This window comes from Tachyglossus aculeatus, chromosome X1 (genome assembly GCF_015852505.1).
Source record: "Tachyglossus aculeatus isolate mTacAcu1 chromosome X1, mTacAcu1.pri, whole genome shotgun sequence".
Lineage (NCBI taxonomy): Eukaryota > Metazoa > Chordata > Mammalia > Monotremata > Tachyglossidae > Tachyglossus > Tachyglossus aculeatus.
This window is the reverse complement of record NC_052101.1, coordinates 123080030-123324222: the sequence shown is the minus strand read 5'-3', so window position 1 is coordinate 123324222 and position 244193 is coordinate 123080030. Positions and strand designations below refer to the sequence as shown.

Below are 244193 nucleotides of genomic sequence, written 5' to 3'. Positions count from 1 at the left end.
CAAGGTAATCAGGTTGTCCCACATGGGGCTCACAGTCTTAATCCCCATTTTACAGATGAGGTAACTGAGGCAGAGAGAAGTTAAGTGACTTGCCCAAAGTCACAGAGCTAAGTGGCAGAGCCGAGATGAGAACTCACGACCTCTGACTCCCAAGCCTCTAAGCCACGCTGCTTCCACAATATCACTGCTCTCCCCTGAACCCCCTCAGCTATTTTAATAATCATGGGATTTGTTAAGTGCTTATTATGTGCCAAGCACTGTTCTAAGCCCTGGGGTTAATTAGGTCCGGACACAGTCCCTATCCCATGTGGAGCTCACAGTCTAACTAGGAGAGAGATCATGCATTGAATTCCTACTTTAAAGATGAGGAAACTGAGGCACAGAGAAGCAAAGTGATTTGCCCAATGTTAAACAGCAGGCAAATTGAACAGCAGGGATTAGAACTCAGATCCTCTGGCTCCCGGGCCCAGGCTCTTTCTACTAGGCCATACTGCTTCTTCCTGGTGTCTTTCTGGCAAGCCTTGCTGTGGACCCAATCTTCATGTCTCCCTCCAGCTCCCAGCCCCTGTCCTATTCCCCCTCCAACCCTTCCCGTACTCAGTATGATCCTGAGTGCCTTATCGCTGAGCCTAGCTTTATCATACTCCTTTCCTGCTGCTTTCTGAGCTCTTCTCTAACTAGCCCCCAGGCACAGACTCCCACTGAATGCCTTCTCTTGGGTATGTTTTTTGAGAGGTTTACAGAGGGGCTGAGTTGGGCTGCTTCTGGGGGAGTGTGGGTTGCCCTGACCTAATGCTCCATCCTCTGAGTGCGTGGCGTTGAGCTCAGCACCACAGAAGAGTTAACGTAGAAGGAAGCAGCTTGGCCTAGTGGGAGTCAGGAGCCCTGGTTCTAATTCTGACTCTGCCATTGGCCTGCTGTGTAGTCTTACAAAAGTCACTTCACCTCTCTGGGCCTCAGTTTCCTCATCTGTAAAATGGGGATTCAATACCTGGAGAGATTTTTTATAGTATCTGTTCTCCACTGTACTAAGTGCTGGAGTAGATACAAGATAATCAGGTTGGACACAGCCCATACTCCCTCAGTCCCACAGCACTTATGTCCACAGCCGTAATTTATTTATAGTAATGTTTGTCTCCCCATCTAGACTGTAAGCTCGTTGTGGGCAGGGTATATGTCTACAGTATAACTTTGCTATACTGTACTCTCCCAAGCGCATAGAACAGTGTTCTGCACACAGTAAATGCTCAAAAATATGATTGATTGATTGATGTCCCACATGAGGCTCACAGTCCTAATCCCCATTTTACAGATGAGGTAACTGAGCCACAGAGAAGTATAGTGACTTGCCTAAGGTCATACAGCAGACATGTGACAGGGCCGGGATTAGAACCCAGGTCCTTCTGATTCCCAGGTCCATGTTTTATCCACTAGGCCATGCTGTTTTTCTCTCCTGTTCTCCCTCCTACTTAGACTGTGAACTCCATTTGGGACCTAATGATCTTGATTCTACCCCAGTGCTTAATAAAGTGTTCGGCACACAGTAAGTGTTCGGCAAATATAATAATAATGATAATCCACTCCCTTCTGTGTTGCCTTGACTTGTGCCCTTTGTTTTTCCCCCCTCTCAGCCCCACACCACTTATGTGCGTATCTGTAATTTATTTATTTGTATTGATGTCTGTCTCCACACTCTAGACTGTAAGCAGTTGTGGGCAGGGAATGTGTCTGTTTATTGTCGTATTGTACTTTCCCAAGCGCTTAGAATGGTGCTCTGTAGGCAGTTAGTGCTCAATAAAAACGATCGAATGAGTGAATAATAATAACAATAATAATAAAGATAATGATAAACTATGAGTCCCACGTGGGACAGGGACTGTGTCTGACCCGATTATCTTTATTATATTTATTATATTGTCTGACCCAGCGCTTAATGCAGTGCTTTACACACAGTTCCAAGATAACTGGGCCAGACACAGTCACTCCCCTGGAGAACTCATTTGCTCATATGGCTTCAACTACCACAGACAATTACTCTCCCCCCTTCAAAGCCTTGTTGAAGGCACGTCTCCTCCAGGAGACCTTCCCTGACTAAGCCCTCCTTACCTCTTCTCCCACTCCCTTCTGCGTCATCCTGACTTGCTCCCTTTATTCATCCCCGCTCCCAGCCCCACAGCACTTACGTACATATCTGTACGTAAGTATCTTACATACATATCTCTGTTGACGGCACTACCATCCTTCCCGTCTCACAAGCCCGCAACCTTGGTGTCATCCTCGACTCTGCTCTCTCATTCACCCCTCACATCCAAGCCGTCACCAAAACCTGCCGGTCTCAGCTCCGCAACATTGCCAAGATCCGCCATTTCCTCTCCATCCATACCTCTACCCTGCTCATTCAAGCTCTCATCCTATCCCGTCTGGACTACTGCATCAGCCTTCTCTCTGATCTCCCATCCTCGTGTCTCTCCCCACTTCAATCCATACTTCATGCTGCTGCCCGGATTGTCTTTGTCCAGAAACGCTCTGGGCATGCTACTCCCCTCCTCAAAAATCTCCAGTGGCTACCAATCAATCTGCGCATCAGGCAGAAACTCCTCACCCTGGGCTTCAAGGCTCTCCATCACCTCGCCCCCTCCTACCTCACCTCCCTTCTCTCCTTCTACAGCCCACCCCGCACCCTCCGCTCCTCTGCCGCTAATCTCCTCACCGTACCTCGTTCTCGCCTGTCATCATCATCATGATCATCAATCGTATTTATTGAGCGCTTACTATGTGCAGAGCATTGTACTAAGCGCTTGGGAAGTACAAATTGGCAACATATAGAGACAGTCCCTACCCAACAGTGGGCTCACAGTCTAAAAGGGGGAGACAGAGAACAAAACCAAACATACTAACAAAATAAAATAAATAGAATAGATATGTACAAATAAAATAAATAAATAAATAAATAGAGTAATAAATATGTACAAACATATATACAAGTGCTGTGGGGAAGGGAAGGAGGTAAGATGGGGGGATGGAGAGGGGGACGAGGGGGAGAGGAAGGAAGGGGCTCAGTCTGGGAAGGCCTCCTGGAGGAGGTGAGCTCTCAGCAGGGCCTTGAAGGGAGGAAGAGAGCTAGCTTGGCGGATGGGCAGAGGGAGGGCATTCCAGGCCCGGGGGATGACGTGGGCCGGGGGTCGATGGCGGGACAGGCAAGAGCGAGGTACGGTGAGGAGATCAGAGGAGCGGAGGGTGCGGACTGGGCTGTAGAAGGAGAGAAGGGAGGTGAGGTAGGAGGGGGCGAGGTGATGGACAGCCTTGAAGCCCAGGGTGAGGAGTTTCTGCCTGATGCGCAGATTGATTGGTAGCCACTGGAGATTTTTGAGGAGGGGAGTGATATGCCCAGAGCGTTTCTGGACAAAGATAATCCGGGCAGCAGCATGAAGTATGGATTGAAGTGGAGAGAGACACGAGGATGGGAGATCAGAGAGAAGGCTGATGCAGTAGTCCAGATGGGATAGGATGAGAGCTTGAATGAGCAGGGTAGCGGTTGGGATGGAGAGGAAAGGGCGGATCTTGGCAATGTTGTGGAGCTGAGACCGGCAGGTTTTGGTCACGGCTTGGATGTGAGGGGTGAATGAGAGAGCGGAGTCGAGGATGACACCAAGTTTGCAGGTTTGTGAGACGGAAGGATGGTAGTGCCGTCAACAGAGATGGGAAAGTCAGGGAGAGGGCAAGGTTTGGGAGGGAAGACAAGGAGTTCAGTCTTCGACATGTTGAGCTTTAGGTGGCGGGCAGACATCCAAATGGAGATGTCCTGAAGGCAGGAGGAGATGCGAGCCTGGAGAGAGGGGGAGAGAGCAGGGGCAGAGATGTAGATCTGGGTGTCATCAGCGTAGAGGTGATAGTTGAAGCCGTGGGAGCGAATGAGGTCACCAAGGGAGTGCGTGTAGATCGAGAACAGAAGGGGACCAAGCACTGAACCTTGGGGAACCCCCACAGTGAGAGAATGGGAGGGGGAGGAGGAGCCTGCAAAAGAGACTGAGAAAGAACGACCAGAGAGGTAAGAGGAGAACCAGGAGAGGAAGGAGTCTGTGAAGCCAAGGTCAGATAGCGTGTTGAGGAGAAGGGGGTGGTCCACAGTGTCAAAGGCAGCTGAGAGGTCGAGGAGGATTAGGACAGAGTAGGAGCCGTTGGATTTGGCAAGCAGGAGGTCATTGGTGACCTTTGAGAGGGCAGTTTCCGTGGAATGTAGGGGACGGAAGCCAGACTGGAGGGGGTCGAGGAGAGAGTTGTTGTTGAGGAATTCTAGGCAGTGAGTGTAGACAGCTCGTTCAAGGAGTTTGGAAAGGAATGGTAGGAGGGATATGGGACGATAACTAGAAGGTGAGGTGGGGTCAAGAGAGGGTTTTTTTAGGATGGGAGAGACATGGGCATGTTTGAAGGCAGAGGGGAAGGAACCAGTGGAGAGTGAGCGGTTGAAGATGGAAATTAAGGAGGGGAGAAGGGACGGAGTGAGAGATTTCACGAGATGAGAGGGAATGGGGTCAGAAGCACAGGTGGCCGGAGTAGCACTTGAGAGGAGGGAGGAGAGCTCCTCTGAGGACACTGCTGGGAAGGATGGGAGAGTAGCAGAGAGTGTTGAGAGCCGGGGGGATGGAGAAAGGGGGGAAGAAACTTTGGGGAGGTCAGACCTGATGGATTTAATTTTGTTAATGAAGTAGGAGGCCAGATCGTTGCGGGTGAGGGAAGGAGGAGGGGGAGGAACCGGGGGCCTGAGAAGGGAGTTGAGTGTACGGAAGAGCTGGCGGGGGTGATGGGCATGGGTGTCAATAAGGGAGGAGAAATAGTTTTGTCTGGCAGAGGAGAGGACTGAGTTAAGGCAGGAAAGGATATGCCGCCATTGACCCCTGGCCCACGTCATCCCCCAGGCCTGGAATGCCCTCCCTCTGCCCATCCGCCAAGCTAGCTCTCTTCTTCCCTTCAAGGCCCTACTGAGAGCTCACCTCCTCCAGGAGGCCTTCCCAGACTGAGCCCCTTCCTTCCTCTCCCCCTCATCCCCCTCTCCATCCCCCCATCTTATCTCCTTCCCTTCCCGACAGCACCTGTATATATGTATATATGTTTGTACATATTTATTACTCTATTTATTTATTTATTTAACTTGTACATATCTATTCTATTTATTTTATTTTGTTAGTATGTTTGGTTTTGTTCTCTGTCTCCCCCTTTTAGAATGTGAGCCCACTATTGGGTAGGGACTGTCTCTGTATGTTGCCAACTTGTACTTCCCAAGCGCTTAGTACAGTGCTCTGCACACAGTAAGCGCTCAATAAATACGATTGATGATGATAATGATGATCTGTAACATTATTTGTTTATATTGCTGGCGGTTTCCCCCTCTAGACTGTGAGCTTGTTGTGGGTAGGGAATGCATCTGGTATATTGTTATACTGTACTCTCCAAGGCGCTTAGTACAGTGCTCTGCACACAGTAAGTGCTCGATAGAGGAGCAAAATGGCCTAGTGGCAAGAGCATGGGCTTGGGAGTCAGAAGTCATGGGTTCTAATCCCAGTTCTGCCATTTGTCTGCTGTGTGGCCTTGGGCAAGTCACTTCACTTCCTCTGTGCCTCAGTTACCTCATCCGTAAAATGGGGATTGAGACTGTGAGCTCCGCGGGGGACAATCTGATTACCTTGTATTTACTGTAGCGCTTAGAACTATGTTTGGCACATAGTAAGCGCTAACAAATACCATCATCATTATTATTATTATAAACACGATCGACTGACTGACTGACTGACTGACTGACTGCTATTATTACTGCTACTGCCGCTACTGCTACTACTACTACTTCTACTAGCCTTCCTTGGATTGGAAGACTACATCTCCCAACAGCCTCTGCGAGCCGGGCGAGCCCCACTTCCTGGAAAAACTACAACTCCCATGGGGGGAAGCGGCTGTGCGGACGCGGGAGCGGCCCGCCGCCCTGTCAAAGCGGGCCCGGAGGCGGGGTGCCCGCGGCGGTGCCCGAAGGACCTTGGAGACGGGGGTGGCCGAGCCGGCGCCCGAAGGACCCTGGGGCCAGCCCATGCCGTGGTGCCGCCGAGAGAGTGGAGCAGCGAGTCGGAGTCCCGGGCCGAGCCCGAGCTTTAGCCGCAGCGCCCGCCGCCTGATCTCCCCGCTCCCGTCGTAGCCGGAGGCCTCTCGCCGCCAGGCAGGATGCTGGAGGAAGCGGGAGAGGTGCTGGAGAACATGCTGAAGGCCTCTTGCCTGCCGCTCAGCTTCATCGTCTTCCTGCCCGCCGTGCTGCTGCTCGTGTCCCCGCCGCTGCCCGCCGCCGAGGCCGCCCACGAGTTCACCGTCTACCGCATGCAGCAGTACGATCTGCAGGGCCAGCCCTACGGTGCGTGCAGCCGGACCTCCCCGCTCTGCCCCTCCGAGCCGCCTTCCCGCTCCCTGCCCTCCCCAGGCTCCTCGAGTCCCGCCCCGCCCTCCCTTCCCTCTCCCCAGCCCCTAGCCCATCTTCTCAGTGGGCCTCGCGCCTTCTCCCTCTCTCCCCTCCCCCCCGCCTCATTGGGGGCGCAGAAGCGGAGAAAGTGTGGAGGGGCTCTTCGTCTTCCCACTCCGGGGGCTGGATATTTATTCTCCTCCCCGTCTTGTGTGCACCTTCCAGCGGTGGAGAGAAGCCGAAGAAGGAGCGCAGAAGGCATTTTATTGGGAGTGTTTCAGCCCCTCCTGGTTTATTGGACGGTGGGGGATTTGCTAGGGAGAGGCCCCGACAATTTGTGAAGGAGCTATAGGTGTGGACGTACGTTTGGGGAGAAGGTGAAATTCCCTGCCTAATCTGCGGGCTATAGTCCAGGTTAAAGAATAATTGTGATTATTTAAACTAAATGCTCACCGTGGGCTAAGCACCTAGTAGATACAAGAGGATCGGGGCAGATCCAGTCCTTGTCCCACATGGGGCTTACAGTCTAAGTAGGAAGGAAAACAGGAATCGAATCCACATTGTACAGATGAAGAGACTGAGGCCCGGCAGAGTGAAGTGACTTAGCTAAGGTCACCCAGCAGACAAGTGGCAGACCCGGGATTAGAACCCAGGTCTTCTGACTCCCAGGTCCGGGCCCTTTCCACTCGGGCCTCACTGCTGGGCTTGTGCTTTCCCCTCCTAGGGTGACACCAAATAACAAACCACGAGACCACAGGCCCGGGGGCAAGTATCTTCTAGACTGTGAGCCCACCTTCTAGACTGAGCCCGCTGTTGGGTAGGGACGTCTCTATATGTTGCAAACTTGTACTTTCCAAGCGCTTAGTACAGTGCTCTGCACACAGTAAGCGCTCAATAAATACGATTGAATGAATGAATGAAAGTATCTCCTGACTGGAGTCTCATTTGGCTTGTCATTGTCCCAGGTGGCTGTGTAGGAGCCAGGCAGAGGCAAATGACCCTCCCTCTCCCCACCCCCCTCACTCCCTCCAGAGGTCACAGAGCCTGCCAAGGGGGCGGATTCCATTGGGCCTCACTCAGCTTGTCACCTGGGGCTCCACCCCTGCCCTTGTCAGGCAAGAGTTCAGTCTTCTGGAGGCCTCCCTAATTGCTTCCTCCTTCCATATTTTGGGGCTGCTCTGTCCCCTGTCTGGCTCCTGCCAAGTTGGACTTTTTCCCCGTTAATAATCACTGTGGTATTTGTTAAGCTCCTACTATGTACTAAGTGCTAGGCTAGATACGAGATCATCAGTCACTTTTTCCACTTTTCCTTTTCCCAGGCACTTCCTTCTTCCTCATTCCCATTGAAGTTCTAGGCATAGGAGAAAGCGTTATCAGGTTATGAGCCCCTGAAAGGCCAGGCGCTTTGTCTAATTTTCACCTCCGTATTTTTTTCCCCAGTGTTCGGTACAGTGCCCTGCCCACAGTCAGTGCATAGTATCATTGCCACTGTCAGCAGCCAGAGGAAAAAGCTCCCTTCCCCTATCTTATGGTTTGCTCGTCTCCTGTGGTTGGTTTCAGGAAGGTCTGGTGTCGGGGAAGGTCCCTCCACCCACCCTGCGGCCAAGAGATCCTGTGTCGGAATATCCCAAACTTTTCCTTTTCTACCTCTCCTCCCTCTCTGCTCAAAGGAGCGTTCATTGGAGTCTGCCTTCCGTGTGTTTATCCCAGTAGGCTCCTCTGGGTTGACTCAGCCAAACCCTGCCAACCTGGCTCCCTTTCTGACTATGAGAGCTGCCTTTCTCCACCCCCGGGGGCTATCTGACAGGGCCCAGAATTGGACATTGGCTTCCAGCTGTCTTCTCACCAGGGAGCTCTAGAGGACAACCCCCCCCCCCCCCCCCCCCCCCGCCTTCTGAGATCTGAGACGCCCGAGCCTTTCTTTTCTGGGATTGCCTCCGGGTCTCCCAGCTCCCCATCCTTCCTTTCCCTTCCCCTTCCCCTCCCACCCTCCTGCACCACTAATTCCTGTGTCTCTCTTCTTCTGTGATAGTCCCCATGCCTTTATCTCATCCTCTCCTGCACTTCAGGCCTGAAAACTATCTTCCTTGCCACTTCTTTGGACGATCAGCAGCAGTAGTGGTATTTATTGAGCACTGTACTAAGCACTTGGAGGAGCCCAATACAACAGTGTTGTTAGATACGTTCCCTGCCCACAACAGGCTTGCAGTCTAGCATATTGTCGAGGAGGGAAGGAATGAGGGTGGGAGAAGAGAAAACAGTGAAACAATTTTCGGGGGCATGATCTCATGAGAGGGTGTCTTGAGGCAGGAGCCTTCCCGGGGCTCCAGGGTTTGTGCAGAAGCCACTGTTTCTTTGCCCCCACAACAAGCAGGTTTTACTGCGTTTTTTGTCTGTCTCCTACGGGGCCTCACATTGCTCTGTGGCTGGGCTTGAGGCTGTTTTCTCCTCAATACTCTCCCCGGACCAGTGTCTCGTATCACTGGAGATGTGCCGAACCGACCGATCGATCAGTTGAGCACTATACCAAGCACTCGAGAGAGTCCAGTTCAACAGAGCTGGTAGGCACAAAGCAGATGAGTGGTGGAGCCGCGATTAGAACCCAGGTGCTCTGACTCCCAGTTCTGTGCTCTTTGCACCAGGCCACACTGCTTCTCGGTAGGAAGCACGTGATAAACGTCTTTTTTAAGCTCTGTGTGGGCAGGAGCTAGGTCTTTATGAGCCCCGTGTGGGACAGGGCCTGTGTCCAAACCGATGATTTCATATCTACGAGAAGCAGCACGGCATAGTGGCTAGAGCACGGGCTTGGGAGTCAGAAGGTCACGAGTTCTAATCCCGGCTCCGCCACTTGCCTTCTCTGTGACCTTGGGCAAGTCACTTCACTTCTCTGGGCCTCAGTTACCTCATCTGTAAAATGGGGATTGAGACCGTGAGCCCCTCGTGGGACAGGGACTGTGTCCAACCCAATCTGTTTATATCCACCCCAGCGCTTAGTAGTGTACTGGGCATGTAGTGCTGAACAAAGACCACAACTATGATGATGATGGTGATCAATGTCCTAGTAATAAACCAATCCTCCATACGGTGCTCTGAGTGTAGCCACTTGTTTAATAAGCCTGAGTGTCCCTTCCTCCTCTTCCCCTTTCCCCTCCAGGCACCCGCAACGCCGTACTGAACACAGAAGCGCGGACAATAGAGGCAGATGTGCTGAGCCGCCGCTGCGTCATGATGCGGCTGGTAGATTTCTCGTACGAGCAGTATCAGAAGGCCTTGCGGCAGTCGGCGGGTGCCGTGGTCATCATCCTGCCCCAGACCATGGCTGCGTTGCCCCAGGACATCATCAGGGTAAGCCTTCTCTCTGACCCAACCCTTGTCCCTCTCTGTGTGCGTGCATGCCCTCCGCCCCCCCAACCCCCCCCGACCCGCAGGGGAAAGGTGGGGTGAGGGAGGATACGCGAAGCAGCTCAACCTCTCCCTCACCCCCAGCAATTCATGGAGATTGAGCCCGAGATGCTGGCTATGGAGACCATCGTCCCCGTGTACTTTGCCGTGGAGGACGAAGCCCTGCTTTCCATCTACGAACAGACTCAGGCAGCCTCGGCCTCCCAAGGCTCCGCCTCTGCGGCCGAAGGTGGGAGCCTGGGGCCAGGGGACCCGACTGGGCTGAGCAGGAGGAGGCAGCTGGAGGGGGCTGCTGTGACAGGCAGCAAGGGAGGGAGGGTGACAAGGTGGCTGGCTGGGTGGTGTTGCCTCACAACCAGAGAAAAGGGGGAAAACAGTAGTGATAATGTTCCTCGGGTGTATTGTGCAGCGTATAAGGAAAGCAAGTATATGTCTATTTGACACCCCCATCCCTTCCTTCCACCTCCCTTAAGCCATTCATCGCCCTCCCCCAACACACACACAAATACCAGAAGCAGTATTGCGTGTCCGGCCCACCCGCCCGAGGATAAACGCTATCCTCTGTGAACCACCAACCCCAAAGAAGGAAGTGAAGAAATCTTCTCTCCTTATTTCTCCCACCTCTGCACGGTTAGAAGGGAGGGAGGGAGAGAGAGAAAGAGAGAGAGAGAGAGATGGTTGCTCAGGGCCCTGGGGTTCCAGGCCCTTGGGTTTGAGAAATGCCTCATGCACCCTGGGCTAGCCAGTGCAAGTCGGGGGTAGAAGGGGACGGGGACGCCCTGCTCTCCACTCCCTCTTGGGACCGAGTAAGGCCCAAGTGTTTGTGACACGCTTCAAAAGAAAGTTCTTGAGCAAGGTTGCCCAGCCTAGGGCTGAGACAGAAAAGCGGTCTGTCAGCATCCCGGGAGGAGGTGAAGGGCAGGGCTGCCTCTGAAAAATACGCCTTTGAGCCCTGCCGTGCCTGGGTCAGACCAGTGGTCCTTCCCACCCGGGGCTCGGTCTCTATGGCAGTGAGTTGCTGGGAGGGACCAGGTGTCCTTCTGGACACCCATCCAACAGCATGGCACAGGAGAGACCAACTAAATTGCCCTGACTTCCCCTGGAGTGACCAGTTCTGGATCACTTGTCTGTGAATTTAGCCAGACCTCTCTCTTGAGCCTGCTGACGTACTGGACCACTGCAAAGACTCTCATGAGAACAAAATCCATCTGGCGATGGCCAACCAGGTGAAGCAGTATGGCATAGTGGGAGGAGCCCAGATCTGGGAGTCAGAGGATCTGGGTTCAAATTTTGGCCCCATCACTTGTCTGCCGGGCAATCTTGAGCAAGTTGTTTGGCTTCCCTGGGCCTCAGTTCCCTTCTCTGTGAAATGGGGCTTCGATACCTCTTCCCCCTCCTACTTGGACTGTGAGCCCCCTGTAGGACAGGGACTGTGTCCAACTTGATGATCGTGTATGTACCCCTGGGCTTAGGACAGTGTTTGGTTTAATAGATATCACTTTTTTTTGGCATTTTTTGTTCTGAACCCCTCTTCCTCACTATCCCCAAACTCCAATGGATGCCTCCCTGGCCCTGGGACTGACTGCCCGGTCCCCATCCTCCATGATTTTAGAGCCTTGAATCCATTCCCCCGCACCTGCCCCATCTGACGAGTCCAAATGCCCTCTGTCCCTGCAGTTCTGCTCCACACAGCCACGGCCAATGGCTTCCAGATGGTCACCAGCGGGGCCCAGAGCAAAGCCGTGAGCGACTGGCTCATCACCAGCGTGGAGGTGAGGGCTGTTGGGGTCACCAGCTTGGTTGCCCTTCCTCCATAAACCCTGACCTGTTCGAGAGGCCTCTAGCTGCCCCTGGCTGCCCAGAGTGGACAGTGGACAGAGAGAGCTCATGACTTTGTCGGCAGCTTCCTCCCCCGGGGCCCGTGCTTGGTGCTTCCATGGAGGAACGAGAGGGCTACACCCAGGCCTTGTTCCTCCCCTCTGGTGGGAGCATTCGGAGCTCCAACTTGTCTCCCTGGCAGCACCTGGTCCTGAGGGATCCCGTATTGGGTGTCCTGGGCCAAGAGCGTCTCACCATTGCCTGGTGGAGCCTCCCCTCGTCATTTATTTCATTCTTTCTTTCCCAGCATCCCTCCCCTCTTAATCAGGGATGTCCCGGCTGATCGTCTTCCCCTTGTGGGAAGAGAGTGGCCCTGGCCTCTCCCTCCACCCCTTCCTCCACAAATGCTGGCCTCTTTGCCCTCCCGGAAGGGAAGACAGTGTGGGGATGGTCTGGAGGTGTAAATGTGGGCCAAACTGGCACCAGGCTAAATCCAGCTCCTCGCCAGGGCCCAGAAGATGAGACGAGTAGGTGGGAGGGGGCTCTGAGAGGACCCCACCCACCATGGGTGCCTACGGCTAGGGTCGCGGCCTCTCCGTGGCACCGGAGGCGGTGCAGGAGACGGCCCAGCCTGACTCTGGTTTCCTCCTCAGGGTCGGCTGACGGGGCTGGGTGGAGAGGACCTCCCCACCATCGTCATTGTGGCCCACTACGATGCCTTCGGGGTTGCCCCTGTACGTATTCTGTGTTTGCCCCTTTCCGACAGGACCTCCTCAGTCCCAGTTCCTTCTCCCTTCTCCCTTCCCCTCCCAGTGACCCTTGGAGCAAGCTCACTGGGGCGTTTGCACTGCCCTTCTTTCCCAGTGGCTCTCTCATGGCGCAGATTCCAATGGCAGCGGCGTTTCAGTGCTGCTGGAACTCGCACGTCTCTTCTCTCGGCTTTACACCTACAAACGCACGCATGCTGGGTAAGCGGTGGGGGGCGGGGATGGGGAGGGGGTGCCACCCGGTGTGTTTTTGCTGGAGTCAGGGGGGCGGGGAAGGTCTGTGGCAGTTTCTGTTGCTCAGCTGAGGGTAGGAAGGGGGTGGGGAGTCAACAGGGAGCACACACACACCCCTCTGTAGCACGGAGACTCCAGGGCCGAGAGGGAAAGGCCACGGGTGTCTCTTAAGGGACAACCCAGAATTTCCAGGCTCCTCCCTGCCACTTCCCAGCTGTGACCCCCTTTGGAGTCATGGCAACTGTGTTTCCCTGTTCCGCGGGAGCCCCTGTGCGCGCTCCCCCCAACTAAGGAACGTTGGGGTGTGGCTTCCCAGACTGAAGCGAACGGTTGCGTTCTCTGCGCGTCAGGTACAACCTCCTGTTCTTTGCCTCCGGCGGGGGCAAATTCAACTACCAGGGGACCAAGAGGTGGTTAGAAGACAACCTGGATCACACCGGTGAGCAAGGAGAAGGCGAGGCTGGTCTCAGGAGAGAGGAGGAGATCACGGCGGGAGGGCAGGGGCATTTAAGTCCTCCGAGCGGACGGAGGGGTGACGCCTAGTCTCAGCGGTCCCCAGCAGCGCCTTGAGTCTGGAAAACCCTCCTCCCCAGAAGAGCCCGGTGGGCTCGGGGCTGCTGAGCCGCGGGGGAGAGCAGCACCTCACCCGGAGATAACTGGCAGTCCTGCCCTCCCAGGGCCCGAGCAGCCCGGGGCCCGCCGATCCCCTCTCTGGGCCCCAACGGGCCCAGCGCCAAAGCCTAAAGCCCAGGAGCACCCGGCCGGGGCATCGTGGTTGCTGCGGACTTGTTCCCGGGGCCCGGCTGGGGCGTAGCCTCTCGGGTGTCCCCCGGATGCCTGGGCCGCCCCAGAGGTGGCGGCGGGGGCCTACGAGTGCAGGGAAGGGGCAGCTTGTCATTTGCCAGCCTCCTGCTTCCTACCCTGACAAGCCAGCCCGGGTCCACCCTCACCTTTCAGACTCCAGTTTGCTTCAGGACAATGTGGCGTTTGTCCTGTGTCTTGACACCCTGGGCCGTGGGAACAGCTTGCACCTGCATGTCTCAAAACCTCCCAAGGAAGGAACCCTGCAGCATGCCTTCCTGCGGGAACTCGAGACGGTAACGGCATTGGGCAGGGAGGGGCACCCCTGAGGGGAGGAGGGGGAGCCGCGATGCCAGTGCCGGATCCCAGGTGGAGGCTGGGAAAGGCTGTCCCCCTCCCCAGAAACCGGGCTGCTCTCTCTCGCCCACCTCATCTGTCCTCCTCAGGATGGGTGGGTGGAAAGCCGCGGTGCCCGCCCAAGAGGGCGAGCCGGTCCACGGTCAGCCGGCGGGCGTCCCCAGAGCTGCCGCTTCCCCAGGGTTTGCGGGGGGGTGGGGGAGGGGGCACGCGGCGTCTTGGCGGGTGGGGGAGGAAGGGAAGTCTGCAGCCCCCCATCTCCCCGGCAGGTGACAGCCAGGCAGTTTCCAGAAGTGAGGTTCTCCATGGTGCACAAGAAGATCAACCTGGCAGAGGACATGCTGGCCTGGGAGCACGAGCGCTTCGCCATCCGCCGCCTCCCGGCCTTCACCGTCTCCCACCTGGAGAGCCATCGGGACGGACTGCGGAACAGCATCATGGACATCCGGTAGGAGCCCGGGGTGGCCCCCTGCCAGCTGCCCGGGCACCTTGCGGGCATGACCCCTGGGACTCGGGGGGCCGCTCCCCAGGTGAGACTCTGCTCCCAAGGTGGGGCGGAGCAGAGGCACGCGGGGGCCGGAGCTCTGCCCGCCTGACTGGCGGAGGTCACTTTGGAGAGGATTCCTGGGGAGAGTGAGCAGCTGTTGTAGCCCGTCACCTGGCAGCCTTCCTGCTCGGCCTGGCGGCTCGCCCGAGCCATCGCGCTGGGAGCAGCTGGGACGAGGGAGGACGCGGCTCCTTCCAGGCAGGGCCGCCACCTCTGAACCAGCCCGGTGCCCATGTGAAACCGGAGCAGCCACTCTTTACAGCTGTTTGGGGACTTCCGTTCTCTCAAGTTGGACTCTCAGAACTGGATTTGGCTCCGGGCGCTTAGTGGGGGAAGGGAGGGCTCCCGTGCCCCGTAGTAGCTCCAAGTGGGGTTGCCCAGGTGCCAGGACCGGGTGCTCAGGACTGACCTGCATGGAGACCAGCAGCCTCCTGGCCTTTTCCCCGGGTCGGCCAAGACGGAGGGGTGGGAGGCCTCCGCTGCCAGTGAGTCTCTGGGCTTCCTTTTGACGGCACTGGCCTCTTCCTCTTCCCCTGACTTCGTGGGCCCGGGAGTCAGGCGACCTGGTTTCTCTTCCCGGCCCTGGCACCTCGAACAAGTCATTTAATTTCTCGGGGTCTCAGGTTCTTCATCTGTCCAGTGGGGATTCAATGCTTGTTCTCCCCCATTAGGTGGTGAGCCCTTGTGGGAGAGGGACCATGTCCAACCTGATTATCATCAATCAATTAGTCGGATTTGTTGAGCACTTCCTCTGTGCAGACCACTGAACTAAGAGCTTGGGAGAGTACAAAACAATATAATAGACACATTCCCTGTTCATATTGAGCTTACAGTTTAGAGGGGAAGACAGACATTAATATAAATAAATGAATTTCAGAACTGGACATAAGTGCTGTGGGCCTGAGGGAGGGGAGCGAATCAGGGCAACATAGAAGGGAGTGGGAAAGGAGGAAATGAGGGCTTGTGGGCTGAGTTGTAAAGGGAGACCTGTGAGGGGAGATAGGAGGGGGCAAGTTGAACGCTTTAAAGCCGATGGGGTAAGGAGTTTCTATTTGATGTGGAGGTGGATGGGCAACCACTGAAGGTTCTTCAGGAATGGGGAAACGTGAACTGAACGTTTTTGTAGAAAAATGATCTGGGGAGCAGAGTGAAGTATGGACTGGAGAGAGGCTAGACAGGAGGCTTGGAAGGTCAGTGAGGAGGCTGATACATTAGTCAAGTTGGGATAGGGATCTTATATCTCTCCCGGTGGTTGACACATAGTAAGGGCTTAACAAATACCATGTCATCCTTATTATGATTATTATTATTCCTGAGTAACAAGGTGGTCACCGGCTTTACTCCCAAGCTCCCTCACTGAGCCCATATTCTGAGACAGTGAGGGCTGGGAGAGAAGGGGGTGAGGCTCCCCACCCCCGCCATTGCTTTCTCTAGAAGAGCAAGCAGAGTTCCTGTAGTTGGCTTATTGGGTGTCTGTGTGCACTCATGGCTTTTGCTTGTGCTCTCTGTCAGTGGTATTGAGTGCTTACTGTGTGCTGAACACTGTTAAGCATTTAGGAGAGGACGGTACAAGAGAGTTGGTAGACATGATCCCCACCCGTGAAGAACTGACAGTTTAGTAGGGGGAGACCGTCATGAAAATAAATGACAGGTCGGGAAAGCACCAGAGTATGAAGTCTGGACCTAAGTATGAAAGGGCTGGGGTGGGGTGAAGTGAGCGTCAGAGGGATTAAGGTGGGCTCTGTCTCTCTCAGGGCACGAGTTGATTCCAGAACACTAACCCGAAACACCAAGATAATTGCCGAGGCCTTGACTCGGGTCATCTACAACCTGACCGAGAAGGTACGTTGATTTCTCTCTGCCCGGCTCTCTCCTGCCCCTTTGGCCCAGTGACCCGCCCCCCATCACACTCCCTCCCCGCCCCCCCCCCACCTCTTTTTCTCTGTGTGCAGGGAGCCCCTGCAGATTTGCAGATCTTCACTGAACAAATGGTAAGGGAACTGGGTTGGAGGGTTGGGGGGCTTCTTAGGCAGGGCAGTTGCAGCGGGCAGCAGAGGGGGCTGTGGCCATGCCATTCCTCCTCTCGCTGCAGCAGATCCAGCAGGAGCAGCTGGAGTCAGTGATGGACTGGCTCACCAACCAGCCCCGTGCTGCCCAACTGGTGGACAAAGACAGCACATTCCTCAACACCCTAGAGTACTACCTGAGCCGCTACCTGAAGGACGTCAAGCAGCATCACGTGAAAGCTGACAAGCGGTGAGGGGCTGGGTTGGGCGTGACCGGGGGCAACTCCCAGAAGACCCCTGTGCTCTCTGGGTAGGAAAGACCCCCTCAGCCCCATCCTGCTGGTTTGGAGACTGCCTTGGTGTTCCTAGGTCCCCCAAGAGTCTGGAAACAGGCACCCCGATCTCGCCCCCAGGGACCTGAAACTGAACATGCCACCCTCTGGACATAATAATAATGATGATTGCATTTATTAAGCGCTTACTATGTGCAAAGCACTGTTCTAAGCGCTGGGGAGGTTACAAAGCGATCAGGTTGTCCCTCGGGGGGCTCACAGTCTTAATCCCCATTTTACAGATGAGGTAACTGAGGCACAGAGAAGTTAAATGACTTGCCCAAAGTCACACAGCTGACAGTTGGCGGAGCCAGGGTTTGAACCCATGACCTCTGACTCCAAAGCCCGCGCTCTTTTCACTGAGCCACGTGGGTGCCCCTTCTGGGCTCAGGGCTGAGGTGGCTGGTAGCCAGGCGGTTTCCATTTTGAGGGCAGGTTCAAGTAGTACTTGTAGTGGCATTTATCGAGTGCTCACTGTGTGCAGAGCATTGTTCTAGGTGAGTGAACTGTACTGAACCCAGAGAAGGGATGCATTCTTTGCTCTCAAGGAACTTCCACTCTAACAGAGAAGACAGGCAGAAAAATTATTTGAGTGCCTTACAGTCAGTTCATTTTGTTATCACCACATCCTTGTGTGGGAGGTGAGGCAGGAACTCTTCTTCCCATTTTACAGATGAAGAAACTGAGGCACAGAGTGTTCACATCCAGCCGGCTTGGGGCAGAGCTGGGACTAGAACTCAGGTCTTCTGCCTCCCAGCCCCACGCCCTTCCCCTAGACCCTGTTGTCCCCTCATATCAAGTGACTTGGGCCCCGTGGCCATAATGGGCTTTGTGCTCTGACCGGGATGGGGGTGGGGGTGGGCTGAAGATGAGGAAACAGACCCAGAAAAGTTAAATAACCTGCCCAAGGTCCCACAGTGGGTAAGTGGCAGAGCCCCAGATCCTCAGGCCTGGGCTTTTGCCACTTGGAAGAACTGCCCTAGGGAGACCATCCCCCTCCCCCCCCCCCCCACCCCGCCCCAAAGCAGCAGCAGCAGCAGCAGCAGGCTTGGCCTGGTCCCCCACAAGACATCCCACCCACTGCAAACCTGCTTCCTTCCCACAGGGACCCTGAGTTTGTCTTCTATGATCAGCTGAAGCAAGTGATGAACGCATACAGGTAGGAGGGCCCTCTTGTCCTACTTAGCCGGGTGGTGGGGTGGCTTGGCAAGGTGTCCGGGAACCGCCAGATCCTGGCTCCACTGCTCACTGAGGCCGTTGCTTTCCTTTCTCAGGGTTAAGCCAGCGATCTTTGATCTCCTCCTGGCTCTCTGCATAGCAGCCTACCTTGGGGTGGCCTACCTTGCAGTCCAGGTGAGCGAAAGTGGCGGTGGGGAGGGGGTGAAGAATGGGGAGGGGGGCGCCGAGGTGCATTCTGCACAGTAAACACTCAATAAATACGATTGAATGAATTGAATGAATGAGGGGCAGAAAGCCCAGGGAGTTTGGTGGAGAGGGAGACCACGGAGGCGGATTCCTTTTCAGTCACCACTCCCTAGCCAGCCACTGGTAGCTTTTGGTGAAGCAGGGAGAGTGGGAGCCGAGGGGGGCCTTGTGACTTGTGGCAACTAGGCATCCAGACCCAAGATGAGGCTGGCTTCTCCTCCCCAACTAATAATAATAATGATGATGATGGCATTTTTAAGTGCTTACTATGTGCAAAGCACTGTTCTAAGCGCTGGGAAGGATATAAGGTGATCAAGTTGTCCCACGTGGGGTTCACAGTCTTAATCCCCATTTTACAGATTAGGTAACTGAGGCCCAGAGAAGTTGTGACTTGCCCAAAGTCACACAGCTGACAAGTGGCGGAGCCAGGATTTGAACCCATGACCTCTGACTCCCAAGCCCAGGCTCTTTCCACTGAGCCACGCTGCTTCTCTTCTTGCTGCATGTTGTCCCTGGGTGGGCGGCCAAGGAGAAGGAAGAGGGGGCTCTTCTCTGCTTCAGGAGCCTGCTGCCTGCCTGCTAACCCGCCTCTGCTTTGAGTTAGCGAGGAACAAGGGCAGGGCAGCAGAGGCCAGCCCATTCCACACCTGGGCTGAGGTCGATGACATGAGCACCTCAGCCCAAATCAGGGGTGGCCCTGGCACCATCAAGGGGCCCCATGCCACCACCCCCGCCTCCCTGCGTGGGTACTGGGGAGATCACGCTCTGTGAGAGAGCCCCTCTCGGGCGCTCCGGCTTCTTTTTCGGACTCTGTCCTGCAGACCACATGGACCCCTGAGGAGGGGATCCGGAGAGGGGGCAGGGCCACCACGAGTTGGTGGGGGACTCACTCATCCTTTCTCCCTCTCTCTGTAGCACTTTGGTGTCCTATATAAGACCATGCAGAGACTCTCCCTGAAGTCCAAGCAGCAGTGAAAGGGGTCACTCGCCGAACCCATTGAGCAGCACAGAGCCACCATTGAGCCCGCCAGGAGTTTCAGCCTTCCATCAAAACCTCTACTCGACCCTCCCTCCCTCCCTCTGTTCCTCTAGCCGCCCCACTGTTGGGGGAGCCAAGCACATGCAGAACTTCCCAGTTCCAGCACACATCCTCTTTCTCCTCCCCTCCCTGCTCCCTCTTCTCCCTCCCCCCCACCTCCCACTACATGGAGAGAGGCGAGAAGCAGAGACCCAAGCAATCTACACAGGTGGTTGAAACACTGAATCGCTGGTTTGTAGGGCTTCCTTGGAGCAGCGTGGACGAGTGGAGCAGCCCCCCACCCCCTTAGCCCCCTCGCCCTTCTGGCCCCCACAGCTGTCGTCCCCATCCCAGCGATACATGTGCTACCTGGGAGTGAGGGGCTGTCACCCGAGGCCCCAGATCCCAGAAACTGCTGCCTCCAAACCTCGGAGCCTGCGTTGTCCGTGTGCACGTGTAAATTAAAGAAAAACCAAAACATCGGATTTCCTTCTGCCTCCTCCACCTTGTGCCTTGCTTCGGCGCTGAACAGCGCAGCCTGGGCATCTGAGGGATGGCTGAGTGGTGGCAATGGGCACAGGGAGCCTTGGGTCTGCCCTTCCTGGCAGATGGGGGGCCAGGTCCAAGAGCGGCCGGTGGGCTGCTGCCGTCCTTCACTTAGGGTCCCATCTCTCCCTTTGGGACCGAGAAGCCCTCAGCCTTAAACTTGGGTCTCTTGCCGACCTTGGAAGCATCTCTTTCTGTGGGCTAGGCAGAGGGAGGCAGCCCCACCCACCTTTTCCTGTTAATGTGGGTAGCGGCTACTAGCTTTGAGGGACTCTGCCAGCCAGGCTACTGCTCCTTCTCCCTAGGAAACAGCCCCACAGCAAAGCTGTCCATGGTTGCTGCTTCCTCCCCAGCTTCTCGAAGGCTAGTAGATTAAGGCCCCTCAGCCACCTTTGCTGGACATGGCCCCATTCTAATTCAGCCTTCCATCCCTTCTGCGGCTGGAAATAGAGGATGCTGAGGTACAGCTATTTTGAAGAAGCCACAATTGACACTACCCTCCCACCCTCCCTGCAAAACCTGTGCCACCTTTTCTCCCCATATTTCCCCAACCCTACCCTGCCAGCATTGCCAGGTGAGGCCTGTGGGTCAGAGACTCTGGTTGAGTCTTCCCCACTCTACCCCTGCCCCTGTTCGCATAGAACAGCTAGACTAGCTTCCTGCAGGGGTAGGGGGCTATCCCCTGCACAGCAGCCCCACGCCAATTAACTTCTTATCATTGGACACCTGCCCTTTCCCCACCCAACGGCCCTGGCGTGACCCTGTCCCACACCTGCTCAGTTGTCTTCAGCCGGTTCAAAGTCCCTCAACAGCTCCTCTGTAGATTTGGGGCCCAGGGAGACTCTTGGATGCCTGAGCAAAGTCTGAGGTGAGGGGCGGCAGAGGCAAGGCAAGACGCTACCCGAAAGTTTAAGTCCATTCCAAAGACCATCTTCAGCTCTTCTTTATGGGAAGCAGAGGCCTCCTCCTCTGCAGCCTGTCTCACTGGACTGCAGCTTGAGCTACCATAGTAGTTAATGGAGTCGTGACGAGATCGTGACGGAAACTGCCCTCAAAGGTCACCAATGACCTCCTGCTTGCCAAATCCAACGGCTCATACTCTGTCCTAATCCTCCTCGACCTCTCAGCTGCCTTCGACACTGTGGACCACCCCCTTCTCCTCAACACGCTATCTGACCTTGGCTTCACAGACTCCGTCCTCTCCTGGTTCTCCTCTTATCTCTCCGGTCGTTCTTTCTCAGTCTCTTTTGCAGGCTCCTCCTCCCCCTCCCATCCTCTTACTGTGGGGGTTCCCCAAGGTTCAGTGCTTGGTCCCCTTCTGTTCTCGATCTACACGCACTCCCTTGGTGACCTCATTCGCGCCCACGGCTTCAACTATCATCTCTACGCTGATGACACCCAGATCTACATCTCTGCCCCTGCTCTCTCCCCCTCTCTCCAGGCTCGCATCTCCTCCTGCCTTCAGGACATCTCCATCTGGACGTCTGCCCGCCACCTAAAGCTCAACATGTCGAAGACTGAACTCCTTGTCTTCCTTCCCAAACCCTGCCCTCTCCCTGACTTTCCCATCTCTGTTGACGGCACTACCATCCTTCCCGTCTCACAAGCCCGCAACCTTGGTGTCATCCTCGACTCCGCTCTCTCATTCACCCCTCACATCCAAGCCGTCACCAAAACCTGCCAGTCTCAGCTCCGCAACATTGCCAAGATCCGCCCTTTCCTCTCCATCCATACCGCTACCCTGCTTATTCAAGCTCTCATCCTATCCCGTCTGGACTACTGCATCAGCCTTCTCTCTGATCTCCCATCCTCGTGTCTCTCCCCACTTCAATCCATACTTCATGCTGCTGCCCGGGATTATCTTTGTCCAGAAACGCTCTGGGCATATTACTCCCCTCCTCAAAAATCTCCAGTGGCTACCAATCAATCTGCGCATCAGGCAGAAACTCCTCACGCTGGGCTTCAAGGCTGTCCATCACCTCGCCCCCTCCTACCTCACCTCCCTTCTCTCCCTCTACAGCCCACCCCGCACCCTCCACTCCTCTGCTGCTAATCTCCTCACCGTACCTTGTTCTCGCCTGTCCCGCCATCGACCCCCCGGCCCACGTCATCCCCCGGGCCTGGAATGCCCTCCCTCTGCCCATCCGCCAAGCTAGCTCTCTTCCTCCCTTCAAGGCCCTACTGAGAGCTCACCTCCTCCAGGAGGCCTTCCCAGACTGAGCCCCTTCCTTCCTCTCCCCCCTCGTCCCCCTCTCCATCCCCCCATCTTACCTCCTTCCCTTCCCCACAGCACCTGTATATATGTATATATGTTTGTACATATTTATTACTCTATTTATTTATTTATTTTACTTGTACATATCTATTCTATTTATTTTGTTAGTATGTTTGGTTTTGTTCTCTGTCTCCCCCTTTTAGACTGTAAGCCCGCTGTTGGGTAGGGACTGTCTCTATATGTTGCCAACTTGTACTTCCCAAGCGCTTAGTACAGTGCTCTGCACACAGTAAGCGCTCAATAAATACGATTGATGATGATGAGATCGCCCGAGCGAGGATTCGGATAGTGACACCCAGCCACGGACCCCTCAGCCCAGAACTCCTGCCTTTGTGTTTGGACCTGCTTACCATGGAGTCTCGCTGAGACTGCAGGATGGAGAGCCCTCATGGAAGAACAGATGATGACTCTCGTGGTCTGCACAATGCCGGTCGCCCTCTCCCATCCCCACCCATTGTGTGCCTGCCGGGGTACAGGGTATGACAAGCGAGTCGACAGGCAGAGGAGCAGCCCGTGGCACCCACTTTAGCCAGCTCCAGGCAGAGCTGGGACTAGGACCCTGCCTCCTGATTCCCAGAGCAGGGCTCCATGTGTTAGACTCAAAACTGCTGGACAACAGAGAGGTTGCTGGGAAGTTGGTCAAGGGGTGATGGGTAGGAAATGGCAGGGATTGTTTCTACCAGCTCTGTTATATTGTACTCTCCCAAGCTTTTAGTACAGTTCTCTGCACACAGGAAGCACTCAATAAATACTACTGATTGAATAAATACCACTGATTGATTCAGAGCCCCATCCCCAGTTTCTCCAGGGGGTGGTGCTAGAAAATAGGCCAATGTTGCTGAATATCTTGTCTACCCAAGTCCCCTGGTATAATCAAGCAGTCATATTTATTGAGTACTTAATGAGTACAGAGTGCTGTACTAAGTGCTTGGGAGAATACAACAATATAACTGAGTTGGTAGATACATTCCCTGCCCACACTGAGCTTAGTCTAGAGGGGGAGACAGCCATTAATATAAATTAAATTACAGATGATATTTTGTTATTATGCACTTACTATTTGCCAGGCACTGTACTAAGTGCTGGGGTGGATACAAGCAAATTGGGTTGGACACAGTCCCTGTCCCACATGGGGCTCTCAGTCTCAGATATGTACATAAATACTATAAGGCTGAATGAAAGGTGAATGAAGGGTGCATATTCTAGTGCAAAGGTGACAGAAGGGATTGGGAGAGGAGGAAATGAGGGGTTAGTTGGGGGAGGCCTCTTGGTAGAGATGTACTTTTAATAAGGCTTTGAAGGTGGGGAGAATGATCGTTGTTCGGATAGGAAGAGGGAAGGCATTCCAGGCCAGAGGCAGGATGTGGGTGAGAGGTCAGCAGTGAGACAGACAAGATCGAGATACAGGGAGTAAATTGGTATTAGAGGAGTGGAGTGTGCGGGCTGGGTTGTAGGAAATCAGGGAATTAAGGTAGGAGTGTTTTAAAGTCTATGAGGAGTTTCCCGTTTGAAGCAGAGGTGGATGGGCAATCACTGGAGGTTCTTGAGGAGTGGGGAAACGTGACCTGAATGGTTTTCTAGAAAAATGATTTGGGCAGCAGAGTGAAGTACGGACTGGCGAGGAGAGAGACAGGAAGCAGGGAGGTGAGCAAGGAAACTGATACAGTAATCAAGGTGGGATAGGATAAATGCTTGGATTAACATGGTAGCAGTTTAGATGGAGAGGAAAAGGTGGATTTTAGCGATCTTCTGAAGGTTGAACCGGCAGGATTTGGTGACATTGAACATGTGGGTTGAATAAGAGACGAGTCAAAGATAACACCATAGCTACGGGTTTGTGAGACGGAGGGTGGTGGTGCGTGCACTGTGGTGGGAAATTCAGGTGGGGACAGGGTTTGGGTGAGAAGATGGGGAACTCTGTTTTGGACATGTTAAGTTTGAGGCATTGGTGGGACATTCAAGGAGGGGGTGTCCTGAAGTCAGGAGGAAATGTGAGACTGCAGAGAAGGGGAGAGATCAGGGCTGGAGAGGTAGATTTGAGAATCATCTGTATAGAGATGGTCGATGAAGCCATAGGAGTGAATGAGTCCTCCAAGGGAGTGAGTGTAGATGGAGAATAGAAGGGGACCCAGAACTGAGCCTTGAGGAACTCCCACAGGTTTTTTTTAATGGTATTTGTTAAGCACTTACTGTGTGCCAGGTACTGTATAAAGCTCTGGGGCTGGACATAATCCACATCTCACATGGGGCTCAGGGTCTTAATTCCCATTTTACAGATGAGGAACTGATGCACAGAGAAGTGAAATAACTTGCCCAAGGTCATGCAGCAGACAGGTGGGGGAGATGGAATCAGAACCCAGGTCCTTCTGACTCCCAGGCCCGTGTTCTATCCACTAGGCCACACTGCTACTTAGCAGGTGGGAGGCAGAAAAGGAGCCAGTGAAAGAGACTGAGAAGGAGTGGCCGGATAGAAGGAGAACAAGGAGAGGATAGTGTCAGTGTCAGTGAAGCCTAGGGTGAATGCTTCTGAGAGAAGGCGTGGCCAACAGTATTGAAGGCAGCTGTGACGATATGGAGGATTAGAATGGAGTGGAGGCCATTGGATTTGGCAAGAAGGAGATCCTTGTTAACCTTTGAGAGGGCAATTTTGGTGGCATGAAGGGGGAGGAAGCCAGATTGGAGGGGGTCGAGAAAATTTGAGGAGAGGGAGTTGAGGCAGCAGGTGTAGACAACTTGAGAAGCAGTGTGTTCTGTTGGGTAGAGCATGGGCCTGGGAGTCAGAAGGGCCTGGGTTCTAATCCTGCCTCTGCCCCTTGTCTGCCACATGACCTTGGGCAAGTCACATCACTTCTCTGTGCCTCAGTTACCTCATCTATGAAATGAAGATCAAGACTGTGAGCTCCATGTGGGACATGGATTGGGTCCAACTTAATTAGCTTGTATCTATTCCAGCATTTAATACAGTGTCTGATGTTCCCCTCGCCGTTCTCACAGGCTTGGGCTCTGGGGCAGAGAGATGAGTCCCTCACGGTCTCTAAGATGGAGCCCCTTGCATAATTGAGCCTTTGTTGCTTCGGGTTATCCCCAGGCTGCTCCTAACACAGAGCCAGCCCAAAAAGCCTCTGCTGCCGCGGTTGGCTTTTCCCCCCATGCTCCTTCCCTTCCTTGGCTGCAAACCGTGGCCTGGGTTGAGCTCCGCCACGGTGTGGGGAGGCAGATTCAAGCTGCATTGTAACACCCGCGGTCCAAGGTGGCCCCGAAGTACACAGAGGAGGCTCCCACCTGCTGATGCCGCCCGTCCCCCTGCAGAGACCCTGAGCCACCAGTAATAATAACTGTGGTATTCAGCGTTTACTATGTGCCCCGCACTGTAGTACGTGCTGGGGTAGATGCAAGGTAATTGGTTGGATGCAGTCCTTGTCCCACATGGGGCTCACAATCGTAATCCCCATTTTATAGATGAGGTAACTGAGGCCCAGAGAAGTGAAGCGACTCGCCCAAGGTCACACAGCAGAGGAGTAGGAATCAGAACCCACATCCTTCTGACTCCCAGGCCCGGGCTCTATCCATTATCAATCAATCAATCAATCGTATTTATTGAGCACTTACTGTATGCAGAGCACTGTACTAAGCGCTTGGGAAGTACAAGTTGGCAACATATAGAGATGGTCCCTACCCAACAGTGGGCTCACAGTCTAGAAGAGTGAGACAGAGAACAAAACCAAACATATTAACAAAATAAAATAAATAGAAATGGAGAGAGAGAAACAGAGAGGGGGCAGAGAAACAGAGAGACAGAGAAAGAGAGGAAGAAATAGAGAAATGGAGAGAGAGAAACAGAGAGGGGACAGAGAAACAGAGGCAGAGAAAGAGGAAGAAATAGAGAAATGGAGAGAGAGAGCGGGCAGAGAAGCAGAGAGAGACAGACAGAGACAGAAAGAGAAACAGAGACAAACAGGGAAACAGAGAGAGAGAGGCAGAGACAGAGAGAGAGAGAGTTAATACAAGTTAATCAGGTTGGACACAGTCCCATAATCCCCATTTTACAGATGAGGTAACCGGGTCACGGAGACATTAAGTCACCACCGGTTAGGGGTGCCTCCGTGGGGTTCAGCAGGAGTCTCCAAGACCGGGCGCAGCACCTCCCATCACCTAGAAGTCCTGGGGCCCGGCTCCTCTGTCTAACTGGCATCAGCAGTCCACGACCACTGCCCCCTTCCCGTACACACACCCCAATGCTGAAGACGTCACAGCATGTCCCCCAGCCCCAGAGTACAGCCTGCAGGGGCTCCTGAAGCTGCTGCCACTGCAGAACACCTTGGAATTGACCCTGGTGCCCCGAGTTTCCCCAAAGCCTTGGTATTTTGCGGGTGACCCCTGCCCCCACCCCCAGGCCACATGACTCCAAGATGGCAGATCGGACCATGAGGCGGAGATCAACGAATGGTTGGAGGCAGACTAAAAGTGATGAACAGTAACCATTAGGGAAGTAGCATGGCTCAGTAGAAAGAACCCGGGCTTGGGAGTCAGAAGTCATGGGTTCAAATGCCAGCTCCGCCACTTGTCAGCTATGTGACTTTGGGCAAGGCACTCAACTTCTCTGTGCCTCAGTTACCTCATCTGTAAAATGGGGATTAAGACTGTGAGCCCCCTCCGTGGGACAATCTGATCACCTTGTAACCTCCCCAGTGCTTAGATCAGTGCTTTGCACATAGTAAACAATAAATGCCATCATCATCATAATTATTATTATTATTATGCCAATTTCGTGCTCAACAGGCAATGAGAAGCCGCAGAACCCGACGGACAGCACGGAGCCCGTACGCGGGCCAAGAGGAGCTGCCTGTCAACCAGGGGGCAGGATTATGAAAATGAATGGATGCGTTCAAACCCCGCCCCTGTAAACTGCCCGCGCTCAGTACGTGGACCACACAGTACCTGTTATGGCAGTCATGTGAGGGAGTGGACCAAAAGGGCCTGATTTGGAGCAAACTGTATTCTCTACACCTCACTGGGAGGGGTAGCACCTGACATGTAGTAAGTGCTTAACAAATGCCATCAAGAAACCTTACTCAAGGAATTTTGTGAGGAATGGTAGAAGGGAGATGGGGGCAACAGCTGGAGGGAACCGTGGGATTGGGGAAACATGAGCATGTTTCAAAGCACTGGGGAAAAAGCCATTGGAGAACGAATGGTTGAAGATGGTAGTCAGGGAGGGAAGAAGTGAGGGGGCAAGTGTTTTGATATGTGTGAAGGGATGGGGTTGGAGATGCAGGTAGAGGAGGATCTTCTCCAGAGGTACTGCTGGGAAAGATGGGAGAGTTGAAGAAGGGGCAGGAAGAGGGAGGGACTGGAAAGGAGCAGGGAAGATTATAGAGGGATCGTGCCCGATGGTTTTGATTTTCTCAATAAAATACATGACCAGGTCAGTAGGGGCCAGAGATGGAGGAGGTAGGGGGGGACAGGGGTTTGAGAAGGGAGTTAAGCATATAGCTGATGTAGTGTAGCTAGCGTAGTGTGGCGTAACTGAGGTAGTTGCAGTAGCTTGGGGTGGGGAGGATTTAGCACCTCAGTCAATGAGTGGTATTTATTAAGCACATGTGTATAGAGCACTGTAGTAAGCCCTTGGGAGAGCATAATACAGAAGAACAGGTATAGACGAACCCTGCCCCGAAGGAGCTTACAGACTAGAGAAGGGAGGCAGACATTACAGATGGTTCTGCACATAAGTGCCAGTGTCTATCCGATCCTAATTCCACCTACCCACTAGGACTGCTGCCTAGGACTGCCTCTTCTCCCACCATCCTCCTCCACCCAGCTTGGTGTCAGAAATGCTCTTGCACTTCACTCCCGCTTCCCGTCTGGCCACCCTGTGAGGTTGGCGTGAGAGAAGTGGCTACTGACTAATCCAGCGTAGGGTCCCCTGTCTTTGCCTCTCCATATCCACAAGGCCCATTTTTGCCAGAAGATGAATTGGCAACTAACTTCCCTCTGCCCTGCCCAGTATGTCCAGGGCAACTACCAAAAGGACTTTCCTTCATAGGGGCAGAAAAGTACTGACATTTTTTATGGTATTTTTTAAGCACTTACTATGTGCCAGGCATTGTACTAAGGACTGGAAGCCCTTAGGAGCCTACATGGAGCTCACAGTCTTAATCCCCATTTTACAGATGAGAAAATTGAGGCACCGAGAACCTAAATGACTCGCCCAAGGTCATACAGCAGACAGGTGGCAGAGCCAGGATTAGAACCCAGGTACTTCTGACTCCCAGGCCCATGCTCTATCTACTAGGCCATGCTGCTTTTGAGGGTTAGTTTCCTTTCTAAAATCAGGTGGAAAGTCATGGCAACAGCCATGTGGATTGCGGCAAGACCTGTCTCTTGGAAGAAAAATAAAGGCAGAGCCCAAAACCTGTCTTGTAATAATAATAATGGCATTTGTTAAGCGCTTACTAATTGCCAGGCACTGTACTAAGCACTGCAGTAGATACAAGTAAGTCGGGTTGGACACAGTCTCTGTCCCACGTGGGGCTCACAGTCTCAATCCTCATCCTCAATCCCCAATCTCTATTTTACAGATGAGGTAACCAAGGCACAGGGAAGTGAAGTGACTTCCCCAAGGTCAAACAGCAGACAAGTGGCGGAGTTGGGATTAGAAACCATGACCACCTGACTCCCAGGCCCATGCTCTACCCACTACGTCATGTGTATTGCCCCCGGAGGCCTGGCTGGGGCAATTGTGGGAAGGCAGTTTCCAGAAGCCTCTTTTCCCTGCCAAGTGGTTGCCAAACAAGTTGCTGGGTTTTGGGTTTTTTTTTACGGTATTTGTTGAGTGCTTACTGTGTGTCAAGCACTGTTCTAAGCGCTGGGATAGATAAAGTTAATCAGGCTGGATACATTCCCTGAACCACATGGGGCTCACAGTCTAAGCAGGAGGGGGAACAGGTATTTAATTCCCATTTTGCAGTTGAGGAAACTGAGGCCAGAGAAGTGAAGTGACTTGCTCAAGGTCATACAGCAGGCAAGTGGCAGAACCAGGAGTGGGAGCTAGGGGACCTGGGTTCTAACCCAGGCCCCGGTTCTTTCCCCTAGGCCACACTGCTTCCAGGTTTGAGACTTGGATCACAGCCTGCTGATCTGGACCCCCCCCAACTCCCAGTGGCCACTGTTCCATTCCCACATCCTGGAAGCTGAAAACAGCCGGCCCTGCTGATCCAGGAAAAGCAATATGACCGTAGACCCCTTTGAAGATGGGATAGGTTCTGCTCATCTAGAGGGACCCTGTCCTTCAGTACAGTGGTCTGAACTGTGAGGAGGGGCCTTAGATGGGGTTCTCCTCTTCCCCGGTCCCACACCCCCTCTCCTCCACCCCCATGCCTCCTCCCATACCAGCTACTACCTCAGCACTTCTGGACCAACCACCTGTCCATACCCTACTAGCAATCAATCAATGGTACTGAGATAGGGACTGCATCTGACCCAATTATCTACCTTCACAACATCACCAAAATCCACCCCTTCCGCTCCATCCTAACTGCTACCACATTAATGCAAGCACTTATCCTATCCTGCTTGAATATTATATCAGCCTCCTTGCTGACCTCCATGTCTCCTGTCTCTCCCCACTCCGGTCTATACTTCATTCTGCTTCCTGGATCATTTTTCCACAAAAACGTTCAGGACATGTTTCCCCACTCCTCAAGAAACTCCAGTGTTTGCCCATCCACCTCTGCAACAAACAGAAACTACTTACTATTCATTCATTCAATCGTATTTATTGAGCGCTTACTGTGTGCAGAGCACTGTACTTAGCGCTTGTGAAGTACAAGTCGGCAACACATAGAGACGGTCCCTACCCAACAACGGGCTCACAGTCTAGAAGGGGGAGACAGACAACAAAACAAAACATGTAGACAGGCGTCAAAATCATCAGAACAAATAGAATTATAGCTATATGTACATCATTAACAAAATAGAATAGTAAATATGTACAAGTAAAATAAATAGAGTAATAAATCTGTACAAATATATACAAGTGCTGTGGGGAGGGGAAGAAGGTAGGGCGGGGGGATAAGGAGGAGGAGAGGAGAAAGGGGGCTCAGTCTGGGAAGGCCTCCAGTTACTACTTAACTACTACTTAAAGCTTTTAATCACCTTGCCCCCTCCTATCACACCTCACTACTCTCCTACTACAACACAGCCTGCACACTTTGTTCCTCTAATGCTAGCCTTCTCACTGTACCTCCATCTCATCTATCTTGCTGCTGACCTCTTGCCCACATCCTACCTCTGGCCTGGAATGCCCTTCCTCCTCATATCAGACAGATAATTGCTTTCCCTCACTTCAAAACCTTATTGAAAACACATCTCCTCCAAGAAGCCTTCCCTGACTCAGCCCTCCTCTCTTCTCCCACTCCCTTCTGCACCGCTCTTACTTGCCCCTCATTCGTCCTCCCTCCCATCCCCACAGGGCATATGTATATATCTGAATATATCTGCTATTTACTTATTTATCTATTTATATTAATGTCTCTAGACTGTGAGCTCGTGGTGGGCAGGAATGTGTCTGTTGTTATATTGTACTCTCTCAAGTGCTTAGTACAGTGCTTTGCACACAGAAAGCGCTCAATAAATAAGATTGAATAAATTAATGAATGATCATGTATCTACCCCAGTGCTTGGCACGTAGTAAGTGCTCAACTTCAGAGAAGCAGCATGACTCAGTGGAAATAGCATGGACTGGAGAGTCAGAGGTCATGGGTTCTAATCCCAGCTCTGCCACTTATCAGCTGACTTTGGGCAAGTCACTTGACTTCTCTGGGCCTCAGTTCCCTCATCTGTAAAATGGGGATTAAGACCGTGAGCCCCCCATGGGACAACCTGATCACCTTGTAACATCCCCAGTGCTTAGAACAGTGCTTTGCACACAGTAAGCGCTTAATAAATGCCATCATCATCAACAAATACCACAATTATTATTATTATCATTATTATTATTGCTGTGTGAAGAGCACTGTACCAAGCACTTGGGAGAGTCCAATACAACAGAGTTGGTAAATACACTCCCTGCCCTCAAGGAATTCACTTCCCTATGTAGTCACTTCTCCCTCCTGTATGCAAATTATTTTAATGTCTGTCTCCCATGCTAGATTCTAAGCTCCTCGATAGTAATAATAACAACTGAGTTATCTGTTAAGCGCTTACTGTATGCCAAGTACTGGGATAGACACAAAATACTCATATTGGATACAATCCCTATCGCACATGGAGCTCAAATGCTAAGAGGGAGAGAAAACAGATATCATTCTCCTATTACAGATGAAGAAACTGAGGCACAGAGCCATTAAGTGACTTGCCCCAAATCACCCAGAAGGCAATTGGTGGAGCCAGGACAGCCTAGCTCTCCTGTACTCTTTCCACTAGGCCACACTGCTCTGCCCCTTGAGGGCAGCGATTGTACATCTGCAGACTATCGTACTCTCCCAACTGTTTCATACAGTGCTCTGCACACAATAGGCACTCAATCAATATGCTGTCGATGGATGGATTGATAACACAATTTCCTTCTTCCCCCTGCTTTTGGAGAATCAGTGGCCTAGTGAAAAGAGCACAGGCCTAGGAGTCAGAGGACCTGATTATTACAAGGATAGGGCCAGGCAGTCAGTCTGGAGGGGAAGGAGGAAATGGTTTAATGGTGGCAGCAGGTGGGTGGTACCACTGATGGAAAATCTAGAACAGATTTAGAAAATCTAGGGCCTTTGCCCCTGATCTTTGTGCAGGATTGGCACCACCCCAGTCTGCTTCTAGGTTGGAAGCAGAAGCCCCACCTGCTCAGCTGAATGTTGGAATAACAATGTGCCTCTCTCTTCTCCGATGTGAATAATAATAATAATTGTGGTGTTTGTTAAGCACTATGTGCAAGGTACTGCAATAATAATAATTATAGTATTTGTTAAGCACTTACTATGTGCCAAGCACTGTACTAAGCGCTGGGGTGGATACAGACAAATTAGATTGGACACACACTCTCTGTCCCACATGGGCCTCGCAATCTTAATCCCCATTTTCCAGATGAGGTAACTGAAGCACAGTGGAGTTAAGTGACTTGCTCAAGGCCACAGAGCAGATAAGTGGTGGAGCTGGGATTAGAACCCAGCACTTCTGACTCCCAGGTCCGAACTCTATCCACTATGCCATACTGCTTCTCATGGAAGTGAAGTGACTTGCCTAAGGTCACACAGCAGACAAGTGACAGAGCTGGGATTAGAACGAAGTGGATGATGATGATGATGGCATTTGTTAAGCGCTTACTATGTGCCAGGCACCGTTCTAAGCACTGGGGTAGATACAGGGTAATCAGGTTGTCCCACGTGGGGCTCACAGTCTTAACTCCCATTTTACAGTTGAGGGAACTGAGGCACAAAGAAGTTAAGTAATTTGCCCAAAGTCACACAGCTGACAAGTGGTGGAGCCGGTATTAGAACCCACGACCTCTGACTCCTAAGCCTGTGCTCTTTCCACTAAGCCACGCTGCTTCTCAAGTGGAGAGAGCAAGAGTCTGGGAGTCAGAGGACCTGGGTTCCAAACCCGGCTCAGACCTTGCCTGCTATATGATCTTGGCCCTGTCACTTCACTTCTCTGGGCCTCAGTTTCCTCATCCATAAAATGGGATGTGAGCCCACTGTTGGGTAGGGACTGTCTCTATGTGTTGCCAATTTGTACTTCCCAAGCGCTTAGTACAGTGCTCTGCACATAGTAAGCGTTCAATAAATACGATTGATTGATTGATTGATGGGGATGCAGTACCTGTTCTCCCTCCTACTTAGGCTGCGAGCCCCTTGTGGGGTGGGGACTGTGTCTTACCTGATTACCTTGTATCTATCCCAGTGCTGAATACGGTGCTTGGCACCTTTCCGATTAGATCGCGTTACTCATGGATTCTTCTTCTCTCCCCATGCATCCATCTTGTCACCCCTCGGTTTTCCTTATTTTGGCCGGCAGGGCCTTATTGGGGGAGGTCAGGATCGAATGAGGGCCCCGGGGTGGGGCTGGGGCGGGGCCCCGGTGGGGACTTTAACGCACTTCCGCTCTCTATCGCCCCCTGTCGGCCTCGCCCGAGAGGAGATAAGTACCGCCCTTCTGCGGCACCCGCGCCAATCGTCGCGCTCTCCGGACCGCGCGGGTTAGCTCGGTGCGAAGGTGCGGTTCACTTGCGCTCTGCGGCCGTTCGCTCTATAACGGTTCAGTCTGCAACGGTTCCGTCTGAAACGGGGTGATCCTGCAACGGGGTGTGTTGGCTGAGCACTTTCGGTCGGCAACGGGGCGAGAATGGCAGAACTAATCCCCCAAAGAACCCAGGTGTGGACCGTGCAGTACCTGACTTGGAGGCTGAACGGAGTGTTCGTCTACCCATGTAGTCCAGGTAAGAGGCCGGTACTGCCTCCGACCCCGGGATCTGTGCCCGGCCCCCTTCCGCGCCCTCCCGCTCCCCAGTTGCCCCCCAATCCATCGTCTTTAACCCCCCCCACCTTCTCCCTCCCAATCCTGCCTCAGAGCCCTTACCCCGCGCTCCCCATCCACCTTTCCTTGTTACCCCCTGGCACCGGGGGGCTCTTTTGGGGCGGCCCTCATCTCAGGCTTCCAACGTCCCCCCAAAATGTCCCAGTTACAATTGCTGGGAAACCAATTTGGTTTGGGGATGAGGGCCACTGTGGCTCGGTCTGGGTTGAGTCCAGAGTGTGAGATCCAACTCGGGCTTGGGGCTCCTGGGACCAGCTTCGGGAGGACTTGGGGGTGTGTATGCGTTGTGGGGTGGGGAGAGGTGGGGTGCACATTTTGGAGAGGACTCTATGTAGCATAGCAGCCTGGAGGGATGGCTCACCTTATTTTCTGTGTAATGCCGGTTTTAACCAATAGGGTTGATTTTCACTTTTGTCTCCGTGGTTCACGATCTCTCTGGAAGGTTCTGCACAGAAAGTGCGACTGCAGTATTCATTCGACTTCCATTTTATAGCGGGAGAGACAGCAGTGTGTGCACGCGTGCATGTAGGTGTGTGCATGCATGTGCGTGCATGTAGGTGCATGCATGTAGGTGCATGCATGTGTGTGCAAGCATGCGTGTGCGTGCATGCAATTGTGAGGGTGCATGCATGCGTGTGCAGTATTGTCCAACATTCCATCCGTCGATAGAATGTATTGCCTGGCTGTGTGTCAGATCCGTTTTTTAAGCAAGGTGTAGACCAACTCCTTGGTCCGCTGTCCTTGGCATTTCACCGTCTTGCCTTGTATAGCACGATGCAGGTTTCTATAAAACCCTCTCCCGGCTGAGTCATAAGGAGTTACGGATTGCTGTTGCTGCAGTAGTCATTTTATATATTGTTTTGGGGTTTTTTTGCTGCAAGTAGATTTCTTTTCATCCCGAGTTATTTGCATCAAACCATTCTTGGTGACTTTGCCTGGCCGTGCAAAATACCTCAGTAGTTGCCGGATAGACACTATCACGGAGAAACGTCCATTCGTTGTTTATTTTGTATTCATTCACCTCTTTTCAAGGCGACTCAATTTAAGGGTAAAATAGTTAATTTTTTTAACAGTCTGAAAAAAGAGCGGCTAAGTCGTGAAGTTAATTACTTTCACTTGATGAAGGATGTGCCGAATTGTTAATTATGGTTTTTAAAATGTTACTTCTTAGGCATTTACTATGGGCCGAGCACAGTAGGCCCTTAGTACAGTGCTTTGCACACAGTAAGCGCTCAGTGAATACGATTGAATGAATGAAAGCAGTAAGCGCGGGATTTTGTGTGAGGAAGTTTGATCTAGCAGCATATCGAAGGCTTACTGTTTGCAGAGCATTGCATTAAGCACATGAAGAGTACAATTAGGACGTGATATGATTTTTATCTAGTTGTCCTTTATGCATAAAAGCGCCGCTGTTGAGGGTGACTAGCAGCTCGGAGTGTGTGTAGCCGAGACCCGCCCTCGCCCCGGGTTGTTTGCAGTGCCCGGGGCGGTTTTGCAGCTTCAGCCCAAAGAGAGTCGCTCCTTTCTTTTATTGCAGCGTGCCAGGGTACTTGGCCGCAGGCAGTAGTCGCCTTCCAGCTGTGAAACCACTCACTCATTTTGATTCTTGTTAAAAACCAGCCCACCACACACTAGACAGAGCCATGGGTTGGTGTCGGGGTAGGGGGGGGAGAGAGATCTGTTGCCGAATTGTACTTTCCAGGCACTTAGTACAGTGCTCTGCACACAGTAAGTGCCCAATAAATACGATTGAATTGAATGAATGTCTTCGTTCAGCCCCCTAATGAACAAACTTGATTTCTCCAAAAATCATCCTTAAATTTAGCAAATCTCAGCTGAGGATTTAGGGGTTCGATTCATTCATTTAATAGTATTTATTGAGCACTTACTGTGTGCAGAGTACTGTACTAAGCGCTTGGAAAGTACAACTCGGCAACAGAGAGACAATCCCTGCCCACAACTGGCTCGCAGTCTAGAAGGCGGGACACAAACATCAAAACAAGTGAAGAGGCATCAATAGCATCAATATAAATAGAATTATATATAGATATACTAAGCGCTTGGAAAGTACAACTCGGCAACAGAGAGACAGTCCCTGCCCACAACTGGCTCACAGTCTAGAAGGGGGGACAAAAACATCAAAACAAGAGGCATCAATAGCATCAATGTAAATAAAATTATATCTATAGGTATATATTTTTACACACCAGAACAAGCAAACAGGCATAAATATAAATAAATAGAATTACAGATATAATGATAATAATAGTATTTATTAAGCGTTTAGTATGTGCAAAGCACTGTTGTAAGCGCTGGGGAGGCTACAAAGTCATCAGGTTGTCCCACGGTGGGCTCACAGTCTTAATCCCCATTTTGCAGATGAGGTAACTGAGGCCCAGAGAAGTGAAGTGAATTGCCCAAAGTGACACACCTGACAGTTGGTGGAGTTGGGATTTGAACCAATGACCTCTGACTCCAAAGCCCGTGCTCTTTCCACTGAGCCAAACTGCTTCTCATGTATATGTACATATACACAAGTGCTGTGGGGTGGGGAGTGGGGGTAGAGCAAAGGGGAAGATGAGGGGGGGGAGCTGAGGAAAGGGAGCGGTGATTTTTTTATCCCGTTTGCTGTGTGACCTTGGGCAAGGCCCTTAACTTCTCTGTGCCTCACTTTCCTCAACTGTAAAATGGAGATTCAGTATCTGTTCTCCCACCTTAGATTGTGAGCCCCAATGGGATAGGGCTCTGTCTGACCTGATTAACTTGTATCTATCCCAGTGCTTAACACATAGTAAATACTTAACAAATATAATAATAATTATTCAGTCAGTCATCAGTCAGTAATCAGTATTTATTGAGCACTTGGGAGCATACCTTGAAAGCAGATTTCATAGTAATGTGTCTGCTAATTCTGTTGTATTGTGCTCTCCCAAGCGCTTAGTACAGTACTCTGCACATAGTGAGCACTCAGTAAATGCTATTAATTGATTAATTGCTTGCCTAATGAGGGAGACCCAACAGACCCAGAGTGTGTGTACATTCAATGGGAACAAGAGGAGAAACTAGCTATAACTAGTAATGACCAAAAGAAGCAAAAATAAAGTGGAATGTATCGTGTACATAATCACTCATCGTATCCCTACTGGATTACTGCATCAGCCTCCTTTCTGACCTCCCAACCTCTTGTCTCTCCCCACTTCACTCTGCTGCCCGGATTATCTTTCTACAGAAACGTTCTGGGCATGTCACCCCCCTCCTCAAAAATCTCCAGTGGTTGCCTGTCTACCTCCGGATGGAACAAAAACTCACTATTGGCTTCAAAGCTCTCCATCACCTTGCCCCTTCTTACCCTCCCTTCTCTCCTTCTACAGCCCAGCTCATACACTCTGCTCCTCTGGTGCTAACCGTCTCCCTGTGCCTCGTTCTCACCTGTCCTGCTGTCGACCCCTGGCCGATGTCCTACCTCTGGCCTGGAACACCCTCCCTCCTCAAATCTGCCAAACACACTTCCCCCTTCAAAGCCCTACTGATAAGGCTCACCTCCAAGAGGCCTTCCAGACTAAGCCCCTGTTTTCCTCAGCTCCCCTTCCCCTTTGTGTCACCCTGACTCACTCCCTTTGCTCTACCCCCCCCCACCCAACAGCACTTATGTATTAATGTACATATCTGTAATTTTATTTTTTATATTGATGCCTGTTTACTTGTTTTGATGTCTGTCTAGACTGTAAGCCAGGTATGGGCAGGGATTGTCTCTATGGCTGAATTGTACTTTCCAAGTGCTTAGTACAGTGCTCTGCACACAATAAGTGCTCAATAAGTATAATTGAATGAATGAATATCTGTAATTTATGTATTTATGATGATGATGATGGTATTTGTTAAGCGCTTACTATGTGCCAAACACTGTTCTAAGCACTGGGGAAGGTACAAGGTAATCAGGTTGTCCCACGTGGGGCTCACAGTCTTAATTCCCATTTTACAGATGAGGTAACTGAGGCTCAGAGAAGTTAAGTGACTTGCCCAAAGTCGCACAGCTGACAAGTGGCGGAGTGGCATTAGAACCCATGACCTCTGACTCCCAAACCCATGCTCTTTCCACTAAGCCACACTGTATTTATATTGTCTGTCTCCCTCATAGAGTGTAAACTCACTGTGGGCAGGGAATGTGTCTATTATATTGCTAAATTGTATTCTCCCAAGCGCTTAGTACAGTGTTCTGCACACAGTAAGTGCTCAATAAGTATGAGTGACTGTCTGTCTTCTCACCCTGTTTTCCTAACAGAAAGAATCCATTTTAACATTTGAAGGGGTTGGGTTGTGTTCAGGGTCCCAGGTAGGGTTGCTCTAGTGTATACTGGTTGGTTTTTCTGCTTTAGCCCTTTGTCTTCAGGGTGCCAGTGCAGTCAGTGGGAGAGTATTATAGGTGGCAACAGGGGCTACCTCCTCCCTGTTCCTGCAGTGTAAAAGAAAGGGCAGCTGACATTGCTGAAGGCTGAAGTAAAGTGCTTGTCTGGAGGGTTTTGAGTATTTCTAATAGTAATAGAATAGTGGCCTAGTGGATAGAGCATGGGTCTGGGAGTCAGGAAGACCTGGGTTCTAATCCTGACTCTGCCACTTGTCTGCTGTGTGACCTTGGGCAAGCAGCGTGGCTCAGTGGAAAGAGCCCAGGCTTGGGAGTCAGAGGTCATGGATTCTAATCCCGCCTCCGCCACTTGTCAGCTGTGTGACCTTGGGCAAGTCACTTAACTTCTATGTGCCTCAGTTACCTCATCTATAAAATGGGGATGAAGCCTGTTAGCCCCACGTGGGACAGCCTAATTACCTTGTATCTCCGCCAGCACTTAGAACAATGCTTGGCACATAGTAAGTGCTTAACAAATACCATTATTATTATTATTATTATTATTCTCCTCTGTGCCTGACTTACCTCTGCTGTAAAATGGGGATTAAGATTGTGAGCCCCATGTGGGACAGGGATTGTGTCCAGCCTGATTTTGCTCGTAACTCATATCCACCCCAGTGCTTAGAACAGTGCTGGACATGTAGTGGGCTCTTAAAAATTGCCACAATTATTGTTATTATTATAATTATATATTATTCTACTGCTATTACTATTTGACAGATCGTAATAATTGTGGGGCTTGTTAAGTACCCACTATGTGCTGAGTGCGGTACTTAGTGCCGGGGTAGATACAGGATCATTGGGTCAGACTGTGAGCCCCACGTGGGACAACCTGATCACCTTGTATCCACCCAGAGCTTAGAACAATGCTTTGCACATAGTAAGTGCTTAACAAATGCTATTATTATTATTTATTATTATTATTATTATTAGGGAAAGACACCCGAAACCCAGGAGGAAAGGTAATTAGCCATGTCCACTAGGTGGCAGTAAGGCCTCACGATGGATTCCTTCCCAGTACAATTAAACTAGTGAATGAGTCTTTGCCCAGTTTGGGTTTTTAGAACTTGCAGAAGCCCCGGGGCCACTGGCTGCTCTGAAAGGCCACTCAACATTGGATGACGGGTCAAGAGTATTCCATTTTGGAAGTGTAGCTGCAAAGTGGGCCTCTAGAAAGGAGCCCTCACATTGAGCCCTGGGTCTGAGACCTGTCACTTTCTTCGGAGGGGGCTGCCAGGGGGAGGGGAGGGGAGGAGAGAACCCTAGCCAGAGAAGGATGCGACTGACAGTTCAGGGCCCAGGAGTGTTAGGTAAGAAGCAGCTTCAGGATTCAAGCCACTTGAGGACATGGAGGCATTTGGCAAGCTGGCACAGGCCCTCCTGATGGCAGAATCTGTGTGACACCCCTGGTGCCCTAACCCAATCCCCCCCATAGCTTCTTTGCTTTATCAGTCAAAAATTGCAGCGGGAAAGGAATGGGACTCTAATGTGGGACCCCTCAGACACCAGAAGCCCCTCTCCCAGAAGAACCGAATAGGAGAAGCAGTGTGGCTCAGTGGAAAGAGCACGGGCTTGGGAGTCAGAGGTCATGGGTTCTAATCTAGGCTCCACCACTTGTCAGCTGTGTGACTTTGGGAAAGTCACTTAACTTCTCTGTGCCTCAGTTCCCTCATCTGTAAAATGGGGATTAAGACTGTGAGCCCCACGTGGTGTCCCCCCAGTGCTTAGAACAGTGCTTGGCACATAGTAAGTGCTTAACAAATACCAACATTATTATTATTAATTAGCTTGGAGGCAGCACGGAAATCTGGGTAATCTTGATAATAGTAATGGCAGTGTTTGTTTGGTGTTTATTATATGCCAAGCGTTGTCCTGAGATCTGGGGTAGAAACACTCTAATCAGATTGAACACAGTCCCTGTTGCACTCGGGGCTCCCAGACTAAGCGGGAGGAAGAACAGATACCGAACCCCCATTTGCCAGATGAGCAAACTAAGGCGTGGAGAAGTGAACTGACTTGCCCAGGGTCACACAGGAGGCAAGTCGCAGAGCTGGGATGAGAACCCAGGATCTCTGACTCCCAGTCCCAGGCTCTTGCCACTAGGCCTCGCTGCTTGATATGTTGGTGATTAGATTTCTCCCCTACACCCCACGAGCAGCTGGTGACTGTATGTTCAGAAGACATTTCCAGAAGGTGAAGCATGAGAGGAGAGGGAGGGAAGGAGGACCACAAACCTGAGTAGAACAGTGGAACAGCACAGACCATTTCCCCTAGAGCCCCCTTTTGCTTGCTGACGTGGGAGTCACTCCTGGTCCCTGGGAGTTTCATTCATTCATTCATTCATTCAGTCGTATTTATTGAGCGCTTTCTGTGTGCAAAGCACTGTACTGAGCACTGGGGAGAGTACATTATAACAACAGACACATGCCTGCCCACATCGAGCTCACAGTCCAGAGGGGGAGACAGACATTAATATGAATAAATAAGTAAATAATTTACATATATATATATATATGTATATATAAAAGTGCTCTGGGGATGGGAGGGAGGATGAATGAAGGAGCAAGTAAGAGCAGCACAGAAGGGAGTTTGTCTTCCCGCTGACTGAGGGCAACTTGCTTATTACCTGGCTGGAAGTTCTTGGGTTGTGCCCAGAGGGCACCCCCTTTCCGCTCAGGGCAATGGGACCTGGCACTGCGAGCTTCAGTTAATGTGAAATTTCTCAGGAACCTTTCAGTTCAGGCTATTGATTTTGTGTCTGGGCAGATGAATTTCTCTTGGCTTGTCCCTTAAACTCCAAGGGAGGCCTCCCCTCCAGAAACTCATTTTCTTTGGCGAGGTTAGTGTGAGTTCCAAAGTGAAAGGAGCTTCTTCCCCCCACTGGGAGTGAAGATTGGACATTTTTCCTTTGTGTGCTCAAAAGGGGAGAGAAGGAAAATTCCTTCCAGAACTTGGACGGGAAAAGTGGGACGCCGGGGTGTGAAAATCTGTTGCCTGGCTCTTAGAGCGATGAAAAAACACAAATGACTGGAGCTTCGCAGAGAAGTGCGGTCACGGAGCGGGGCCTGGTGGTTGGGGTGCGCGCGTGTGTGTGTGTGTGTGTGTGTGTGTGTGTGTGTGTGTGTGTGGTTGGGGGGCGGCCTCTGTAACTTGGCCTGGGTGCTCAAGGCGGCTTCCAGTTGATAATGTTTGCCTGCAGATTGTAGTTTTCAGGTCTGTGATTAAGCGATGGGTGCCTTTGCTGAATCAATTTGAAAGTATCAAGTTGACAGCATCAGAGCAGTATCGAATCAGCCTCCCTGCTTCTTTGTCTTCTGTGGAGGAGGCCTGTCTGTGAACCGATCAGTTGGGTCAGTGATTGCATTTCTGTCACCTTGATCAGAAGACACTCCGTGCCCCCTCCAATCCTTTCCCCCCAACATCCCCCAGTCCTGTTTGTCATTTCGGCTGGCGAACTTCAGAGTCGCGAATTCCCGTGGCAGAAAGATCCAGCGAGGAGTCCCCATGACACCCTTTTGGGCTTAGACATGCCGGAACATAATCCGCACAAACATCACCACCAGAAAAGATTCATTATTGAAGGATGCTTAAGTCCGTTCCCCAATCTGATTTAAATTATAGGGCTCTGTTCACTTGTCCTCTTAAACAGCCTGGGCTGTGCAGCTGAAAAGGCTCTCGGTGATTATGGACACGGGATCCGTGTAATTCTCCTCTTCTGTTTTAGACATTGCCCTATCAGTTGAACAATGGTACTGGCTGAAGGAGATGATTCCAGAGATTGATGCTGCAATCAAAAAATTATAAGTAGCATCTTTTTTAAAAAAATTGGCTTTTCCCTAATGATTCCTTTTGTGGCCGCCATTCTATTTAATAAATCTAGAAGTGGAGTCTGGGAGAATCTACTCAGTTTTCGGGGAAGTGTGCTTGTCCGGTGAGGTTATGACACTGATCAGAGGTCTCGTTTGGTCAATTTCAAAGTCAGAGGTGGAAAAAGACAGGGAGGGTGGCCGAAATGACTCAGAAGAAGTTGACTGGCTGGCCGCTCTAAATCCCCAAACTGCAGGATCTCTTGCCTCTTTCTCCTGTTGCCTGCCTCAGCCCTAGTGGCTTCAGTGATCCCATTAATGCCCCTGCTGACTGGAGCAGGCTGATTTTAATCAGGTCTCCTGAGGTAAATGGTTATTGACCCTCGCGCTGATCGGCATCTGCGGGGACCGTTCACTGCCCAGAACCGGGAGGATTGTCCAGGTAGAATAGGATGCTGCTCTCTCCCTCTCCCCCCTTCCATCCCCCTTGTATCCTGCCAGAGAGCTCAGCAGAGGGGCCCTAAGAGGTCAAGGCAGCAATTTTGTTTGCCACAGCACTTAATAGCAGAAGATGTGAAAAGATAAGAATCCTGTTTTCCAAGGCCCAAAAAGGTCATGTATTTTCATTCCCCAGCCTTGAATGGGGTCTGCTGTCTACTGGGGAGCAATCAGTCAGTGGTATTTATTGAGCACTTACTGTGTGCAGAGCACAGCACTAAGCACTTGGGAGAGTACAGTACAACAGAGTTGATAAATGTGGTTCCTGCCCACAAGGAGCTTACAGTGTAGAAGGGGAGACAGACAGTGTAAATACATAAATTACAGATGTGTGCAAAAATGCTGTGGTGCTGAAGGTGGGAGTGAATATGAAGTGCTTTAAGTGTACAGAGCCGAGCACATAGACAACACAGAGGGGAGAGGGAGTAGGGGAGAAGAGGACTGAATCCAGGAAGGCCTCTTGGTGGAGATGTGATTTTAATAATAATAGTTATAGTACTTGTTAAGCACTCACTATGTGCCAAGCACTGTTCTAAGCACTGGAATAGATACAAGTTAATCAGGTTGGATACAGTCCCGTGCCCCACATCGAGAAGCAGCGTGGCTTAGTGGAAAGAGCCCAGGCTTGGGAGCCAGAGTTTGTGGATTCTAATCCTGGCTCCTCCACTTATCAGCTGTGTGATTTTGGGCAAGTCATTTAACTTCTCTGTGCCTGTTACCTCACCTGTAAAATGGGGACTAAGTCTGTGAGCCCCACATGGGACAACCTGATTACCTTGTATCTACCCCAGCGCTTAAAACAGTGCTTGGCACACAGTAAGCACTTAACAAATACCATCATTGTTGGTTGAAGGTGAGGAGAGTGGTGGTTTATGGGATATGAGGGAGTTCCAGGCCGGAAGGAGGATGGGGGCAAGGGGTTTGGTGGCGAGACAGGTGAGGTGGAAGTATGGTGAGTAGGTTGGCATTATAGGACTACTAGCTCATCTTGCCTCCCCAGCGGTGTGGCATTGGCTGCACTTCTGCCTTCCAATGATTTGGGAGAAGTGAGTGCCTGAGGATCTCCCAATCTTCATGGGTAGGTGGATCTCTTGGAAATGTGCCGGCCTAGGCATGTCCCATCGTCACCTGTGCTGGGATGACTTGGGCTTTCCTCCTTGCCCCCCAGGACAAGTGGCCATTGTCGACCCTGGTTCATTCGTTCATTCAATCGTATTTATTGAGTGCTTACTGTGTGCAGAGCACTGTAGAGTGCAGAAGAGCCAAACCTAGTACACAAATGAGTTGAAAAGGGTTTGGTTCCTTCGGAGCAGATATCACCTTTGAATCAGAAGGACAATGAGATGATAATGAGATGATTACCACACATTAATTACTCTGTTTTCTTTCCTCACCTCCAGACGGAAGGCCTCTCCAGAGGGTTGTCTTTCTGATGTTTAGTCTGGAAGATGGGGGAGGTGCTCTTGCATTTGGTGGCTTTTTGCCCTAGGGCTAGAGGCCCAGAAGGGAATACTCCCTCCCCCTCACCACTCGTGATAGAAAGTAGTGAAGAGCATCAACCAAGCTGTTGAAAGGAAATAGGTTTGCTCTTCAATCGATCAATGGTATTTATTTTAATTTTTAATGGTATTTGTTAAGCGCTTACTATGTGTCACACACTGTTCTAAGCGCTGGAGTAGATACAAGTTATTCAGGCTGGACATAATCCCTATTCCACATGGAGCTCAATCTATAAGTAGGAGGGAGAACAGGAGAACTGAGGCAGAGAGAAGGTAAGTGATTTGCCCAAGGTCACACAGCAAGCAGTTGGCAGAGCCGGGATTAGAACCCAGGTCCTCTAACTCCCAGGCCTGTGCCCTTTTCACTAGGCCATGCCGCTTTATTGAGCACTTACTGTGCGCAGAGCACTGTACTAAGAGCCTGGGAGAGTACAGTACCATAAAATACATAAACTTGAACCCTGCCCTCGAGGAACTTACAGACTAAAGGTGGAAAGGCAGTGTAGCCTAGTGGAAAGAGCATGGGCCTGGGAGTCAGAGGTCTCAGGCTCTAATCCCAGTCCCACCACATGTCTGCTGTGTGACCTCGGGCAAGTCAGTTTACTTCTCTGTACCTCAGTTCCCCAGTCTATAAAAGAGGGATTTAATACCTGTTCTCCTTAGATTGTGAGCCCCATGTGAGATAGGGACTGTGTCCTACCTGATTACTTTGAATCTACCCCAGTGCATAGTAGCAGTGCCAGGCACCGTACATAATAATCACGTAACTATTATTATTATTGTTATCATTATCTTTGTTGGTGTTATGACAGTTGTTATCTACCGAGGGAGTTGTCACATTAGCTGGGAGTTGTCCTAATTTTCCTGCTGTCATTTCCAAATTTTAGAGGACTGGTTTTCCAGCCTTAAGATCTGATTTGTTTGTTCTTGTTAGCAGAACAGCAGACTTCTTGAGCTGATTTCTTATTCTTGCTTGGCCGTTTCGCTCAGGAAACCTAAAATGACACTTCCAATCAATCATTTATTGAGTGCTTAGTGTATGCAGAGCACTCTACTAAGAGCTTGGGAGAGGACAATATAAAAGATGTATTCCCTGCCCACAACGAGCTTACGGTCTAGCTTATGGTCCACATCCCCTCTAGATGGAGGTGGGCTGGGTAGCCAAAATATTCGTTATCCAACCTGATTATCTTCTATCTATGCCTGTGCTTATGCAGTGCTTGGCCCATATAGTAAGCCCTGAACAAACACCGTTAAAAGAAAGAAAGAAAGGAAATGGGCTTTTTCAGAATTCACCCCTTGGCAGATTTGTGCAGCTGCCTACGGGATCCCTTCTTAAATTAGGTAAGTGCAGTCAAAGACAAGATGATATAGTTGGGCTGATGTGGAACAGGGTAATCAGGTAGATACAGTCTACCCATATGGGGCTCACAGTCTAAGTGGGAGGGAGTACAGGGAACTAATCCCCATTTTTATGGAGAGGAAACTGAGGCCCAGGGAAATTAAATGACTCACTCGAGGACCCACAGCAGGCAAATGATGGGGGTAGATACAAGATAATCAGGTTGAGGACACAGTCCCTGTCCCACATGGGGTGCACAGTCTACGTAGGAGGGAGAACAGGGATTGAATCCCCATTTTGCAGTTGAGGAAACTGAGGCACAGAGAAATGAAGTGACTTGCCTATGGTCACACAGCAAGCAATTGGCAGAGCAGGTTTAGAACCCAGGTCCTCTGACTCCTAAGCCCGAGCGTTTTCCACTAGGGCCCCACTGCTTTTCATCAGTGATGATGGGGTCATTTGGCTTAAGCTGCCACTTCTGTGTGGTTGTTGATGGCTCCCAAAACTCTGCAATCATGCATTTCCTTAGGTCCCCAGGACATTTCCACCTGGATGTCCAGCGGGCACCTTAAGCTCAACATGACCAATGATGTCTGGACTACTGCATCAGCCTCCTCTCTGATCTCCCATCCTCCTGTCTCTCCCCACTTCAATCCATACTTCACGCCACTGCCCGGATTGTCTTTGTCCAGAAATGCTCTGGGCATGTTACTCCCCTCCTCAAAAATCTCCAGTGGCTACCAATCAATCTGTGCATCAGGCAGAAACTCCTCACCCTCGGCTTCAAGGCTCTCCATCACCTCGCCCCCTCCTACCTCACCTCTCTTCTCTCCTTCTACAGCCCAGCCCGCACCCTCCGCTCCTCTGCCACTAATCTCCTCACCATGCCTCATTCTCGCCTGTCCCGCCGTCGACCCCCGGCCTACGTCCTCCCCCTGGCCTGGAATGCCCTCCCTCCCAACATCCGCCAAGCTAGCTCTCTTCCTCCCTTCAAGGCCCTACTGAGAGCTCACCTCCTCCAGGAGGCCTTCCCAGACTGAGCCCCCTCCTTCCTCTCCCCCTCGTCCCCCTTTCCATCCCCCGTCTTACCTCCTTCCCTTCCCCACAGCACCTGTATATATGTATATATGTTTGTACATATTTATTACTCTATTTATTTTATTTATTTATTCATTTTACTTGTACATATCTATTCTATTTATTTTATTTTGTTAATATGTTTCGTTTTGTTCTCTGTCTCCCCCTTCTAGACTGTGAGCCCACTGTTGGGTAGGGACTGTCTCTATATGTTGCCAGCTTGTACTTCCCAAGCGCTTAGTACAGTGCTCTGCATACAGTAAGCGCTCAATAAATACGATTGATTGATTGATAACCAAAATGGTGGTATTTGTTCAGTGCTTACTATGTACCAATCACTTTACTAAGCACTGGGGGAGATACAGGTAATCACATTGGACACAGCCCGTCTCCCATTGGGCTTCCAGGCTAAAGGGCAGGAACAATTTGAATTCTTTATCTTCCCTTCTTAAGCCAGTGACACTCTTCTTGACTTTGCTGTCACAATTGGCAACACCGCCACACTCCCTTTCCCAAAGTTTTGCCACCTCAGTGTCACTTTGGGCTTCCTGCTATTTTTCAACTTCCTCATTCAATCTGTTGTTAAATCCCATCATTCTCCCACCCCACCAGGCCCCAATATATCCCAGATGGGAAGCAGCGTGACCTAGTGGAAAGAGCCCGGACCTGGGAGTCACAGGACCTGGGTTCTAATTCTGAATCTGCCAATTGCTTTCTGTGTGACCATAGGCAAGTCACTTCACTTCTCTGTGCCTCAGTTTCCTCAACTACAAAATGGGTATTCAATCCCTGTTCTCCCTCCTACTTAGACTGTGAGCCCCATGTGGGACAGGGACTGTGTGTCCAACCTGATTTATCTTGTATCTACCCCAGCACTTAGAACAGTGCTTGACACATAGTAAGCGTGTAATAAATGCCATTGTTAATTAAATATTAATTAGAACCTGGGCTCTAATCTCGGCTCCGCCACTTGTCTGCTGTGTGACTTTGGGCCAGTCACTTCACTTCTCTGTGCCTCAGTTCCTTCATCTGTAAAATGGGGATTAGGACTGTGAGTCCCATGTGAAGCAGACTGGCAGACTGTAAGTTCATTGTGGGCAGGGAATGTCTGTTTATTGTTGTATCGTACTCTCCAAAGCATTTAGTACAGTGCTTTGCATACAGTAAGCGCTCAATAAATGTGATTGAATGAATGAATCTGGGACAAGAACGGTGTCCAAACTCGATTTGCTGGTATCTACCCCAGTGCTTATTACAGTGCCTGGCACATAGGAAGTGCTTAACAAATACCAGAATTATTTTTATTATGATTAATAATAATAGACAAAGTGATGTATGTGGCATGACATGATTACAATTGGGTAATTCCTCGAGTATAAGTGACCCAGAAAGAAAGCTTGTCTTTCTCTCTCCCTTGGTCACTCAAACGCTTTGTTGCCAAAGCACTTTGATCAGGTCTCAAAGTGAGTGAAAGGTGACTGTTGTTTTGGGCTTTCCGTCCATCCATCCATCCGTCAGTGGTATGATCGAGAACTTCTGATGTGTGACAGTGACTTAGGTGTGTTGGGAGAAACCCAGGGAAGAGGGAAGACTGTCATGGGCCTCGAGGAGCTGACAGTCCGGGGCCGGAAATGTAGAAACATAGAGGCAGAAACGTTATCCCATTTCAAATAGGTATTCAACAGCGCTGAGGGTTTGGAGAACAGTGACGCCACACTGAGTTAATTTGGGAAAGACCCGGGGGTTTATTGAGTCCTGCATCGCAGGCCGGTGTCGTCACTAGGCCACCAAAAAACCGTCATACGGCAATGGACCTCGAGGCTGGTGTTGAACCAGTCACCCTGGGGTGGAAAGCTACAGGGGCACATTGGCAATCTGCCTGTTTGGAATATTTTCGGTTTAGCAGCCCGTGGGCCCTGACTCGGGTTCCTGTCATTTTAAAAGCCAATCGCACCTTCAGGCACGGTTTGAAAAACAGCGGATGTTGGAGTCCTGCCTGTAGAGCTGCAGTGGATTGGAGCCACCAGAAAATGTCAGAATTCAGACTCGACAGTCGGTACTTTAGCCAATCGACCTCGTGGGGTTTTTTCCTTTTTTTAAAGAACAGTTCCCCTAGTTGAGTCCAGATTCTGGGGTCCCTGGGTCTACAGGACATTTGGAGGGTGTGGGGAAAAGATCTAGCGATCAGGGAAGGCGAGCGGCTGCTCGAATCTGGAGCTGGCGCTGGGAGTGGCTCCCTCCTTCCAGCTTTGCATGATCTTACCGTGAAGGGCCAAGGGGTGGGAGCAGTGGGGGGGAGAGAAGGAGGGGAGAGGGAGCCGGAGGCAGGAGTGAGGACGGACGTCTCTACTGAGAAAACCAGCCTGAAAACCTCTCTAGAGGTTGAAAGTCTGCGTTGACATTTTCCCCGCCATCTGGGGGAGGGGCCAGGAAGGCTGTGGGACTGACTGGGGGTGGAGGGGGCTGCTGCTCCCCCTTTTACTAAAGACAGAATCCTCAGGTTTCTGGCCACGTTGGTGCTGAGAGCGGGAGCATGGGAGCAGAGCTTGGAGTGTGTATCTGTAAGTAGGGGCAGCATTACATCTGGGTTTCTGGTTTCCGGAGCGTGGAAATGCGTGGCATTTTATGCCCACTTTTCTGTACATATCCCGGAGGTGGGATTTGCTGAAAATTGCTGTTTCACGGTGGGAGTGTAGTTCCTGTAAGGGGAAACTCACAAAATAGACCAGCAGATTAGCAGGGTGACAGAAATCCTTTCCCCGATCCACAGACCAGGATTCTACGTTCAGGCGCCCCCCCCTCCCGCCACCCCCCCCAAACACCCGCACACCCACACACCCACACTTCTATTTGTGTGCTCACACACGATATTTGTAAAACAAAGCAAGTAATCCAAAACTCAACAACCGGGGCTCATAGTAAATCAGGCACCTCTCCTGAATGCCAGGCCAGGCCCCAAGGGAAGGAGATATGTTAGGGGCCAGTGTGAGGAGGGCTGCAGAGATGGGTAGCAGGCCAGGATCCAGTATCCATGGAGATGTGTGGGAGGGAGCGGGGATCTAGTAGTGGCTGAAAACTGGGGAATTTTTTTTTGGGGGGGGGGTGAAAGGGAGGCAGGGGGAGGTAAGGTACCCCATCTTGTTTACTGCTATGTTACAGGGTCTGAATTCCTCAGCTCCCCCCAACCTCCGACTTCCATTTAAAAAAAAAAAAGAAGCACTTGAGATTGAAAGTACCGTCAGACCCCTCCTACTTCCCCCACAGATGTAAGTGGCGGGTCTAGTGGTAATAATAGCAATTCCTTGAATTTAGGTAATGCTATTTTTCCACGGAGCTAAAAGCGCAACACATCTTCTTTAGCTCCCCCCAATGATCCTGGGTGATGAGCTGATGGGCAGAAGGTCTGAAGCCCAGAGAAAGGTCAGATGATTTAGCTAGAGTCACACAAGTCAGGAGGCAAAACCCAGTGAGAGAGATTCTGCCACTCCCCACCCTCGCAGGGCCATGATAACAAGTGGGTTGCAGGCTGGGGGCCTGCGCCCCAAGAAAATCAGCCTGTTCCAGGCAAGCAAGGTTAAAACCTTTTTAAGACAACTTGGCCCAGAGTCGGCTGGATCGTAAATGTGTTTGGCCCCGATGATGATACCCGACTGCCTGTGCTTCATCCGTAGCCAGAATGATTGGGTTTTTAAAACCAGGCTGAGCTGTGTGCTTCTGGAGGCTAAGTGCCCATCTGACCCAAACCGCTCGCACTCTGTAGCCCTGCCCGGGAGCCCCAGGTCCCATTTCACCCGTGGCTGGAAGGAGAGGAGAAAGCCAGACTGCCTCCTTGCTCCCTTAAGCACTTTGATGTTCACCCCAGCCCCACAGCATTTAGGTAAATATTCTTATGCTCTACTATCCCTAAATCAATTTTAATAACTGTCTCCCCCTGTAGGCTGCCAGCTCTCCAGGGATTGCACCTACCAACTCTGTGCTACTGTGCTTTCCCAAGCGCTTTGTTCAGGGTTCTGGGTACAGTAGGCACTCGATAAATACCATTGATTGATTAACTGATTGTGTGGTGTGGCTTACCGGAAAGAGCACAGGCTTGGGAGTCAGAGGTCATGGGTTCTAATTCCGACTCTGCCACTTGTCAGCTGTGTGACTTTGGGCAAGTTACTTAACTTTTCTGGGCCTCAGTTACCTTATCTGTAAAAATGGGGATTAAGACTGTGAGCCCAACGTGAGACAACCTGATTACCTTGTATCTACCCTGGCGAACAGTGCTTGGCACATAGTAAGCACTTAACAAATACCATAATTGTTATTATTACCCCGGTCGATTGTGGCTCAGGGAGACACGCTGCCTGACATGCTGCCTGCGTGTCGGGGGAGTGGCAGCCCCAGATCTTTCTTGGAGATGGGAGCACAGGCCAAGCTAAATCAAAGTTCCTGCGAAGAAGCCCAGCTGTCGGACCATCAGACCTCTTTTTGGTCTTTGCTCAGTATAGATTGCCTCTTGGCATCTCCTTCTTTGCGGAGCCGTTGCTCAATCGATGGTATTTATTGAACGCTTACCTTGTGCAGAGCACTGTACTGACGCTTGCGATCCCTGCCCTCAGGAGAGCAACATTTCCCTGTGACCCACTGCTCCTTGGAATGGTTTGACCCAGCGCTTCTCTCTGTCCTGATACGGTCTATCTAGCCCTCCCGGTTTGTGCCATGCCCCCTTTGCTGTCAGTAGCCACCAGTAACACCATCTTTGGTAGCCCAGGACAGATAGATAGGTCTGTATATAGATGATGAAGGTCAACACACGTTAGCAATTTTGAAAGAGAGTTGAAGGAGGAATGGGAGGGACACAGATTGTGCTAGAGGATTGAAGAATGGGGTCAGGTTAACTGGGGAAAGTTTCCTGGAGGAGGTGGCCTTGAGCACAGGAGAGTGTGTGGATAGGAGAAGAGAAAGGTGTTCCACAGAACTCTTCATTTTTAGTTCCTTAGATTGGCTGTAATGCTTAATTCTTAAAGAAGCAGTATGGCCTGGTAGAAAGGACCGGGGCCTGCAAGTCAGGAGGCCAGGGTTCTTATCTCGACTCCGCCACTTGTCTGCTGTGTGACCCTGGGCCAGTCACTTCCCTGGTCCTCAGTTTGCTTATCAGTCAAATGGGGATGAAATATCTGTTCTCCCTCCCCTTAAACAGTAAGCCTCATACGGGATAGGGTCCAATCTGCTTATGGTGGATCTTTCCCAGAGCTTGGCCCATAGCAAGTGCCTAGAAAATACTATTGTTGTTGTTATTATTATTATTGTTATTATTATTATTCTTACACCCCACTAATCAGTTCCCTCAATCCTGAGCTTCATTTTCTAGATAGGGGTGGGGAACCAGACTAGAGATTCGGCATGTCAAAACCGGAACTTTTCAACTGCCTCCCTAAAGCCACACCACTTCCTAATAATAATAATAATAATGGTATTTGTTAAGCACTTACTATGTGCCACGCACTGTTCTAAGCACTGGGGTAGATGCAAGGTAATCAGGTTGTCCCAAGTGGGGCTCACAGTCTTAATCCCCATTTTAAAGATGAGGTAATTGAGGCACAATGAAGTTAAGCAACTTGCCCAAAGTCACATAACTGATAGGTGACGGAGGCGGGATTAGAACCCACAACCTCTGACTCCCAAGCCTTTCCACTAAGCCACACTGCTTTTCCTTATAACACTTCTGTCCTTCCCTCTTCCAGAAGCCACCACCTTAGTGTTAAGCTGTGAATTTTCCCCTTCTTTCCACTGTCACTCTCATCCTAGCAGTTGTTCCTGCACAGCGGTTCCCAGATCCACTCCTTCTTATTCACCCTGGTCTGAGCTCTTGGTCATATCATGATCAGACTACTTCATTGGTCTCCCTGCCTCCAGCCTCTTCCATCCTCCAGTCTGTCCTACCCATGGCTGATGGATCATCTTCTGGAAGTGTCACTCACAATGTCTCTCCTTTCTTCAGTTGCTTCCCGCTTCTCTTTGCATCAAGGAAAAACCCTTCTCAGTTGGCTTCGAAGGTTTCTACTAACTCTCCTATCTCTCAGACTCTGAGCCACCTGTGGGGCAAGGACTGGGTTCGACCTGATTGGCTTGTATCTCTCTACCCAGAGCTTCCTACAGTGCTCGATCCAGAGTGAGCACTTAACAAATCCCATAATTATTATTATCAGCGTCCGATCTTATGTATTACCTCACCTTGCTGATCTCCCACTACAGCCCAGCCCACACACTTTGCACCTCTAACATCAACCTACTCTCAGCCTCGATCTCATCTAGCTCACTGCCAACCCCTTCCCTACATCCTCCCTCCGGCCTGGAACTCCCTTCCCCTTCATAGCCAACAGACCACTGCTCTCCCCATCTTCAAAAATCTCCTAAAGTCGCATCTCCTCCAAGAGGCCCTGTCTGTCAGTAGAGCCCTTGTTTCCCCTGTCTGCCCTCACTTTTATGACACCTACACCCTTGGATCTGAGAAGCAGTGTGGTTTAGTGGTAAGAGCACAGGCTTGGAGTCAGATGTCATGGGTTCTAATCCCGCCTTTGCCACTTGTCAGCTGTGTGACTTTGGGCAAGTCACTTAACTTCTCTGTGCTTGTTACCTCGTCTGTAAAATGGGGATGAAGCCTGTGAGCCCCACGTGGACAACCTGATTACCTTGTATCTACCCCAGTGCTTAGAACAGTGCTTGGCACATAGTAAGCACTTAACAAATACCACCATTATTCTCTGTACCCTTTAATGACTTGGTATTCAACTCACCCCCAGCTCCACAATGCTAATGCCCTAGCTGTAATTTAATGTCTCTAGACTATATACTTCTTTTCCATGGTATTTCTTGAGTGCTTGCCGTGTGCAGAGCACTGTACTAAGCTCTGGGGAGAGTACAACAGAGGTGGTAGACCTGTTCCCTGCCCACAAGGAGCTCACGGACTAGAGAGCAGGGATCCTATTTACCGACTGTCGTATTGTACTTTCCCAAATGCTTAGTCCAGTGCTCTGCCCACAGTACGTGCTCAATAAATACTATTGATGGGTTGATTCTGTTTCCACCTAGTCCCCAGCTTGCACTCTTCTTTCCTCCCAAGTTCACCTTCCAACTGGCCCTCACCTCTGACTCCTTGCTCCCACCCTCCCCCTTCAAAGATCCACCAGACCACGGCTGTCCCCATCTCCAAAGCCCCTCTGAATTCTCACCTCCTCCGGGAAGCTTTCCCCACTTAATTTCCAACAGCCTGGACAGTGCCAGCCCAACAGCCTCCCTTCTGTATATTTTAATTTTAACCTACACACACTACTTATTCACTTATTTAATTATGATCCATCTTTCTTCACCATCACCATTACAAACTGTGTCTTTGACTTTGGGTAAAATAATTTGGGTTTGCTTGCCTCGTGGGAGTATCATAATTGCCTGAGAGCTGGGATCTCTTTTGCTCCTGTCCTCTTCCGAGTGCTGAGTGCCTTGCTGTATCCACAGAGGGCACTCAAAAAATGCCACCAGTAGTAATGCAGCATGTTCTTGAACCAACCCAAGATGAGAATTCTCTCTCCTCAGAGAAGTCTCCAGAGAAGGAAATTCGAGAAATTCACCGTCTGGGTAGTGGGGAAGTTTTTCCCCAAGTCAAACCCGCATCTTTCTCCTGCTGCATTTTTCCCCAGGCCTTTCTCCAGAAAGGGAACTGTCCATCAATCAGGGCCCGGGAAGCCCGCGCTACTCCCCAAATGCCCCATAAAATCGGGGGAGTGAGGTGGCTTCTTCCAGGACAGTCCGACTCCCACCATGCAGTGTGGCTTGGTGGAAAGAACCCGGGCTTGGGAGTCAGAGGTCATTCATTCATTCATTCATTCACTTGTATTTATTGAGCGCTTATTGTGTGCAGAGCACTGTACTAAGTGCTTGGGAAGTACAAGTTGGCAACATATAGAGACGGTCCCTACCCAGCAGTCGGCTCACAGTCTAGAAGGGGGAGACAGACAACAAAACAAAACATATTAACAAAATAAAATAAATAGAATGAATATGTACAAGTAAAATAGAGTAATAAATACATACAAACATATATACATATATACAGGTGCTGTGGGGAGGGAAAGGAGGTAAGGCTGGGGGGATGGGGAGGGGGAGAGGAAGGAGGGGGCTCAGTCTGGGAAGGCCTCCTGGAGGAGGTGAGCTCTCAGTAGGACTTTGAAGGGAGGAAGAGAGCTAGCTTGGCGGATGTGCCCAGAGGTGGTCGGCTCAATGGAAAGAGCACGGGCTTGGGAGTCACAGGTCATGGGTTCAAATCCCAGCTCCGCCAACTGTCAGCTGTGTGACTTTGGGCAAGCCGCTTCTCTGGGCCTCACTTCCCCCATCTGTAAAATGGGGACTAAGACTGTGAGCCCCCCGTGGGACACCCTGATCACCTTGTAACCTCCCCAGGGCTTAGAACAGTGCTTGGCACAAAGTAAGCGCTTAATAAATCGTGGCTCACTGGAAAGAGCACGGGCTTTGGAGTCAGAGTTCATGGGTTCATGGGAATTCTGGTAAGGGGGGGAGGAGAAGAGGGAGAAGGCTCGCGCACCCTAAAGGCGGAGCCGAATCTCCGCGGTTGGGCCCCCCGGGGTTGTTAGGTCATGGGTTCTAATCCCGACTCCACCACTTGTCAGCTGTGTGACTTTGGGCAAGTCACTTAACTTCTCTGTGCCTCAGTTACCTCATCTGTAAAATGGGGATTAAGACTGTGAGCCCCACATGGGACAACCTGATCACCTTGTATCCCCCCAACGCTTAGAACAGTGTGTCACACATAGTAAGTGCTTAACAAGTACCGTCATTATTATTATTATTATTATTATTATTATTGAAGCCTCTGCCACAGCACTGAAAAGCTGTATTTTTCTGCATTACCACCTACTCCCTGCCCCGGGAAGTGCTTTGATAAATGCTCTCAAATGAATTGCTACAAAAGCAATCACAGTGGAGGAAGGAATGGTCGGGGAAAGGAAAGAGACTGAATGGAATGTTCAGCAATTATTCTCCACCCGAGTACCAGAACAGTTTCCTATCCACCACCCAAGATGGCTTTTCATCCCACTTCACCTTAGCTTGAAGCTTCCCTGGTATCTGACTTGGGTTTGGTAGAGTCTGGCTACTTTGGAATGGACCCCGCGTTCTGTATGTGCCCCTTTCCTTCCAGGGAAGAAGCTGTGCACGGAGACCTGGCTCCTGCCCCCCTCCCCCTTCTTGCCGACATCTCCTGTTTGGCCAGAGAGAGGATGAGTCCGTGTTCTCTCAGTTGCTAGCTTGAGACACTGATTCCCTTGGCATCCTGGCCTGTTCTGTTGGGGCTATTTTGCACCCAGAGAGGAACCTCCAGCTGGCTGGTGACAGAATCCCCAAGTTGGAAGGGGGTTGGGGACGTTATCAAATTCAATCCATCCCTTCTCCTGGCATGACATACTTCTCTCCATCCCGGCTTCGAGTGTTGTGATCAGCCTGTGAAGTCTTCAGGGGCAAGGGGCATGTCATTTAATCAATTGATCGATCAATTAGTTAACAGTGGTGTGGGTTAAGCGTAGACTCTGGGCCAGGCACCATACTAAGCTCTGGGGTCGATACAAGATATCTAATTTTATTTATTATATCTGTAATTGTATTTATTTATATTGTCTGATGTATTGATGTCTGTCTCCCTGCTCTAGACTGTGAGCTTGTTGTGGGCAGGGATTGTCTCTCTCTATTGCTTTATTGTACTTTCCCAAGCACTTACTACAGTGTTCTGCACACGGTAAGCACCCAATAAATGCATTTGAATGAAAGGTCGCACACAGTCCCTGTCCCACATGAGGCTCCCAGTCTGAGGGGGAGGGAGGCTGGGTATTTTGTCCCCCTTTTACAGATAAGGAAGCTGAGGCCCAGAGAAAGCCCGTGACTTGCCCGTGGTCACCCAGCGGCCAGGAGGCAGAACAGGGATTCAAACTCAGCTCCTGACTCCCAGGCCTGTGCCCTCTCCGCCTGCTGCTTCTCCTGTTATTTCTTTGACTGTGCCCCAACCTCCCAGGAAATATTGGTGATACTCTCATGACCATCAGTGGGGTTCTGGATGGAATCTTCCCCGCCTGCCTCCTCCTGTCTGGAAGCCGATTTATTCTGCCAGTGTTCTGCCCCAGAGTCTGGGATAGTGTTCTAGAATACCAATCAATCAGTCAATTTATTGAGTGCCTACTGTGTGCAGAGCTTTGTACTAAGTGCTTGAGAGAGAACAATACAACAGAGTTGGTCAACCTGTTCCCTGCTGCCCACAACGACCTTACAGGCGACAGATGGGCTCTAGACCCACCTGGCTCCTTGCCACCCCACACCCCAATTCTGATCGGCTGGCTCTCTAGGCCTTAGCGTTGGGAAATGTGAGCCTGTCCTTGGACTCCTGTTTCCATCAGGGCTCACCCGAGGTGTCCCACCTTCGGAGAGAATCCTTCCCATTTTCCCAGAGACTCCAGGCCCAAATGTAAGCATTTTGGCACCCGGTGAGGAGGGAAAATTTGGGACCAAATTGAAAAGCCCATCCTAAGCAGAGTTACGTTTTTGTGTGTGCTTTGAGGATTAGGCACCATACCATTCACGTTCTTTAAAAACAGTACAGCATTTTTTCCCCCAGAAAAATGATTTCTGAACAGGTGGATGGAAGCTGTGGAAGAGCAAATGTACTCCACAAAAAGTTAAATTGCATGTCAAATGGGAAACAAGATCTGCTGGTGCCCAGAAATCAAGGGTTCTGTGCAACCCCTCAGGTTTGCCCAGTCTCCAAAGGTTAGGCTCTTCTGGAAAGGAGGCTTTTCCGTGGAGGATAGAACTCCTCTCTCCACCTGGGGTGATCTCCTTTTGGGTTTCAACCATGCATTTTTCTGAAATGTATCTTTACTTTTACTTTTCCATCCATGCTCTGCTGGGACCCTCACAGCTCCCCGTGAAGTCGGGAGAGACAGGGGAATGAGGGGGCCCAGAGAGGTTAAGTGCCCTGCCTGAGGTCACCCAGCAGGCCGGTGATAGAACGATTTGGTTTTTTTTTCTTTCCTTCTGTTTCGGATTATGTCATTAGAGAGCCTGATGGTGAGAATGGACTGGGAGCTGAGTTGGAGCCCACCGAGCGATGGGGCTTTCTTCCAGCTGAATTATCCTTATCCTACGGTGTTCTTCATTCCGGTGCTGCCTCTTCTAATGGTAGGACTCTTTCCCCCACCCCGGGGTGTGGGGTGGGTGGCTGGCTGTTTGGGGAAGGATGCAGGGCGGGGACAGACAGACAGCCCTTTGCTGTTCCGGCGGCTGAGAGTCATCCTTCTCCTCCAGTATCCATCATCCCTCCCCTCCTTCCCACAGAGGGTCGCAGTTCCCATCTGGCCAGCCTGCCTGGTCCCGGCCTGCTCCTCCCTCCTCCCGCATCCCGCCCCCAGCCCCTCGCCACCCCCCCCCCCCCCCCCCCCCCCCCACGACGGGGGAGGCCGTGCACTGGAGGCTGCAGTGCCTCCTCGTGCCCGGCAGGGGTCCCCGTGGAGCGGTTCTTTGTGGTCCTGATGCTACCGCTGGAGTCGAGCTCCTTTCCAGTTGAGAGCTTTTCTCCTCCGTTTATTTGCTCTTATCCAGCCTGTGCCGGGCTCGGGCATGGCCAGATTGACGGAGAGCGAGGCGAGGCGGCAGCAGCAGCAGCAGCAGCAGCAGCAGCAGCAACAACAACAACAGCAGCAGCAGCAGCAGCAGCAGCAGCAGCTCCCGCAGCCTAGAGCCTCCCCCATGAGCAGCAGCAGTAGCAGCAGCAGCAGCAGCAGCGAGCCCACCGTCCAGCAGGACAGCATGAAAGATCTGGATGCCATCAAGCTGTTCGTGGGGCAGATCCCCCGGAACCTGGAGGAGAAGGACCTGAAGCCCCTCTTTGAGCAATTTGGCAAGATCTACGAGCTGACGGTGCTCAAGGACCGTTATACCGGCATGCACAAAGGTGTGTCTCCCTCCTCGCCTCCTCGCTTGCCCACCCGCCGCCCCCCATGCCCCCGGGGCCAGTTTTGCTGCTTGCCCTGACTCTCTTGCTGCCCTCCTCCTTGTCGCTTCCCCTTGCCCGGCATCCTAGCTTTCCCAGCTCCCTGCTCTCATCCCCGCCCCCCCCCCCCCCCGTTCTCTTCCCCTTTCCTTCCTTCTCCCTCCCTCCCCCAGGCAGCATCTCTCGCTTCTTTGCTTAGTCCTTCTTCCTCCTGCTCGCTCCCATCCTCTCCATCTCCCGCAGTTTTCCTCTAGCAACCTCTCTCCTTTTTTCCTCTCTTTCCTAATTCTCCTTCCCCTCTCCCCCTCTCCGCCCCCCTCCCTTTTCTGGGGGAGCTGACATTTCAGTTGTGTCCCCTTTCGTTCATTTAAGCTTTTGACAGGAGTATCCCAGGAAGTTTTAATTCTCTAGACAGAATTACATTGGTAATTTGCACAAAGGGAATCTGATGGCCACAAGCCGTGTTTTATAGCACGAAGCTGAGAATATTGGGATTATTATGGTTCTAACGGATCAGGATGAAAGCTGATGCCATGGAGTCCAGCTAGTTGGTAACTACAAAGAAAGAGGGGGTGGGGGCGGAGGCAGGGGGGAGAGAGAAGCGATGGAAAAAACAGTAATACTTGTTTAGTGCCACCTACTTGAGGTTTGGCCCTGTGTTCACCCCTTCTTTCCTTTTGGGTTCCCCCATTTAATTTTCTATTCTGGACAGAATCCCTCCCAACTTCCTCCTCCCTCCCTCCCCCACCATACCTTATGCTCAAGTTAATTTAGGATGAACCTGGCTAAGGACTGCTGTAGGAAGAGGGGAGCAAGAATGGGAGAATGGGACTTAGAGATCAGAGGCCAATGAGTCCCTGGGGCTAAAACGGGTCAGGCAGCTTTGAAATCCCAGTGTGGAAAGTGTACTGGTTTGTTGTTGCTAGATGGAGAATTAGACAATCCCCTCCTTCTTGTACCTGTTCTACCTGGCTCTGGAGAGCAGGATGGCCTTTTTGGAAAATTCAGGCTAATACCGGAGCAATGGTCTGTGGCTCAGTTTGGGTCTCAGACTCTGATTACTCTTGTTAAACCAATTATTCGGGGAGGGTATTTCTGTGCATATGGTAAAAATTAGAAGGGTGCGTTTTTATATCACTTGGGGTGCTGCGGGCTGTGTGTGTGTGTGTGTGTGTGTGTGTGTGTGGAGGTGGGGAGGGGGGTGTTTAGGAAGATTTGAATTGCCCAAAAGTAGTTCTCGATCATGAGGGGATGTTCTTTGTGCAGGCTGCTGGGCATACTGGCACCTTCCCTGGCACCTCCCCCTTGCTACTGAGTCTGAGTCCACTCCCCCCATCCACCCACCTTACTCTTCCAATCCCAGCAGAACCTTTGTGTTGAGGCATCACCCTCCTCTAGCACCGAGTCTCCCTCACAGGGCCAAAGAGGCCTCTGGGAAGTGTGGGGCTGAGTTAACGTTGGCTGGCGATGGCCATGGCTGGGACTTTCCACTGGGTCTCCAGGACCTCCTGAAAGGGAACGACTTGTGCCACCCCCTCCCCCCGGCTCCTCAAGTGTCATTTGAACTGATGGTGAACTGACGATTTTCAAAAATCTTCCAAAAGTGGGAAACAGCTCCTTCGTAGAATGAAACCCCCCCCGCAGGGAGAAAACAGCCCCCAGGGATTTAGATAGCACAGAGAGTTTGGAAGTTGCCCCGGAAGTTGGTTTGGGAGCTGGTTTTGCTGTTCTGGAGGATCATGGGGATTCTCCTCCCAGCCCCCTCAGGGTGCACATTGTTGATGTTTCAAATTATTTTAGTTTGGGGGTTCAGAACCTCTTGTGCTTGGCTCGCAGTAAGCCAGGCCTCGTCCCAACAAAGCTAAATTGATGTTCTGGAGTCCTGAGGGACTGCAAGAGAAACCGTAGAGAATTTGGATTCTCATTCACAGGAAACTTTAGGCCATAAGTATATTTTCTACACACACACACACACACACACACACACACACACACACACACACCCACCCAACCCCCCCAACCCCCCCCCTTTCCCTTGCTAGTCCACTCCTCATTTTAATTAACTGGGAGGCCAGGATTTGGATTCTCATTCATAGGAAACCTTAGGCCATAGGTACATTTTTTACACACCCACACACCCCCCCACACCCCCCTTTGCTAGTCCACTCCTCATTTGAATTAACTGGGAGGCCAGGATCTTTGAGCCACTTTTCAGCGGATCTAGGGAAAGGTGGGTGGCTAACTTTGGGGACTGAAGAGATGGGCTGTCTCCATCTTTTTGGCCACGCATCCTTGGAGTTGCGGGGGAGTGTTGAGTCGGCATCCCCTGGTGAAGTCTGCAGCTACTGTGTCGATGATGAATGACATCAGAGGTGGAGCTGAATGTTGAAGTCAGGAATTGCGAGCCCCCCGGCTCCATTCTACCCCTAGGGCCCCCTGAGAGGCGGTCTAAATGCCCACTGCCTGCTGTCCTGGGCCACTCTGGCCCACTCGGCTCTAGAACCTATGTAGCACCCCCCTCCCCCCCAAACAAGCACAATCTGGCCCCCACTTTCCCCTTTCCCCTATCTTCTAGGCAGGGGAAGATTGAGGACACTTGCCAGAGTGGCATCTAACTGCCCCTCACAGGTGCTCTGTCGGAAGAGTCCCCTGGTTGGGTAGAGGGCTAGGTTGTTGAAGCCAGTGGTGATAGAGAGGGGCCAGAGGAAATCAGGCCAGGCCTGTGTTTTCAGGTGAGAGGCTTGGCTATAACTGCCCCAGTGGGAGACCCAGGCATCCAATTCTAATGTGGCTATTGGCCTGGCGGGTTCCAGGTTGAGAAGATCCTGTGGGAGTGAGTGAGGGAGGAAGTGTCCTCTGAAAACAGGGTTTCTAATTGGGATCGATTCTCTGCTAGGCAGGAACTCAGAATAACACTGGGCGGGGGGTGGGTGGTGGTGGTGGTGAAGGGGGTGGTGTGTGTGTGTGTGTGTGTGTGTGTGTGTGTGTGTGTGTTTCTCAGAACAAACCTGTTACCATCTGACAACAGCCAGCCTCTAAAATAGATCTGTGAAGCATGGTGGGGGCGGGGTGGGGGCGCTGAGGAGGTTGGAGGGGGCGGTAGGTGGGCGGTGCGGGCCAGGGGAGATGCATGAATAAAATATTCCCTTAATTATGAAAAAGCTGTTAAAAAGAGTCTGCGTTGGTAGGTCGGGGTCAAGCTAAAGGCAGGAGGCGGGGAATCTGCCTCAGATATAGAAGTGGAAGCAAGAGGGTCAAGTGTCGGTATGAGCCAAATGTGTATGACATGAACTTGCTGGAATTGTAGGATTCTTCTGCAAAAATATCCCCCAGCCTTTGAGGTGGAGGCAGGAGGAGGTGGTGGTGGTGGTGGTGATTTTAGAAAAGGGAGGCATCAGAAGGATGTTGCCTTGCTATTGATTTTTCTTTCCAAGGGAAGATGTAGGCGAGTGGAGGTTATAATTGCACAGTGATTTGGGTTTTTTGTTCAATTCTTTCCAATAATTGCTGCCATTTCCCCACCTTCCTGAGCCCACCCCCCTTTACCAATGTCCATGTAATAAAGCTTGACTTCCTGTCATAGGTTTTTCTGGCCTTGCTTATCAATCTCCTGGTACCAAATGCCCAGTGCCAACTCCCTTATCAGGCTAAGATTGGGCATTTTTGGTGGGCTGTCATCAATTTCTCCATGAATGTTAATGCTGTAATGTCAATATTATTATGAAATGGTTTTTACATTCAGATTAATGGATGAATATTAATGTCCCAACACCCTGTGCAGTAGTTGATATCACTTGAGCCCCCTTGATATTATTCATCATGTAGTTTTCCTATTTATGTTAATCGCATATGAATTTACATATTAATGGCAATATTTGTCTGAACACTGATTCTTCTGTGGAAAGAATGGGGCCTTTTGGCTGATAAGCATCCAGGTGGGGGGGCATGGGGAGCAAGTGGCTAATGGCAGTTTCCATGAGAGCTTGAGTTCATGCACCTCCTTGGTTTTTTTGTTTCGTTTTGTTGTGTTTTGAATGGTATTTGTCAAGTGCTTATTTCTGTGCCAGGTACTGTACCAAGCACTGGGTTAGATGCAAGATAATCAGGTGGGACACAGTCCTTGTCCCACATGGGGCTCACAGCCTAAACTCTCATTTTACAGTTGAGGCAGGTAAGGCACAGAGAAGTTTAGTGACTTGCCCAAGACCATACAGTAGACAAGTGGCTATGCTGGAATTAGAACCCCAGTCCTCTGACTCCCAGGCCTGGGCTCTCTCCACTAGGTCATGCTGTGTCTCTTATTAAGAAGTTCTTCCTTATATCTAACTACATTTTTTCCTTGTTGCAATTTAAGCCCGTTTCCTCTTGTTTATCTTTGGCAGTGGAGATCCTCCTTGTAGAAACCTTTCATCCTGGGGTAAGGGCACAGAGTTTAACTGGTGGAATCAGCAGGTTGGACTAATAAGCTCCTCTCTCACGCGGGAAGCTGAAACTTCTCCCTTTCTCCCCTCTCCCCGTACCCCTTCTCAGGGGGGCCAGGGTGATAATGAGTTATCCCGTGTCACGAGACCCAGGGTCCATCTTGCCCTGGGGTCTGTCTCCTTGGCGACAGGCTGCTTGAAGAAACTGTGTGCCAGGTGCCATCCTCCTGACTAGAGATGGACCTCCCAGCACCTCTAACTCTCCTGTCTCCAATTGTAACCTCCCCCTGCACTGTGGACCTCTTCTAGACCCCTTGTCCAGGAATCTACCCAGGCCCTCCCCCCCATCCTTGAACCTGCTGATGTTTTCCGCCTGCGTGAACTCCATATGTTTGCCAGCTGCTGGGTGAACAAATGTTTCCTTTTGTGGCATTTGAACTTACCACCCTCAAGCAGCACTGAATCTGTCCGGGGAGAACGGCAACCCACCACACCTCTCCCAGCCAGCCAGGAGGCTTCGGGGCAGGGATGGGAAAGGGAATGGGGTTATGGGGACTGGGCGAGGGGTCCCTCTCCTTCCGGCTCCCCTCCACCCCATGCTTCTCTGAAGCTCCTTGCTGGTTCTGGTGGTCTAGGTTCATGGGAGCTCAGGCTCCCTGGGGATCCATCTGGGCACGGGCCCTTGCGGGGCTAAAAAGGGGCTGGAGCTTATTGTACTCTCCCGAGTGCTGGAACAGGTCTTGGGGCTCCAGCAGGGGCCCCTCATCCTGTCGCTCTATGTTTGCCCTGCCCCCTTGGCGATTTTGAACATTTCAATTCTGTCTCCTCCCAGCTTGGGTTTTTCCATTCTGAGAAGGCCTGATAGGTTCAGTTTCTCATCATACGGAAGCGGTTCCCTCCCCCTGATCATCCATGCCTCCTTCAGTCCTGTTCTGTCCTCCTTTGGATGCAGTGACCAGAACTGCACATATAGTTTCAGTGGAAGTGGCAGCAGTAGCAAGTCAGGGGAAGCACTTTAGGGGTTCTGAGAGGATCACGTAAGGCGGGAGGGAGCCAGGTGAGCATAGGAACTGTGGGCTCTGCTTTTTCTTTCCTCAAGGCACCTGGCCTGGAGGCAGATTTTCCCTGCCATGGACTGGGATCATGGAGCTCCAATCTACTGATCTTTGGGGACTGCAAATTGGGAGATAGCAGGAGGGGTCTCTGCTTAAGAGAGGCAAGCCATTTAGTAGCTCTTTCCTAAGCAGTCCCTGATTTTGGTCTCCAGGAACAGTACCTCTTCAGTTAACTTGTTTGTTCCTTTCCCTCTCTGTGCACTCTCTTGGAGATCTCATCCCCTTGTGTGGCTTCAGCTCCTGTCTCTAGGCAAGTGACTCAGGAACCCATCTCTCTTCCTTCTTCTGACCTCTTCTCCCCGTCATCCGTCCCGTGTCTCCTCTTGCTTCCCGGGCAGCTCCGCAGGGATAACCCTTGGGCACATCAAGCCCAACGTGCTGGAAACCAAACATCTCATCTTCCTTCCCAAGCCCTGCCCCGCTCCCTCACAGCCTCTCCACCTCTGCTAAGGCCCCACCACCCTCCCTGTGTCTGAAGACACAGGGCCCTCTTCCTCCCGGCCCCCTCCCTCCCCTTCTCCCCGCCCCCACCCCATCCCAGTTCTCCTTTCCCATCACCACCCCCCTTCCCACTCTCCCCGCCCAGGCCCCCGCCAACTCATCCCAATCCAAACCCTCCCCACCCCTCGCACCCTTCCCCCTCCCTCCCCACCCTCGACAGCTGCTGCCAAGTGTGGCCTCTGGAACCCCCGCTCCGTTTTAAGTAAGACCCCTTTCATCCTGGACCTTTTCCTTTCCAGTTCTCTACTCCTCCTCGCCCTAACTGAAACATGGCTGTCGCCGGACGACACAGTCTCCTCTGCTGCTCTCTGCAGTGCAGGCCTCTTCTTCTCCCACTCCCCCAGACTCACCGGAAAAGGAGGAGGTGTCGGTTTCCTTCTCGCCCCCCAATGTCGCTTTCGCACTATCCCTCCGCCCCCTTCCCTTTCCTTCCCTTCCTTTGAAGCCCACATCATTCGCCTCTACCACCCCCTCCAGATTCTTGTAGCCGTCATCTACCGCCCTCCCAGCCCCACTTCCAACTTCTTTAACGACTTTGACCCCTTCCTCACCTTCCTTCTCTCCTTCTCCATGCCCACTCTGATCCTCGGAGACTTCAATATCCACATGGATATCCCTAACGACTCCTCTGCCGCCCGCCTTCTATCTCTCCTTGACGCTGCCAACCTCTTCCTCCACCCCACCTCGCCCACTCACCAACTTGGTCATACCCTCGACCTCATCATCTCCTACCGCTGCACTGTGTCCACCCTCACCAACTCTGTAATCCCTCTCTCTGATCATAATCTTCTCACCTGCCTCCTCACTCACACTCCTTTCCCCTGTAAATCCGTATTACTCCCTCACAGAGATCTCCGCTCTCTGGACCCCACCCATCTTTCGGAGCGCCTCACACCCCACCTCGCCGCCCTCTCCTCTCTACCCAGTCTTGATGATCAGATTACTGCTCTCAACTCTACCCTTTCTACTCAGCTAGACTCACTCGCTCCCCTTTCCCTTCGCCGCTCTCGCACCACTAACCCACAGCCCTGGATCACTGCCACTGTCCGCCTCCTTCGCTCTTATGCTCGAGCTGCCGAACGCTGCTGGCGAAAGTCTAAACACCATGCCAACCTCGTTCACTTCAAGTTTATCCTTTCCTGCCTTAACTCAGCCCTCTCTTCTGCCAGACAAAACTATTTCTCCTCCCTTATTGACACTCATGCCCATCACCCCCTCCAGCTCTTCCGTACATTCAACTCCCTTCTCAGGCCCCCGGTTCCTCCCCCTCCTCCTTCCCTCACCCCCAACGATCTGGCCTCCTACTTCATTAACAAAATTAAATCCATCAGGTCCGACCTCCCCAGAGTCTCTTCCCCCCTTTCTCCATCCCCCCGGCTCTCAACACTCTCTGCTACTCTCCCATCCTTCCCAGCGGTATCCTCAGAGGAACTCTCCTCCCTCCTCTCAAGTGCTACTCCGGCCACCTGTGCTTCTGACCCCATTCCCTCTCATCTTATGAAATCTCTCGCTCCATCCCTTCTCCCCTCCTTAACTACCATCTTCAACCGCTCACTCTCTACTGGTTCCTTCCCCTCTGCCTTCAAACATGCCCACGTCTCTCCCATCCTAAAAAAACCCTCTCTTGACCCCACCTCACCTTCTAGTTATCGTCCCATATCCCTCCTACCATTCCTTTCCAAACTCCTTGAACGAGTTGTCTACACGCGCTGCCTAGAATTCCTCAACAACAACTCTCTCCTCGACCCCCTCCAGTCTGGCTTCCGTCCCCTTCATTCCACGGAAACTGCCCTCTCAGAGGTCACCAATGACCTCCTGCTTGCCAAATCCAACGGCTCATATTCTGTCCTAATCCTCCTCGACCTCTCAGCTGCCTTTGACACTGTGGACCACCCCCTTCTCCTCAACACGCTATCTGACCTTGGCTTCACAGACTCCGTCCTCTCCTGGTTCTCCTCTTAGCTCTCTGGTCGTTCTTTCTCAGTCTCTTTTGCAGGCTCCTCCTCCCCCTCCCATCCTCTTACTGTGGGGGTTCCCCAAGGTTCAGTGCTTGGTCCCCTTCTGTTCTCAATCTACACTCACTCCCTTGGTGACCTCATTCGCTCCCACGGCTTCAACTATCATCTCTACGCTGATGACACCCAGATCTACATCTCTGCCCCTGCTCTCTCCCCCTCCCTCCAGGCTCGCATCTCCTCCTGCCTTCAGGACATCTCCATCTGGATGTCCGCCCGCCACCTAAAGCTCAACATGTCGAAAACTGAGCTCCTTGTCTTCCCTCCCAAAACTTGTCCTCTCCCTGATTTTCCCATCTCTGTTGACGGCACTACCATCCTTCCCGTCTCACAAGCCCGCAACCTTGGTGTCATCCTCGACTCCGCTCTCTCATTCACCCCTCACATCCAAGCCGTCACCAAAACCTGCCGGTCTCAGCTCCGCAACATTGCCAAGATCCGCCCTTTCCTCTCCATCCAAACTGCTACCCTGCTCATTCAAGCTCTCATCCTATCCCGTCTGGACTACTGCACCAGCCTTCTCTCTGATCTCCCATCCTCGTGTCTCTCTCCACTTCAATCCATACTTCATGCTGCTGCCCGGATTATCTTTGTCCAGAAACGCTCTGGGCATATTACTCCCCTCCTCAAAAATCTCCAGTGGCTACCAATCAATCTGCGCATCAGGCAGAAACTCCTCACCCTGGGCTTCAAGGCTCTCCATCACCTCGCCCCCTCCTACCTCACCTCCCTTCTCTCCTTCTACTGCCCAGCCCGCAACCTCCGCTCCTCCACCGCTAATCTCCTCACTGTACCTCGTTCTCGCCTGTCCCGCCGTCGACCCCCGGCCCACGTCATCCCCCAGGCCTGGAATGCCCTCCCTCTGCCCATCCGCCAAGCTAGCTCTCTTCCTCCCTTCAAGGCCCTGCTGAGAGCTCACCTCCTCCAGGAGGCCTTCCCAGACTGAGCCCCTTCCCTCCTCTCCCCCTCGTCCCCCTCTCCATCCCCCCATCTTACCTCCTTCCCTTCCCCACAGCACCTGTATATATGTATATATGGTTGTACATATTTATTACTCTGTTTATTTATTTATTTATTTTACTTGTACATTTCTATCCTATTTATTTTATTTTGTTGGTATGTTTGGTTCTGTTCTCTGTCTCCCCCTTTTAGACTGTGAGCCCACTGTTGGGTAGGGACTGTCTCTATGTGTTGCCAATTTGTACTTCCCAAGCGCTTAGTACAGTGCTCTGCACATAGTAAGCGCTCAATAAATACGATTGATTGATTGATTGATTGAAGACCCCAACCTCGGGGTCCCCGTCGACACTGCACTGCCACTCTGCTCTCAAGTCCAGGTTACTGCCAAACCCTGACGATTTTTCCTTAGAAACATCTCGCAGATCAATCAATCAATCAGTCGTATTTATTGAGCGCTTACTGTGTGCAGAGCACTGTACTAAGCGCTTGGGAAGTACAAGTTGGCAACATATAGAGACAGTCCCTACCCAACAGTGGGCTCTCATTCTAGAAGGGGGAGACAGAGAACAAAACCAAACATACTAACAAAATAAAATAAATAGAATAGATATGTACAAGTAAAATAAATAAATAAATAGAGTAATAAATATGTACAAACATATATACATATATACAGGTGCTGTGGGGAAGGGAAGGAGGTAAGATGGAGGGGATGGAGATGGGGACGAGGGGGAGAGGAAGGAAGGGGCTCAGTCTGGGAAGGCCTCCTGGAGGAGGTGAGCTCTCAGTAGGGCCTTGAAGGGAGGAAGAGAGCTAGCTTGGCGGATGGGCAGAGGAAGGGCATTCCAGGCCCGGGGGATGACGTGGGCCGGGGGTCGATGGCGGGACAGGCGAGAACGAGGCCCGGTGAGGAGATTAGCGGCAGAGGAGCAGAGGGTACGGGGTGGGCTGTAGAGGGAGAGAAGGGAGGTGAGGTGGGGGGGGCGAGGTGATGGAGAGCCTTGAAGCCGAGGGTGAGGAGTTTCTGCCTGATGCGCAGATTGATTGATGCGCAGACAGATCTGCCCCTTCCTCTTTGCCCATACAGTTGCCACTCGGTTAAACCACTCATCTTCTCAGGTTTGGGCTAGTGTATCAGCCTCCTCACTGGCCCCCCTGCCTCCAACCTCTCCCTCCTTTAGCCCATAGGTCAGCACGCATCTCCGTTCTCCGCAAACCCTGTCCTCTTCACCTGCTGCTCCCCTGATTGCGCTCTTTGCTCTTTTCAAGCCCCCCCTCCTGGCTGTGCCCTACTTCATCTTGCCTCACTCCTTCCCCTTGCTCACTTTGTCCCCAGGGCCTGAAATGTCCCTCCCTACCAAATCTGCCAGCCACCCTGCCTTCCAAGCCCCCTTAAAATCTCACCACCTCCAACAAGTCTTCAGGGGTGAATCGTCAGTTTTCTGAATCTTACCATCTCTTCAGCCACTTCTTGTACTTCCGTATTTATTTTATGCCCAGACTCAGCACTCTTGTCTCTTCGTGTGATTGATTGCCCATTTGATTGTATTAATTCTGATTCCATTGCTTGGGAATATTTTTAGGTATCTCTCTCCCCCCCTGTTCGAGTGTAAGCTCCTTGTGGACGGGGAACGTGTCTTAGGCTTCTGTGGTACCCCCTCAAGAGCTTAAGTAAGTGCATCACACTCAATAAATAAATACCAATACGATGAGTTGCCACAAGGCGTTCACTATACATATCCTCGAACTGGCTCAACCCTGTAGCTTTTGTTTCAGGATGCTGAGACAGAATGGGAACCCTCTCTTCTCTCCCCCCTCCCTTTTACCATCATCACTATCATCAATAGAATTTATTGAGCGCTTACTATGTGCAGAGCACTGTACTAAGCGCTTGATAGATTACAGTACAACAAAGTCGGTAGACATGTTCCCCCGCCCACAGTGAGCTTACAGTCTAGAGGGGGGGCGATATATGTACAATAGGTGCTATGGGGTTGAAGGTGGAATGAATATCAAATGCCCAAAAGACAGGTATTGAATCCCCTTTTTACCGATGAAAAAATTGAGGCACTGGCCTGGTGAAGTGACTTGCCCAAGTTCACATGGGAGGCAAGTGGCAGAGCCGGAATGAGAAGCCAGGTTCCCTGACACCCAGGCCTGGGCTCTTTCTACCAGGCCACACTGCATATTCGTCCAGGGGAGCATTGTGGAAGAGGCCCCTTTTCTGAATGTAACCAGTTTACTCATTCACTCCTTTATGTGGGGGTGGGGGTGGGCGCAGACTTTGGGTAGAGGGTCTGATCCAGTGGGTGGTTCTGGACGAGGGATCAGGACACCCAGGTTCTGGTCCTAACTCTCTGGATGACTTGGGGCAAGTCACCCTGCCTGAACCTCATTTTCTCCATCTGTGAAGTGGAGCTTCTCCTCACTTAATATGGGAGGAGGTGCTCTGAACACATATTGCCATTACCCTTATAACGCTTCTGTTTTCCCTGTATTTACTCTACTGTCCATCTCTCTCTCTAGACTGTCAGCTCCTTGTAGACAGGGATTGTGTCTTCCAAATCTGTTGTATTTGTACTCTTCTGAGTGCTTAGTGCAGTGTTCTGCCCATGGTAAGCACTCATCAAATACCACTCATTGAAAGGTGCTCTGTAAGTGCAGCTCTGGGTGCCCCAGAAGACTTCAACTGCCCCAGAAGTTAGCTTTGAAAGCTTCAAGACTCTTGAAACGATCTGGGAGCAGGGGCATAATGCAAATCTAAGTGAGGAGGCAGACCCAGGCCAGTGGCTCTTGTGGGATTTCCCTGAAGGTCACAAGGGTATAAAATCATTAGGCAGGCCCTTGGCAAATTTACATATGATCTGCGTCCCGTTTGCATAAGGCTCCATAGGTTTCAAGCAATTTTCCAGTTAAAATGTTAACACCGCTACCCTAAAGGTGTCACTTCTTGATTTTTCTCTACTCTGTTTCTTCTCACCCACCCACTATCATTCTCCAGCAGAAGTGATCGGCAAAGGCGCGGAGGAAGGGACACATTGGGAGCCAGGCAAGGTGTTGGGGGAAAGAGAAAGAGAGAGAGCTAGAAAGAGGAGGGGAAAGCGTGGTGGAGGCCATCGAAATGTTTCCCCTGGAGTAGCACTAAGGAAGGAGTGACATTTATCCACTATTTCCTGCCCTTTGAGGGGAAACAGGAAGTGGTTCTAGGTGAATCCATTGAGTTTGGGGGGAATTGCATGAGCCCAGGGGTCATTTGGAAGGGTGGGTGGCCCGGGTTGGAGCCAGGCTCCATTCCCCACCCAAAAAGGGGTCCAGGCCACGATTTACGTGGCCTGGAGAATGTTAATAATCATGGTATTTGTGAACTGTTTACTATGTTCCAAGCACTATATTAAGCACTGTGGTAGATACAAGGTAATCAGGTTGGACACAGTCCCTGTCCCACATGGGGCTCACAGTCTAAGTAGAAGGGAGAACCTCTGTTTTACAGATGAAGAAACCGAGGTCCAGAGAAGTGAGATGACTTGCCCCAGGTAGTCACCTAGTGGGCAAATGGTGGAGCCGGGACTCAAACCCAGGTCTTCTGATGCCCAGGCTCTTTCCACTAGGCTACGCTTCTTCCCGAATTACCTGGAATAAATCTGCACCTCCATGGTGAGGGGGCAGAGGCTCCCCAGGTCTAGAGGTTTTCTGGATCCGGTTTGTGTTCCCAGCATCTGTTACCCTTGGGGGTGGACCCTCCAGAGGAGCCCCGAGTCACTTTAGTTGGAGTAGAGCCCCAGTGAACACAGCATCATGGGGAAAGAACCCCAGACACACTTTTGGGGGGACTCTCAGCACAGGTGATGCAGATTCATCATCATCATCATCCATAACCCTAATGGTGGTATTTAAGCACTTACTATGTGCCAGGCACTGTACTAAGCGTTAGGGTAGATAGAAGATCATCAGGTCAGACCCAAATCCCTGTCTTACATGGCTGCTCAGGGGCTAAGGAGAAAGGAGCACCGTTACCATGGTTCAGGAAACAGGAATCCTCTAGAGAGGTCTCCCAGTTTTGACACAGCTTAACCCTGCATAACCTGAGAGGCACAAGGTAGTCAAAGGGTTAAAGATCATTACAGCTGCAGAACGCTTTGTTTCCCAAGGGGCAGAGGACAGCTGTCACTCTGCTTCTTGCGGGTCAAGACTAATTAAGCAAGGGTTCCACCAGCAGAGGAGGAGATGGTTCTGTCCTTCAAGGTAGAAATAGTAGTAATGGTTATCATTGGGGCCCACTGAATGCAGTGCGCTGGACTAAGCCTTTGAGAAAGTGCCACCAAGAGCAGGGAAACGGTCCCTGCCCACAAGGAATTTACACAGTGAAGCAGGAGATGGGCGTGAAAGAATTTACCAATCGAACAATCAGAGTAAATAAGTGAATGTACAGTTGAATTAACCTATATTTACAAGGGCTGAGTGGGATCAATCAATCAATCAATTGTATTTATTCATCATCAATTGTATTGAACGCTTACTGTGTGCAGAGCACTGTACTAAGCGCTTAGCACTGCAGAGCACTGTACTAAGCGCTTGGGAAGTACAAGTTGGCAACATATAGAGACAGTCCCTACCCAACAGTGGGCTCACAGTCTAGAAGGGGGAGACAGAGAACAAAATGAAACATATTAACAAAATAAAATAAATAGAATAGATATGTACAAGTAAAATAGAGTAATAAATATGTACAAACATATATACAGGTGCTGTGGGGAAGGGAAGGAGGTAAGACGGGGGGATGGAAAGGGGGACGAGGGGGAGAGGAAGGAGGGGGCTCAGTCTGGGAAGGCCTCCTGGAGGAGGTGAGCTCTCAGTAGGGCCTTGAAGGGAGGAAGAGAGCTAGCTTGGCGGATGGACAGAGGGAGGGCATTCCAGGCCAGTGGGAGGACGTGGGCTGGGGGTCGACAGCGGGACAGGCGAGAATGAGGCATGGTGAGGAGATGAGCGGAGGGTGAGGGCGGGGCTGTAGAAGGAGAGAAGAGAGGTGAGGTAGGAGGGGGCGAGGTGATGGAGAGCCTTGAAGCCGAGGGTGAGGAGTTTCTGCCTGATGTGCAGATTGGTAGCCACTGGAGATTTTTGAGGAGGGGAGTAACATGCCCAGAGCATTTCTGGACAAAGACAATCCGGGCAGTGGCGTGAAGCATGGATTGAAGTGGGGAGAGACACGAGGATGGGAGATCGGAGAGGAGGCTGATACAGTAGTCCAGATGGGATAGGATGAGAGCTTGAACGAGCAGGGTAGCGGTTTGGATGGAGAGGAAAGGGCGGATCTTGGCAATGTTGCGGAGCTGAGACCGGCAGGTTTTGGTGACGGCTTGGATGTGAGGGCTGAACGAGAGAGCAGAGTCGAGGGTGACACCAAGGTTGCGGGCCTGTGAGACGGGAAGGATGGTAGTGCCGTCAACAGTGATGGGAAAGTCAGGGAGAGGGCAGGGTTTGGGAGGGAAGACAAGGAGTTCAGTCTTGGACATGTTGAGTTTTAGGTGGCGGGCAGACATCCAGATGGAGATGTCCTGAAGGCAGGAGGAGATGCGAGCCTGGAGAGAGGGGGAGAGAGCAGGGGCAGAGATGTAGATTTGGGTGTCATCAGCATAGAGAAGATAGTTGAAGCCGTGGGAGCGAATGAGGTCACCAAGGGAGTGAGTATAGATCCAGAACAGAAGGGGACCAAGAACTGAACCTTGAGGAACCCCCACAGTAAGGGGATGGGAGGGGGAGGAGGAGCCTGCAAAAGAGACTGAGAATGAACGACTGGAGAGATAAGAGGAGAACCAGGAGAGGACGGAGTCTGTGAAGCCAAGGTTGGATAGTGTTTTGAGGAGAAGGGGGTGGTCCACAGTGTCGAAGGCAGCTGAGAGGTCGAGGAGGATTAGGATAGAGTATGAGCCGTTGGATTTGGCAAACAGGAGGTCATTGGTGACCTATGAGAGGGCAGTTTCCGTGGAATGTAGGGAACGGAAGGCAGACTGTAAATAATCATCTATCCTTTAGGTGCTAGAGGTGCCTGATGGGTTTCTGTGGCTCAGGGGTGTTGGGAATTAGGGAAGGCTGATGCGGGGAGGTGGGATTTTAGGGGGGCTTTGAAGATGGGGAAGAGATGGGGGCCAGGAGATTTGGGGAGGGATGGTGTTCCTGTATGGGGGAAGCGTGATTGAGGGGGCGGAGGCGGGAGGCTGAGTAGCAGGTAGAGTCAGGAGAGATGAAGAGAGTGACTGGGGGAATCATGGGGAAAGAGGGCAGATCTCTGTACTGCCCTCTCTCCCTCCCTTGCTGTCCCCTCCCCCATCATGCTCCCACCCCTTCAAAGAGTCAAAATCTTGGCCCAGATGCCTTCTTTCCTGATCCCCTTTTCACAACCTCACTCTTGGTAACATTTGAGCCCATCACCGCCTTGGTCTGGGCCATTTTTTCCCTGTCTGCAAAATGAGGTGATTCCACCGACCTCAGACACAGAGTCAGAAACTTCTCAGGGCATCAAAAACACTCATCAACACGTCAAAGAAGTTGCATGGCCCCATGCAGGCTGTCCGAGCATCTCTGAAGAGCAAAGATGGCACCCCCTCCCCCTCCCCAATCACAGGCAAGGAAGGAATCCTGAAGAGATGGTGACAATACTTGGCCATCCTCCCCAAGCCACCCTCTACTCTGGAAGAGGAGGTCCTGTGAAACAGATGACCTTTCAGCATGCGAAGACATGGCCCTCGCCCCAGCTGGCAGGGAAGTCACTGCTGCGGGCGTGACCATGCAAAACGGCCAAGCACCGGGGCCTTTGCACCGAGATCCTCGAGCACTGGGGCAGGAGGGGGTAGTGACACCCTGCTTACCCATCTGCCCGAGCTCTTCTTCAGCATATGGACCATTGAGGGAATGCCATTGTCATCACTGTCGTCAAGAAGAAGGGGGAAAGCGGGGGAAGAAGAAAAAGTCCCAGAATGGCTGTGCTGGTATGAAAATTAATTTCCTTGCCAAGGCAGCAGTGGGAGGTGATGCCCCCAGGCATGTGAACCCTGCCCTTTCCCCAGTCCCCCTACTCTAGGGGTGGTCTGGGCCTTTCCCCTGGTGACAGGTCCATCTCATGCCTGCCTCCCCTCCCACCCCCGACAAGGTGCCCTAAAAGAGCCAGCGCCATGCTAGGTGCCTGGGCTGGAGGAAGCCATAGTGCTGGGAGCTCTACATGACTTCCCTGTCACACCCCGATGGCACTTATGGGTAAATCTCATCTACATACACCAGTTTTTGTTTCTGTTTCTTTAGTAAGTACTTACACTGTGTCAGACACTCTACTAAGTGCTGAGGTAGATGCAAAATAATCAGGTTGGACACAGGCCCTGTCCCACACGGGGCTCACAGTCTTAATCCCCATTTTGCTGATGAGGTAACTGAGGTGCAGAGAAGTTAAATGTCACACAGCAGACAAGTGGTGGAGTGAGATTAGAACCCAAGTTCTCTGACTCCCAGGCCTGTGCTCTTTCTACTAGACCATGCTGCTGCTTGTGAATATTTATTCATACATCATCTTTACATCTTTTCATAGTCTTGCTAGTGCCAATTGTGTCTTTGTTCTTCCTACTGGTAGATAGTTTGTACTGCCTTGTGGCTCCCTCCCTGTTGGATTGTTAGTTTCTGGATCCTCTCCGCGTATTGTACTCTCCCAATAAGTACTCTCTTGCACACAGTAAACGCTCAAAAACTACCACTGATGATGATGAAGAGGCCAGTCCCCCCCCCCCCCCCACTCCAGTCAATCAATCAATGGTATTTATTGAGCATTCACTGGGTGCAGAGCACTGGGCTCTGGTATCTCCACCACCCTGACTCCTGGACCCGCCAATCCGAGCCTTTCCGAATCGTCATCTGTCCCCCCAGAGAGCAGTTGGTTCTGTGTGTCTCGGTCTGATTCCTCCAGATGCCCCAGGCTGCCTTTCCCTGCCCTTTCCCCATTCCGGGGCTGACCCTGGGCCTGCTCCATGCCTCTGGTCCCTGGCTCGAAACTATTTTTACCTCTATACTCGGGAGAAAGGTCAAAGTGCGACAAGTGTTGAGACATCTCATCACTGTCCATTGCCGGTCAGATGGGAAGAAGAGTCTTCCCTGGTGTGACCACTGAAGAATATCATCAACCAAACGCTCCCGGAATCACCAGTGCATCTTCCGGCCAGAGCGCACGTGGCCCGGCGGACAGGACCTCTGCGGCCTGTTGGCCCTAGGAAGGGTGCGAGGAGCAGCTCCCGGATCGTTTTCTCAGTTTCATAGACACCGTTGGTAAATCCAGACCTGGGAAATCGCTTAGGAAGTTTGGCCGTTCTGAGAAATTCATTACGATTCTGAGACTTCTTCTTGATCGTGTGGCTGGCTGGGCGACTCGTGAGCTGGGAATGCCATGTCTGAATCCATACCCCGATGTCAGTGGAGTAAAACAGGAATGCACAATGGGACTGGTCCCGTTGGATTTGTTCCATGCAGCCGTGCTGAGGAAAGCAACAAGGGACCTGGGCATAGGGGTTAGCATCCACTTTTGCTCCTCAGGGAAATAAGACTTACCACGACCATCACCCCCGGCCCTGGGGACCGTTGTTTATTATTATAATACTACTATAATGTAGTTGTTAAACACTTACTATGTGCCAGGCACTGTACTAAACACTGGGGTGGATACAAGGTAATAGGGTTGGACACAGTCCCTGTCCCACATTGGGCACACAGTCTTAATCCCTATTTTACAGATAAGGTAACTGAGGCACAGAGAAGTGAGGTGACTTGCCCAAGGTCACACAGTAGACAAATAGCAGAGCCGGAATTAGAACCCAGGTCCTTCTCAGACTCTGTCTGCTAAGTCACTCTGCTCCCCCTTAGATGAGGAGTCCCATGTGGGACAGGGCTTTGTGCGATCCGATGATCTTGGAGAAGAAGCGTGGCTCAGTGGAAAGAGCCTGGGCTTTGGAGTCAGAGGTCATGGGTTCAAATTCCAGCTCCCCCACTTGTCAGCTGTGTGACTTTGGGCAAGTCACTTAACTTCTCTGCGCCTCAGTTCCCTCATCTGTAAAATGGTGATTAAGACTGTGAGCCCCCTGTGGGACAACCTGATCACCTTGTAACCTCCCCAGCGCTTAGAACAGTGCTTTGCACATAGTAAGCGCCTAACAAATACCATTATTATTATTATTATTGGAGCTCCACCAGTGCTCAGTAAGGTGCTTGGCACATGGCAAGCGCTGAACAAATAACACTCTGAGGACGACAGTGACTGCTCTCTAGAGGCACACACTCAAAATGATCAGCAAATGATTGTAAAAGTGCTTCACTGGATCAGCCAGGTCTTTTGATTGGACTGATGATAGGTCAGCAGTGTGGTCTAGTGGATAAAGCACAGGCCTGGGAGTCAGAAGGCCTAGGTTCTAATCCTGGCTCCACTGCTTCTGGGTGAATGTGGGCAAATTGAGCCCTGTACTAAGTCCTTGGGGGAGAGTACAAGAGAATAAATAGAGATGATCCCTGCCCTCAAGGAATTTATACTCTGAATGGGTTGGGGGAAGGGGGGAAGCTTGAAGGGGGCTGGGGGTGGGGGGGAAGGGAGAGAGAGAGAGAGAGAGAGTGTGTGTGTGTGTGTGTGTGAGAGAGAGAGAGACATTCTAACCATGCAGGGAAGGATCACTGTATCCATCACAAGTTATCCAGAGCAGAGTGCTGGGCTCTGTCTTTTCTCCAGTTAAATTCCACCAGTTAATCCTGTCAAAACTGAATCAAGAGAGACTAGAAGGGAGAAGCAAAGTACGCCCAGTTCTGCCGCAAGTCTGTCTGAATGGGACCCAATTGCAATGTCAGAATGATAATAAGTAATAATTGCAGCATCTGTTAAGCGCTTACTATGGGCCGAGCGCTGGAGTAGAGACAAGGTCATCGTATTGGACACCATCCCTGTCCCACACGGGATTCATGCTTTAAGTAGGAGGGAGAACAGGTATTGAGTCCCCATTTTGCAGATGAGGAAATGGAGGCCCAGGGAAGCTAAATGACTTTACTCAAGGTCGCATACAGCAGGCTAGGGGCAAAGCCAGGATGAGAACCCAGGTCCTCTGACTCCTAAACCCTGGCTTTTTCCACTAAGGCCATGGTCATGCATATATGTGGGGCATCAGTTAAGCTGCGCCTGCTCTAGCATGGAGGTTTGTTAGGAACATAACACTGCCCTCACCCCAGTATCTTAGTATAAGTTAACTTTGTCATTAGCTTACTGCCCGATTATAACTCAGGTCCACCCCGATTTCTCCTAGGTCACAAAGAAGGCTGATTTTCCTGTCTGTTTTCCCAGCAAGCACAGACTCTCCCGCCTCCAGTCCTTGGCTCACACCCTGCCCCCTGCCTGAAATCCTCTCCCCTTTCAAATCTGCCAGGCCAAAGCTCTCCTCAGCTTCAAAGCCTTTCTGAAAACCCACCTCCTCCAGGAGGCTTTCCCCAGCTGAATTTCCACCTCCCCAAGTCATGCCATCTCAACAGCCATCATTAGTGTGCGCGCACACACATCTACATACACAAACATTTACGTTATAGACACATACTCGTGTACAGTGGGTTTACACGTTCCACTTATTTCTTTTTTCATTTTTCCTTCACCTTCCTATTACCAGTTGTATGTGTTTTTCCTCTTGCTCCCACAACTTGATAATTTGTCTGCGTATTAGATGATAAATTTCTTGAGGGCAGGAACGATGTCTCTTTCTTTTTCTTCCAAGCACCTATGCCAGAGCTCTGCACCCAGGAGGTATTCAGTAAATACTACTATTGATTCTCGGCTAGGTCTCTCCATGAACTTATGCCCCAGGGAAAGCTAACTGACCAGTAACTCTAGACTGGTGTTTGGGAGGCATCTCAATAATAATATAATCATTGTGGTATTTATTAAGCGCTTAATATGTGCCAGGCACTTTACTAAATGCTGAGGTAGATACAAGATCATCAGGTGCCACATGGGGCTCACAGTCTAAAGAAGAGGGAGAACAGGTTTGAACCCCCATTTTGCAGATGAGGGGACTGAGGAACAGATAAGTGATTTGCCCAAGGTTACCCAGCAGACAAGTGATGGAGCCAAAATTTGAATCCAGGTCCTCTGATTCCCAGGCCTGGGCTATTTCCACTAGGCCATGCTGCTTCTGAAGGTATCTATTATTTAAAATACGCTGTTAATTGCTGCTGTTGTTGAAGACATCCTGATGAATGATTTGATTTGCTTACTTGTGCCCTGAAGCAAATTGATTCTGAAGGGTGTAGTACAGTTTTATTTGATAAGAGGTAACAGAAAGGGAGATTAGTCCATTTCTTGTAGGTCTCTTTACCCATTCCCCTCTCTCCCCACCTGATTTCTTTTAAGCCATGGGCCTGTGGCTACTTGTGTGACAAGTCTTGATAGTTTCCTAAAAAGGTCTTTGGGCTCTTCGGACCAAAGAGAATGGCTGGAAATATCTAGGTTCCTCCCCTCCCGCTGCCAGCAGCCAAGAAGATATTGTTGGTTCGGTTGATTACTTGACCTGAGCACATCAGCTACCCTGTTTGGGTTTTGGGGGCCTTCAAATGGTATTTGCTAAGCACTTGCTATGTACCAAGCACTGTACTAAGCGCTGGGGTAGATACAAGCTAATCAGGTTGGACATAGTCCATGTCCCAGTTGGGGCTCACAGTCCTAATTCCCATTTTACAGATGAGGTAACTGAGGCACAGAGAACTTAAGTGACTTGCCCAAAGTCATGCAGTAGACAGGTGGCAGAGTTGGGATTAGAACCCAGGTCCTCTGACTCCCAGGCCTGGGGTCTTTCCACTAGGCCAAGCTTTGGTTACAGCTGATCCTTCTAGACTGTGAGCCCATTGTTGGGTAGGGACTGTCTCTATATGTTGCCGACTTGTACTTCCCAAGCGCTTAGTACAGTGCTCTGCACACAGTAAGCGCTCAATAAATACCACTGAATGAATGCATGAATCCTTAGCAACTGATCCTCAGGCAAGATTTTGCTGGTGATTGGGCTTGTCATATATTAGGTCCTGCCCTCAAGGAGCTTTCAGTCAACAAAGCCAAACCCTCAGAAGCAACATAAGTGGGTCCCCTGGGGGCCACTCAAGAGGATGATAAATGATAGGATGATAGAGAAGCAGCTTAGTGTAGTGGAAAGAGCCTGGGCCTGGGAGTCAGAGGACTCCTGGCTCCACCACTTACCTGCCTTGTGACAGTGAGAAAGTCATTTCATTTCTCTGGGTCTCAGTTTCAAAATGAGGATTTAATACCTGTTCTCCCTCCTACTTAGGCTGTGCACCCCATGTGGGACCTGCTTATGTGGTATTGCCCCCAGTGCTTAGAACAGCACATATTAAACACTTAACAACTATGACACATTAATTATTAAGGTAGTAAGCCCCTCGAGAGCAAGGCCCAGGGTCTTCGACTTCTCTCCCAAGTGCCAAGTCCTGTGCTCAGTAACAGCTGTTGAATAAAGGTGGAAGGATGAATCTGGAAAGGGAAGCGGCATGGCCTAGGGGAATGAGTACGGGACCAGGAATCAGGTAACCTGGGTTCCCCTCCCTACTGGGTGATCTTGGGCATGTCGTTTCACTTCTCTGGGCCTCATTCAGTAAAGTGGGGATTCAATCCTTGTTCTTCCTGCCCCTTAATAATTGTGGTATTTGTTAAGCACTTACTATGTGCCAGGCACTATACTAAGCGCTGGGGTGGATATAAGTAAATCAAGTTGGACGCAGTCCCTGTCCCACGTAGGGCTCACAGCCGCAATCCCCATTTTACTTGATGAGGTAACTCAGGCCCAGAGAAGTGAAGTAACTAGACTTCGGGCTGCGAAGCCCTATCTGGGACAGGGATTGGGTCCAATCTGATTGTATGGTATCGACCCCAGTGCTTGGCACATAGTGAGCGCTTAACAAATACCATGACGACGATGGTGAACGTTTCCTGGTGGAGGAGGTAGCCTGAAGTTGTGATTTCAGGAGAGGAAGTCTGGGGTTGGCAGAGGGGAGCAGGGAGGCAGCACCACACGAAATAGCTAATCTCTTGGGACGGAAGAACCTCTAGGCCTGGAACGCAGAGGGCAAATGGGCCAAAACCCAGCAGGGGGCAGGCTGGGGTTAAGCAGGTGGAGTGTTTGGAAAGCTGGAGCTATAAACAAATTCCGGAGGAGGGCCCTGGGACCCTGGCAGGAAATCCTGCGGACCCATTGTGCGGAGTCCAGCGTGTGTCGAGCTTCAATGTGGGATTTCCAGATTTCAGGAATTATGAATTATTGAGAAGCTGCCGCACGTAGGGCTGCTCTTCTCCATTTCCTACAAATCAAATTATCGGCACAGAGATTTGATTGCCGATGTCATTAGATGATCTTTTCATTGTTGCTTTTAAAGTCTCCTTTTGTCCTGAAGCGTGATATGGTTAAAGTGTTATACGGCAGGGGGTCCTGAAACCAGCCAGGGACCACCCAGAGGAAGAGGAGGAGGAGGGAAGCAGTTGCTCCAGGTGAACAGATTGACACGAGATCACTTCATGTAAATCAGCTCCTCCAGTCCAGCTGGTGAAGCAGCATGGCCTAGTGGATAGACCACAGGCCTGGGAGTCAGGAGGACCTGGGTTCTGGTCCCAGCTCTGCCAGTTGTCTGTTGTATGTGACCTTGGACAAGTCACTTCACTTCTCTGTGCCTTAGTAACCTCATCTGTAAAATGGGATTAAGACTGTGAGCCCCATGTGGGTCAGGGATTGTGTCCACCCTGATTAACTTGTATCTACCCCATCATCATCATCAATCGTATTTATTGAGTGCTTACTATGTGCAGAGCACTGTACCCCAGTGATTAGTACAGTGCCTGGCACAGAGTAAGCACTTAAATGCTATTAAAAAAAAATCAGGCAGGAAGGCTCCCAAGAGCACAGGCCTGGGACCACACACTGTTGTCTTTCTCTAATTTTAAAGATATTCAAGAGTAGAGGCTTTCACTGCTTTCTTGGTGATCAGTCAGGAACTTCTGATCTGATGTGATGCCAATTTGTACTTCCCAAGCGCTTAGTACAGTGCTCTGCACATAGTAAGCGCTCAATAAATACGATTGATTGATTGATTGATTCTTCCCTCCTGTCTTCGCCACCCTCCCCCCAGTTACAATTTTAGTCCCTATTTCCTCTCACTAGGCCTTCCCTGGACTTGAAGCTCAACTGGTCAGTATTCTCCTTGTTAATTCCTCTCCCCCACCCCCAACCCCCAAACACCCTGCCCTGTCCAGGTAGTTTTTAGGATTTCACAGATGGGGTAGGATGGGGAGATGACTTTTGGTTTCAGAGGAAGAAGCAGCGTGACCTAGTGGATAGAGTCTGGGTCTGGGAGTCAGAAGGACCTGGGGTTTAGTCCCAGCTCCACCACTTTTCTCCTGTGTGACTCTGGGCAAGTCACTTAACTTCTTGGTGCCTCAGTTACCTCATCTGTAAAATGGGGATTAAGACTATGAGCCCCACGTGGGTCCTGGACTGGGTCCAACCTGATTAGCTTGTATCTATCCCAGGGCTTAGGACAGTGCCTAGTAAATGGTAAGCACTTAAATATCATTTTTTAAAAAAAGGCTGAAACTCTGAGAGGTTGCCTCAGGGGCAGAGGCACAGTGGCCAAGTGGAAAGAGCCCAGGCCTTGGGGTCAGGGGAACTGAGTTCTAATCCTGGCTCTGCCACTGGCCTGCTATGTGACCTGGGGCAAATCACTTGGTTTCTTTGGGCCTCAGTTTCCTCATCTATAAAACGTGGATGTGTTACATGTTCTCCCTCTTAGACTGCGAGACTAGCATTGGGCAGGGACTGTGTTTGGCACATAGTAAGCACTTAACAGATACCACTGTTGAAGCAGCGTGGCTCAGTGGAAAGAGCATGGACTTGGGAGTCAGGGGTCATGGGTTCTAATCCTGGCTCTGCCACTTGTCAGCTGTGTGACTTTGGGCAAGTCACTTAACTTCTCTGTGCCTCAGTTACCTCATCTGTAAAATAGGGATGAAGACTGTGAGCCCCATGAGGGACAACCTGATTACCTTGTATCTTCCCTGGAGTTTAGAACAGTGCTTGGCACATAGCAAGTGCTTAACAAATATCATCATCATCATCATCATCACTGTTGCTATTATTATTACTAGTATTGTTAGAGATCTGATTATATCCCCCACTGAAGGTATTTCTGTGGTTAGAACCTTGTAGCTTGGGTCTCCAAATTCATTCATTCAGTCGTATTTATTGAGCGCTTACTGTGTGCAGAGTACTGTAATAAGCGCTTGGGAAGTACAAGTTGGCAACATATAGAAATGGTCCCTACCCAACAGCGGGCTCACAGTCTAGAAGGGGGAGACAGACAGCAAAACATATTAATAAAATAAATAGAATAGCAAATCTATCCAAATCTCTCCACCCTCAAAAATATTCTCCACTCACCCATTCCACCCCCACCAACTCCTCATGATAATGGACCTGATAGTAAGGCATACTGAGAAGCAGCATGGCCTAGTGGATAGAGCACGAACCTGGGAGTCAGGAGGACCTGGGTTCTAATCCCGGCTCTGCCACTTGTCTGCTGCGTGATCTTGGACAAGTCACTTCACTTCTCTGTGCCTCAGTTATCTCATCTCTAAAATAGGGATGAAGGCTGTGTGCCCCATGTGTGACATGGACTGTGTCCAATATGATTTGCTTTATATCTACCGCAGCACTTGGTACAGTGCCTGGAACCTAGTAAGCGCTAAACAAGTACCATTTAAAAAAAAAAAGAAGGAGCAGCCAGGGCATATCACCACCTGTGGCGCCTCCACTTTCCTCCCTTGGCTGCTTTCATCTCAGCCGGTCAGCAGTAGCTATGGAGGTCTAGCAGATGGGGAGTGGGAACTTAAGGTCACCTTGAAAGCTCCATGTGGGCATCAGCAGGGGAGGGGGCCTGAAGGCACAACTTGACTCATTCACAGTTAAACAATCAGTCGTTTTTATGCACCTGCCTCTTCCAGCTGTGGATCTGCTTCCCCAGGGTGTGCCCCCTTGGCTAATGTCCCTCTTTCCCTACCCTCTGCAGGGAAGTAAGGGTTGCGGGCCCCAAAGTGGTCCTTACCACATGCCCTTGGAGTGCATCATCATTTGGGTTCTCCGTGCCTTGGCCATCTCCATTCATAACTAATAAGTGTAGGGATGTTTGGGAGATGGAGGTTGGCTGCATCTCCCATTTTGTTGCCCTTGTGCCTGTGTGCATCGGGTCGAGTTGTTAAGCGAGAGTGTGCAGGGAGGGAGGGGTGCTGTCATCATAATAGTGTGGTATCTGTGCAGAATTTACTATGTGCTAAGCACAGGGCTAGATGCAAGATGATCAGGTTGGATGCAGTCCCTGTCCCACATGGAGCTCGCAGTCTGAGAAGGAGGGTGAGAGAACGAGAATCTTATCTCCAGTTTACTGATGAGGAAACTGAGGCCCAGAAAAGTAGAGTGACTTACCACAGGTCACACAGCAGGCAGGCAGCAGAGCCAGGATTAGAACCCAGGGCCTCTGACTCGCAGGCTCTTTTCACTCTCAACCAGTTAATCAATCAGTCATTGGTATCTGTTGAGTGCTTACTGTGTTAGAGCAGTGGACTGAGCTCTTGGGAGAGGACAATACAATAAATAGAGTAGGTAGACATTATCCCTGCCCTCAAGGAACTGACAGTTGAGTGGGGGTGACAGACAGGAAGGGGAAGAAGCAGCATCTATGGATATGGACCTAAGTGATGTGGGATTGGGAGTGGAGTGAGGATTAGCGGGGAGAGACCCAAGGGCATAGGCAATGAGCAGGGGAAGAACAGGCCCCAGCAATGCTCTCTGACCTTCTCTGTTCCCTCCACCCTGCACCCCGCCAGCTCTGACCTTTCATTTTGTGTTGGGTTGTTCTGGGAAGTGATTGGCCTCTGGGCATCCAGCAGGTCGAAAACACCCCAGGGCTCAAGTCAGGGAGACATCAACGTCAAACCCCAACCGCTGACTCACACTCCACCAGCACTGGGGGAAAGGGAGAGGTCCACCGCTGCCCGCCAGAATCTTGCCAAGGGCCTGCTGATCCTTTCCCCCCACCCAGCCCGGGAAGGGCAGGCTCAAGTTTAATGCCATGACTTGGTGGGGTGCAGGGAAGGGGACAGCCCTCGCCCCCCTCTGCCTCTCCCATTCCCAGGAATTGCCTCCCACCTTGTGCTCACCTCCAAGCTCCTTCCAGACTAACGTTCATTAAAGGCCTCAAAAGATGCTGGAAACAAAAGAGGAGGCCGATGTCTCTGTCTGGCTGCCAGTCCGGTGGCATTTAGTGAAATGAGTTGGTTTCAACGTGGGTGCCATCTCCTCGGTGTAAAGGCCAGCCAGGAAAGAGCTCTAATGATCTGTTGGACAGGTCTGATGCTCATTAGTTCTCAAGTGTTTCCCTCCCTGAGTTCCATGACAGGTGTTGTTTTCCCTGAAAGGGCTGGGATGATGGTGGGACCCCGGGGTGAGGGGAGGACAGGAAGGAACCAGGCATGATGGGAGACCTGGAGGAGGGACAGAAGAGCTTTCTGTTCGGCAAACTAGGCTGTCTGGAAGGAGAGAGCAAGATAGAAACCTGAGAGAGCAAGGAAGGGGAGCTGACGGGATGGTTCCTCTTCTAGGAGTAGGGGACACAGAAGAGATGGAAGGTGGGTGTGAAGGAGCAGCGGGATGGACGCTGGCATCCTGAGTGGGATTCACCAAGTCACCAAACAGGGATCCAGAAGATATTACTTGACCCTTGTCTCTCTTTGGACTCATTCCTACAAACGGAGTACCTGTGTGTGGGTGGTGTAGTTCTCCGACTTTGTCCTTTGGGACTAATTCCTGAATCGTGCATGCCCCTTTTCCCCTCCCTGCCTGCTGGGCCTCAGTGGGTCTGGCTCTCATCCGCCTTACCATTTCCCTGGGGTGGGGGTTGCTAGGTAGAGGTCTGCACTCACGGGGTGGCAATGGAGGCCCTTGCTGTCGGTGCCAGTTTACAGAATAGCCCTCCCCTGAAGGACACCCCCCCCACCCCTCCTCCCAGCCTCACTGGGACAAGGCAGTGAGGAAAAGCAGAAACAGGGGTCAGAGGGGAAGGAAAGGGACTATGCCTGACCTCTGCCCAGGTTGGGAGTTTGGGGAAATCATAGTAATTCCACAGTTGAGTGACAGTGGAGTTGGGAGCGCTTTCCCATTTCTGACTGAGCTAGACTTGTGACCCTTCTCTTGATCTCTTTGTCTCCCTTTTGTTCCCCCTCAGAGGGTATGCCCGGTGGGTTCAACAAATGGTATTTCCCTCACCCGCAAAAGGGCTCAGAAAGCCAGGAGTCAACCACCCCATCCTTGGGATCTATTTCCCTTTGACTCAGGACGCTCGAGCGAAAATTACTCTCAACTGGGAGTAGGGAGGCCAGTTCTGCACCCAGCTCCACTCCTGGCCCACCTTGTGGCCTTGAGCAAGTGTCCCGGGGAAAGGGCATCAGGGCTTTGCCAAGGAGACAGATGGGTGCTGGAGGAAAAACAGAGGATGAGTCTCCTTCAGATCCTCTCTGGGCTGGTCACGGGCTCCTTGAAAGGATCCCGCCCCGCCCCAGCTACCCAGAGCAGTCCAGAGCCAGTCAGTCTGTGCCTAGCATTTGCCTGGGAGCTTAGGTCCATATAGAGAACAGACCCTGTCTCTGCCCTCAAGGAGCACCCAGTTGAACAGTGGAAGGGAGACACACAATTAACATCCAAGTGTTTGAAGACTGTAATGACAAGAATAAACTGAAAAGAGAGGAGAGCCCCTGAAGGTTTGCTGCTTTGGTATAGCCCATCCTGAATGACAGCTGTTCTCCCCCCACCCCCCCGCACCCCCCCACCATGCCGTTTATGCGTTTAGTCTCATCCTCTCTTCCCTAAGGCATCAGCTTACAGGGTCTATTCTCCCAGGATGAATCTTACTGTTTCCTTCCCACACCCCCTTCCCCCCCCTTCCACCCTTCTCATTCCCTGTCCCCCTGTCCCCCTCTCTCCATCTCCCCCTCTCCCTATCTCTCCGCCTTACTGGTGTTTTCAACACCTCTCGATTTAGCATCAGTGGCAGATTTCTGTAACAGGCTGTTTACCCCCTTCCCCCACCCCCCTTGCTGATTCCAGATTGCTAACGAAGATGTTAAATAAAAACCGGGCCCAGCACCGCTCCCTGCAGCCCCCACTTAACGCAAGAGGCTGTGGTGGGCACCGATAGTGACGAGGGGGGGTGGGGGGGAGGCTGGGCTGGAGGAGGTAGGCCGCGGTCGCTCTGGACAGCTCTGTCCCTAACCCCCCCACCCCCTTTTTCTGGTCCCCCATCCTAGGTTGTGCGTTCCTCACTTACTGCGCCAGGGATTCCGCCATCAAGGCCCAGACTGCGCTGCATGAGCAGAAGACTTTGCCAGGGGTGAGTCTTGCTTGGAGGGACGGGAGGACACCGGCCTGGGCAGGGGCCAGGCCGAGGTGGGGGGAGGGGAGGCAAGAGGACAGTTCAAGTAGGGAATGGGGGAAGGGGCAGCCAAAGAGATTTGATTTGGCTCCATCTCGGGAACCACTTTGGTTGACTGTCTCCACTCCCCCATCCCGTCCCCCCTCACCCCAACCTGAAGCGGTAGCTCATTCGCAAGTGGGTCCTTCGTTGGAGCCAGTCGTGGGAGATTTCAGAGAGCAGCCTGGATAGTCTTGAGCCTATAGCAGGACCCTCTTTCTTGGCCCTCCCTGAAACCCCCTCTTCCCTTCCCACCACTGCGTTCCTGTTTTAGGCATCCAGGTCCAGCCCACAGCCCCCTCCCCGGTGACCTGGCCTGAGACCCCCACCACCTCGGCCATTCTGTCTGTCTTCCCCGGGGGAAACCTAGCCGTCCCGTCATTGGCTTCTCATGGGCAGTTATCTTGCTCTCCCATGGTGCTGATCAGAGCCTTTCCCGTGTGTCCCCAGTACTCCGTAGAGCAATCTCCAGGTATTTTCATTTACAGATTCATTTGTAGGGAGATAACACTCGGTTAATTACCGCACATAGGGACCTATCTCATTGCGGAAGGCAGAGGAAACTGCCTGCGTTGGAGACCAGGTATCATTTGTGAACAGGGCAAGGGGAGGGGTGTAAAGAGCCCCAGATCTTTAGCCCTTCCTGCCCACCCCCCAGGCCACCTGCCCTCCTGCTCTGACTGTATGGAGGTCGGGGGTTGGCGAAGAGTCGGGGAGAGGGGTGGGGGAGCAAGATGGGGTAACCCAGGGTGGGGGAATGCTGAGGGAGAGGTCTTGGAGTGAAGGGTGCTGGTGTGGGGGAAGGAAGGTCTGTCTGGAATTGGAAAGGAGGGGTAGGTTGGAGGCAGGAAACCTCAATCTTGAGTTTTCTGGGACAGTATTCACCTTACTCCCCTCCTAGTTCCTCTCTCTGTGAGATTGCAACTTGGTCAGGGTGGGGACAGGTGAGGGAATTCTTGGTCTGACTTTATAAGGATTGGAACTGGAGTTGGAGGCCTGTGGATCGCCAGGCGATGGCATGGGACCCCAAGCTTCCTGTTTCTGTTTATGATGGGCAGAGCCTAGGCTGGACTCTCCTTGCTTGCTGCCCAGTGCTGGAAGTCACAGCGGGTTCTCCGGGCACTTCTCTAGACAGACGTTCCCGAGAGACGTTTGGAGCTCAAGGCAGCTGGATAACTCATGGAAACCAGGTGTTTCGGGAGGGGGCTTGAGAATGCTGGACCGGAACATTTTGACTTTGAACTCCTTGAGTAGCTAGGAAGGCTGGGGGCTGGGAAGGTCGCCTCTTCTGGGACCTCCGCTCGGTCGCTTCCTCTCTGCTCCAGGCCTAGTTACCTAGACCCGCCTCTTCAGATGGCCTTTCCCTGAGAGCTAGCAATCAATGAATGGTACTTTTTGAGCACCAACTGTGTGTGGAGCACTGTAGTAAGCGCTCGGGAGAGAGACCCATACAACAGAGTAAGTAGGTAGATGTGATCCATGCCCACCAGGAGCTGAGAGTCTGGTGGGGCAGAAAGATGTCAAACAAAGCTACAGATAGGGGAAACGGCCATGCTGTGGGGCTGGGGGTGGGGTGAGTATCCAATTGCTTAAGAGGTGCCCATCTGAGTGCGTGGATGAAGCAGAAGGGAGGGCGGATGGGGTGGGGGGAATAAGGGGTTCCTCAGTGAAGGCCTTTTGATGTAAAGTGATTCGAGTATGGCTGGGAGAGTGGGTGGGCTGTTGGATATGAGGGGGGAGAAGAAGGGAGGAACCTGACCCCCTTGGTTTGGCCCTAACGAGGGACATAGGAAGTATTCAAGTTGAAGGGCTGCGCCCATAGCCTCCATCCCTCTTCTACCGGGGGAGGACTCTGTCTTCTCCCCTTTCCCCCAGTCCCATCTGAGACAGATGAGACTCTCTCCTGTTTTTAAAGGACCCCAGGGAAGGAGAATCTACCTCTTTCCACAGGTTTTGAATTGGTCACCCCATTGAGGGGTCCACTTCTTGGTTCTCTCAGGAAGTCGTAGAGGCGGAAAGCCTCAGAAGGTTCAAGAATGCTTTGGCTCAATTCACGGACGAGAGGTTCACAGTGGGCTAGTAGATCGAGTGGCATATGGATGGAAGAGAGTGTCAACGGGGGCTCAGCAGAAAGAGCCTGGGACTGGGAGTCAGGAGACGTAGGTTTTAGACTCAGGTCGGCTACTGGCCCCCTCCGTGTGACTTTGGGCAAGTCACTGAACCTCTCTGGGCCTCAGTTTCCTCACATTCAGATGGGGGACATGATAGATTGTGAGTCTTGTAAGGGACAGGGACTGGGTCCAGTTTGATAACCTGGTCTTATCCCCCCACTCTCAACTGTAAGCACTTAATGCATGTCGTAATTATTAGAGAAATTTGGGGTGCTGGGTGGCCCTTCCCTAATCATGAGAATGGGTGTCCGGGAGGCAGCCGTCACACAGGTCCACACAAAAGTAGTGTGGCCTAGTGGAAAGAACACAGGCCTGGGAGTCAGAGGACCTGGGCTCTAATCCTGACTCCGACACTTGTCTGCTTTGTGATATTGAGCAAGTTACTTCACTTCTGTATGCCTCAGTTAACCTCATCTGTAAAATAGGGACTAAGACAGCCCCACATGGGACAGGGACTGTGTCCAACCTGATGAGCTTGTGCCTGGCACCTCATGAGTGCTTATTTGCCACTTTGTTCATGGAGCGAGATATAAAGGAAGGCAGGTTTTTCTGGGGATTTTCTCTGGAGGGCCCCGACCCTGGGAAGGGCGAGCCTTGGGGCCCAACCTAGAATCTAGGCCTGTGCCATCCTAGCCTGGCACCAGGAGGAGAAGCGTCGTCCTTGATGTCATTGCTTTCTGCTTCTGGGAGATGTGACCGTTGGTTTCTGAAGGCAGAACAGACGTTCCCAGCTTCTTCTCCCAATCCCGGTTTCTCCATCCAAAGGTAGAGACCAGCTGTTGGTGGGGACTGCGGGGACAGGGGAATCCTTGAATTCCTCACTTCACCCGGAAGAAACTCCCTCGGGGAGATGCCGGACTCCTGAAGGGAGGAATCAGGTCCATCGTCTGGGAAAGATGAAGCCAAAAGAAAACCAGTTTTCTCAAGAGGCTGGATCCTGGGCTTGGTCGTCGTGTGGCACCTAGAACAATGCCTCGATGGAGCTGAGGTGGCCGGTCTTAGCTTTTTCTGGCTCAACAGGTGTTGGGGCCTGGGGTGCCACACCTGACTTGGAAAAGATGGGGAGGGGGTGGGGTGGGCTGGGGTGCTTCCCCACTGTGAACGACAGCTCAACTCGCCATGCAGAGCCCTGGGAAATGATGGGCCTGGCAGAGCCGGGTGGGATGCCGGCAGGAACCCCCTCCCCAGCAGGGTCCCAGTGCAGGCTGACTGGTGCCGGAGCAGACAGTTGTCACCTTCCTCTCTCACACCCACCAAAGCGCTACCGGACCCGGCCCTCGGTACCTGACCTGGCTTTTCGGCAGATCAATCTATTCAGCCAACGTGGACCCACGAGGTGTTTGGCATTTTATAGGGGGCCTAAGAACAGGGTTTCCAAAGATTAAGGTCCTGGCTTCCACAGCTTCCAATCTGGCCTTAAGCTACGAAGAGAGTCTGGCCAGTTAAATTCCACCTAAGGAGAAAAGTCGAAAAGGCCGCCAGGGAACTTCCTCGCTGTCTCTGATTCTGTAAAGTTATTTCACGAGAACCCGGCCAGAGGAAATGGGCTTCCATCCCAGTGGAGAGACTTGGATTAGACTTGAAGAAGAACTTCCTGGTTGCCAGGGGGATTAGATCCTGAACGGGCAGCGGCAGGAGGGGATGGGAATCCCCATCCCCGGGGATCTTGAAACAGACAGACCCCCGTCCAGTCTGTTCTTGGGATATCTGGGTAAGAGAGCGGCATTGCTTGGCAGGACTCAGAGCTATCAGCAGGAGCCAGAAGCAGCAGGAGAGTGAGAAAGAGATTCCCCTGAGCTTCCCCCAACCCCGTCCCGCGGTTTGGAGCTTTCCGCCCGCACCTTCTCTCTCATCCTCCCCACACCCACAACCTTCCCTCTTCCTGCTGGGGCTCTCAGGCCCCAAGGCTCACGCTTCCTCTCCCGGTTCTTCCAGAAATGGGCCAGCCAGTGGCCCAATCGGGGCAGCAAGACCGCTTAATAGAACGCCGCCAGCCATCTGGCCGGCAGGTCTGATCCCTGATTCCAGGCCCCCACCTCCCCCTGTCCAGGGATCCCCCTCCCTTGCCGAGGCTACAGAGCACGCCCATGGAGAATGACCTGGAACTTTGTGACTTTCAGCTCCCAGACTCCTCTCTCTTTTAGCTCCCCTGTCTTTCAGCCCTGGAGAGGAGCCAAACAGGGCAGAGGTGGGGTGAGTCTGGCTGTGGGGAGAGAGCTCTGCCACCCAGCCGAGCGTGGCCTGATAGCCAGGGAGCGCTCTCTTATCCCAAAATACTCCCGTGTGTCTCTCTTGAGTGTCTTGTGTCTAAAGAGCTGAAGTCCGGGTCCAGCTAGCATAGTAGTAATATGATCACTCTGATGTTTATTAGGCACGAACTATGGGCCTAGCACTGTACTAAGCATTGGGGGTAGAGATACAAGGTGATCAGGTCAGACCCTCATGGGGTCTTCCAGTGTAGCAGCGAGGGAAAACAGATAATTTCCATTTGACAGATGAAGAAACTGAGGCCCAGAGGAGTGATGCAATTTGCCTCTGGTCACACAAGCAGGCCTGTGGCAAAGCCGGAATGAGAACCCCAGATCCCTTGACTCCCAGGCCCATGCTCTTTTCCACTTATCCCGGCTGTTTCTGCAGCTGCAGCTTGTATCTCATTTGCCACCCCAGGATTATTTTCCCCACTTTGCAGATGAAGGAACTTGTCCAAAGTCATACAGCACAACAGGGGCCAGGCCAATAGTAAGAGTGGTATTTGTTAAGCACTTAATAACAGTAATAATAATGGTATTTGTTAAGCACTTACTATGTGCCAAGCACTGTTCTAAGCACTAGGGTAGTTACAATCAATCAATCATATTTATTGAGTGCTTACTGTGTGCAGAGTACTGTACTAAGCTCTTGGGAAGTACAAGCTGGCAACATATAGAGACAGTCCCTACCCAACAGTGGGCTCACAGTCTAGAAGGGGGAGACAGAGAACAAAACCAAACATACTAACAAAATAAAATAAATAGAATAGGTAGGTACAAATAAATAAATGAATAAATAGAGTAATAAATATGTACAAACATATATACATATATACAGGTGCTGTGGGGAAGGGAAGGAGGTATGATGGGGGGGATGGAGAGGGGGACGAGGGGGAGAGGAAGGAAGGGGCTCAGTCTGGGAAGGCCTCCTGGAGGAGATAAGCTCTCAGTAGGACCTTGAAGGGAGGAAGAGAGCTAGCTCGGCGGATGGGCAGAGGGAGGGCATTCCAGGAGGATGTGGGCCGGGGGTCAATCAATCAATCAATCAATTGTATTTATTGAGCGGTTACTGTGTGCAGAGCACTGTACTAAACGCTTGGGAAGTACAAGCTGGCAACATATAGAGACAGTCCCTACCCAACAGTGGGCTCACAGTCTAGAAGGGGGAGACTGAGAACAAAACCAAACATACTAACAAAATACAATAAATAGAATAGATAGGTACAAGTAAAATAAATAAATAAATAGAGTAATAAATATGTACAAACATATATACAGGTGCTGTGGGTAAGGGAAGGAGGTAAGATGGGGGGGATGGAGAGGGGGACGAGGGGAAGAGGAAGGAAGGGGCTCAGCCTGGGAAGGCCTCCTGGAGGAGATGAGCTCTCAATAGGGCCTTGAAGGGAGGAAGAGAGCTAACTTGGCGGATGGGCAAAGGGAGGGCATTCCAGGCCCGGGGGAGGATGTGGGCCGGGGGTCCATGGCGGGACAGGAAGGTTGAGTAGGTGCGAATGAGGTTGTCGTTAATGTAACTTGGTGATAACAAGGGCATTTTTCCCTGCGTGGGGGGCGGGGAGGAGGGGAGAGTCAGTCAGGACCGGTCCGGGAAGGGGGATTGGGGGCACTATAAGGAAGGTCGCTTAAGTGGGGGTTGGGGGGGATGGAAGCAGGGGGCGTCTATTGCGGTGCTCGGAGGAGGGGAGCCTTCCGGGAGCAGCGGGGGCCACGCGGTGTGATGGCAGGCGGGCCTCTCGGGAACAGAGTCCCGGGCATCTATGGGGGTGCTCTGAGGAGAGGATCATTCCTGGAGCAGCGGGGGCCACGCGGTGTGATGGCCGGCCGGCGGGCGGGCCTCTCGGGAACGGAGTCCCGGGCGTCTATGGTGGCGCGCTCTGAGGAGAGGATCCTTCCAGGAGCAGCAAGGCCGCGCGGTGTGAAGGCGGGCGGGCCTCTCGGGAACGGAGTACCGGGCGTCTGTGGCTGCGCTCTGAGGGTCGATGGCGGGACAGGCGAGAACGAGGTGCGGTGAGGAGATTAGGGGCAGAGGAGCGGAGGGTACGGGCTGGGCTGTAGAAGGAGAGAAGGGAGGTGAGGTAGGAGGGGGCGAGGTGATGGAGAGCCTTGAAGCCGAGGGTGAGGAGTTTCTGCCTGATGTGCAGATTGATTGGTATCCACTGGAGATTTTTGAGGAGGGGAGTAACATGCCCAGAGCGTTTCTGGACAAAGACAATCCGGGCAGCAGCGTGAAGTATGGATTGAAGTGGGGAGAGACATGAGGATGGGAGATCAGAGAGAAGGCTGATGCAGTAGTCCAGACGGGATAGGATGAGAATTTGAACGAGCAGGGTAGCGGTTTGGATGGAGAGGAAAGGGCGGATCTTGGCAATGTTGCGGAGCTGAGACCGGCAGGTTTTGGTGACGGCTTGGATGTGAGGGGTGAACGAGAGAGCGGAGTCGAGGATGACACCAAGTTTGCGGGCTTGTGAGACGGGAAGGATGGTAGTGCCGTCAACAGAGATGGGAAAGTCAGGGAGAGGGCAGGGTTTGGGAGGGAAAACAAGGAGTTCGGTCTTGGACATGTTGAGTTTTAGGTGGCGGGCAGACATCCAGATGGAGATGTCCTGAAGGCAGGAGAAGATGCGAGCCTGGAAAGAAGGGGAGAGAGCAGGGGCAGAGATGTAGATCTGGGTGTCATCAGCATAGAGATGATCGTTGAAGCCGTGGGAGCGAATGAGGTCACCAAGGGAGTGAGTGTAGATCGAGAACGGAAGGGGACCAAGCACTGAACCTTGGGGAACCCCCACAGTAAGGGGATGGGAGGGGGAGGAGGAGCCTGCAAAAGAGACTGAGAATGAACGACCGGAGAGATAAGAGGAGAACCAGAAGAGGAGTTACAAGGTAATCATGTTGTCCCACGTGGGGCTCACAGGCTTCATCCCCATTTTACAGGTGAGGTAACTGAGGCCCAGAGAAGTTAAGTGACTTGCCCAGGGTCACACAGCGGACAAGTGGCAGAGCTGAGATTAGAACCCATTTCCTCTGACTCGCAAGCCCATGCCATTTCCACTAAGGCATGCTGCTTCTCTGTCAAGCACTGTACTAAGTGCTGGGGTAGATAGAAGATTATCAGGTCCTACGTAGCGCTCACAGAACAGGTATTGAATCCCCATTTTGCAGATGAGGGAAATGAGGCCCAGAGAAGTGAAGTGACTTGCCTAAGGTCACAGCAGACAAGTGGCAGAGTCAGGATTAGAACCCAGGTCTTCTGACCTTGCTCTTTCCACTAGACCACAGTGCTTCATGGCCAAGAATGGGATCGGATCTTTGGACAGGCATCTGATGCCCCAAAGAGCTGATTGGAGAGGCCCTCCTCACGAGCTTTGTGGCACCCTGTCCCACCAATCTGAATCCACATGTCCTTTCTGGCTCTTGCCCTTCTCTGCATGGTGCTTTCTCCAGAAAGTCTGGCATTCCTTGGGTCAAGTGGGATCTGCTGTTCCTATGGGGCCACAGCTGGGAGGCAGGAGGTTCTTTGCTGAACTGCTAAATGGAGCTAGTGTGGTTGGGTGGCCTTGGTTTCTCTTGGTCTTTTGGTGTCTCTGTTGGTGCCTCAAGAAGGTCGAGAGAGAGAGAGAGACAGAGAGTCCCTGGGTACCATTAACAATGCCCCCACCAACCAGTCAATCAGTGGGCCTTTTTGAGCCCTGACTGTTTGCAGAGGTATGGACTAAGCACTTGGGATAGTCCCATACAGTAGTGTTGGTAGATACGTTCCGTGCCCACAAGGAGCTGACAGTCTAGATGGGGGTAGTGGGCACCCTCCCAGAGACCCGGCAGCTTTTGATACCCCACATCCCACCTCCCCACAGGCTGCTGCTGGTCAGATACTGTCCCTTCTACTACTCTCCGAAGCGCTTAGTACACTGCTGTGCACACAGGAAGTGCTCAATGAGTACGATTGGTTGATTGATTGATTGACCCTTATCCTAAGTTTCTAGTCCCAGGCTTGGATGGTTTCCAGGGAAGAGCCCTGCCAAATCCACACAAATGAAAGGGTGGGGGAAATCAGGACATACATACACATACTCAGGCCCACACCCCGCAAATACCACCCCAGGCCCCGAGGGGGTGGGCAGGGAGATGGCTCCTCTAAGAGACCAACACCGACTTCAGTGGAGAGATTGGAAGTTCCTCTGTAAAAATACTTTCTCCTTTTTACCCAGCACCCTGCTCATCCTGGTGCCAGAAACAGCAAGCCCAGTGGTCTTTTTGTTTCTTGGGGTCCTAAAGGGCCTTTCCACTGTTAGGGACTGTGGGGTTGCCCACACCCTCACTTGGGGGAGGTTGGAGCCCTCTATTCAGTCAGGTAATCTGGTGGGTTCCAGGTCCCTTAGAGGCCCTGTACCAACTTCATCCCAGCAACTGGCACCTTGCGGAAGCCCCAAAAACAACCGGTCTCCTTGGCGTTCTCCAGCTGGGGGTGGAGGAGTATCTGTGGGGCTGACCCTCTGGGGAAGCCCAGGCTGGACCAGTTCTGAGCCCAAAGGGCCACCCAGCAGACTGGCCCTGGGCCTGCAGGGGTGGAAACACCAAAACTCAATTGACGTCATCACGGTTTCCTTCGCTGTGGCCAGGAACTGAGCCGAGCACCTTGACCCGTCTGGTCCCCTACAAACAGCAAGGGGTCTGTGTGTCTGTGTGTCTGTCTGTCTCAAGCGCTACTTGTTGCTGAGGGCAGTGTGGTCTGGTGGAAATAGCCCGGGGCCAGAAGGCCTGGGTTCCAAATCCGACTCTGCCATTTAGCTGCTGTGGGTCACTGGACAAGTCACTTAGCCTCTCTGCGCCTCAGTTTCCTCCTCTGTAAAATGGGGATGAAATACTCGCTCTCCCTCCCTCTTAGACTGTGAGCCCCGTTTGGGACGGGGACTGCGTCTGATCTGTACCTCAGTGCTTAGCACATAGTAAGTGCAGAACAAAGACCACCGTGATGATTGTTTGTGGGGACCCCAGACCCGTGGCTTCCCTTTTCCCTCCAATTAGTCCAGCACCAGCCAGCCAGCCAGAGATTTCTCACCAACCCCCGCCCTCCTAGGCTCAGGCTTTTCACTAAGTAAAAGGCCACCCCATTTTCGCTCTATCTTGAGAGATGCTCGGTGTCACTTTTCATTTGGAGTAAAACAGCTACAAATTGCCTAAAATTAGTCTGGGAAGAGAGAGATTAAGATGGAGAGAGATGGCAACATGTGGAGGTCTAGGAGGACTGGCAGAGGCGGGGTAAACCGAAGCAGAGGCCTCAGAGAAGATCCCGTTTCTCCAGGGCACACATGGCAGGAAACTGGGTACCTGCGTCCTGGGCACTCCCCTATATAAGAACATGCATCCCTCACACATATACACCCCTATCTCCCAGGCTGGGCTCCCTCCTGAAAGCCCAGAGGGTATGTATGGAGGAAGTGTGGGCTAGCTGAGAGAGATTCCCTAGAGACCCTGAGCCATTCACTACCCCTCTTGGGTGTCAGTCTTCCCCTCTGTAAAATGGGGTGAAGACACATTTCTTTATACCGTGGGGAAGAGAAATTGAATAAAAAAATACGGCAGACTCCGCAAGCCCCATGGAGACATGCTGGTGTTTAAATACCCAGAATGAAAACACACACACATGCATGCACACACGCACGCACACGCGCTCCCCCCCATACCTCTAAGACATCTGCCAGAGCAAAACCACCTACTCCCGAGCCCGTATCCCCAGACACACCCATGCAGGCTGCCCCAGTCGCTACTTTAATAACTGCAACATGCACAGATGCGCACTCACTCTCTCACATATGTGCACACACACACGTGTTTCTCAGTCCATCCTCCAAGGACACACAGTGCACATGAGTGTCCCTCCCCCTCCCAGATGCACACATGAGGGGCATGCCTCAACGTGCCAGGACTACTCCTCACTCCAACATCTGCCTGGACCTGCATAGGCCTGCTTGGACCAGGGTTTGAAGAAGTCTCACCCAAGACCCTGAAGCAGGACCTTCCCCACAGACGGGCACCAGGGCCTTCCACTTTCACGCTCCCAGCCCCTCTAAGTTCCTTCCATCATTCATTCATTCAATCGTATTTATTGAGCTTCTTACTGGAGAAGCAGCATGGCTTAGTGGCAAGAGCCCGGGCTTGGGAGCCAGAGGTTGTGGGTTCTAATCCTGACTCCGTCGCTTGTCAACTGTGTGACTTTGGGCAAGTCACATCGCTTCTCTGGGCCTCAGCTACCTTGTCTGTAAAATGGGGATTAAGACTGTGAGACTCAACGTGGGACAATCTGGTAACCTTGTTTCTAACCCAGCACTTAGAACTGTGCTGGGCACATAGTAAGTGCTTAACAAATATCATCATTATTATTATTGAGCGCTTACTGTATGCAGAGCACTGTATTAAGCACCTGGAAAGTACAATTTGGTAACATACAGAGACGATCCCTACCCAACAACAGGCTCACAGTCTAGAAGCGGGGGGAGACAGATAACAAAACCAAACAAGTAAACAGGCATCAATAGCATTAAAATAAATAAATAGAATTATAGATACATACACATACACCTCCCACCCCCCAAAAAATCCCCATCTTCATCAGAAGACCCCCAACTGGTCACTTGTTTCTTTGGGAATGGGAGCAAAGCTTTTGGAATGAGAAATGAATTTATTGGGAGGGAGCGGGAGGATGACTAAATGTCTATGGAGAGAGAGTGATAGGTAGCTAGATCCACTCTCTATATGTGTCTCTATATTTGCCCGGTGGTTACAAAAGAAAAGCTACACACCAGCCCGACTGTCAGGAAATGCTGCACAGCTAGAGGTTGCCATGGGAACTGGGAGTTAATTAAGACCTGTACACAGAGGCCTGGGTGGAGAGGTCTCCGCCACTTCCTACTTGGGAAGCTCAGAAGCACGGGCCTCCTGTTTCTCCACAACAAAAGAACATTAAATTAGCAGAGACCCATCTCTCCGGAACCCCTGTAATTAAGACTCCGTGGGGGGAGGGGGCAGGGCCGGGTAACAGGTGCGGCTGAACTTCCTGGTCCTGGGGGGCGGTTGGTTTACAATGTGGGGTACCTCATTCACCCTCACCCTCTGAGATGGTCCTGGTGGTGAGGGAAAGCAGAGCCTGATGGGCTCTCGAGCAGCACCGCACACACTCCTCCCTCTCCCTTCCTCTCCCTCTCTGCCCCTTCCTTCCCCTCAGGTGGAGCCTCCTCTGTTCCCAGAGGCCCTTTCTCAGCCCCATCATCCTCTCCCCAATGCCAACTGGTGTGAAAGAGAAGGGTAGAAAGTTGGCTTTCGGGTGGTGAGAGCAGGAGACCATGACAGGCCAGAGCTTCCCTGTGGGGGAAGACCCAAGGGCCTTTGGCCTGAGGCGTGGCAGCCCTGGCACAGAGGATGGGAGCGTGGCCTTTACCACCAGCCACCCACTTATGCCCCCAGGAGGGGTTGGGGCAATTCTTCCTGCCTTTGGTGGGATGGAACCAGTACCCGCAGCTGGGTAGTCTCCTTATAGGCAGGGAACATGTCTACCAACTGTACTGTATTGTAGCTTCCCAAGTGTTTAGTACAGTGCTGTGCACACAGAAAGCACTCAATAAATACCATTGATTGGACCGTGCCTCTGCAGCAAAAATCCTCTTGAGCCTCCCCCCCCCCCACCCATTTTACAGCACTCACCCTGGGTTGCCCCTCTGGGGCCACTCTGTACCACTTACATTTAATTAGTAGTTTACACCCCTTCTGGGGCCCCTGGGACTCAGCAGGCACTCGCTCCCTCCCCATCTCTCCCAGGCAGCTGGCCCTAGGGCAACCAGCCCATGGGGAAGAAGGATCCATCTCTGAACCATCATCTGGGGCTGGGTGGACCATTGGTCTGACCTGGGATTCTTTGTTTGCCATCTTACGGAGCCCAGGAAGTGGGAAGAGTTGACCATCTTCCCACCACTCTCCCTTCTCCCCATTGAGAAGAGGGTTGGCCTGTTGGGCAGTAAGCTTGGGAAGACAGGAGGGAGAGATAGGGTAGCGAGAGAAGAGGGTCCAGAGCTGCAGTGGTAGTGAGTCCTACTCAGAAGGGATTCTACTAGACATCAGGAAGAAGACGAAGAAGCGTGGCCTAATGGAAAGAGCACATGGCTGGGAGTCAGAGGACCTGGGTTCTAATTCCAGCTCTTCCATGAACCTGCTTTGTGACCTTGGACAAGTCATTTAACTTCTCGTGCCTCAGGTCTCTCATCTGTAAATGGGGGTTCAATACCTAATCTTGCTCCTACTTAGAGTGTGAGCCCCATGTGGGACTGAATTATCTTGTATAATAATAATTATGGTATTTGTTAAGCATTTACCATGTACCAAGCACTGTTCTAAGCACTGGGGTAGATATAGGGTAATCAGGTTGTCCCACGTGGGGCTCACACTTTTAATTCCCATTTTACAGATGAGGTAACTGAGACACAGAGAAGTTAAGTGACTTGCCCAAGGTCACACAGCAGACAAGTGGCGGAGCCAGGATTAGAACCAACGTCTTCTGACTCCCAAGCCCATGCTATTTCCACTAAGCCACGCTGCTTCTCTGTCTACACCAGTGCTTAGTATAGTGTTTGGCACATAGTAAGCACTTAACAAACTTAATAATAATAATAATAATGTCTTGACCACCTGGTACTTGAAACAACACGGAAATGGACGCCCTAGGGAGGCTGGAGAATCTCTCTTCCTTTGAGGTTCACCTCCTGGAGGCAGAAACTTGAACCAGCTAGCCTCCTGCGATCCCTGTCAGCTCCAGGATTCTCATATTCTAGAGCAGACTTGAGGCCGGGGGGCATTTTCATGATCGAGGTAGAGACCGGGATCGGGATGAGAGGGAGTTGTTTGGACAAGGTTGTGGAACCCAGAAAAGAGTAGACTCTTGACTGTTAGCAGGGACCGGGCAGGAGGGGCAAGCCTCTTCCGCTTTGATTTAGATACAGAGTGTCGAGGCCCCCGCTGGCTTCACTCCCCTAAGTGGGGCCACCCCCTCCGCCTTGGATCTGATTACGACTGCTTAGGGACTGGTAGCTGGCCTGTCCTCTCCGGGGCCTGGCTTTGGGGCCTGCCCAAGCCCTACCATAGATCAGCTTCCTTTGGACGAGGATCCAGGATGGGAACTTTTTGGGGGTGGGGAGAGGAGGCGGAGCAGAAAGAGGGCAGACCCTCTGTTCTGGGAAGCAGGAACCAACCTTGGATAGATGGAGGAAGCCAGAGTGGGGAGGGAGGAGAGCAAGAGGGTGAGAGGAGACACACGTAGGAGGGAGAGAGTGGCAGTTCTCATGGGAGAAGCAGGCACGTAGCGGGTGAGAGCAGAGACTGGGAAAGGGACAGAGAGAAAGAGAGACAGATGGAGAGAGGGAGAGGGAGAGACATGCCCCGAGTGATGAAGGAGAGAGAGACAGATGGAAAAAAGATGAGAGGGAGGGGTGCAGAGGCACAGAGAGAGTGAGAGCAAAAAGAAGGAGGGTTTGCCAAGTGATAGTCCCCAGCTGTGGGGGACATGGGCATCCCGCCCTCCTTCTTGGGCCTGCGTAGCCACCTGCATAGCTGCCTGGGCCTGGCGCAGGGACCCCAGCCCACACCCCCTGGGGATTTGCCTTCAGCTAGTAGGCCGGTGGAGGTGCCAGGAGCTGGCCATGGAGGGAAAGGAGGTGGTGGCTGGCACTGCCGGGTACAGTGAACAGACATGGGATCAACGGCAGAAACGAACAAATAGGTTAATTTTTAATGCTCGCCTAAATAATTTAACGAGGAAAAAATCAGGCTCCGTCTCAGAGGCCGGTTCCGCCTCGTCAATCAGTAGCTGAAGTTCGAGGAGCCTGGTGTGTGCTGTGTGCGCGCGTGTGTGTGTGTGTGTGTGTCTGTGTGCGGGTGTGTGTGCCTGCGTGTGCTTATGGGAGTGTGGGTATGTGGGAGAGGGAGTGTGTGAATGCCTGCCTGGTGTGCCCGTCTGGGCAGGAGCACATCTCTGCACGGGGAGAGGACATGCTTGGGAGGGGGTAAGTGGGCATGGATGCATGGGCGCGCATGGCTATGTGCTCTGCGTGTTTATGTATGTGCTTGGAGGGCATGGGCGCCTGACTGATTCTGGGCCTTAAGGGCTATCTGGCATGTGTTTCCCGTGTAAGGGTGGGGAGTCTACATGTGACCCCATATGGGCATTACCTGTAATCATGGGACCTGTGGGTCGTCCTCGGTCTTCCGTCAGAGGCCCTCCGCATTCTCAGTGGAGCTGACAGCCCCGAGGACTGTCTTACAGCCGTTTACCATGGGAGCCCTCGGTCCGGCTCCTGGAGCTTGACGATTCCAGAAGCAAATGCCTGCCATCTCCCCCCACCACTCCCACCCCGCAGCTTCAAGCTTCTCGGGGGAAGAGAGCTCTGCCTGCTAGGACAGCCCGGATGTTCAGGGAGAGGAGCTCGAATGCCGAGTTGAGTGTCTGGGAATGGAGAAGCTGCTCCTTTCCTTCTCTGGCTCAAACTCTCTGGGGTGAGGGAAGGGGAACAGAGAGATCTGGGGAGGAGAGAGACTTGTGGGGCTGGCGGCAGTAGGCAGGTGGGCACTGGGCTGAGGGTCGAGGAGAAGGGCGAAGCTGGACTCCAGATTGTACTTGACCAGGTCCAGGAATTAACCTGGGTCAGGGGCAGGCTGGGTAACGGAGAGATGGAGCCCGCGGTTGGGGTACCCGAGGGTCATCGAGGGAAGCTGGGGGACAGGGGAGGGGTCGGTCCTAACTCCAGCCACACCCCAGAGGATGGAGGGGGTGGGGGTCCTGGACCTCCGAGGTGACAGCGCTTTCTACCCCCTCCCCGCACATCATCCATCTCCAAAGATTATATTTAAATATCTCTTTTGTGCAAAGCAGGATCTGGGAATGCCCCTAAGAGCCAGTTACCATGGCAACAACAAATGTCAGGTTCCATGTGGTGAATAATTGTTTCCATGACAACAACTCCTCTACCCAAGGTGCTGGTGAGCTGGAGTGACAGGCCTATCGAGGGAGGCAGAGGAGGAGGAGGAGGGAAGAGGGGGCCAACAGAGATTGGGTGGGGGCAGAGAGAGCCGAGAGGGGAAGGCTTCTTCCCAGAAACCCAGTTCCCATGTGAATCGCACCCGATCCTTAGATGCTCCTTTCCTCCCCCATCAGCGGCTATCTCTCCCCCGTTCCCCTGCACCCCATCCCCCCATGCACGCACGGACGCGTGCACACACACACACACACACACACACACACGCATGCACGCACACACCTCCCCCAACCTCGCCTGCTCTCCCATCTGTCTACTGTAATCCAGGCCTCCCTGCCCATGGGAGATCAGAGCTCTCCACCCCCTGGCTCCCACGAACACCCAGCTGGGCCTAGGGGCCAAGAGCCCCACTTGGGGGCGGGCACATCAGGTCACACGTGGGAAAAAGGCCCTGGCCTGAGGAATTGGTTGCCTCCCCAGTCAACACTGCAGGAAGAGGCAGCTCAGGGTTTCCGTGACCCCTGGGGTGCAGACCTGCACCATGTGGTGGGACAACAGGACCAGAGAGACCCTGCCGGAGCCCTATTCCACAATTCCACCATCAGCGGCAGCCGAACCTTAGCCCTGGGGGAACCTCCCTTCTTGGGTGAAAACTCTTTACCTTTTCCCTCCCTCATGGAGCTGGGTGGGTTGCAAGTCCCCAGCAATCCATGGGAAGTTACTCTGTGAGGCAACAGTGATGGGGTCTCCCATCCACCCACACCCCCATGCACCTTCCTCCCTGCAGTGCAGAGAAATCCTTCCTGACTTTTCCAGCCCCTGCTTATTCTCAAAGCTTCTTAGCTCCTGCTTCCCATGCAAGGCCAGTGTATAAATAGCTTAGGTGTTAGGTGTTCAGAAGCTGATGGACTGAGAGGCAGCTACCTGGGAGCTGTGGGTTGTTCAGGGTGGGGGCGGAGGGTTCCCCTAGTATAAATAGTGCTGGAGTTGGTCTCCTGTAGTGGAGCCAAAGACAGGGTAGCCTGGTGGAAAGGACATGGCGGGGCTGGGTGGCCATCAGGAGGCCCCGGGTTCTGGTTCCAGCACGGCCCACCAGCCTGCTGAGTCACTCTGGGTAAAGTCGCCCGACCTCTCTGTGACTCAATGTCCTCATCCATAAAATGGAGCTAAGGTACTTATTCTCCCTCCCTCTTAGATCAGGAGCCCCGTGTGGGACAGACAGTGAGTCCAATATGCCTGCCTTGTTTCCAGCCACAGCACTTAGCTCAGTGCAGGGCACAGAGTAAGCGCCGAATGAAGACTAGAACCAACTGTGGTGTTTCAGCAGCCCTTGGCACCAACTCTCCCATATTGAACCTACCCTACCTTGGCCCCTCCCACTGACCATGGGCATCTGAACCCCTCACGTGGCCGTGTCCCCTGATCCCTCCATCCTTCAGTGATACTTATTGAGTGCTGACCTTGTGCAGAGCACTGTATTGGGCGCCTGGGAGAGTCTAAAGCAGTGGAGTTGGTGGACACCATCCCTGCCCTCAAGGAGCTTCCGGTCTAGTGGAAGAGCTTACACTTTTGGAGAGCGTGGGGTGGGTAGGGTTTGGGTCTGCAGTGATGGGACCAGGCATCCAGGAGGCTTTCCGGCAGTGGACAGAGCCACCCGGGGTCTGTGCTCCTCCCCCACCTCCACCGCCAGCCCTACAGGCTGCCCCACTCTTGCTCCCAACCCCCCTATCCCGAGTAAGAGTGACCCCCACGTCCTCAAGTCTACATGCCCCAGTTGACCCTAGGAGGGCCCTGAGGGCGAGGCCTAGAGACGTGATTTGAAAAACACATTCTTCCATCCGGTCAGATAGCTCCCGACCTGGGCATCTAGGCTGTGGGGAAAGCCATGGTGCCCTCCTCCCCCCTCCCCCCAACCGGCTGGGGATGTGACCCCTCCAGCCCCCACTACCTGGATCGACATCCCATCGCCGCTCCCCAGGCCCCTCATTCCGTTCCTCAACCGGAAGGCCGGGGTGCTGGCTCAGCCCCCCTCTCCCAAGACTGGACTGTCTCCAGTTGGCCCCAGGTCTCCTCTGGGAGCCCAGGCACGGAGGGGTCAGGATATCTAAAATGACCCTTCTCCTGGTTTTCTTCTGCTGCTTTCTGAGCCCTTCTCTCCCTCTCCTCCCCTCCCCCAGTGGGAGGGGCCAGGCCGTCCTGACAGCCCCTCCTTTCCTGATCTCGTGCTGGTGAGTCAAACTGCAGCAGCCGCAACCGTGCTGGGTGTTTGGGCTGAGCCCCTCCCCACCGCCCCACTCAGGCGGCACGGACGGAAGGGCGGGCGGGCGGACAGACGGCTCCCCCGGTCCTGTCACCCCTGCTCCCCCGCCCCGCCTCCCCCCTCCCCCGGCCCAGGAGGCTACAACTCAGAGCCAGCAAGGGGGATGAGACCTTGCCCTGCCGTCTCTCCTCCCAGCTGGGTACCCTTCCCGTCGCAGCCTCCCTCGCCGTGGTGGAGTCTTCTGGCTCTTTCCTCTGGGCTCCAGTGGCCCATCCTGGGGACCGATGGCTTCCGAAGTCCCCTTTCCATCTGTTGGCGTCCCAGAACTGACACGGCCAGCTGACGGACTTACCGCTCGCCACTCTCCTTCCTGACGCTGAGTGGCTCCTTGTTTGCTTGGGGCCGACCCCGGCCCTCACGGGACCGGCCAACTGGGATTTTCCCAGTCCCCCAGTTGCCTGACATCCATCGGTGGCCTTGGGCTCTCCGGCCATGTCTGGCCCCACCTGCTGGTGCTTGACCTGTAGCCAGGCTCCTCTGGAGAAGTGGCTGAGTTTGCTCCCAGCAGCACCTGGGGCCTCCCTGGCCCGGCTTCTTCCGTGCCATGGTGCCAGGGCATTGCCCATCTTGCTGCCCTTGCTCAAGCCAGGCCTTTGCTGTTCCCCTGGGGTGGCCCGGCCCCACCCCAGTCTGTGCGATGTCCTTCCTTTGGCCAGGATATGGTCTTCACTACCATCCGCCCAAACCTTTGCATCCGAGCCTGAAGCTGTGCCTCACTCCCCGGAAAGCGACGGGTCCATCCCAGCTCCAGGGGTCCCTTCAGCCCCTTTCCCAGTGGGCACCTCTGGGCCAATGCCCTCCCTTCTTATTGACTAAGCAGGGATACAGGGGAGAGAGGGAGCAAGCACTGAGGCTAGGAGGGCCAAGCACTTTGCCCTTCTGTGGGCACATAACCTTCCATGTCTGATGATGATGTTGAGGAGGAGGAGGAGGAGCAGCAGCAGCAGCCGCCCCTGTGCAAGTGACTGCGGCCTGGCATTGCCAGAAGAGCCATCCTCTGCTTCTCCTGAATGAGTGCCCCCCTTGCCCGGGCTCTTGTGTCCTCCAGCCCCTGGGCTCCCCTCACGGAGGCTGTCTGAGGTTTCGCTCACGCAGGATCTGTCTCTCTCTTTGCAGATGGCGCGGCCGATCCAGGTGAAGCCCGCGGACAGTGAGAGCCGTGGAGGTAGTTGTCATCTCTCCTTGTTTCTCCTTGGGCCTTCTGCCCCTGCTCGTCCCCCCGCAAAGCCAGAGTGAGGCTGTTTCCCAGGACCCTTTTGGGTTCTCCCCGCCCCCACACTCTTCTCCCAGGCCCCAGGAGGCCCGCCTCCAACGGGGAGCACAGTTGGGATCCTGTGGGTTGCTCTTCACTAGACTCCTGATTTCCCCCAGTCTTACCCCCCTCAGCCTTCTGGCAGCCTGGCTTCTTCACAGTCTTTTCCCTCTCTGGATGCGCCGGGATTCTGGAGTCGCCTACATGATGGTGCCATCTCAGCCTTCCTCACCTCCCCACCCCCATCCCCATCCACCATTCCCGAGCCCAGCCTCAGCTCTCATTGGGCCCAACCCACCGTGCTCCGTCACCACCAACCCCCAGCCCTCTGCTCTCACACCTCCAGCCTCAGCTTCGTCCTTCCTGATCCCAGGGTCCCGCCCCCACCCCCCAGCCTCACCACCCTACTCAGATGCCACATTCTCCAGGCATTGGGGTGGCGCCCCCCCCCACCCCATTCCCAATCCATATCTCTCCTGGAGAGGTTGGGGCATCCTGGAAATCCCGCCCCCCCCCCCCCCCCCCCCCGAGGTTTGGGGCAAGGCGCACATGCAGGGCATGAGAGCTGTTGCCCCTCTGGCTGGCGGTCTGCCCCTGGGGCCTCTGGCTGCAGTCCAGTGATTGCTGAGGGGCGTTGGTGTCTATGTTGCAGAGGGGAGGGGGAGAGGGGGCTGACTCCCCCAGCCGCACACACAAACGGGAATGAGCACCTAGTGGGCCCTGGACCTGCTGAGGGCCGAGGGATGGCATGGAGTGGGGTGGGGGCGGTAGTCCAGGAGCAAACCTGGGTTCTGAGCAGTCAAAGCTCAGTGGGGCTACACAGTGGTCTCGGAAACCTCCGGTGGCCCTGGCGATGGTACTGGCAGGGGAAACTTAACCCCTTGGAGATACAGGGTGGGGTTGGGCTATCACCCAAGGAATGGCAAGGGTGGCTGTGGCTGGGACAAAGAACAGGGAGCAGGAATGATGTGGCAGGGATGATGGTCTGTCTCTATTGTCGGTTGGACCCTGCTCCTCATCCTCCCTCCCCCTCCCCCCATCTTCCTAGCATTCGGTGGGGGGGCTTCCTCCCCCCTCATCTCTCCTCCTCCTCGCAGTCTTCCCTTCCTATCTGGGCCATGACGGTGCAGGAATGATGAGGAAGCTGGGAGCAGCCTGCAGCTGGGACTTCAGTGGGATTTATTGTCTTGCCAGGGGGAGGGAGAGCGGAGGTGGGGTGGGAGGAGGAGGATGGCGGTGGGCAGGGGTGAGCAGGCTTCTGGGAAGGGAGACACCTCCCCTCATGGCTCGCCAGAGATGAGCCGCTGCCATCCTAAGACAGAATTTGCCCCGGCTACAAATTCAGCTATGGTGTGCCCCCATCCTGCCCCTGCAGTGCCCCCGGCCCCTACTGAATCTGGTTAGAGCAGCCTGGCCAGGCAAAATGCCAGCTTGGGATCTGCCTGCTTTATGCTCCATCAGCCCTGACTAGTAGTATCAGACACCCCTTCCAGCTAGAGGCGTCTATGCATATCCAAAGGCGCAATGCCAAAGGAGACCTGGGCCAGCCACCAGAGCCAGTGGGGTCATTGGGGCGGCTCACCCCTGAGGTGTCTGGGCAGAGCCACACAGCCCTGTGGGTGTTGGAGGGCTTGCCATTCAGGGAAGGCGAGGGGCTTCTTGGGGTTCATTCCTCCCCCAGTTCCGAGAGGAGGAGCCATGGCCCCAGAGGGGACCCCGAAGCGCAGGCTGTGTGGGTCCCCTCATACTGAGTTGACTGCAGGTCTGTTACCATACAGCGGGTGACACTGTAGCAGTGGCAGCATCTCAGCTCTACAGAGGTCTCTGTGTTGGGCCTGACCTTCTTTCTCCCCTTGCTGCCTTCTCCCATTCCCCATCAGGAAGGTGGGCATTGAAGACATGATATGGGAAGATGGGGGTGTTGGATGGTTGTTCCTTTTGGACTCCAGGGCCCTGCATCACATCTCCTACTGTGAAGGAAACTAAAATACTAGTAGTTCCCCCAACCTTTTCCCCTTTCTTCTCTCTTTCTCTTCCTTCCTCTATCCCTCTCTCTCTCCCTGTAGAGGTGGTGACCCAGCTTCTAGATTGCCAAGCCCGGTCCTCTGGTCCTCCAGCTATCAGATGCATTGGGCATTTCATGGAATCTGTCCTGCTGGGCAAGTGGTGTAGGGGAGAGATTGTGTTCCTCTCTGAGGTGCTCTCTGAGTGCTCCCTGGGCAACCAGTGAGACCTGCGCTGTAGGCATTACACTTCTGCAGGAGGGTCTGGGAGTGGGAGTTGGTGGTAGACAGGTTGGAGGGTGAGGCGAAGGGATCCCATCAGAAGAGGGAGTTTGAGCAGGAAGGGGATGGACTTGCCACCACGCTGGGTGGGCAAGGCAGGGAGACAGATGCAGGTGCAGTTTAGGGTGGATCCCAGTGCAGGGTTCCTAGAGGGGGGCCATCCCCAGACCCTCGGAGGAGGAGGAGGAGGAGGCAGTTCTGGTTCCAGCAGCAGCTTTTCTGAGGCACCACCTTGCCCCCCTTACTCCCCTTGGGAGAGGGCACACTAAAAACCTCTCCCATCCAGGAGAGGACCTGAGAGCTGGGAATCCCGGGGCCCTGGCCTCTAAATGGCCTAGGCCTCAGGGCAGCAGTCCCAGCTGGTAGATCGGCCCCCAGGTGCTCTTTGGGCTGAGAAAACCAGGGCTCTGGAGCTGTCCTCATCTTTTTCCCCTGCCCTGTCTCCAATGTGACAGAACCCCTGGCACAAAGCCATCCTAGAGCCCGGTCCCTGGGCTTAATGTGTACCAGGGACCTGCCAGCTCTAACTATTCAGGCTCCTCCTTCCCATCCTTCTCCTCCCCCTCTTCCCCCTTCTCCCCATTCTTCTCCTCCTCTTGCACGCTCCCTTCCTCCCTCCTTCCTCCTGTTCATTCCCTCCCTGTCTCTGAACTGATTGAGCCTCCGCCCTCTAATATTCTCAGTCATTGCTTCATCAGGCAATCTGTTCTCCTTAGCTTCCTCCCCCAGACCACCCCCCCTTGACTGACAGGCTGTTGGAGAATGGGTTTCCATGACAACTCAACTCAACATCCAGGCAAAAGAAGAAGACAATTTTCATGATTGCCGGACAGCATGGGAAATTGCCAATCAGAAAGGGGGTGGAAGATGACTATGGGGCAGAGGGAAGTGGGGCTGGTCGGGATAGTGAGAGCAATACCCGGTTGGGAGCCCAGTCCTAGTGCTGCCTGTGGCCCTGGCGGTGGGCAGGTAGATCCATTGGCATGGCAGCGGGACAGGGAAATCCCTGCTGGATCCCCGAGATCCTGGACTCAGAAGCTGTGGTGGCAGATGTGTGCCCGGGTGCCAGCCAGAAGTCCAGGGGGCAGCTCCTTAGTCCTAGGTCATCATGTTGACTGGCATAAACTGGTCCTTTCCTTGTCTTTTGGGGCCTGAGCAGAAATTCCAAGGGGCCAGGTAGTGACAGAATGACACCAGCATCGGGGTGGTGTCTTAGTGACCCTGGGAGGCCCAGCTGAGCCTCCGGGGAGGTTTGGAGACCTTTCCAACCCAGTGGAGGGGGGTGACATCTGTGCCAGTGAGCCTTGGCCTGCCAGTCCATCTGGTGCCAGTGGGGGTCTGCCTTCCTCAACCCTGACCAAGGAATTAGAGTTGATCAAAGTGTCCCTTCACCTAGCTCCTTGCAGGCTCCCAGGTGCTCGCCACCCCGGCACGGACTTCCAGGCCACGTGTGTGTGGATAGGACCCTGCAGGTCAGCTGAGAGTAGAAGTGTGTCTGGAGGGAAGCATGGGGCCCATGGGCCCTCCTAGGTATCTGTGGTGCACATGCATGCCCAGGGAACCAGTTGAGTGCCTGTGTGCCCACCTGAGGATGAGTCTCTCTGTGCTGTGTATGTGATATTAGGGGCTACGGTTCCGTGGACAGGCCAGCATGTGGGGGACAACAGGGCCCATGTCCATTGGGCCCCCTCTATGCAAGGGTGCAGTGGGGGTGGGGAGGGGCCTCTTCAGTACGGGGTGCCGCCTGACCAGATCTCTATCAGTCCACCCGCGTTTTCCCCGTAAATGCACGCCGGGAGACCTAATGGTTTCCTCACAGGATTGCTTGCCACAGTTGAGGCCTGCCTCTCCGATCCTGCCACTGGCAATCAGGAACCCCCCCCCGCCCCCCCAGCCATCTCCCCGGGGCCCTGCTGTCTCCCGGTATCCCCGTTCCAAGGTGTGGTCCTGGGCCTTGGGCCTTAGCCCACCCTACAGCTGGGGCTGTCTGCCAAGCACTGCCCCGTGGGGAGCTGGGAACAGCCAGGGGAGTACTGTTTGGCTGTTGTTCCCCTTCTGGGACTAAAAAGTGGGGCTCCTTCACAGGCCCAGTAGCCTGCCTGGTTGGGTCTGAGGCTTCCCCTGATGTAGCCACTTGAAACACCACAAGGCCCCAGAACCAACCCGTCTCTATGAGGCTTGGGCTCTGGAGACTGCCAGACCTGTCCACAGGAAGGAATGGCACCTCATTACCCTGGGGAAACTGAGGCCCACAGTGGCGTGGCATCGGCAGGAGGAGCTGGAGGGAATTTGGTGAGCCCAGGCTCCCCCTCCCCCCGCTCAAGCCTTCGGCCTGCCCATTCCTCTCCATTCCTCCTCTGGGGGCTCTCCCCCAGGTAGGGGGCAAGGCTCCCAGGGCGGTTGATGTGGCTGTGTCACCCCCAGGGGACCGGAAGCTGTTTGTGGGTATGCTGAACAAGCAGCAGTCGGAGGAGGACGTGCTGAGACTGTTCCAGCCCTTTGGGGTGATCGACGAGTGCACAGTGCTGAGGGGCCCTGACGGCAACAGCAAAGGTGACTGGCTCAGGGTTGGGGAGAGGGGCTTCCGGAGTGGGCGGTCGGACCAGGTCTCAGCATGGATGCCTGCGTCAGCTGGCTCACCTGCCTCGGCCTGGTCCCTGACCGTTTCATTTGTCTGATGGGGAGGAGGAGAAAGCAGGGGTAACCCGACTCTCTGACCTCCCCTCTCTGCCTCTGCCAGGCTGTGCTTTCGTGAAGTTCTCCTCCCACACAGAAGCCCAAGCTGCCATCCATGCCCTCCATGGCAGCCAGACCATGCCAGTGAGTACTGCCCACCTTGGGTCTTTGCCATGCCCTGCCCTGCCCTGCCCTGCCCATCCTTGTGACCCTCCTGCCGTCCATCCTATCCTGTCTTGGCCCTGGGGGTTGTGGGGGACAGAGGTGGGGTACCTGTGGGGCCTGGTTTGGGGGCTTCTGTGGCTGTGGGAACGTTGGCCTAGCTGCTATGCGCCCCAGGATATGCCCCCGCCCAGCTGCGTCCCAGAAATTGGAGTGGGGGTGGGGGGAACCCAACTACTACACTCCGAGGGATGGAGGGACCAGGCCTGTGGGAGGCCTACGAGTCACCTAGTCGGAGCAAGGGCCTCTCCCAAGCCTGGACCTCTGGCTGTGGGTGCCCTACATGCCCTACTGATCTTCTGTCCTTGTGCTCGGCACGCTGGAGCCGGCCTGCAGGATGGGCACGTGGCTGCCTGCCTGGAGGATAGTACAGAAGTCAGCTGGGAGCACGGCTGGGCTCTGATAATAATAATAATAATGGCATTTATTAAACACTTACTATGTGCAAAGCACTGTTCTAAGGGCTGGGGAGGTTACAGGGTGATCAGGTTGTCCCGGGGGGGCTCACAATCTTAATCCCCATTTTACAGATGAGGTAACTGAGGCACAGAGAAGTTAAGTGACTTGCCCAAAGTCACACAGCTGACAATAATAATAATAATGGCATTTGTTAAGCGCTTACTATGTGCAAAGCACTGTTCTAAGCGCTGGGGGGATACAAGGTGATCAGGTTGTCCCACGCGGGGCTCACAATCTTAATCCCCATTTTACAGGTGAGGGAACTGAGGCTCAGAGAAGTGAAGTGACTTGCCCAAGGTCACACAGCAGGCGTGTGGCGGAGCCGGGATTCAAACCCACTACCTCTGACTCCAAAGCCCGTGCCCTTTCCACTGAGCCATGCTGCTTCCTGATCTGCCAAAATGGCGGGGTCGTATGGGAGTCAGCCTGGATGCCAGTCACTTTGTCCCTCGCCTGCGGGCTGCAGCACTGTGGGTTGTAATCTCAGTTGGACTAATTGTCCTGGTATTTGTTAAGTGCCTACTACTTGCCAAGCACCCTGGTAGATTTGAGGTAATCAGGTCAGAATCAGTCCCGGTGCCCCACCGGGCTGACAGTTTAAGTGAAGGTTAGAGGGATTTTATCCCCATTTTACAGAGGAGGAAACGGGGGCCCAGAGAAGTGAAGTGACCAGCCCAAGGTCTCACAGCAGGCCAGTGGTGGAGCCAGGATGAAAACTCAGGTCTTCTGACTCCCAGGCCTGGGCTCTTTCCACTGGGCTATGCTGTGTTACGTTCTGTGTTCTCTGCCTGACTGATGGTTTTGTTGTGGGTGAGAATTTAGTGTTTGCTTGTTACTGGGCTCTGAGATGATGAGTGGTGTCCGCATGTGTATGTGCGTGCGACACGGGTGGGTGTGCATATGTGCGTGCGACACGGGTGGGTGTGCGTACGTGCGTGCGACACGGTTCCTGTCTGTGTGCGGACCGTGCCGTCGTCCCAGCTCTCTCCTTCCCGGCCCAGCCTCAGCCAGAGCCTGGCTCTGAGCCCCGCAGGGGGACTGGCTCTGATCTCATTAGCTTGTCTGTTCACTCCAGTGTTTACTTAGCACTGTGCTGGGCACACAGGAAGCGCTTAATAAGTATGCCCTAACTTGATCCGACTGACTGTGCCCCCCGGGCCCTCCCCGCAACCCGTTTCTGCTACTCGGATTCTCAGTCTCGTTCTTTCTTCCCCAGGGGGCCTCCTCTAGCCTCGTGGTCAAGTTTGCCGACACTGACAAAGAACGCACCCTACGCCGGATGCAGCAAATGGTGGGCCAGCTGGGTATCTTCACCCCATCCCTCACTCTGCCCTTCAGCCCTTATAGCGCCTACGCTCAGGCGGTGAGTGCCCCGCAGGCCTCGGGCCTGGGCCAAGTCACCCTGGCTCTCTCCGCATCTCTCTGCCCGTGTAGAATGCGATTTGTGGGCACTGAGGGACAGGAGAGCTCATCACAGCAGGCCCAGGAAAAGCCCAAGGGGAAGACGACTCCCAAGAGTCAGGGACCTCACTCGGCCCCCTCGACCACCTCTCTGTGGAGTCTGGTACCCCCTAGTGGTCAGACGGAGCCGTAGCCACCATTCCGGCCAGCACCGGGTCTAGAGACGCCAGGCTGGCCACCCCCTCCAGCCTCTAACCCGCCCATGGTCCCTGGCCCCCACGGATCCTTTTACCCCGAGCCGTTCTCCAAAAGCACTGGCTGGTTCCAGTCTCTTTGAAATCCAGGGGACCCCGGTCTCCAGGTGGGGAAGTTGGGTCGACTTCTGAGTTTTTTAAGTGTTACTGATTTTATTTTTGTTGCTGCTGTTATTATCATCGTCATTATTATCTGCGGTAGTGGTCTTATCCCAAATCGATGGAAGCCGTTTTTTCTCGAAGGCATTTTCACCTCGGTTATTCATTCAATCGTATTTATTGAGCACTTACTGTGTGCAGAGCACTGTACTAAGCGCTTGGGAAGTACAAGTTGGCAACATATAGAGACGGTCCCTACCCAACAATGGACTCACAGTCTAGAAACAACGGGCTCACAGTCTAGAGTATCTCATTGATCTGTGCAACAACCCTTTGAAGCAGGGATTTTTCTCCCCATTTTATAAATGAGGAGTCTTGAGGCCCAGAGAGGTTAAGTGATTTGCCCCAAGTCACAGAGCAGCTCAGACAGCCGGGATGAGAACTTCAGGCACCCGCTTCCCACCACTGCTCTTTCCCACTAGACAGCTTCTCCCTGCCAAATTTGCTCATTTCCCACCTTGTCCTGTCCCCCACCCCCACCCCATGGCTCAGAGGATTGGCCCATCTTGTGATTATTATTATTGTTGGTATTATCGTTATTATTATAATATTTTTAAGCGCTTCCTGTGTGTCAAGCACTGTTGTAAGCGCTGGAGTTAATTAGGTTAGACACAGTCCCTGTCCTGCATGGGGATAACAGTCTAAGTAACTTCTTAGGGCGCCAATCAGAGCACAGGTGCAGCCCCTGCAGCGGCTCCCCCTGTGCTTCCTGGGTAGGACAGAAAGCCCAGACTGTCCAGTGGCTTCCAGACCATCCCCACGCTGGTTCCCTCTGACCAAGCACTCTCTCGCTCCCACCACACCCCAGCTCCTCCTCTTTCCTCGGTCCAAGCAAAGCTCCAGCTGTCCCTCGCCTGGGCTGCTGCTCACACCTTCTGCCTGCCTGGAACCCTTCCCCCCACCCTCCGCTTCACCCAACCTCAGTCGCCCCCCCCCCCCAACCCCCACCATCAGAGCCCTTTGACAAAACCTCCCTGATTAATCCTTCTCCTTCCTGGTCCAGTCACACCTCCCAGCCACGCCCACACTCATGGATGTATCCGTTTCCTCGTTGGTTAGTAGTTTCTCTGCTTTGGTTATCTGTACCTTGCCTGTCTGCCTCCCCGTGAAATTGCAAGCTTCTGGAGGGCAGGGACCATGCATCTTCCATTCCTGTTGGGTGCTCGCCACAGGCCGGGCACAGTGCTGTGCCCGTAGCAGTGGCCCTCTGCCTGAGCTGGGGATGCGCCAATTCTGAAAAATAGGTTGAAACCTCTCTTGCTCCTTTCTAATGCCAGAGTTTGGGGGAGTCGTCAAGCTGGGGGTGGAGTGGGGGGGTGGCAGCTCTGAGGGAATCTCGGGGTGCAGCCTCCACCACTCAGGTGACTCCCATCTGTTTGGCCCCACAGCTAATGCAGCAGCAAACCACAGTGCTGTCCACCTCCCACGGCAGCTACCTGAGCCCGAGCATGGCCTTCTCTCCTTGCCATATCCAGCAGATTGGAGCCGTAAGCCTCAATGGGCTGCCTGCCGCTCCCATCGCCCCGACATCAGGTGAGCATCTGCTGCGGGAAGTTGGACAAGATGACCCATGGAGGGCTCCTCAAGCTCAAGAGATTTCTGACTCCAGGATCTCCTGAGTAAACGGCTCAGCAGTCACACCCTACCTTAGTGGGGATGTGCTCCTAATTCCTAATGCTACCTGGCTCAGTTGCTTAGTACAGTGCTCTGCACATAGTAAGCGCTCAATAAGTACGATTGATTGATGACTGATTGGGCAGAGGGCAAAGGTGGTGAGAGGCAGGCTCCCCTTTCCCTCTTCCCAACGCAAGGCTTCAGGCCCACAGTGACTGGGTCTCTGGCTTTCTTCCTCCCACCTTTGCAGGGATACACTCTCCCCCGCTCTTGGGCACAGCTGCTGTGCCGGGCCTCGTGGCGCCCATCACCAATGGCTTTGCTGGGATGGTGCCATTCCCCAGTGGACACCCCACCCTTGAGACTGTTTATGCCAATGGCCTTGTGCCCTACCCGGGTAAGTAGATGAGGGCTCCAGCGGGGGGAGGTTGAGGGGTGGGGAGGGGTGGGGGGAGGAGGCAGGTGAGGCCGGGGTCAGGGCAGGGACCGGGTTTTTGTGGAGTGACAGCCCCTAAGCACAGACCGGCCAGGCATCCTCCCCAGCCACACCAGCCCGGTGTTTCTCAACGAGGACTTGGTGGAAGCTGGATAGCTGGAGGGGGAGGAGCGTAATAGGGAAAGACAAGCAGAGTCTGGGGGAGAGGAGCCTGGAAAAAGCCCTGGAGGAGAGCCCAGTGGTGAGGGGCAAAGACTGGGGAGAAGAGCAAGGGCTGGGGATTTGGCTTCATTTAGGCACTAATTGAATGACACGCAAGTCGGCTCACACTTTCCACTTGAAGGTTAACTACTCACAACTCGGTTCATCTTCCTCTTGTCTGCCCCCCATCTTCTGCTCTCTGGCCCTCAGCCCAGAACCTTACCGGGCCGGGCTAAGTTCCGGTGCCCAGCCTGGCCGACCTGCCCAACCCGCCTGCCAAACGCAGGGACCCGATCCATCCTGTCCCCCTGCTTCTCAGATTCCTTCTAGCTGGGCCTCATTGGGGCCGAGCCTAACTGGTGGTGGTGGAGGGGTAACGGGTGAGGGGAGGAAGAGGAGGAGGAGAAGGAAGACTAGGTGGTGGCAGGCAGAAAAGGAAGGGGTGTGATGCCTGCCCGTTTGGGATCTGGGATTCCTGTGGGCTCACACGGGCAAGCGCTCCACACGAGGGCTGGTCGCCCTGGCGGAGGAGCAGCAGCTGCCTCCCCATCCTCCAACCAGCAGGTCGGTGCAAGATGCCACCCCCGGGAGCTCCATCCCCACCTCCCCTCTCCTTTCCCAGCTGGGGTGGGTGCATGGGCCAGAGAGATCCATGGGATGGCTCATCTTCCCCTCTGTCTTTCTCTCACCCTCGACTCCAGCTCAGAGCCCGGCTGTGTCTGAGCCCCTCCACCCGGCCTTCTCCGGAGTCCAGCAGTACACAGGTACCCTTCCTCCCTCCCGACGCCCAGGTGGCCCACCCCCTGGAGGCCACAGGGCTCAGCCCCTCACGTCCTCCTCTGTCCTCTGTCTCCCTCTGCACAGCGATGTACCCTGCCACGGCCATCACGCCCATTGCTCACAGCATCCCCCAGCCTCCACCAATCCTGCAGCAACAGCAGCAGCGGGAAGGTAAACTCTGTCCACCCCCTCTCCCCCGGCCCTAGACCTTCCCCTCCACCTTGGGCCTCTCCAGCAGGCAACCCCTGGGTCTGTTTCTGGGATGTGGCTGGGGCGGGGAGCGGGGGATATTGAGAGGTTAACGTTTGGGGCTGGGGAGACCTTTCAGGGGCCAGGACCCAACCCCCTTGGCATCCTGTGTTCTTTCAGTGCCTTAGCACCCGCGGTGGTGAAGTGGGTCCCCTCAGCTGCCCTACCTCATTTCCAGGTCTCCCGGCCTGTACACCTGCCCTCGAGTCTACCCCTGTTGTGGAAAGGGGTTTAGCCAAGGAAGGGAGAGCTTTCTGCCCCTGCACAGTTCTGGGGGCAGGCGGGAGAGAATTTGGAACTGAAACGGGTGCCTCTCCTAGAGTCAGTGGTCCATTCCCCCCCCATCATCAGCAGTCTTCATTAGTCAACCAACCAATCAGTCAGTAGCATCTACCGAGCACTTCCTGGGGGCAGAGCACCAACTGGACTGAATGCTTTGGAGAGTCCATTAACGTTAGTGGGTAGACCCAATCTCTGCCCTCCAGGAGCTTCCAGTCTAGCAGGAGAGACAGATAGCCACCAAAATCAATTTGCCACCTCTCTGTTTCTGACCCACAGGTCCCGAGGGCTGTAACCTGTTCATTTACCACCTGCCCCAGGAGTTTGGGGACAATGAGCTGATGCAGATGTTCCTGCCCTTTGGCAACATCATCTCATCCAAGGTGTTTATGGATCGGGCCACCAACCAGAGCAAGTGCTTTGGTGAGTGCCAAAGGGCTGCCGCTGCCCACTGGCCGCTGGCTGCCCCATGGAGAGGGGCCTCAGATAGGGGACGTTGGTGTCCAGGTTGGGGAGCCCAGGTGAGGCCTGGCCCCAAGGGGCAGCGGGGAGCCATAGAGCCTTCATGGCCCTGAGCCTGCTGCCACAGTGGAGGGATGGGCTGGGCACGGCCCCTCGTCGTGCTGCGTGGCAACACGTGTGTCGTTGTGCGCCTGCTAGTGTGCGTGTGCACGTGCGTGTATGTGTGCATAGTGCTTACTTTGGTGGTGCACAGCCTGACAACACTTCCACCTGGCACACAAGTCCAGAAGGCTGAGTAGCCCTCCCTTCTCCAGCCTTTGCTGCCCTTGACCTGATGTGCACACAGGGAGGGGAGAGAGGGTCACTTCCCTCTCCTGGCTGGCGGACAGACACCCTCTCTCTGGCCCAGTTTCCCCCACCCCCTCCCAGCATGGCTTCCCCTCTCCACCCCGCAGGCTTCGTGAGCTTTGATAACCCCGCCAGCGCCCAGACAGCCATCCAGGCCATGAACGGTTTCCAGATTGGCATGAAAAGGTTGAAGGTCCAGTTGAAACGGCCCAAGGATGCCAACCACCCTTATTGACAGTGCCCACACCCACCATTCAGTGCTGCAGCAGAGAGGTGAGGCAGGTAGCCAACATCCCCCTCCCCCGCCCCTCCCCTGAGAGACACCCTCACCGCCATGCCGGCCCTGGGGGACGGCTGCTGAGCCTGAGCCAGGTCCAGTTCCCCCTGCCACCCTCCACCTCGTCTACCAGCGGCCTCCAAGGTCAACGGCCCGGGCCATCGCTCGGGAGATGTCCTTCCTCGCTGGGCAGAGGAGGGATTCTTCTGTCCAGTGCCCGGTGCCCGGCCCAGAAGGCTGGGGCGGCCTGGGGTTGGGGTGGGGGAGGGCACAGAGGATGGGGTGGGGGGCGGGAATGGTGGGACTGGTCTGCCAGTGTTGGGGGGCAGCCAGACTCGCCCTACTGCCAGCTGGCTTCCCCCTTCTGCACCCCCACCCCACCCACCTCCCAGGCCAGGAAACGCAACAGGGCTCAGGAAAGGTGCTGGAATAAGGGCAGCCACAGAGCCTCCTTCTCCAGAGCCCCATTGGCCTGAACTGGTCCTGAGGCAACGCCCAACCCCCACCCCACCCCCCAGTGTCCTCCTTGGGTCCCGCCCTTCTGGGCGCCCCCTCTGTTGAGGCAAGTGGGAGAGCGGTGCTCTGCTGAGCTGCGACTCGGTCATTTCCTAACTCCCTTCCTTCTCCCCCAGGTGAGTGGCAGATCCAGAGGATGGTTTCAGCTTCAGGAGATTCCAGTTAATTATGAACTTGTTTCCCCCCTCTCCCCTTTCCCCCGCCCCTCCAAAATGTGAACCACTTTAGAGGAATGCAGCTTTGGAAGATGCCAGCAACTCCTTGGCGGAGACCCCCTTCAATCAGGTCCCTGGGGCGGGGCAAAGGGCAGGGGGGAGGCAGGGGGTGGGTGGGGGGCAAGGGGGTGGGGAGGGGGGACGTGGTGAAGGCTGTGGCCCACCACTCCAGTCACTGTTGTATTGCTAAGTCACCATGACAACGTGCAGCCCTCCAATTTACCCTTTCACACACATATATATACATATAGAGATATATACACAGTCTATATTTTTGTTTAAATAAATCCCAGGACCAAATTTTTCCCCTGGAGACTTCTGCCTGCTGAGGATACCTTTTCTAGAGCAGTTGTCTCCATGGGAATGCTGGAGAGGCCCACGTATTTATGGGGGGGATTGCTGGGGGCGGGGAGAACCAACCAGACGGTGTTCTCTCTGTGCTCAGTTTGAGGCCTGGGCAGTTGGAGAAGCAAAGATGGAAAAAGCTCTAACTCTAGTTACCTCCAGGACCTGAATACCCCAACAAACCAGAACGCTGAACACTTGACAGTCCCCAAGGGCTTTGGAGATCAGAGTTTGGGTAACCCAGCTCTGGTCCCCCGAGTTCCATGGGCCTCCCTTCAATACCCAGGCTTCAGGCCTCGCCCCCCCCCGCCCCCCCAGCTTCCCCCTGACACATCCCTCCCCACAACATCACAGCTTAGTGTGCCCCAGTGAAGGACCTGTCTTCCAGTTTAAGTGGGGGGGGGGGGGGTGAAGGGTGCTGCCTCTGAACCCCTCAGCTTGGGGATCAAGCCCAAAAAGGGGGAAAAAGTCAAAGTAGTGGCAATTGGCTCTCACATCCACTCCCGCCCCCTCAGAGAAAGGGAAAACTCGGTCTGGTCCCCCGAGTTCCACAGGTCTCCCCTTATACACAGCTTCAGCCCCCCACCCCCCCCAGCCTCTCCCCACACCCCTCCCTGCAACTTCACAGTTTAGTGTGCCCCAGTGACAGACCCACCATCCAGTTTAGCTGGGGGGCGGGGGGCAGATGCTACCTCTGCCCCCCTCCCCCCTGGCCTGGGGATCAAGCCCCCCCCCCCAAAAAAAAGTCAGAGCAGTGTAAATTGGCTTATATGCGCACACCTCCCCCCGCCCCTCCCAGAAAAGGAAGGAGGAGCCTCCATCATTTGTGCAGAGCTTTTCTGAGCAAGTCCAAGGCAGAGAACAAAATACAGTGGATTGGTCACAGGAAGAGTCCTATTGAAGGAGGGCAGCCTAAGTTTACCTACCCGGCTTTATATCCCCGTTACTGAGATTTCTGTCCTCCCTCCTGCTCCTCTCCCTTCCCGTACCCCCACCCCGCCTTAAGCACAGAATAGAATTCAGAGCTGGGTTAAGACTCCCAAACTAGGGATGCTACCGCTAAGAAACCCAATTCGTTACCAGTCCCGTTGGTCTCTACCAAAATATGCTGAAAGACAAAAAGAGCCGAACAGTCGTTTCAATGTCCCAGAGTTTGAAAATGTACCAAGAACATTCCTATCGGTGTGCGTGCATCCGTGTGTGTGCCTGGGCGTGCGGGTGGTGCGTACGTTTGAACGTGTGTGCAAGCGACGACGTGGCAGTGGTGGGGGCCAGGAGAGACGCGGAGAAGGGCGCTGTTTCTCGAGGACTTTTCAAGGGGCCGGGCGGCTCAGTCTCGCCTTGAGCCGCGAGAGTGCGAGAGGGAGTTTGTGTGTTTCTATAGTCCATGTTTACTGACTGTAAATACCATTTTTATACTTAACATCTATTCTGTACGTGATTTGTACAATGTACTTTATTTCTGCTACGAGTAATTTCATGAAGTTTGAACTGATCTAATTTTCAACAAAAAAAGCAAAAAAAAAAAACTTGGAAGATTTTAGGTTCGATCTGGTTTGAATTACATGTCAGAAAAATCCGTTTCTTCTACCGGAGTTACCTATGTGACTGTCACATGTTGCAGGTGAGAACAGCATTGTCTTAATGTCCCAAACTCCTCTGGTCTAAAGAATCTGAAGTTTATTTAATAAAAGGTTTACTTGCTAAAGGATCTGCTCTTTTTTGCTACGTGTCTGCTGCTCTGGCTGTCTGGCCCTCTTTCCTCCCTGGGAGGTCTCGAGGAGCCTGCTGAAGAAGCAGGACTTCGGCCTGAAAGAGGAGGACCTGAAGCCTGGAGGAAAAGGGCTTTTATAGTCCCGGTGGGAGAGAGGTCCATGGTTGAGGTCGGGGGCCGGACTTTGAAGTGACCCCAAGAACATAGGTCCCGCTGAGACCTGCACTGGGGCCAGGAGGGAGGGGGAAGGGCCTGTTTTCTTCACACGTTAGCCCCCACCAAGGAGGGTCCCCGGGCACAGCTCCGCCACGTCTTTCGGCCCCACCCGGCTGGAGGAGATGTCTGTCGTAACCCACTGTAGAAGAGGCGGTCAACATACCTCTGGGAAGATGGTTACTGGCCAGTCCTGTCCTAGGCTTGGGACTCTCTGAGGTCAGGTTCCCCACTGTGAGCTCACCCCGAGATGACTGACCTGCAGGGCTCCCCCAGAGAATAGTGGGAGTACAGAATCTGACTCTGATCAGGGCCCAAGGCCCAGAGTAACTGGGCAGGGGCTAGGCGAGAGATGGGACCATGCCTGTGGTATTCTTGCCACCACTGGGCAAGGTGAGGTGGGGGCGCCTGAATGTCAGGCAGGCCCTCAGGGTGGAGGAAGACCAGAGACCAAAGAACCTGGCAGAAAATGCCAACCACAAGCCTCCCACGCATCATGCCCACAGACCACCACTGGGATGAGCGGGTGGGGAGAGTGCACTATTTCAATAAGCACCGAAAGGATGGGTGGCATGAAATAGAGCTCCCGGCAAGGTGGGCAGGGAGTCAGGAACCCACCTCGCTCTCCCGCCCTCCCCAGGGGCTGGCATCACGGCTCTGGGGTGGGATGAGTGGGGGGTGCTCAGCCCCAGAGGCAGCACAGCAGCAAGGCCAGAGTACCCAACACAGCAGCACCAGGCTCCCCAGGAGCCCCCTTGGTGCCAGAGGCAGCATGGAGCTGGAGTGGCCCAGGGTACAGAGACCTCAGGTCCTCCAAGGCCCCATAGGCAGCCATGGAGAAGTCGGGGTCGCCAGTGGTCAGGAGGTCAAACACACAGGACTGGAAGTAGACGTCCTCTACCCGCAGGATGCGGCGGCAGCGCTCTGTGGCGCTCTCTGCCGAAAAGGCCCGGGGGGCCGGGCTGGAGTTCCCAAGGCTCAGCCGGTGCCCCTGGATCAGCTCGCTCTTGGGGCAGCCATGGAGGCACAGTTGAAGGCCACCGTCACCCCCGTCGCTGCCAGCCAGACCCAGGGTCTCCTCGGGCAGCCGGATAGCAAAGGTGAGGTAGTGCCCGACCCTGCGGATGACAATGGTGCCGCCGATGTGGCGGGCCTGGATCTCCACCTGGCCAGTGGGGGCTTTCTCCAGGATGCGCAGGCTGCTGGCCCCCTCCGCCCTCCCGCCGCCATTCCGCGTGCCATCGCTGAACGCCAAGGGCAGGTCCTCGGTGGTCGCCTGGTAGACCTTCTGCTCCGTGCAGCCCTGGTAGCGCTTAAAGATCAGGGTGATCTGAGGGAGAGAGGCAACAGTCAGACGCGTCTGTCGGACCAACTCGAGCACCCTCCTCTGCCCAACTAGGCCAGCTTGGCCAGGGGTCACATAACGGGCCCCTGGCGGGGAGGAACTCAGGCTCCAAAGGAGCCCTATGGCCCACGGGCATCGGAAGTCAAGAAGGGATCGAGCGCCCCGACGGCACATCGAGGCCAGTGCTGCGGCACTTGGCCGGGCCACGAGGGAAACCGGAACCGGCATCCTAGGGTCTGGGGCTAGCCGCTCCAAGCTCTCCCGGCCATTCTCCCAGCCCGCTCCAGCATTTGCCCCAGCCTCATTCCATTATAGATGAGGCTGATGGTGGCTGGCCCGCAGCACCCCATGGAGAGGCCACCGAGAGCCCCCGGACCACAAGGGAATTTCCCGGGAAAGCCCAGCCCTGACTTCTCCTCCTCTCAGGCAGGGCTCGGCAGAGGCCTCGACGGGCCGAGCGTGGGTAGTGGCACGCGGAGCCCAAACCTTCCACCTCATTACCGGGCGGAAGCCGGTCGGCTTGCCCAGGCCCAGGCTGATGTGCCAGGGAGCCTGAAGGCTGGTGCTACCGAGTGGGCAGCTTGCCCGTGGAACCGGAGGGCCAGGTGGGACCCCCGAAAACCCTCTACTTCCTCCACCCGGCCCAGAAGCCCGGGGCTGGGGGGAGAGGAGGAAAGGCTGGGGTGGAGGGAAGCTGCCTGAAACGTTGTTGGTATGCAATGTCAATAGTAGGAGACAGAATTGGATACTGCCACCAGGTGGCGCCACGGCCTTTTCATCCAGGATCCCGAAGGCTAGAAAGACTATGGTGGTAGGACCCCCAAGAGGTCATCTGGCCTATCCCCCTGCCTCCAGGCAAGGGAAAGCCTACCCCTCCGAGAACGGATGGGGAGGGGAAAGGAGGGAAGGATTCTGAAAAGATTTCTAGAGAAGAAAATTCCTCAGCCCCTCCCAGGAGCCCCTTCCAGAGTCCAGATGATGATGATAATGGTAGTAATAACAGTAATAATAAATTGTGGTATTTGTTAAGCACTTACTATGTGCCAAGCACTGTACCAAGTTCTGGGATGGAGACATCAGGTTCCACATGAGGCTCACAGTCTAAATAGGAAGGGGAACAGGTACCGAATCCCCATTTTGCAGATGGGGGAACTGAGACACGGAGAAGTTAAGTGACTCGCCCAAAGTCACACAGTAGACAAGAGGCGGAGCAGGGATTAGAACTCGGGTCCTCTCACTCCCAGGCCTGGGCTCTGTCCACTAGGCCACTGCTTCTCAAGCCCTCCTTCAGCAACGGCAGGCAGCCCGCGCTTCCTCCCGTCCGGTTCTGGGGCAACACAGGAACAAGAGGTCAGTGGCATCCTCAAAACACTCTTCAGGGCTGTCAGGCCCATTCAGTCGCTCTTGGCCTTCTCTTCTCCAGAATGAAACCCCAGAAGGCTTTTGCATCTCCATCGTCGAGATCATTGCTGCAGTTCTCTGGGTGGCTCTGCTCTCTTCCATCAACCAATGTTATTTATTGAGTGCTTACTGCAGGCAGAGCACTGTACTAAGCTCTAGGGAGAATCCAATACAATAGAGTAGGTTGACATGCTCCTTGCCCTTAAGGAATGTCCTGCTTCAAGCGGGATGACCCAAACTGGTCATAGGACTGGAACACCCCCGTTCCCCCTCCTGCTAGCGTGTGCCAGGAAAACAGCACCACCTTCAAGCATCAGCTCCTCAGGGTGCCCCCCTCCCCCTCCTCCAACACCCAAGGGGCTGCCCTGGCTGAGCTCAGACCCCACAGCTTTTTGGGCGTGGAGGACAGCTGCAACCAGCCCACATGCCCCTTGGAGCCAAAAGTAGTACCAAGATGGTGACTCTGCTTTCACTTGCTCCTCCTCTGCACCCAAAGGGGTTTCCCTCACCCCTGTCAGGCCCTAGGGCTGGGCTAGAAGTCTCTCACACCTAGCCCAGCAGGCTAGGGGCTCCAGGGAGGGTTGGGGGCTCCTCTCACTTGCTACAGCCTTCAGGCCCAAGTAGGGAAGGGCTCTTTATCCCCTCTGCAGGTACCAGGCCCCCTCGAAGGAGTTCCTCCCCAAGTTCACCCTGCCCTATACCGCTCATGATGAAAAGTTGGCTTCCGGACTACAATGCTGTGGTCTACTCCCAGGTTCTTTTCTCCCAGACACATCACACCAGAAAGTCAAGTACATTGGGTGAAAAGGCTCTAGGGGAGAAATCCATGCCTAGGGAATGGGGTCACCTGCCTTCTTCTGTCCTCACCTATTTGCCTGGTGAGATCTTCACACTGCAGAAGGGAGCCTCCACCTTGGCTGGGGCTGCTTCCCCCATCTCTGCTCCTTCCCTCTTTATCCCAAAGACGACAAAGTCTTGCCCAGTCAACACTTTAACAGAGGCTCTCGCCGACCCCCCAGAGGAGATTCCTCTTAGTCCAGCAGGCAGCAGTGCCAATTTGGTAGTCCCTTTCCAACCTGGGCTGGGGAAGCCCGGTCCGGGCCTGAATTTCTCAGCTCCAGCCACTCGTCCCAGCCGAGTCTTGGATCTGCAGCCCCTGGTTTTACCAGTACCATGCTTGGGTCCCGAGCTCATTCTCAAACAGCTGCCAAATCCTGGCCCTGGCCCCAACTTCTAACCCACCACCAATTCCCCCCCCACCCCCCCGGGGCCCAAGGCTGGAGGAAACAGGAGTTTCGATGGCAGCAGATGGAGCCAAATGGGGCGAGAAGCTGGGGGTTGGAAAAAGAGAGAGTTGGGGGGGGGGGGGGGCGGTATGTCTCAGTCTCTTTGTAGCTCTGCCCTTCAGAGCACTACCCGTTGAAGCCCTGCCCACCCTGCTATTTAACATTGTCTAACCCTGGTGAAATCCTGCTCACCACTTCCAGGGAGGTGGGAGGGGGAAAAGTGAGGAACAGCCAAGGAACAGCCCACAATCGCTACACACACCTGCTGGGGACCACAGTCCCCTTGATCCAAGGACAGACAGACAGGCACATGCACACACATACATGCACACACAGCATGGACTAGTGGAAGAGCCCAGGCCTGGGAGTCAGAAAGACCTAGGATTCTAACCCCGGCTCCACCACTTGTCTGCTGTGTGACCTTGGGCAAGTCACTTCACTTCTCTGGGCCTCAGTTACCTCATCTGGAAAATGGGGATTAAGACTGTGAGCCCCATGCGGGACAGGGACTGTGTCCCACGTGATTAGCTTGTATGTACTCCAGTGCTTAGAACAGTGCTTAACACATAGGAAGCACTTAAATACCATCATCGTTATTATATATATATACGTGCACTCGCATCAGACTCTCCTGACTCTGGGATCCTGGGTGGAAATTTCCATCAGTTTCACTATATTCCACTACCCCTGCCTGGCACATAGGAAGCATTTAACAAATACCAGAATTATTATCCCTGAAGAAAGCCAATGATCTTTAGGAATCTTTCTCTCTCAAGGCCTGGGTGTTACTTGTATGAACCAAATCTACCTCCTCACCATCTGTCACCCTCCATCCTCAGTCCCAGGTGACCCTTCGGTGGTAGCCAACTCCCTACTGGGCCCACAAGCCAACTCCCCCTCCACCAGAAATCCCTAGGAGGTGGAGAGAAATTGGCCTGGGACCAAACGTGGACTTGGAGGGTTCAGAATATCCCCACCCCTTTCTCCTCCTCCTCCCTCTTCCTGGCCTCCCAGGCGACCGAACTCAGCCTCACAGCTCGGTCGGCGATTACTTCACCGCGACGAGATCTCGGGCCACCATACGGGGGCGGCAGAGCCCACCCCTCGCCCGGCAGGTGGGCAAGCAGCAGAGCCCGGTTACCTTGCTGGTGGCGGTGGCACTGGAACCCAGGACCACGGGAACGTTGGTGACCTGGACAGACAGATAGCGATTGTCTATGAGGGGCCAAGCCCCCTCCACCTTACAGGTCTGAAACTCATCCTTGAACGTCCGCAGGTGGGGATCCCCAAACAGCCCACAGAGGGCAAACCTGCTCCGGGTGCCTGGCCGGCTGGTGTAGTTGCAGATCTGAGAGCCGAGAGGGTCCGGGGGAGCAGGGGCGCTAACGGAGGAGGTGGGGCCCCGGCTGGAGCAGTTGTGCTGGCCGAAGAGCTCCTTTATGCGGAAGACAGCCGAGTGGTAAACCAGGTCCCCCCGGCAGGACTTGGCCGTGCCCTTGGTGCAGGCTGCATAGGCGCGCAGGGCGGCGCAGTAATCGTCGGCTGGCTGCACCTCTTCCGGCAGGGCAGGGCTAGGCGAGGAGGCGGCCACGAAGTGAGCGTTGCAGCTCTGGATCTGGCATTGCTGGCACAGCACTGCAACGACAAACAGGTGGGAATGTTTCAGGACAGGCAGGCCAGGGGTTAGACTGCGGCAGGAGGGATTCGGGGTTGATGGGAGGAAGAACTTCCCAGTCCCGGGGGGTTGTCATCAATTCGATCTATGGCAAGTGCCGAGTGCTTCCTGCGTGCGGAGTACTGTACCAAGCACATGGGAAAGTACATTACAGTAGAGTTGGGAGACGTGATCCCTGCCCACAAAGAGCCGACGGTCTCTGAGAGGACTGTACGGTCTACTCACTGGGCCCCTTTCTCATCGCTCTCGTGTGGAGCTCCCCCTGCTTCACATCCGGCAGACCACCACTCTCCCCAACTTGCAGGTCCATCGGAAATCACACCTCCTCTAGGAGGCCTTCTAATAATAATGATGGCATTTATTAATCGCTTATTATGTGCAAAGCACTGTTCTAAGCGCTGGGGAGGTTACAAGGTGATCAGATTGTCCCACGGGAGGCTCACAGTCTTAATCCCCATTTTACAGATGAGGCACAGAGAAGTTAAGTGACGCCGGGATTTAAACCCCTGACCTCTGACTCCAAAGCCCGTGCTCTTTCCACTAAGCCATGCTCCTTCTCAGAGTCATCTCTCATCTCAACTACCGATTCCCCTCTTCTCCAACCCCATCCCCTGCCACTTCAGCACCTCCGCTGATGAGAGTACTTGATGAGTGTCCTGCCCTCATAGAACTGATGCTTCCCCATTCCCATTTTCACCGCCGACCCCTCACCCGCTCTGGCCTGGAGCTCCCTCCCCCTTCAACAGACCACCACTCTCCCCACCTTCAAAGCCTTGAGTCACATCTCCTCCAATTCATCTTCCCCAACTAAGCCCTCATTTCCTCTACTCCCTCTCCCTTCTGAGTCATCCTTGCACTTGGATTTGCACCCTTTAGTCACCCCTCCCTTGGCCCACAGCACTTGTGTCCATATCTGTAATTTATTTTAATGTCTGTCTCCCCATCCAGACTGTAAGCTCATCATGGGTAGGGAATGTTTCTACCAGCTCTGTTGTACTCTCCCAAGCATAGAGAAGCAGCGTAGCTTAGTGGAAAGGTCCTGGGCTTGGGAGTCAGAGGTCATGGGTTCTAATCTCACTCCACCACTTGTCTGCTGTGTGACTTTGGGCAAGTCACTTAACTTCTCTGTGCCTCAGTTACCTCATCTGAAAAATGGGGATTAAGACTGTAAGCCCCACGTTGGACAACGTGCTTACCTTGTATTTACCCCAGCGCTTAGCACAGTGCTTGGCCCATAGTAAGTGCTTAATACCATAATTATAATTATTTTATTATTATTTAGTACAGTGCTCTACACACAGTAAGCACTCAATAAATACCATTGATTGACTCCATAATCCGTCCTAATGTCTATTTCCCCAGATAGATTGTAAGCTCCTTGAGGGTAGGGTTCATGTCAACAAACTCTACTGGACTCTCCCAAACATTTAGTGCAGTACTTGGCACAAAATACTTGCTCAAAGAATACTATTGATCCCTGGCAACAGCACTGATTTGGGTGGTTCCTGGGTTTGGGGAACCAGGAACCACCATGGGCAGTCCCCTCCCTTCTAGACCATGTGACTCCCCACTCAATCGATCGATGGTATCTATTGTGCACTCACTGTGTGCAGAGCGCTTGGGAGAGTTCAATATAACAGAGTTGGTAGACACAACCCTGCCCACTCCATGGTGCTTCCCTGAACCCGATCACCAGTTTGAGAGCAGCCCCGCTCAGTAGAGGCAGCCAGGGCTGTTGGCTACATCTGGGCCCCACTGCTTTGTATGCTTGCTGCCTGCCCAGAGGCAGAGGGAGAGACTAGAAGATCTCTTGAACTTTGCTCCAGCCCTACAATTCTGGAGAACGGGGGTGTCAAGTTATTTCACCTAACTGTACCTCACTCTCGACTCTTGCCTCCAACCCCTTGCTTGCACTGTTCCCTCTGCCTAAAACTCTTTCCCCTTGAATCCTGCTCTCCCTATCTTCAATGCCCTCCTAGAAGAAGAAGAATCCCTCCTCCAGAAAGCCTTCCCTGATCAATTCCCAACATTCCAAGTTGCATCCACACAACAGTCATGCTTAGCATGGATATATTTGATGCCCATCCTCACCTTTTATGACCATATTCACAGTCATTGGTACAGTCGGTAATTGAAACTATTAATCCTCCTGATCTATTTGTCCTCTGCCTGTTCTACCCTTCTTCTTTCACCTGCTCCCACTATTTGTAGCAATTTTCTGTCTGGCAGGCTCCCCCATTACATTGTAAGCTCCCGAAGTACACACAAACATGGGTCTTGCTTCTTTCGTTCTCTCCCAAATGCTTAGCACACTGTTTTGCATTCAGTGGGCATGCAATAGATAATACTAATAACACTAAAATCATCATCATCATCATCATCATCTTTGTTTAGTGCTTAATATGCACCTGCAATGGTACTAGGTGCCAGGGGAGAGGCAAGGTCATTAAGTCAGACACAGTCCCAGTCCCTCATGGGGCTCCCAGTCTAGAGTAAAGGGAGAATGGGTATTGAATCCCCATTTGACAGATGAGGAAACTGAGGCCCAGAGAAGTCAAGTGACCTGCCCAAGGTCACAAAGCAGTTAAGGGGTAGAGTCAGAAGGAGAATCCAGGCCCTCTGTCTCTCAGGCCCTACCTCTCGCCACTGGGCCCCACTGCTTCTCATACCAATGATACCGTCGATTGTCTGATGGAGACAGTAAGCACTCAATAAATACCACTGACTGATTGGAGAAAGGGTCTTCCCCTCTCTGTTCCAGGTCAGGTCTCCACTCTCAGGCTGGGAGCTCCCTGCGGCAACAAAACCTGATGACTGTGCTGGAAACTGAGCCTCTTGGGGATCCACTCTCCTACGGGCCTCAAAAGCACAAAGATGGGAGTGGAAGGAGAACGAGAAGGGAGAGGCGAGGAAGAGCCATTCGTTTCAGCGAATCAGTCTCTTGTTCTTTGGCCCACTGAATATTTTATAACCCAAAGTGCAAAAGAAATATAGCAAATCCTTCAAGTCCCCGCTCAACTGAATTCCCCCATTCCTTATTTAAACTTTCCATTTCCCTCCAATCTTTCCCAAGTTAGTGTGTCCCTCCTGACCTCCTTAGTGCCCTCCCCAGACACAAAGACCCACTCCGTCCACTCCACCCTTTCCAGCAAGCCCGACTCTTTCCATCCTGCCCGCCTACCCTGGAAGATTCAACCTTAGATTCCCCAAGCCATCTTGGGAGGAGTCACGAAACCAGGCCCACTTTGGTCACTACAGAGTTGCCCTCTTGGGGTAGAGCTCTGTCCCTTCATCAGCACAACACTCTTCGACTCCCTGGCTCACAGCACTATGGGGCCCTCCCTATCCCATCCCCCTCTCTACCCCCGACCCAGGCCCTGACGATGACTCCACCCCTTTAACTCCTTCCTGAAGCCTGCAGGCCACTCCTCCCCCCAACTCTGACCACAGTCTCCTCCTTCCCAGCTGCCTCCCACGGGGATATCTCCCTTAAGGGGATCTCCTGCCTGCTCTCTAAATCTACTCCTCTACCTGGGCCTTGGACTCCTCTCAATGCTCTGTGAAACCTCTCACTCTCCTCTGGCTTCTTCCCTTCTGAATTCAAATTCACCACACCGTCCAAAAACTGTAAAAGACTGGATTTCTCTTCCTCCTAACTTTCCTGTCATTATTGGCAATGCTGCCATCCCCCCACCCCCTTCCCCCTTGTCCCACAGCTTGCAACCTTGGGGGTTTCCGGTGACTCCTCTTCTACATCTTTTCTGTTATCTCACGCATCTGCCCCTACCTCCTTACCTGCACAGCCCTCAGCATCTCCCAGATGGATTTACCAGGCCTCCCTGCCTCCAGGCTCTCTACCCCTTTGGTCTATCCTACATACAGCTGCACCCAACCCATTATTATTATGGCATTTTTAAAATGCTAGGTGCCAAGCACTGTGCTAACTGTGGCGATAGAGCCATGGTGGTAATTAGCTTGGACACGGTCCCTGTGCCACATAGGACTCACAATCTGAGAGGGAGGGAGGAAAAGGAGGTACTTTATTCTCATTTTTCAGATGAGGAACTGAGGTCCAGAGAGGATAGATGACTTGCCCAAAACCTGGAGGACAGGAGCAGAGCTGGGATGAGAAACCAGGTCTCCGGACTCATAGTCCCATGCTCTTTCCAGTAGGCTGCATTAGCCCATTACTCCCTTCCTTAGAAGCCTCCAGCCCATTGCTCAGACCACTCCCCCTACCTGGAACCCTCCTCCTTCACTCAAATCCACCAAACTACATCCCTCCCAAAGAGATCATCTCCTCCAAGAGGGCTTCCCTGATTCATCCATTACTCCACCTTCCTGGACATGTCACTCACATGCATATCTGTTTATTGATTAATGATTCACTTGCTTTTGTTTGTATCTTTTGTATCTCTGCTCTTACTCCTCTCTGTAGTCTAGAATTGACAACATCTGTCCACTTGTCTCCCACATTACAGTGTAAGTTCCTTGGGGGCAGGGCCTGCTGCAGATTTCAGAGCTTGGGATTCAGTTTCCTCATTTGTAAAATGGGGATTAAATCCTCCTCCCTCCAACTTAGACTGTGAGCCCTATATGGGACATAGGTTGTGTCTAACCTGATCAACCTATTTCTACCCCAGCACTTAGAACAGTGCTTGCTACATAGTAAGTACTTAACAAGGGCCATTTTTTAATAAAGTACCTCTATCGCTGCTCTGCATCCCCCACAGGCCCTCCATCAACACTGCTGCTGTTGATGACAAAGGGGGTCTCTCTCGAAAAGAGGGTTCTCCCTCCGACACCCAGGGATCCGACTTGCATAGAAAAGAGGGTAAAAAGCTCAGTCGACCACCACAGGCCCCCCTAGGAGCTGCTCTCGCCTGTCCCGAGTGGCCAGGTGGGCCATATGCCCCATTCCCCTAGCCAAGACCCCCGGCCAGGTCCCAGATGGAATCGACAACGCAATGTCAGCTGGATACCTCGTGGGATCATAAAAGTTTTATAGTCACAATCCTTTTCCCGGCTAACTGTGAAAGGGGGAGTCTGCAGGGTGAGCAGACAACACAGACAAAACGGAGCAAAGAGCCATTTTGCCTTTTCTTTTTCAGTCCTAGCTCACGGTTGACCGAGCTTTCTGGCAACCCGCAGCTGGGGGCACGTGGCCACAGCTCCTTGACCCCGCAATATCCTCGGGCTCCTGGCCCAGGTCAGCCACAACGGTTGGCTCACTGGACTGGGGTCGTCGTCCTATCCCCGGCCTCTTAGGCAGGGAGCCCAGAAGTCCCACTTGCCTGGGCCACCTAGTCTCTTCCCCCAACACCAAACTGGGAGGGTTTGGTGAAAAACATACTGTTTTCTACTTTTTTTACATCATGCTGGCATCATAAAGAGAGAGCGTTCTGGAGAGTGGGGTGTGACAGACCCACCAATAAGCTGGGCTGCCTCGAGAGTGGGGACCAATTTGAGTTTGCAAGCAGTCCAGGTCGATGCCCAGTTTTTTTTTTTAGGTATTTGTTAAGCACTTACTATGTGCCAGGCACTGTTCTAAGCACTGGCTAAGCTGCCCCTTTTCCTACCTCTGGGTTTAAGTGCAATGTTTCACCCAGAGAGCAAGCTTAACAAATTCCACAATTGTTACTGTTTTTTATTGTCTTCCCTAATTTCCCCCCACACACGCACAAACACCCAGTCCTTTGGACCTCACAATAAAACGCTGTAACTGGACACATTAGGATCGGGACGTTTTCACCTCTAGGCTCAGTCTCCACTGCTACAAGCCATCAGGCACCTCCTTTCCTCGCAAGGGCTGGGGCTGATTAAAGGCAACAAACTTTCACTTTTAACTTGGAGATGGGGAGAACTAGCCCATTATGGCCAGCACTGCTGAGCTTCCGGACATTTAGGGCATCAATCGAAACGGGGAAATTAATAAAGGATCATAGTAATGGGTGTGTTCTTTACTGAAGAAAATAAAACCTGCGTTAAGCGCGGCTTCCACTCCACCCCGGCCGGCTTGAGCTCTAAGTAATTGATCTCACAGGCGAATTGCCTGAAATGTGTTTCCCAGACCCTCTACACTTCAAACAGAAACCAAACCCACCCCAAACTTTTTTTCCTGCCCTTTTTTTCTTACGACAGGAAACTGCTTTTTAAAAACCCACTCCAGGGAATGCACGCAGATGCCAATATACTGATTACGAAGTGCAGGGAACAAAGCTGTTTTGAATGAGTTTCGATACACAGGCTTTCCCCATTTGAACGGGAAAGGATTCGAGGCTCAAATCCAATACCGGATGAGGAAGGTTAGACTCCTGTCCGAGCGGTGCCTATTTGGTTCTGGGGTGCGAAGAGAGTTTGGGGTGAAGGGAGAGATTGGAGGTGATCCGGTGTCTCGCGAAGTCACGACCTGGTCTTCGGGCTGCGGGAGAGGGGAGGAGGATGGAGCCCCCAACCTGAATAGTAATTGTGGTATTTGTTAAGCGCTATGTGCCAGGAACTGTTCTAAGCGCTGGGGTGGAAGGGATCTCACTGTCTTCTCCCTCCCTTCCCTCACCCACCGCCAGCAGCAGCAGAAAGGCGCCTCTGTGTTCCTGGCAGCCGCTTTGTTTCCTTTGGCACGGGCGGCACTTTCGCCCTTCGTTGAAAAACCCCGCCGCCCAGAAGAGAGCTGGGAGGCCGACTTGAGCCAGGCCAGCAGGCTCCGGGCCGGTCACGACCTAAACGCCCCCGCCCTCCCGCTAGAAAGAGACGGCTGCTCACTGGGATCCCCCAAGGACACCATTTTCTCCAGCTTCGGACCGTTTCTTTCACCTCCCACGATCGGGGTCCCGTCTCCCCCCGCCCCCCGCCGTCACCGTCCCGACCCAAAAGCGTCCGGGGCCGGGCCGGATCGGACCCCGTCGCCGCGCCAGCCTCCCCCGGTCGCGATCCTCGCCTCCCGCCATCCGGGAGAAGAGCTGAGGGTTGGAGGAGGGCTCCGTACCTGTCGGGACCGGAGGCAGGCAACAGAGCAGGAGCGCCATAGCCCACCAGGGCGGCCGCCGTCGCTCCCCAGACCAATCCATCCATCGGAGCCGCCGGGGCTCGCCCTCGCGCCTCCAGCCGTCGCTCCCACGGGATCGCCGCGTGCCCAACACACAATGCCGTCGGAGTCTCCTCGGTTCAGTCTCTAGCCGTCCTGCCCCTCCCCTCCTCTCCCCTCCCCCCGGCTCCGGCTCCAGCTACCACTATCACGGCCACCGCCTCCTTTCCCTCCTCCTTCTCCCTCAACCACTCGCTGGCCGCCGCAGGGCCGGGCCCGGCCGGGGATGGTTATTTGCATATTCCTAAACGCCCAACCAATCCACGATCTGAGATTTCCTTCTTGACTCCCTCCTCCCCTCGCCCCCCTCGCCATCAATTCCCCGTTTACCTCAGCTCGAAATTCTTAAAGGCGCAGAGAGCTTCAAGGGGTGGGGTTTACTCCTCTCCGCCTCAATCTCTCTCCCTATTCCTCCCTTTCTTTCGCTCCCCCGTCTCATCCATTCATTCAGTCCTATTTATTGAGCGCTAACTGTAATAATAATAATAATGATGGCATTTGTTAAGTGCTTACTATGTGAGAAGCACTGTTCTAAGTGTTGGGGGGATACAAGGTGATCAGGTTGTCCCACATGGGGCTCACAGTCTTAATCCCCATTTTACAGATGAGAGAATTGAGGCTCAGAGACGCTAAGTGACTTGCCCAAGGTCACACAGCAAACATGTGGCGGAGCCGGGATTAGAACCCACGACCTCTGACTCCCAAGCCCGTGCTCTTTCCACTGAGCCGAGCTGCTTCTCTATGCAGAGCACTGTACTAAGCGCTTGGGAAAGTACAATACAGCAATAAAGAGAGACAATCCCTGACCACAACGAGCACCCCCCACCCCGACCCCCGTCTCGATCCCTTCTGCGCTTCTGCATCACCGGGTCTCTGCCTCTTTTCTGTCTGACCTCCTCCCCATTCTTTTTGACGGCCAGAATGGGTTGCATGGGGAGGGGAAGGAGGAACTCAATAGCTAAATGAAGGCGGAAATTGGCTCGCAGCCCATAATAATAATAATAATAATATAACTAAGCTCTTACTATGTGCCAAGCACTGTTCTAAGTGCTGGGTTAGGTACAAGGTAATCAGGTTGTCCCCTGTGGGGCTCACAGTCTTAATCCCCATTTTACAGATGAGGTAACAGGCACAGAGAAGTGAAGTGGCTTGCCCAAGGTCACACAGCAGACAAGTGGCAGAGCCAGGATTAGAACCCACATCCTCTGACTCCCAAGCCCGGGCTCTTTCCACTAAGCCACACTGCTTCTCTATGGGTCCAACCAGTATGGGTCCAGACTGGTTGTTTCGAGCCTTACAGTTTCCTCCGAGAGAATTCTTCACTTGCTAGAGCTCTGCTACTGTGGATGGGGCATGGGGGCTCCCGGTAAAAATAATCAGTGTGGTACTTAGTGCCTAGTAAGTGCTGGCACAGGGCCTGCCACATAGTAAGCACATAACAAATAACATAATTAGTATTATTATTCATTAAGTGCTTACTATGTTCCAAACACTGTACTAAGCACTGGGGTAGATACAAGACAATCAGGTCAGACAGAGTCCCTGTCCCACATGGGGCTCACAGTCTTAGTAGCAGGGAGAAATAGGTAGTAGCATGGCCTAGTGGAAACAGGAGTCAGAAGATCTGGGTTCTAATCCCATCCCTGTCACGGGCCTGCTGTGTGACCTTGGACAAGTCACTTTATTTCCCTGTATCTGTTTCCTCAACTGCAAAATGGGGATTCAATACCCGTTCTCCCTCCTACGTAGACTGTGAACCTCATGTGGGACAGGGACTGTGTCCAACCTTGTATCTACCCCAATGCTTGACAAATGCCATAAAAATTACTCTTATTATTATGATATTTGTTAAGCGCTTACTATGTGCCAGGCACTGTTCTAAGCTTGTGGTAGGTGCAAGCTAATCAGGTTGGGCACAGTCCATGTCCCACATGAGGTTCACAGTCTTAGTCCCCGTTATACAGATGAGGTAACTGAGGCACAGAGAAGTGAAGTGACTTGCCCAAGGTCACCCAGCAGGCAACTTGTGGAGTCAGAATTAGAACCCATGTCCTCTGACTCCCAGGCTCATGCTTTTTCCACTACAATGGTATTTGTTAAGCACATACTATGTGCCAGGCACTGTTCTAAGCACTGGGGTAGATACGAGCAAATCAGGTTGGACACAGTCTCTGTCCCACATGGGGTTTACAATCTTAATCTCCATTTTACAGCTGAGGTAAATGAGGCACAGAGAAGTGAAGTGACTTGCTCAAGGTCACACAGCAGACAAATGACAGAGCTGGGATTAGAAGCCAGGTCCTTCTGACTTCCAGGCCCGTGTTCTTTCCACTAAGCCATGATGCTTCCCAGGAATAATAGTAATACCAGTAATAATAACTGGTATTTCATCACACAAGGCAGAAAACATGCTGGAGGGTTGAGCTGATGTTGAATGAGACTGGACAGAACACCTTTCTCCCTTTCTTCCCTATCCTCCAACTCCTGAGCCCTGCCTACTACCCCCTTCCCAGCCCCTACCCCCTTCCCAGTAACTCCTTCCCAGCCTCATCACATACCACAGTCAAGGAGCTCACAATCACCCTAGGTCCATCCTTTTGATCTTGAGCCACATCCACAGGTCACAATGCACTGGGAACCTGAGGCTCCAAGTCGTGGACTTTCAATCAGTGGTATTTAGTGGAAGAGCATGGCCCAGTGGAAATAATAATAATAATAATAATGGCATGTATTAAGCACTTAGTATGTGCAAAGCACTGTTCTAAGCATTGGGGAGGATACAAGGTGATCAGGTTGTCCCACGGGGCGCTCACCGTCTTAATCCCCATTTGACAGATGAGGTAACTGAGGCCCAGAGAAGTTAAGTGACTTGCCCGAAGTCACACAGCTGACAATTGGCAGAGCTGGGATTTGAACCCATGACCTCTGACTCCAAAGCCCATGCTCTTGCCACTGAGCCACTGCTGGGAGTCAGAGGACCTGGGTTCTAATCCCTCCTCTGCAATGTGCCTGCTGTGTGACCTTGGGCAAGTCACTTAACTTCTCTGTGCCTCAGTTACCTCATCTGTAAAATGGGGACTCAATACCTGTTTTTCTTTCTACTGATTATCCTGGATCGTTCCCAACACTTAGAACACTGCCTGACACACAGTAAGTGCTTAACAATTACCACAATCATTATCATTATCATCATTAAGCACTTACTGGAGAGTACAATACAATAGAGAAGGTAGACTCATCCCTACTCTCAAGGAGTTAACAATCTAGTGGATTCAATCATATGTTGGATATTATTGTTGTTGTTGTTGTTGTTAGACAACCAGGAGTGCAGGGGGAGGGGTTTCTCAGTTTATTTGGACCATGTGGGCCTACCTGGGAAATTTAGTCCTTTCAGCAAGTGCAGGAAACAACAACAAAGCAAAAAGGCAAATACTTGAGCTCTCACCAAGCCAGTATGCATACTGCTCCAGGGAAGACTGTCTTCCAACGCCCCCACACCTAGCCCCATGAACACATCCAGCAGCCAATCCTAAACTCCCGCCCCCACAAGCCAACCTCCAAGCATGCACACACAGGCACACACACAGATTCTCCTGCGTGCACGCACATGCACAGGCCAACCAACAGGCACTAACAACCCAACACCAACCTCCCCCTGCTCCCCCCAAATACTGCCCCCCAGATACACACAGTCACTCACGCACACAGCCCTTAAATCAGGAGGAGGGATCCCTCTCACAGGACTTCAGGTAGCATGGAAGGAACAGTTCTTTGCCTGAAAGACCAGCAGTGGATAATCCCAGTTACACCTTGAAGTCATTTTTCTAAAGAGCTCACACCATCCCTGGGAGAGGCAAGAAAGAATGTTCTCCATCTCCAGAGGGGGATGCTGAGATAATGATGATGATGACATTTGTTAAGCACTTACTATGTGCTGAGCACTGTTATATGCGCTGGGGCAGATACAAGGTAATTGGGTTGTCCCATGTGGGGCTCACAGTCTTAATCCCCATTTTACAGATGAGGTAAGTTTTACAGAGAAGTTAAGTGACTTGTCCAAAGTCACACAGCTGACAAATGACGGAGCCAGGATTAGAACCCACAACCTCTGACTCCCAAGCCCGTGCTCTTTCCACTGAGCCATGCTGCTTCCCTGATCCAGAGAAGTTAAATGACTGGCCCAAAGTCACACAGCAATATCACAGCCGAGGTGGGACTAGAACTCTAGGTATCCTGACTCCCCAAATAGCAACATCATCAATAGTATTTATGGAGCCCTGGTTGTGCGCAGAGCCCCATACCAAGCCCTTGGAAGAGAACGATACAGCAGTGCTGATGGACACCATTCCCTGCCCTTGATAGGTTTATTATTATTATTATATTTGTTAAGCACTTACTATGTGCTAGGCACTGTACAAAGCTCTGGGGCAGATACACACAAATCGAGCTGGACACAGTCCCTGTCCCACGTGGAGTTCACAGGCTTACAACTGTTTACAAATTGTAGGAGCAGAGGAAATTGACAATGATAGAGCTGGGAGTAGCCAGAGCATGGAGAGACAAATACACGAATAAAAATGATGAAATAAAAGAATGTAAATCAATGCTGATCAACCAATCAATCAATCAGCAGTAAGGCTAAGGATGTTTAAATACACGTAAGTGCTAAAGATGGTTATGTATGACTTGGGAAACATCTTGGGCTAGGGGAAAGAGTAAGGGCCTGGGAGTCAGAGGACCTGGGTTCTAATCCCAGCTCTACCACTTGTACTTTCCCAAGCCCTTAATAGAGTGTTCTGCACACATTAAGTGTTCAATAAATACCACTGATTGATTGTTGGATTGCCTACTGTGTGACCTTGGGCAAGTGACTTAACTTTTCTGTACCTCAATTTCCTCAACTGAAAATGGGGATGAAATACCTGTTCTTCCTCTGATTTAGTATGTGAGCCCTGTTTGAAATAAGAACTGTGTCTGATCTGATTAGCTAGTATCTACCCCAGCACTTTGAACAGTGCTTGACACATAGTAAGTGCTTATTAAATGCCATAATAGTAATATCTGCATATAACAGATTCTGTTCATTAGACAGTGCTGTCCCTACCCGTCTCAACCTTCCCCATCACATCCACACAGGATTAGATTAACCCTCAAAGCAACAAAATTTGGATTTACTCTGGATCTGCTTCACGGCCGTGCCCCCACCCGAGAAATGGCTGCATTTATCCAGCAGGGAAGCCGAGTCCTTCAAATTGGAGGTTTGGACCTCATTGGTGAAGCGACGGCCTTTTTTTTCAGCTACTCCCCTCCCCAACCTAGGCCCCAGCCATCCCCACCTGTTAGTATTTAAAAAGTTGTGGTCTCAGGAATGGGTGGGGGGAGGGGGTGTTCTCCCAGCCTACGCAGGGGCCAGCTGGCTACACAGGAAGCAGAGCCCCAGCTGCCCTGCCTAGAGATTCCTTTATGGGGAGACTGTTCAGCTCATGGTGGGGGGGCTGGCTGGACAGTAACCCTGGGCTACCTTTGCCCTCCCCCAGCCCAGCTCCCCTCTCCTCTGTTGCAGTGTCTGAGCTGCAAAGTAATCAAGCACACTAAGAGCTAGGCTGAAGGGTTAGGGAACCAGGGGAGACTTGCTTTTTTCGAGGGGAGGAGGGCAGGAGGGATTAGAGAAGGATCTAAGGGCTAGAGGGCTAAGAAAAGGGGATGAGCTGCTACAAGGAGGAAGAGTGAGGAGCAGGAGGGGTTTGCGGTGAGTGGCAATTACCCAGAATTAGCCAATTTCCATTTTTTTATGGTATGTGTTAAGTGCTTACTATGTGTCAGACAGTGTGCTAAGCATTGGAGCGGATACAAGCCAATCAAGTTGGACACAGTCCCTGTATCACATGGGGCTCAGAATCTTAATCCCCATTTTACAGATGCAGTAAGTGAGGCACAGAGAAGTTGAGTGACTCGCCCAGTCACACAGCAGACAGAACCTAGGTCCTTCTGACTACCAGGTCTATGTTCTATCCAGTAGGCCACGTTGCATTGTCATCATTTCCTCCCCTCCAATCCTACCAAACCACTTTTAGAGCCTGAAATGATCAAAATTGTAGGACCCACTGGGGATTCACAGCATACTACTTGGGGGTGGAAGTGGGCTTGTACTCAATTAACTTGTATTTAATTCCTGACATTTATACAGTCCCTTTCTTTCAGAGTCATGTGCATGCTTGTACATATTAGTAAAAGAAGTAATAGTGTTTATGAAACACTGTATGCAGAGCACCAAATTAAGCACTGGGAAATAATACACATGAGTTCTGTTCCTCAGGGGACTCACAATCTAAGAATTTAAGTTGGGGAGAAGAGATTGGAGGCAGACCCAGGAGTGATGAAACAATAAAACACTAAAACATAAAAGACAGGGACAAATACACAAAATTAAAACAAAAATCAGTAGGGTGCTGGAGCTAGAGGACTATGTGAGCCGGCGCCCAGATCCTGGACCCAGGTTCTAATCCTGCCTCTGCCACTTGTCTGCTATATGACCTTGGGCAAGTCATTTCACTTCTCTGTGCCTCAGTTACCTCATCTATAAAATGGAGATTAAGACTGTGAGCCTCAGAGCATGGGCTTGGGAATCAAAGGTCGTGGGTTCTAATCCTGGCTCCACCACTTGTCAGCTGTGTGACATTGGGCAAGTCACTTCACTTCTCTGTACCTCAGTTACCTCATCTGTAAAATGGGGATTAAGACTGTGAACCCCACATGGGACAGCCTGATAACCTTGTATCTACCCCAGTGCTTAGAACAGTGCTTGGCACATAGTAAGTGCTTAACAAATACCATTATTATTATGTGGATAATGGACTGTGACCAACCTGGTTAGCTTGAATCTACCTCAGCACTTAGAACTGTGCCTGGTACATAGTAAGTGCTTCCCAAATACCATGTAAAAAAAAGAGAGAGAGAGAATTTCAGGCTCCTTGTGGCTCAGAATCCAAGGCACACCTGTAGCCACAGTGATCTCTATAGCAGCCACTAGTCTTATGTGGCGGCCTCGTGCTGTGGGTTCTATTCTCTTTCCCACCAGGGTGGTGGAGGCAGGACAGGACGGAACCTCTGGGATGGCAAGGAAGAGGAGGAGAGTTGGTGGCGGCACCTGGCAATGGGGAGCTGGCCATCTGATGGTGGGGCCGGGGGGGGGCGGGGGCGCTGAGAGTGCAGGTGGTTGTAAGTTTTATCCCCGGCCCAGTGTACAGAGAGCATGTCAGGAGCAGGGGCCCTCGGTCCCAGGAGGTGGGGGCAGCAGTCTCTGATCACTTTGCTCATCCATGGCAGAGAGATAGCCTGTACACCTGCTAACAGCTGGGGCCACTGTCCCCCACCTCCCATGAGGGGTTCAGGGATGCAAGGGGAAGTCTGTCTGTCCTTCCCTGTCCATCTGTACTTCCTCCCCTGTTCCTTCCTGGTCTCCCACCTGGCTAGGCCAGAGCTAGAGTCTCCAGCTTGGAAAGATTGGGGTTGGGAGGCTGATTCTCTCTGGGTTTGGGGGCAGTGTCATTCTCAGGAAGTGGTTTGATGATTCAGAAGAGCTCATATGCAGAATAAGGTCCCCCTCCCCTCCTTCACCCAATACACCCTTATGGTAACAGTTTTTGCCAACCTCCAAAACCAGTCCAGAAAGCTTCTCAGTGCCCCAAACTCCACTCCACCCCTTCTCTGGGGCCCACTTGATCCTGGGGCCTCCAGGCAGCAGGTAGCAAATCTGCTTTTGAGCCCCAACCCAGAAGTGGCTGCATGGTAATGATAGGTCACAGTCCTCAGCCCTAGGATCTGGTGCTGGAAGGGTTCTTTGGAGTTCAGTCAATCAATCCTTCAATCAGTGATATTCATTGAGCACTTACTGTGTGCAGAACACTGTACTAAGAGCTTGGAAAAGTACAATAATAATATTGATGGTATTTGTTAAGCACTTACTAAGTGCCAAGTACTGTTCTAAGTGCTGGGGTAGAGACAAGGTAATCAGGTTGTAATAATAATAATAATAATAATAATAATAATAATAATAATATAATGGCATTTATTAAGCACTTACTATGTGCAAAGCACTGTTCTAAGCACTGGGGAGGTTACAAGGTGATCAGGTTGTCCCACGGGGGGCTCACAGTCTTAATCCCCATTTTACAGATGAGGTAACTGAGGCACAGAGAAGTTAAGTGACTTGTCCAAAGTCACACAGCTGACAAGTGGCGGAGCCCGGACTTGAACCCATGACCTCTGACTCCAAAGCCTGTGCTCTTTCCACTGAGCCATGCTGCTTCTCACATGTTGTCCCACATGGAGCTGACAGTCTTACTCCCCATTTTATGGATGAGGTAACTGAGGCACAGAGAAGTTAAGTGACTGGCCCAAAGTCACACAGCTGATAAATGGCAGAATGGGATTCAAACCCATGACCTCTGACTCACAAGCCTGTGCTCTTTCCACAACAGAGTGGGTAGATAATAATAATAATGGTATTAAGCGCTTACAATGTGCCAAGCATTGGGGTAGATAGGTTGGACACAGTCCTTGTCCCACATGGGGCTCACAGTCTTAATCCCCATTTTACAGATGAGGTAACTGAGGCACAGAGAAGTTAAATGACTTGACCAAGGTCACACAGCAGACAAGTGTCAGAGTCGAGATTAGAACCACTGTCCTCTGATTCCCAAGCCTGTGCTCTGGCCACTAAGCCATGCTGCTTCTCATGCAATCTCTGCCCACAAAGAGCTTACAGAGGGAGCATGGTGGAAGGGCAGACAAAACACTGGGGTTGGTGGGTGGGTGGTTGACAGAGGGAGAGGGGGAAGTCCAGCCTGTGGAGTTGGGGAGACTCAGGGAGAAAAAGCCAATTTGTGTGAGTGCAAATCCCTCCTTCTAGACTGTGAACCCGTTATTGGGTAGGGATTGTCTCTGTTGCTGAATTGTACTTTTCAAGCGCTTAGTACAGTGCTCTGCACACAGTGAGCACTCAATAAATATAATTGAATGAATGAATGAATGTGTATTTGTGCAAGTCTGGGAGCATCTGAGTGTATTGTTTGTGAGTATGAGATTATATTATGTGGCATGTGTATTTGTGGGTGTATGTGTGATTGCTTAACTTCTCTGTGCCTCAGTTACCTCACTGTAAAATGGGGATGAAGACTGTGAGCTCCATGTAGGTCATAGACTGCGATCAATCCGATTCGCTTGTACCTACCCCAGCACTTAGTACAGTGCCTGGCACATAGTAAGTGCCAAACAAATACCATAAAAAACAAAATTGCATGTCTACATGTCAATGCCTATTTATGCATGAATACGGGTATCCATGGGCAGATATATATGTGCATATGTGCGTGAGTGTGTGTGCGAGGCAGCAGGAAAACCACAGGCCTCTAAATCATTTCCCCCGGCTGGGCTGGGTCCCACAGCTCGGGTTACCAGCACCCCGCTGGGCCCCTCCACCTCCAGCCTGCCGCCTGCATGGAACGAGAAAGAGGAGAGTCAGTCAGTCAGTCATATTTACTGAGTGCTTACCTTGTGCAGAGCACTATACTTAGCGCTTGAGAGAGTACAATGTAGCAATAAACAGACACATTTCCTGCCCGCAACAAGTTTTCAGTCTAGGGAGATCCAGAAGCGAACCAGGCTGCTGGCTTTTCTCTCCCTGCTGCGGCAGAACTCGAGGGGATGATTTGCATCCAGCCCCTCAGGAGGGAGCCATCTTTTGCTGTCCCCTGGCAAGGAGGGCCACCTGAGCACTGCCCCCCGGCCCTGACTCCTGTCCATACTTCACATGGGACCCCACCATTCTGATCCCCAGTTGCCAGAGAGGGCCACTTCTTCCTCTTTCTCTTCCTTCTCCTCCCCCTCCTTCACAAGAACGCAGTCTCAGATTATTATTATTATACAATGATGATAGAGTTTATTAAGTGCTCATAGCATTGTACTAACCACTGGAGTAGATATAAGATAATCAGGTTGGACACAGTCCCTGTACCTCCAAGTCTAATAATAATTGTGGTATTTGTTAAATGCTTACTATGTGCCAGGCACTGTACTAAGCACTAGGGTGGATACAAGCAAATCAGGTTGGACACAGTTCCTGTCCCATGTAGGGATCACTGTCTCAATCCCCATTTTACAGATGAGGTAACTGAGGCCCAGTGAAGTGAAGTGACTTGCTCAAGGTCACATAGCACACAAGTGGTGGAGCCGGAATTAGAACCCATGACCTTCTGACTTCCAGGCCCATGCTCTAGCCACTATGCCAAAGAGAACAAGTATTTTTATCCCCATTTTACAGATGGGAAAACTGGGGTCCAAATTCATTCATTCAATAGTATTTATTGAGTGCTTACTGTGTGCAGAGCACTGTACTAAGCTCTTGGGAAGTACAGGTTGGCAACATATAGAGACGGTCCCTACCCAACAGCAGGCTCACAGTCTAGAAGGGGCTCACAGTCCAGATAAATTAAGTGACTTGCCGAGATTAATGTCACCTCTTCTTCCTCCTCTTCTCCTGCCCATTCTCCTTCTCTTTGTCCTCCTCCTCTTCTTTTTACCTCCCCTCCTGTCCACTTGACCAAATAGCTCAGAAGGAAGGAGACAATCTTTTTGTGGGTGTGAAAAGAAAGTGGTTGCAGGCAAGTAGGACTGGCAGTGAAAACAGAAAGCAGTTCATCCCAGGACAGACAGTTCCCTCCTTTGGGCAACCGATGCTCTGACAGCATCACATAACACAATATCATTGCTTGGGCATAGGCAGTGCCCACAATGGGCAAGGTGCCTGGCGGCTCCAGGTGGCGAGCATTAGGATAGCCAAACAAAGGGTGGGCTATGCCACCTGAGAGAATGTGCCTGAGCCCTTGTGCCAATGGGCGATCCTAAGGTCTTGTTGGTCTTCTCCCATTCAACAGCAAGATCTCTGTGGGCAGGGGACAGGTCTCAAGTATATGTGTCATGCTTTCCCAAGTGTTTGGGACAGTGTGTGGTGTCCAGTGGGCCCTCATAAACTACCATTGGTCCTCCTCCAGAGAGTCCTCTGGAGGCATGGGCTGTACTACTAATAATAATTATTATGGCACTGTTCTAAACACTGGGGTAGATACAAGGTAATCAGGTTGGACACAGTCCCTGTCCCACATGGGGCTCACAGTCTTTATCTCCATTTTTCGGATAAAGTAACTGAGACACAGAGAAGTTAAATGACTTGCCCAAGGTCACACAGCAGACAAGTGGCGGAGCTGGGAGTATAACCCACGTCCTCTGACTCCCAAGCCCATGCTCTTGCCACTAGGCCATGCTACTTCAAGTGGGCAAGGGGGGTTGCTTACTAGGCGAGTGGGGTTACAGGGTTTATGTTGACTGGTGAGGTCTCCTCACCCTCAGCTTCAAGGCTCTCCATCACCTCGCCCCCTCCTACCTCACCTCCCTTCTCTCCTTCCACAGCCCAGTCCACACCCTCCGCTCCTCTGCCGCTAATCTCCTCACAATGCCTCGTTCTCGTCTGTCCTGGCGTCGACCCCCGGCCCACGTCATCCCCCTGGCCTGGAATGCCCTCCTTCCCCACATCCGCCAAGCTAGCTCTCTTCCTCAATTCAAGGCCCTACTGAGAGCTCACCTCCTCCAGGAGGCCTTCCCAAACTGAGCCCCCTCCTTCCTCTCCCCCTTGTCCCCCTCTCCATCCCTCCTGCCTTACCTCCTTCCCTTCCCCATAGCACCTGTATATATGTATATATGTTTGTACATATTTATTACTCTATTTATTTTACTTGTACATATCTATTCTATTTATTTTATTTTGTTAATATGTTTGGTTTTGTTCTCTGTCTCCCCCTTCTAGACTGTGAGCCCACTGTTGGGTAGGGACCGTCTCTATATGTTGCCAACTTGTAATTTCCAAGCGCTTAGTACAGTGCTCTGCACACAGTAATCGCTCAATAAATATGATTGATTGATTGGTTACATCACAGGGAGCTTTAGATTCAAAGGGCATGGACCAGGCAAAGGGTTCTGATTCCACAGACCCAGGAGACCTGACTTCTGTGACCATCCTGGGGGCTGTTGGGAGTGGTAGCCACAATAGTCTGGCAGTGTGGCTTAGTGAATAGAGCACAGGCCTGGGAATCAGGCTCCATGTTGGGTTAGATATCAGCTAATCAGGTTGGACACAGTCCCTGTCCTACATGGGGCTCACAATTTTAATCCCCATTTTATAGATAATAATAATAATGATGATGGTATTTGTTACCACTCACTCCCTTGGTGACCTCATTTGCTCCCATGGCTTCAACTATCATCTCTACGCTGAAGACACCCAAATCTACATCTCTGCCCCTGCTCTCTCCCCCTCCCTCCAGGCTCGCATCTCCTCCTGCCTTCAGGACATCTCCATCTGGATGTCTGGCCGCCACCTAAAACTCAACATGTCTTGAGACTGAACTCCTTGTCTTCCCTCCCAAACCCTGCCCTCTCCCTGACTTTCCCATCACTGTTGACAGCACTACCATTCTCCCCATCTCACAAGCCCGCAACCTTGGTGTCATCCTCGACTCCGCTCTCTCATTCACCCCTCACATCCAAGCCGTCACCAAAACCTGCCAGTCTCAGCTCCGCAACATTGTCAAGATCCACCCTTTCCTCTCCATCCAAACCCTTTCCTCTCCATCCAAACTGCTACCCTGCTCATTCAAGCTCTCATCCTATCCCATCTGGACTACTGTATCAGCCTTCTCTCTGATCTCCCATCCTCGTGTCTCTCCCCACTTCAATCCATACTTCATGCTGCTGCCCAGATTGTCTTTGCCCAGAAACGCTCTGGGCATGTTACTCCCCTCCTCAAAAATCTCCAGTGGCTACCAATCAATCTGCGTATCAGGCAGAAACTCCTCACCCTTGGCTTCAAGGCTCTCCATCACCTCGCCCCCTCCTACCTCACCTCCCTTCTCTCCTTCTACAGCCCAGCCCGCACCCTCTGCTCCTCTGCCGCTAATCTCCTCACCGTGCCTCGTTCTCGCCTGTCCCGCCGTCGACCCCCAGCCCACGTCATCCCCATGGCCTGGAATGCCCTCCCTCTGCCCATCCGCCAAGCTAGCTCTCTTCCTCCCTTCAAGGCCCTACTGAGAGCTCACCTCCTCCAGGAGGCCTTCCCAGACTGAGCCCCCTCCTTCCTCTCCCCCTCCCACCCCTTTATCCCCCCGTCTTACCTCCTTCCCTTCCCCACAGCACCTGTATATATGTATATATGTTTGTACATATTTATTACTCTATTCATTTATTTATTTATTTTACTTGTACATATCGATTCTATTTATTTTATTTTGTTAATATGTTTGGTTTTGTCCTCAGTCTCCCCCTTCTAGACTGTGAGCCCACTGTTGGGTAGGGACTGTCCCTATATGTTGCCAACTTGTACTTCCCAAGCGCTTAGTACAGTGCTCTGCACACAGTAAGCGCTCAATAAATATGATTGATTGATTGATTAAGCACTTACTATGTGCCAAGCACTGTTCTAAGTGTTGGGGGAGATACAAGGTAATCATTTTGTCCCACGTGGGGCTCACAGTCTTAATCCCCATTTTAAAGATGAGGTAACTGAGGCACAGAGAAGTTAAGTGACTTACCCAAGGTCATACAGCTGACAAGTGGTGAAGCTAGGATTAGAAGCCAGGTCCTTCAGACTCCCAGGCCTGGGCTCTATCCACTAGGTCATGCTGCTTCTCCACTCCTAGGCAAATGGGGACAGAAACCGAAGCACTGCTCCATTCCGCCACCCCGCACACCCAGTAGCCTGGACTGTTCTCTGTTTGGCCTGGGCTCAGTTGGGCCAGGATTGCAGGAGCACCAAAGGGCCTCTCAAACCTGGACTGGGCACAAGTGGATTCAGTTGGAGCTGGCATGATGCCCAGAACATGCCAAAGGTCCAGGTTCAGGACCCACATGGGATGGCTCTGTCCCACCCGGCGCTCTACACTACTCTCACATGGGCAAACACCTCCTCCCCCATCAAAAACATGACTGCATTCCCTCCTCTTCTGGGATGCCCTCTCAGATTCTTCACACTCAAATCCACCCAGCTCCCTGTCGAAGAGCCTTCCTGTAGGGCCCAGGTGTCCTTTCAGTCAGTCAGTCAGTCAGTCAGTCAATCATATTTATCAAGTGCTTACTGTGTGCAGAGCACTGTACTAAGTACTTGGGAGAGAACGATATAGCAATATTACGGACACATTCCCTGCCCATAACGTGCTTACAGTCTAGAGGAGGAGACAGACATTAATATAAATAAATAATTACATAATTACAGATAGTTCAGCAATAGAGGAACGCTGTGGTCCATAGTCTCAGTTCCCGAACTGATATGCCAGGGTTGTGGTGGGGGTGGAGGGATGGGCAGAGGGAAGGCTCTGGAGGAGATCCTGAGGGAAAGAGTCCTCAAAGTCCTCCCTAAGGCTGTGTGCCTTAGTGGAAAGAGCATGGGCTTGGGAGTCAGAGGATGTGGGTTCTAATCCTGGCTCTGCCACTTGTCTGCTGTGTGACCTTGGGCAGGTCACTTAACTTCTCTGTGTCTCAGTTACCTCATCTGTAAAATGGAGATTAAGACTGTGAGCCCCATGTGGGACAATCTGATTACCTTGTATCTACCCCAGAGCTTAGAGCAGTGCTCAGCACATAGCAAGCACTTAACAAATACCATAATTGTTATAATTTATTATCGGTGTGGAATTGAGACCCTGCCCCACCCCTGCCAATCAGTTCAACAGTTGGGTCAGACTTTCTCCAGATTATCATTAGCCAGAGCCCCAGGGGTTAGGGCAGGATGACAGCTCTGAGCGCCAAATAAAGGTAGGAAAAGTGGATTCATTCATTTATATTTATTGAGCACTTACTGTGTGCAGAGCACTGTACTAAGCACTTGAGAGAGTACAGTACAACAATAGCCAAAGTTCCACGGGGGATACCCATAGAGAGGCAGCCAGGAGACCAGGCCTCACCCCTCCCACACCCCAACCTATGAGCAATGTGGGTGTCTAGGCATGGGCCCAGGCCCAGTGGGGACTGTCCAATTTTTGCCATGTGCTGGACTGACTGACGTGTCCATCCCCCTACTGCCCCCGCTCCCTGCATTTCCATCTGAGGGTATCCCTCTGTGCTGCAAGAGAGACAAAGTGGGCTGGAAATCTGAGTCAGGCTTTGAGAGAGAGAGAGGAGAGAATGGGTATATGTGGGGACACACACATGTATTGGCACACACAGACAAGCACACACATATTTGCATGCATTTATATGCGTGTAATGGTGATGATGGTGACGATGATGATGATGATGACAATGGTGATGGCATTTTTTAAGTGCTTATTCTGTGCCCTTTAGACTGTATGCTAGCTGTGGGCAGGGATTGTGTCTGTTTATTGCTATATTGTACTCTCCCAAGCTCTTAGTATTGTGCTTTGCACACAGTAAGCACTCAATAAATATTATTGAATGAATGAATGAGCCAAGCACCATGCTAAGCACTGGGCTGGAAACAGGATGATCAGGTCAGACACAGTCCCTATTCCACATGAGGGGAAGGAGACCTGAAATTTAATCCCCATTTTATAGATGAGGAAACTGAGGCCCAGAGAGGTTTAGAGTCTTGCCTAGGGCCCCAAAGCAGACAAACACTCACATTACCTCCATGCACACTTGTACATACATGCACAATCATCACACACAGGCCCTGTAGTAGAGCATTCTCCTTCAGTTCCAGGATGACGTAGCTGACGGCGGGATCACATCCAAGAGCGTGAGGGTCTTTGGGAGAGGTTGTCGTGTGCACACACACATACACACTCACATACACTTGAGAGAGGTCAGGGTTTTCTGAGCTGCCCTCCTCAGCTCCCTCCCTTCCCCCCTTCCCAAACCACCCAGCCTCTGCCCTCTGACTCCTCAGATATTTGGTCCCAGTCAGCTCCTTTCACCCCTGAACCGCCCCCACCCCCCCACCAACCAGAGGGCTGAAAGATAAAGTTTCAGGCTACGAGGAGGGGGCTGCAGAGGGCTGACCCCAGCCAAGTCCTCTCACAAAGCCCCTGTGTGGTTGCTATGGACATGGTCTTCCGCTCAGCTCCACCTGTCAAAGCACAGCACCCCTCCCCTCCCCTCTCGGGTTCCCAGCCCTTCAGCAGCCCAGGACCACCCCTCCACCCCCTGCCCCCACCCCCACCCCCCACAGGGAAAACACACACACACACACACACACACACACACACTTCCCCAGATTCTACCTAGGTAGGAAAAACCACAAGGCTGCTTAACTTTAATGACCATCACAGGAGGGGAAGGAATGTCCAGCCTTTGATTTCTGGATTGCAAACAGTAAAAAGAACCTCTTTCAGGAATGACAGGGGTATCTCTAAATTGGGGGCCGGGGTCAAGGCTGGAGGAATCCAGCCAAGGGAGCTGAGGGTTCAGAAGGTCCGGACCCCCCAAGGGAGTGGAACACTCCACTCGGAGAAGAGTGAAAATCCTCCCCGACCCCCAATCCCATGCTTCCAGCTTCCAGCTCCCTGTACTCTTTGGGTGGTGTTGGTCTTGGGTGGGTGTGGCATTGTGTTTAGGGTGTGTGTGAGAGTGAGTGTTGTTTTGAGTAGACTGTCTGGATGTGGCAGACATGAGTGGTGTGTTGGCGTTTGGGAGAGTACAATATCTCTCCTCTCTCCTCATCCTCCTTTTCCTCTGGCTGCAGCTGCTACCCCCACCCCCCCCTTCATTAGGCGGGCTTCCTTAGCTCCTCCACTTTGTCTTGCTACTAAAGGAAAGTGCTTCTTCTCACTGGAAGGGGGGAGCAATGTGGAGGCTCCCCATGTGCCCCCACACCCCAAAACTGCCTCCTACTTCTTCCAGTATTGTCACTGCCAATAGTTAGATCGGAAGCTCCTTGTGGCAGGGATCGTGCATACTAACTCTATCATCCTCTCCCCAGTGCTCAGTTCAGTGCTCTGCACACAGTAGACTGGAAGCTCCTTGAGGGCAAGGATCTTGTACCCTCTTGAGCACTCAGTACAAAGTTCTGCACATAGTAGGCACTCATTAAGTACTATTAAGTACAGTCCTCTAGACTGTAAGCTTGTTGTGGGCAGGGAATGTCACTGTTTATTGTTGTATTGTACTTTCCCAAGTGCTTAGTACAGTGCTCTGCACACAGTACATGCTCAATAAATCAATAAATTAATTGATTTAATTAACAAATAAGTCAGACTGACTGACTGACTGAATGAATACTATTGACTGACTGACTGCCTTCCCAGCAGGGGTTTCCTCACCCCAGTCCATCCTACATAGCAGGGGGTTTTAGAAGAGGAGGAGGAGTAATAGTATTAATAGTAGTGAAGGTATTTACTGAGCACTTACTGGGTTCACTCTTGTCTAGTCTTACACTGTCATCTCCGATCCATAGCAACTCCATGGACACATCTCTCCCAGAATGCCCCACCTCCATCAGCAATCATTCTGGTAGTGCATCCATAGAGTTTTCTTGTTAAAAATATGGAAGTGGTTTACCATAGCCTTCTTTTGCGCAGTAAACTTGAGTCTCCGCCCTCTACACTCTCCCATGCTGCTGCTGCCCAGCACAGGGGAGCTTTGATTTGTAGCAGATTGCCTTCCACTAGCTAGCCACCACCCAAGCTAGGAATGGAATGGGTATGCCTCTGTTTGACTCTCCTTACCCTAGCCTGCACCTCACTAAACACTTGGGAAAGTATGACAGAAGGATAAACCATGTTCCCTGCCTATCCTAACAGGGGAGACAGATCTAAAAATAGTTACAAATGGGGTAATCAGGACAAATAGGCCCTACTGAGAGCTCGCCTCCTCCAGGAGGCCTTCCCAGACTGAGCCCCCTCCTTCCTCTCCCCCTCCTTCCCCTCTCCATCCCCCCTGCCTTACCTCCTTCTCTTCCCCACAGCACCTGTATATATGTATATATGTTTGTACATATTTATTACTCTATTTATTTATTTTACTTGTACATATCTATTCTATTTATTTTATTTTGTTAATATGTTTGGTTTTGTTCTCTGTCTACCCCTTCCAACTTGTGCTTCCCAAGAACTTAGAACAGTGCTCTGCACACAGTAAGCGCTCAATAAATACGATTGATTGATTGATTGAAATGTTAATTGTACATACATATAAAATAAATATTGGGGGGTATAAATAAATATGTAAGTGCTACAAGTGGATGATGGATTGTAGTAATAGTAGTATTTATTATGCATCTACTGTGTACAAAGCATTGCATACTAATCATTGGGGAAAAAATACATGGGTGAGAATAAATTTAAGAATAAAGTCAGGGGAGAAGGGACAGGAAACAAACACATAAGGAAAGATGATCGTGTCTTCCAACGCTAATGAATTATACTCTCCCAAGAGCTTAGTACAGTGCTCTGCACACAGTAAGTGCTCAGTAAATACTATCACTTGCTTGACTGATTGACAGACAAAGCAAAAGTGCAGTCAGGCGCTGGGACTAGAGAAGCAAACCGTAGGCTCTGTGCAACTCAGTTGCCCACAGTCACAACTGCAGCCACAATAATCATTGCAGTCACAACTAGGGTATTTAAGCATTCTATATTCTGTGGAGGTGCCACACTGCTGTTACTTTTGTCTTTTCTGCCAGGCTGGATAGAGAGGAGGAGGAGGAGGAGGAGTGGACAGGAGCAACTCAGGGAATGGTCTTGGTCTCAGTTTCCTCATCCGTAAAATGTAAAACCCAGGTTGAAAGTGAAGATGGGAAAGGGATAGGGTCTAGATTCTGGCTCCTAGGAGGAAAGAGAAAAGCCATGGAGTGTCAGAGGGCTGGTGGGGGTTGGGGGGGCGGCAGACAATGGAGTGGGAGGGGACATGACACGAGAGACAGGCATCTGGGGCTACAGCAGGAGGGAGGGTCTTCTCTAGCCTAGCACCTGACCCATTAAAATCAATCCACCCTCCGCCCCTGACCTCCCACTCTTATAAACAAACCATGAAGGGCCTTCAGTGAGGCCAGAGAAGAGCACAGTGTATGCTGGGAAACAGGAATGGGGGTTGGGGAAGGGGCAGTTATTAAATAGGATTAGCTGCCTTAACCTGTTTCAGGTAATAATAATAATAATAATGGAATTTATTAAGCACTTACTATGTGCAAAGCACTATTCTAAGTGCTGGGGAGGTTACAAGGTGATCAGGTTGTCCCACAGGGGACTCACAGTCTTAATCCTCATTTTACATATGAGGTAACTGAGGCCCAGAGAAGCTAAGTGACTTGCCCAAGGTCACACAGCTGACAGTTGGCAGAGCCAAGATTTGAACCCATGACCTCTGACTCCAAAGCCCGTGCTCTTTCCACTAAGCCATGCTGTTTCTCTGGTGTGGCTGGCTCCCTTCCCGGGCCTCTGCCTTGTTGGGATGAGGGAAGTGGGTGTAGTCTTTGCCCCCTCCCTAGCCTCTGTGCCCTGGCATGAGGAGAGGTCTGAGGATTGATAGCATTAGGGGCTGGAGATTCTGCCTTCCCCTGGGGAGCTGGGTCAAATAGCAAGGCCACTCTCCAGGCAGGAAACAGCTTACTTGTGGGCAGGAAACATGTCTACCAATTCTGTTGTATTGCAGAAGCAGCGTGGTCGGGGAAGCAGCAAGGCTGAAAGGAAAGAGCTTGGGCCTGGGAGTCAGAGGACCTGAGTTCTTATCCTGGCTCAGCTGCATATCTGCTGCGTGACCTGGGGCAAATCACTTCACTTCCCTAAGCCTCAGTTCCTTCATCTGCAAAATGGGGATTCAATGCCTGTTTGCCCTGCTACTTTAAGACTGTGAACCCCATGTTGGACCTGATTACCTTGTATCTACCCCAGTGCTTAGTACAGTGGCTGGCTCATAGTAAGAGCTTAACAAATGCCACAGTTATAATTATTATTATTATTCATTCATTCAATCGTATTTATTGAGCGCTTACTGTGTGCAGAGCACTGTACTAAGCGCTTGGGAAGTACAAGTTGGCAACATATAGAGATGGTCCCTACCCAACAGTGGGCTCATAGTCTAGAAGATTATTATTATTATTATTATTATTGGACTCTCCCAAGCACTTAGTACAATGCTCTGCACACAAGTACTCAATGAATGCCAATGATAGATTGATTAATATTATTGTATTTACTATGTGTCAAGCACTGTGCTAAGCAATGGAACAGATGCAAGATGCTCAGATGGTTCAAGATCCTTGTCCCTCACGGGGCTCACAGTCTAATGAAGGTGGGGACAATGGAGAGTCTTACTCAGCTCCTGGCCTCTCCTGGGCTCACTCCCCATATCTGCCAATGTCTTTTTTCCTCTCTTCTGAACTCCTCTCCACCTCCACCCTACTCCTGTAAAAACAAACAACCAAAAAGCCACATGCCTGAGATCTCAAAGCACTGTTTAATGTTCTCTTTACAGGGGCCACGCTGCCCCCCCACCCCCACGTCCATTACCTTCCTTTCTTTGTTCTCCTTTTCTTCTCCCCTTTCCCATCTCACTCTCAGATGTGGAGCTGGCCTTTGGCAGTGAACCCTGAAGTTTGGAGCTTGGAAGTGAGAAGCAGAGTGGCCTAGTGGATAGAGCATGGGCTTAGGAGTCCAAGGACCTGGGTTCGTATCCCGGCTCCTCCATTTGTCTGCTGTGTGACCTTGGGTAAGTCACTTAACTTGTGTATATATCTATAATTCTATTTATCCATTTTGATAGCTATTGATGCCTATCTGTTTTGTTGTCCATCTCCCCATTCTAGACTGTGAGGCCATTGTTGGGTAGGGATTGTCTTTGTTGCCAAATTGTACTTTCCAAGCGCTTAGTACAGTGCTTTGCACACAGTAAGTGCTCAATAAATACGATTGAATGAATTAACTTAACTTCTCTGTGCCTCGGTTACCTCATCTGCAAAATGGGGGTTAAGACTATGAGCCCCATGTGGGACCTGGACTTTGCCAATCAATCAACTGCATTTATTGAAGGCTTTTTGTGTGCAGAGCACTGTACTAAGTGCTTGGAAAGTACAGGAGTTAGTAGAGACGTTCCCTACACACAGTGAGTTTACGGTCTGGAGGGAGAACCAACCTGATTAGAGGGGGAATCCACCCTGGTTAGCTTGCATCTACCCTAGAGCTTAGTACAGTGCCCGACACATAGTAAGCGCTTACAAATACCATTAAAAAAAATTTCCAAGCCTCCCTGGATGGAGGACGCCTCTCAGTTCTGGAAATCTTTGCCCCTTTCTGAAGCCGGGGTCCCAACCTCAAAAAACTGTCCGGCAGCGCCACCTGGTGGTCATAACCAGGTGAGAGGAACACAAAGCCAATCCACTAGGGGGCGCTGATCTCCGGGGCTGGTTTCCTCTCTCTCCCTCCGTGTAGGGAGGGTGGCCACTGATGGACCGGGCGACGCACGTGAAGTCACATGCTCCCCCCACACACACACACACATACCGTCTACTACTCTGCAGAACCAAGTCGGTTTCATGAGCTCCTAGAGCATGTCTCCAAGAGCGGAACCCGAAAACTCTGAAACATACATCATAATAGTAATAATAATAATGGCATTTATTAAGTGCTTACTATGTGCAAAGCACTGTTCTAAGCACTGGGAAGGTTACAAGGTGATCAGGTTGTCCCACAGGGGCCTCACAATCTTAATCTCCATTTTACAGATGGGGTAACTGAGGCACAGAGAAGCTAAGTGACTTGCCCAAAGTCACACAGCTGACAATTGGCGGAGCTGGGATTTGAACCCATGACCTCTGACTCCAAAGCCCATGCTCTTTCCACTGAGCCACGCTGCTTCTCTGTGTACACACACACACACGAGCACGAGCGCACTCCAGAGCCATTATACTCCCCTCCCAAGTCTGTATGAATTCTGGGATGCCTTTGAGCAGTGTAACTCAGCAGCCGGAACTGAGGCAGAGGGAGGCTGAGTGCTGAAGAGATTAAATCATCCAACCACCTGAAAACTGGACTGCCCACTGTAAAACTGGACAAATAATTATTATTATGGTATTTGCTAAGTGCTTACTTTGTGCCAGGCACTGTACTAAGCACTGGGGTGAATATAAGCAAATTGGGTTGGACACAGTCCCTGCCCCACCAGGGGCTCACTGTCTCAATCCCTATTTTACAGATGAGGTAACTGAGGCACAGAGAAGTTAAGTGACTTGCCCAAGGTCACACAGAAGGCAAGTGGCAGAGCTGGGATTAGAACACATGGCCTTCTGAGTCCCAGGCCCGTGGTCTATCACTATGCCATGCTACTTGGCCACCATACTATATTTAATGTCTGTACCCAACCCACACCTGCAGACTACCCATCCAGACCTGTGGAAAATCAATCAGTGGTATTTATTGAGTGATTACTAAGTGCAGAGCACTAAATTAAGTGACTGGGAGAGTATAATACAGTAAAGTTGAGAGACACAATCCCTGAGAAGCAGTGTGGCCTAATGGAAAGAGTATAGGCCTGGGAGTTGGAGAACCTGAGGGCTAATCCCAGCTCTGCCACTTGTCTGCTGTGAACCTTGGACAAGTCACTTTAACTTCTCTGTGCCTCAGTTACCTCATCTGTAAAATGGGGCTTAAAAGTGTGAGCCCTATGTGGGACAGGGACTGTGTCCAACCTGACTACCTTGTGTCTACCCCAGTGCTTAGAACCGTGCTTGGCACATAGTAAACATTTAACAAGTACGAACATTATTATTATTAATCTAGGCTCTACCACTTGTCTGCTCTGTGACCTTGGGCAAGTCACTTTAACTTCTCTGTGCCTCAATTACCTCATCTGTAAAATGGGGATTAAGAATGTGAGCCCCATGTGGGACATGGACTGTACCCAATCTGATTATCTTGTATCTACCCCAGAGCTTAGTACAGTACCTTGCATGTAGTAAGCACTTAACAAATACCATAAAAAAGGAACTTATAGTCTAATGGGGGAGACGGACATTAAAATTAAGAAAAAAGTCTACTTATCCAATCGAACCCTAAACTCTGCTCCAGATCCCTGCAGGCATTCGTTGGTGTGCAGGGCACTAAAACATCTCAACTTTTCTTTTTAAATGGTATGTGGTAAACACTAACTATATGCCAGGCACTGTACTAAGCACTGAGGTAGACACAAGCTAATCAGGTTGGACACAGTCCATGTCCCACATGGGGCTTGCAGTCTTAATCTCCATCTTACAAATGTGTTAACTGAGGTACAGAGAAGTGAAGTGACTTGCCCAAGATCACATAACAGATATGTGATGGAGCTGAGATTAGAACTCAGATGATCTGACTCCTGGGCCCATGTTCTTTCCACAATGCCATGCAGTTTCTCCATAAGGCAATTCTTATCTTCAGCAGCTGCATCCCCAAATGCTCCTAGGTTTATATTTTGGAACCACCCCCTGGGGAGAGGGGTGTTCTCTGTATCTTCCCTTTCTCCCCTGACTCCCAACCACTTCCCCTGGTTGGAAAAATCCTTGCTTCCCATTCGTTTCAAATGGTATCTCCAGTAGTGAGTCTTCCTGTGGGGAGCAGGGCTTTACCTTTACCAATAATAAAAATAATAATTATTATATCTGTTAAGTGCTTATTATGTAATAATGATGGTATTTGTTAAGTGCTTACTATGTGCCAAGCACTGTTCTAAGTGCTGGGGTAGATACAAGATAATCAGGTTGTCCCATGTGGGGCTCACAGTCTTAATCCTCATTTTATAGATGAGGTAACTGAGGCACAGAGAAGTTAAGTGATTTGCCCAAAGTCACACAGCTGATAAGTGGTGGAGCTGGGATTAGAACCCAAGACCTCTGACTCCCAAGCCCGGGCTCTTTCCACTAAGCCACGCTGCTTCTCTAAGCACTGTGATAGGTACAGGTTTATAAGGACTGACGCAGTCCTTGTCCCACATGGGGCTCATAGTTTAAGTAGAAGGGAGACTAGGAATTGAATCTCTATTTTTACAGTTGAGGAAACCAAGGCACAGAGAAGTTAAGTGACTTGCCCAAAGTCACCCAGCATGTAAGTGGCAGAGGTGGGGTTAGAACCCAGGGCCTCTGACTCCCAGGCCTGGGTTCTTACCACTAGGTCACGCTGCTACACAATGTAGCTGTTTACACAGAACAGGCGTTGGGGAGGCAGAGGTCTGGAATTGGGGCAAGGGGAGGATTCATTCATTCATTCAATCGTATTTATTGAGCGCTTACTGTGTGCAGAGCACTGTACTAAGCGCTTGGGAAGTACAAGTTGGCAACATATAGAGACGGTCCCTACCCAACAGCGGGCTCACAGTCTAGAAGGGGGAGGCAGACAACAAAACAAAACATATTAGCAAGATAAAATAAATAGAATAAATATGTACAAATAAAATAAATAAATAGAGTAATAAATACGTACAAACATATACATATATGCAGGTACTGTGGGTAGGGGAAGGAGGTAAGGTGGGGGGAACGGGGAGGGGGAGGAGGGGGAGAGGAAGGAGGGGGCTCAGATGAGTCTGGGAATGCCTGAGAATATGAGGTGGGGGAGAGTTCCCAGCAATCCAAGGCGCCTCTAAAGCAGATAACCCAGATACCCCAGCCCAGTCAGTTTGGAGAGCAGGGTGGGAGGAGCAAATCTGTGGGAGCAGTGTGTGGGGGTGGGGGCAGGGGGGACAGTGGGGTGCATCTGCTGGAGTGGGACAGAGCTGCGAGACCTTGGGAAGATGGAGTCTGTGACGCAAACAGCCCAGCTGGTCCCTTACAGGCAGCTCGGGGGAGACAGGGACAAGAGGAAATGGGACTGAAACATCTGCGGCCTGTGTATGCAGTCTGGATCGCTCGGCTAGTGACCACCGGGAGTTCATGGCTATTGTAGAAGCTGATGAACTGGTGTCCCAGGAGGTGGAGGGACAGGGAGGACCAGGCTAGAAACTGAAGAAGGAGTTTGAAACAAAATTCTTCATCTTCCCATCCAGACCTCCTCCTCCCCCTGACCTTCCACTCAGTGTAGAAAACATGAGCATCTTGCATCTCCCAAGCCTGTAATCTTGGCATTGTCCTTGACTCAGCTCTTTGCTTCGACCCTCACATTCAGGCAGACGCCAAATGCTGACGACTCTACTTTCACAACACAACATCTCTAGAATCCACTGTTTTCTCTCCATCTAAACTGCTACTATACTGACCTAAGCACTGGTCACATCTCACCTTGATTACCGCATAAGCCTCCTTGCTGACCTCCCTGCCGTTTGTCTCTACCCTCTCCAGTCCATACTTCACTCTGCTGCCCGGATCATTTTTCTAAAAAAATCATTCAGTCCACATCTCCCCTCTCCTTAAGAGCCTCCAATGGTTGCCCATCAATCTCCACATCAGACAGAAATTCCTCACCATCAGCTTTAAGGCACCCAGTTATCTCTCTCCCACCTACCTAACCTCACTCATCTTCTACTAAAACTCAGCCTGCACACTTCGTTCCTCTAACATCAACCTACTCACAGGGTCTCCATCTCATCTCTCTCACTGCCAACCCCTTGTTCACATCCTCCCTCCTGCTTGGAACTCCTCCTTCTTATCTGACAAACCACCACTTTCCCCATCTCTGAAGCCCAACTAAAATCTCATCTCCTCCAGGAAGCCTTCCCTGACTAATCTCTTATCTCCTCACCCTATTTTCCCTCCCATCTGCATCTTCTAGACTGTGAGCCTGTTATGAGCAGGGATTGTCTCTATTTGTTGCTGATTTGTACTTTCCAAGCCCCTTGTACAAGCACTCAAAAAATATGATTGAATGAATAGACCCCACTTGGATCTGTGCCTATTAAGCGCTTCGATACTCACACCCCACAGCACCTACATTCATACTACTACTACTCCTAATACTACTAATAATATACTAATAATAACAATAACAATAATAATACTTGTTAAATGCTTACTATGTGCCAAGTACTGTACTAAGCACTGGGGTAGATACAAGATAATCAGGTCAGACATGGTCTATGCCCCAACACACGTCTCACAGTCTAAGTAGGAGGGAGAACAGGTATTGAATCCCCATTTTAAAGATGAGGCACAGAGAAATGAAATGACTTGCCCAGAGTCACACAGCAGGCAAGGGGCGGAGTCAGGATTAGAACGCAGGTCCTCTGACTCCCAGGCCCGGCCCTGTCCACTTAGCCACACTGTTTTTCATTTACCTGTATTCTCTGTGGTTTCCCCTACCAGTCACTGATTTTAATGTCTGTCTTCCCCACTAGATCGTAACATCCTTGAGGGTGGAGATCCTGTCTATCAACAATACAGTACAAAGCTATCAATGCCAGTGTCTATCAATGCTATTGTATTGTAGTCTCCCAAGCACTTACTTAGTACAGTGTTCTGCACACAGTAAGCACTCAATAAATATGACTGATTGATTGATGAGCAAAAGTCTGGGTCTCCAGCCCCATACTCCTTTCCTGGCAAAGTAGAAGAAATGGTCTGATATTGCAGCAAGAGAGAGATGGATTAGAGAAGCAGCATAGCTTAGTGGAAAGAGCACGGGCTTGGGAGTTAGAGGTCATGGGTTCTAATACTGGCTCCACCACTTGTCTGCTCTGTGACTTTGGGCAAGTCACTTAACTTCTCTGTGCCTCAATTACCTCATCTGTTTTAAATGGGGATTAAGACTGTGAGCCCCACATGGGACAACCTGATTACCTTGTGTCTACCCCAGTGCTTAGAATAGTGCTTGGCACATAGTAAACACTTAACAAATACCATTATCATTATTATTATTATTAGGCTTAAGGAAGAACTTTCTGACTGCTAAGGGCAGAGCGGGTGGGGAATAAACACTGGAACAGATGATAGAGGAAGAGTGAAAAGTCTCCATTGCTCCTGATCTTTAAACCTCAGAATAGACAACCCTCTGATTTGGACAGCAGTAGCAAAGGTGCAATGCTCTGTACCCTTTTTATGGTATTTGTTAAGTGCTTACTATGTGTCAAACACTATTCTAAGTCCTGAGGTAGGTACAAGTTAATTAGGTCAGACACAGTCCCTGTCCCCCGTGGGGCTCGCAGTCTAAGTAGGAGGGAGAACAGATATTTAGTCCCCATTTTACAATTGAGGAACTGAGGCACAGAGAAGTGAAGAGACTTTCCCAAGATCAGACAGCAAGCATTTGGCAGAGCCAGGATTAGAACCCAGGTCCTCTGACTCCCAGGCCTGTGCTCTTTCCATTAAGCCATGCTGCTTCTCTTTGAACTAAACTCTTGGGAGATTAAACAGAAGCAAAAGATAGGTTACCTGCCCACCAGGAGCCTACAATCAAGTAAATGCCACATTGTACTTTCCAAGTGCTTAGTACAGTGCTCTGCACAAAGTAAGCGCTCAATAAATACGATTGAATGAATGAATGAACGTTCATCTGCGTGAAGGCAGAGGGCTGGACATGATGCCTTTCAATTGCAACACCAGCTCTGAGCTTCCATGAAGCTCCAGGTGACACTGACCTAGATGAGCCCTAAACGTCCCTGAGCCAGGGCTTGGCAGAAGTCCAATCCCACGGATGAAGCAAACTCTTGCCCTCTCCTCACGCCATTAAAGTGGGCTTTGCTGGCAGGATGGCCATCCTGCCAGGGATTGGCTTTCAGGCCCCTGGTCTGCCTTAGTGGGGGAGGGGGAGATGGGCTGGAGAAGGGTGAAGGATAAGGTTTCTCGCTGTTTCTGTGGCAATCATCTATCAGATGATGGATAAACCCAGATAAACCCTAAATCCTTCTCTGCAGCCTGTCCCTGGAGCAGCAAAGCCTTCTGGGATGGGGTTGTATCTCCGAAGGCAGCCTCCCACCCCAGGGGGGTGGGTGGTCTGCTCACCCTCTAATCCTCAGAAAAAAGGTTGGGTTGGATGGGGGTTGCCACTGCTCTAAACTTTCAGACCCCCAAAGACGGAGTCATCAGCCCCTTTTTCCTTCTGCTCCTGCCTGGCATTGTTCTACCCATGCGCCCGGGACTCTATGCCCCTGTGCCCATTGAGCTCAAATCATCAGGCCTGGTCTTGGCCTGAGTCATAGCTCTCTGTGCTCCTGAATCCCACCCTTCAGGATAATAGAGTGGGGAAGGGTCTCAGGGGAGAGAGGGTCTAGGGGATGGGCGCCTGCTGGGGTGGAAAAGCAAGGGAGCCTCACTGAGAGCCAGCTCAATCAATCAATCACTGGGATTTATGGAGCACTTATTGCATACAGAGCACTGTGCTAAGCATTTGGGAGCGCACAATACAACAGAGTTGGTAGACATGATCCCTCCTCAAGGAGCTTACAGTCTAGGTTAGGTAATGTAATTAGTCCAAGTAAATTACAAGTAGGGGAAACAACAGAGTATAAGGAGATGTTCACAAATGTTGTGGGGGTGGGTGCGGGGTGAGTTCTTAACTGTTTAGGGGGTATGGGTTCAAGTTCAGAGCCAGGTGCATAGATGAATTTTGGCCTGGAACTCCCTCCCCCTCCACTCTCCCCACCTTCAAAGACTTATTAATAATAATAATAACAATAATAATAATAACAACAATGGTATTTGTTAAGCACTTACTATGTGCCGAGCACTGTTCTAAGCGCTGGGTTAGGTACAAGGTAATCAGGTTGTCCCACGTGGGGCTCACAGTCTTAATCCCCCTTTTACAGATGAGGTAACTGAGGCCCAGAGAAGTTAAGTGGCTTGCCCAAGGTCACACAGCAGACAAGTGGTGGAGCCGAGGTTAGAACCCATGTCCTCTGGTTCCCAAGCCCGAGCTCTTTCCACTGAGCCACACTGCTTCTCAAGATCACTTCTCAAGATCACTGCTTCTCTCTGCTACTCTCCCATCCTTCCCAGCAGTATCCTCAGAGGAGCTCTCCTCCCTCCTCTCAAGTGCTACTCCGGCCACCTGTGCTTCTGACCCCATTCCCTCTCATCTCATGAAATCTCTCACTCCATCCCTTGTCCCCTCCTTAACTTCCATCTTCAACCGCTCACTCTCCACTGGTTCCTTCCCCTCTGCCTTCAAACATGCCCATGTCTCTCCCATCCTAAAAAAAACCCCTCTCTTGACCCCACCTCACCTTCTAGTTATCGCCCCATATCCCTCCTACCATTCCTTTCCAAACTCCTTGAACAAGTCGTCTACACGCGCTGCCTCGAATTCCTCAACACCAACTCTCTCCTCGACCCCCTCCAGTCTGGCTTCCATCCCCTACATTCCACGGAAACTGCCCTCTCAAAGGTCACCAATGACCTCCTGCTTGCCAAATCCAACGGCTCATACTCTATCCTAATCCTCCTCGACCTCTCAGCTGCCTTCGACACTGTGGACCACCCCCTTCTCCTCAACACGCTATCCAACCTTGGCTTCACAGACTCCGTTCTCTCCTGGTTCTCCTCTTTTCTCTCCGGTCGTTCATTCTCAGTCTCTTTTTCAGGCTCCTCCTCCCCCTCCCATCCCCTTACTGTGGGGGTTCCCCAAGGTTCAGTTCTCGGTCCCCTTCTGTTCTCGATCTACACTCACTCCCTTGGTGACCTCATTCGCTCCCACGGCTTCAACTATGATCTCTATGCTGATGACACCCAGATCTACATCTCTGCCCCTGCTCTCTCCCCTTCTTTCCAGGCTCGCATCTTCTCCTGCCTTCAGGACATCTCCATCTGGATGTCTGCCTGCCACCTAAAACTCAACATGTCCAAGACTTAACTCCTTGTTTTCCCTCCCAAACCCTGCCCTCTCCCTGACTTTCCCATCTCTGTTGACGGCACTACTATCCTTCCCGTCTCACGAGCCCGCAACCTTGGTGTCATCCTCGACTCTGCTCTCTCATTCACCCCTCACATCCGAGCCATCACCAAAACCTGCTGGTCTCAGCTCTGCAACATTGCCAAGATCTGCCCTTTCCTCTCCATCCAAACCGCTACCCTGCTCGTTCAAGCTCTCATCCTCTCCTGTCTGGACTACTGCATCAGCCTCCTCTCTGATCTCCCATCCTCGTGTCTCTCCCCACATCAATCCATACTTCATGCCGCTGCCCGGATTGTCTTTGTCCAGAAACGCTCTGGGCATGTTACTCCCCTCCTCAAAAATCTCCAGTGGCTACCAATCAATCTGCGCATCAGGCAGAAACTCCTCACCCTCGGCTTCAAGGCTCTCCATCACCTCGCCCCCTCCTACCTCACCTCCCTTCTCTCCTTCTACAGCCCAGCCGGCACCCTCCACTCCTCTGCCGCCAATCTCCTCACCGTGCCTCGTTCTCGCCTGTCCCACCGTCGACCCCCGACCCACGTCATCCCCCGGGCCTGGAATGCCCTCCCTCTGCCCATCCACCAAGCTAGCTCTCTTCCTCCCTTCAAGGCCCTACTGAGAGCTCACCTCCTCCAGGAGGCCTTCCCAGACTGAGCCCCCTCCTTCCTCTCCCCCTCGTCCCCCTCTCCATCCCCCCCCGTCTTACCTCCTTCCCCTCCCCACAGCACCTATATATATGTATATATGTTTGTACATATTTATTACTCTATTTATTTTACTTGTACATATCTATTCTATTTATTTTATTTTGTTAATATGTTTGGTTTTGTTCTCTGTCTCCCCCTTCTAGGCTGTGAGCCCACTGTTAGGTAGGGACTGTCTCTATATGTTGCCAACTTGTACTTCCCAAGCGCTTAGTACAGTGCTCTGCACACGGTAAGCGCTCAATAAATACGATTGATTGATCACATCTCTTCCAAGAGGCCTTCGCTGATTATGCCCTCTTTTCCCCAACTCCCTCTCCCTTCTGCGATGTCTAGGCACTTGGATCTGTACCCTTTGGACATTTATTATTCCCCCCACCCTCAGCCCCACAGCACTTACATACTTATCCCTAATTTATTTATTTATATTAATGTCTGTTTCCCCCCTACCAACTCTGTTGTATTGTACTCTCCCAAGTGCTTAGTGCAATGCTCTGAACACAGTAAGTGCTCAATACAAGTGATTGATTGATTGATTGATTGATTGATGACGCAGTAGGGAGGGAAAATAGGGTGTAGAAATGAGGCCTTTGTCAGGGAAGATCTCTCGGAGAAATAAGGCTTTGAAGGTGGGGAGAGTGGTGGGCTGTTGTATTTGAGGGTGGAGGGAGTACCAGGCCACTGGCAGGACGTGGATGAGAGGTCGATGGCAAGACAGATGAGATTGAGGTACAGCGAGTAGGATGGTGTTAGAGGAACAAAGTGTGCAGGCTGAGTGGTAATGCTAATAATGATGGCATTTGTTAAGTGCTTACTATGTGCCGAACACTGTTCTAAGCTCTGGGGTGATATAAGGTAATCAGGTTGTCCCACGTGGGGCTCACAGTCTTAATCCTCATTTTACAGATGAGGTAACTGAGGCACAGAGAAGTTAAGTGACTTGCCCAAGGTCACACAGCTGATCAGTGGCAGAGCTGGGATTAGAACCCACGACCTCTGACTCCCAAGCCCGGGCTCTTTCCACTATGCCACGCTGCAGGAGGGGACAGGATAATTGAGTATCGACTTGTGTTAGTGGGGTCCGAAAAGAGGAGTGGGAACAGTGGTGGGGGGAGTCTATAGCGCCTTCCTCCGGACCTCCTCCTGCCTCGTGGGCCCTAGGATAGCGGCTCTTCCAGGAGGCCGTGAGGAGGCGGAAAGGTCAGGAGTCGAATGGCAGCACCATGGTCAGCGCCTGCCTCTGCCCACTCCGCCGCGTCCCCGCCCCCGGAGGAGAAGAATCTGGTGAGGGGGAGGGACTGCAGAGTCCAGTAATCATAATCATCGTGATATTTGTTAAGCGCTTACTGTGTTTTCCGGGCACTGTACTAAGCGCTGGGCTGGATGCAAGCAAACTGGGTTGACACAGTCCCTGTCCCACGTGGGGCTCACAATCTCAAGCCCCATTTTACAGATGAGGTAACTGAGGCCCAGAGAAATGAAGTGACTTGCCCAAGGTCACACAGCAGACAACTGATGGAGCTGGGATTAGAGCCCACGACCTTCTGACCCCCAGGCCGGTGCCCACACACAATCCCCTCCAGACTGTAAGCTTGTAGTGGGCAAGGCATGTGTCTATCAACTCTGTCATATTGTACTTTCCCATTCAATCAATTAATCGTATTTATTGAGTGATTACTGTGTGCAGAGCAAGTGCTTAGTACAGTGCTCTGCACAAGTAAACACTTCAGAAATACCGTTGATGGATTGATGGGAATCTCCGGCGATAGCATAGCTATCCCACGCTTAGGTCCAGGGCTGTGTAATAATGATGGAATTTATTAAGTGTGCATTGATTGGTGTGCCAAGTGCTGGGCTAGGCCCTGTGGTAGGTCTAAGAGAATCAGATTGGATTTAGTTCCTGTTCCAAATGGAGTTGACAGTATGAGGGGGAGGGAGAAAAGACATTCAATCCCTCATTTTACAGATGAGGAAAGTGAGGCATAGAGAAGTTAAGTCACAGAGCAGGCAAGGGTGGAGCCGGGGTTAGAACCCAGGTCTCCTGACTCCCAGTACCATGCTTTTTCCACTAGGTAATGTTGTGTCCCAGTCCCCTTCCTTTAGAAAATGCCTCAGATGAGGGGGTGGCATACAAACAAGCACTGTTTTCCCTTTGTTTTCCTAGCCCAGTTCATCACCCCAAGGCAGAGGTGGTTAAGACATTTATGTACTCTTTCCCTGTGGAGAAACAGGCTCAAAAAGCTTGAGTTCTCCAAGATCACATAAAATGTCAGGGGAAGCAAGAGCACAGGTTTGGGAGTCAGAGGACTTGGGTTCTAATCCCAGCTTGGTCACTGGCCTTCTGTGTGACCTTGGACATGTTACTTCATCATCATCATCATCAATCGTATTTATTGAGCGCTTACTATGTGCAGAGCACTGTACTAAGCGCTTGGGAAGTACAAATTGGCAACATTACTTCAACGTTACTTCATTTCTCTGTGCCTCAGTTTCCTCATCTGTAAAATGGGTATTGAATTCCTGTTCTCCCATGTACTTATCAATCAATTGATTATATTTATTGAGCCCTTACTGTGTGCAGAGTACTGTAATTAAGCTGTTGAGAGAGTATAACAGAATTGGTAGACATGTTCCCAGCTCACAAGAAGCTTATGGTCTAGAGGGGGAGACAGACATTAAAATAAATTATATGTACATAAGTGCTGTGGGGCTGAGGGTGGGGTGAATATATGGTGCAAATCCAAGTGCAAGGGTGACACAAAAGAGAGAGGGAGTAGGGAAAATGAGAGCTTCTTTGGGGAAGGCTTCTTGGAGGAGATAAGATTTTTTTAAATATGGCTTTGAAGGAGGGTAAAATGATCATCTGTCAGATCTAGACTGTGAGCCCGCTGTTGGGTAGGGACTGTCTCTATATGTTGCCAACTTGTATTTCCCAAGCACTTAGTACAGTGCTCTGCACACAGTAAGTGCTCAATAAATATGATTGAATGAATGAATAGGAAGGGGAAGGGAATTCTAGGCCAGAGGCAGGACTTGGTGAGGGGTCAGTGGTGAAATAGATGAGATGGAGGTATAATGATTAGGGAGGCCTTACAGGAACATGGTGTGTGGGCTGGGTTGTAGAAGTAAATCAGTGAGATAAGATAGGAGGGAGCAAGGTGACTGAGTGCTTTAAAACTGATGGTAAGGAGTTTCTGTTTGATGCAGAGAAGGTTGGGAAACGACTGGAGATTCTTAAGGAGTGGGGAAACATTGACAACACATTTTTAGAAAAATGATCTGGGTAGCAGAGTGAAGTACGAACTGCAGTATGGAGAGACAGGAGGGAGAGAGGTCAGCCAGAAAGCTGATGCAATAGTCAAGGTGGGATAGATAAGTGTTTGGATCATCGTGGTAGTAGTTTGGATGGAGAGGAAAGGGTGGATTTTAGTGATGTTGTGAAGGTAGAACTGACAAGATTTGGGGACCATTGAATATGTAAGTTGTATAAGAGAGATGATTTTTATGGTATTTGTTAAGCACTTACTACATGCCAAGTGCGGTACTAAGCACTGGGGTAGATGCAAGCTAATCAGTTTGAACACAGTCCATGTCCCAGGTGGGGCTCACACTCTTCATCCCCATTTTACACATGAGGTAACTGAGGCCCAGAGAAGTTAAGTGACTTGCCCAAGGTCACACAGGAGGCAAGTGGCAGAGCAGGGATTAGAACCCAGGTCCTCTGACTTCCAGGCCCACGTTCTTTCCACTAGGCTACATTGTAGGGAGGTTGGTGCTGTTGTCTATAGTGGTGGGAAAGTCATGGGGAAGACAGGGTTTGAGTTAGAGGAGGAGTTCTGTTTTGAACATATGAGCCCCATATGGATCAGAGACAGTGTCCAATCTGCTTATGGTGTTTCTACTCCACTGTTTAGAACAATGATTGGCACATAGTAAGTGTTTAACAAATGCCATTATTATTATTATTGGGGGCAGAGTGAGGGAGAAGGTTTCCAGCCTAATGGAGGAATCTCTGTCAGCATTGGAAAACTGAAGTCTCGAGAATAATAATAATAATAATAATGGCATTTGTTAAGCACTTACTATGTGCAAAGCACTGTTCTAAGCGCTGGGGTAGATACAAGGTGATCAGGTTGTCCCACATGGGGCTCACAGTCTTAATCCCCATTTTACAGATGAGGTAACTGAGGCACAGAGAAGCTAAGTGACTTGCCCAAAGTCACACAGCTGACAAGTGGTGGAGCCAGGATTAGAAACCATGACCTCTAACTCCCAAGCCCGTGCTCTTTCCACTGAGCCACGCTGCATCTCAAGGCTGGGGCTGGGGGCTGGCCTTGCCCCTAAACAGCAGAGTAGGACCCAAATTTCTGGGCTCCTGGCCCAGCTCAGCGCTGGAACAGCTGGCCTGGGAGGCTGCAGAGAAAAACTGCCAGCACCCAGGGCAGGGAGCTGGCTCCAGGCCTGCTCCAAAGGGGATGCCGACCAGAGCCGTCTCCAACCGACTTAATCTTTGCCTTATTAGGTCTTAGTGTGTGGCCCTGTTGGGGAGGACTGGGCATATGCTGCGGGTCAGGAGGGGGCCTGGTGGGGGCCGGGGGAGAGGGTTTTAGGGAGAGGATGGGATGTAGGGGGAGGGAACAAGGGGGAGAGGGAGGGAGAATATGGGGGACGCAAGGTCGGGGTGGTGGACAGAGAGCAGTTCGACAGTATTTCTGTATCCATTTCTTGCAGGGATCAGTTAGCTTAACGAGGGGGGTGGGGGTGGGGGGGTGAGGGCAGCCAGCTGACTGCTTTAGGGACACTCCAACCCTCGGGTGGGAAAGGGACAGGGACAGGGGAGGAGAGCTGAGCCGGTGAACCCAACACCCCCCTCCCCATCACTTTAAAGCCGCCGCTCTCGGGACCCCATATGGAACCGAGCTAGGCACAATGCATCTGCATAGGTCAGCCTCTTATTTGCATTCACCGTTACAGTTGCTGTGCACCCCGCGGCGCAAATACTCAACCCCCCCTCCCAGTCCGGTGTGTGTTGGACGGGGGGCGAGCAGCCTGGAAGCTGGCGCCGTGAGGGTGGTAAGAAGCGAGGGTTGGAAGGGGAGGGGGAGGGGGTGTGTATGTGAGATATCTGTTTCTCTCCGGCTGCCCAGCTGGGATTGCAGACGGATTTCTGAAAGACTCATCGCATCCCTCTCCATGTTTCTCTCCCCTCCCTCCCTCTACCCCCCCCCCCCCCCCCAGATTAACGAACCCTGCAAAGTGTTCTGGAAATGATGAAGAACAAATGGAGAAAAAACCGAGCTGGGTCGCCCCCTTCCCCGGCCCCTGTAGCCAGATCCTCCAGAACAGAGACATCCAGAGACATCATTGTTAGACTGTGAGCCCCATGTGGCATAAGGACGGTGTCTGACCTAATTATCTTGTATCTACCCCGAAACTTAGTACAGTGTTTGGCACATAGTAAGTGCTTAACAAAGATGTGGCGTAGTGGATAGAGCAAGGGCTTGGGACTCAGGAGGTCATGGAGTCTAATCCTGGCTCTGCTGCTTATCTGCTATGTGACCTTGGGCAAGTCGCTTCACTTTTCTGTGCCTAGGTTTCCTTATCTGTAAAATGGGGATCGAGACTGTGGGACAGGGACTGTGTCCAATCCGATTTGCTTGTATCCACCCCGTGCTTAGTACAGTGCCTGGCACACAGTAAGCACTTAACAAATATCATCATTATTAAATACCACAGTTATTATCATTATTATCCAGTGGGCAGAGCAGCCCTTAACCCCCTTTGCCCTCACCCCCACCCCCACCCCCGCACAGGGTAGGGGCACGACTGTTCCACCCACCCTCCTATCCTTCGACCTCATTCCATCCGGGTTGGTGTTTCATTTGAAGTAACAGACAAATCCCCATTTAACTATTTTGATGTCTGTCTCCCCCATTCTAGACCATGAGCCCGCTGTGGGCGGGGACTGTCACTCTTTAGCGTGGCTCAGTAGAAAGAGCACGGGCTTGGGAGCCAGAGGTTCTAATCCCGGCTCCACCACTTGTCAGCTGTGTGACTTTGGGCAAATCACTTAACTTCTCTGGGCCTCAGTTAACTCATCTGTAAAATGGGGATTAAGATTGTGAGCCCCACGTGGGACAACCTGAATCCCCTCAGCGCTTAGAACAGTGCTTGGCACTTAGTAAGTGCTTAAATGCCATCATTATTATTATAAATTGTATCTTCCAAGTGCTTAGTACAATGCTCTGCACACTAAGCGTCAATAAAAACGATTGAATGAATGAACTGTTTTCTACTAGTTAGGAGGGAGAAGTGGGGAGGGAAGGAAGGCGAAATAGCAAACTGAGGTCACTCCTAATCTGACCTTGCCAGCAGTGCTCAGGGTTGGTCTGTCTGTAGGGAGTGGTTCTTTAAACGCTCTGTCCTTGGGCCAATTTGACGAAAGATGCACCCTCGTCTGAGGTCCCTATCCCTCCCTGAAGAGATCCTTTCTACGCAGGAGCAGGGGCTCAGCCTTGAGACTCCTTTACCCTCATCAGTAATATTGAGTGCTTACTGTGCACCAAGCGCTGTGTGGCTGAGTCAGGGGACCAGGCCCGGGCTCGAGGCCCTTTTGGCATCAATGCTGGGGGGGGAGGTCCCTGTGCTCCCCTCCCCCACCTCATGCCGCCGCTACAGTGCATGAGAGAGCAAGGTGGCATGGAAGAGCAGGATGGCCCAGGGCTTAGGAGAGTTATCAGCATCACGTTCCCAGCCGCGGCAGATGGGAAGCTAGCGCAGAGGGGGTGGAGCTTTGGCATCTCCAACAAGCAGACGGTTCGTGCCGGCAAACGGAGAGGCCGAGCTGGAGTCCATGCTTCCTAGGTTCCCAACCCCGCCCCCCCGCCTTCACTGACCGGGCTCAGGAAGCCAAGCGGCTAACAGGCTCACCTCGCCGCAGTGATGCCGGGGAGGGAGGGAGCTCAGATCGGGAAGCTGTGCACCAGCCCCTGAGGCGTCTGCATACTGCATTCCCCGTGGAAGGCATGAGAGAGAGCTGAAGGAGATCCACGATCCCCTGCCCTCCAGGGCAATGGCTATCCCTTTGGTCCAGCTAGACTTAGAGAGGACAAAACCTGGTTCTGGCTCCAGGTTTGGGCTCCCCCCCGCAACTCAATTCTTTAGGTGGGGCAAGGGCCATCTCTCTTCTGCTTCTGGTCAGGAGCTTCTGCCCAGCCCTTGGGTTAATTTTTATTATTGTTGTTGTATTTAAGCATTTACTATGTGCAAGCATTGTATTGCATTAAGTGCTGAGGTGGATACAAATTCATTCAATCATATTTATTGAGAACTTACTGTATGCAGAGCACTACTAAGCACCTGGGGAAGTACAATGCAACAATAAACAGTGACATTCCCTGCCCACAGTGAGCTTATCGTCTGAGGGAGAGAGAGAGAGAGAGAGACAGACAGACAGACAGACATCAATACAAATAAGATTACAGATATGGACATAAGCAAATCAGGTCGGACACAGGCCCTGTCCCACATGGGGCTCACAGTCTTAATCCCCATTTTACAAATTAGGTACCAGGCACAAGGAAGTGAAGTGATTTGCCCAAGGTCACACAGCAGACAAGTGACAGAACTGGGATTAGAACCCAGGTCCCCTGACCCCCAGGCCCATGCTCTATCCCCTATGCCCTGCTGCTTGTTGTTCTACCCAGACCTGCCTGGCTCCTACAGACCAGTCTTTCTTCTCTGTACATATCTATAAATTGTATATCAAATGTATTTGTTAGTGTTTTCTCCCCCTCTAGCCTGTAAACTAATTGTGAACAGGGAACATGTCTACCACTTCCTGTACTGTACTCTGCCAAATGCTTACTACAATGCTCTGCACACAGTAAGCATTCAAATGCCATTGACTGAGAAGCTAGATCCAAGGCAACTCCCAGAGAGCCCCTCTCTCCCCTTTTGGCAGCACCCTAGAATGGCAGCTAGGCCCCGAGGGCAGGGTGTGAAGAGGGAGGGGGTCTGCCTGTTGGCGATGGGCAGCCCTGGCTAAGTAGCAAAGGGCTGAGATTCATTCATTCAATCGTATTTATTGAGCACAGAGCACTGTACTAAGCGCTTGGGAAGTACAAGTCGGCAACATATAGAGACAGTCCCTACCCGACAACAGGCTCACAGTAAGAGCCAAGCTCCCTCTTCTCTCTGCCCTCAACCTCCAGTCTGTGAGTTCCATGAAAATCTGCTTTGGTTCAGGATATGTCAGTCCCCAGTAAAGCTGCTGTAGTCAAAAGACTCTTGGTCTGCAGTTTTGGTGTCTGCTTTCTCCTTTCTTGCTTCCCTTCCCTCAGACCTCCATCTGCAGAGTTGAACAGACAGCATCTTTTCTCCCCCATCTTCAGCCAGAACCCAGACTCCTCTCTGAGGGGGGTCAGGTACAGAGCTAGTGCCAAGAGATGAGTTTTAGACAGCTTTGCAGTTATGGCTTCCAATGTACCAGTCTGCTGGGAGGGTGGCTTTCCCCCTCCCACTGGCTCTCGCTACAGAGGACCAGGAGGGTGGGTTATTTTCAAGGCTTGGTTAAACTGTTACCAGATCAAAATATGGCTCACTCAACTGGGCCACTTTTCAGAACCTGGGGTCTATCTACATGGCTAGTGGTTGATTGTTTTTTAGTGGTCTTTATTAAGTGCTTACTCTGTGCCAGGCTTTGTACTAGACTGTAGTCCTCAAGACTGCAAGCCCATTGTGGGCAGGGATTGTCTCTTTATTGCTGTATTGTACTTTCCAAGGGCTTAGTACAGTGCTCTGCACACAGGAAATGCTCTATACAGTTGAATGAATGAAAGTAGTAGATCATATTTATTGAGCACTTACTCTGTGCAGAGCACTGTACTAAGTGCTTGGGCGAGTATGCTATAACAATTTAACAGATATTCCTTGCCCACAATGATCTTACAGTCAAAAGGGGGAGACCCATTGTTGGGTAGGGGCCATCTCTATGTGTTGCCGACTTGTACTTCCCAATTGCTTAGTACAGTGCTCTGCACACAGTAAGCGCTCAATAAATATGATTGAATGAATGAATGACAATATAAAAAAGTTATGGATATGTACATAAGTGCTGCAGGGCTGGGGGGGCGGGGAATGAATCCCAGCTCTGCCAACTGTCAGCTGTGTGACTTTGGGCAAGTCACAACTTCTTTGTGCCTCAGTTACCTCATCTGGAAAATGGGGATTAAAACTGTGAGCCCCCTGTGGGACAACCTGATCACCTTGTAACCTCCCCAGTGCTTAGAACAGTGCTTTGCACATAGTAAGCACTTAACAAATGCCATTATTATTATTATAAAGGGAGCAAGTCAGGGCAACACAGAAGGGAGTTGAAGAAAAAGAAAAGAGGGCTTAGTCAGGGAAGGCCTCCTGGAGGAGATTTGCTTTCAATAAGGCTTCAGAGATAGGGGGGAAGAGTAATTGTCTGTTGGATATGAAGAGGAAGGGTATTCCAGGCCAGAGGTAGGATGTGAGCAAGAGGTCAGTGGTGAGATAGAGGAGATCGAGGTGCAGTGAGTAAATTGGCATTAGAGGAGCAAAGTGTGTGGCCTGGGTTATAGTAGGAGAGTAGTAGTGAGGAGTGGTAGGAGATGGAGGTAATTGAATGCTTTAAAGCATATGGTAAGGAGTTTGATGCAGAGGTGGATGGGTAACTACTGGAGGTTCATGAGGTGTGGGGAAACATGGACTGAACATTTTTGTAGAAAAACCATCTGGGCAGCAGAATGAAGTATGGACTGGAGTAGGGAGAGACAAGAGGCAGGAAGGTGAGCAAGGAGGCTGACAGTAGTTAAGGCAGAATAGGATAAATGCTTGGATTAGGTACACAGTCCATGTCCCACATAATGACAATAATGGCATTTGTATGGGGCTCACATTCTTATTCCCATTTTACAGAGGAGGTAAATGAAGCACAGAGAAGTGAAGTGTCTTGCCCAAGGTCACAGCAGAAAAATGGCAGATTTGGGATTAGCATTATAGGATATTTCGTTCTTGATTGGCTATGGCTGAGAAGTGGCCAATTTCTTCATCTTCCCTTTTTCCCTGCAATCAGATCAGGGTATGGCTGTGATGCTATTGATGCCTGTCTACTTGTTTTGTTGTCTATCTCCCCCTTCTAGACTGTGAGCCCATTGTTGGGTAGGGATTGTCTCCATCTGTTGCCGAATTGTTCTATCCAAGCATTTAGTACAGTGCTTTGCACACAGTAAGTGCTCAATAAATACGATTGAATGAATGAACTCCCCAGGTAACAAAGGCCCAGAGCTAGTGCCAAGAGATGGGTTTTAGACAGCCTTGCAGTTACGGCTTTGACTGTACCAGCCTGCTGGGAGGGTAGCTTTCCCCCTCAGACTGGCTCTCCCTACAGGCTTGGTTGAACTGTTACTGGTTGAAAATCCGGCCTATTCAGCTGGGTCATTTTTTAGGACCTGGTGTCAGGCCCAGGTTCATACATAATTACATTTCAAAAGCTGCCTGCCTTCACAGCTACTCTGCCCACCCAGGCTGTTTACTACTATTCACTGGCCTCTTCACTCCCAAGGCCTCAAGGACAATTCAACCATCTCTCCTAGTCCCTGGCCTTTTCATTCTCAAAGACCCAAGGACAATTCAGCCATCTCCTCTGGGTATCACCGGATTAAGTCATTTTTGCTGTCAGCACTGGCCTGGGAGTCAGAAGGTCATGGGTTCTAATTCTGACTCCACCACTTATCTGCTGGGTGACCTTGGGTACGTTACTTCACTTCTCTGTACCTAAATTACAGTTACAACTGTAAAATGGGGATTGAGACTGTGAGCCCCATGTGGGACAGGGTTTGTGTCCAACCCGATTTGCTTGTATCCACTCCACTGCTTAGTGCCTGGTACATAGTGAGCGTTTTACAAATACCATAATTAATATTATTAACCTCACTGAGCCCACCATGACCCTTCAGTCTCCATCAGCCCAACCTAGTCTTCCCTTCCCACCACACCTCCCCCGCCCTCCCACCCAATTCCTCCCCTCGCACCGCCCCCACCCCTCCTCTCCACCCCATCCCTGTAATCCTGCCCCAGCACCACCCCTAGTCCCCCCTCCCCTTGCAACTCACTCCTATCTAAACTCTCCCCATCCCTCACGCTGTCTCCTCCCCCACAGCTTCAGCCAAGTGTGTGTGGCCTATGGAACCCCCCACTCCATCATGGGGAAGCTCCCCTTCATCCTTGACCTGTTCTTGACTCAGTCACTCCTCCTCACCCTCACTGAAAGCTGACTGTCCCCAGACAACACAGTCTCCCCTGTAGCTCTTTCCAGAGGGGGCCTCATCTTCTCCCACTCCCCAACATTCAGTGGAAAAGGAGGTGTTGGTTTCCTTCTCACACCCCAATGCCGCTTTCACACCCTTCCACCTCCTCCATGCCTTTCTTTCCCTTCTGTTGAAGCCCATATCATCTGCCTCTACCACCAACTCTAGATTCTAGTAATTTATCTACTCCCCTCCAGGTCCCACCCTCCAATTTACTTAACCATTTTGATCCCTTCTCACATTCCTTCTCTCTCTATGCCCACATTGATTCTTAGGGACTTCAACATCCACTTAGATGTTCCTGATGACCCTTCTGCTGTTTGCCTTCTATCACTCCTCAACTCCGCTGACCTCCTGCTCCACCCCACCTCGCCTACACACCAACTTGGACACACACTGGATCTCATCATCTCTAACCACTGCACAACCTCTACTCTCACCAACTCTGAAATCCCTCAACACAAGCTCACTTGCCTCCTCTCCCACACACCTCCTCCACATAAATCTGTACTATTCCCCAGAGACCACCAATCTTTTGACCCCATCCAATTTTCTCAACTCATCAAGCCCAACTTATCCTCCATACCCAAACTACCCTCCCTTGATGAACAAACAGATGCTCTCAAAAGCACCCTCTCTACTGAACTCTAACTCGCTCCCCTATCCCTTCATCGATCTTGTACCACTAACGCACAGCCCTGGATTACCTGCACAGTCTGACTCCTTCACTCATGTGCTCGAGCTGCAGAGCACTGCTTGTGGAAATCTAAATGTCAGGCTGACTTCATCCGATTCAAGTTTATCTTTGCATGCTTTAACTCTGCCCTACAAAATTTCTTCTCCACCCTTACTGACACCCATGCCAATCACCCTCACCAAATGTTTCAGACATTTAACTCCCTCCTCAGGCCCCCTATCCCTCAACCTCCCCCGGCCCCCTATCCCTCAACCTCCCCCATCCCTTGCCCCCAGTGACCTGGCCACCTACTTTAAGAAAATTGCCACTATCAGGCGTGAGTTCCCTAAAATCACCCCTGCCCCTTCCCAGTCCCTTCCCCTTCTGACCCCCTCTTCAACTCTCTCATCCTTCCCAGCAGTATCTCGAGAAGAGATATCCTGCCTCCTCTCAAAATCCACCCCCTCCACCTGCACATCCAATATCTTCAGCCATCTTCAACTGTTTGTTCTCTAATGGCTTGTTCCCCACTGCTTTCAAACATGCCTGTGTCTGCCCTATTCTAAAAAAAAAACCCTCCCTTGACACCACAGCTCCCTCCAGTTAATCGCCCTATCTCCCTCTTACCATTTCTTCAAAACCCTTGAAGAGGGTCAAATTTCTCTCCTCCAATTCTCTCCTTGACCCTCACCAATTTGGCTTCTATTCCCTTCACTCCACAGAAACTGCCCTCTCAAAGGTCACCAATGTTCTCCTTGACAAATCCAACAGCCTCTACTCCATCCTATCCAACCTTGGCTTCACAGACTCTGTCCTCTCCTGGTTCTCCTCATCTCTCCAGCCATTCATTCTCAGTCTCTGTTGTGGGCTCCTCCTCCCCCTCCCATCCCCTTACTGTAGGGGTTCCTCAAGGGTCAGTTCTTGGTCCCCTTCTGTTCTCTATCTACACTCACTCCCTTGGTGATCTCATTCGCTCCCACAGCTTCAACTATCATCTCTACGATGATGACACCCAAATCTACATCTCTGCCCCTGCTCTCTCTCCCTCCAGGCTCATATCTCCTCCTGCCTTCAGGACATCTCCATCTGGATGTCTGCCCGCCATCTAAAACTCCATAAGTCCAAGACTGAACTCCTTATCTTCCCTCCCAAACCCTGCCCTCTCCCTGACTTTCCCATCACAGTTGACAGCACTACCATCCTTCCCGTCTCACAAGCCCACAACCTTGGTGTCATCCTCGACTCCGCTCTCTCGTTCACCCCTCACATCCAATCCTTCACCAAAACCTCCCAGTCTCACCTCCGCAACATCGCCAAGATCTGCCCTTTCCTCTCCATCCAAACCTCTACCCTGCTCATTCAATCTCTCATCCTATCCCGACTGGATTACTGCATCAGCCTCCTCTCTGATCTCCCATCCTCATGTCTCTCCCCACTTCAATCTATATTCACACTGCTGCCCGGACTGTCTTTGTGCAGAAACGCTCTGGGCATGTTACTCCCCTCCTCAAAAATCTCCAGTGGCTACCAATCAACCTACGCATCAGGCAAAAACTCCTCACTCTCTGTTTCAAGGCTCTCCATCACTTCGTCCCCTCCTACCTCACCTCCCTTCTCTCCTCCTATAGCCCAGTCCACACCCTCTGCTCCTCTGCCACTAACCTCCTCACTGTGCCTCGTTCTCGCCTGTCCCGCTGTCGACCCCCGGCCTATGTCCTCCCCCTGGCCTGGAATGCCCTCCCTCCTCACATCCGCCAAGCTAGCTCTCTTCCTCCCTTCAAAGCCCTACTGAGAGCTCACCTCCTCCAGGAGGCCTTCCCAGCCTGAGCCCCCTCCTTCCTCTCCCCCTTCTCCCCCTCCCCATGCCACCTTACCTCCTTCCCTTCCCCACAGCACCTGTATATATGTATATATGTTTGTACATATTTATTACTCTATTATTTTACTTGTACATATTTATTCTATTTATTTTATTTTGTTAATATGTTCTGTTTTGTTGTCTGTCTCCCCCTTCTAGACTGTGAGCCCACTGTTGGGTAGGGACCGTCTCTATATGTTGCCAACTTGTACTCCCAAGTGCTTAGTACAGTGCTCTGCACACAGTAAGTGCTAATACGATTGAATGGATGAATGAATGAATCCTAATCCTCCTCGACCTCTCAGCTGCCTTCAACACTGGGGACCACTCTTTCCTCCTGGAAATGTTATCCAACCTTGGCTTCACTGATTCTGTCCTCCCTGGTTCTCCCTCATCTCTCTAGCCATTCATTCTCAGTCTCCTTCATGGGCTCCTCCTCTGCCTCCCACCCCATAACTGTGGGGTTCCTCAAGGTTCAGTTCTGGGCACCCTTCTATTCTCCCACCCACTCCCCTGGAGAACTCATTTGCTCCCATGACTTCAATAACCACCTCTATGCAGATGCTATCCAATTCTACAACTCCAGCTCTGATCTCTCTCCCTCTCCGCAGGCTCCCATTTCTTCTTGCCTTCAAGACATCTATACTTCGATGTCCTCCCATCACCTCAAGCTTAACATGTCCTAAACAGAACTCTTTATCTTCCCACTCAAACCCTGTCCTTCCCTTGACTTTCCCCATCACTATAGATAGCACCACCATCCTTCTTGTCTCACAAGCCCATGACCTTGGTGTTATTCTTGACTCCTCTCTCTCATTCAACCCATATATTCAATACATCAACAAATCCTGCCGGTCCCATCTTTCCAACACCACTAAAACACTAAAATAAAAAAGAGAAGCAGCATGACATTGGAAAGAGCATGGATTTGGGAGTCAGAGTTCTAATCCCAGCTCCTCCACTTGTCTGCTATTTGGCCTTGGGCAAGTCATTTCACTTCTCTGTGCCTGTCACCTCACCTGTAAAATGGGGATTAAAACTGTGAGCCCCATGTGGGACAATCTTATTACCCTGTATCTACCCCAGTGCTTAGAAAAGTGCTTGTCACACAGTAAGTGCTTAACAAATACCATTATTATTATTATTAAAATCCACCCTTTTCTCTCCATCTAAACTGCTACCACATTAATACTCATCTTAACATGCCTGGATTACTGTATCAGCTTCCTTGCCTGACCTTCCCACCTCCTGCCTCTCCCCACTCCAGTCCACAATCCAGGCTGCTTCCCGGATCATTTTTCTACAGAAGTTCAGGACTTCACCACACTCCTCGAAAAAACCTTTTTGGTTGCCCATCCATCTCTGCATCAAACCAAAATGCCTCACCCTTGGCTTTAAAGCACCAATCACCTTGCTCCCTCCTATTTTACCTCAGTAATCAATCGATCATATTCATTGAGCGCTTACTGTGTGCAGAGCACTGTACTAAGCGCTTGGGAAGTACAAGTTGGCAACATGTAGAGACAGTCCCTACCCAACAGTGGGCTCACAGTCTAGAAGGGGGAGACGGAGAACAAAACCAAACATACTAACAAAATAAAATAAATAGAATAGATATGTCAAGTAAAATAGAGTAATAAATATGTACAAGCATATATATACATATATACAGGTGCTGTGGGGAAGGGAAGGAGGTAAGATGGGGGGAGGGGGAGAGGGGGAGACTGGGTCCTACTACAACCCAGGTCGCACACTTCGCTCCTCTAAAACTAACCGTCTCGCTGTGCCTCAAGCCTCTCCCTTGCCCATGTCCTGTCTCTGGCTTGGAATGCCCTCCCTCCTCAAATCTTACAGTTACTCTCCCCCACTACCCCACAAAGGTCTTTTTGAAGGCACATCTCCAGGATGCCTTCCCTAAGCACCACCCCCTTCTTCTCCCAATCCCTTCTGCATCACCCTGACTTGTTCCCTTTGTTCTCCCCCCTTCCCAGCCCCATAGTACTTATCTACATATTTGTAATTTGTTGACATTATCTGTCTCCTTCCTTTTGGCTGTAAGCTCATTGTAGGGAGGGAATATGTCTGTCTATTGTTGTACTCTCCCATGCATTTAGCAGTGTTCTGCACACAGTAAGTGTTAAATGAATGAACATTTATTTAATGTTCAGGTCCTCTGGCTCCCAGGCCCACACTCTAACCCCTAAGCCATGCTGCTTACAACTGAATCAGGAAACAAGCCTGCACTTTCACTTTGAATCACCACCCCAAACTCCTCAGTGTTTAGTACAGTGCCTAGCACATAGTAAGTGCTTAAATACCATTTTTAAAAAAACCTAACAAAACAACCTATCTGGAGGAAGAGCCAAAGATTCAGGCTCCTGACCGTGCAACTGAGTTTGAAGAATTAGTAGCTGGGCCCACCCCCTTTTGACCTGCACCACTGACTCATTACTGGTCTGACAAATCTAGTTTGCAGCTCAACCTCATTACCAGTTTTGAGGGGTTTTTGGGCAGGGCGGGCAGGAAGTCACATAGAGTGTACATGCTAAACCGATGGGGGAAGAGGGGTGGAGTGACTAGCATCGCACAAACTATGTGGCCCAGAGGAAGACTGACAGCTAAACAACAATCACTCACACCAGCAATCTTTCCCATGGTTTTAGGGAGGCCTCATTCTGCCCAAGAGATTAGTATAGAGACCAGCACAAGCCCAAGCCATAGGTCCTCCCAGCAAAGACCTGGGTACTGTGTCCAACCTGTCTTGACTCTACCCAACTGTGTTTAAATACCATTAAAAAAAAGTTGGCATAAACAGGTAGGTAATAGAATTTAAGTGCTTACCATGTACCAAGCCCTGTATTAAGCACTGGGATAGGTACAAGATCAAGTCAGGAATAGGTCCCATCCCACATAGGCCTTTCAAAGTAGGAGAAAGAACAGAGTAGGGAAAGGGTAAACCACAGCAGAGGATATACTACAGCCACCATGGAAGTTACTGTCTCTCCTGCCTCCTTTTGGGGGAGGAAGGCAGAGGGGTAAGCAGGACAAGAAACAGGCTTAGGCCAGGAAGAGAGGGAAAGAGTAAGGATCCAAAGCAAGAATATGTAGTGATTGCATTAACAGAGATCCCTATACCCTCAACTTAAGCAGTCTGCATATACCCTCACCTGAGGTACAGTTTGGATAAGTAGCCTTTCTTTGAAAGGACAAGTGTGATGTGAAACTGCTGTAACAGTATGTCTTCAGCTCCCTTGTTATTTGTGCATTTAGAGGGGCTCAGGATCACTTTATTTCCGGGTCCATTTCCTACTCCCAGCATGCATGCACCTGTAGGTGTATTCATTCAATTGTATTTGAGCACTTACTATGTCCAGAGTACTGTACTAAGCGCTTGGGAAGTACAAGTTGGCAACATATAGAAATGGCCCCTAACCAACAGCGGGCTCACAGTCTAGAAGGGGGAAACAAACGAAACAAAACATTAACAAAATAAAATAGAATATGTACAAGTAAAACAGAGTAATAAATATGTACAAACATGTATACAGGTGATGTGGGGAGGGGAAGGAGGTAAGGAAGGGGGATGGGGAGAGGAAGGCGGGAGCTCAGTCTGGGAAGGCCTCCTGGAGGAGGTGAGCTCAGTAGGGCATGGATTCTAATCAGTCAACTGTATTTGAGTACTTACTGTACTAAATACTGGAGAGAATGTATACTAAAACATGTTACCTGCTACACCAAGCATATAGCTCTACCATTTGTTTGTGTTACTTTGGGCAAGTCACTTCACTGTGCCCATTACCTCATCTATAAAATAGGGATTAAAACTAAGTACCATGTGGGACAGGCAGTAGCAACCTGATTATCTTAAGTTTACCCCAGTTTGAGGCACAGTGCTTAGTAAATACCATGAAGTTTTGAAAGAGAGCACATGAGCAGTGTGACATGACATACTAGTGATGGGTAGAAGCACCTGACAACCACCACCCAGGCCCCATGCCTGTGAACCTATTTGGAGCCCACATTAGTGTGAAGGGATTTTAGGGGGGTGGGGAAGAAAGAGAAAGGAAGATGGAAGATAAAAAAGTCACCCAAAACCTGGAGAGTGCTAACCCTGTTAGCTAGAAGAGGAAGGAGTAGCAGAGGCAGGACATGTAGAAGGCCTGTCAGCATGAGTCAGGGAGCAAGTTAGGAAAAGAATGGAGTTTAAATGGTGGAGGGAGGGGCTGCAGGAAAAAAAATAAGAAGAGGCCAGAGCAAGACCCCCATACAGCTACACCTCCCCCAGGGGTTGGGGAAGAGAGAAGCATGGTGGCCTGTATGTCAGAGGACCCAGGTTGTAATCCCAGATCCATCCACTGCCTGCTGTGTTATGGTGGGCAAGTCACTTCTCAGCTGCCTTATTTGAGAAGGGGAGGAATTTGATACCTGGTCACCCTCCCAGACTGGGAGCCCCATGTGGGACAGGGACTGTCTGGCCTGCTGATCTTTTATCTACCCTCACAGCCAGAAGCATGCCTGGCATACAGTAAGCACTCAATATCATTAACAGGCAGGGTAACTGTAGAAAGAGTGGCTAGAAGACCTGCTTGAAAGGAACATAGCAAAAGCCTCAGAAGGGGCAAAGCTGTGGACAGTTGGCAGACAGCAGCAGGTGAGCCTGGGATAATAATAATGGCATTTATTAAGCACTTACTATGTGCAAAGCACTGTTCTAAGTGCTGAGGAGGTTACAAGGTGATCAGGTTGTCCCATGGGGTTTCACAGTCTTAATCCCCGTTTTACAGATGAGGTAACAGGCACAGAGAAGTTGTGACTTGACCAAAGTCACACAGCTGACAATGGGCAGAGCTGGGATTTGAACCCATGACTTGACTCCAAAGCCCATGCTCCTTCCACTGAGCCATGGTGCTTCTGTAACTGTAGCAAGTTGCAGCACTAGCCCCATTAGCTTTAACCCACACAGCTGCTCAGGCCCAGGTAGGGCTGAGCATTAATAATAATTATGGTATTTGTTAAGCACTTACTCTGTGCCAAGCACTGTTCTAAGTGATGGGACAGATACAGCATAATCAGGTTGGCCCATGTGAGGCTCACACTTGATCCCCATTTTACAGATGAGGTAACAGGCACAGAGACATTAAGTGACTTGCCCAAGGTCACAGCAGATGAGTGGTAGAGTCAGAATTAGAACCCACAACCTGAATCCCAAGCCCATGCTCTTTCCACTAAGCCACACTCCTTTAGGTCTAAGCCACTCACATAGCAAGACAGGAAGTAGAAGGACCCCCTACCCTTTTCCTGCCACTTTGACAACTTATTCCAGCTCCTTAATGCAGGTTGTCATTTCATCATCCACCACCCCCTCTACTCCCAGCCCAATCTGACTTGGGTCCAGTACTCTTAGCATAACCTTGCCCCATGAGCTGGAAACTCATGTCATAGGGAGGGTATGGCACCAAGGGGTGGGGAGAGAAGACAGTTAAGGCCTTGTGGAGAAGGGGGCAAGTCTTTAGGAGTTATACATTGGTTTTAGACAGGCAGGTCAGAAAGAGTGAGGATGGAGGAAAAAGGAAGTGGATTGTGGTGTGTGGGGAGGGGAGAGGAAGCAATGGGGGGGGGGGGGGGGGAGAAGAGAAGAGGAGAATGGGTGTGAGAGAAAACAGGCCAGCAATGAAGGAGTAGTTCAGCAGGCTCTTTTTAGCCCAGTTTGGATGCCTCCCCTTAAAAGGGCTGTGGGAAGAGGAGTGCTCCTGCAAACTGCTAGCTGTGCCTACTCCCAACCCCAATCCACTAAGAGAACCTAAAAAGACCAACAGGATCTGGAACTGGTTAAGCCTTGACTGCAGTAACTAAGATTGCTTAAGAACTTAATACTAGTGGTAGCTGGGCTAAGGCTGACAAGTCACTTGAATGGGAAAGTACCCCTAGTCGGGGGGCGGGGGGGAGAAAGACAAGGGCCTTCCCTAGGCATCTTTGGTTCCCGCCAATCCTTAGTGACAGAATGAAGCCCAGCACCCTCTTAAAGGAGCTGTACCTGATCTATGTCCCCACCCCCAGCTGCTCCATCCAAGCACACTAGAGACACTGCTGCATGTACTAATGTGGTTTATTTACAGCCTATTAGATAGTGACAGAAGCACAATTCTGTTGCTGCCAATACATCCTTATACCCACAGCCAGGAGGATGAGAGCAGTCAGCATGACCACAGCTCCTGCTACAGCCACCTTTGTCCACCAGGGTTGCGCTCCAGTTGCCTGGGTGCCTAAGGAGGAGAAGGAGGGTGGTGGTCAGGAACTGATTTTTAGTTTCCCTCCCTACCCCCACAGCTGCCTTGTATCCAGCTATTAGAGAAGCAGCATATCTCAGTGGAAGGAGCACAGGCTTGGGAATCAGAGGTCATGGATTCTAATCCCTGCTCTGCTACTTGTCTGCTGTGTGACCCTGGGCAAGTCACAACTTCTGAGCCTCAGTTACCTCATCTGTAAAATGGGGATTAAGACTGTGAGCCCCACGTGGGACAACATGATCACCTTGTATCCTCCCAGTGCTTAGAACAGTGCTTTGTACATAGTAAGCACTTAAATGCTATTGGTGGTTTTATTCCCAGTTTACTCATGAGCTTCCCTTATTGGTCACATCAGCACATTATGCTCTCCCACCCCAATTTCTGATGTCCCTTTGTGGGAGGGAAAGAGAAAAACCCCCAAACAAAAAACCCCCACACACTTGTGGCATTAGAAATTCTATTCCCCACCAGTCTGCTACATCTTGTTCCCCTCTCACCTTCCTGCAGGTCTGGCATCTGGGTTCTCTGTTCGCTGGTAAAGTCCACAGGCCCCTTAGCAGTGACCAGGGTTAATGGCTCCGCTGGGCTGTGGTAGGAGGTCCGCCTCACTGGAGTGATGAGAGAGTGGGGGAAGGGTTAGGAGGAAGACACCAGTGCAGAAAGGAGAGTATCTGCCTCAGCCCTTATTTCCCCCCTTCCTGACGCTTGACTGGAAGTAGGGGTCATGCCCACAGGGGAGTAGTAGAGGGTCCTGAAGAGGCAAGAAGCAGGCTTCTTCAGACAGCCACACTAGGGTAGAGTGTTTAATATTGCTGCCCTTTTTATGGAGGTCATGCCCATACCTACACTGTCTTAACAGTCCCCATCCTAAACACATACAATTCGGGACCACTGTTTTCCCCACCCACCTCTGTTCACCCACCCCACAGTATTATTAGGTTTGGTGGATGGTGGGGGTGAAGAAGAGAAGATAGGAATTGCAAGAAGCCTACATTGACTTCTCCCATAGTATGTTTCTTACATCTTGGGCCCTGGCTTCTGGTGCAGGAAGAGGTGCAGGGCTCCAGCCCCTGTGGGATGCAGGCCGACGCACTGCAGTGGAAGTAGATCTGTGGGAGATAATGGGTGGTCAGAAACTTGGCAGAGCCTAGCTACTCTCCCCTCACCTGCTCCCCCAGAATGACACCATGCATCCTTGAAGATTGGTTGTATTCGAGTGCTTACTGTGTGCAGAGCACTGTACTAAGCACTTGGGAAGTACAAGTTGGCAACAGAGACGGTCCCTACTCAACAGCGGGCTCACAGTCTAGAAGATTGTAGTAATACTATTGCTACTGCAGGGGCCAAAGTGATACTAGGTGAGCCCCCCCCACCTTCCACCCTTTAGGGGGACCTTGTCAGATTTGGGGACTCATTACTGTGCTGCCTCAGTTATAAATATTGAGTGCTTACCATATACAGAATACTTTAATCAGAACATGAGAAAGTATAATAGAATTAGCAGGCAGCCCTGCTTTCCAGTTGTCTAAGCCTATCAAGGGAGACAGATTTACTTCCTGTCTAATTTTAGCACTTGCATAACCATCCCATAGTATTAAAGTGGCATGCAGTGCCCACATGCAATGCCATCATTATTATGCAGTGTTTAAGTTGTAGTTGGGCTGGTGCATGTTGGTGGGGTGGGAAAGAGGGTGGGAGGGGGAAGTGATTTTAGTAGGGATAAAGTGGAGAGAGTTGGTCTGCCTGCTGCAAAGGATGTGCTAAGATGGTGACTAGAACAGTAGAGGAGGTTGAGGGGGGGAAAAAATGTAGAGTGCAAGCTGGGGTGTAGTGGGAAAAGAGTGGGGTAAGGAGCTGATTAAGTGCCTTAAAGTGCCTCTGGGCATGTTACTCCCCTCAAAAATCTTCAGTGGCTACCAATCAATCTGCACATCAGGCAGAAACTCCTCACCCTCAGCTTCAAGGCTCTCCATCACCTCACCTCCCTTCTCTCCTTCTACAGCCCAGCCCGCACCCTCCACCCCTCTGCTGCTAATCTCCTCACCGTCCCTCGTTCTCGCCTGTCCCGCCGTCGACCCCCAGCCCACATCATCCCCCTGGCCTGGAATACCCTCCCTCCGCCCATCCGCCAAGCTAGCTCTCTTCCTCCCTTCAAGGCCCTGAGAGCTCACCTCCAGGAGGCTTTTCCAGACTGAGCCCCCTCCTTCCTATCCCCCCGTCTTACCTCCTTCCCTTCCCCACAGCATGTGTATGTTTGTACATATGTACAAGTTTGAGGAATAAATATCTATTCTATTTTGCTAAGATGCTTGGTTATGTTGTCTGTCTCCCCCTTCTAGACTGTGAGCCCACTGTTGGGTAGGGACTGTCTCTATATGTTGCCAACTTGTACTTCCCCAGCACTTAATACAGTGCTCTGCCCACAGTAAGCACTCAATAAATGATTGATTAAATCCAATGGTTAGGACTTTGCTACATTTGAAGATTAAGGGGTAACCAATGAAAATGTGGGGAGGGAGAGTTATTTAGAATAAGTTTGTAGGAAATTGATTCAGGCAGAGTAGTAGCATATGGACTGGAGGCAGTGAGGAGGTGGAGGGAATAGTTCAACTAAGGCATAATTGCCTCAACCAGTGTGGTGGCAGTTTGGATGGTGAGGCAAGAGCAGGCTATGCAAGAGATGAGAAAGTTGAGGATAGTGTCAAGGTAAGCTTGAGAACCTGGAAAAAGCAGTAGGTTTGATTAACTGAAAGGAAATTGGAGGACAAGAGTTCAGTTATAGACATGTTGAGCTTGAGGTGCATCCATGTAGGTATATGCTGCATGCAGGAGGAAGCACAAGGCTGCAAAGAAGGAGAGTGGTCGGGGCTTGCCAGGTAGATTTGGGAGTCATCCACAGAGATGTTAGTTGAGGTGTGGGAATGATGAGCTGCCTAAGGGAGTGTAGATGGTGAATAGGAGACCCAGAACTGAGCCTTGAGGGACATATGTAGTTGAATAGGAGGCTGGGAGAGTGGGCTGGCAGAGAAACAAGGAAGCAGAGTAGGAAGAAGAGACTAGAAAACTATCAGCAAATCCAAGGTTAAATAGGCCTATGCTTATCAGCATTGGCCTGGATCCAGGCCAAGTTCATTCTGTATGGAAGTCACTAGGCTGTGATTAACCATGAATTTACATGCTCAAGGCTGTTTAAAGGGAGAGTGGCCAAGTGTACGAGTCTTTGTATCTGCTGGAGTTCAGAGGCTTCCCCACCTCCCTGTGAATCACCTCACCCCCAACCCCCTGCCAGCTCCCAGTTCCCCCAGATGGCAGTCATCTTACTGGCCCATGGAGAGCTCGCTGAGAGGTAGAGTCCATGAAGGTGAAAGCACTGACAGCAAAGCGTTGGTAGTGGGAGGGGAACTCCAGGGCTGAGTTAGCACTGATGGGCACCAGCTGGGTGGCATAGCTATCTTTGGCATATGGGCACCTGGAAAGAAGTCAGGTTGGAACACTGGCCTGGCCTCAGGCCCCAGGTAGCTCCCTCCTTTCCCCAGCCTTACCCATCTTCCAGGATAGGCCACATTGGCTCCTGCTGCAGGTTGGTGCTAGGAGTGGCCCAACAGTGGTGGAGGACAAGGACCAGGTTGGGATCTGTCCTCTTCAGTAGTCGCACCTCCACATGCACAGGGTCCCGGAGCAGCCTCACCACAGGGTAGTCCGAGATGTTGTAGTAGGAGCTGTAGTGGATGTCTGAAGTCGGGGGGGTGAGGGAGCGGTGCACACATGGCCAGGGTAGTGCCAAAGGTAAGACTGTAGGCTAGAGCATGAGCTAGCCCTGACCCTATGGGTTAGCCAAGTCTCCAGCTGAGGGGGATTTGATAGCAGTATTCCCAGGTAAGAAGCAGACTCACTGGCAGGAATTCTCAGGTTTCCTGGACTCAGGGTCAGAAGCCAGAGGCCTTAGCTAACTGCCTTATATCTAGCCCCTTGAGGAAAGCCAGTCTGCATCCCAAAACAGAACTGGTAAGACTGGATCAGGGGGGTGGACATTACCTGTAGCAATTCTCAGCTCCAGGGCTAGGGGCCCCTGTTGTGTGGCAGGAGCGGGTGGAGACACTGTGGAGACCCAGAAGCTCACAGGCAGGGAGTCACCAGCAGCATAGCTACAGCGAACAGTCGCTCTGAGGAGGCAGATTTGAGCTCTTGGGATTCCTTCCATTCCCATGGAATGAGCTCAGAGTGTCACTGGGAGAGCCAATCCACCCTCTGTTGTCTTCTCCCCCAACCAAGACAGTACCTGAACACACTGTCCCGGGTGATTGAAGCTGCCTGAGATGTCTGGACTGCCTGCTTTGCCTCTAGTGTGTTTTCATACACCCTCTGGTCTCTGGATTCCTGGAGAGGAGAGACCCCCCCACCCTCACTTGTTGCAAGGGAAGAAATCCAGTTACTTCCCAGCCCCACCTCACTGGGAGGCACATAGAATGTGAACCCCTTCTCTACTGAAGGCTGCTCACCTGAAAGGTGGTCCCACAGGAGGAAAATGGGAAGCGAAAGAGAGTGAAGACTTGGTTCTGGGCCATTGGAGCACATTCAGGGGTTTGGTTTCCAGACAGGTGCACAGAGTCCAAGACCAAAGGGGGCAGGGTCACTTCCTTAGAAATCATGATGGAGAACTGGCCGGAGGCTGTGCAGTGCACGGTCACTGTAAGAAACCAGGTATCCAGGGCACAGGGTAAGTGCTTGTTCACCCAGTGCCTTGCCAAGGACCAGAAAGCATACAGCTCCCCTAGTTTGTCATTTGCCAGGCCACAAGTTGCCCTTAGTCTTTGGAGTATTTGCATGTGAGACACCCTACATGCTCAGGTCAGGCATCAATGCCCACATGAAGTTTACAATCCAGAACAAGAAGTTAAACAGTCTTGGAGTAAGAGAAAGTTAGGACCCACAAGCCACCTGGGAATAGGGGTGGGTGGAAGAGGAGCAACAGTAGTATATATAGTCTGTGTCCTTCCCAGGAGTCTTTCTAGGTACTCTTACCTCCCCTAAATCAGCACCTTTTGAATGCTATGGATCAGAGGTAGCAGTGAACAAAGCCAGAGGGTCTTGGGGTTTGGTTGGGGGGGTGAGGGGGGAGTGGGAGAGATTGTTAGTTTGCCAGGCAGTTAAGGAAGCTTAAACTGGAGGTGCCAGCTTTCAAGCCCCCCACCCCCCAATCCCTTTCCAACTTACCTTGATTGCTGTAGTAGCAAGGGATCACCTGATCTGATGGGTCATAGCAGCAGCCTCTGGTTTCACAGTCCCCCTGGGTGAGCAGTGGACTCTCACCTGGATCACATGACACCCTGTCCAGGAGCTGGACTGCTGTACATGGGCTGGCAGCAGGAGCATCCTGAGCTGAAGACAGAGCCAAATTGGCTTGTTAATTTGCCCCATGCCCCACCAAGACAACTTCAGCCTTATAAGCCTGAAAGCAAAGTGCACTCTTCTCTGAAAGTTAGCTTACCTGGTAGATGAACTGGACACCGAATCTCTTCAGACAGAGAGCCATTCCCGGGCAAGGCAGGGGCTGCGATCCATATTGTCATCACATGGCTGCCATTCTGAAGGGGGTGGGGACAACTGACTCCAGCCCACACAGCTGGCCACCAAACAGCTGTGTCCCCAGGGGCTGAAACCACTCAGAGAACCAAAGCCAACACCCCTCACTGGTATTTCCAGCTTCTGGTGGGAGAAATTAGGGGTTTTTTTTGGGGGGGGGGGGCAGAGGAGAGGGGGGGAAGGGACATGTAATTGAGGAAGGCAGGCAGATAGTAACTGGAGAAGAGGAAGCAGATGAAGCATGAGTGACCAGGGCAGCTGAGTCTGATTCTGTCTCCAACTCCACCCCTCAGCTTGCAGGTGTTTGGGGCTGGCTCTTTCCCCTCTGAGTGCAATTGGCCACATTCCAACACTGGCAGTGTTAGTGCACATCTAGTGGGTAGGGTTACCTAGGCATCTTACCTGTTGGTTGACATAGCAGCTGGTAAAGGCTGCCCCCACCACCACAGAACCATCTGGTTTCCACAGCAATGAAGTCCCACAGGTGGAGTCATTCTGAAGCTCATGTGCCACTCCTTTAGCATCTGGTGGGAGGCAGGGAGTAAGGGGGTATGTAGGTCACATCTGATCATCCAGCAATAGCTTCAGTCTCCTAGACAGCTCCCTCCCCAACTTCTTCAGACCTTCAATGACCCAGACTGTTGAGACTCTAGGCAATAAGGCTGAGGGTCAAGTTGGTCATTAGTTGGCTACAATTCCAGCTCAGCCATTAGTAAGGTAGTAGAAAGAATCCAGGCTTGGGTGCTAATCCCAACTCTATCATTTGCCTGCTGTGTGACCTTGGGTAAGTTACTTCACTGGGTCTTAATTTCCTCATCTGTTAAAACAGGGATTCAATACCTCTTCTCCCTCCTATTTGGACTGTGAGCCCAGTGAGGGCTAGTGACTATGTCAAATCTGATTTTCTTTTGGCAACTCACTTAACTCCTTCTCCCCCTACCTTATTTGTGAAGGTAATACTTTCCCCTTTCTCTCCTACCCATGCCCCCCCCCCTCCAAGACACACACATACACACAGGAAGGAGGAAGATTAGTTAGCCCTGAAGGACATAGGAAAAGCAAGGTATTGTTGTGTTGAGACAATAGGCCCATCACCCACCTTCAGGTGGATGCTGGGAACTAGGTATAGACTGGAAGGATTACTCCCCTCCCTCTTGGACACCTGGAACCAGGTGCCCACACAGAAAAGGCTACAGCCTATACCAGTAAAGCCTGCATTAGCTTAGAGTCAGAAGACAGCCCCCTTCTTTCACCTAGAAAGAAACAGTGTGGGCTAAGGAGCCAAAGGATATGGGTTTTAATCCAGCCTCTTGCTTCCTGTGTACCCTGGGGCATGCCACTTCACTATGCCTCAGTTTCTTCATCTGAAAAATGAGGCTTAAATACTTGTTTCCTTCTCCCCCATACCCTCTCATATTATAAGCCCCATGAGGAACAAGTAATCAGGCCCACTCTCATTATCATGTATCTATCCCAGTATTTAGCAAGGTGTTAAGTACAGAATGAACACTTAAACACCATACTCATTATTTGAAAGCAAAAGTGACACCAAGCCCTAGTCTACTCACCCACAGTCATCAGAGGTACAGGGGGTCTCTGATTCCCAGTACCTAGCAGCAGAGTGAACTGCAGGTTGGTCTCTCCACAGATCAGTAAAATGGGCCCTGCCAGGGCCACAGGCCCAGCAAGTAGCCACCAGCATAGCCCTATCCACATACCCACCACCATCTTCTCTTACTGCCAAGAGCTCTTTCTCATCAACCCTCTCTAGCTTTAAGCCTCTCAAGGAGAGCTGTGATTGGATGGACAGGGCTTGAGTTTCCATAGGGACCAGCTGGGGGCAAGGAGGGGGCCGTGCTACAGCTGGAGACTTCTCCTGAAGGCTGGGAGCTGTTGGCAATGATTTCCAGCAGCCCTGTCTATCAGAGGGTGAAGTGATATGGGGGAAGTGAAGACTCAGGACCCTAGTCCAGATGTCTCTCCTGTGGCTCCTGGCTGGCAGCCTTAGAGCCTACAGGCTGTGGAAGTCTAATTCCCTTCTTCGCCCTTCTGCAGGCAAGGAAGAGGATGACATTATCCAAGCAGGGGTCCACTTTCCTGTTGGCTCAACTTTCCCCAGGCCTGAATAGCAGCCAACCACAAGGCCTGAAGACCAATCCAATCTGGGTTTTCCACCCCCCTCCCTGAACTACCTTCTTTTTAAGGTCTGGGAAAGCACCAGCCCCTGGCTAAGCTGGCTCTTCACAATCCTTGGTCTGCCAACAGAGTTAAAGTCCCTGGGGGTGGGGGGTGACCTTGGGGGTGATACAGTGGGGCTGTGGAGAATATCAAAATGCTTAAGAGGCTACACAGCTGGGTGCATTGTCATCATGGAGGGAAGGGTAGGTAGGGGAAATGAGGACTTAGGGAAGACCTCTTTGGGAAGATGTGATTTTAGGAGGGCTTTGAAGGTGGGAAGGGGGTCTGTCAGATATGAAGGGGGAGGGAGTTCCAGGCCCCGGGAGAAGCCATGGGCAAGGCAAGATAGACAGGACTGAGGTGCAGAGAGTAGGTTGGCATTAGAAGAGCAAAGTGTGCAGATTGGGATATAGTGGGTTATATTCGTTGAGGACTAGTGAGTATTGGACAACCACAGGTGATATTGGGAAAGTACTAGATGAGTACCAGTGAGTGTTGTGTGGGTACACTAAATATTAGCTAGTATTGCATGAGAAAGAGTGTATTGTTGAGTACTGGTAAGTATTGCATGGCTACTAGTGTGCGTCAGCATTATTTTGAGTGCTGGATAAGTGTTAGTGAGTGCTGTAGTCTTTATTGGATTCCCACTTGGTTCAGGGCACTGTACTAGGCACTTGGGAAGTACAGAATAAAGAAATGACTTGTATCCTGCCCACCAGTTTCCATTCTAATAGGGGAGACAGAAAATTATTTACAACTATTGTGGTCAACATAAATCATTGACTAAACACATAGACACAAGTGTTGAAGATAGGTCTAAATAAGTTCTTAAGTGATAGAGTTAATAATAGTGGTATTGGTTAAGTGCTTACTATGTGCTAAGCACTGGGTTAGATAAAACACAATCAGACAAGACCCAGTTCTTGTCCTGAATGTTCCTGTCTTAAGCTCACAGGCTAAGGAGGAGTGAGAACAGGTATTTTACCCCCCATTTTACAGATGAGGAAACAGAGGTATAGAAAAGTAAAGTGACTTTCCCAAGGTCACACAGCAAGTAAGTGGCAGAGCCGGGATTGGAACCCAGCTCTGCTGACTCCCAGTTAATGTATTGTTTCCACTAGGCCATGTTTAGGGTACTGGGAAATTAACTGGGGAAAACTTGATGGAGGAAGTGGGATTTCAGAAGGGCTTTGAATGTGAGCCAAGGTGGGGTCTGTCTGATGTTGAGAGGAGGGAATGGTGTGAGCAAGGAGACAGTGGTAGGAGAGACAAGAGTGAGGGACAACTAGAAGGTTGGCTTGGAAGGAGGGAAGATAACGATTGGGGAATAGCAAGTGAAAGGAGCAGAGAGATAGTGGAGGCCTTTGAATCTGACTACTTTGTGCTAGGCATGGGAGAAAGTGTTCTTAGGTTGTGAGCCTCTTAGGGACAGAGATTGTGTCAAATTTTCACCTATATGCTTTTTCCCAGCACTTAGTAATAATACTGATGACATTTATTAAGTGCTTAGTATGTATCAAGCACTGTTCTAAGCGCTGGGGTAGATACAAGCTAATCAGGTTGGACACAGTCCCTGTCCCACATGGGGCTCACAATCTCAATCCCCATTCTACAAAAGAGTTAACTGAGGCACAGAGAAGTTAAGTGACTCATCCTAGGTCACACAGCAGACAAGTGGCAAAGCCGAGATTGGAACCCAGGTCCTTCTGACTTCCAGGCCTGTATTCTATCCACTAGGCCATGCTGCTTTCTGTGCTCTGCACCCAGTAAGTGCTTAATAAATATCTGCTGTGTGACCTTGGGCAAGTCACTTAACTTCTCTGAGCCTCAGTTACCTCAACTGTAAAATGGGGATTAAGACTGTGAGCCCCATGTGGGACAACCTGATGACCTTGTATTCCCCCAACCAGCGCTTAGAACAGTGCTTGGCACATAGTAAGCACTTAACAAATGCCATCATTATTATTATTATTATTATTATTACTACTATGTGTTCCAATTATAATAATAATAATTGTGACTTGCCCAAAGTCACACAGCTGACAGCTGGCAGAGCCTGGATTTGAACCCATGACTTCTGATTCCAAAGTCCGTGCTCTTTCCACTGAGCCACGCTGCTTCTCATAGAATTGATCTTGCTTTGGATGAGGGAGGCTGCTCTAGGCCGAGGAAATTGAACTGGATTAAAGCTGGCATCTTGCTTGGGCCACCTCACCTCTTCTAGGCTTCTGTTTGGTTTTAATTTGTTCTCCATTGATTGAACAACCAGTGTTTACTATTTATCTCAACACTCACACCCTGTTAACTCCTGCACAGTCATCAATTTATGTCTGCTTTTCTTCCCAATTAGATTAAAAGCTCCTCAAGGGCAGGGATTGTGCCTCGTTCTTCTCATGTCTGTTTCCAAGTGCTCAGGTGCACACAACGGGCAGTTGTTTACTGTGTACTGTGGGAACTACAATGCACTGCACACAATGGGCATTCCGCATGCAGCCCTGGGCACAGTAAGTAATAATAATAACAATGATAGCATTTATTAAGCGCTTACTGTGTGCAAGCACTGTTCTAAGCTCTGGGGAGGTTACAAGGTGATCAGGTTGTCCCATGAGGGGCTCACAGTCTTCATCCCCATTTTAGAGATGAGGTAACTGAGGCCCAGAGAAGTGAAGTGACTTGCCCAAAGTCACACAGCTGACAATTGGCAGAGTGGGATTTGAACCCATGACCTCTGACTCCAAAGCCCGTGCTCTTTCCACTGAGCCATGCTAAAAGCTTTTGGGCCGAAGGTCATGCCCAGTGAGGCTTGAAGGAAAGTAGAGGTGGCCATCAGGCCCCTGGCAGGGGGGTCCTGGGGATGGTCTGGCCACTCTCCTCTTGCTGACAAAATGCAGAAGTCCCCAACCCTCAGGGAGCAGTAACAGTTAACAAACTCCCGGTTTGGGCAAAGTGCCAATGGTTTATCTCTTGCCAGTGCTCTTATTTTTAACCCCCTCCTGGATGATGAGACATGGGGAGCATCCAGCTGACAGGTCTGGCCAGTGGAAGGGAGACAAGAGGGAGAGGGAGAAAAAGGGAGAGGGAGAGGGCAAGGGAGGGGAAGAGAAAGAGGGAAAGGGAGGGGGAGAGAAAGAGGGAGAGGTAGAGGGAAAGAGGGGAGAGGCAGGGAAAGGGAAAGAGAAGCAGGGAAGAAATTGTGTGAGGACTCAGGAGATGGGGAGGGTAACTCCCAAGCACATCCATTTGTCTGTCAGAGAGCTGAGGATCATTCTCCCTACTGATTCTTTCCCTGTTCCATCCAGCTCCCAAGTCCCAGCACTCAAGGGAGGAGGCGAATGAAAGATTTGGTTGGTTATGTTGCCCCCTGCCCCATCCCAGCAACTTCCCATGAGCAGAGTGGAAAAACCTGAACAGTCTCTTGGATCTTTCCTGCCATCAGATCTCTAATCTCCACCTCATGAGAGCACTTAGAACAGTGCTTGGCACATAGTAAGTGCTTAACAAATACCATCATTATTATTATCACGTCCTAGCAATGCTGCCTTCCCTCTCACTCCCCTTTGGCTCCTACTGGGCTCCTCATGCTGTTATTATTATTGTTATTGTTATGTTAATTGCATATTATGTGTCAAGCACTGTACTAAGCACTGGGGTAGATAGAAGTTAATCAAGTCAAACACTGTGCCTGTCCCATATGAGGCTCACAGTCTAAGAGAAATGCCATGCCACTGAATCAGAATTCCAGAGCTGGTTGAGAGGTCAACTGGTCCCTCCCCCTGCATACAGGTAGGTGAATGTCTTAACAGAGCAGTACTCTTTCTTTTAAAAATCACCAGTGGCAGAGACTACACTACCTCCCTTGGTCAACAGGAGTGGGCACTGAAAGACTGGCATTTTGTTGTGTTGGGGACACAGTCTCAAATATGCCAACTCTTCTTGGCTTGCTCACTAAGTAGAGTTGGCGGACCTCAGGCAGGGACCAGGTCACTTGGATTCCATTCAAGGTGGAAATGGATGGGTAGGAAGAAGAGGCCATCTGAAACAAAAGCAGTTCTTTAAGCCTGCCCCCCCACCCCCTCCCCACAACCTTCAGCACCCTGGCATGGTCCCCCTGGGTAGACATGAGAAGCAGTGTAGCATAGCAGATAGAGCATGGGCCTGGGAGCCAGAAGGATCTGGATTCTAATCCTGGCTCCGCCACTTGTCTGCTATGTGACCTTGGACAAGTCACTTTACTTCTCTTTGCCTCAGCTACCTCATCTGTACAATGGGAATTAAGACTATGAGCCCCATGTGGGACAGGGACTGCATCCAACCTGATAACCTTGTGTCTACACGAGTGCATAGAACAGTGCTTGGCACATAGTAAGCACTTAACAAATACCATTATTATTATTATTATTATTACATGAGGGCCCTGCAGGCAGACAGGAAATATCTTAACTCAGCAGGGGAAGCAGTTTGGCCTCATGGAAAGAGCATTGGACTTCTGAAGGTACATCTCCTACAAGAGGCCTTCCCAAACTAAGTCCCACTTTTCCTCATCTCCCAGTCCCTTCCACGCCACCCTGACTTGCTCCCTTTGCTCTTCCCCCCTCCCCATCCCACAGAACTTATGTATATATCTGCAATTTTATTTATTTATAGTGATGTCTGTCTCCCCCTGCCCCACCAGATTGTGAGCTCCTTGTGGGCAGTGTTTGTCTCTCTTTATTGCTGTATTGTAATAATAATAATGATGGTATTTGTTAAGTGCTTACTATGTGCCAAGCACTGTTCTAAGCACTGGGGGAGATACAAGGTAATCAGGTTGTCCCATGTGGGGCTCACAATATTAATCCCCATTCTATAGATGAGGCAACTGAGGCACAGAGAAGTAAAGTGACTTGCCCAAAGTCACACAGCTGACAAAATGGTGGAGCTGGGATTAGAACCCACAACCTCTGACTCACAAGCCCGTGCTCTTTCCACTGAGCCATGCTGCTTTTCCCAAGCACTTAGTACAGTGCTCTGAACACAGTAAGAGCTCAGTGAATATGAATGAATGAATGAATGAATGAGTGAATGACTAGGAGCCAAGACATCCAGGTTCTATTCCCAGCCCTACCAGGGGCCTGTTGTGTGACTAGTGTGTGAGTCGCTTAACCTCAGTTTTCTTTCTGGGGAGAAGGTCCTTGGTCTCCCTACCTCTTACGTTGTGAGCCCTAGGTGGGACAGGGACTATGTCTGATCTGATAATCTCGTATCAGTCCCAGTGCTTAGAACAGTGTTTTACCGCATAGTAAGTACTTTATGATAAATACTAGAACACAGGTATACCTCCCGCATACAATCAGTTGGAACACAACCTATATAGCTTGAGGCCTTATCCAGATGATTTGGCTGAGGTAAGTGAATCTGGGTGGCCTGTCTCCACCCCTTTGTCCCTCCCTCTCCCCCGCCCCCCACTCCCTCCAGGCTATTAAGAAAAGAACAATGAGTGGATTTTGGAGGAAGTTCTGCCCACAGTTTGTATGCAGTTGTAAGGCATTGAAGAGAACCCTGATCAGAGAACCAAAGTTGTAGAACTGGAATGGCAACACAACTTAGCAATGGTTGGATGATGCAGATGTCAATGAGTTCTTTGCATCTCATTCAGAAGAATCATTGTCTGTGAAGGAGGTCTTTATCAAACTTGGACACTCTAACTCATCATTTTAAAATGCCGAAACAGATGAAGAAGTTATGGCCTTTTGCATCCCCTCCAGCTCAGATTTGGGGATAAAGAAGCCTACCATCAATTTTAAAAAGAGAGGATGATTTTCTACAAATGATTAAATGTCCCTGATGTGGGCAGGGAATATGTCTGTTTATTGTTCTATTGTACTCTCCCAAGCACTCAATACAGTGCTCTGCACACAGTAAGTGCTCAATAAATACAATTGAATGAAAGAAAAAAAACAAGGTTCAAAGGTGCAAAAAGAGGTTCAGAAGGAGTTCGCCTCCTACAAATACTTTATGAACACATGCAACTCAAGTGGATCAGATTCATCATGAAAGTTAGAAAAGCCACTACCACAGTCAGCAGATCAAGTTTCAATTCTGCAGCCTCCTGCGAAGGTTCATAATCATATTAACACTCTTTATTCTGTTAATGTTGTGGTATTATATTTTGAACTGTTTTCACAAAAATTAAACAAGATTAATCTCACAGTAAAGGGCATATAAAGAGCTGTGGTTTTACTTTTCCAGAGAATCTGGAACAGTTCCCAATTGATAATATGTGTAAGTCTATGGGGTATCACCCCACGATACAGCCTTGCGTGATATTCAACCACATCTTCAAGGAACGTAACCTCACTGTATAGTGGAGTAGGCCTAAAAATATCATAATTATGGTAAGTAATGCCTAACACTCAATAATCAATCAATCAATCAATCGTATTTATTGAGCGCTTACTGTGTGCAGAGCACTGTACTAAGCACTTGGGAAGTACAAGTTGGCAACATATAGAGACAGTCCCTACCCAACGGTGGGTTCACAGTCTAAAAGGGGGAGACAGAGAACAAAACCAAACATACTAACAAAATAAAATAAATAGAATAGATATGTACAAGTAAAATAAATAAACAAATAGAGTAATAAATATGTACAAACATATATACAGGTGCAGTGGGGAAGGGAAGGAGGTAAGATGGGGGGATGGAGAGGGGGACGAGGGGGAGAAGAAGGAAGGGGCTCAGTCTGGGAAGGCCTCCTGGAGGAGGTGAGCTCTCAGTAGGGCCTTGAAGGGAGGAAGAGAGCTAGCTTGGCGGATGGGCAGAGGGAGGGCATTCCAGTCCCAGGGGATGATGTGTGCCGGGAGTCGATGGCGGGACAGGCGAGAACGAGGCACGGTGAGGAGATTAGCGGCAGAGGAGTGGAGGGTGCGGGGTGGGCTGTAGAAGGAGAGAAGGGAGGTGAGGTAGGAGGGGGCGAGGGGATGGAGAGCCTTGAAGCCGGGGGTGAGGAGTTTCTGCCTGATGCGCGGATTGATTGGTAGCCACTGGAGATTTTTGAGGAGGGGAGTAACATGCCCAGAGCATTTCTGGACAAAGACAATCCGGGCAGCAGCATGAAGTATGGATTAAAGTGGGGAGAGACACAAGGATGGGAGATCAGAGAGAAGGCTGATGCAGTAGTCCAGATGGGATAGGATGAGAGCTAGAACGAGCAGGGTAGCTGTATGGATGGAGAGGAAAGGGCAGATCTTGGCAACGTTGCGGAGCTGAGACCGGCAGGTTTTGGTGACGGCTTGGATGTGAGGGGTGAATGAGAGAGCGGGGTCGAGGATAACACCAAGGTTGTGGGCCTGTGAGACGGGAAGGACGGTAGTGCCGTCAACAGAGATGGGAAAGTCAGTGAGAGGGCAGGGTTTGGGAGGGAAGACAAGGAGTTCAGTCTTGGACATGTTGAGTTTTAGGTGGCGGACAGACATCCAGATGGAGATGTCCTGAAGGCAGGAGGAGATGCGAGCCTGGAGAGAGGGGGAGAGAGCAGGGGCAGAGATGTAGATCTGGGTCTCATCAGCTTAGAGATGATAGTTGAAGCTGTGGGAGCGAATGAGGTCACCAAGGGAGTGCGTGTAGATCGAGAACAGAAGGGGACCAAGCACTGAACCTTGGGGAACCCCCACAGTAAGGGGATGGGAGGGGGAAGAGGAGCCTGCAAAAGAGACTGAGAATGAACAACCAGAGAGGTAAGAGGAGAACCAGGAGAGGATGGAGTCTGTGAAGCCAAGGTCGGATAACATGTTGAGGAGAAGGGGTTGGTCCACAGTGTCGAAGGCAGCTGAGAGGTCGAGGAGGATTAGGATAGAGTATGAGCCGTTGGATTTGGCAAGCAGGAGGTCATTGGTGACCTTTGAGAGGGCAGTTTCCGTGGAATGTAGGGGACGGAAGCCAGACTGGAGGGGGTCAAGGAGAGAGTTGGTGTTGAGGAATTCGAGGCAGCGCGTGTAGACAACTCGTTCAAGGAGTTTGGAAAGGAATGGTAGGAGGGATATGGGGTGATAACCTTAATATCCAGGCCCTTTCATCCATTTTCAATTAGTCATGTTTTGTATTGTTGTCTGTCTCCCCCTTCTAAACTGTGAGCCCGTTGTTGGGTAGGGACCCTCTCTGTTGCTGACTTGTACTTTCCCAAGTGCTTAGTACAGTGCTCTGCACACAGTAAGCACTCAATAAATACGATTGAATGAATGAATCATTGGTATTTAGTGGGTGCTTACCGTGTGCAGAGTACTGCACTAAGCACTTGGGAGAGTACAATACAACAGAGTTGGGAGACTTGATCCTTGCCCTCAAGGAGTTCATAATCTAGGGTTGGAGATAGTAAATTAAATTACAGATAGGGAAAACAGTAGAGTATAAGGATACGAACACAAGTACTGTGAGGCCGGGGGCGGGTTGAGTATCAAAGTGCTTAAAGGGAAGAGTTCCAAGTGCCTAGGTGATGCAGAAGAGTAGACAAATGGGGTGGGGAGAAGAGAGGTTACTCAGAGAAGGCTTCTTGGAGGAGATGTGACTTTAGTAGGGCTTTGAAGATGGGGAGAGTGGGCAGGAAGTGTGTCTATGTTGTTATATTGTGGTCTCCCAAGTGCTTAGTACAGTGCTCTGCACACAGTAAGCACTCAGTAAATATGACTGACTGACTGATTGATTTGTCAAATATGAAGGAAGACATCCCTCTTGGAGGCAGACATGGTGACCTCAGTGGGAAGTCCCCTAAGCAGGGAAGGAATTTGTCCAGGGAAGGACTTCCACACCTCCTTGTTCTCATTTCTCCTGCCCCCTTACTCCCACCTGCCCTCCTGCTTGGAATTCCCTTCCCTTCACATCTCCCAGACTTCAGCTCTCCTAATCAATCAATCAATCATATTTATTGAGCACTTATTGTGTGCAGAGCACTGTATTAAGAACTTGGGAGAATACCAGATAGCAAAGTTGGTAGACATGTTTCCTGTCCACAGCGAGCTTACACTCTAGAGGGGGGACAGATATTACTATAAATAAATAAATTATAGATATGTATGTAAGTACTGTGGGCTTGAGGGAGGGGCGAATAAAAGAAGCAAATCCAAGTGCAAGTGTGACATAGGAGTGGGAGAAGAGGAAATGAGGTCTTAGGGAAGTCCTCTTATAGGAGATATGCCTTCAATAAGGTTTTGAAGGGCTCAAAGCCATGCTGAAAGCCCACCTCCCCCAGGTCATAGAATCTCAACAGCTGTATTCATAGCCTCCCAAAGCACTGTGTACAAGTCAATCTATGTATTATATTCCTTATGCACTCATGTATTCATTTTACCCTTCTCTTATTAAAACCAGTTGTGTCTTGGTTTTTCCTCTCGCTTGGTAAATCATTTTCATTCATTCATTCAATCGTATTCATTGAGCGCTTACTGTGTGCAGAGCACTGTACTAAGCACTTGGGAAGTAGAAGTCGGCAACATATAGAGACGGTCCCTACCCACCAATGGGCTCATTTATTCATTCATTCATTCAATCGTATTTATTGAATGCTTACTGTGAGCACTGTACTAAGTGCTTGGGAAGTACAAGTTGGCAACATGTAGAGACGGTCCCTACCCAACAACGGGCTCACAGTCTAGAAGGGGGAGACAGACAACAAAACATGTAGACAGTTGTCAAAACTGTCCGAATGAATAGAATTAAAGCTATAGGCAAATTATTAACAAAATAAATAGAATAGTACATATGTACAAGTAAAATAGTTATAAATCTGTACAAATATATACAAGTGCTGTGGGGAGGGGAGGGAGGTAGGGCCGGGGGGGGGGGCAATGGGGAGGAGGAGAGGAAAAAAGGGGGTTCATTCTGGGAAGGCCTCCTGGAGGAGGTGAGCTCTCAGTAGGGCTTTGAAGGGAGGAAGAGGGCTAGTTTGGCGGATATGTGGAGGGAGGGCATTCCAGGCCAGGGGCAGGACGTGGGCCAGGGGTCGACGGCAGGACAGGTGAGAACGAGTTACAGTGAGGAGGTTAGCGGCAGATGAGCGGAGGGTGAGGGCTGGGCTGCAAGAGAGAAGGGGGGTGAGGCAGGAGGGGACGAGGTGATGGAGAGCCTTGAAGCCGAGAGTGAGGAGTTTTTGCTTGATCTGTAGGTTGACAGGCAACCACTGGAGGTTTTTGAGGAGGGGAGTGACATGCCCAGAGCATTTCTGTACAAAGATAATCCGGGCAGCAGAGTGAAGTATAGACTGAAGCAGGGAGAGACAGGAGGATGGGACATCAGAGAGGAGGCTAATGCAGCAGTCTGGCTAGGATGAGAGATAGAACCAGCAAGGTAGCGGTTTGGGTAGAGAGGAAAGGGTGGATCTTGGCGATGTTGTGGACGTGAGACCGGCAGGTTTTGGTGAGGGATTGGATGTGTGGGGTGAATGAGAGAGTGGAGTCGAGGATGACACCAAGGTTGCTGGCCTGTAAGACAGGAAGGATGGTAGTGCCGTCTATAGTGATGGAAAAATAATTTTGTATCTACCCATTTCAGATGGTAAATTCCTCGAGGGCAAGAATCATTTCTTACATTTCCCAAAATAATAATAATAATAATAATAATGGTATTTGTTAAGCACTTACTATGTGCCAAGCACTGTTCTAAGCTCTGGGGGGGGGGGGGGATACAAGGTTGTCCCCCGTGGGCTCATAGACTTAATCCCTACTTTACAGATGAGGGAACTGAGGCCCACAGAAGTAAAGTGATTTGCCTAAGGTCACATAGCTGACAAGTGGCAGAGCCGGGATTAGAGCCCATGACCTCTGACTCCCAAGCCTGAGCTCTTTCTGTGTCACCCTTGCACTTGTATCTGTACCCTTAGGCATTTGCTGTTCACCCTACCCTCAGTACCACAGCACTTAGGTACATATCTGTAATTTATTTTCACGTCTCCCTCTCTAGACTGTCAGCTCCTTGTGAGCAGGAAATGTGTCTACCGATCCAGTTCTATCATACTTTCCCAAGTGCTTAGTACAGTGGAAACTCAATGAATACTCTTAATTGATCAATAATAATGATAATTGTGGTATTTGTTCAGCACTTACTTTGTGCCAAGTACTTTAATAAGCCCTGGGGTAAATATAAGATCATCAGGTCAGACTGTCCCTGACCCCCATGGGACTCACAGTCTAAGGGGGTAGGGGGGGAAGGGAAATTGAAAAGAAATGCGACTTCAAACACACACACAGACTCTCTCTCTAATTGGGGAAGTAGTGGTATGTTGAGAGCAGAATATGGAGGGCTTCAAGGCCTTTTCTCTTGAATCATTTTCGTCCCGGGAATCTCTCCTGGGACAGGGGCAGAGGGCGTGGAGGTGGCGGTAACTTCCCTTCAATCCAAAACACCAATCAAGCCACCGAGACAAAGAAGCTTGGGGACTCTCATGGCCTGCGGGGAAACAGGGGTGGTTGCTCCTAGCTTATGGGCAATTTGGAGAGAAGCTGTAATGAATGGCCTAAGATCCCCTCAGTGCTAACCACCAGTCTCCGTGCCTACCCACGACCCCACCGAATGTCCACGAATCGCTTATCTATTTCCACCCCCGAGGACGTTCCCTCCACCCAGCTCTGCCCCTTTAAGAGGCGGGACCGCCCCCCCTCCGGAAAGCAGCCTGGTTCTCCCCGCCGATTGGCTGGAGATGACATCACTAGCCGACTCTGGAACGAATAAAGGAGGTAGCCGCGGGGGAGGAAGGACGGGGTACTTCTGATAGAAGGAGGGTGGCACGAGGCGAGGTGGGTGGGGCCGGGAGGGAAGTGGGGAGACGAGCGGAGCTTCTGCTCCTGACGTCACGGCCGGTCCCGAAGATGGCGGCAGCGGCGGTGGTGGCGGCAACGCCAGCGGCGGGGGCCGAAGCCCGGGAGCAGCTGCAGCCGCCGCCCGAGCCGCAGCCCGGCTTGGGCGAGGTCCGCTGCTCTCTGTTGGTGATCGTGGGTGGGGAGTGCAGCCGGCCCGGCCTGCTGGACTATGTCCTGGCGGAGCTGGAGCGAGGTGAGGTCCCGGGAGATTCCCCGCTCCCCCCCCGCCCCCTGGGAAGAAGGCAGGCATCCACGATCCTTCTCCCGCAGCCTGGAGGCTTCGCGACTTACGCCCACCCGCACTTCATGGCCACGAGCTGGAGCGCGCAAGTCGGGCACCCTGGGGGACGCTTAGGGGGGATCGGAGGTCCGAGGGGAGGGGGCGGGTATGGAGGTCGTAGTACGAGAGACCCGGTAGCCCCTCTTCCACCCCTCCTCGGTGTTCTTTATCCGGCCTGGTCTGTTTGCAACGACGACTTCTTCGTACAATTGCTCCTTGCCTCCCGTCTCTCCGCACGGACCTGCCCCTTGGGTCCCGGGCTGGGTGGGCTGAGAGTCGAGGGTCCCCTATCCCCCCCCCCCCCCCCAATCTCCCCCTGCCCCCGCTCCGCAGGGAATCGGGGAAGGGGCGTGATGTTGCTAGAAAGACGCGGGCGGGAAGAGTGATTCCTGATTTAGGCTCGAGAGGCTGGGGGAGGGGCCGGCTGGGGGTGATGAGCGGGGAACCCCACCCCCCCCACCCCCCCCGCGTTAGGGAGAAGCAAGCTGGTGTCGAACGCCTTATTCTCTGGGCCCCACGCTACTGAGAGGGGTGCCGTGTCAACTGAGGAAACGCTTTCTTCCAGCCATCCGGGGGTCTGGCTCCCATTCGTCTCCCTCCTCCCCCGGGGCTCCCTGGGGAAGGAGCTATATTGAGGGAGAAGCCTTCGGGCCCTGGAGGCCATGAGACCAGGGGCGGTGGGGGGAGGAGGTGGCCACACTAATGTGGAAGTCATTAAAGCTGCCTGCTCAAAAAAATAAAATTAAGCAATAGATTTAAGCAACATCACCACCAGTCTGCCCTCTACCACCCCCCAGGCCTTGTTGGCCCTCCCCCTTCTCAATCCCCTCGCCTCATGACTCTTCTCCAGGAATTCTGAGTCTACGTTTTCTGGCTGTGGGGAGAGACTGACTCGCATTGGGTAGCCCTTAGCTGCCATCAACCCAAGTGTGTGTGTATGTGTAGGGGGTCTTTTGCCTCTGCTTCAAGCCTCTTTGACCTGGTCATTCCCTGGCCTCCAAGACCTTGAGGCAAAGCAAATTGGACTCATTTTGGCTTTTGCTGTCCACCCCAGTGTTCCCCATGGCTGTGACTTGCAGCAGTTGCCCCCAGTAGCAGGCAGTGGGTGGGGCACAAGGCAGTAGGCCACTGTCAGATGGAGTAATTAAAAAGTGAACATTTCATCCTTAAATTCTTGGTGCTCAGGGCACAAGGCAGTAGACCACTGTCAGGTGGAGCAATTAAAAAGTGAACATTTCATCCTTAAATTCTTGGTGCTCCCCCTTCTTCCCTTCCTCCCCCGGTCCCAAACCGACATTCTACTTAACCCTGGACTGGGGTTTCTAGTAAACAGGCCTCGGGAGAGCTGCCACTGTGTGGGACAAGGACAGGAGTGGGCACAGATCCCTGGGTGCTCCCCTACTCCACCCTCCCCTTGCTGCCTCCTATGGCCATAGCTGTCCAGAGCCTGCCTGCGGGCTGACTGGGTGGGGCAGACAGGGCTCAGGGCGTGGAATCATTTCCTCCCCAGCCCCATTTCGGGCAAAAGGGCCATAAGGAACCAGCACTGCCAAGAAGACGGGCTCATGTGTGGGCAGGCAGTTATTGCTTTCCCGGCCCAGGGGAAAGGAAACAACCTGGTGTCAATCAGAGGTGGAGGAGCAGGAGTGCCTGCGACCTTGGATATCCACTCCCGGGAGCAATTGCTCTAATTGCTGCTTGTAGGGGATCAGGGGAGGTAGGGGCACGCCCCACCCTGCGGGGTCTCGGCTCTGGCCCTGCTCCTGCTCCCTCCCTGGTGAGTCATAGCTGCAAGGTGCACAGCTGGATAGGCACCTGTCCCAGAAGGAGGCCACTCCCTACCTGTTGGGGATCTGGCCAGAGCCCCAGGCAGATTGCTTCCGGATAGCGACCTTGTGCCCAAGGTTCCTAAGCACCCTGTCCCTTCCCTGCCTGCCCCTCTTTGCCACTATCTCTCCCCCTCCCCTCTCCACCAACTAGACTATACTAGAGTATAAAACAAGCACTGAGCTTCTCTGGATATGCTACCACCTTCCCTGTGGGAAGCTTAATATTTATATTTTTAGGTAGTTGTTAAGCACTTACTGTGTGCCAGGCACTGTACTAAGTGCTGGGGTGGATACAAGCAAATCATGTTGGACACATTCCCTGTCCCATGTGGGGCTCACTGTCTTAGTCCCCATTGTACAGATGAGGTAACTGAGGCACAGAGAAGTGAATTGACTTGCCCAAGGTCACACAGCAGACAGTGGGGAGCCAGGATTAGAACCCATGAGCTACTGACTCCTAGGCCCGTGCTCTATCCGCTACGCCCTGCTACTTCTCAAAGTTTGGGATCTGCATCTAAGTAGTAAGCTCATTGTGTGCAGGGAATGTGCTTACCAACTCTGTGTGCAGGGAACATGCTTACCAACTCTTGTAATTTTTTTTTTTAATGGCATTTGTTAAGCACTCAGTATGTGCATATCAGGTTGGACCCAGTTCATGTCCCATATGGGGCTCACTGTCCTCATCCCCATTTTACAGATGAGGTAACCGAGGCACAGAGAAGTTGTGATGTACCCAAGGTCACAGCAGACAAGTGGCAGAGCTGGGATTACAACCCAGGTCTTCTGACTCCCTGCCCATGCCCTTTCCTACTAGGTCACCCCGCTTCTCTGGTGTACTCTCCCAAGTGCTTAGTACAGTGCTCTGCACACAGTAAGCACTCAATAATTGATTGATCCACCCCACCCTACTGGGTTTTCTGGCCACAACCCTGGTCTGAGCCATTCATTACCAGCACTGAGGCAGCAGTGGGTTCAGGATGTCATCTTCCTGGTGACCTGGCCTTCTGGGGACACTCTTCTCAGGGGCTTGAAGAAGGCAGAGTGGGTCTGTGTCCAGCATGCCCCAGTCCAATTGCTTGCATATGACCAGGGGTTGACCATGACTAGAGGGAGGGGATGATCTCCCTCTCTTGGGTTCTTCACCACCTCCTTCCTGCCAACCTTTGAGATTGGGCCTCCTGGGTGAGCTGGTGGCTGTGCAGACTTCAGGCTGAAAGGGCACACTCCTCACCCACCCTTCTCTCCCTGCCTTGTAATGTAGGGGTGTCTGCTTCATGTGTCCTCAGTGGTGGCCAATGGTGAATGAGGCTGCTGAAATGAGGTCTCTTGGAGGTGCTTCTGTGGTTTTCCCCTCATTGGCCTCATGGTGACCTCATAGGGGATCTGGTGCCATGACTCATACTTTGAGCCCATGAGGGTGATGTAGTAGGGCCTGGGGTTTTAGGAACATAAACTTTCAGGATTGCCCCCTCCCTCCTATCCTAGTGGAGATGGGTCAGGGAGGGAGGAAGGAAGGGGAGCCTACATTATTTTTTTTTAATGGTATTTAAGTGCTTACTATTTGCCAGGCACTGTACTGAGCACTGGGGTAGATTCAAGATAATCAGGTTGGATACAGTCCCTGTCCCACATCGGACTCAGTCCTAATTCCCATTTTACAGATGAGATAACTGAGGCACAGAGACGTGAAATGACTTGCACAACATCACACAGCAGACAAGTGACAGATGAGATTAGAACCAAGGTCCTTCTGATTCCCAGGCCTGTGTTGTGTCCACTAAGCCGTGCTGCTCCATGGTCACACTTCCGTCCTGCTTCCCCTAGGGATCCTCTCCTGGGACATTGACCCTGTGTCCTGCAACCTGGACGAGCAACTGAAACTGTTTGTCTCCCGCCACTCAGCCACCTTCTCCAGCATCGTGAAAGGTTTGTGGGTGTGTGGGTGGGTGTGACCAAGCCAGAGGCCCAGTGGACCGACACTCTGTTCTGCACCCCCAAGCTGGCCCTGTTCCCTTGCTAGGCAGAGATCACCCAAAACCACACCATGGCAACCAATTTAAGGCCCATCTGGACGAATGGCATTGGGCTCCTCTCTGATAGTCATCATATTTGTCTCTAAAACCCCCCAAGCCACCTCTCCCTGCTCCACAGGGCTCACCCGCTCTGCCAGCCTGCTTGGGAGATGTTGGGGAGGGGGATGGGCTGCCTGCTCCTGGGCTTTATGGGTGAGGTCCATCCAGATCAGCTGTGCCTCCTGGGTCATATGCTTCCCCTCTTAAGTAGAATGAGCTGGGCTGAGCGGGCCTCTCCATCTGAGCAAATTGCTTGGCCTGGGTTGTGCTTCTTCAGGGACACTGGGTACATCCGCTGACTTCGGGGAACAGGGTCTTCCTCTGAGTTCTCTTGTTCCCTCCATCCCCTGAACCTTTGGGGCGCCTACCACATGCTGGGCAGCGGCTAATATTTTGCAGCAGCCACCGGGACCTTGGTGCTGCCATCTGGGCTCTTTTTGAAGGTCTGGCCACCCTGGGCATCGGGCCGAAGTTTCCCGATTAAGAGAAATCCCAGCTTGGTCTGGGCCAAGGGGCAGGGTGGCCCCCTCCCCGGTTCTGGGGGCGGAGGCAACTTGTGTGTCTGCTGCCTGGAGGTTCTCTCCTGTGGGGATAAACTTCCCTCCCTCCGTCCCTCTTGGTGGGTGAAGTGCTCCCAGGAGTAGGGGCTGAGAGGCTCCGAGAGCCAGTCAGACTGTTTGCCAAGGTGGTGTCGGGGAAAGGCCAAGGGACACTGGAGGACCTAGCTGTTTGTCTGGGGAGAGAGAGGAGGAAATGGAGTGACAGGCCACACCACCTGTGCCCCAGGGACTGAGGGACCCAGGCTCTGCTGAGAGCAAGACACCGTGTTGGGGGTCAGGAAGGGAAGCACAGATGACAGTCTTTCCTGCAGGGCTGTGCTCTCTCCCTGCCCCACAGGAAAGTGTAGTTCTGCTCCTAAAACGCTTCTGCGACCCGGGCACTGGGGAATAGGGGAGGCATTGAAGTTTCAGTTTTCCAGGAGGGAGACCAGACTACACTGAGTCCTGGGTCCCAGCTCCCCGCTAGGGTTTTTGTCGACTAAGCTACCCCCTGGGGAAAACCCCATTTCTGATGCAACCCCTTGCCTACCGTCCTGCCCAGCCAGGTGATTAGGCAAAGAGGGAAGGCCACCTCCCACCAGCTTGGGGTCTGGAGGGTCCTTACCCCGGGGCCCCTCTCCTCACCCCAGGTCAGAGGAGCCTCCACCACCGCGGAGATGTCCTGGAGACACTGGTGCTGCTGAACCCTTCGGACAAGTCCCTATGTGATGAGGTGGGTGGGTTCGGGGAAGAGGGCACCCCCCACTTGGGGCGGGGAGGCTGGGGCTCACTGGCTTGATGGGGACGCTTGACTGCTCCCTCTGGGAACGTGATGGGAGAGGAAAATGGGGAGCGAGAGGCAGACCCCACTGAGGCTGCAGGACTTGCTCCCCTCTTCGTCCTCCTGAGGCCACCCGTTTAGGGTGTTGATGCCTGAACCCCAAACCTCAGTGCATGGGGAGGTGAAGGGCCAAATGCTCTGGGTGTCTGGTGGGGGGCCAGAGGAAAGGCAGTGTGGTTTAGAAGGAAGAGCCTGGGTCTGAAAGTCGGGTTCTGATCCTGGCTTGGCGACCGACCAGCTGGGTGGCCTTGATAAAGTCACTGAACCGCTCTGGGTCTCAGTTTCCTTATCTGGGGAATGGGAAAAATAATGCCTGTCTCTTCCTATCTCACAGGGATGGTGTGAGAGCTACCTGAGATCACTGATGCGAAAGTGCTTTGGAAGAGTCCAAGGACCCAACTCAAGGTATTGGGGAGGTACTGATGTTGGTGCCTAACTCTTTGCTCTCCTTCCTCTCTCTCCCCATCCCTCCCACAGCTCCGGAACCTTCTCACCGACTCCTCCAGCTACAAGCTGCTGGTGTTTGCGGGCCCCTGTGTGGAGGAGACGGGGGAGCTCCTGCTACAGACTGGCTGCTTCTCCCTCCGGGACTTCATCCAGATCTTCGCTGACAAGGAGGTGGGTCTGGAGAGTGGGGTGGGGGCAACCGAGGCCCTGGTCAGGGGCCCCAGGAGAGGCTGACGGAGAATCTCGGGTGTCATAGGGTGGGATGACACTTTAAAGAGCAGGTGTTCCGTATGTTTTCCTCAACCCAACTTGGTCTCCAAATTAGCCTCCTTCCCATAGCTCTCCTATACCCAAAACCAGCCACTGAAACTGGAGGTGCCATAGACTGCCCTCTGCTGGCCGGTGCAGCGGCTAGCTCCCTTGGGTCCAGGTTGCCTGGTTGGAGAGAGGGTGGGGAGGACTTAAGAATGGCCATAAAGTCCATCTGTCTCCTCAGTGGCCCCGGCTCCCGGGACTGGTGGTAGAGCCCCTCAGGGTAGGCAGGTTCCTGAGGGGGTCTGAGCCTGGCTTGGAGGGGGCAGCCCAGCCCTCCTGGGCCCTCCCTGTGGGAGTGGACCGTCTGTGCTGACCTTGGGGCTTGCTGGCGCTGAAGGTGGAGGGATTTCTCTGGCAGGCCCCGTTGGCTGGCCTCCCCGACCCCACAGCCAGCAGGAAGCTGCATTCCTTGCTCCCGCTGAAGCTATTGCCTTCTCCTGCGCCTGCCCCCTCCCCATGCTCTGGCCAAGGGAACAGAACCCAAATTGTGTAATAGTTGACTTTGGCATCTTCAAAGCAATTATCTCCCAGCCCTCGAGACTTGGCTTCGAGGGGAGAGGTTTCCCCTAGAGGTGTTGGGGAATGTGCTGGGAATGGCCCCGTGTATCCTCGGGGGTATTCTGAGGGGTGGGGGGGGGAGCGTAAGACTTGGTAGGTAATGATGCTGTTGAGATCTTGAGGAGTGGTGGGGTAAGGGAGAGATATCCTCAAGGGGGTTAGGGGTTAGGCGGTGGGTGGAAACATGGTGTAGCTTTTCTCTCAGGGATCTGAAACCAAAATCTGATTTGGATAACTTCTCATGTAGGGGTGAGGAGAGGTCTCCAGCAACTGTCTCCCCTCCTCAAAACTTAGAGGCCTCTGCCCGACCTCAGTCCCATTGTGTCCTGCCATCCTCCCCAAGGGAAGGGGCAGGGGAGTGACGTTAGCCCTTGGTAGTGTGGAGCTGGGCAGTCTGTTGCAGCTCCTTCATTCTCATCCGCATCACTAATGAGTCTGCCCCAAGCTCCCACAGTCGGGGCAGAGCCTTGTACCAGGCACCCTGTGAGAGAACAGACCCTGTCCCTGCCCTCAGGGAGCTCCCGATCTAATAGGAAAGATAGAACAGGTCCACGGGGCAATCTGGGTCCAAAACCCATCGTAGCTCTTTATTCAGCATTTACCTACTGTGGGTGCGGAGCGTGGTATTGAGCACTTGGGGAGAGTGGACAGTAGAGAGCCAATCTTTGTCCTAAAGGAGTTCCCAGTTGGACAGATGGGCTAGGGATTGGTGGGATGGGTGTCATTCACTCCCTTGACCCTGCCCGTCATGTTCCCTCAGGGGCCCGGAGAGGTGGAGGTTGAAGAGAGGGGGGCAGGCAGGGCCTGGGCTGACAACCTCCCTGTCGCGTTCTCTCCCACCACCAATCCAGATCGGGGAACTGCTGAGCTCTGCTGACCCCTCAGTCCGCCTGAGCCTGACCATCACCTGCCCAGACTTCGGGGAGTGGACGGACCCCAGCCTGGCCCAGCACAGCCTGCAGGACTTCATCCAGCTGCGCCTGAACCCACCGCAGACCCTACCTGGCTCGGAGGGGCTTCAGGAGTTCCTGGAGTACCTGTCTGAGTCCCTGGAGCCACCGTCACCCTTCGAGCTGCTGGAGCCTCCTGCCAAACTGGGATTCCTGAAGCTCTCCAAGCCCTGCTGCTACGTCTTCCCCGGCGGCCAGGGCGACTCGGCCCTGTTTGCCGTCAACGGCTTCAATGTCCTGGTCAACGGTGGCTCCAATGCCAAGTCCAGCTTCTGGAAACTGGTGAGGCACCTGGACCGGGTGGATGCCGTGCTGGTGACCCACAGTGGCACTGACAGCCTGCCCGGCGTCAACAGCCTGCTGCGGCGCAAGCTGGCAGAACAAGAGGAGGAGCCGGTGGTGGTGGCGGCAGCGGCGGCGGCGGCAGCGGGGACAGCGGCTGGGGCAGCCGCCCAGGGGGAGGATTGGCTGAGAAACCTGATATCGCCGGAGCTGGGTGTGGTGTTCCTGAATGTGGCGGAGCGGCTACGGGGGGCCCAGGGGGACTCGCGCCTGCTGCGCAGCTGTGACGAGGTGAGCCTGACCCTGGGCTACTTGGAGCGGCTGGGCCTTGAGGCCGTGCCACTCTGCCGGGGGCCAAGCCCAGCTGAGCCCACTGTGCTCTTCCAGAAGATGGGCGTGGGGCAGCTGGACTTGTATGTGCTGCACCCGCTCAAGGGCAGCAAAGAGCTGGAGTTCCTGCAGCGCCACTGGGCTGGGGAGGCCGGGCCCCGGGGGCCGGAGCCGCTGCCTCTGCCCTGCCTGACGTCGGTGTGTGCCCTGTTGGTGTGGCACCCAGTCAGCCCCACAGAGAAGATCGTGAGGGTGCTCTTCCCCGGCTGCACGCCTCCGGGCCGTGTCCTGGAGGGGCTGGGCAAGCTGCAGCACCTGGCTTTCTTACGGCAGCCTGTGGTCACCCAGCGGGACCTGGCGACCCCCAGGCCCAAGCGGACAGAGAGCAAGGAGAGTGTCAAGTCGTCGACCTCCCGAGGTGGCCTGCCCGAGGGCCGCAGCAGTGTCAAGGTGGCACGCCCGGCGGCCAAGGAAAAGCCCAAAGGCCCGGCCGAGGAGAGGGTAAGGGCCAGGCCCGAGGCCGAAAGGGCCAAGCCGGAGGCGGAGAAGGCCAGGCTCCGCAAGGAGAAGCCTCCGCCCACCAAGAAAGAGGCCCGCTCGGAGGAGCGGCCAGGCCGAAGAGAGGACGGGGTGCCGGCGAAGGAGACGAGGGCCAAGCCTGTCCGGGGGGAAACTAAGAAGGACCCCAGCGCAGAAGAGCGCAAGGTTGGGAGTGTGAAGCCTCCCATCCGGGAGGTACGGCGGCCCCTCCTGGGGGCTGCCGGTGGCCCGAAGAAGGGTGGTCCCGGCGCCAGGAGTGGCGAGAAGGCCTTAGCCAGGGTGCCCAAGAGGAACCCCATGGTGGCCACAACAGGTGGCTCTGGGGTGGGGGGCCCTGAGGGTGGGGAGGGGGCGGCCTCCTTGCCCCCAGGGAGCGGCGAGGGGGCCGCTGTGGGGGAGAGTGGTCCCGAGAGCCTTACCCGCTTCCGCGGCGGGGATAGCAGCCCCCTCCATGGGTTGGGGTCTCTGTCGCCCCTGGTCAAGACCCCCCGCAGTGAGCAGAGTGTGATCCTGGGGATGACCCCTCCTGCCGAAGTGCTCCCCGACTCCATGGGGGAGCTGGGTGAGGATGCTTGCGGCAGTTCTGAAGAAAAGACCCTGGAGATGATGTCTCCGGCCAGCTCGGAGCACACGCCTTCCCAGCCCTCCTCCGAGGCCTATTCAGGCCCGCCTCGAGCCCCTGGCTCCTGGCGGCCCCCCGAGAGTGCAGAGCGCCTGTCGCTGAGCCCCTTCCGGGAGGAGGGGCCCGATGTCTCCCCAACAATCACCACCCCTTCGCTACCGGCCGAGGTTGGCTCGCCGCACTCCACGGAGGTGGACGAGTCGCTTTCCGCATCCTTTGAGCAGGTGCTGCCGCCCGTGAGTGAGAGTGAGCCCGCACCCCCGCCCCTGGGTCCCACCCCAGAGCCTGAGCCGGGCAAGGCGGGCTTGAGCTTGCCCCTTCGGGGCCCCCATCCAGCCAGGGATGGCCCGGCCCCCCGCCGGGGGCCCCGTTCGGACTCACCCCATGATGTGGATCTGTGTCTGGTGTCGCCCTGTGAGTTTGAGCACCCCAAGTCGGCCCTGTCACCCTGTGCTCACCCGAGCCCCCGGGACCTGTCCAACGACAGCAGTGCCCTGTCCCAGGAGCCGGCCCTCCGGCCGCCAGGGGGCCTCCCTGACGAGACTCCCCCCACCTCAGTGAGCGAGTCACTGCCTACCCTGTCAGACTCAGACCCACCCCCTGCCCTGGAGGCTGGGGGCGACCCCTCCCCAGCCCCCGACTTGGGGCTGGAGTCGGATGAGGACACGGAGAGCTTGGGCAGGGCCCGGGACCCCCCTTCGGCCCCCATGAAGGATCCACACCCGCTGCCCGCCCAGCCGGGCATCTGCATGGTGGACCCTGAGGCCTTGGCCCCCGACTTGGCCCGGCGGCGTCAGAGCCTCAGTCGGGCCCGCAGGCCCCTGTCCGGGGTGGGCCTGGGTCCTGCCTCACTGAAGGCTGAGTCTCTCAAGCCTCCAGCCTCGAAGGCCAAGATGGCAGCTGCCCCCCGCCAGTCGGCAGACCGAGGGGCCCGGGCCCCCAGCACAAGAAGTGAGCAAGTGGACAAGGGTGCTCGCCCTGGCCCCGACGCCCGCAGGACCCAGGCAGGGTGGGGAACGGGCAGTGCTGGGGGGAAGCCTGCCTCCCGGGCCACCTTGGGTAAGTTTATTTCTGTGTACCTTTTCCTCCTCCTCATTTTCCCTCTCCTTCCCTCTCTCCCATTTCACACCTTAGACCAGGAGGCAGCATCCTTGTGCCCTGAGCTTTGGAATTGTGTTTGTCCCTCCCCTCCCTGACCCCTTCCAGTCTGATATTGCCCAGCCCACTGATGTATACTTTCCCCTCACCCCTCTGAGAGAAACCGAGGACCCTCCAAAACCTCAACACCCTGCCCCCTCCTCCGGAGCTAAACACAAACTACCAGGATAGGACTTGGGTTCATTGGGCAAGGAGGTTCGGTTAACATGGGGGCTCGTCTTACCCACTGCCCCTTTTCCATAGCTCAGGCACTGTGCCACTCCCTCCCTAATCCTGGTCTAGGAGCTCGGGGGGTAGTCAGTGTCAGCCCCGGTGTGCCCATTAGACCCAAATCTCGAGGGGGTGTGCTCAAGGTGGGGAGAGACATGCTCGTTGATGGCCCATCTCTCCACCTACAGGGTCAACATCAGCCTCAAGCAGGGTGGGGGCCCCTGGCTCCCCCGTGTACCTGGACTTGGCCTACGTGCCCGGTGGGAACAGTGCCCGCCTTGTGGATGAGGAGTTTTTCCGCCGGGTGCGCTCCTTCTGCTATGTCATCAGTGGCGACGACCACGGCAAGGAGGTGGCTATGAAGGGCATCCTGGATGCGCTGCTGGCTGCCAAGCAGCAGTGGGAAAGTGACATCCAGGTGAGGGCCTGGGGCTTGGTCTACTGGGGGCAGCTGGCGTTTAGGGAGTGGGGAGGATGAGGAGAAGAGGATGGGGGCAGGTTCTGTGCGTGGCCTCTTGAGCCTGGCCCTCGGAGGGCCTGGGACAGGGGCAGGCCTAGTTGGGTGATGAGACAGAAGGCCAATCCCAACCCCTCCTGCCCAGTGCTCCTGGCTTTTGGGGACTTTGTACCCCTGGCAAAGCTGACCCCAGTCCCTTGGCTCAAGAATGCATCCTCTCACAGCACCCTTCTCCTCATGTGGGATGGGGATAGTCTGACTGGATGATCTTATGTTTGGCACTTAACAAATACTTGGTGACTATTATTAGGTGATCCTGATCCCGACCTTTGACTCTCCGGTGATGCAGGAGTGGTACCAAGAGACCCATGAGCAGCATCAAGACCTGGGTATCACCGTCCTGAGTAGCAAGAGCACAGTGGCCATGCAGGATGAGACCTTCCCTGCCTGCAAGGTGGAATTCTAGGTGGTTCCCTCATCCTCCTCTGCAACCATTATCCCTCCCCAGTCTAGGCTGCCACGCACTGGCACTGGAGTCCTCGGGGTGTCCCCCTTGGCCCCAAGAGCAGACTTTGGTGGGGGAGGGGGAATGGGGGATGGGGACCCATTTAAAGGGGCCAGTAAAGTTTTGTTTTCATGCTTCATTTAAAGCTGCTCCATGCTGGGAGGGTTGGTGTGAAGGGAGAAGGGTGCAAGGGGTGGCAGAAGAGCTAAAGAGGAGAGACAAGAGGGCAAAGTTCATTTACTCTTTTTCCTCACTCCTGAGCTTCAACTAATGCCACTCCCACCCCAGTTCATAACTCTAATGATCTCATCTCCCCTGCCTCCTTCATTCCCTCACTTCTTGGTGCTCCCCCAGGCTTGCTTTCCCATAGCCTGGGGCAGGAGACCAAAAAGCAACTCCTTCTCCCACCCCCTTCTTGTAGCATAAAGGAACCAAGCACAAGCCTCCCCTCCCCCAAAACACTAAGCTGTTCTGTGTCTGACAGGCTTTCGGCTTTGATGTGATATTTGTCCTTTGTGCAGAAACCAAAAAACAGCCTCCTTCCCCTCTCCTCTGCCATGGTGCTGAGCTCAGGGAGCAGGAGTAAAGGAGGTGGGCTGAAGGGGTGTGTTCCTCCCATCCCTTTGACATGGGGCTCTAGACTGGAGCTATGCCTCTGGAGGTGATATTGGGTGGGGGGGGGGGGGGGTGGCGGGGGAAGCATGCACTGTTACCTTTTGCCTGTTTTTTGGGGGGCCGAAGCTGCTTTTATAGAGTTGGGGGTGGGGGTTGGAAGACAGAGGGTGGGGGTGTTCTTGGTGCGCTTGTTCTGTTCCCATCCCAATCCAGTCAGTCTGTCCTTCCCTCCCTCCCTCCCACCCCCAAGATTGTAGGTTGATTGTTTCTCCTCCAGTCTCCCTGTTCCCCTGTGCATCAGCAGGGGCCTGTGACTGCTGTAGCCATTAGCCCTGTGTCGACTTGTCCTCTCGCACAGAAATGTTACGGTTTTTCGACCATTCTGAGATAAAAGCATTAAAGAGAGATTCATTCCAAGCCCCTCCCCCTCCACCATTCTGCCTCCTTCCTTGTGGCTAAAGGGAGGGTGGGAAGAGGGAGAAGCTGGGGCATGGTGGAGGTGGGGCTGGGTGGGTCTGGAGCCCCCATGCCAACCCCTGACTATGCCTGAGTAGTGGCAATGGGGACTGCTGTTTGGATCATCTTAGGGGCGGTTGAGTTTGGAGCATATGTGGGGCTGGTGTGGGCACCACCTCCCCCTCCCCTCCCCCAACCCAGGCCCTTCACAGATAAGCTTGACTTCTTACTGCGGTCCCTCCCTCAGGCTTTGGGGCACAGCATGTGCTGGGTAGGGGCACTCTGCTGGCTAGCCCTGGCCTGTTGCAATCTCCTCCAGCATAGTCGTTCCAGGGAAGACGGTAGGGTGAGGAGGAAGAGGGGAGAGGCGTAGGCTCCATGTAGCAACAGGTTGGTGTGGGGGTACAATCAGTTTGGACACAGTCCTGGCAGGGGGAGGGGTTAGGGGAGGGTGGGTGGCAGTTACTGTGCTATAGTGTCCATTGTGGGTTGCTGAAGGAACCTTGCTCAGAGAGCAGTTAAGTGTGTGTCATCCCCCCCACCCCCAAGTTTGGTCACGTTCTGGGGAGGGGAAGGAGTGGGCAATAAGGATGTTCTGGGTTTGGCCAGCTGTCTGGCCTCTGTCATCTCAACTTTCTATAGGGAGGACTAAAAATAGGCCCGACTTGGTCTAGGGCTGGGGGTGGTGGATGCCACTGGCCCTGGCTCTGGCTTGCCCACCGTGGGCCATCTGTTCTGCTTCACTTGTCAGCACTGATGGTCCAAGGTTTGTATGGGGCCGAAGGAGGACAGCTTTCTTAGGGAGCTAGTATGAAGGCAGGAGAGGATCGTCCCTCTTCCACCACTCAGGCAAGAGGTGTGGGGAAGCTGGTTTCTGGGCGGGGCTGGGTGCCCTCCATTCTGGCCCCCCAGGGACTCACATAGTAGGCAAGTTACAAAGGAAGGTTCCCCTGCACAGTGCAGCTCTGGCCCTATGGCCACCCAGCAGCCTTCCACCACTTCCTCTCCCACCTTATACCCTGAGGGGAGGCCTTTTGGCCCGCCTCAGGGATATGGCCATGGTCATTGCAGGGAAGTATCTCCTTCCCTTACACTCTCATCCTGCCCCTTCCTCCTTCAGCCCTAGTGAGGGGGAGGGTGGGAACTCCTGGATGGGTGGAATGTTTTATGAATGAATGTTAGGGGTAGGAAACATCTGCCAATTCTGTTGTACTCTCCCAAGTGCTTAGTAGCGTGCTCTTCACTTAGTAGTGGCTCAATAAATACCATTGATTGATTGAACAGATGGGAATAGACCACAGGCCCCATTTCTCCCATAAGTCACGGGCAGGTTCTGGGTACTGATGCTGGGAAAACGGAACAGTGCCTGTCTCACTATTTGAAGTTGGTTTTCCAGGGAAGAGTGGGGCCTTTTATATATATACGCATACCCAACCCCCACCACTCACTCCGTTGCAGATGAAGCGCTGAAGTCTAGGGTCTCCGGGCCACATCCACCTGCCCTTCCCCACATTTGCTCCCTTTCTAGCTGGTCTACCAGCAGACCCTACGAAAGAAACCGTGTCATCACGTGGCTTAGTGGAAAGAGCACGGGCCTGGGAGTCAGAGGTCGTGGGTTCTAATCTCTGCCCCGCTGCTTGTCAGCCGTATGACTCTGGGCCAGTCACTTAACTTCTCTGTGCCTCAGTTACCTCATCTGTAAAATGGGGATTAAGACTGTGAGCCTCATGTGGGACTACCTGATTACCCCAGCATTTAGAACAGTGTCTGGCACAGAGTAAGTGCTTAACAAATACCATCACCATTGTTATTATTAAATCGCTTTAAGCAAAGAGCCCCAGCCTCATGGACTCAGTCAGTTAAGACGCAGGAGTGGCGGTGTTCGTGGCCCAAGGGCATCTCTAAAGAGCAATACACAGCCCCCATCACCATCACCACCCACCCTGCCACACCCTCCTCATCCCTCTGCATTCCTCCCTGCCCCGCTGCTCGTCTTCGGCTTGCCTTCAGTCTGCTTTCTACGTCAGAATGGGCGGGGACGAGTAGGCGGGGCAGCTATCACCACTCTTTGCGGGCGGGGACGAGTAGGCGGGGCAGCTATCACCACTCTTTGCGGGCGGGGGTTATCACTCCGCCTTCTGCCCGAACGCCGCCGCCGCCGCCGCCGCCACCACCACCACCACCACTACTGCTGCAGGGTGGAGGAGGGGCCCCTCCGGGTCCGGAGGGTGGGGGCGGCTGCCGCGCCAGGCGAGTTCGTGTGTCAGTGTCCGCGGAGTTCGTGCAGCTCGGGAGCTGCAGGTGCTTGCACCGGCGGAGGGTCGGGGCTCGGACCGCGGGAGCTTCCGTCTTGCTGCGAGCCGAGGTGAGTGCATCCCCCGGGGCAGCTCAGATCACCCCAACTAGGGAGTTCGGGCTCATTCTGCTGCAATCCCTCCTCCCAGCCCCGGCATTAACGTGCTGTAACCGGATAGATCGCTCCCCACTGCCCCGGGGTCCGAGCTTTTCCATCCTTCCCATGTAAGCGTGTCGCCCCCGCGTTCTGCTCCCCCCTCATAAGACGCGCTCGCACAGATACACATGGCTAGGGCAGAGAGAGGCCCTTCTGCCGGAGGGCCTCCCGCCGCCTACCCCCGCTCCCTCTCCTCGGGGGAGGATCGCCAGAGGAAGAAGTGGAGGCGACCCCTACAGCTCCTTTCTCCCTTTCCTCCTCTCGGGGGTCCTATTTCTTCAGCGACATTTCGGGGGGTGGCCGTCCCCTTCCATCCCCGAGGAGACAATGAGGTTGTTGGGGGGTGGGAAGGGGCCTCGCCCTTCCCCCCCCCCCCCCCCCACAACCCCGGCCCCGTCCTCGGCCTCTTAGGACCAATCCTGCCCATTCTACCGTGTCCCCCAACTCCCCAACTCTCCACCCCTTTCCCGCGTCAAGGAGCTGGGATCTGCTTAGCCTCGCTGCCTGGCTGAGTGGGTTCCAGAGTAGCAGGGTACCATAGGGGAGGCCTAGATGTGAGAAGCCTCAGCAATGGAGGATCACAAACCCCCGCCCCACATCACATCTCCCTTTACAAAGCAGTGAGGTTGGGTCAGGGGTAGGTACCACGTGGATAGGGAGCTGAGGCAGCTGGTGGGTGGAGGAGATTGCTGGTTTTAGAGCCCCTCTTGCCACCTGAACCTGGTGCCAGCGCTGGGGGGCGGGGAGGAGGGAAGTTGGGGGGGGTTAGTGCCCTACTGAGAGCTCGCCTCCTCCAAGAGGCCTTCCCAGACTGAGCCCGCTTTTCCCTCTCCTCCTCCCCACCCCCCCGCCCTACCTCCTTCCCCTCCCCACAGCACCTGTATATATGTTTGTACAGATTTATTACTCCATTTTACTTGTACGTATTTACTATTCTATTAATTTTGTTAATGATGTGCATTTAGCTTTAATTCTGTTTGTTCTTACGACTTGACACCTGCCCACGTGTTTTGTTTTATTATCTGTCTCCCCCTTCTAAACTGTGAGCCGGTTGTTGAGTGGGGACCATCTCTATATGTTGACAACTTGTACTTCCCAAGCGCTTAGTACAGTGCTCTGCACACAGTAAGCGCTCAATAAATACGATGGAATGAATGAATGAATGCCCAGTGGAGCTGCATCCAGACCAGGTGTGGGGTCTGAGCCAGGCTAGGCTGCCTTCTGCTGTGGGGTGGAGAGTTGTGGTGGGGGCAGGGAATGGCGCCCCATCGCCCCAGCTAAGCTGGCACACTGTGCAACACAGATTCTCGGCTCCTGGGGCTGCTTGGAAATGTTGTTTGCTGAGCATCTGCTGCAATAAATTGGAGGTAAAATGAGATCCTGCTTGTACTAGTGGCATTTACACCCAGCAGTTTCCGGGAGGAAAAAGGTGTTGTGTGTGTGTGATGGCTGGGGGTTCTTGGGCCCTGGGCATCTCTGCTTCTCCCTCCCGCTCTTGGAGGTGGATTCCTGTCATCAGAGGCTGAATGGGATTGCCCCCCTCCCTTTAAAGGGAATCCGAGGGACTGGGGGGAGGCCTGTGTCACTGCATTCCAGAGGGAGCCTGGGTTGGGCATTTCAAGGGGTGTAGATTTTTTTTTGTGTGTGTGTGTGTGTGCGTGCGCGCGCGTGCGTGCGTGCGTGCCTGGCATGGATTCTTCTCCACCTATCTCCTCCCTGAAACCACACACATCATGGGGGCGTTTGAATGTGTGTGTGTGCCTGTAGACAGAGAGATAGTGTAGGCTCCAGCCAGCCATGTACCTGGAGGATGAAAATGGGCACCACTGCCCTGAGGAGGGCAGACCCCAAGGAGGTGAGAGATCTTTATCCTGGGCTAGGTGCCCAGGTGATTGGCAGAGGCCCAGTCAAACAAAACTGTTCTGCTCCCCACCCCCTAGAATGACCGAATCCCCGTTCCCTTCCCCTAATAGTTTCCCCAAGGATTCAACCTCCAGAAAAGCCAGGACCGGAAAAGGGGGGTTAGGGTGCCGAACTGGCTTGGCAGTGCCTACTTCCCGCGGGCATTTCCTGACCCACATACCTTGGATGGGGGCGGGCTGGCCTCGCGCCCTCAGCAGAGAGCAGGTTCTCCCTCCGAGTGGGGTTGTATGTGTTAGTCCCGGTTTCTGGAAAGGGGGAGGGGGTGGAGGAGGCCCCGTGTGAGGCAATTCCCATTCTGGCTGAGCCACTCTTCTTCTCTCAGGGCCAACTGGAGACCTCTCAGGGACCTCCGGAGGGAATACAGGCACCTGGATCCAGTTAGCTCTAGAGAGGCTTCAGGGCCCAGACTGGCCGACAGAGTATGGTGGGGGAGAGGAAGGGGCCCAGGGACAGTCAGGACTCCTTGATTCTGGGTTCCTTTAAGCTCATTCTCTTCCCTTTTCCAGGCCTCAGTTTCCCCAGCTCTCCTGGAAATATCCTGCCCCTGCTGAGAGCAAGGCCCTTGGGGAAATTGTGGTGGGAAGGGGCTCTGGCTGACTCCTTAGAACTTGGTCAAGGATGAAGTAGCCAGATTTTTCTCCCCTCTGCCAGAGCTCAGATGGAGGTGGGTGGGAGTGGTGTAGTCGCTGCCCAGCTTCCAGGCTGAGCTGACTCTGGACAATGTTGCAAATGAGTGTAAACCCCGTTCTGGCCTCTCCATCACCCCAGCCTCCTTGCTGACTTTGTGCCGTCACACTTGTACCACTGAAAAGGCACAGCACCTGTCACAGTCAATCAGTGGTATTTATTGGGTGCTTACTGTATGCAGAGCACCGTACTAAGTGCTTGGGAGAGGACAATGTAAGAGTTGGTAGGCACGTTCCTGCCCACAACGAGTTTGCAGTCTAGAAGGTCACACCCTGCTTAAGGCCAGACTCCTCTGGTACTCACTCCCCATCGGTTCCCAGATTCCTGCTCCCCCTCTCTTGCCCCCACCCAGCACCAGCTCTCTCTCCACCCTCGGCCCCTGGGGGGTGGTTGGTGGTGTTCATTCGTTCATTCATTCAATCGTATTTATTGAGTGCTTACTGTTGACTGCCTGTAAAGCAAGAGGAATGAGAGGCCTCTGGTTTGCCCCAAAACCCACCCGCATGCTGGGGCCCAGGCTGAGCAAATGACAAGAGGGATTGCTCAGTGCCCTTAGGGCAGTTGGTCTGAGCTGGATTCTCTGCCCTCTGGCCTGGCCATGCCTGAGGGGCCATGGCTGTGCCCATTGTACCCGCTGACTACCTTGGAGAGCCCCCTGTCTTTATCTCCCTTCTCCCCATGTCTGGAACTCAGGGGCTGAGGAGACATGACAATGGAGGGGAGCCAGGCCTATATCGGGGTCCAGCCCACCCCTCCCTATCCCCCAGATTCTGGGTGTCCTCGAGAGTGTGGATGCCCTAACCTCTCTGCTTGCTAACCAGCTGGAGCAGTCGGCAGTTGTGGAGGAGGCCAGAGTGTTTAGGCCCAGGACAGGACGCCCTGTCCGAAAGAGGGAAGAGGTTATTGACCTGGTCCCCCAGCCCCCGGCCAGCAGACCGGAGGGGCTCCTCAGAGTTGAGGCTCCATCCAACTAGCAGGAGTCCAGCTGCCCACCCCTAGGGATTGCCCTCTCTGCCTTTTCCTCACTTGCTCTATTTTAATTTCAAGTCTCCCAGCTGGCCTGGATCTTGGGGTTGAGGTGGAGTTAGTTGTGCGGGGGCAGATATGGTGCCAGCTGAGGTGTTTGGGGTGCTCTTCTGGGCCAGGGGCTAGATGTCTGGATCTCAGCCCTCATCCGTTGGGCTTGGGCAAACCACTGACTTCCTTCCTTCTCCCTCTGTCTGCCCATCTTGCCTCAGTTTCCCCAGGGGATGGGGAAATTGGCACTGGTCACGGAGGCCCAGTCGGCCCAGGCCACGGAGACTCTTATGGGCTGAGGTGGTTATGGGACATACCGCAGTCACCCAGCTTCCCTCCCTTGTCCTTCCCGCACGTGACCCCCCCTCTCTCCCCGAGTTGTATAATGCGGGGCAACCCAGCCTGTTGAGAAACCAACCCCTCCCTTTCCTGATCTCAGAGACCCTGAGGCCAAAGTCAGGGCAACATGAGAAAGTCCCTATCTCCGTTTTGCTGAATGAGATCCTGTCTGAGCTGATCTGGCTTGGTTTTGTTGCCTTGCCCTTTCCAGATCCCTTTGGCTGGGCCTCCTGTTCCCGAGATCACATGGCTCTTCCTTCCCTGGGTCCTCTAGGGTATCATCTCCAGGGAAGGGATAATGGGTTTAGGCTACAGTGCGAGGGGTTTGGGTTAGATACAAGGAAGAACTTCCCAAAAGAGCAACTGATTGGCGCCCAAGATGAATGACTCGTGGAAGCTGTGGGGTCATCTGCTCTAAAAGTTCTCCTTGCTGTGCTGCCTGCTCCAGACAGACTGTCACCTTCTCATCCACCCCAGATTTCTCACTCGCCTTTTGACCTCTGCCATGTCAGCCTAGAGGAGGGGGTGGACCGAATCACCCCAGGGAGCCCTTTAAGGCTCTCCTGGCAGATCTGCTCTTCAAATGATTTGGAACTCTTTTGACGGGCAGAGAACTGCCCAACTGGTGGATCCCGAGTATGCACTTCTGCTAGGGAAGAGGGGCGGTTTGGAGGAGGGGGATGCCAGAGGGGTGAACCTCCGGCCCCTGAGGCCTCCTTCCTGCCCTGAGGCACCCAGGTGTGGATGGTGTGGGCCTCCACAACAGAAGCTTCTTGTTCAGCGGAAGTGACTGACTCCTCACCCCTGGGCCTATCTCTGTTTCAGTCTCTCCTCTGGGCCTGCTTCCCCGCTGCCCCTGGAAGGCAGAGATGTGAGAATGACCTCAGGAGGACGCCAGGCCTGGGTGAGTTCCAATAGCCACAAAGGCCCCCTTTCCCTGGGGCCCTCTCAAAAGGGCTCGGAAGGGCTCGGAGAGGGCTGGGGGCTGCCTCCCCCCTCCCTGCCCCTGGCCGCGGCCCTGGACGCTAGGAGCTGGGGCGCAAGGAGCTGGGGAGCTCTGCCAGGACAGGAACTGAGCAACCGCCGCTACCGACTGCTGCTCAGCACATCTCCGCCCACCCCGGGGTTTTGAGAGCAAAAGCAAAACATCGTCTTCTCTTCCTGTTTTCAGGGCAGCTGAAGGTGGTGGGGGGCGGGGGAGAAGGATGGAGGGCTAGGGAGGGAAGGGTGACTGGGGAGGGAGGGGAATGAATGGGGATGGGCAGGGCAGCAGGAAAGCGGGGGGGAAGTGAAGAGGAATCAGCATTTGGGAGGCAATGAGAGGCCAAGAAGGGGAGGCCAGCTGGTTTTTCAGCTGATCCTTGGGGTGCCCGGAGGGAGACCTCTGGAGGAGAGTGAAAGGTGGGAGCTGTGAGGAGTGGAGGGGACACTTGGAGGGGAGGCGAGGCCAGTCAGCCAGCCTGGCGAACAAGTTCCAGCCCAGTTCCCTGGGATGAAGTGGATGACCATGACCTCAAGATTTTGTTCGACAAACTTACCCTGGGGGAGCAAGTCAAGGCCCATATTCTCCAGTCCCGCTGCTTTGAGGCTGGGAAATGCCAATTACTTCTTGTGTTGTGTTTGTGGATTCTCAGGCCTTGGCAGCCTTCCCTGCCTTGGATCCTGGAGGCAACCTACAGGGCCAGGGAGAGGGTGGGGCATGCCCCCTCCCATAAAAATAAAGAGGTTGAATTAAAGATGCGTCCCCAGCTGCCAGAGAGCCAGGCAGGGGCCTCTGGGGCCCATTCATTATGAATCAACTCCCCAGCCACATCTCCAGTGACAGCAGCACCAGGGCTGGATGGGTGCGGGGGAGGAGGGACTTTGCCAAGAACACCTAATCCTCCACCCACTCTGGCACCCCAGCAGAGGTCAACCCCCTCTTCGCCCTCACTCCTCCTTCCCCCACCTTCGGTCAGGTCATGGGAGTCATTGAGATCGGAATAGCTTTTCAGCTCCCCATCTTGATTGGGTCCTTCAGTCCGTGTGGCTCGGGACTGACTGCATGTCTGTCTGACGTGTTTTCCCAATCAGATTAGGAGCTTCCCGAGGACAGGGACCGGATCCCTTCTTTACTAATGACCCTTAGCATCTGAGTCGGGGGCTCAGATCAGACCTGTGACTTGAATTTTGGGGCCAGGCGGCAGAGGATTCAATCCTGTTGTGGCCCTTAAAATTAATCGTCCATCTCAATTCCCAGGAGTCCCAAAGAGGGTCAATTTTAAGCCTCTACCCCATCTCTCTCCCCCACCCAGAGTTTATGGTTAATTCTGGGGCATGGACAGTGGTTGGTGCTCTCAAGGAGGGGGGTGCTTTCAAGGTGGGGAGGGGTTGGACCCTGGGGTGGGAAAGGATTCAGAATGGGCTAGTTCAGGAGTCAAGTTCAACCCTCCCCTAGTTCAGTTGGGGCTCTTGGAGGAGACCCTAATGGCCACTGAAATCCTGTCGGTGAGTCTGTCATGAGCGCCACCTCCAGTGGAGAGAACACCCCTTCCTTTGGGCTCTGACTTGGGCTTGGGCTTAGCCCATTGCCATCTGGGTTGAGCTGTGGGTGAGGGGGGGTGGAGAAAAAATATTTGGTTCCACATTGGACCATCCTCCACCTCCTGAAGGGCTCGGGGAGGGGAGGGAAGGAAAGAGGGAGTTTGGGGTGAGCAGGCGGAGTCAAGATTGAGCCCAAGTTGTAGGGCTGACTCTCCTCTCTTCTCTCTAGAGCAGTGAGCAGAAACAGGTAGCTGCGTGAGGGTTCTGCCTGTCGCCTCCATGATGTCCTATTTCGGAGAGCACTTTTGGGTGAGCCAGAGAGAACTGCTTTTCATCATGGTCGGGGGCTTGCTGCTTCCCTCCGGATTTGGTCGAGGTGAACTCTGATTTTGGAAGAGGGGGATCAGGGCCAAAGAGGAGGGAGGGCTGTGACCTTAGGGTGGGTGGAATGCCTGGGAAACAGGGGCCAGAGCCCGGCACGACTGCTTCTCTGTCCACAGCGACCTCCTCCTCCTCCTCCTCTCCCCGTCCCCCGCACCCCCGGAACCCTCTGCACTGCTGTTAATTAATGACTTCCATGGGTATGACCTTGGTGGCATCTGTGTTTGCAGTGAAGGACTCAGAGGAGGGGTGTTGGGGCCCAGGAAGGTGCCTTATGCTTGGGGAGTTGGGTGTGGGTACGGGGCAGGGAATTAGAGATTGTCCCCATTCAGGAGACATGACCAGGGGTTTCTGCCTTTTGCAATTTTGACCTTCCTTTCCCTGTGTGTGTGTTCCAGCTGCGTTGGGGGTTTCCAGCCTTTCTCATTCCATTCCCTGGGAGAGTTGGGGAATTTTGCCACCCCCCACCACCTCCACCCCTCTCCTTCCATATGACCCAGAGAAGTGCTGTGGAGGGTGGGGGTTGGGAGGGGGGCAGGCGATTATAATCTTATTGCTCTGGGCATGGCAGGGGCAGATGGGAGGAGTGCCAAGTGTCCAGGGATGGGAGTTGTGACAGTCCTTTAATAATAATAATGATACTTGTTAACCGCTTCCTTTGTGCCAAGCACTGTACTGAGCTCTGGGGTAGATACAAAAAAATTAGGTCGGACACAGTTCCTGTCTCACAAGGGGCTCACAGTCCAATAAGGGGCAGGATTTAATCCCCATTCTACAGATGAGGAAACTGAAGCACAGAGAAGTGACTTGCCCAAGGTCCCACAGCAGACAAGTGGCAAAGCTTGGATTAGAACTAGGTCCTCTGACTCCCAAGCCTGGGTTCTTTCCACCAGCCCAGCCCTGGGAATGGGGGAGGGGGTTTCTTGTTGCAGAGTGGCATGGCCTAGTGGAAAGAGCCAAGGACTTAGAGTCAGGAGACCCGGGTTCTAATGCCAGCCCCTCCATTTGCCTGCTGGGTGACCTTGGGCAAGTCAGTTTCTCTAGTAATAATAATTGTGGTATTTGTTAGCAGCTATGTGACCTTGGACGAGTCACCAAAGTTCTCTGGGCCTCAGTTTCCTCATCTGTTCTCAGTCAGTCATGTTTATTCAGTGCTTACTGTGTGCAGAGCACTGTACTCAAAGCTTGGGAGAATACAGTATAACAATGTAATACACATTCCCTGCCCACAACTAGCTCACAGTCTAGCGGGGGATACAAACGTTAAAATAAATTACAGATATGTACCTAAGTGCTATTGGGTTGGGAGGGGGAATGAATATAGGGAGCAAGTCAGGGCAATGTGGAAGGGAGAGGGAGAAGAGGAAAGGAGGGCTTAGTCAGGGAAGGCCTCTTGGAGGAGATGTGCTTCAGGAAGCCTTTGAACTGGGACCGTGGGAGAGTCATTGTCGGATATGAGGAGGGAGGGTGTTCCAGGCCAGAGGCAGGACGTGGGCGAGAGGTCGGCGGCGAGATAGACAAGATCGAGGTACAGTGAGAAGGTTGGCATTAGAGGAGCGAAGTGTGCGGGCTGGGTTGTAGGAGAGGAGCGAGGTGAGGCAGGAGCAGGCAAGGGGATTGAGCCCCAAGTGGGGCAGGGATTAGTGGCATTGTATCTGCCCTAGTGCTTAACACAATTCTTGGCAAATAGTAACTTCTTAATAAATTCTACAATTTTTATTATTATTATTATTATTACTACTACTAATAATAATAATAATGGCATTTATTAAGCGCTTACTATGTGCAAGGCGCTGTTCTAAGCGCTGGTGAGGTTACAAGGTGATCAGGTTGTCCCACAGGGGGCTCACAGTCTTAATCCCCATTTAACAGATGAGGGAACTGAGGCACAGTGAAGTGACTTGCCCAAAGTCACACAGCTGACATTTGGCAGAGCCGGGATTTGAACCCATAACCTCTGACTCCAAAGCCCGGGCTCTTTCCACTGAGCCACACTGTTTCTCTATTATTATCATTGTTATTATCATTATTATTCTTTCCTAAGGATAGGGAGGGGGAGGGAGTGTAGAGATTCTGGGAGTGGTGCTCCTTGGAATCAACTAAATCCAGTCTTTCAGCCATTCAATCATATTTATTGAGCGCTTACTGTGTGCAAAGCACTTTACTAAGCACTTGGGAGAGTACAATGTAACAGTCCCTCCCATGCTGTCAACTTCAGCCCTAGGGGTGGCTTTGATTGGGCAGGTGCCAGTTGACCAGGGTACCCATGTCTGCAGTGGACAGGCAGAGGGACAATGAGTTATTCTGAGTTGGTTCAGCTCCTAACCCTAGGGTCACCTGGTACCTTTCTATCCCAAACCCTGGTTATCCCTGCGTACCCCACCTCCTGCTTCTCCCGCAGGATAGTCTGGGAGATCTGTACCTTTAGGACCACCTCCTTCCATCCTGGCTCCCCCACTACTGCTGGCTCTCCTGCTGCTGCTCCCAGCTCTAAATGAAATTGCTATGCAGGAGGAGGAGGAAGCAAGTTGCTAAGCAACGATCACCCATGGCAACAGGGCCTGCTGGGAAAGGCGGCAAGGCTGAGGCGGTGACAGCTCTTCTCCTGGTTGCTTCTTCCCTGTTGCCACTTACTTGCAGGGGGAGGAGGGGCTCTCTTTTCTTAAAGGGGCCGCATCTCCAGGCCTCTCACCCACCTCCTCCCACCCCCGACAACTTCCCTGCGGGTGTAGGTCCAGGGCTGCTGGCAGGGGAGGAAGTGGGACTCACAGATGGCGTGAGTCATCTGCGTCTGTCTCTCCCCCTACCCTTCCTGACCCCTCTCCACTGCTCCCAGACAAAGCTGGGCCCCAGGGATATGGAAGGGGAGGGACGTAGAGGCTTTGGGGAGTGGTCTCCATGCTGTGCTCTTTAGGAGTCAAATCATCAATCGTATTTATTGAGCGCTTACTATGTGCAGAGCACTGTACTAAGCGCTTAGCACTGTACTAATAAATAAACTCCTTCCATCGTGCAAACCTCAACTTCAGCCCTTGGGAATGGCCCAGCCATGGGGATGTGCCAGCTGGCATTTCTCCCTTCCCTGAGCACATACTTTTTGACCTAGGGACCCTTGGGTCAGCAGCCCGGTCTATGCCCACTCTCTCCTCTTCTTGCTGTGACTGCCTTTCTGCCTCACGTCCTGTGGCCCCCAGAAGTGAAAAGTAAATGATGGTCCATGGAGATGCTGGCTCCCCCTTGGCAGGGTGCCATCCTTGGCACCTTTTGGCGGAGACACCAGGTCCCTGGTGCTGCTGGGTCTGGGTGGCACAGCTGAGGATCCTGGGGCCCAGGCATCCCCCCACGCAGCAAGATGGGTCCTGGGGTGCTGGGTTGGGGGGCGGGTGTGTCAAGGGATGCTGCCCCCTCCCAACCCAGTGATTTGCGGTGGTCTGGCTGGCCCCCGGCGGGTGCCTACTGGGCTGGGGGGACTTGGCTTCAACTGGGTGCCAAGAAGAAAGAGGTTTTGTGTGATGTGCCAGGCGGCGAGCTGGGAGCTGGAGCTGCGGCAGGGATGTGAGTGGGCTCTGTTCTGGCAGGTGGCCGCTGGCAGCTCACACCCTCGTTTCTCCCCCGCACTCCCCATCAGGCACCCTCTCTCCCCACTGCCAGCTCTTGGGCCCCTACCCCTGCCACCCCCTGGGCACGGGGGTGTCCATCTCCACCCCCTGCCCCAATGGGGATGGCATCTGCAGAAGCCAGAGCTGGGGAGATTCTGGAGGTAGCACCTGGGTATCAGAAGTCCCATCACAATACTAATTATGGTATTTGTTAAGCACTTACTATGTGCCAGGCACTGTACTAAGCACTGAGATGAATACAAGTAAATCGGGTTGGACAGGTTCCCTGTCCCATGTGGGGCTCATGGTATCTCAGAGATGAGGTAACTGAGGCACAGAGAAGTGAAGTGACTTGCCTAAGGTCATATAGCAGACAAGTGGCAGAGCTGGGATTAGAACCCATGAGCTTTTGACACCCAGGCCTGTGCTCTATCACTATGCCGTGCTGCTTCTGCGTGGCCTACAGCCATTCTGCCACCCAAGAGAGAAGCAGTGTGGCCTACTGAAAAGAGCACAACCCTGGGAGTCAGAGGACCTGGACTCTAATGCTGGCTTTGCCACTTGTCTGCTGTGGGACCTTAGGCAAGTCAATGAACTTCTGTGCCTCAATTACCTCATCTGTAAAATGGGGATTAAGACTGTGCGCCCCATGTGGGACAGATTGTGTCCAACATGATTACATTGTATGTGTCCCACTGTTTAATACATTTCCTGGCACATAGTAAGTGCTTAATAAATACCATTGAAAGAAAAAATAAGCAAACAAAAAGGCAGACCAGGGTCAACCTTAGCTCTCATATTTATTGAATACCTACTTTGTGCCAAGCACCGTGCTAAACTCTGGAGCAGATACAAGAGAATCCAATCAGATAAAGTCCCTGTCCCACTCAAGAACGATCTAGGAGGGAGGGAGACCAGGGATCTGATCCCCATTTTACAGATGAGGGAATTGAGGCCCAGAGAGGTCAAGTGACTTGCCCTAGGTTTCACAGCATGTTTGTTGTGGAGCTGTGATGAGAACCCAGGTCTCATGGCCCCCAGTCCTGTGTTCTTTCCTCTAAGCTGTGCTCTCTCACCTCCCTCTGCCCTCCCAATTTTATTCTTCCTGACCCTGTCCTTCGTTCCCATCCCCCTGCCCCCACAGACAAGCCACTCAACTCAGGGTCCTTGTAATCCTTGCTCTGCCATTGGTGTGCTGTGGAGTAGCAGCAGCATTTGTTGAGCACCCACTTGGTGCGATGCACTGTTCCAGGTGCTTGGGAAATACAGAATTATCCAGCGACATGTTCCCTGCTCACAAGGGAGTTTAACTCTAACAGGGAAGAACAATATAAAAATATTTACAACTGGAGCAGTCAAAATGAATCATTGAAATGATTCAGAATGAATCTGGGGCTGGGTATAAATAAGTTTTTTTATGGTATTTGTTAAGCACTTACTACATTTCAAACATTGTTCGAAGCACTGGGATAGGTACAAGTTAATTGGGTTGGACACAGTCCCTGTCTGGGCCTCAAGTTCTTTCCTTGGAAACAGGCCAGGAGGTAGGGGGTAGATGGGGGAGTAGGAGGGAGTTGGAAGCAGTGTGACCTAGTGGAAAGAACTGGGAGTCGAAGGAATTGGGTTCTCATCCCAGCTCCACCCCTTGCCTGCTATGTGACCTTGGGCAAGTCACTTGACTTCTCTGGGCCTCAGCTCCCTTACCTGCAAAATGGGGATTCCATCCCTGTTCTCCGTCCCACTAGGGCTGGTAACCCCATGCGGGACAGGGACTGTATCCACCTTGATTAATGATCTGGTATCTACCCAGCACTTAGTGTAAACACGTAACAAATAATATCAATCAGGGCAGTCACAGTCCCTGTCCCACAAGACCATTTTAATGGCAAGTTGAGCGCCTGTTTGTAATCGTGTCGTTAAAGCCAGCAGCAGGAGAGAGAGAGCACAGCGTGGCCTAGAGAATAGAGCCCAGGCCTTGGAGTCAGAGGACCTGGGTTCTAATTCTGGCTTTGCCACTCTGCTGTGAGAGATCCGGTGAGCCTAATCGTTTGCAGGAAGGCCCGCGGCTGACCGCGGGGCCCCAGAGGGGTAAAAAGCTCTGATTCCCCTCACTGGGCTCCGTCCCCAGCATATCCTCTTCACCTCCCCATCCCCACCTGTAGGGTGAGAAGAACCTCGGCTTTGATGTGCTCTACCACAGCATGAAGCACGGGCAGCTGGCCACCAAGGAGCTGGCGGACTTCATCCGAGAGAGGTGCCCTTTCCTTCCCGGGGTCCCAGGGCCCCCCGTAACCCCTCTGCCCTGGCATCCCCCTGGTGCTCTTGCCCATCCCCGTCTACCCCCTGGGCCTGCCCTAAAGATGCCTCCTTGGTCTCGCCCTCCCTGGCCCCTTCCCCAGCCCCCCTCCCCCCAACACATACTGCAGCGTGCTCTGCCCCACACCCACTCCGGGCCATTTCAACAGGGCGACAATTGAGGAGACATATGCCAAATCGATGGCGAAGCTCTCCAAGATGGCCAGCAACGGGACCCCACTTGGGTGAGCCCACCCCGCTGGGCTGAGGGCCACCCCGAGATGGGGGAGGGTGCATCAGAGGAGGGGGGGCATAGGGTAAAGCAGGAGCTGCCGAACCCATGTGGGCCAGCAGAGAGCAAAGTGGGAACGCACCACGGTAGCACTTGGTTCCCGGAGGTGGTGGTTGGGGTGGGGGGTGGGTGTGACGTAGCCCTGGCTCCTCCAGGACCTTCGCCCCACTCTGGGAAGTGTTCCGGGTCTCCTCTGACAAACTGTCCCTGTGCCACATGGAGCTGACCAAGAAGCTGTACGATCTCATCAAGGAGGTGTTGCGCTATGGGGAGGAGCAGGGCAAAGCCCACAAGAAGGTGCTTCCGGTTAGGGGCGGGGGCGGGGTGCTGCAGGAGACGGCCGGGGAGGGAGGTTGCCCTCGGCACTTGGGGTGGTGGCCCGGGCTGAAGCCACGGCCCCAGGATTGGCACCAGCGCCCATGGGGGAGAAATGCCGGCCCTGCCACTGTGCCTGATGTCCCCCGGGGATCTCCCCTGGCTAGTCCAAGGAGGAAGCTGCGGGCACTCTGGAAGCGGTGCAGATCTTGCATGGCGTCTCCCAGCTCCTGCCCAAGTCCCGAGAGAATTACCACAGCAAGTGTGTGGAGTTTGAGCGGCTGAAACGGGAAGCCACCAGCCAGAAGGAGATCGACAAGGTGAGCAGAAGCTGGGGAGGTGCCCAGGGGACTCCAGTGAACCCCAGCCTCTGGATGGTGCCGCAAGGGGCCTGTGGGCTCAGGCCAGGGCTTAGGGGTTGCTCTGGGTGGCCCTGAGGTGTTGGCACTACAGGGAGTTGGCAGGGGCACTAAGCTCCGCCCCCCCCCACCTCCTCCCTCCATGCCCACCCTTGTACCCCTCCTGCCAGGCGGAGATAAAGACCAAAAAGGCGGCGGAGACACTGAGACGCTCGGTGGAGAAGTTCAACGCAGCCAGGGCTGATTTTGAGCAGAAGATGATGGACTCTGCCCTGGTATTCACAGGCAGTGCTCAGGGCGGGCCTGGGCCCAGCACCCAGGAAGGGGAGCAAGGGACCAAGGGGCATCTCACTGGGCAGCAGGAGACTGACTGTCTCTCTCTCTCTCCCTATGGGGCCATTGGTGTATTGTCCAGTGATTGGTGTTGGGCAGAGAGCTTCTCTGAGTGCTTGCCAACCTTAGGCTATGGGGGCATGGGGAGGGGCCAGCCTCCTCTTCCTCCTCCTCTTTCTCTGCCTCTTCCACCCCTTCCCCTTCCTTCCCCTCCTCTCACCCTTGCACATCCCCTGGAGCATTAAGCATTAATTGTTTTCTGTCCTCGGGCAGCGTTTCCAGGGCATTGAGGAGTCTCATTTGCGGCACCTGAAGAGCCTCATCAGCTCTTACTCGCACTCGGTGGAGGACACCCATGTCCAGATTGGGCAGGTGAGACTGGGCAAAGGCTGGCCCAGGGCTGGGCTTCAGAATGGCTGCAAGCCGACTGTCATCAGAGAGGGGAAGGGGGGCTGGGACGGCGGGTGGGGGTGGGTTTGTGGGGGTGGGGTTGATGTGGAGGAAAGAGCCTATGGATCATCCCCCATCCCCACAGAGCCTGTGGGGTGTTCCTCCATCCCCACCCAGCCTGTGGGGTGGCTGGGCCTGGCTGAGTTCCCTGAACAGATTGTTCCCTCCTCCCCTCACCGCCTCGCCCCCTCAGGTCCATGAGGAATTCAAGCAGAACGTGGAGAACATCAGCGTGGAGATGCTGGTGAAGAAATTTGCCGAGAACAAGGGCACAGGCCGGGAAAAGCCAGGTGAGAGTGTTGCACTCCCCCTAATTTCCCATGGGCCTTGTTCTGGGACCAGGTGCCCACCTGGCATGCGATCTAGGTGGGCCTGGCACCCCTGCCCTCGCCTGACATTCGCCTGAAAGCTTTTACACTTTATCTGTGCCAAGCACTGTGCTAAGTGCTGGGGTAGTTACAGTCCAGTTCAAACTGATCAGACGCAAGCCTTGTCCCACATGGGACTCATAATCTAAGGTGGAGGGAGAACAGGTATCTTATCCCAGAGTGGCTTAGTGGAAAGAGCCCAGACCTAGGAGTCAGAGGACCTGGGTTCTAATTCTGACTCAGTCCCTTGCCTGCTGTGTGATTATGGTCAAATCACTTCACTTCTCTGTGCTCAGTTCCTTCATCTGCAAAATGGGAATTTGATACTTGTTCTTCCTATTTAGACTGTGAACCCCATGTGAAACCTGAATCTACCCCAGCGCTTAGTACAGTGCTTGGCACGTAGTAAGCACTTAAATAATGCTGTTGTTATTATTACTTGATAAATGAGGGAAATGAGAAAATAAATACCACTGAGTGTTGTATAGTGCCATCCCAAGCACTTAGTATGGTGCTCTGCACGCAGTAAGTGCTCAATACATACCATTGATTGCTCGATTGACTTACACAGCAGACCAGTGGCAGAGCTGGGATTCGAATCTCTCAGTCCCAGGCTCTTTCCACCAAGCCACGCTATTGCCTGACCTGCAGTAGAGGGGCAGTAGTGTCCGCCTGGCCTGGTTCCAGGGCTAGCTCGGGTTGATCCTGTCCACCTCTCCTTTCTCCCCACAGGTGTCTTGGACTTTGAGGAGTACAGCAGCACCATGGCTGTGCAGGAAGGCAAGTACGTCTGAGTGCCTATAAAGCCTGGGCAGCGGCACGCCCACCCGACAAGGGGGCATCACTGCCCAGGGCCGTGGCTGGCCCTCCAGGGCCCTTGGAAGCAAATTTAATGCCCTGTGGGCTTTACAGAGAGCTCGAGGTGGGGTGGCTGGGAGCTGCCTGGCTCTGCCCTCCCATCCATCCCTGCCCCTGAGCTCAGGGCCGCTTTCTTCCACCTCCCAACAGGTGTGAAACGGACACGCAGCAAACCCTTCCGCATCCCCGGGCTGAGTAGGCGGGAACGGGAGCGGAGCTCTGTGTACGTCTCCTCGTTCCTCCGGCCCCCCTGCTGTCTCTCCACCTCCATCCAATCCCAACTCTTTTCCCTGCACCCATGTCCCCCTCTTTTACCCCTGCCTCCACCTTGGTGCCGTTCCAACCCCCTGTTCACTCTCTTCTGGCTGGAGATTGAGGTCTCCTCTGATCGTTTTTCTGTCTCTGTTTCTCTTTGGGCCTCCCTCCACTCTGCTCCCACCCCAGGGACTCTCCGGATGCAGAGTCATTGGTGAGTGCCCATGGCCCCTGGAGACCCATCGTCATGCCCTCGCCCACTCCCCTCCTACCCCAGGACTTGGGCATGCATGTGGGAGATGGGGGAGCACTTGGCCCAGGGGTCCCTCCTAGGAACCCGGACCCTGTGCCACGATCCTTCACTCCTGCTGCTCACACTGGCCCGGTGGGGGTTGGGGTGGAGGCGTTCCTGGATCTTCTCCCCGCCTCTTCTCCAATTCTCGCTCCCTCTCCACCAGACCTGCCCAGTGGTGGATGAAGAAGGCTTCACGGTCCGGCCGGACATCAACCAAAACAACCAAAACAATATCCTTCCACTTGCCTTAATAATAATAATGATAATCATAATTGTGGTATTTGTTAAACACTTATTGTATGACTGACACTGTACTAAGTGCTGGGATAGATAGAAGATAATCAGATCAGACACAGTCCCTGTCCCACATGGGGCTCGTAGTCTAGGAAGAACAATAGCATGGCCTAGTGGCTAGAGCACGTGCCTGGGAGTCAGAAGGACCTGGATTCTAATCCCACCTCTGCCACTTTTCTACTGGGTGACCTTGGGAAAGTCACTTTACCTTCTCTGCAGCCTCAATTCCCTCATCTGTAAAGTGGGGATTGACTGTGAGCCCCATGTGGGATTCATTCATTCAGTCGTATTTATTGAGCGCTTACTGTGTGCAGAGCACTGTACTAAGCGCTTGGGAAGTACAAGTCGGCAACATATACAGTCCCTACCCAACAACGGGCTCACAGTCTAGAAGGGGGAGAATGGACTGTGTCCAACCTAGTTAGTGTGTATCGACCCCAGCGCTTAGTACAGTACCTGACAAAGTAAGGACTTAACAAATACCATAAAAAACACAAACAAGAACAAAAAACCAACAGGTATTGAATCGCCTGGGGACTGCGTCCCGAGGAGGATAGGACAGCACTGGTTTGGGTAGCGTTGGCCCGGCCAACCGCGCCCTCTTGTGGTGTCGTACGGGAACGGTGGGGCGAGGCTCCTGCTTGGGGATTGTACCGTTCCTGCCACCTAGTGGCGGGATAAGGGAATGGCAGGTGTGCTTGGGAAAGGTAGCCGAAAATGGCACGTGGCCCCCTTGACCGCGGAGCACCCGAGCCCGAGAACCACTTCTGCTCGTCCAGTGACTCGGACTTCGACGATGATGAACCACGCAAGTTCTCCATCCAGATCAAGCCCGTGCAGCCGCGGGATGAGAGCTGCGATCCCGAAGCGGCTGTGGCACAGCTCAAAGCCACTGTGGGCAACCTGGTCCTGCCACCTGGCACTGGGGTGAGCCCAGCCTTCCGTTCAGAGATGGGGAGGGCGGGGATGGCTTGGGAGCATTGGCCCGAGGTCAGTGGTTCAGGGAGGAAGGGGTCAGTGGGGCTGGGGATCAGAAGTCAGCAGGGTTAGGTCAGGGGTGTTGGGTGGGACTGGGTATGTGGGACTGGGGGTCTCTCCCTGCCCTCAGATCACTGGGCCAACCCAGGGTGGCCTTGCTTATGTACTTATGTTCTGTGTTTGGTCTTCAGGGCACTGTGAAGCGCCACTCCTCCCGTAAGTGCCAACCGGGCCTGTTGGCAGTGCTGAGATTGTGGCCCGGGGGAGGGAACCCACCAAACAAGTCTAGGCAGTGGGGCTGCCTGGGCGAATCCTGGCCTGGAGGGCATGGACACCTATCCTCTTTAGGGAGGAGCCTTTTGCTCACTACCCTCTTCCTAATCAATCAATCAATCAGTCAATCCCCTTTGCCCTTCCCTTTCCTCCCAAGCAATCAATTAGTTTCCTTCTCCCTCCTCCCACATTCCCTCCCCTCCCTTTCCCCCTCTTCCACCTCCTCTTTCCCTTCCCTCCCCTTCCTCCTTTTCTACTCCCTCCTCCCCTGTTTCCCAGCAGCATCTGCCTCCTGTTCAGGGCTTCGTACCAGGGGTGGGCACCGTCCCATCCCTAGGCAAGCCAGGGTGCCCCAGGCCAGAGCTCCCATCCCACCCTCCTAACGCCTCTAGTTCATTCATTCAATTGTATTTATTGAGTGCTTACTGTGTGCAGAGCACTGTACTAAGTGCTTGGGAAATACAAGTTGGCATCTAGTTCCCCGATCCCTGCCTGCCCAAGTGAGTGATCTCTTGGGTGGAGGCATCCAGTGCCCAGTGTTGGGTAGGGACTGTCTCTATATGTTGCCAATTTGTACTTCCCAAGTGCTTAGTACAGTGCTCTGCACATAGTAAGCGCTCAATAAATATGATTGATGATGATGATGATCCAGTGCCCTGGTGTTGGGGGCAGAGCAGGGAGGGAGCTGGAGCTGGGACCATTGGCCTGGCCCCAGGGTGTCCTCATCCAGGGACTTTGTCCCCTCCCCCTCCCTCAACCCACCCACCTCCCAGGTCACCTGTCGGCCCCAACGCCTGTGACAGGGGAGTCAGAAGTGAGCAGAGGTGAGTGGCAGTGGGGCAGAGGGAGAGGGGAGTGGGGTGGCAAGTGCCTGAGCCTCTTGGAATTTCTCACAGGAGACGCGTCAGGGAAGCTGCAGAGACCCCTCTCCGCCTCGAGAGCTGGCAGGTGTGTGTGTGCATAGGCTCACGGACATGGTCCCATAGAGGTGTGCTGGTGCACCCTGGACCCCTTGCCCCAACCCAGGGGCTCAGGTGTGGGTCCTTGCCCAACTGTGGGCTCTGCCCCCTCCAGCAGCACGGGGCCTGCCTTGGGCCCGCCCCCCACCGCCCCAACCCATGCCTCTCTCCAGCTGTGCCGGGAAGTCCCGAGGAGATGTGCAACTTGCCAAAGCATTGTTTGGTCCACCCCTGGAGGCTGCCTTTGAGCTAGAAGATTTTCCAGGTGCTGAGACTGGGGGTGGGTAGGGCCTGGGGGGCCCCAGGCCCTCCCCGCCCTGACTCTCCATCATCTCTACAGGCTCCAGCAGTTTTGGCCAGGCCTCTAGCCCGTCACCTTTCTCTTCTTCCTCCCCTGAGAACGTGGAGGACTCGGGCCTGGACTCCCCTTCCCGTCCGGCCCTTGGCCCCTCCCCAGATTCCTGGGCCCCCCGCCCTGGCACGCCCCAGACCCCACCTGGTCTCCAGGTCCTCCCCGAGGAGGAACAGCCAGTCCAGCGGGGTGAGGAGCCGCTGGGTGGGCGGCCCATCCAGCCCTACCAAGCTGACTCTCTTCAAGAGGACCGCTCAGCCTGGACATCTCTGGATGGGCCCCAGGGGGCGGAGCCTGAGGTGGGCGGCTCTTCCCTTTCAACCCCCTGGGCCGGCAGAACTTCTGTGTCCCGGAGTGGTGAAGGTGAGTCAGCCTTGCAGGGACAGAGGCCCCCAGCCTTGCACTTGGGATGAGGGAAGGAAGGGTCCTGGGGCGGTGGGACCATCTTGGGGAGAGGGTAGAAGTGACCTTGCCCCATGCCCCTTTGGGGGCTTCCCCCACCCCAGATTTGGTGCCCGGTCTGCTCAACCCAGCAAACAGGGAGGGGTTGGCAGCGCCACCCCGGAGAGCCCGTGCCAAGAGACCCCTGGCCAGCGCTCTCACCCGGAGCCATGGGGACCTGGTAGGAATGACCTGGGGCTTGGAGGAGGGTGGGGTGGTTGAGGAGGGAGAGGGAGGGGGGCAGTGGCCCACAGAGCCCAAGGGGAGCCTGGCAGCTGGACATGGACCGGGCCCAGGACCTCAGTCTGCTTTCCTCTTTTCTTGCATCCAGTCTCGCTCCCTCAGCCCCTCCCTTCTGGGCTCCTCAGCCCCCAGTGGGCTCAGCGATCGGAGTTTCTACATGTCTGCACAGTCGGGACTGGGTATGTGGCAAAAGGGGAGCCCGCAAGGACTGCGTCTCTTCCTTCTCTTGAGTGTCCCCAAGTGCCTAGTTCCGGGCTGTGCACCCGGCAGGTGTCAGCGTGACAGTGACGGGGGAGATGAGGCTGAGGACACCACCTGTCCTGGGACTGTTGTGAGGCAGAGCACACATGGGTCAAGGGTCCAGGTAGTTTTCCCAGGGGCTGGGAGAGTGGGGAGGGTAACGGGCTGGCTGGGTCTCTCCCCTTTCAGGCCTTAGGTGAGCAGCTTGGGCCCATCTTGTGATAAGGCTGTATCGGAAGCTGCCCCCCGGGCTAATTCTGGCTCTTCCCTCCCTCTCCCCAGGAATCTCCCGGGGCCCCAGCCCTGTGGTCCTGGGGTCTCAGGATGCTCTACCTGTGGCCACAGCCTTCACGGAGTATGTTCATGCTTACTTCCGGGGCCGGGACACCCACAGGTATGGGGAGAGGTGGAGGGGCATGGCAGGACCCACCCCATCCCCAGTCCCATCTTGATCTACTTCCCCAACTGACTGCACCCCGGGACATTTCCTCCTCCCCACAGCCTGGTCCATTCACCCACCCCTCCCTTGGTATAGAGGTAGGGTGGGTGGGGGGGGGGAGGGGTAAACGGGGGCCGGTCCTCCTCTGAGCTCTGGGCCCCCTTTCTGCAGCTGCCTGGCCAAGGTGACGGGAGAGTTGACAATGTCCTTCCCAGCGGGAATCGTGCGGGTGTTCAGTGGGAGCCCCCCGCCCCCCGTGCTCAGCTTCCGCCTGGTCCACACGGGGCCTGTGGAACAGTTCCAGCCCGTCACCGACCTGCTCTTCAGGTGGGTCGGCAGGGACCACCACCCCCCCACTACCTCAGCCCCCCGGCCTCTCCCCAGTCCCCCACTGCACCCCTTAGCATGCCTGCTTGGAAGGGCGGAAGCACAAAGGGTGGGCACTGGGTGGCCTGGGGATGGAGGGAGATAGTGTGGGGTTCCTACTCTTCCCCCTCCCCCTCCTAACACCCCTCCCCCCCGGCTCAAGGCCTCTCCTCCCCCCAACCCCAGTGACCCCTCCCAGACCGATCCAATGGCCAAGGACTTCTGGCTCAACATGGCTACGCTGACGGGGCATTTGCAGCGCCAGGCGGAGCAGAGCCCTGCGGCCTCCTACTACAATGTGGTCTTGCTTAGGTACCAGGTAAGGCCCTGCAGAAGGGCTCAGTGTGGGCATTGCTTTGCCTGTTCTCAGCACCCCACTGCGTGTAGAGGTTTGGGTTAGAGAGGGGCTGAAAAATGTGACACAGTATCTGCCCTCCAGGGACTGACAGTCGAGGGGAGACAAGACACACACTACACACAGTCTGCATACTCGGCTGGGCACTTAGGGAAAGAGGGACAAAAGGAAAAGGAGCTGGTAGTCTGATAGAGGAGATAGAAGACCCCCATGCACATACATGCCATGCATATGCGCATGCGTGCGCGCGCGCACACACACACACACACGCAAGACTAGGTGCTGGGAAGGGACAGAGAAAGGAGAAGGCATGGCCCCTGCCCTTAAATGGCTGACTCTGATGAGGGGAAACAGGGTGGGTGGATGGATGAATATGTGCGTGCGTGCGTACACACACATGCACACACTCTCTGGACTAGGTGCTGGCAAGAGGGATAGGAGGAAACAAATTGCTGCTCTAAAGGTGACTTCAATCGATAAATCAATAGTATTTGAGTGCCTACTTTGTGCAGAGCACTGCATTAAGTGCTTGAGAGAGTACAGTACAATAGTTAGAAGACAGGATCTCTAAAGGAGCTCTCTAAATCTAAATCTCTAAATCTAGTGGGGAAAGTTATTCTGTAAAATAACTTACAGAAGGAAGAGAAAGGGAGAATGTATATGTATGTTGCCAACTTGTACTTCCCAAGCGCTTAGTACAGTGCCCTGCACACAGTAAGCGCTCAATAAATACGATTGATGATGATGATGATATGTAGGCGAATGTGTCATTGGGTCTGAGTCACCGTGTTTAGAAATGCTCTATGACCGGTGGTAGTTGGGGGACATGACCTGGTAGAAGAAAAATGAGGAAGGAAGGCCTCGTGGAGGAGGTGGAATTTCAGAAGGGCTTTGAAGATGGGGCAAGCAGTGGTCTGCCAGATATGAAGTGGGATGGCATTTTGGGCAGGAAGGAGGGCATGAGCAAAAGGTCATAGATGGGAGAACTGAGAATGAAGCACAAGGAGCAGGTTGTCTTGAGAAGAGCCAAGTGTGCGAGCTGGGATGTAGTGGGAAAGGAGAGTGGACAAGTGAAAGGGAGACAGCAGATGCTAAAGAGTTTCTGTTTGATGCAGAAATGGGTGGGCCACCATTGAAAGTTCTTGGAGAAGCAGTATGGCCTAGTGGAAAGAGCGCAGGCCTGGGATTCAGAGGACCTGGGTTCTAATCCTGACTCTACCACTGCTGTGTGACCTTGGGCAAGTCACTTCACTTCGCTGTGCTTCAGTTACCTCACCTGTAAAATGGGGATTAAGACTGAGTCCAATGTGGGACATGGACTGTGTCCAACCTGATTATCTTGTATCTACCTCAGGCACATAGTAGGCGCTTAACAAATACCACTTAAAAAAAAGTGGGGAATTGTGTACAGAAAGATGTTTTAGAAAAATGGTCTGGGCAGCAGAGTGCATTACGTGCTGGAGAGGGGAGAGGCAGGGAGGTCATTGAGGAGATTGCAGTAGTCAAGGTAGAATGTGATAAGTGCTTGGAGCAGCGTAGTAGGAGTTTGGATGGAGATGGAGGAGCGGATCCAGAAAATGTCATGGAGGAAAAAACGATGGGATTTAATTACAGTCCGAATGTGAGTTGAAAGAGAGATCACTGGGTCAAGAAAGGCGCCACATTTCCCCTCAGAGACAAGGGAAGGTGGCGGTGTTGTCTACAGTGGTGGGAAGGTCAGGCGGAGGAGAGGATGTGGGAGGGCAGATGACATAAGCACAGAGGAACCGTTGAAGGCCTGGGGTAAATCTAGGAAGGCTTCCTGGAGGCAGTGGAAGGGACGGGAAATGGGGTAGGAAGACAGTCATGTCTGAGCTGGGGAGGAGAGCTCGTTGGGGTGAGAGGTAAAGGGTGGGTTGTGGGGGGCAGGAGGAGGCAGTTGGAGGCAGCAGGAAAACCTCTGCTGTCTTGCTTTCCTGTCTTCCTCCCCTCCCCCTCTGCAGTTCTCCCGCCCAGGGGCCGGCGCCACACCGCTGCAGCTGTCTGCCTCCTGGGAGTGCGGACCAGCCCTGACCCAGGTCTCAGTAGAGTACAGCTACTGCCCAGGCACTGCACCCCTGCCTGCTCCCCTCACCAACGTCCAGGTCCTGCTACCCGTCGAGGAGCCAGTCACCAATGTCCGGCTGCAGCCCGCCGCCAGCTGGTGAGAGCCTTGGGGCCTGGAATGTGGGCACTTAACAGGCCTGAGTAGGGGAGGGGAGGGTTTTTCTGGCAACAAGTGTCTGGCATCTCCCCTCTTTCTCGGAGGGTGAAGGGGGCTCATCCCTGGTGTCTCCGTGCCCATAGGAACCTGGAAGAGAAGAGGCTGCTGTGGCGGCTGCCAGATATCTCCGAGGCTGGGGGTAAGGATGCCGGTCCCGTGAGAGGGCTAGGCTGGGTCTGGGCTGGGCGGCAGATTCTGGTGCCAGTTGGCATCGGGCCCATCTACCGGGACAGCAGACTTTTCACGGGGCAGGCGAGGGGATTCCCTGGGCCTCAGGGTGGCCCTCTGGCCAGGCAAAGGAGGAGGGTGGCGGGGTGTGGCAGGATGGAGGCCAATTGTAAGCTGGCATCCCTCTCCTCCCTCGCCCCTCCCCTCAACCCCCAGGCTCTGGCCGCCTTTCTGCCAGCTGGGAACCCCTATATGGGCCAAGTACTCCCAGCCCAGTGGCTGCCCAGTTTACCAGTGAGGGCAGCACACTGTCGGGGGTGGACGTGGAGCTGGTGGGCAGCGGCTACCGCATGTCTCTGGTGAAGAAGAGGTTTGCCACAGGTACCCACCACCCTGGGGTAGGGAGGTCGGGGAAGGGGGGAGGGGCACAGCAGCGGCCAGAGGAGCCCAGCTTGGCCAGCAGCTTCCCCCACTCTTGGCCTCAGTTGCTGAGCCATCACCCGCCGGTGAGGTGGGCAAGCCCTGCCCCTTGGTGCTGGGCCCATTGCTGCCCTGGAAAAGCTCCCACCCCAGCACCCAGCCACTTGCATCTGCCCCCCATTCCTCCGCCCCCCGTTTCTCTACAGGGATTTACCTGGCCGGCTGCTGACCTGACCCCGGCCCCGGCCCCTCTTCTCTCTGGATTTTTGATTTTGCACTTTGGCTCTGGGTTTGGTTTTTTTTAAATAAACGGGCACCGAGAAGAGACCCCTCCCCCACACTTCTTCCTTCCCCCCACCCCATCCCTGCCACCCCCTCCCCTGCTGCTGGTAGGCGAGGAAACAGGACGCCTGAGGAGAGAGAGGGAACCAGTCAGTGGGACTCCTTTCTTCCTGGCTGCACTGAGATACTCTCAGCCCCCACCCCCACCCTCACCCCCACCTCCACCCAGAACTGCCCCCTTCCTGGCCCCTGGAGGCTGCTTCCAGCCCTTGGTGTTTTATGCTCTTTGAATAAACACTTTATTTTCTAATAAAACTCTTTCCGGTGGGACGTGGAATGGTGGTGGTGAGGGAAAGTGGGGAGTAAAATGGGTGGAGGTTGGTACAGTCGGTTTTCCCTCAGTCCACCGGGACCCCAATACTTCTCTGCTCCCTCAACGTCATTTGCGGGCCAGGCGATATCAAATGGCAAGACAAGATCATGAACAATGAAGTTCTAGAATGTTATCAGTCTCCTAATCAATCAATCA

At 52.5% G+C, this 244193-nt stretch overlaps 6 protein-coding genes across 12 annotated transcripts; 4 read left to right on the top strand and 2 right to left on the bottom strand.

The window, feature by feature from the left end:
• Window positions 1-6089: 6089 nt before the first annotated feature.
• On the top strand, window positions 6090-19686 carry NCLN (nicalin). Of its 2 annotated transcripts, none has more exons than XM_038772486.1 (15): window positions 6090-6391; window positions 9591-9781; window positions 9923-10067; window positions 11516-11610; window positions 12310-12390; window positions 12521-12624; window positions 13008-13096; window positions 13615-13754; window positions 14085-14263; window positions 16117-16204; window positions 16315-16353; window positions 16458-16618; window positions 17806-17859; window positions 17975-18053; window positions 19041-19686. In XM_038772486.1, exons 1-15 carry the CDS (start codon window positions 6208-6210, stop codon window positions 19098-19100), a joined length of 1689 nt encoding a protein of 562 aa, XP_038628414.1. In that variant the 5' UTR covers window positions 6090-6207; the 3' UTR covers window positions 19101-19686. The 2 variants fall into 2 exon arrangements, with proteins under 2 accessions (XP_038628414.1, XP_038628412.1); XM_038772484.1 differs by having other exon boundaries at window positions 16455-16618.
• Window positions 19687-33227: 13541 nt separating this feature from the next.
• On the top strand, window positions 33228-118662 carry CELF5 (CUGBP Elav-like family member 5). 6 transcript variants are annotated; one of them, XM_038772193.1, is made up of 15 exons: window positions 33228-33386; window positions 57210-57331; window positions 57752-58103; window positions 86557-86639; window positions 105607-105655; window positions 110452-110580; window positions 110768-110847; window positions 112601-112747; window positions 114587-114731; window positions 115063-115209; window positions 116151-116213; window positions 116314-116400; window positions 117037-117180; window positions 117675-117840; window positions 118477-118662. In XM_038772193.1, exons 1-14 carry the CDS (start codon window positions 33293-33295, stop codon window positions 117800-117802), a joined length of 1770 nt encoding a protein of 589 aa, XP_038628121.1. In that variant the 5' UTR covers window positions 33228-33292; the 3' UTR covers window positions 117803-117840; window positions 118477-118662. The 6 variants fall into 6 exon arrangements, with proteins under 6 accessions (XP_038628121.1, XP_038628122.1, XP_038628118.1 ...); XM_038772194.1 differs by having other exon boundaries at window positions 105607-105658; window positions 112601-112675; XM_038772190.1 differs by having other exon boundaries at window positions 105607-105658.
• Window positions 118663-120358: 1696 nt separating this feature from the next.
• Window positions 120359-133705, bottom strand: LOC119919819 (repulsive guidance molecule A-like). Its single transcript, XM_038740563.1, has 3 exons — window positions 133540-133705; window positions 126021-126514; window positions 120359-122177 (listed from the first exon to the last, which is right to left on the bottom strand). Exons 1-3 carry the CDS (start codon window positions 133619-133621, stop codon window positions 121530-121532), a joined length of 1224 nt encoding a protein of 407 aa, XP_038596491.1. The 5' UTR covers window positions 133622-133705; the 3' UTR covers window positions 120359-121529.
• A 50375-nt stretch (window positions 133706-184080) lies between these two features.
• On the bottom strand, window positions 184081-191590 carry LOC119919644 (zona pellucida sperm-binding protein 4-like). Its single transcript, XM_038740219.1, has 12 exons — window positions 191431-191590; window positions 190265-190386; window positions 189768-189864; window positions 189494-189658; window positions 188779-188966; window positions 188559-188656; window positions 188315-188442; window positions 187822-188011; window positions 187601-187748; window positions 185301-185388; window positions 184777-184887; window positions 184081-184255 (listed from the first exon to the last, which is right to left on the bottom strand). Exons 1-12 carry the CDS (start codon window positions 191588-191590, stop codon window positions 184113-184115), a joined length of 1638 nt encoding a protein of 545 aa, XP_038596147.1. The 3' UTR covers window positions 184081-184112.
• Window positions 191591-203874: 12284 nt separating this feature from the next.
• MAP1S (microtubule associated protein 1S) lies at window positions 203875-216470 on the top strand. The gene is made up of 7 exons (XM_038772962.1): window positions 203875-204058; window positions 207799-207900; window positions 209236-209318; window positions 209904-210044; window positions 211598-214529; window positions 215027-215256; window positions 215606-216470. The coding sequence occupies exons 1-7, from the start codon at window positions 203875-203877 to the stop codon at window positions 215759-215761; spliced, it is 3828 nt and encodes a 1275-aa protein (XP_038628890.1). The 3' UTR covers window positions 215762-216470.
• A 2602-nt stretch (window positions 216471-219072) lies between these two features.
• On the top strand, window positions 219073-243748 carry FCHO1 (FCH and mu domain containing endocytic adaptor 1). The gene is made up of 29 exons (XM_038740008.1): window positions 219073-219236; window positions 224115-224193; window positions 226042-226121; window positions 231955-232046; window positions 232258-232332; window positions 232535-232676; window positions 232862-233014; window positions 233224-233328; window positions 233660-233758; window positions 234030-234126; window positions 234937-234984; window positions 235213-235285; window positions 235507-235531; window positions 235776-235842; window positions 236655-236833; window positions 237076-237100; window positions 237931-237981; window positions 238054-238105; window positions 238290-238381; window positions 238457-238831; window positions 238975-239090; window positions 239241-239331; window positions 239675-239786; window positions 240003-240158; window positions 240384-240516; window positions 242535-242734; window positions 242878-242933; window positions 243179-243343; window positions 243589-243748. The coding sequence occupies exons 3-29, from the start codon at window positions 226092-226094 to the stop codon at window positions 243609-243611; spliced, it is 2832 nt and encodes a 943-aa protein (XP_038595936.1). The 5' UTR covers window positions 219073-219236; window positions 224115-224193; window positions 226042-226091; the 3' UTR covers window positions 243612-243748.
• The last annotated feature ends 445 nt before the right edge of the window (window positions 243749-244193 follow it).

What these genes read in the sequence shown, in the direction of transcription:
- NCLN (XM_038772484.1), top strand. Translation starts at nt 6,208, where the DNA reads ATGCTGGAGGAAGCGGGAGAGGTGCTGGAGAACATGCTGAAGGCCTCT. An exon ending in TACAAACGCACGCATGCTGG is followed by an intron (nt 12,625 to 13,007) that starts GTAAGCGGTGGG and finishes TCTGCGCGTCAG; the next exon opens with GTACAACCTCCTGTTCTTTG. An exon ending in AACAGCATCATGGACATCCG is followed by an intron (nt 14,264 to 16,116) that starts GTAGGAGCCCGG and finishes TGTCTCTCTCAG; the next exon opens with GGCACGAGTTGATTCCAGAA.
- CELF5 (XM_038772190.1), top strand. Translation starts at nt 33,293, where the DNA reads ATGGCAGAACTAATCCCCCAAAGAACCCAGGTGTGGACCGTGCAGTAC. An exon ending in ATAGCGCCTACGCTCAGGCG is followed by an intron (nt 112,748 to 114,586) that starts GTGAGTGCCCCG and finishes TTGGCCCCACAG; the next exon opens with CTAATGCAGCAGCAAACCAC. An exon ending in CGGAGTCCAGCAGTACACAG is followed by an intron (nt 116,214 to 116,313) that starts GTACCCTTCCTC and finishes CCCTCTGCACAG; the next exon opens with CGATGTACCCTGCCACGGCC.
- LOC119919819 (XM_038740563.1), bottom strand. Translation starts at nt 133,621, where the DNA reads ATGGATTGGTCTGGGGAGCGACGGCGGCCGCCCTGGTGGGCTATGGCG. An exon ending in CCTGCCTCCGGTCCCGACAG is followed by an intron (nt 126,515 to 133,539) that starts GTACGGAGCCCT and finishes TTGTCGTTGCAG; the next exon opens with TGCTGTGCCAGCAATGCCAG. An exon ending in GTGCCACCGCCACCAGCAAG is followed by an intron (nt 122,178 to 126,020) that starts GTAACCGGGCTC and finishes TCTCTCCCTCAG; the next exon opens with ATCACCCTGATCTTTAAGCG.
- LOC119919644 (XM_038740219.1), bottom strand. Translation starts at nt 191,590, where the DNA reads ATGGTGGTGGGTATGTGGATAGGGCTATGCTGGTGGCTACTTGCTGGG. An exon ending in TGTACCTCTGATGACTGTGG is followed by an intron (nt 190,387 to 191,430) that starts GTGAGTAGACTA and finishes GCCTCCCACCAG; the next exon opens with ATGCTAAAGGAGTGGCACAT. An exon ending in CAGAAGCCAGGGCCCAAGAT is followed by an intron (nt 184,888 to 185,300) that starts GTAAGAAACATA and finishes TCATCACTCCAG; the next exon opens with TGAGGCGGACCTCCTACCAC.
- MAP1S (XM_038772962.1), top strand. Translation starts at nt 203,875, where the DNA reads ATGGCGGCAGCGGCGGTGGTGGCGGCAACGCCAGCGGCGGGGGCCGAA. An exon ending in ACAAGTCCCTATGTGATGAG is followed by an intron (nt 209,319 to 209,903) that starts GTGGGTGGGTTC and finishes TCCCTCCCACAG; the next exon opens with CTCCGGAACCTTCTCACCGA. An exon ending in AGTGGGAAAGTGACATCCAG is followed by an intron (nt 215,257 to 215,605) that starts GTGAGGGCCTGG and finishes GACTATTATTAG; the next exon opens with GTGATCCTGATCCCGACCTT.
- FCHO1 (XM_038740008.1), top strand. Translation starts at nt 226,092, where the DNA reads ATGATGTCCTATTTCGGAGAGCACTTTTGG. An exon ending in GCCAGAAGGAGATCGACAAG is followed by an intron (nt 233,015 to 233,223) that starts GTGAGCAGAAGC and finishes CCCTCCTGCCAG; the next exon opens with GCGGAGATAAAGACCAAAAA. An exon ending in TGTGTCCCGGAGTGGTGAAG is followed by an intron (nt 238,832 to 238,974) that starts GTGAGTCAGCCT and finishes CCCCCACCCCAG; the next exon opens with ATTTGGTGCCCGGTCTGCTC.